This window comes from Falco peregrinus, chromosome Z (genome assembly GCF_023634155.1).
Source record: "Falco peregrinus isolate bFalPer1 chromosome Z, bFalPer1.pri, whole genome shotgun sequence".
Taxonomy (NCBI): domain Eukaryota; kingdom Metazoa; phylum Chordata; class Aves; order Falconiformes; family Falconidae; genus Falco; species Falco peregrinus.
Genome location: NC_073739.1, coordinates 65,965,695 through 66,225,341, shown reverse-complemented (window position 1 = coordinate 66,225,341; position 259,647 = coordinate 65,965,695). Strand labels below are relative to the sequence as shown.

At 41.1% G+C, this 259,647-nt stretch overlaps 6 protein-coding genes across 15 annotated transcripts; 1 reads left to right on the top strand and 5 right to left on the bottom strand.

The window, feature by feature from the left end:
- Nucleotides 1-29,643: 29,643 nt before the first annotated feature.
- Nucleotides 29,644-32,567, bottom strand: MCIDAS (multiciliate differentiation and DNA synthesis associated cell cycle protein). The gene is made up of 4 exons (XM_055791693.1): nt 32,366-32,567; nt 30,919-31,145; nt 30,673-30,783; nt 29,644-30,126 (listed from the first exon to the last, which is right to left on the bottom strand). The coding sequence occupies exons 1-4, from the start codon at nt 32,565-32,567 to the stop codon at nt 29,644-29,646; spliced, it is 1,023 nt and encodes a 340-aa protein (XP_055647668.1).
- Nucleotides 32,568-34,022: 1,455 nt separating this feature from the next.
- CCNO (cyclin O) lies at nt 34,023-35,578 on the bottom strand. The gene is given in 5 exon segments (XM_055791692.1): nt 34,023-34,365; nt 34,367-34,585; nt 34,756-34,941; nt 35,017-35,162; nt 35,413-35,578. Coding segments are annotated over 5 exon segments (984 nt in total). The 3' UTR covers nt 34,023-34,098.
- A 619-nt stretch (nt 35,579-36,197) lies between these two features.
- DHX29 (DExH-box helicase 29) lies at nt 36,198-65,870 on the bottom strand. Of its 3 annotated transcripts, none has more exons than XM_055791522.1 (27): nt 65,632-65,869; nt 64,378-64,451; nt 63,451-63,564; nt 62,317-62,446; nt 61,790-61,932; nt 61,035-61,160; nt 60,467-60,593; nt 60,019-60,180; nt 59,275-59,440; nt 58,068-58,191; nt 57,046-57,642; nt 56,224-56,367; nt 55,956-56,132; nt 55,209-55,349; nt 53,556-53,700; nt 53,216-53,336; nt 52,233-52,317; nt 51,528-51,616; nt 50,813-50,941; nt 49,905-49,980; nt 49,026-49,250; nt 48,004-48,140; nt 47,281-47,374; nt 46,277-46,579; nt 44,808-44,939; nt 39,200-39,296; nt 36,198-38,451 (listed from the first exon to the last, which is right to left on the bottom strand). In XM_055791522.1, exons 1-27 carry the CDS (start codon nt 65,819-65,821, stop codon nt 38,396-38,398), a joined length of 4,104 nt encoding a protein of 1,367 aa, XP_055647497.1. In that variant the 5' UTR covers nt 65,822-65,869; the 3' UTR covers nt 36,198-38,395. The 3 variants fall into 3 exon arrangements, 2 of the variants coding, with proteins under 2 accessions (XP_055647497.1, XP_055647498.1); XR_008744892.1 differs by having other exon boundaries at nt 38,411-38,451; nt 44,808-44,860; nt 65,632-65,870; XM_055791523.1 differs by lacking the exon at nt 49,026-49,250 and having other exon boundaries at nt 65,632-65,870.
- Nucleotides 65,871-66,024: 154 nt separating this feature from the next.
- On the top strand, nt 66,025-115,459 carry MTREX (Mtr4 exosome RNA helicase). The gene is made up of 27 exons (XM_005241989.4): nt 66,025-66,388; nt 66,772-66,903; nt 68,508-68,574; nt 71,328-71,390; nt 71,930-72,042; nt 72,853-73,027; nt 73,997-74,087; nt 74,441-74,565; nt 75,455-75,553; nt 76,315-76,417; nt 76,539-76,670; nt 77,843-77,922; nt 79,327-79,437; nt 80,482-80,583; nt 82,047-82,172; nt 97,596-97,746; nt 99,768-99,940; nt 100,212-100,280; nt 104,381-104,509; nt 105,625-105,735; nt 106,064-106,252; nt 107,386-107,549; nt 108,816-108,921; nt 110,116-110,172; nt 110,569-110,731; nt 114,764-114,868; nt 115,208-115,459. The coding sequence occupies exons 1-27, from the start codon at nt 66,270-66,272 to the stop codon at nt 115,258-115,260; spliced, it is 3,108 nt and encodes a 1,035-aa protein (XP_005242046.1). The 5' UTR covers nt 66,025-66,269; the 3' UTR covers nt 115,261-115,459.
- On the bottom strand, nt 115,330-183,238 carry PLPP1 (phospholipid phosphatase 1). 2 transcript variants are annotated; one of them, XM_055791524.1, is made up of 6 exons: nt 182,943-183,238; nt 164,844-164,998; nt 148,660-148,940; nt 130,689-130,746; nt 118,012-118,188; nt 115,330-115,787 (listed from the first exon to the last, which is right to left on the bottom strand). In XM_055791524.1, the coding sequence occupies exons 1-6, from the start codon at nt 182,998-183,000 to the stop codon at nt 115,662-115,664; spliced, it is 855 nt and encodes a 284-aa protein (XP_055647499.1). In that variant the 5' UTR covers nt 183,001-183,238; the 3' UTR covers nt 115,330-115,661. The 2 variants fall into 2 exon arrangements, with proteins under 2 accessions (XP_055647499.1, XP_055647500.1); XM_055791525.1 differs by lacking the exon at nt 164,844-164,998 and adding an exon at nt 152,264-152,415 and having other exon boundaries at nt 182,943-183,236.
- A 21,912-nt stretch (nt 183,239-205,150) lies between these two features.
- SLC38A9 (solute carrier family 38 member 9) lies at nt 205,151-259,235 on the bottom strand. 7 transcript variants are annotated; one of them, XM_055791005.1, is made up of 18 exons: nt 259,185-259,235; nt 258,949-259,081; nt 254,192-254,242; nt 249,686-249,836; nt 241,673-241,805; nt 240,970-241,091; nt 240,759-240,822; nt 240,557-240,650; nt 239,433-239,603; nt 236,756-236,815; nt 235,351-235,467; nt 234,320-234,517; nt 231,321-231,428; nt 225,446-225,552; nt 217,149-217,262; nt 215,705-215,853; nt 207,747-207,836; nt 205,151-206,026 (listed from the first exon to the last, which is right to left on the bottom strand). In XM_055791005.1, the coding sequence occupies exons 4-18, from the start codon at nt 249,787-249,789 to the stop codon at nt 205,861-205,863; spliced, it is 1,797 nt and encodes a 598-aa protein (XP_055646980.1). In that variant the 5' UTR covers nt 249,790-249,836; nt 254,192-254,242; nt 258,949-259,081; nt 259,185-259,235; the 3' UTR covers nt 205,151-205,860. The 7 variants fall into 7 exon arrangements, with proteins under 7 accessions (XP_055646980.1, XP_055646979.1, XP_027649102.2 ...); XM_055791004.1 differs by having other exon boundaries at nt 258,949-259,218; XM_027793301.2 differs by lacking the exons at nt 258,949-259,081; nt 259,185-259,235 and adding an exon at nt 257,763-258,180.
- Between the last annotated feature and the right edge of the window lie 412 nt (nt 259,236-259,647).

The window sequence follows — 259,647 nt, the reverse complement described above, 5'->3', positions numbered from 1 at the left end:
TAGATAACTGTTTAACTGTCAGTTCCTCCTTCCAAAACATTTCCTGGGAGTGCAAATTAGAGTCATTCATGTCCTAGTTAGTTCTGGTATTACCAGAAAATACTTGTTAGCTGAGCCCACACATCTATGCTCCAGTAAACATTTAATGGTGTAAGAGAAACATCTTCACACAGGGCCCAAGTCTGAAACTCTTACTTAATACTTAACGTAATTTAGTAAACTCTTCAGAAACCAGTTGGATTAGCTGTAGAAGCGTGTCAAATACAATTACACTTATTTTTATACCCTACATTGACTCAGTTTGCATAGCCTAGCACAGCTCCTTTCAGTCAGGGGAACTAGGCAGGCATTGTGCCCCATACCAGTCAAGGTCCGATATTTATAGTAACAGTGTGTATATTCTTGCCTCAACAGTGAGGTGCTAATGTGGCAGTGTAGTCAGTTGCTGGTGTATGAACAGCTAACTAACAATACACTGCCTAATCACCACAAACAGTAGAATCACCCTGATTCTGGAGACCTTCTCAGACACTGATGCTATTTCCCTCCCTAGGGGACCTTCGCTTTGCAAAGCACATACAGCAGCACCTACATAAAGCAAGTTGTAACAAAGGGTTTGTTTTGCATGTCGTAAATGCCTGAAATGCTAGGATGACGACAGAGCAGTATGTTTGATAGAAGTTTGCACTGGAACATGAATCAAAAGGACCAGTGTGGTTCCAGACTTTAATCTTCTGAATTGTAATATTATGTCCAATTCAAATTGTGTCTCCTGAGTGGTGAAACTACGTGCAGTTGTTTTAATATGTTGCTGTTCACAAATTAAGCTATTCTGAGAAGCAAGGGGAGAATAAAAACTCTCAAGTTGACTTCTCTTTTTTTGTAGAATGGAAAGGTGATTATTTTATAGCATTCAGGCAGTCAGTGAAAGTGATTCTAAGCCTTTCCAGCATCTAATTATTCAGTTAAAAAAAAATACAACGCCCCTCCAAAAAAAGCAACAACCAACTTGTATTTGCCAAATATCATTATAAAAAAATTAAAATCAAGCTTTAAAACTCATGTGAAGTTTTTAACTGTGCTTCTTTTGCTTTAAGAAAACTTGAAGGGCTTAGAATTGTTTGAAATGTTTGAATTATTTACCTGTTTCAAGTATTTATAAACCTCCTGTTACCTTAGTATCTAAAAGCAGATGGTAACCAGAGTGTAAAACAACAAAAAAATCTCACAATTGTTTGGATAACAGAAATGCTAGGTACCACTATAATACAAAAAATGAGCCTGACAGTCAAAAAAGCAATAACCAGGTGGACCCAAGGATTCCTTATAGAGAAGTAACATTTCGATGATCAAGATATGTGGAAAAGGATAGCACCTGCATGTTAGCTGATGTCACAATTTCAACAGCTAACATACACTGCCATTCCATTACACATAGATGCACCACCTGTGTTCCTAGAAGTTAGAACCCTAGCATTTTCCAAAGGAACAGTCTTTAAACAGCGATGAGCTGTCCCTGCAGCAGGTGACAGTGTAGTAGTGACTGCTACATTCAGACCCAGCAGCCAGCTAGCAGTACACTGCCTACCAGACACAGAGTCCATGCAGAGCAAGATGTCTCATGAAATAACATGCCTAGAAACGTTTTATTTTCTAACTAAATGCAGCAGTGCTCACCAGTATCGAGGTTCATGTTTCATACGGGTAGCACTAAATACTGTAATGAAATAAATGTCACAGGTAAGTTTCTGATTCAGCAAGACCTGAATTAAAGTAGTAGCATAAAACCTATGTGGAACATATGACTAGAATCAGACCTTGGGCTGTCAAAAGAGAACTGCATAGTGTTGCAAAGCTTCTTGGCTTAGCTGTACCAGCACCAGTATAGTACGTAATCTCCACAAGTTAATTACTATCATACACATCAGTCCTTTCCTCCCTTGGGCATCCATTCACGGTCAGTGTTGGAACCCTACCTTTAGTCGAGATGAGCCCAGAGTCTAACTAAGATTAGTCAATTTTAGGTGATTTTGGGATGGGAATTATTGTTGGTTATTTCATAGTGTAAATTAACTTTAGGTGATGAACCACACAGTACCTCTATTTACAGCCATGTAATGGAGGATGCATAAAGATCTCAAGATTCAAGCTTATGGATTTAGGCTGGAGGGAGATATAATTTTACCTAGAAGATCCATTTTGATGGAAAGCCCTTTGAAGCTGTGCTGGAAAGCAATCACCACGTTAGACACTGTATAAAAGTCAATAAATTCCAAATTTGAAGCCTTCTCTTTACTTCTCAAAAGCTGGTCTTAAATCACTGAAAATAAACCTCAACTCAGTAAAAAACACTAAAACATTCACTTGCGTGAGCGCTGCTGTTAGCAGCCACAGAAAAGCATTGGCTAATGGGCTTTTGCTTGTTGCACAGCAAGAGAAGGCCACCTCAAAGTTTTCCACGACGCTTTTGAATGAAACAATATGGAGTGCAGCTAGCAGCTGTTGACACATCAGAGACAACAGCAAGCTAACATGCACTGCCAGACTGTAACATTCTCTTGAGTTCTGGCCATTAGTTCCCCCTCACCACCACTCCCCCCCAAAGTTTTTTTCTCCTAGAGCCCAGTCACTGCTCACTTTAACAACACGGCTTTTCCCATGGGGTCACTTACATAAAATTTTTATGTTGAAGTGACACTCTCGGCATGCTTGGTGGCTACATTTCTGTATTGTAGTTGTATCTGAGGGCTCACTGCTCATCTGCTTCACTGTTTTTCAGTATGGTCAATTCCTTTTACGCCTTCACCTCATAGTCTGTATATTGCAGTCTCGTCAGGTTTTGAGATGTGTGTCAACTCCTTCAGGTACAAACTGCTTGTATTTTGCCTCTTGCCTAGCGTCAAGCATATTTTTGGTGATTAATAAGTTTTCCACCTATGTTCCTACTGTATATGCAAATTCTTTGTTGTCCCTGTTATCTTTACCACCCTCTAAATGTGGGGAAGTCAGCTCACTGTGCCAATAAAGCAGCTCTGTAGATCCATAAAACCCCTGCAATCAGGACAAGTAGCTTTCACTTTTAAAGGGCAAGCAGTGCCAGAGAAGCCTACAGGTGGTTTTGATTCCTCCCCTCAACAGATGTCACTTTACCCCAACTTGTGTTTTTCTGACATTTCAGATGCTACAGTTAAGAAAGTGTAACAAGGAATAATAGGAAAGGAAAAGAAAAAATATTTGTGTTTTCAAAATCACGTATTTTCAGCAGCCTCCTCCTCCCCCTTCCCCACAAACGTAAAGAGGGGAACTCCCCAGTGCACCGAGCGCAGTGTGGGTGTCTGTGCCTGCCCTTACCTCAGCCGCTTCCCGTGGGCTTTGCCCTCTGCGCCGCGGCAGGTCCTTTCCAGGCGCTCTCACCACTTGCTCCTCGAGGGGAACACAAGAGACGCACAAGACTGAACAAGCGCACGGCCCACAGCTCCCTCGCCCCAAATCGCCCTGCGCCAGCCCTGCTGCTTGCGAGGCTTCGCGGGGAGCCACGGTCCCCGGGACGGGGCAGAGCCACCACACCGGCCGGGAAGGCGCCTGCCCCCTCCCCAGCCGCGACCCTCCCCAGAGCACACACCCCCCCATATCCCCCAAGGCACCGTTACCCATCGCCGATCTTCATCCTTCCTACTCGTCCGCCGGGAGGGTTTTTCTAATTCCCGCTCCATCTCCGCCGGGGCTGACCGAGCCCGCCGCCGCCTCAGGCGAGGTGAGCTGACCTCGAGGTGGGTCCCCGCGGCCGGTACGGCCCGGGTAGCGGGGGGCAAGCGCCTGGGCAGCCTGCACGCCCCGCGACCTATGGGGAAGACAACTTATAGCCCGGCCAGCCCCCGGGGCGCCGGCTGCGGTTGCCCGGGAGGCGGTGCCCGCTCCCCGCCGCACACCGCGCACCGCTCCCTAGCGGCCGGCGGCGCCCTTTAAGCAGCTGCAGGCGCGGCCGGCGCGGCGGGAATCCGCGGGCGGCGACGTGGCTCGGCCCGGCCCGGCTCGGCCCGCCGGCGGGACGCAGCGCGCCCGGGCTGCGCGGCGGCGCCAAGACGCGGCGGCTGGCGGTAAAGCGGCGCGGCGCGGCGGGTCCCGCGGACCGTGCGGGGAGGGAGAGGAAGGGCAGCGGCGGCGGCCGGTGCCAAGCGCCCTGGCTCGTCCCCGGGGACAGTCGTGCCGGCCCGCCGTAGCCTGCCCGTGCCAGGGCCGGCGGGTCAGCCGCACAAGGCCGTGCGTGGCCAGTGCGGTTGCACCCTTGACCGTGCCACAGTCCCGGGGGGTGCCGCTGCCTCAGCCCCTGCCTGGGGAGCGGAGCAAGGGCAGCCTCGGCACGCTCCGCCAACCAAAACCCTGACGTCGGTTTGTTTCTCACTCAGGTTTTTGCCCACCGTGAAGGGTTGCGCAGGACCACGCAGCAGTGGCATCAGAGCGAGGCCTGGGGAGCAGTGGCTCCCTGAGGTGTTGGGTCTAACTGCCCGACACCGAGCAGGAGCAGAGACCTGACGCACAGCACCACATCTCTGTGCGCCGTGTGGTGGCCTGTCCTCCAGCTAAGGTGCCCAAAGTGAGCAAAACCTAACCACCACCATAAACAACCAGACCCATAGAAATAATCTGAGGTGGTTTGCTTTAAGGTGACAGGCTAAGGCAAATGTTGTAGGATAAAGTGTGAAGCATTACTTTGTCCCAGCAGAATGCATGTGTCACAGGGATAGCAGCTGACTGGATCGTACTCGCCCTTAGGCACTCAACTTCACCTGGGAAAACCTGAGCAAAGATCTGGTAGGAAAGAAGTCAAACATGGTTTTGTTTGGAGATAGGATTATCTCATTATTATCTTATTACCACTACGTATACCTCCTGTTGTGCTTGGTTGTTTTGGGGTTTTTTTTCAAGTGAGTTCAGAACCATCCTTTTTCAGCCCTTGTTACAGTTTCAAAATTTGGAGTGATGCAAGGGGTTTTCAAGCAACAGAAGCTGAGACACACACAGCATGTATAAGAGCCTATTTTTCCTCCCTCTAGCTTTTGGATCTGAGAATCAACATTAAAAGTGTTATTTGCTAAAAGCAAGAAACAGTGTCGGTTTAAAAAATGTGCTCAGGCTTTTCCTCACTTTCTTACAGTTTCAGGAAAACAGAAGAAATTTTTCTAAATTTTCAGCTGGAAAAGTATTGTTTGAACCACAAAAAATTCTTCAGCAAAAATCTTGTCATTTAAAGTCCCATTTCCCACTCAATTCTGTTTCTGTAGCTGCATATATCATATCTGCAAAAGGACATCATGTAAGCAAGATGATGGAAGAGATTTTTTTTGTTGGTGCCTGAGTTACAGGCAATACTTAAATATTGGATGATAGAGCTGTTCTACCAAATCAAAGTAAAACTATTTCAGAAGTGCCTTTTTATTATTTTACTTTGCATTAGTTAGGACGCAGCTAAGCACACACAGGATAGAAGCGGCTGAGTCACTCAACACCATTCTAATGCTTTCTGTAAACAAAAAACACACAAGACATTGCTGGAGTACCGCCTCAACGGACTGTTTGCAAGGCGAGCTCTTCCTACAAGACTAACGTTCAGCAAGCACAGCCAACTAGCATTACTCTGCCTAACAGCAGATGCTGGCAAGCACTGCAAAACCAGCTCACTTGAATACTAATGAATCGGCAACACTCAGGTGAAGTGTATTGAACTGTTACCTACCAGAGCAGTGTTTGGGCCTCTTAACAAAGCTTTTGTTCACGTTGAAAAGTTTCAGATGAGCAAACCTGTAACGATGCAGTTCATTCAATAGCAGGAGGAAAGGTCACAGCCTGAGAGCTATATGGTTGTGAACTGGAATAAAAGTAAAAAGTCAGCAAGGTTTTGTTGGAGTGCATTAGAATTAATTAATGCACGGCAAGGCATTAAAGAGTAAATAATATGACCCACTGCAACTGGTGTTGCAAACAGTGACACCTGCCCATGAACCTTGAACTCATAGATGCATGCACCACAAACAAGAAAAGATTAAGAAGTATTTCCGTAAAATTCCTTCCAAACACTAAGTAGCAAGTGGAAAACAGGCCAAGATACTATGTTTACTAGCATCCTTGAAGTAAGAAGATCCAGTAAGTGGTAAATAAAATACAGAAAGAAGCAGAAGTGCTTGTAAGTCTGAATTGCTTTGTGTTTGTTGATGAGGATGTGTTGGATTGTTAGGCAGGTATTATAACATCAAGGATATCCTTAACGTTCTCTTCTTTACTTGAAGCACCTGGTATTTTGGAAATGATGTGGTAGGTAAAAGTTCTGTTTTCACTTAGAACTGTGTAACTGGTTTTGTGACTGAAATTTAAACAAAGGAGTTTTGTTGTAGAAAAGGTGTCTGCAGCTAAGCATATATTTTCTGAAATGCTTCCAGCATCTCACCGTCTTCAAAATGAAATGAAAAGGTCATCTTAGTTAAGTCTCTTCATTTCTTTCTCACTGTGGACTCATTTTATGCTCCTTATTATAGAACCTGTGGAGCTGATTGCTCAATTATTTCACTTAAAGTACTAGAAACGTGGGTGACTTCTTGTAGCTCACTGTAAAAATACTCCCACACCAGTAGGTAGAAAAGGTGTTGTTTGTCCCTGCTGGCAGCAGATGGTGCTGATTTGTTGTTACTTGGTATGTCCTCGAAAGCTGGTGCCCAGGTTCTCAATCCCATAGTACTTTATTTTTTTCTCATCTATAATCCTTAAGGTCTTTTGATACAAATTTGTCATCATCATCATAATTTATTGATATAAAATAGGAGTTTAAATTTTGAAGGTGAGATTCGGCCATCAGTAGCAAGCGTCACAAAGTTACCAGAGAATTAAGCACTGACTGAAATAAAACATTTCAGGAAAAGTTTGATTCACTACATCCAGACTACTGAACAAGGACCTTTAATACTTGTAGGGCCCAAGTATCTCAGGACATGATAATGAGGGTGCTCCTTGCCCAATGATTGCTGACAAGACATCATGCTACCTTACACCAAGTTCTAGCAAGTAAAACAGTCACAAGAGCTGGTCATAGAAAATTGTCTCAAAAGCAGTAAGTAACAGGTGGTCTCCATGTCAGCAAAAGACAGAGGTAAACAAAACTGCTCTTTAGATAAGTTTCTAGGAAACTTTTGCTTAAACCAAAGGCCTCATTAGAGAAACTTTCCTAGCTAATGGACATCAAGAGCATACGGAACCAAATACTTTTCCAGAGACTGTGTAGTCACTGTGTGTAATACCTGGTGGATAAAGTAAGGAAAGGTGTAATAAATTAAGAAACAAATTACTATTTTGCATGTGTGAAGGATCTTGATAAGATTTACAACAGTTTTGAATTGCTATTTGAAATAGGTGGGAAAAAATTGTTGAACATATTTTCGTGAAAATTTATTTCCACTTTGCAGTTGCAAAGTGATGAGAGGTTTCTGGGAACCAAGGCCTCTAATTTTGTGCCAGAGAGAAAATGATGTCCCAGCTTTGTTAGAGGCTCACAGGACAGATACCTTGAGGTATGGGACCATCTTAATTTTTCTTCCTGTATTTCTTCACTGTTCTCTCTAGCTTTTCAGCCAATATCCCAGAAGAATCCCAGTCTTGTTGCCTGCTCAGCCATATCAGTACTCAGATGCTTCAGAGTTGATTAGAGGAACAGTTCTCACAATGGTACAGGGCAAACCATGGGGTCTCTCTAAGTGACTGACAGGAGCAGTAGATATTTCTTCCAATTTATAAAAGGGAGCTTTGACTCTCAAGTGTTTCTAACTGCAATGGAAAGCAGAGAAAGGATGGAGAAGGAAGGAATCAGCGTGGCTGCTGTCCTCGCATCATTTCACACTGCAATGGGCAACCATTGTTTAGACTCCAATATGAAATATTGTTGATCAGGCAACTGGAATATTCTGGCAGTGAACCCACAGCTTCATTTTAGCTGTACAGATCACAAGTTATCGAGATGTCCTTCAGAGGACAAGGCGGGGAAGTTTTCCTGCCTCTTTACTGGAGCTTACCATAAGCCATGCACTTAACATCTCAGTGCAATAGTCTGCTCATCAGACATCTCCCATTTAACTTGCCTTTGCTAGCACAGTAAAAGTGGTTGCAAACATGTGGGGAAACGAGCTCTAGAAATGACTGTCCACTATTCCTCCTCAGATGAACCTCAACACCTCAGACATTAAGGAAAACTATACCTGCTATGCAAAGAAGTGAGAATAAAAGAAAGAAAAAAACTCTGTAATTGTTCCTTATGTGCTGCATTGTGTCACTGCAAGTGTGCTGCATTATGTGGACTGACATATAAAATATGGAGTACTGTCATTATACTTTTCTGACTTTTTTCCATTTGTCCCACACCTTCCTGTGTACCTAAACTTCTTTTATTACCAATGTTAAATTTAGCACTAATGACAGTCCCCATTGACAGGTGTGCATAAGTAGGCTAAAGGTCTCATTAGCTCAGGGAGGAATTTGTGTTGCTGTTGGTTTCCAGCTTGTAGAGGTTTTTTATTGGTCTTCATGGTTTAACCCCAGGTGGTAGCTAAGTATTACCCAGCCACTTACTCACTCCCCCCTCACCTGGAAGGATGGGGAGGAGAATCAGAAAGGAATGTAAAAATCAAGGGTTGAGGTGAGAACAATGTAATAATTGACATAAAATAAAACAATAATAATAACAACAGTTATAATGAAAAGGAGGGAGAAGGGGAGAGGAATGAAATCCAAAGGGAAGGGAGAGAAGAAAACAAGTGATGAACAATACAACTGCTCACCCCCTGCTGACTGATACCCAGCCAGTCCCTGAGCAGCAATCTGCCCACCCCAGCGGCCAACCTACCACCCCACCCCACCCCAGTTTATATACTGAGCATGCCATCCCATGGAATGGAATAACTATTTACCTAGCTCAGGTCAGCTGTTCTGGCTGTATTCCCTCCAGTCTTCTCCCTGGCAAGGCCTGAGAAACTACAAAATCCTTTAATTACTATAAAAATTACCCAGCAACAACCAAAACCATCAGTGTGCTATCAACTTTGTTTTCACACCAAATCCTTAAACAGCACTGCACCAGCTACTAAGAAGAAAATTAACTCTATCCCAGCTGAAACCGGGACATTGGTTTAAAAACAGAGGGAAAAAAACAAGGAAACAAGTGCACTAAGGAATGGTGCATTTTAATAAATTATATGGCTTTTCATGTAACATACTGTTGACTGCCAGGATTGTCAGGTTTAATGAAACCTTTAGCTTTCATAAAACAATACAATTCACAATTGATTTCTTCAGCAGCACCTTATAGTAATTTCCTGGTTTTGCTGTTCAGCAGGCAGATCAAGAGCTATCCTGCTAGGTCATACATCCCAGACCTTTCAGCTAAGTTGCTCTTTTCAGTGTGTACTCCCTTTTTCTGTGCACATTAAGAATCCATTTTGGCACACCACTGCTACAAAGACTGTCTCAGTTAAGGTTTCGAATGCATTGGTATCCTGTGCTGGCTTTGGGGACTGCACACAACATATAATCACATTTTGTTTACCTTGGCTGAACTCCAACCTAGCAACAGAACCTCAGGGTTCATTGCCAGCTGCCAACTGTGTGCCTAAATAATATCCCATCCTGGAATCCAGAGAGCCTGGATTAACAAACTGCCTAAATGCCACTCCAATGTGGTTCTTTCCAAAGCTTCTCTAGCAGCTTCTATTGTTAGCATGGTGCTTATTACTACATTACTAGTACCAAACTGCTGTAAGTTATTGTAAAATTAAGTTATACAAAAAGTAATTATGGCTTTGAATAATTATGAATTGTAACTATATCCAAGGCTTCAGGTACCTGTTGTAAATTATTCCTTTCCAGTGGTCTCAGAGACAGGGCAAGGTTTCTAACATTCTCTCCTGAATAAGAGCAATTAAATATATACCTTAAAAAGGAACTGTCATCTCTCTTTGGAAACATCTTTCAATCAAGTAATTGCTGACACGTTCAGCTCCATCAGCTGTGAGTTCCTGAAATTCTGTTGCACCTCCATTCCATTTCCCATGGAAAGATGTCTCAGGTTTCACTTCAAAAAAGCTAATATTCAGGGACCGTGTCAGACCATATTTTTTATATAGATGAACCTAATAAGATAAGTTTTCAATTAAAATGTATTTGGGGTATTTTATTTCTGTTGAGTACTACACTCTTTGAAAACAGGTCAGTAGTTACAATCAGATAGTATCACTCACCATTGAGATACCAACTTCAGCAAACCAGTGGTTTAGTTATGCAGTTTCTAGATGACATAATTCATATCTTAAGACTGTGTTCTTACAGTTAAGCACTTTCAAAACTGAATGTGTTGAAGATGCACAGTTTGTACTTAACTCCATACTAGATGTTCATTTATTTCAACTCTTCCATCTTTTTAAGCTTCTAAAACCCTTTCTTAATATTCAGGGTATAGGTATAGGTCAAATAATTTCTGTCTACCCACAATATGCAAAATTCTCTCCCTTTACAGCAGATACAAGTCCATTCTAGCTCCTCTCAGAGGCAATGTGAGTCTCCAGGCCTGCAAAGACCTTGGAACCACCGGACTCCTGAGCACACTCAAAGGCCCACTGAAACAAAGGGGTGTCCAGATTTCACCAGGAGATACAAACTTGGTAACAAAAGAGAGCAACACCATACAAACATATGTACAAACAGAGCTATGCTGAGGGCTATCAGACCAAACAAGAAAAATATGGTAGAAAACATTTATCAATAGATGTAGCTATCTGTAGCTGTTTTATTAATAGCATCTTTCACAGAAAGAACCCAGTGCAAGAGATTCATCTGTTATTTTTAGCCTCATCCCCTTTTCCTCTTCATTTGTTGAAATGCACTTGCTCTCATTGCACATCCCAGAACATCCTGGAGTACATGTTGCCCATTATTGTGATAATGCAAATGCCTATTTGGTAGCTTTAATTAGATTTCTGAGGAATACACTATAGGAGTGCTGGGAATGTACCTCTTATCACCTCTGCAATCATCCCTAGAAAACCAACCAATTCTGAAGGCAATAACAGGTAGGAGTTTCCTAAGAGAAGGAAGAACTTTATCAGGGCTTTTAGAAAGCTGAGCAGTGGTGTGTCACAGGTTAAACAGTGACTTTGTAGCACTCCTTACCTGTCACCACACAAAAAAAAAAACAACCCACGTGTAGAATGTCCCACAAATGGAAGCAACTGTAGGAAGGCAAGTTGAAATGTGTTAGGAAACCTCCTTTGTCTATTTATTTCCACCTGAGGTCCACCTGAATTAGGGAATTACAAAGCTCCTACTTTGCTGATACAGTCAAGACCCATTAGAGCATAATGATGCATTACTGCCTTCAAGAGAAAACTCTATGCAGTCAGGCAAACTTATCAGGCATTCAGCAACAGTCCATGTTAATAAATAGCCCTATAAACTCTTTTCAGTATTCATTTAAAGTTAGAAGCTCCAACACCTAAAGCAGAGAACTGATCTGCTGATTTTGAGCAAGTGGAGCGTTTTTCTATAAGTGGTATAATTCCTTTTATTGCATCCCTTATGGTTGCTACTTCATACAGTAATGAAGTACTGAAATGCAAAACAGTAGAATCAGTCTCTAGACATGTCATTTTAAAAAAAAAAGTCCCTTCTCTTAAAGCTCCCTAATCAAATATTTTAATTTTAGTAATGCCCTTCAACTCCAGGAAAGGAGTCTAAAGCTTGGAGGAAAGATGTGACTCCTTACACTGGCAGTCACATGCAGTTCCACCCACACCTGGAGCAGCACCTCTTTCACCACCTGACCCAGGATGCTGTTGGGAGGACCTGCCAGTACAGAACAGCTATAGACCACTCCTGCCATCTCGGACCAAAGGTGTACCCAGCACTTGACTTGCTGCCCCTTGCTGAGTACACACACCATTACACAATTAGATTGCCCACACAGAGCCAGAGCAGGGACAAAGAAGGGCACCTCAAAGTCTTGACGCAAAGTCAAGAAAACTTCCTCGCCAAGCTGCCTGAGGGTCTGTTAAGCAGATGGGGGCTGCCCCAGCACCCAGCTTGAAATGGCCACCTCTAAGTACACAAAATGAAGGATCAAGACCCTTCCTTGTTCTCTAACAGCTGTTTCTTGCAAAAACTGAGGAAGACTTCCTATGTCCTCTTTCAGCAAAACCAAAGTTGGTGCTGCTTTCCACTACATATCTTTTATACAGGGGCTTCATGATTAAAGCACTTCCTCACAAAGTCCAGGACAAAGGGACAAAAAATAACTTCCCCACGAAGGTCAGGAGTCCTGCATCCCAAGATGAGGCATTGCAATGCCTCAGCCTCTGCTGGGTTGTTACCCCCCCGTGTAACATGGAGACTTGAACACTGGCTGTCAGTTGTATGGTTGTGTTTTAGAGCATGGATTGCTATGATCAGATCTCTTTCCCAGTGAATTTGCAAAAGCAGTTGCGAGCGGTTACTGCCTCTATTTATTATAATGGAAATACAACCTTATTTGCTACTGCTACTTATTTTTTGTTCCAAAATTTTAATATTTTCTTATTGAAAAATCAGTTTTACTCTTGATTCTCACTGAAGAACTTTTCCTTGCTGTCAAAATCACTTCTAAATCTAGCTCTTCTGTATTTACTGAAGTATAAACTTAATTGACCAATATTCATTATCTTGAAATTATGACCTACTTGCTAATTTGTGCTGCACTGAATGCTAGTAAAATTACACAGGTGTAATTGCTTTGTGATAAAGCATACTTGGAAGTATTTTCTTTAAACAAATTTCATGGTTTAATCCCAGCCAGTAACTAAGTACTACACAGCCACTTGCTGACTCCTTCATCATCTAGGGGATGGGGAGGAGAATCAGAAAGGACTGTAAAAATCAAGGGTTGAAGTGAGAACAATTTAATAATTGACATAAAATAAAACAACGATGACAATAACAACAACAATAATAATAACAACAACAGTTATAATGAAAAGGAGGGAGAAGTGGAGAGGAATGAAATCTAAAGGGAAGGGAGAAAAAAACCCCAAGTGACACACAGTGCAATCGCTCACCATCCGCTGACCAATGCCCCACCAGTTCCCAAGCAGCAGTCAGCCCCTTCTGGCCAACCCCCCAAGTTTATATACCAAGCATGATGTCCCATGGTATGGAATATCCCTCTGGCTGGTTCAGGTCACCTGTCCTGGCTGTGTCCCCTCCCAGTCTCCCATGCCCCTCCAGCCCTCTCCCTGACAGGGCCTGAGAAACTGAAAAGTCCTTGAATTGCTATAAAAATTACCCAGCAATAACCAAAAAACATCAGTGTGCTATCAACTTTGTTTTCACACCAAATCCAAAACACAGCACTGCACCAGCTACTAAGAAGAAAATTAATTCTATCCCAGCTGAAATCAGGACAACAAAGTGATTTGATTAGCTTGTGGGACAGTTTTGACAAGCATCTGGCACCCCTAACATCCATTGATTCACTCTTTTCATATGTTGCATAAGGCTTGGAAGAAGAACCATCCTGTGACAGAGAAAAGCTTACTAATTGATCTGAAAGAAGAATATAGGCAATTCCACAGATGATGATAGAGCTTCACGGGTTTACAACCAAGGCTCCTTCTGTAATAGCAGATAGGTGACGATTTAGGCCAACAAGCAGACAAAATTCAGGACTAAAGTCCATTTCTAGTTCCTCTCTAGATGGATCCCCTAATTATTGGTAAAAATTCGGATGCCTTTGTTTATTTTATTAAAGTAAGGCAGACCAATGTGTTCACTTGCTTGTTGGGTTGTATGTGTGTGTGCGTGTGTATGCAGAAGAGAAGAAGGTCTACACAAATGTTCAAAGTGGCTAAGGTGCATCTCCATTTTCCAGTTTCTTGCAGCTTTTCTGATATTGTTGACACTTTTGTGGGCGTTACATCATCAGTGCAATAGCTATGATCTTCTTTTGCCATCACAGCTGTACTACTACGACATGCTTGAGGGGAGTAACTGAAAACGAGCTCTAGCCCAGATATCTGAACTAAATGCCCATTAGCAGTTGAGGTAAATAAGATGAGCTCCTGGAAGGCATCTCTGTTTTCATTTCATCTGAAAAGAATCCAGCTGACAAGCTTCAAGACTACTGTGCAATACGAAGCCAAGGTGGGGAAGATGGGATCAAGCATGAGACTTGCTTCAAACATGCATTCTTCATCTGGACTGAAGTGGTAATGTTGCTGTAGCCCTTATAACAGCAGAATACAGTCAGTGAAGAGCTTCTGAAGTGCCATTCCTGCACAGCTGCCTGTCTTCCCCAGACAGAAACAGAGGAGACAGCAGAGGAGGCAAAACAGAATCCAGCTTTATCTATTCCTGATTTTCTACTGGTGCAAAATAGATCTTTGTGCAGGTAAGCTAGTGAGCGTGAGCAAATAAGGACCCACCACTTCCTCTGTATGGTTCAATACGCTGGAGACAAAGTCAACAAGGAATCTCTGTCATCAAGTTTTATTTTATTCTCTAAGTGATTTTGATACAGTTACTCCCAGAAAAGAAAAAAACAGAAAAAATGAGATCAAAACGGTAAGAAAAAAATGCTCACCGTCACTGTCTCCAACAACCCATGGAAAGTTGTTTAATTAGTATAACCAAGGAAAGCAGCCTGGTGTACTTGAGAAGTTCAGTTTTCCCATCCTGTGTAGCCTGATTCAAAGCCCACAGAAAGGAGTGACAGCTCCATTTACTGTTTTGAAGGGTCTGTGGCAAATATAAACAATCCAGGAAGAATACTGGAGAACCTCCAAAGAGATTCAACTGGACCGTGGAGGTTTCCAATATAATACCTTAGTAACTAATGAGGAAATAAACAATTGAGACATTCATTATTTCATAATCTTCAGGCTTAACCTCAGATGCTGAATGTGGGCTAAATGTGTGTTAAAGAATTTGTGCAGGAGGTCAGAACTTGCCCATTTGCACAATAGTTCAGAAAGCCTTTCCAAATATCCACATCTCTACTTCTTCTGCCCCAGCTGTTCGTTAACAACCTGTGAGAGGGTGGTTGGTGTCAGTGCTCCTTGCACTGATGTCTTGGCTGTGTTAGAGGTTCTAAACATGTTGAGAGGGCTTCTCAAATACTGGGGAAAATTAAGAAAAATGCTTTTAAAGTGTTAAAAAGAGAGAGAACACACTAAGAAAAATCATATTTAATACAGTTAGATGCATTAAAATATTTTCTTTTCCTCCTGTAAATATTTGACCATGAAATTATGTGAGTTTTCTGCCACCAAAAAGCCACACAAGATAAGCCAAAAGCATGCACATTTTCAGAAAGTGTCTTTGGGCAGAGACTCTGGGTTTACAAAGCATGCAGCACAACAGGATTCTGCTTTCATGTCTCTGGGCACTTTAGAATTACCAATGCAGTACAAGGCAACCAAACAAGCCAATTTTAAGAAGGAAGGAAGAAGGGGAAGGATAAATACATGAGCAAGCCACTTTTTTTTTTTTTTAGTTTAATTTTAATTTAATGTGTGCACTGACCAGCAGTAACACTGTTTCATGTATTTTGCAACTGGGGACTTAATAGATAAAGCTAAACCTTAGCTATAATCCAATGTGAGTACATAAAGCTACACCTCTGTCTGAACTACTGAACTACCCATCACCTCATAATCTAGGAGCTCTCAAAATGACATTTACCCTCCTATCCTCTCCCTTTTTGTTAAAGAGAGACAAGTGTATGGCCATTATCCTTGCCAGAGAACAGCTGGGTGCAAGTCTGAATAAGGAAGATGGGTTCCACACTTAGTTCTGGAAGTCACACAGGCAATACTTGTACTTTTGATTTTACTACCTAAATCTACGATGCCATTTCCCTCCATTATTGGTTTTATCCCCATGGAGCCTCCATCAGTGAGTTGAAAATTTCCTTCTTCCTCTGGAAAGCCACTTTCATGGGAAACTACAGTTGAAGACAGAGAAATGCTATCTTGGGTAATCAAGATTATTTCTAATCAAGCTTTTTAAATCAGGAAAAAGACAGTGAGTGAGGTACATGTTCATGAGAATCCTGTGCAGAGAGATACTGTTCTGGGAGACTTGGTGCTGTTTTCTGGTCAGTTTTCAAAGTTGTGGTAAATGAGGCTAAAGTTACAAATATAGGGCCAGATAACAGATGAATGGTGAATGGTGGTTGGTTTAGGCTTTTGCCAACATACCCACGGACTTCAAGGTCAGTTTCTAACCTGGCTGATCCCAGGGCTGCAGCCCAGTCTAACACACAGAAGGGAACACAGGCACATGGATGAGGCTGTTATTCACCCATTCTTCAAATATTTTTGTCCTCTCTCAAAGTCCATGCTTTTGAAGATTTTGTGATTTTGCAGAATTTTGGTAGTACAAATGAAAACAGAACAGACCTATTCTACTGTTGAGTCCAGCTTTCTTTGCAATTTTGAAGTGCTTATGTTTCTTCCAGGAAGAAAACCATACATGAGTGAGATGAACTTTACCTATCTGATAATTCAAACACATGCCAGAAGATGCAATTTAAACTTCATAACTTTGATTGAGTGTCCATCCTTTGTTGGACACACTAAAATGTGTTCATAAGCTCTCAGGATCTGTCTGGTAACTGGTTGGCTGAAAATAGAGTAACAAAGTACTGACAATAGACAGGTTAATTTGGTACAATAGACAGGTTAATCTGGCCAAATCTTTCATTAACATGGAAAGAGTTTGGGGCTGTAACACAATTTCTTATCATTTTATTTAAACAGCTGTTCAATAAATTGTAAAGAATGTTTTTGTACTGAGGTTTAGTTTTAACATGTTAAATATATTTTCTTACAGTAAAAAAATCACTTTACATTATCTTAATGATTATTAATATACCTTAACAGACCTTTGACCACATGAAATTTCAGCTCAGTTGTCTATTGTAACCACTCAAAGCGTCGTGGCAGTAATGGAAATTGGCTTCAGTTTCTCATATCTGCTCCATCTGAGCTAGAAGAAGGTGAATCACAGGGAGTGAATTTGCTAATTCACGATGTATTTGTTGCCTGAATAGTAGGCAACTGAGCATCTGCAAAGGGAAAAACAAATCCCAAAGGAGTTACGATTCAAAGTAGAATTGTTTGGATAACATCCAGTGGAAAGTAATCAGGCGTACAGAGGCTACAATGTGTCAGAGCACATGCTAAACAAATACATGATGATAATCCTTTTAGTTCTGGGCATTTACAAAAATAAAAAAAAGAATTTCAGCCACCTTTTTTTCTGATTATTTATTCATATGCTCAATGTTTTTTTCCTAAATCAAGGTTGTGTAAATGTTCATACAAAAGTAACATCATAGTGCTTATAAATATTTTCTGCAGGTTCATAGTTCTTCTTGTAGGTGTCCATTTTAGCCTTAATCCAAAACCCCAAAATGAGAAGTAAAAAGATTTAATTTTGAGGTTGTTGGCTACATTGCTGACAGGGAATTCTACTCATGGCAAATATTTAGTGTAAAACAAATAGCTACAGATCTGATTACATCTGCTCTGAGTTTTATTCAAATTTAAAGGGGATTTTTCTGTGTTATGTGAAGAATTGGACATGTTGTTCTATTTTAATCATTTCAAAAAGCAGCACTGAACTTCAGGGGCTAAAACTAACATTATAATGGTATGCTGTCTCAGTTTTAACACCATATAATCCATACTGAAAGTATTGGAAAGCTATACAATTTGCAGATATTTCACCCATTTTTTAATTTCCCTTCTTTGTGGTTAGTTGGTTGGTTTGTTTTTTGCTTGGTTTGGGATTTTGGGGTGGGGTTTTTTTTCGCAACAGTTGACTCTACCACCATGCTGGAGTTGTAAGATTTGGAGGGAGGAGGCAGGAGCTGAATGTGGGGTTACAGTGCCTGACCCACCAGTTGTGGGTCTGTTCTGGGCCCTGGTGTAAGAACACAACATGATGAGATGAGCAAGGAGCGGGCAGAGTAAGATGCCTAACTAAAGTGGGACTAACCACTAGCACAAAGGGACTGAAAGCCTAGAAATAAAGGGAAAACCTTTCTTACAAAATTTCCTTGATGGCTGGCAAAGGTAATACATTGTGAATTTTTTTAGTGATAGCGTAAAGTCACCTGTCTGGTATTTTTCCTTCAGAAAATTATTCTTTTAAAAATGTGGTTTATTATTCACAGTGCTATGAACCCAAAGGTCACTGCTAACAAATCTGGAGTATAGCACAACAGAAATCTAAAAAAAGAAAAAAACTGCAAGGGATTCCTTAAAAATACCTTTATTTTTTTACTAGAGAACTGAACATAACTATGAACATAAATGCATTTTTCTGGTAGAGTTCAGTGATTTGAATTAAGTTTTTGATGTGCAGATCCCGACCAACTTCTAAAGCCTTTTCAACAAGAAATTTGCTACAAAACCTACAGTTTGTCTTGCAGCATGCTTCCTTTCCTGCTTTTCTTCCATATATGCCTGTCCTCACTCCTAGCTCCAGTATCAGCTAGTTACAGTCCTCCCAGGGGCAGCATGAGTGCAGGGCACAGAGAAGAGACAATACATGGTTATGAAGAACAACCTGGGCAGGTCACAAGAGATCGGGATGCTGTCTCTTATTTTGTCACAGACATATATAGTGGCCTATGCCAAATCACATTACATTTCTGTGCCCTAGCTTCCCAACAATAACCAGAGTATAAGGTGCTCCTTTTTATGTCACACTTACCTTTCTGGAATGAAGGAGCCTTCAGGCTACCTTATACGATGTGCACGTGCAGGGCACCATGGTCCCTGTGTGCTATTGTGGCACAGCTTGAAAGAATGGCGATTCCACTAGGTTCGAGAGGAAAAGTGTGTCTAGCAGGTCTCTGGCTATATGCCTCAGCACTATCACAAATGGGAGCTCACCTGATGTCTGGGACAATTCAGCTGACGCAAATCCCCAAGCAGTAACTATTAGTCATTCACATTGCAAAGTGATGAAAAAAGGGCTGCGTTTTAAGGCACAAAACCAGCTGTAAACATCACTAAAGGAAGGCTTAAAACAGAGGACATTTCTACTATTCAAGGATACAGAAGAGAGAGTAATAATTAACAATTATTTGCATTAAATACCTGTAAATGTGGTCAACCGGAGCTGAGATTTCACAGCAATTCCTCCAAGGTATAGAGGCTCTCTGCTGAGTCAATGTGCCATCGGTGTCCGGGTCTGAAAACCAAAGCAGTCCACCCAGATGGATTAAGGGGGATCCTTGTTACAAGGACTAAAGCTGTTTGAAACTGTAAAGCATCAGCTGAGGTGAGCTTTGAGCAAATAGAAATATGAGATTCAATACAGGAGTCACTGCCTGAAATCCTGAGACCTATGCCGCAGAAGGGTCAGAGCATAAAATGTAGCCATCTTCTGTGTGCTGGGTGTCTGTCAGACTGTGACAAAGAGACTCACATGGAGGATGTCTGGGACATACCCTCACAGCCCATTGCAACAACAATTTACTGGGGAAAAAAAAAAAAGAGGATAAGCAGCAAAATTCCCAGCTGCCCTATTTTAACAAGTGAGTTCCAATTGTAACTGCATTACCTGTACAATAAATCTGGAGACTACCAAATGGGAATGACCTTGAAGACACTAATTGTTTTTTTCTTAGCATTTTGTCGAAGAATATAAAGTAAATATTGAACATAAATAATCACTCGCTATCAGAGTTTGAACGGGTGCAAGGTGCGAGGCAGACTTTAAGATTGCTACTGATACACCTATGAAATAGTTGTGCCAAAGCAAACTACAGCCCCTTTTGACCTCATTAGCTTTATTTGTTCATTAAGACCATGTAATGCAAAATGTAAGTAATGGCTGCTGAAAAGAAGTAAGTTAACATTTAGAGAAGATGAAGAGTGCTGCTGCTGTCTTACAAAGCTGACTGCAAAAAACTTGTCTTGTCCCTGAAGTTAGACATAGGGGTGATTTTCTTCAGAAGAACATTCAGGAAAGCAAGGGGAGAAAATTCAGCAAAATTCCATTGCTCTGCAATCACTGAACAGAAGAGCCAGAACCAACAGGAGTAGTTTAGTGTGCTGCTACAGCAGCATAGCCACGTTACAGTCTGGTCTCTACATGATTACCAAGCACCCAAGCCACCTCAGTCTCTGCCTGCCACCACCAGCTGCATCTAGCTTTGTGTGAATGGGAGCTATAGGAACCACGGGCTCCAAATATGGTAGTCAGGCCAATTAAAAAATACCGAATGTGTGCCTGTGTTTATGTACAAGTTGATTTGAATACTAAAGCAAGAGTATCTCTATCACAAACACTTGGAGAGTAGCTCAGATTCATTCTTTCTTTACGACCCATTGAAGAACCTCGGCAACGCCCACAAGAAAATGCCATGCTGACAGTCAGCCTTGGGTATTGCCTCTAGACCAGGGAACAAGCAACACTGCTGAACAGAAAAGGCTTTTGCAAGTTATAATTATACCAGAAGTCCTATGCCATTTCTAAATACCTCCATCCAGGTCCCTTTTGCCCTTGCCATTCTGAGATAGCCTAAAATTACTGATTTAATATGCAACTATTTCCTAAAAGGTAGTTCCCCTTTCTAGGTTTTTTTTTTTTTTAATCGACCTGTACCTTGAGGTCTGCTGTCAGGTTTTTAACTAACATCTAAAGATTTTATCCAATGAAAAACCCATGTTCCTGGAATGAGGTTTATGTGGAACTGAGGTGCTTATATTCAAAACATGATCACTAAACCCTTCCGCTAACACCTCCCCTAAATAAAAGGTATTTTTCTGCTTCACCTCAAAGTGTCCCAGTTGTCTGCAGCTCTGCACTGCCACGTGTCCACAGCCACCCACCCCATGGCTCGGCACCAGGAGGGCAGGGAAAGGCAGAGGAAGCTTACTTATGAGCAAGAACAAGGCTCATGAACTGTCATTGCATCTGCTTTATTTCTGCTGGGGCTTGGCCAGGTCCCTTCACCCACTGCGTGGACCACACACCACCAGGCAGAGAAAATTACAGTGAACGCAAACCACAGACCAACATGTTCTTTGATCCATCACACCTGCACATGCCGGGGCCCACCCCTGTGGTCTGTGGCACAGAACCTGCCCCAGGCACTGAGCATAAAGCCAGATCTGTTTGGACATGAGGTTTCCTAGTTGGTGGACTTCCAGCTTCTCCAGGGATCAGCTTCTGATGGAACAACCATGAAGCATAAGCATGCATCAAGGGGCCAGGCTTCATCCCCTGTGATCCCACCCAAGCCTGCCTGACAGAGGGGCAAAAGGCACTGGGAGCTGTTTCAAGTTACTGTTGCTGAAAGCAGTCATTGGGCAGCTTTAATCCGTGCAAGAGACTTGTGCAGGTTTCTATGAAGTTCTGGTATGAAAGTGGATGGATAAGTGTGAATTTAAAATACACATTTGCAGTTTAAAAGATACTTTTATAGCACACCACTGTAGCTGTATGTTTATAGCATAACACTATGAACATACCATGCTGCATACCAAACACCTGTTCCTTTTACCAGTTATGTGTCTGTATGTCTGATGATGCTCCTGTAAGTCTCAGTAAGAAACATCCTGTTTGATAATCAGTTTTCAGCCTTTCCAATTAACAGGGATGAAAATTAAATAAACTTTTAAAAAGACATCTATGATAATTTTCTATTACTTTTAGAACACAACTCAAAATTAATCAAGGATACTTTTGGCACAGAAACACATAAGTAAAAACTCATCAGTGGAAGCTCTATAGGAGGTCAACTGCAAAGATGAGTAGATAAGCGTGTTGTCTAAAACTCCCGAATTCTTGAACTCCGATTTGGTGATTAACTGTATGTGCACAGAGTTTAGGTCAAGCTGACCCTCCAGAGTTGTCGAGAATGATGAATGAAGGGATTCCTAATCAAGGCAGTCAGCCTTGGGAGAGATAAAACAAAGAACATCCTACCCTCCTGATGGAAGCCATGCACGCTCAGAGTATCTTGCTCACGTTAAACCCTGATTACTCAGCTCCTATGGTCTCTAGCCTTGCCCTGGAATCAACCGTCCCCATTATAATACTAAAAATCACACCCCCTAAGGGAAAGACCCAGGCCCACTAAAATCTCTTCCTCAGAGAGCATGGGTGGTAGTAAAGTAAGTTGGGTAATGGCTATGCAAATGTGTAGCCAATCATCTGTACCCACCTGCCCTCTGGGCAGGGAAAGCCTGGTAAGATTTTGTATACAATGTTTGTAACTTTGTACTGCAGTATGCTAGCTGTGTTTGCTGGCACCCAGACTTGTGCAGCTCTGAAATAAAACAGTCTCCTCTCAGGGTGTGTAGACTGGCTTGTTGCACACCCGGAATGGACTCACGTTTCAGAGGCAACAGATGTGGCAACCCAAATGGGACTTGACTAAGAGCTTTGCCTACTTTGACTTGCTGCAGACAGTGGGGAGGTGGAACAGTTGGGCTCCAGGGCACACCGATCGGGGGTCTCCATCAATTCCTCTCCCTTGCTGGGCGATAAGCAACTTAAATGTGCAATGCTAAAATGGAAATATTGTATTGAATAAACTTGGTTTTGTACTGTATTGGATAAGTTGTTTGTTTGAATGTGCTTGTTTGGATTTGCTTGTTTGCATTTGATCTCTACATAAGGGGCTCCACCAGGATTGCCGTAGGTTATTGCCTAGTACACACGGACACCGTGAGCTGACAAACTCCAGCTGAGTGTATGCAGGCTTGGATAAAGAGATTTTTGTTACAAAACAATTATAAAATGGAAACTGGTTTCTCTACTGAAATATCAACCTGTACCCCTTTAAGGATGCATCCTTGCACATTGGAGTAAGTTTGAACGACACCCCATGACAGAAGAAAAATTGAAACAAAGTTGTACTCAGTGGTGGCCAACGTGTCAGTTGGAGGATGAGCAAAACAGGCCTGAAAAGAGAACTTTAAATTACAATACTACATTGCAATTAATGTTGTTCTGCAGGAGATTCAAAAAATGGGATAAAGTACCATATATTGCTTTGGTTTTCTCTCTGCATAATGACCACGAGATAAGAAAGAAATGTAAGCTACTGAATGCTGTTCCAAATTGAATGTATGTGCTAGCAGAAAATGGGAAAAGAAGTTGAAATGTTGTGTAGCAAATAAATAGGGGAAGGCTGTGTGAGGCTTCAATAAAATTGACAGATTTGGATCCAGAGACTCCAAACATAGAATAATGCTTAATATGCTTTTTATTGGACAATCAACCCCTTATAAGAAATCACAGAAAGTAGATGGGGCTGAGGGGATGGCCATTTCTCAGTTGATTGAAGCTGCATCTAAAGTATATAATAGCAGAGGTGAAATAGAAAAGGAGAGGCAAAAAGAAAAATATAGCGACCAAGTTCACCAAGCTAACTTGCTGGCAGCTGTTATCGTGCAAGGAAACAGAGGTAAAGAAGGAAATTTTAGAAGTAGGGGTTGACAATGCGGTTCCACACTAGTTCCGATGGGAGACCCCACAGGGGCAAACCAATGTGCCTTATTGTAAGGAGGGACAGCGGGAAGCTCACTGTCCATTACTGAAAGGGCAGGCACAGACATCAACAAAAGGGGGGCCTTCCCCTGCAGCAGAATTCTTACGGCTAGAAAATTATGATACAGAATGAAGGGGGCTGGGGATGAGCTTAGGGGCATCCCCAGCAGATCCCCTGGTGCCAATAAAACTGGGGAATGAAACCACAGATTTCTTGGTAGACAGAGGAGCAACTTATTCTGTGGTAACTAGTTGTAAGGGGCTTCTCAGTAAATTTAACATGCCTGCTGTCAGGGCTACTGGGGAGAGAAGAATAAGGCCATTTTTTAAACCAATGGAATGTCAAATTGGAGGTAAATCTTTAATACATGAGTTTTTATATATTCCAGAATGTTCTATACCCTTCTTAGGCCAGGATTGACTTAGCGAACTACAGGTCCAAATAACGCTTTTTGGATAATTCCATTCAGTTGCATATCCCACGGGAAAACATTTGGATGGTGCAAATATATCTGTGGAAGGGGAACAATGAGGTGAACTAGAAATCTCCTAAGAATTCCTGAATTATGTATTTCCATTGGTATGGGTGACTAAAGTACCAGGGAAAGCTAACACCATGCCAATGAAGGTAGAACTAAAACAAGTTTGGGTTCTACCCCAAACCAGTAAGAAAAATGAAAATGGAAGCAAAAATTGGATTAGAGACTTTGATTTGTACAATATGCTGCGGCTTCAGTGCTGGAACAACAAGGGCATAACTGGTTATCACCTCATGGAATGATCCAGCACCGAGCAGTATTATAGAAACTGGATCATGTAGGTTTAAAGGTAACAACCTCTTTGAATCCTGCTACTTTGTTGCTGGCTTCTGATGATACAAACTTAGAGCATGATTTTATATTAACTATTGAACAAGTCTTTTCCAGCAAGGCCAGATCTGAAGGATGTTCCACTGGACAATCCAGAGTGGAGTCTCCAGTCCCACCCTCAATGGAGAATGGCGATCCCAATACACAGTGGTACCTTTGGAGGATGTGATTGAATCACAGCCCTTGCCCATCAAATACTTCAGCACAAAAAGCTGAACTAATTGCCTTGACTAGAGCTTTGGAATTGTCACAGGATAAGAAAGCTAGTTTATATACTGACTCTAAATATGCCTTTGGAGGGTTACATGTTCATGGGGCAATACAGAAAGAAAGAGGACTTTTAACCTCACAAGGGTCAGCTATTAAGCATGGGTCAGAAATAGTGAAATTATTAGAAGCAGTACAGGAAGCTAAGGAGGTGGATATAATTCATTGTAAGGCTTACCCACCTGGACATGCTGAAGTCATATGAGGGAATTATAAGGCTGATGAAATAGCAAAGAGGGCGGCCAACAAAGCAATCATGGGACCCTTGATTCCTCAAAACATAATGAGAACTGAAGTGCCCAAATACAATGAAAAGGAGAATGAAGTAGTCAAGATGCTAAAATCTGTGCGGACCTCAGACAGATGGTGGGTGACCTCTACTGGACAAGGTTTAGTAACAGCTCCCATGATGCAGACGTTGCTACAGCAGACACGCGAAGGAACTCACGGCAGCAGGTGCTATAACCACAAGCGTTAGAAGATATGCAACAGGGCCAGAGGTGCAAAGCTATGCTGACCAAATAGTAAAACAATACGTGATATGTCGTAAAAATAATTCTAAAGTGGAATTTAGACCTCCACCTGGAGATGTGAAGGAAGGGAATATTCCAGGAGAATATTAGCAGATTTGATTTTTTCTGAATTACCAAAATGCAGTAATTATAAATATCTTTTGGTATTGGTAGATACCTTTTCAGGATGGCCTGAAGTTTTCCTGTGCTGGACCAACTGAGCTAGAGAGGTAATCAAAAAAATTATTAAATGAGATTATACCAAGAGTTGAAGTTCCAAGTGAGATTTCATCAAACAGAGGCCCACATTTTATAGCAGAAGTAATACAGTTTCTGCCCTTTTAGGAATAAAATGAGATTTACATACAGCTTGGAGACCCCAGTCTAGTGGGAAAGTAGAAAGGATGAATAGATCTTTAAAGGAACAATTGGCTAAATTGTGTCAAGAAGCCCATTTAAAATAGATAGATATTTTACCTATCACTTTAATGAGCATCAAAATCACCCCAAAAGTTAGGGAAAAGGTGAGCCTGTCTGAAGTATTATATGCAAGACTTTACGCCACAAATTTTACAGGAAAGGAAGACCAAATGCATATTTCTGGTGATTGGGTGTTAACTGAATACATACTGCCTTTGGGAAAGACTCTTTCCTCATCGTACAGGTGTATTCAACAGGGAGCATCTGTACCATTGGACGTGCCAGTGCATCCTTTCTGACCTGGTGATGAAGTGTATCTCCAGACTTGGAAGGACGAGTCTTTGAAGGAATGGTGGAAAGGACCATATTTAGTATTACTGATAACTAATACTGCAGTAAAACTTAACAGAATTGATCCATGGATCCATTACACCAGGATTAAGAGGAGTCCTGAAGTAAAGTGGAAATCAGAGTAAGTGGCTCCTCTGAAAATAAAAATCAGGACATTTAATGAACTGTTCTTGGACTGAAATAAAGAACCTATATAGAATTGGATTGTATACTGGGTTTGTTTAATACTATGATTAATGCACTGTTTCTTTGTAGATACTTTTTTAAGTACATTTTACAGATGTATAGGATTTTGACTGTTAGGTGGTATCATAAATTCTCAAATTCGATGGTACTAGAGGAACCCATAGACTGAAAACAGACTCTTTATGATGATCCAGAAAACCATATAGATAGCTGGTAAGACCAGTTGTTGGGTACATACACGCTTCCTAGAACACTCAGATAAGGGGATTCCTATACTGGGAATACCCCTTTCCTGTTAACATATCCTGGAACCATTTTTGGGAAAATACTTCATATGAAAGAGATCCAAAGACAGACCTGTAAGAATCGAATGTGAATATTCCCAGAGTTGATCTGGGACCGTAGTGTATCCAACAGTGTAACCGTCCAAAAGGATTAGGAAAGGTTGATTGTATGAATGAAATCATCTTTGTAGGAAATCAGTCATGTACAAAAATTATAGCTGTAGGAACTGCATCAGGTCTTGATTATGTGGAGACAAAGCTCGAAAATCCCTGCCCTCTAACTGGAGAGGGACTTGTACTTCAGGTGCACTAGTCCCAAATATAAAGATTATTGAGAAATTAGAATTTCTGGATGCAGTCTTACGTGAAGGTGCATGAAAAAAGTATTGATTTGTTCCTTGTGGAACAAAATACTCGTTTCCACTCATTTGTCAGATGGTTTAATCCTACCATGGGTAGGAATCAGTGAATTAGAAAAAATCAATAGTAAACATATCAGCAGTATTAGAAGTAATTGAAAATTGGACTGTTAATGTTACATTAGCTTTACAAGAAGTTTCAGAAGCAGCCTTACAAAACTGCATGGCCTTCACAAGGTGAAGTTTGCACCATAATTAATACTAGTTGTTGCGTTTATGTGGATCAGTCTGGGAGCATTACTACTGATTTAGAAGAGATTTGGAAACATACTAAAATCTTGCATAAGATCCAGAAAGATGACACTTCTTACGGATTTCAGGAAGTTTGGAATTGGCTGACAACCTGGTTTCCTGATTTACATGTATGGATTAAGAAGTTAGATGTAATTATTGCACTCGTGATTGTTATATTTGCATGCTTGTATGTTACAGTGTATGCTGACGTGTTGTATCGCTACAAGTGAGAGGAGTTCAGAAAGAGTGGGACTTATTTGATATATGTGTATATATAAGTAAATCCCAAAGGGGAGAATTGTTGTCTAAAACTCCCGAATTCTTGAACTCCGATTTGGTGATTAACTGTATGTGCACAGAGTTTAGGTCAAGCTGACCCTCCAGAGTTGTCGAGAATGATGAATGAAGGGATTCCTAATCAAGGCAGTCAGCCTTGGGAGAGATAAAACAAAGAACATCCTACCCTCCTGATGGAAGCCATGCACGCTCAGAGTATCTTGCTCATGTTAAACCCTGATTACTCAGCTCCTATGGTCTCTAGCCTTGCCCTGGAATCAACCGTCCCCATTATAATACTAAAAATCACACCCCCTAAGGGAAAGACCCAGGCCCACTAAAATCTCTTCCTCAGAGAGCATGGGTGGTAGTAAAGTAAGTTGGGTAATGGCTATGCAAATGTGTAGCCAATCATCTGTACCCACCTGCCCTCTGGGCAGGGAAAGCCTGGTAAGATTTTGTATATAATGTTTGTAACTTACTTTGCTGGCACCCAGATTTGTGCAACTCTAATAAAACAAGTTCTCCTCTCAGGGTGTAAGGTTGGCTTGTTGCACACCCGGAATGGACTCACATTTGAGAGGCAACACCTGTATCTGTAATTCTGAAAAGACTTGAAGTACCAGCAAGAACACCACTAGTGACAATCCAACAGGGTGATTATTATTGCATCCTAAGAGAAGTTTACAGTTTAAATGTGTCACTTTATTTCTGAGGAATTAATATGCTTATGAGCATTATAAAATTGTACACACTGTATGTTTTGTGTTTAACGCTAGGGAAGAACTATACAAACAGCCATTTGTTATCAGTTAATTCCCTGCTCAATTCAGTGCAGATGGTCAGGTTTTGTCTCTCCTGTCTGCTGCCAGACCAGAGCTTTCATACAGCATTTTGGTCAAGGTGGCAATGATCTTCTCACAAAGTATGAACGTCTGGAGTCATCCCAAGGTTGAGCCCTTGGCATCCCAGACAGGGCTTCAGCACGCCCCCTGGCAGAAACCGTCCGCATTGGAGGCACAACGGACCACTGGTACTGGAAGACCACTTTTGACGTCTCTGAGGAGCCACATAACTACACATCATGCTGGCAACAAGAACCGTTCTCCTTCCTAATGCAGTCTCAGCTTGCCAATAGAACAACACTATATGCGGGGTTGTGGCTCCCCAAAGAAATCTACTGAGATGACGACATGGTGCTGTCACTTTAACCGTCACACAAGCCTGTTATAGTTGGATTGTTGTTAATGTGCATGGACCTGTGCAAGAATTCTGGAAATTCTGAGTACTGAAAAGCAGAAAAACTGGTAACTTCACAGAGAGAAAACCTCTGTCCTGGGTGGAGCACAGTGCCTTCATTCACTCAGGTGCCACAGGAAAATAAATTTCAGGTACCATTTCACGTGTGCTGTCGGTGGTTCAGCTTTCAAAGCAGTGGGCACATCTGAAATTTATCCATTCAGAACAATTTAACGTTATTCACACTTCTCTTTACTTGAGATAATATCACTGAATGCTAACAGCAGCATGTTTTATCTTCAAATCCTATGCTTGAGCACATCAGGCAAAGTAAACTTTGTGTAGATGCTTGGCTTTCTGTTATCTTTGCTCTAGTGAAAGCAAAGATGCATACCTGATGCAAAAGACTGTGTTTATATTAAATGAGTACAAATAAATGGCAACTTTAAGCACTATTTAATCATCACACCGAGTGCAAATACACACCTACTGCACACATGATCGACACAAGTGCACTTTGTAAACATCGTGGATGCAAAATTCCGTGGTGGGGAAGGTGTACCGTGTTTAAACTGCTTGGGATGGCTGGGCTGCCCCTTTCCACACCAGCCCACCGCAGCCACTATCCCCCAAGTCACATTTTTCCCGCTCAGCTGAGTAAAATGTCCTGGTAAAACGGCATAAAAATCTCTAGATTCATTATATTCATTAGCAGACTACTGAGAGCGAGTTGCCGACTCGGAAACCACAGCAGCTCGATGCGGTGGCCGGGCCCGCGGCGTGCTGCCCTCGCTGCCCCCGCTGCCCTCGATGCGGCGCGGCCGCCTCCGCCGCGCCCGCCCCTCCCCGCTCCGGCCTCCCGCGACGGGGGGGCGCAAACACCCGTTCTCACAGGGGGAAGGGGGATCGTGCGGCCGGGCCGGGGGCCCCGCCAGCCCCACGCCGCGGCGCGCCCCGCTCCGCCTCGCCCGGGACACGCGTAGCCGGGGCCGCGGCGGGCGCGGCCGCCTCAGCGCGGCACCCAGCGGAAGCGGTACCCGCCGGCGGCGGTGCGGAGGGTGAAGGCGTTGCCCTGCGGGAAGGCCAGGGTGCGGATGCCGCCCCCCTCCCCCAGCGCCGCCCGCAGGCTGCCGCCCCCCTCCAGCCCCCCGGGGCCCGCCGGTGGGGCGGCGCCGCCGGTGCGCAGCCCGCGGAAGGCGCCGTGCAAGCGCGGGGCCGGCCGCGGGCGCTTGGCCGTGGGGCTGGTCCCCGGGCTGCACCCACGGCCGTCCCCCGGGCTGGTCCCTAGGCTCCGCAGGGCAGCGCGGCACTGCTCCGACACCTGCCGCAGCATGGCGTCCACGCCCGCCGCCTCCTCCCACGGCTCCGGCCGCCCGCGCCCGCCCCACATCCTGGCGGCGGCGGGACCAGGAGGCGGAGGATGAAGAGGAGGTGGAGGATGAAGAGCAGGAGGAAGGGCCGCCCCGTCGGCGCGCTGCGGGAGCACCAGCGTCTGCCGGCGGGAGAGAGCACGACTTCCGCGGGCTGCACCACATCGCGCACCCCCGCATCGCCCTGCCCCGCACCGCCCTGCCCCGCACCGCCCAGCCCCGCACCGCACCAGCCCCACACCGCATCGCCCAGCTCCGCACTGCACCGCCCAGCCCTGCACCAGCCCCACACCGCACCAGCCCCAACCGCACCGCGCAGCCCCGCACTGCACCACCACTGTCCCGCGCTGCTCCTTCCCACACCTCACTCCCTGCCCCACACAGGCCTGCTGCGCAACACCCCGCCCCGCACTGTGACACACTGTCCCCCCACTACCCTGCTCCATCCCGCGCTGCACACCCAGATCCACACTGCCCTGGACCACACCATCCCACCCCACACCACCCCACCCTGTCCTGCACCCCCGCTCCCCCTGTGTCCCTGTCCCACCTCACGCTGCTCAGCCTCAACTCGCACCCTGCCCCCCACTGCACCCCCACACCACACTGTCCCCCAGGGACCAGCTGGGCTGTGGGGCAGCCAGGCCAGATGGGGTGGCAGCATTCACCTCAAGGATGGCAGCCAGCTGCCTGGCCTGGCTCGCCAGCTCCTTCAGCTGCACGTTGCTCTCCTGCAGCGTTGCCAGCTCCTCCTGCCTCTGTGTGAGGGTCTCCCGCAGCTGTGAAGGACAAGAAGGGATGAGGTGGTTGGGACAGAGCCACCATCCAGGGGCTGTGGGATGCCTCACACCACGGCCATGCAGCTGCCTCAACAGGAGAGAAATCCACCACAGGGCCCTGGGATGGGTCCCTACCTGGCTATTTGCCTCCAGGGCATCTCCCAGTGATTTCTGGTGCTGGCCTGCCAGGCCCCTCCAGCATGCCTTGGGGGAAGCCTTGGGGGAAAGCAGACGCTGTGGGGGCATCTGTGCCAGCATGCTGCTCTCCAGCTGTGGGGTGCAGGAGCCAAAGGCCACCTCCTCACCAAGTGAGAAATCAAAGTCAGTGCAGTCCAGTGGCAGTGGCAATAAGGTGGATGTGTCTGCAGGGAATAGCAACAGGTGTTAAGATAGAGGGAGGCTTTCATACCCTCCCTTCCCACCACCCCCCTCCGCCCCCAACCCCAGCACACCATCCCAGTTCTGAGCATCCCCCCCCTGGTATGTCCTGACATGCTTTTTCTTCACTGTGGCAGCTGTGCACCCTGAATCTGTTTGGATTTAATTTCTGTCTCCCACGGGGGAAAGCTCAGTGCCAGCCCAGGTCCCTCTAAATGGGTGCACAGGGGACACACTGCCTTACAGACTGTCCCAGGACAGGGTGAGTGTGCATTGAGTGGGCATTCAAAAACAAACAAAAAAAAAAACCCAAAGCAAAAAAAGAGGAGACCAAACACAGCATGACTGCTGATGTACACGCATAAGGGTGTTTAGCCTAAGTAAGGAAAAAATATCTACTTGCCAGATGCAAATTCATCAACAGCATCTCTGAACTCCTGGAAATCAAACTCCGGTCCACTCTGGAAGCAGGGACCCTGGGAGGGGTGAAGGAAATGTGCCAGCGAGCAGAGCCCAAGGCTCAGACCTGCCCGTGTGGCCCACTGTTGCCCACACCGCCCCAACACCTGTGCTCAGCACCCTTGCACAGCCCCAACACCCAGGGCATCTGTTTCCTGCCCTGCCCTTGCCAGGAACCCATCTAACACGTGGGACAAGGTGATGTCCTCCACTATGCCCATTTCACAGATGGGAAGCCGGAGGCCAGGGGGGCTGCCAGCACCCAGCGGCTTGAGTGGGCCACCCCTGTGGGTACCTGTACCAGGGGTGGCCAAGCCTGCTCCAGCTGGGGCATTACCTGCTGCAGGGTCACAGGGCCGGCTGGGGTGGTGGGAAGGATGGGGACACAGGCTGCCAAATCCTGCCAGTCGATGGTGGTGAGCGCTGGGGACAGTGAGAGACCGCGGTGAGGTGCCCAGGCAGGGATGTGCATAGCCGGGGTAGGGAACGGGACTCGACAGCAAAATGGGAAGCACGGGGGTATGTGGGGCTGGGAATCAGGGTGGGGAGCGCCGGCGGGGACACAGCAGGGGGCATGGAGAGGGCGGCATGGCCGAGGGGACACGGTAAAGGGCACGGTGGCGGTGTCACGGCCGGGGGACGCAGGGCTGGGGAGCACGGTGTGGGGCACCAGGGGGGCGCGGTGGGAGGCACGGGGAGGGGGACACGGCCCGGGGTCAGGGCTCTGCGCCGCCGACAGACTCACCGAGGGCGGGTGCGGCGGGGGCCGGCGGGGCGCCGCTACGGCGCGGGCGGGGCGGGGGCGCCCGGGGGCTCAGGGCGGCCGGAGGGGTCCCCGCCGTGCCCCCGCCAGGCCGGGCCGGCTTCTTGGCGAGGCTGGCGGGCGGACCCCGGACCCTGTTGGGGCAGATGCTGCCGAAGGCCCGGCGGCGCCCGCCCTGCTCCATTGCTGCCACGGTGCCACCGCCGCGGCCCCGGCCCCGGCCCCGGCCCCGGCCTCGGCGGGCGCCCTCCGCCCCGCGCCCAGCTCGGCGCCGCCCCGCGGGCAGGGGCGCGGGGGGCCGGGCCGGGCCGTGCCGTGCCGGGGGCTGCCCGCCCGCCTTCCCTCCGCCGCGCCGCGGCAGCCTCCCGCCGCCTCCCCGGGCCGCGCCGGCGGCTCCCGCGCCCGCCGAGCCCTTCCCCGCGCCCGCGGGGCCGGGGCGGGCCCAGGGGCTGCCCCGCCGGGAAACCCGAGCAGAGCCCGTCCCGTCCCGCCCCGCCCGCTGCCCGCCAGCCCGGCCGTGCCCGCCCGCCGGTCCCTGCCCGGCCGCGGGTGGCCTCAGCCTGCGGGCGGGGCTGCTGTTTGTGGGGGTGTTTGTTAGACGTGAGGGCTGGGGGCTTTGCAAATACAAGGCGGGGGCAAGGGAGACACCAGCCCGCGGCATCCTGGCTTGCTGAGCCCCGCACCGGGAGAGGGTCCCCAGCGCTGCCGCGCCCAGCCCTGCCGAGCCCGGCGGCGGGGCCGGCGGAGGATGAACCGCCCCTCACCCACCCCCCGCCGCGGGTGCGTGGGGACCCCCCGCCGCAGCGGCCGGGCGGGTTCCGCTCGTTCCGCCCGCACACCTGAGCCGGGGCGCGCTCGGGGCGCAGCGCGGCGTGCGGGGTCCCCCCTCCCTGCTGCCCTGAAGGGCGAGCACCCCCGAGGGCACCCTCAGGTGTGCACATGCCCTCTTAACATCAGTTCGGTGCGCAGGCACGGAGGCAGTAACGTGAAGAAAATGGAATATTTTACACCATTACGACTGTTTTCCTCCCTTGAATGCTTCGTGTGGTACTACAGTGCCAGTTTAGGAGTATGCACCTGGATTATAGACCTGCTGGAAATACAGTGACTTCCTGTTTTATTAGTTAATGTTTTGTTTTCCTATACCCAAGTCACTGCATACAATACCCCCCCCCCCCCCCCCCCCCCCCCCCCCAACCACGACCAAGCCAGCGCGTCAGTTTGAAAAGGGCGATCACATCGGGCATCATTATTTTGTCGCAGCTGGAGCTGACTGCTCGGGAACTCGCCCTGTGCCAATGTGTTTCCTCTCCCCGCTGGCTGCACACACCGCCAGCAAACAAACGAGTACAGGTAACAAGCAGAAACGAGTTTATTGAACGTCCACGTGGTCCTCCCACTGTTACCTTTATGGACCATCCTCCGAATAAATAATACAGTGCTTGCGATTCAGTATATTATTTACATGCTGGATTTAAAAAAACACAGCAGCAACGGGACACTGCAACTGACGTACAGCAACACCATGTGCAAAACGTGATCCCACGCTCTGAACTCCACCGGCGGTACCGCTTGGCGGGCGGGCTCCGCACCGGGGCCGCGGAGCGCGGCGGGCGGGCGCCAGGGAGCCGGAGGGCGCTCCGCGCCGGGGCAGACACGGCGGCGGCCAGAGGGGCAAGCGATCGGCGGTGTCGCCGTCGCCACCCCGCAGTGAGTCAGCGGCCGCTCCGCAGCCAGGGACACTTCTGGGCCACCTCCGGGGGCAGGAGGAGCGGCAGGGACTGCCCGTTCAGAGAGACCAGGAGCTGCAGCTCGTCCATGCAGTGCCGCAGGAGCTCCTCCGAGTAGCCGCTGACCCGCAGGTCCAGGGGGCTGCGGTGCCGCAGGAGCCGGTCGGCCAGCCCCAGGCTGCCGGCGGCCAGCAGGGACGGGGCGTACCTGGTGAAGGCGTAGTCGGCCAGGCTGAGCTCCGCCACCCCCCCCCGCCAGACTCCTGGCGTCCGCCGCCTCCCCAGCGTCGGCGCCCCGCGCCTCCAGCCGCACCTGGCTGAAGTGCTCCAGGAAGAAGCTGACGGTGGGCGCCGCCAGGTCGAAGCCGAGGCGGTGCAGGACGATGCACTCCAGGTTGCGGAGCTGCTGGCGGGTGAAGGCGCCACAGCAGAGGGCGAGGAGCTCCTTCACGCTGGGAGGGTGCACCTCCACCTGCGAGGGGGGACGGGGGGCGGGCACGCTGCAGCCGGGGGGCAGCGCGGGGGAGAGGGTGCGGAGCCCGGCCCGGCGGGGACTAAGCGGGCGCCGGAGCCGCCGCAGGTGGCCGAGGCGGAGCGCAGGGACGCCGGCGGCGGGGCAGCCGGGCTGCGGGGCCGCCCTACCTGCTTGCAGGCGATGAGCAGCGCCGTCACCCCCAGGAGCTGGAAGCAGTCGGCGGCCACGGGCGTGGTGGCAAGAAAGCGATCGAGGGTGTTGACGGCCAGGCAGAGGGCCTCGAACGAGAGGCCGAAGTGCCGGTGCACGGGGATGAGCCAGCTGACCAGTTTGCAGCGCGCCTCCGCCGTCACCTGCGGCACCGGGAACGGAGGTCAGGCGGGGCTGGCACCGGGCTGCCCTCGCCCGGCCCCCGCCGCCTCCCCCACCTGCGGCTGCCGGGCGAGCGGCTCCCGCGGCTGGAAGCGGCTCTCCAGCCCCTTGCGGGAGCGGTACCAGCTCTCCCCGTAGTCGCGGAAAGCCTGCAGCTCCTGCGGGCTCTCCCTCGCCGCCGCCGCCGCCGCCGCCGCCACCGCCGCCGGTTGCCGCCGCCGCCGCCGCCGCCGAGGGCAGCGCCCCGGGGAGCCGGCGGGGCCCCGCCGCTGCGGAGTGCCGCCGCACAGCCCGCTGGCCGTCATCGCCGTGCCGGGGCGGCCGTGCCGGCGGGTATTTGAGCGGCGGGGCGGCCCCGGGGCATCACCGCCCGCCCCCCGGGCACACCGACCCCGCCCGCCGCCGCGGGGGGCTGGCCGGGCGCTGCCGGGAGCGCCGTCTCCAAAACAGACCCGCAGCCCGGCCCCGAAGCCGCCCGAACGCCCGGCACTTCGCCAGCGCCGTCCGCCGGGGCAGCCGCAGGGCCGTGCCCGCTCGCTGGAAGGGCGGCCGCAAAGCCGGCCGCGACCGAGCCCCCCTCTCGCCGCTACTAAAATAAATCTCTCCCGCTCCGAGCATTTTAACTCCGAACTCGGTGAGATAAACGGCTACCGACTGCTCCACCTGGGTAATGCTTTAGTTTGAGGTCACCGGGAAACATAGCACAAGTACACCGGGAGACATACTGGGAATGCTGGAGCTCTCTGGGCAGTTGGAGTCTGGGTTCCACTTCCATCCACAGACTACCTACCAGAGCACTATTTCAAATCGCTGAAGGGAGGGAAATCAAGACCTTCCTGCACTGCGACCACAGGGTGACAGAAGTGGAGTTGAGGTCAGACATGACTGTTGTTAGCTGGGATGATTTAGCTGTATGATCCATTGATCAAGTCCGCTATAGATGTGGAAAGACTTGTAGAAGGAAAAAAGAAATCCTCTCCTGGGTCGGGCAATGGGGAGGATGCCATAGGAGAAAGAAAGCTCCAAGCAATTTACGACCCCAGCACTAAAAGACAGGAGGTGGGAATGCTGCAGCTTGAACGGCAGGAGCAAGAAATCCTGTGCGAGGAGAGGATAGAGACACCAGTATGACACACTGCCCTTAAAAAATACACCCTAAAGAGCCCTGTTGTGACTACAATGGGAAAGTTCCATGGATACCGGTCTGGAGTCTGACAAACACTTTGAGAAAACACAACAGAGTTAACAGAAGTATTTATTAACTGGAACAAAAGAGAAAGTCCATCCACCTAAAAGAGCACAGGCACAAAAGCAGCTCACGCACGCTGCAGAAGCAGAAAGTCACTGTAGTCACCATTTTCTGTTTGTTTTAAATTTAAGATAACTGTACAGCAGTCTGATCAGTTTTAAAGAAAACTGTTGCTCACTCAAAAGAGTGTGCAGCTCCCCAGTTATTACAATAAATCCCCTTAATAACAACTGAAATAAGCTATCTCTTTAAAAGATTACAAAGCAGGACATGCTAGAGGAACGCAAAGAACGCCTCTGAATTTCGACATTACCAAACATAAATGGAACAAAACCCTCTCTGTTCACCATGGGTAAATAATGGAAAAGAATTCAAGGACAATTAACACTTTCACTAAGATTTAGCTATTCAAAACCAACAACTGTTAGATGTTGTTAGATGTTGAATTACTGACATGTGTTTCTAATTCATGTTTCCAAAGGATAAGAATATAAGACCTCAACTAGAAAAAAAACCTAGGAAGTTGTCAAATGTGCATTCAAGCTTCATCTTCAAGGAACGTCGTCAGCAGGTTTTTATTTCTCTGCCTTCAACATGAAAGAATGTTTCTGGGAAGACAGAGTGCAAAACAGGTCTTGAGATCAGAATTTAACTGTTTAAATGCTTCCTTGCACACATGTTGTGTACTTTGGAGTTAAAAAAAAGAAGGAAAAAAAAGCACTTCCTGGCTCTTCTAGGAAATTAGGACTACCACTAGTTTATCACAATTCATAGAAGGGTAACTGATGTGATCAGTTTTCCTTCAGAGTTCTTCGCCGGTTAGGAGAACTTGCCTCTTCCAGAATTGAATGTAGGGTAACATGCACAACCTGGTTTACTTTCAGCTTATATTTCTCTCTTGGCAGAGCAGTACTAGTTCCACTATAATAATAAAACTGGATGGCTTTATGTATTTTGCATTTTCATGCCTTTTCCTCAGTGCCCTTTCTGTACACTATTAACCTCTATTAACTTCTGCTATAGGAAATCTTTTATTTTTCACATTAAACCAAAATTATCTTCCACACTATGCCCCTGTCTGTACGTTAGTGTTCCTATTTGACTGCAATTGTTTAAATAACAGACTCTCCCCCCACAAAAAATATTCCTCATTCTTGAAAGCTGAGTGATAATCTAAAATTTCACTTCATAATTGTCAATGGTGTGGGCACAGGTGGAATGTTAGAGCATCCCCTTCATTAAGTTATCTGGTTAAGGAATATTCAGCATAAAAGAAATAAGAAACAAAAGCAACACACAGACACACAAACATTGGTGAGCAAATGATAAGAGAGAATGCTGAAAACCAGAAGGCTTCAGCCACTGAAGAAGCTACTCTGGTTCAGCTCTGAAGAGGATCAACCTGAACTTTGATCAATAAAGGGGGAAAAACCATGATCACCATGATCATCATTTGAGGGGGCTCACAGGACTATGCAAAACTTAACGTATGAAAGGGACAGCAAAACTTATGACAACGCAGGGAGAGACAAGGGTCAGGGTGAACAGGTAGGAACAAGTCTAAGACGCAGAGGAGCTGCTGGGCAGCTGAGCACCTGTTCATGGCAGTCCATATGATCTTCTTATACAGCATCTTCTTAATGTAAACATACCAAAAAATGAAGACATCTATAAGATGCATTGCTTTAATACTATAAATTCATAGAAAAAAAAATACCGTGTAGGAAGCCCACATAAGAAAACACTTGTCTTCTGTTTGCACACATCTAATGGAAGTCTTCTGTTTGCACACATCTAATGGAATTCTACTCAGCTGAGATTCAGCACCCAACCTTTAACCATTACTTACAGTCTGTACCACCCGTAATGGTATTATTAGTACATTAAGCAAAACAAAAAAAAAAAAAAGGAATTGGCCACAGTCATTTTTACACTGAAAAGAAACTGCTTCCACCCATCATTCCTACAATCAAATGGCACCAAGTGTATTTTAAAGGCTTAAACATAGTCAATGTTCACCCTTAAAATTGATACAGAGAAAGGTAAATTCTATGCAAAAATCATGCAGTCTTTCAACATCATGGCTGGTATCAACCATGCCAAGCATTTAAAAACTTTCAGTTAATGCTGGAGTGCGTATTTCCCCTGCCATTACTGAAGCTCTGGTCTGTTACCGATTTCTGGTTTCAGTTACCATTCTCTGTTTTTATCAGTTCTTTGATGATGTGTAAGACCTTGTCATCTAGGAAAGAAAACACACAGTGAGTGGAAGACAGCGAGCTTGAAAATTGATTCCCAAAACCCAAGAAAATCAGAAGACAAATCTAGCTCTCCACAACTTAAAATCTTAATGTTTTAGGCTATGCCAGACTCAGAGCAAGACAAGTGATTCCCTCTTGCAAAGCAAAAGGGCAAAAAGTATGTCCACAGTACATCATTAGAAACTTTACAGAATTACTCAATGAGCTGGTTGCAGCCATTTCAGTATGCCACAAAAAAGACTGAGAAAATGATGAGTTAACTACAGATAAATTAGCATATAGGAACTCCCTTTTTTCCTCCCCACCTACAACATTCTTCTGAACATCCAGTGCTCCTCTATCTCTCCTTTAGGGGCCAACAAGCAGTTTCCCATCATTAACCTAAACTGACAGACAACTGGCATAACACTTAAAAACTTCATCCGTGCCTGAGGTTCCTCACACACTTACTTCTGTTTTGAGATGCATACCTCACCATTATTACTACTACCTTAAACATTGTTATCAGGGATATCCTTGTAACAGCAGTTGTGCAGATCTTCGTACATCTGGGGTAAGCCACATAACGTGGGTAGGATTAGTAATGACTTTTTAGATGTGTCTCAAAATAACAGAATGATATTCAAGCCACACTAACCATACTGAGTGAGGATGCAGTGTACTAATGCTTCCTCAGATTTGCCACAAGGTCCACTTAAATAGTAACATCAGCAAGGCAGTAATAGTTACCTTCAAGTGACATTTTAGGATTTTCAAGCTTCTTCTTTAAAACAGACTCAATCAGAGCTCTTAGCTGCTTGAAAATTACTGCTATCTTTACAGGAGCCTATAAAGAACAGAGAAGACAAGCACTTGCATTACTTGGACATCTTGTAGCAAAACATAAGTTAAAAGATTACTTTACATATAAACAGAAGTTTATAACAAGATTCCTGCAAACTTTTGAGCATATGGATAGTGTACTCATGAAGTGACTGGGCTTACATTATGCCCTCTCATCTTTAGGCACCTGTTAATAGTATCAGTCTCTAAAGGACAGCACCTCAGAAGGTTAACTCAAGAATATGCTCCCACGCATCATGAACCACCAGCATATAGTGGAAGTATTAATTTACTAATATCCTACTTACTCAAATTGTTTTTTTCCAAGGTACAAAGTACCAATTAACTTGTATCTGAAATAATCTACACATTTCCCTCTCAGGAGGTCTGCCTGGCCTTGAGAAAGCAACCACAAACCTCTCCTGTATCTCACCAGGAATTTGGTTATCTAAAGCTGAACCCTCTTGCCTTCCAGAAATCATTCATTTTATCCCTCCTTCCCTATTCCAGTCTATTTCATTTATATACTGCCCATAGCACAGTAAGCATAAAATGCAACATATTCTACTTAGCACCTCAGTAGAAAAAAAATAATTCTGAAATACACTACAAGATGTAATCGGCCTAGCAACTGCATGACCTATAGCCACCCAGGGACCATAAAAAAATTCTCCAACAAACCAACAAGGGAGCCGCTTTTTAAAATGGCATTATTTATGGTAACTAGTGAATTTAATTCAATGCTTGCTTGCTTGCATGAGTGAAATGCAAAAACCTAAAATGTTTTGTGGCTTATAGTCTTCCTTGAGAGTAACACAGGGCCTGCAGGAGCATTGTGACCAAGTAGCTGGCAGGCTAGCAAAAGCCCATGTTTGCCATTTAGCAGAATTTACAGAGGATTTTGGTATGTTACCAATTCCATCTGCAAGAATAGGTTAAATATAAATACTCAGTCTTCCCATTCCCACATAAAACCTTTTCACCTGGAACAAAAAAACCCCCAAAAAACCAAAAAAACACCCAACATCAACCAAACAGATATTTTCCATTTGGATTTTTTTCTTTCCCAAACAGTTCTGTCTGTGCTATAAAGAAAATAAATACTATTTTAAAGATAAATATGTACTTACGTACATGACTAAGACTGTGGGAAAGGGTAATATAAAATAGCATGCTCATCTACTTTCAGTACCAGTTTTATAAAGCAAGGTTTGGTCTATACCCATTTCCAATACCTTTTCTGAAGAACACTGACATTTTTTCATGAAGAGAGAAGGTACTTACTTGTTAGAAGCTGCATATTACAAGCCTGTTTTGAGCATGATTTGCTAAGTTTCCACTACATGTATATTAAATTACCCATAATTTCCTTTAATTCTCTCCTTCCTTTTTCTCTCATCTTCATCCCATGTATATAGTGTTCTGAATTAAGCTTGTACATCAGGTGTGTAATACAAAAGCCCATGGAACCACAAAAGGTAGTTATCACTCTGTCCTGTTTGGAATGGGATAGAGCTACTTTCCTTCTCAGTAGCTGGTACAACACTGTGTTTTGGATTTGACATGAGAATAATTGTTGGGGAATGGCTGGATGAGAAGGGTCACAGATCATTAGAGCATTTGTACGAGCAGAGCCGAATCTAACCGGTGTGCTATCAAGACTAGGCCTCAGCTGAGGTTGCCAGGTGTGCTGATAACTGCGGAGTTGCAGGGACACCGCGGCCTTAACAGGCTTCACAAACAATTCTAAGGAGGTATGTGCAGTAGAGATAAAGAAGTCACGTAAGCTAGCTCACCGCAAGTAGGAGGACCATGTAAATGACTAGGTAGTGATTCTAGCCAATCATAGACTGCTGAGTATGCATAATTAGATACACTGTATAAACAGGAGCTATTCGGGCTAATAAAGTGAATCATGCTTTATCACTCATATTGAGTTGGCTGCGTTCTATTCCCTGCCGCTCGCAAGTGGCGCCCGAACAGGGACCTGATACAACTTTGCTTGGAGCGGCGGACACAGAGAAGCACTGGTAGCAGCGACCGGGGGGCAAAGATCGACCGAACACTGATTGGCTTGGTGTGTCGACCAGAGAAGCCTGGACCATCCAAAAGGGGGTTCGCTGTCTGTGAGGGCTACTATAAAGGCTGCAACGTAAAAGGACTAATTAAACTGCCTTAATGAAGGAGCACAACAAAGGTGCCTTAATCAAGGAGCACCACGACGATGAGAGTGCCTTAATCAAGGAGCACCACCACAACGAGAGTGCCTTAATCATGGAGCAGAAAGTGTATCAGCGACATGGATTTCAAGGTAGCCCTAGATCTTTTAAAATGCTTTTTAGAAAAGCAGGGTGTTGATTGCGTTAAGCAATTACCGGGTTTAATTGCATTAGGAAGGGGAAAGGGGTGCTTTCAGGACCACAACTCACTTTCTGATGTGGTAGAGTGGCAAAAATTAGGTGATAATTTATGGGATTTGATTATAGATGATGATAAGTCTGCAAAAAGTTAATGAGGCCATGGTGTGAGATAGTAAATAACATTAAAAGGTATCAATTAGAAAAGAACTTAGCCGCAGCAGCTGTGGAGCGGCTGGGGGGCACTGAACCTACAGCAGGTCTCTTAACTTTTGGGGAAAATCACATTCCTGTGCCTGCTACGGGTGCCCTATTCCAGTACACCCTAAGATAAAGGAAATAAATATAGAACCCCCTCCCATTCCCCCCCCGGCCCGATCTGACCACCTTAACGCGGACCCCCCCCCCCGGCTCCGGCCCTGCCCGCGCAGGATGGAAATGCCGAAAACCCAGATTCGGGTCCTGCTACGACAACGTTATCACTCACAGGCAATGAAGAAGGTGGAGGTGGTAAAAATCTAGGTTTCAGTGGTACAGTAATGACGCGCGACCCTCGCCGATTTTGGCAGGCTATAAGAGATGGGGCGTTAAGAGACTGGAACTGGGGTTTAGCAAAATTGATAGGCGGACCGCTCCTTATCTTCCTACACCTTCCAGCGATGCACCGCACGCATATCCTATTGTACTGGGAGATGCGGCTGCTGGTAATCCTCACGTTCATACACCATTTGCTTGGAAAGTAGTACAGGACTTGCAAAAAACTGCTCCGCAGTACAGGGTGACTGTGTTCTGTCACGCACAAAAGCTGTCTATACTCTACTGTATTATAGTGGTTGAAATGTATTTTGCTGTTAAAAAAATAAAAATATAATAAAAATAAAAATAAGGGAACTGTAGACTTAGGGAATTGTAGAATTGTACAGAACAACGGAACAGAGACAGTGGGTTGTTTTGACATTGATAATGTGCAGTTTTGGCCTTGCTTTGATGATGTGCAGCTGAGATCCTGCAGCAAAGGGTTAAATGACTTTAAGGGAGTATGAGAAGGAACTAGGATGAGACAGAAGCAAAGGAGGAATGTGATCTCACCTCTAGAAGATAAGGAAACAGCATGAACAGTAGAGAGTAGCCTATAGTGAACAGCGCTAAGGAAAGCATATGAATTTGCCTGATCAAACTGTATTCATAAGAAACTTGCAGAGTTAGGAAAAAATGTACAGGCTATAAAGATTGAGAACGGGTTAACGGACTGGCTACAGAGTTTTGGAATTACTGGATGGTTAAAAGATTTGTTTCTGCACGGGTTAACAGTACTAATTGCCATTGTAATCTTTTTAATTATATTGATCTGTGTGTGGAATTGCTTTATGAGAATTATGAACAGAATAATAAAAGGGGTCTGGATTGCTCAAAAACAAAAAGGGGGATTTGTGGAATGGCTGGAAGACAACGGACATATTATGAGCAATCCAGACCAAGTAACTTTGTTGTAATAGCAGGCCGAGCAGGCCAAAGGTGTAACAAGCTGCAGCTGTTATGAAAGATGTATGCAAGGCCAAGAGAGACAAAGAAACTGTATTCACAGAGAGATAAGAGAGTTGGACAGAAAGACGAGGAAAAAAACCACAAGAAAGCAGCATGCCTGCACAAGGGGGGAGCAGCGTGTGGGCACCACACCGGGACCAATCATAGGAGAGATCACAGGAGTGTGAACGCGTAGTTTTAACCTATCACCTTTTCAATAACAAAGCCTGCGTAGCGTGTGTATTTTTAGCTGGGGGTATAAATTGATGTGAGTCTATTAATAAAGTGGCACTAACTCATTAGAAAAAAAAAACCAAAAAAAAGGGGAATTGAGGGAATGACCCCAGAGGCACGATTAGAGAAAGCATGTTACGTTTTGAACTTTCTGAAAATCTCTGCCGACCATGCGGTGCCTCCCACTGTGCGACATTTTGTGTCAACTGGTGACAAGCAACAAAAGCATGAAGGTGTCTTAGTACGCATGAAAGACCCTCGTACGGGGCATTGGTCGGGAACGCATGAATTGCTAACTTGGGGGAGAGGTTATGCTTGTGTTTCTACAGATGAAGGCCCGCGATGGATACCTGCTCGCTGTGCACGGCCTGAGCTTAGTGTGCCGGATCGTGGGAGCGCTGCTGCCACCAGTCAACCCAGCAACTAATGTGTGTCTCCCTACTGAACCAGTCCTTGTTTGGTGTGCCCTTCCTTGAAACTGACTTGCAGACCTTGTTGCAAAAGAGTGAATGTATGTGGGGAATGAAGAATCTTACTGAAAGTCTTGGTATTTGGCATAATTGATTACCTCTGTATAATGTTAACCCAAAAGAAGTTGATATTGTTTGCACTTTGAATGCTGATAGTTGTCTTTATGTAGACGCTAATGTAGTGCAAAGCTATGATGGGACCATGACACCCACATAAGTCAACACATGAACATGCTGATAAGCATAATGCATTTAAATGCAATGTAGCTTTGGATGAAGCATGTAATTATGTAGTTAGTTTACGGAACTGATGAGACCGTATTGCAGCGGTTCTTCTCTTATCCAGAGTAACAGCAGGGAAAGCATTAAAGAATTAAATCACCTTGTTTGTTAGGCAGTTAAGAGTGTGAGTCAAATTTGCCACCATTATATACAAAACAGATAATATATATACACAAATAATGTTGATAGCAACAACTGAAACATCAGTGTGTTAAGTAGTGTTTAACCTAAATCAAGGACTTTTCAAGTTTCCCGTGCTCTGTCAGTAAGGAGGTGCACAAGAAGCTGGGAGGGAGCAGAGCCAGGAAAGCAGACTTAAACTAGTTAGTCCAAGGTATATTCCATACCAAACAACATCATATAAACTGGGGGAAGAAGGAAGGAGAGGATGTTCAGAGGGATGGCATTTGTCTTCCCAAGTAACCATTACATGTGATGGAGCCCTGCTTTCCTGGGGATGGCTGAACACCTGCCTGCCGATGGCAAGTGGTGAGTGAATTCCTTGCTTTGCTAACCTTGTGGACCTTTTGCTTTACTCATTAAACTCTCCCGGTTCTCTGCCCCATCCCACTGGGGCAGGGGGTGAGCAAGCAGCTGGTGTGGTGCTTAGCTCCCAGCAACAGTTAAAACTACGACACATTAACACACCTGAAAATGGATCCAGCCATCAACTGTCAGGAGACGCTCCCGATGCTGCACTTCTATATCCCCACCAAAAAGTAAAATGGGAAAGGGGGATATTAAAGTAGTCTCTCTCAAATACACCTTAGCATACCTCACCTGCATGTAAATAAACACAAGCATTAAAAACACCACAAAAAAAACCCAAGCCACATAAACCCGAGAACACCAAATCTGATTGCCACTTTCAGAAGCAAAAAACACTCTTTTTTTCCTTTTAAGATCAATCAACAGAAGTCTTGTACACAGACTGACCAACAGCAATCTGCCTGCCCTAGACCACATAAAATACATCACCTCTAAGTGATAGGCTTATGTGCTATCAAGAACATAAAAGAACATAGAGCTAAAGCCATGATTTTCTTGTTAAAATTCAAACAGAAAGATAATGTTAGCCTAGTGCTGTTCAGAGAAGAAACAAAAAAACTAATAAAGCTACTGAAGTATAAGGTAGGTGAAACTCTTCTATTACACGTTTTTCTTAGCAGCAGCTGGTTTGTCAATTTATATCCACATATGCACATGCATACATGTATAAGTGTGGGGACATGTGCAGACACAGAGTACACTATGGGCCTCAGCATATGCTACTTCTGGCTTTCAGGCCTCTCACAGATAAGAGATGGAATGGGATGGGAAGGGGCTGTCAGTGGGAAGAAATAAACAAAAACAGTGCATCTTCATACAGAAGTACAGGCTTTATTTTTTCCACTGTTCACAGAATAACTTACCTACTTTAGATGCTGTCCTGCCATTACACTACAAGGTTCTTGGGGGCAGGAAATATTTTCAAGTCCCCAAAAATTACTATTACTTCATTTGCATTAAGTCTAATGTAATTTCCTACTTCTTTACAATAAAGCTGGTCATTGGGCAACTGCTGTCAAGGTTTTGTTGTACCAGAAGTGTAACTTCATATAAACACCTGAGTTTAGCAAATAGCTGATAAAATATTCAGTTGTGAGGAGGAAGAAAGTGGCAGGAGAAAAAAAAAGATGCAATTCACACAGGAAGTTCAGCAGTCAGTTACAGAATTGACTGTTACATTTTAAGTTACTACGGGGGATATGTGAGGCCTGTACCAAGTTTCAAAGCATTAGAGTCTGCTTAGAACAGTAAACCAAAGCACACTTTGAAGTGTTAATACACATATTACTGCTTAAAGTGATCATATTTAAATCAACAACACTGTACTTATAAATAGAATTAAACTCTCAGTTTCACCATGAAGAGATCTGTTCATCATGTTCAGCCTTAACTTTTTTCTTCAGCACTCAGTTGATTCATTTTTATGGACTTTAGGATCATTAGATACTAACAACTCTTAAGATGAACAAGAAGTTCAGATATTAAATAACATATGTTAGTGTAAAATATATTAGATGCGTAACTCTACCTTTACACAAACGATCAGCTAGATTCACTATTTCACTTACCTTCTCCTGGTATAGGAGCCATCCATATGTCTGTAAGTCTCGATTTACAGAGGAGGGATGCACCTGCGCTTTACCCTGAGCAGTTTCCACCATGCAAGCCAGCTTCTCTGTAACATCCACAGACTTTGTGTATATTATTTTTCCTACGTTGTCATACAGCCCTGCAGTCAACACAGCTTTAAGAAGAGCTATTTCATGGAGAGAAAGGGGTTGTGTGGCTCCACTTCCATCCCATCCACATTGTGTTGTAGGTGCTGTGAACCCTGCTGCTCTGACTACCCGTATGAGTTCTTGCTTCACATCCTGAAATTAGTAAGGTATTAGTAAAACTCTGAATTTAAGAAGGTACATACTCTACTCCGTCAGCAGACAATTCTCCTTTCCAAAGGAGAGCCTCTTATTATAAAACACACTTACTTTCTGCAAGGACTCTGGAATCCTGGCTGTTTCTATTAGAACAGTATTATCTGGAATGTAGGATTAGATATATGGTACTATATATGCACTGCAAATACTCTCACACCTGTCGTTAAAATAAAGACAGATTTGCACCAAAGATCCACTTTTGTGTAGAAGAGCTCAGGCACCCAAACTCAAATAGGAAGGACCAATTAAAAAATTTTCTCACCAAAAACACATGGCCATTTACACAAGTTTGGGGCTCATCTTTCAAACTAACTGTTAACCTATCTGTTCTTCGACATAAAGAATAACACAAGCGAAGTACTCTAATTCATAAGTTTTGATTCTCTGGTGGAAGTAACAACCAGTTTCTTCAAAGGCACTGACTGCAAAGATGTGTACTAACAAACTGTGCATATCAAAACTCAAATGCAGACAGAGCTACTTTGATTAAGGGTGTGCATTTTATCAGTCCCTAGCACTCCATTTGTTTTTGTCTAAACAGTAACTGTGATACATCACCTCTTTAAAAGGGCATGACATTTTCAGAAGGAAATTTTAACAAATAACTTTTGAGTGCAGAGCATAATTATTTGGTTTACCTCTACAGTTAACAGTGAAGTCCTATTAAGGAAATTTCTTCTGCAGTAAGTCATTTCAGCACGATACCCTCCTTCTTGTCGAGCCCTTTTCCACCTAAGGAAAAAGCCCTGTCTTACTACAGCAAAAAGAATCACATCAAGAGTATAAAAATGTAAGAGTGGTAGCAAGTTAAAAGGCAATACTGTCTTTTGATCAGCATTCTCCACTCAAAACTAGAAATCAGTGGTATTAATGAAGATGAATGTTGCTGGTGTAAGAGCACCCTGGAAAACATGCCTGTAACAAAGCTGATAGATACTAACAAAAATATATGGTAATTTTCTCTCAAACATTACATGTCTGTCTGAACAGCTGAAAAAATTCAGGTGTTGTTTTTGAGATTTAGTGGCAATATTCTAAAAAGCGTATGTAATTTTATAATATATAGAATTGTATTTCCTCAAATACAAAATGCTCAGGTCAGCATATCACAAACACCAAAAAAATACTAGGATAAACAGACACAGTACACCTCTGTACACATACAAGCATGATTAAAAGGAGTTATAGAGTAAGTAAGCAAGCTACCTTTTTGTGTTAACAGTATTTGGCACTTAATATTCTGAAGAGAAAAACTTCCAAGTGCAAACGATTCAAGAGGAGATATTTATTAAAAATTCTTTACAGAACGGCATTACTTAAGTGTTACCTGCATCTAGCTATAAGCACAGGAGAATTATTACCCCAGATAAGCATTGTAGATTGTTATATGGTCTGAAACTGCCACTGCTAGAGATGATTTTGCAAGATCTGCTTCATCTTTTCGACCAATTGGTGTAGTAAATGGGGATTTTTCTGTCATAACAGCAGCCAGAGTTGCCTGCAATTAGTAAAGTACACATCACTTAGTGTTTTATTATAAGCTTACAGGTTTATCATACAAATGGCTTTATATTTTCTTTTCAGTAATATTTAATGATGCTTTATCTTCTACTAAGTCAAGGACAACTGTAAGAATTTCCTTACACATATTAAAGATATTGCTTATATAGTGCCTAAAAATTAAATCTAATACGGGTTGTTTTTTTTAATCTCAAAACTCACATGAAATGGTTTGCCAAATGAGAGAGCAACACCCAATATGATACAGTGAAGGTCAGATTAAACAACTACTTTAGATTATAACAGGAGATACTAAGAGAACTTGAAATTTAAAATTATTTGTTTTCAGCAACTACCATACCCATGCTTCCTCCTAAATTGCAGTAAATTAAATGGATTAAGTTAAAAGTGGAAAGTGTGCCACAGTCTTCATATAATAAGTTATAACATCGATTATTTGCAGTAACTTTACGTCAGCATGTTCTTGGCCCATGAACTGTGGGGTAATCCATACTGGTGTAACGCACATTAACAGGGCTTTTTCTGTAAGTGTCATACTCCTTAGGATCATAACAGACAAAACTGGGCACCACGTCTGACTATCTTGTGAACAGTACTTAAGAGTTCCAACCTAAAATGACGCTGTGATTCTAAAAAGACCTTTAATATTGAGTTCAACTGTAAAGAACACTTAAGATTGCTCCCCTCCATGATGTCCACATGCCTTCACCTTAAAATTAACATTTTAACTTCTTGCATTTTCCTTTCAAAATACCACATCGCAGAAGTCAGATTAATTGTAAAGAGTTAACCATTTCTCTGTTTTTAAATTTATACAGAGGTTTTTGTTGGTTTGTTTTTTTGTTTGGTTTTTTTTACTCACCACAGGATCCAAGCAGCCAAATATAGCACCAAATATGAGCATTTTGCCAATCTTTACATTGACAGGAAGGGCTGCGAGGTGCTGGCCCAATGGAGTCAGCTTGGGCTCATTTAACAGACAAGCCCCAATCTTCCTCAACAGGTTCATTGCATTACCAATTACTTGCTGCTGTGGTGGGTCTAATGCTTTGGAAAGAAAATCTTCAGGAGAGCCAAGATTGCATTTCTGTGGAGTAAATGGGCATATCATTCAATATAAAAATATATTGTAACAAATTCTATAGTAGCTACAAAGGAAATTGGAAAACTTCTTGCAATCAAAAGCCCACATTCCATCCCCTGTAAACCAGCCTCTTGGTTCCCAGAATGCAGATGCATTCCCACATTAGGTTAGCAGAACTTCATTGTTTGCAAGGGCTTCATATGGCACAACCACTGATCAGTGAAGCACGTTACCAATGGTCACAGATGAGCAGGAGACTCTCAAATCTGTTGAGATCAACTCAACCTGTCATATTTCCATGCATATCCTGCTCACTCAGGGTGGGGAGAGAGGGAATGGAATTGCTTCCTTAAGCAGAAATCGGTTTGAAGGCTATTTAACTAAGTTTGAATTGTTACTCTGAGGTAAACTGGAGTAAGCATAGTATGCTACTCCTACTCAGCAGTATGCTCTGGATTTTCCAACACACAGGTTCTGGGTTACCTGGTGGGAGAAGCCCCACTGACTACACTGGATCAGGGCTGTCCTAGCAAACTTTTTTAGCTAACAAGGTCAGTACTTTCAAAACCACACAATACTATGAAAATGTAATTCCTCCAAAGGCACGTGTAATATCTTTAGCTAACAAGGTCAGTAATTCTAAAACCAAACCCATACCATAATATGAAGGCATAATTCTTCCAAAGGCACACGCAGTATTTCTGGAACAGAATATTCCATGAAACTTTCAAACCTGCAAATCATAAAAAGGATAGAAACACAGATATTCAATTTAATCTTTGAATTCAACTTATAAACTCAGGTTTCACATGCTTGTTCTTCACAGATGTTCTTTTGAGGGGCAAGACAGGGAAGTGGCATGTGTTTTAATGCACGAGTAAACTGCTCATCCTTTGATTTAAGGTGTGTGGTGGTAGCTTGGAAAGCAAGGTTTTAGTGAAAGAGAGGGACAGGGCAGTAAGACCATGATTTTCAAAACAAATTAAAATGCAAAGCTCTTAAACTGAGGGTCTTGCATGTGGTTAAAATGCACACCCCATTCATTACTTCAAAATACTTTCACCTTAACTGTTTCTCAGCTGAAAGCTGCTTAAGACAAGCAGGAAAAAGTATGCAACTAATGCTGCAGCACTGCATAATTTGCTATTTCCTCCCATCTATTATCCAGAGATACCACATCAGAAACCTACAGATTTGTCTGATAAAATCTTCAAAGTTCAGGAGGTAAGGTCTCTGTATATTTGACGCAGCGGCAGATGCTGTTAAAAACCAATCTATAATTCCTTGGTGCTGCACTTCCCCTTTAATTATGAAATTTTTTTTTCAAAATATTATAGAGTTACTAAGAATAAAATTAACTTTAAGGTCATGAAACAAGAGTATTATAACACTTTAGTCATATGATATTAAAACTTTGGGTGGTTAGTTGTTTTTTTGGTTTGGTTTTTTTTTTCTTTCCAGTTTGCAATTGTTAAAGTGAATTTCAACATGACTTCCTGTTTTTATGCAGAAAAAAAGATATAAGATGTTAATGTGACTTACAGATCTTGCCGAGTTTACAATACCTGTCTCTTGTGTACATTCGGAAGCAGAATCCATCCCTAACACGCCCAGCTCTTCCTTGTCGTTGCAGAGCACTAGCTTTACTAACAAAGGTCTCCTCCAGGGAACTCATCTGACTACTTTCGTGATACCTAAAAAATGGTAAAGCAATTTCCTTCAGATTTCAGAATTAAAGTTTTGATGTAAACTTAAAATACCAGCATATTGATAAAATATCTAAATAGTATTTATCTGAAAATATTAAAAATTAAGTACGTTTTGAAAACTAAGCATACCTGGGGGAAACTGTACATCATAGAACCTTGGATACAACTCAGTAATTAAAGTGTAAGAATTAGAAAATCAAAGATCTATTGCATTATTTCACCTCCCTGGCAATTCAGAGTTGTTCTTTCTAACACATCCTACAGGGCTTTCCACATTTAAGATGGACAAAAAATAACTTCTAAAAACTGAGAGGATCTACTTTTTTTTTTAACCAGTACTTAATCATAATTCTCTGTATCTGTGAACAATTCCCCTTGTTCTTCACATCATTTGGCAATCCAAAGACTCATCCCAAACTTGAACCTAAACTGAAAGCTGTTCAATGAGCTCAGCACATTTTTTTCATCCAGAACTGTAGTTTGAGGACACTACAACGTTCTTGCAGTACTAACCACCGAGTATTTACAGTAATCACAGGGCAACTGATTAAAAAATAAGATTTAAACTCACCTATTTTCTTTTGTTCTCCCAGTATCAATTACAAACACCACATCTGGTATTGTAATACCCGTCTCTGCTATATTGGTTGCCAAAACGATCTGAAAAGTAGTAACATAATATAAATAAAAGAATTATGGAAAGTCTAACAGTTTTCATCCTTTTAATCAATATTGTAGACTAACTCTGGTTCAAGTTTTTACCCAGAAACGTTTCCTTAAATAATCTGACAAAGTATGACAAGCTACATGACTTGGAAAATAGTTTGGTCTTCCCCAACTACCGAGCACACAAAAGTTAAGTGAGAATTTCACATTCACTTTGTTCTATAATCCATCAAAGTTAGTAGCTAGTACCTGCCAAAATTGGTCAAGTTTTTGATTAGTTTGGCAGTAAGTTAAATACTGTTTTCCCAGGTAAGAGCTATAGTTACTGGTTAATAATAATTAAAATACAAGAAAGCCAATAGTTAAAGAAGCTCTTGGAAAAATACTATCTTTAAAAATTTGTCTGATTACTGTCAAAGTTTCCACAGCATGCTAGCTTCTATCTGTTACAGAGCACCAGAATAGAAGAATTGTTTCTCTGCAATGAGAAAATTCCAGGAATAACTGGTTCATGTGTAATTCTGTATGATTTAATTTTAAAACAATTCAGAGTCACATGCACAGAAAGTTTCTTCTTTTAATGAACTCTGCCTTTCTAAATACATCATACCTTTCTAATACCAATAGGAGGTATTGTGAATGCAGCTGCTTGGTCTTGAGTTGAAAGAACAGAATGCAAAGCTATCAACCTGTGCCTAGAACAAGAAGCGACACTAATCAATATACACTTATCAAAATAAGGATACTGTAAAAGCAATGAGACCAAAACAATGATAACAGTTTGGAGAAAGCAACCAGAATGTACACTGGAAAGAGTGAAAACTTTGTACGATTAGGCACAAAAAGTCTGCTTTGGTGTTTTATTACAATATCAAGAAAAGATAACATCATTAGTTTATAGGGCTGTTCCTCTATTTGGTAATAATGCAGGAAAAATACTGCTACTGCACAACTCTAGGTTAATTTACATTAATAGCATAGCAAAAAAGGGAACCAAGTGTCCATGAATCCGACTTCTTTTCATTGTGCTTTTAAGACAAAGACCATTACTGAAACTGCACAGAACCATAAACACATGCAACTCTCAGCCCAACTAAGAGGCCTTCAGAGATGAGACAGCCACAGAGATTCTACTCCCTTCTCTTCTAGGCCTTGACATCTTAGTCCACCTATGAATCTTTAGAATTTGACTGCAAATGTTATTCTTAGGCCATCATGTTGCTAATTGTCACTACAACACTATGGCATTTTTCTTGGTAGATTACTGTCTCTGGATCTCTCAGGAAGTAGTCACTTCCATGTAAACAGTAAGGCACAGAAAGCTGTATCCCAGATATAGCAGCTTCCATACTTTAAGAAGTAGACAAGAAGTGCTTTGTCATTAAATTTGTTGATAAATAAAACCAAAAGAAGAAAAAAAAGTTATTACTGTACCATTCCCAAGCACCTGTTGTTCTCGCTTGTATCTTTTTTAAATAGAACTACATGAGCACAAAGCTCAGAGGTATAACTCAATTTCCCTCTTCAAGAATAGCAGACCTTTAAACCCAACATACACGTTCATTAAACTATCACAGAAGGTATCTGCACTACCTGTCACGCAAGTTAAATCTTCTATCAGTTGAAATGAGATCATACAGCTGTTGGATATGGGCAAGGCCTGGTAAAAAGATCAGCACAGCACCCTCAACGTTCTTGAACTGAGGACTTCTATCTGGAAAGTTACAGTACAGGCACATATTAAGACATACGCATTTGCAAACAGCTTCACTTGACAACAGGAACTAATTCTGGCCCCTGCAGCAAGTGCTTTGTAGGGTGCTTCACATAAGAATGAAATCAAGTACTCCAGTAGAAGCACTGGAAAGTAAGTCCAAAGGACAGCTCCAAGTATATAAACAAGTATATAAAGTACTTGAGAAGTAGACTGTACCTAAGTATGCAAGCAACTCCAAAATAAGTTCAAGGTTGATCTTGTAAGGGTTCATGTAGACAATAGCCTGCTGCGTACGACTGCTATAGTTTCCATAGTAAGGAGCCAAATTCTTACTAGATCCAGACTGGATTGGGACATATTCCTAAACAAACGAAAAAAAGCGCCAACACAAAAAGAGTAGGGAAAAAAATAAATAATTCTCAGTGTTTTAAAAGAAGTTAACACAGCAAAAAGTCAATTTGTCATTCACTTCATGTAGGCTTCTTAAAACAGAGTTTGAGATAGGAGACATTTAATTAACTTCCCACCAAAATCACTGTGAGATCAAATGACAGCTACCTACATAACCTGTGTATAGGCGCCTGTTACTATTAAACAAAATCTAAGACTGAAAAGGAAAGAATAAAAATTAGAAGTCTGTGCAAACAGTACCATACAGTCTGTTTTACAAATGAAAACAGTTCCCAGGTCCACATCGGACACCCAACTAGCATCAATTCAAAATGGGGTAAAAGGGTGGCTACTCTTCTTTCAAAACTATGTTGGGGTATAAGAAACCAGTCTCCACTTTCTCCTCTCCCTCACCTCAACCCTCTAGAATGATGACTGCAATGAAAGTTGAGTGAATTAGGTGGCAACTCCTGCAGTGTTTCGGAATGGGAAGAAAGAAGGAGGAAGGGACAGTTAGCAGAACATACAGACATGTAAATTGTTTATAAATACCCTACAGGTAAATACTTAGCATAAGGCTTCTATGTTAAGCAGCACTACTGTAAATTATTTCATTGTTAATCAATGCACTACAAAGAAGCTTGCCACCACATATCCTTCTGTACTGAAGGCTCAACAGAAACAAACCACAAAGATGGAGGAGCACTCAGGAGAGAGCTTAGGCTTCAACTAAAGGATGCTGTTGTGATGTATGGGGTAACTACCACTCTAGGGTTAAAAAAAAAATATAACGAAATCAGCAGAGCACATGACATCATATTGTTAAAAATATGCATCAGCATTTGGTCACACAAAAGCTAAATGGTCCTTCAAGATACTTTGAGAGAACAAGTCAGAGGGGACAGGTATCTCCAAAACATATACAGTTTAGATGAACAGTCCGAGTTGGCTAAAACCAGTTGGCATTCACGTACTGTTCTCTTCAAGAATTCTGATCCAGAAGCACATACAGCTGTCACTGCAGAGTACCTACAGGATTAACCACAGCTGTTAAACTAAAAAGCTCTACATAATCTCATGTCAATCATCTCATTTGGCAAGGCAAGTTGGAGGATCTTCAGAGTTTTTTAGCTAAGAAGGGTATGACCTTGCCTCTTCTGCTGTTAGGTTCACTACCTAGGAGAATTCTTTCCCTTGCTGCTGCTCAAAGATCTAGAGCTAGAAATCTGTACAAGACAACTCAACAACAAATACAGCAAAATCCAGACAGCTATAAAAGAGTTGCAGAGAAAGGTATGGGTGCAGTGTTAATAACTATTTGTTTTCCACTGTTGGAGGCCATCGTGCCTGTCTTACCATCTGACAGACTACTGGATACTATATAATCCAATCACATTTAATAAAAGGAACTAAAGTGGTAATTTAAAAAGAAAAATAAAATCAAGATTTCCAAGACAAAACTAGAAATGCCTATTTTACCTGATACTTCATAGTGCCTCCTCCTTTGCTAGTAACATTTACTGTTACTTCCTCCTCCTCCTCCAAGAACTTTTGACAATATTCTGAGTCTTTCTCCAGAACGTAGCCAGTTGCTTCAATTACATCTTCAACATGGAAAATCTTTAGTGAAAATTTACAGAAGAAATACAGGCATGTCAAAATTTCATCAGCACCTTTCTTGTTTTTTAAAGCTTTCACACAAAGCTGGACAGTGCATGCCCTTCTCTTTTAATGCTGTAATAGATCTTGCAAATTTCAACTTAGTCTTTCTTACAATTTCTTAAAACCTACACCTAGAGCTGCTATGAGTTTGTTAATGGGCCTCTCTCTCCACTTGATCACTAACATTATCTTTACCATAGCCTACACTAACATGCATGAGAAACACATATAAAAGTGTAATGACAAAGTTGCAGCAGGGGTGGAGGGGACTTAAATGCTTTCCTTTCTACTAGGTTGAATACAGAAAAATGAAACTATCACTGACAGATTGATAACCAAATATATATCCATCAAAAAAACCAGCATGACGCTGTACTTCAAAGCACTGAAGCTATTTTATATTTTCAAAAAGGAGAAGGGTTACAAGTCCTTGAAATGCATTTAAGATATGTATTTTTGATAAGAAAAGAGTGATAAGAGGTGTATTTCCTAGAGACACTAACCAGGCAAACAGTGTATATATGCATATAAGTGTTTTGCATAATCAAAGGAACATTTGCCTACCTCAACAGGGTAACTCCTCCCCGAGATCCTTAAAATGGGACAGTGAGAGAAATAGCTGGAAAACTTCTCACTGTCTACAGTAGCACTCATTAAAATCAGATGCAAGTCTGAACGCTTATGCAAGATCTCCTTCAGAATAACTAGCAAGAAATCAGATTGGACACTTCTCTCATGTACCTAGAAATAAAAAAAATCTATAGTAAGGCTTTAGTACAAGTCAAGGCCCAGAAAAAACTGTAATTTCTGCAAAATAGTCAGAGCTGATAACCTCATCTACAATAACATGAGATATACTTGAAAGATGACCATCTTCCTGAAGTTTCCGAAGCAGGACACCTGTTGTACAGTAGAGCAGTCTGGTGGCTTCTCCTGTTCTTGATTCCATACGAATTTGATATCCACATAGAGAATTCTTTAAAAGAGATATTAAAAATATAGGAATAACATAAAATAGTATATAAGCTAGAGATATTAAAAACTAAGCAAAATTTAATCACTGTTGGATTCGGTCACTGCACAAGTCCCTAATTAAATAGTATGGTGAATGACTACCACACTTTTTTCAGACGTGTACTTTCCTTTGTTAAGAAAGGAAAAATACACCAAAATCTACAAAGCTTCTCTAGAACTCTATTCTTCACAGTCCTCAAACAAAAGTATTTTTGCACAGACTGACGACCATAAAACATACAGGACCTTGGTTTTCTTCAAATAAAGTAACATGTTGGAAGGGGCCTCTCAAAGCAGGGTCTCACTCAATATCAGACCAGGTTGCCTTATATCAGATGAGTTTTCTCCATCCCTAATGACAGAGATTCCAGAGTGTCTGGCCAGTCTGCTCCAATATTTGGCCACCCCCATTATGAAACTCTTGCTCTTAACCACTCTGAAGATTTTAGACATTGTACATAGATATGCAGAGGTTCACTGGTGAAAATTAAGAAACAGCTAGCATAGCAAGTAGCCTTTTTCAAGGGAAAGTAACATCTAAATATTTGGTTGTGTAAGAAATGATGCTTTCACTTTGTACCAACAATCCAGCCCCCTGTATCTGATCAAGACTAGAAGAAGGAATTCAGACACATCTTACTTTTCCTCCTGGTCCGGATTCACAGCCTAGCTCTTCACAAACCCTGGTTGCCAGACTCACTGCCGAGATTCTTCGGGGTTGTGTACAAACAATGTTACATTTATTTGATCCTTCATTTAGCAACAAGTCTTCTAACAGGAAATGGGGCACCTGGGTACTCTTCCCACTGCCTGTTTCACCAGCCACAACAACTACTCTATGTTTTTTAAGAGTTTCTACAATTGAGTATCTGTGCTTAAACACAGGTAACTCCTGTCTCTCTTTCAGAAGCCTCTGGTATCTGGAGGAACTTTGCAGCTTTTTGAACAAAACCCTTGAAGGTTCCAAATTATCTGTGCCTGAGGTCTCAAGGGAGAGACTGCTGAAGTCCTCATCAGAAACTAAGTCTTCCCAGGAATCCTCAGGACCCTCAGATACTTTTGGCTGGTTTTCAGACTGCAGTTGCTGTTGTTGTTTGAGTTTGTTTAATAATCTAGCAATAAAGTTATCACGAGGTTTGTTCGTTTCTATCTTGTTTTCTTCTTCCTTTTTCTTTTCAATATCCCTCCATTCTAGCCAGACATCTCTGTAGGTAGGAGGCAGTAACTGATGAACTGACTTCAGGCAGAAAAAGCAGAAAAAAAAAATTACTTTATGTACTACTTAGTAGTATCACTGATTTTATTCATAAATGAATCTGAGTGGGAAGAAATGTAACAAAACATGAAATAGGGAGCTATTTCTACATACAGGAACTATGAAGACAGTAATATGTCAAAAATACATTGTCTTTATATACATTGTCAAAAAAGAATGTCTTGCATTCTTTACAACACTGCAATTTTACTATCAGAAAGTTTCCTCCCAGTGTGCTGCAACACATAGGCATAATTACAGATAAAAGCAAATGAACATATAATAGAAGCTAACAATTTAATGGGAAACAAATTCTAAACACAGTTTAATGAAGTAACTACAGATACAATGAACAAGTGCAGAAACACATTCCAAGCTAAGAACAGTAATGTTGGTGAAAATCTTACTTGTCCTTTGGTTAAATGGTAGAGTGCCAAAGTAGCAGCTAGATGTTGTGCTTGCATACTATCTTCTGTTACAATTGTAGGACACATTGCCATTACATCATCTGATGATTTCATAATCCTGACCCTTAAAGAGAAATTCATATAGGCATTTCTCGTAATTTTTGTTACCTATATAACACCACACCTGTTATGGTTTTTGTTTAAAACTTAAACAGTGAAACTCCAATAGAGAAAATAAGCTAAATAAACTTAGAGCATTTTGTAAACAGAAACAGCAAACAAATTTTGACTGAATAGCAGAAAATCTCTAGCAGCAGATTCCAAAAGTGAATTTGTGGGTGGTTGTTTCTTCTTCCCAGTCTTGAGCATTATCATTTTCTTCAAAGCAGAAGTAATTATACATATATAGATCACCATTAAGGTTAGTTGCTTTGGAAGAAGGACTAAATACTTGTTTGTGTGTGTCTAACTACCTAGCATAGATTGAGATAACAGTTAATGACCTACTGAGATGGAAACAGATGTTTAACAGATTATGTCAGTCAGACCAGCAGCCAAGTTTCTCATATTCTTAGGGGGACAGTATATTACTAGCTTTTAATTCACAAGACAACAGCTTCTTTTAATTGGTTCTTTCAATAAGCATAACTCATTTGTAATGCCATGTCTACTTTATTTATATTTAATACTCTAATTCATACCACTATCTTACAGACTCATTTTCTAGAATAAATTTAAAAGTCACAGATACTGCACTGTTTTGGTTACAAACTTACAGTAACTTTCATACAAATTTCTAACTTCCACTGTCTTTTAAACAATCCACAAAGGGTTTTCGGTATTCATATGCTTACAACCTGTGATTTAATATATTACTTTGAATGCAATTACCCTAAGTTAATTGTCCAAATTTATCTCACAAGCTTGCTTCAGAACCTTTCTTTCAGCAGTACAGAATCAAAAATCAATCATTCACTAGAACCTTATTTTTGTGTCCAGTCTAAGCATTACTTTTCAGAGCTACACAGAATGAAATACGTCCCTACTGGAATAAAAAAAAAAAAAAACAAACCAAAAACAAAACCCAAAACTGTTAAATGCATTATAGTCATAAAAATCTGGATCAACATGACAAGACAGAAGTAGTCAGCATTTTTATTTTTAAATGAACTAAAAGGAAAATAAAAAGTTTATAGGAAATACCTACCTACATTTCCAATATTTTCCAACTGGAACTTTTTCAAAAGAAGGATTTGGGCTTTTGGGAAAATTCTTCCTGCACCAGTCAATCAAAAATTGTTTTGGAGATTTACCAGTCCAGCTTCGAGCACTGTAATCAAAATTTCTTACATCTAGTGGTTCTTTCTTTTTCACTACAAGAGCAGAAAGACATTTTAAGTCTCCCCATATTTATTTTACATTCCTTGGATAGCAGAGAATGTTATTACCTTTTCTTCACAATGTATTTTTACTAAAGCACAGTATTTTCTGAAATGTTTTGCAGAAATACTTGTACTGATACATGACAGAATTTCCTGCTTTTCCCATAAACATACCTAGCAGGAAATTACAGTATTTTGTTTGCTGTCTTTGATAACCCAATGATTCAAGAACTTTCACTGGTTTGGTTATTAGTAACTGTTTGAAGGTTTACAATGAAAATAGTTTAAAGAGATGAGAGGGTGACAATGGAAACAGTAACTAGTCCTACAATTAAAAATAATAAAAATTTTAGACATGACAGTATGGCAAAAATAGTTTTCAACGTCACCTGCTAAAACAAATACAGATCCTTTAGAGACAACTTGGTTAGTGAAGTAGTCCCCCTGCCTCTCCCACAATCAGAGCTTGATGACTCAGCACTGCAGTGCAAGATAACCTAGAAAAACAAGAACTAATACTGGAAATTTGCGGTACACTTCAAGCTTGTACTGTATTATTTCCAACACACCTTTCCCTTCCTTTGCAGCACCATCAGGTTTTTCAAGCAAGCTCAAATTCAAAGTGCTTTCTTGAGGCTGAGATGAAGGAGGTTTTTTCTTTTCTTTTTGTTGTTGGTTTGATACCTTTACAGCAGGATTAAATACTGGATGTTCTTCAAGTATTGCCATTTCTGTCACAGAGACAATACCATTTACACTTATCAACTGCTAAGCATTTATTCTTTAAAAAAAAGATCAATCATATTAACTCACACTGAGCACCCAAAACCAGAAACAGTGAAATGTTACTGACTTATTAGAATTTGATCCACATGTAAAGGGTAGATTCAGGAAAGCATGCAATTCACACAGTGGTGGAAAAATTTATTAAATCATTTCAATTTAACTCAGAGAGTTACTTGCCTAACAAATATGCAGGCCATGAAATAAAAACACAGATAATTTGCATAACTCTACCTTGCTGAATTCTTCTTATTTTCTCCTGCGCTACCTTCTGGCCTTGCTTGTCCTTGTCTTGCTTGGAGATGCTTGCTTGGTCTTTTGTTTCTGAAAGCTTGGCAGCCAGATGTACATACCTCTCATTCTATTTCAAACAGAATTATTAATTATGAGTGGAATATTGTATGCTTGTCAGTTGTAATGAAATTCATAATAAAGAAGTGGGTATTTTTTGTCCTCTACAACAAGCTTAAAAACTAGTTGTTCCTACTTTGTGTACGTAATTAATAGTCAAAACCTCTAGAATTTGACAGTCACTTTCTAATCTGAAATGCATTTCAAGAATTTTCGTTCCAGCACAATGCATTCAGTATTTTGAACGCAATACAAAAAAAAAGTGAGAGAAAAAACAACTTTGGAAATGAGAACTTTTACTGTATTACAACTTCAGTAGCCTACAAATGTAAAATTAAAGTAACATAAAAGTAGTATTCAACCCCCAATTTTTAAGAAAAGAGATCCATCACTTGCAGATGTACCAGACTTAGTTTTTGAAATACTTCCATGAAACATTATTTTGTCTTACTGGGTCAAACTTTTCTTCATCTGTCTCTTTTACAGATTCATTCTTCTCTTCATCACTCTGTTGCTCAGCATATCGTAAAATCCATTCCTTCACACTAGTTTCTTTCTCCTTCTCCACATCACTCTCCTAGGAAGAGCAATGAAAATTAAAAGTAATTATAACAGTAAGTGAAAACAGCAATGCCTTTCTCTGTCAGCATTGAGGAACCGTTGCTTAAGATTATATATACATACATAAAACCTCCTTAAGTTATATGACTTAAATAACACAAGAAACCATGGAGCAAACTTCTCCAACTGGCGTAAACATCTCATGATACACTTACATAGATCTTAACACCTGAACAATTATAACTGCTGTAAGAAAAAAAAAAATACAATTTGCGAGAAATCTGTCCAGTTTCTAGGTTTAAGATTCAATAACCACAGAAATCTAACCACTGTAAGTACACAGGCAAACTTAAATCCATCCAAGTACGTAAGAAATGCCATTTGTAAATAAACAGAACAAACCCCTTCCAGCAGAAAATTAAGCTATGCTTTAACACAAAAATGAATTATCAAGAGCCTTCTAGACTCCATGTGAAAAAAAAGTTACCTCCAAATGACCATTCTACTGAGGTTAAAATAACATGGGTGACAGTTATTAAGCACAGCATATTTTCAGAAGTTTTTCATATCAGTGTTGTAAGTCAATGCAAACTCTGTATTTTTCTCTCTCCCCCCCAGTAAATACAAATTAATTTCTCAGATCACCTTAGTTGCAGAGACATTTTCTTTCCTTTTGTTATCTGCTAAGCGAGGTGGAGGTTCACGTTGTGACACAGGAGAACAAAATTTTGCTCTAGGTTTCTGTTGCTGTTCTTCAAACTGCTGGCTAAAACCTTCAGGCAAAGCATCTTCAAAATAAAAACCCCATGTCACAGAATAGGTCAATAATAATTACTGAAAATCTTTTACAGTGTGTTGAGAGCCAACCAGAGGAACATATAAAGACAACATGCTTGAAATAAAATTAGGCTTCAGCATTTAGATAAGCCAGTATTTGCTTGGGACTTCCATAACACTCTATAAGTAGGAACAAGAGGTCTACAAAACTTTATACACTAAAAAAAATACCCAAGAACCAGCCAGCAGCGCATCTAGGAGAGGAACACCATGATGACAACCAATCTTACTGAAACAATATATTTAATTACTCCTACAAAGCATTTCCATGCCAGAGTATGTCCTATTACTCTTTGGCAAAAAACAGTAAGTCAATTTTTTGCCACCATACTCACTGTCAGGAAGGTTTAAACAAAGCCAATCAAGTGCAGAGTGAAGATCACCACCATATAAAAGTGTATTTTTCATTGCTTCTTCAATGTGCTCAGTCTTAAAAGAAAATCTTTGTAAAGCCATGTATACATCCTATAAATAAAAAAAGTCAGAAAATACTAGGATTCCATCTAGCAAGGTAACATAGGCTTGTAAACTACTACTTCCCACATACCAGGTAACTGACATTAAATGGAGGTAAACAGCATATATTAACAGATCAGAAGGCTGAGTAGGAACTCCTGTTTTGCATACAGATCTTACAGTGTTTTTATTGTAAATATGTATGCATATGTATAAACAAATTACATCCCAGCCTTTATACAGAACATATTTATTTTCTAGTTAGAAAGATAAACCCAAAATTTTCTGGCTTTATGGAACTAAAAACGTAATACATTGTCCTGGTTTCAGCTGGGATAGAGTTAATTTTCTTCTTAGTAGCTAGTAGAGTGCTGTGTTTTGGCTGTGATGTGAGATTGTTCTCACATCATAGCCAAAAATGTGTGTTCTCAAATGTGAGACACAGCCAGGACAGGTGACCCAAGCTAGGCAAAGAGGTATTCCATGCCATATGACGTCATGCTGAGTATATAAACTGGGGGAAGAAGGAGGAAAGGGGGGACATTTGGCATTATGGTGTTTTTCTTCCCAAGTAACCGTTACATGTGATGGATCCCAGCTTTCCTGGGAACAGCCAAACACCTGCCTGCCCACGGGAATTCCTTGCTTTGCTTTGCTTGCATGGGTGGCTTCTGCTTTACCCATTAAATTGAGTTTTACACTCCTTTCTGACCCTCTTTCCCATCCCTCTGGGTAAGGGGGAGCAAGCAATTGGCCGTGTGGGGCCTGGATGCTGGCTGGGGTTAAAACACAACATACATTCATATTAAGTTCTATTCCTCTATCCTGTCTGAAGACTCCAACTTTAGTTACTGAATGCATAAAGATGCATCTTTCATAATAAGTATACTTGTAAATTCCACTGGATTAGTCATTAATGCAACGGCTGGAAAGCATACTACACTGGTTTGTACTGCACAGACTAAATTTGTTCTAAATAAACAATGGTCAGAGAACAACACTTTAAACTCTACCTGTAGTTTTTTAGCAGTAAGTCTTCTGGAAATCATTCCTTTGTCATCATTTTGGGCTTTATGGTCATTGATTACATCGATAATCCTTTCCTCCAAATTACCATTTATCATTACCTGCACAGAGAAAATTAGTTGATACTAAGCAAAACATTACAAATTTTTGTGATATATCAATGCTTTTCATGGCTAAGGAAATAAGAATGCAGAAATATCTCTGCCATTCAAACCTCAGATTTTCCAGCTTTCTCTAAGTGCAGTAAACATTTCTTACAACAGGGACACTTTCTTCCTACTTCTGCAAGCTGTATGTCTTTACTTGAAATGGAAGAATTCATTCCTTATTACAGAGAAGGCCCATTTACATCCTCAAGGAAATTTACTATGTCAGGAGAAATACTGCAAGGAAATAATAAAAAAAACCCTACTAGAAAGAACAAGGCCTTTCTCCTCTGCTTACAAGAGCTGGTATAGAATGATCTGATCATCAAGATACAATCTGTCATACTCTGTCCTCCCTATCCAGCTTAAAAAAATCATTTTAGTAAACTAGTAATTCTAGTATTTTTAACACTTCTAAAACACGAACCAAACTTTGGTAGTTACTGAGTTTGTAAAAAAACCCCCTGTATTCTTCTTCTGACAGGAAGAAGAATCCATATGCACAGCAGAAGCCCAAACTTAACTCTTAGTAGCCCTGCATGCAATACATCATTTAAAAAAATACAGACAACCTTCTACCCTGCTAGGTTACAGCTATTTCTCAGAGTTCACTCAAAACTCAAAACATAACCAGTTCAAGACACTCCACATCTAACACACAAACGTAGTTTACCCACAACATAATACTAAAGAAGAGCTATAAGAAATATTTACTATTAAATTATTACTAGGAAAACCAAAGTTGTTTTACCTAAAGAAGATACTCACCTTAAGAACAGATTTATCTAGATTTGCAGCAGCACTGGAATCTGTTGTTGAACTAAAACTGTAAGTTTTTGGACCTGCAAATTGCAAATAACCATCAATCACATAAGCAGAACACCAAGAACATTTTTTACAGTAGCTAAAGCAGACATAACATAGTCCAGGCTAGTGCAAACAAATACTAATTTGCCAGAAATATGCAGGTACCTAACAACAATAAGAATAATCAACCGTACAGACAGGCCCTTCCTGATCAAGGAACAGTGAAGAAGTATGTGATTCTTAGCAGACAAACTAAAAATCCCAAGTAGCACAGTAAGAGGAAATGGGATTGACGGCTCAGTTTCTCTTAACACTGAACAAGGAGTGTCAAACAGGGAACTTAATGGCAGGTTCAAAACAAGGAAAACTGTTGAGGTTTATTACTAATGCATAGCTACATAATGGAACTGTCTGCACTAAAGCTGTGGATATTGGACGCTTACTGAAGTCCAAGGGCAGAGATCACAGCTGTTTGTGTAGTCTGTGTTTGGGAGGGCATTTAAAAAACACTGCATTTGGCTTAGGAAGACCCTAAGCTACAGCTGGTGTTCCTTACAACAGTACATCTGGCAAAGCTGGTTCACTGAAACCAGACACCTCACGGTGCTGCAGAATACCAGTTTTACAGGCTGCACAGAACAGTCAACCCTCAGATCATTCAACACTGCTGAAGTGCCTCCAGCCCTGGAACTGCTCTGGACTTCTTTCACGACACATGCAAAAAAACATTATCCCAAGTCTACCTTACGTTGGTTTTAAGCACATATGGAAGGAACACCAGCAGAAGCAGCTTACTTCTGGGAAAGTGCCACACCAACATTTTGTCCACAAGAACTGCCAGTACTCTAATGACAGTTTTTTTGTAACTGATTCGACACTCCAATGCCAAGGCGGCTCGTCTGCTCAGAGACACCCGTGAAGGCCAGGCAGGCTACACCCAGGCCTGACCCAGGCCATGCCGGCGGGGTATGAGGGTCCCTTCCCGGCGGTCAGCAGCGCCCAGCCTTTCGCAGGCCTCTTCCCGCAGCGCCCGGCGCCCGGCCCCCGGCAGAGGCAGGCCGCACCCTCGGCGGCTCCCCAACGAAACTGCCCCTCCGTACGCTCCGGGCCAGCTGGGCACCGCTCTGCCGCCTGCGCCCCGCGCCTCTCCTCCCCGCGGCACGGCCGCCCCCGGGGCGCCCTGGCCGGGCCGCCTCACGCCGCGAGGCCCGGTACCTTGCTTGACACGCGGCTCCTTGGAAGCGGGCGGCGGCCGCGGCGCCACTCGGCTGCTCGCCTCCGCGGCGACGGCGGCAGCAGCGCCAGCCTCAGCAGCGGCTCGGGCTCGCGCCCGGGCAGCGGCGGTGGCGGCAGAGGCGGTGTGGGCCGCGCTGCCCGCCCGCTGCTTCTTGTTGCGGCCGCCCATGGCTACCCCGGTCCCGGCCTCGAAATCCGGGCACCACGGTTGGCACCGCCCGCCGCTCGCCATTGGCAGGTGCCATCGGCTTGGCACCGCCCTCCGTCTCCCATTGGTCAACGCATGAGGGAGACCGTCTCGCCGCCGCCGGGCCTCCCAGGCTTCGCGGAAAGCGGGTTCCGGGGCAAGGGCCACCGCCGGCCGCGGGGGGTTGTGGGAAGGCCTTGCGCGGGGCGGGCGTAGGCTGGCGGGAAGCACACGGTGCCTCAGCGCTGGTGCGGTGTGACCGGGAACGGGATCGGGCCCGGGCCCAGGCCGTGCGTGGGACTCCTGGTGCTCGGAGGTGGTGGGGAGCTGTGTTTCTCTTCGGCGTGCAGCGCCGGCGTAGGGGCGGAAAGGATCCGGCGGGGCAAGGGGAGGCTGTCCCGCGCCGGGCATTGTGGGACCGGTGGGGAAGATGGCGGACGCATTTGGAGATGAGCTCTTCAGCGTGTTTGAGGATGACTCGACCGCCGCCGCTGCCTCTGGGGCCAAGAAGAGCAAAACGGGCGCCACCGAGGGCGCCAGGAAACCGGGGTGAGGGCGCGGTGGCTGGCCGGGGGAGCAGGGCGGCGGGTCGCTCTGGCGTCTGAGGCTCGGGCCGCACTGATGGGTCCGGCTTCTGCCAGCTTGTTTGAGCTACTGAATCCTCTCGGGACCGGGGAGTCGGTGTAGCCTAAAGGGGCGCCCTGCCCTGGGATCCCGGGTCCGGGCGCTGTGGTCGATTGGGAAGCGTGGGGACCTTGAGGCATGCTCACCCGGGAAGTGGTTTGAAAACCCACAACGTTTTTCGTGGCTGAAGTTCCGTGGGTTATGCCCTGTATGTAGTGGGATCACTGTTGCCCGTATAACACCTGATTTTTTTTTCCCTGCAAATATATACGTAAAAGAGGCAATTTGTTGTGTACTTAACGTTGCAGAAAACGACTGGAGGAAAAATCTTCAGTAGCTGCGACAGGGAAGCCCAAAGGGGAGGCTGAGGTCTGTAGTACCGAAGATGTTGTTTTGGCAAAGAAGATAAAATTGGAGGATGTTGTATCAGAAGATGCTAAGTAAGTGCCTAGCTTAATATGTAAGGAAATAATTTCAAGACATTCTGGATAGCATTATGCCAGTTGTGAATAGAGTAGATGTAAGTAGGTTTGCAGTGTTTTCATCTAAAGATGAATTCACATATGAAATTGATTTTCCATTATTTATATAAGTGAGGATATACTGGTGGTACAGGTTCAGCAATAACAAACACTGGGTATGTTTAAAATATTATGGAAAGATAGGCAGCTGCGGTATGAAATGTTAATGTGTTTGTGGTTGCTGCATATGGATTGGTGGTCCTTGGTCAAAGCTATCATGTTGCTTTCAGGCATATAGCAAGGCATAAGCAGTAAGGCACATGGGAGGACGCAGGCTGGCTGTGTACCACGCCACTGAAAGACATAATTGGCTTGCAATACAGGAAGAAGAATTTGGCCAAGGAGACAGAAACAAGGCTTTTGGGGCATGTAAGGTTATAACTGCAGCATATTTGGATTCTTAAGTACAGACAGGGGGGTATGCTTGTGTATGTTGACACCTGAGGAGATAAGGCAGCTGAAGGGAAGCCAGAATGTCTGTGCTTTGGGACCTGCGTGTCTCTTGCTCTTTTCTTTTCAGAATTTCATGACAGGTATTATGAGGGGTTTTGGAAACAGATTGAAGGGACAATGCAGGCACTTTTTCAGATGAGTGTATCTTAAGAGATTCTTGGGAACTTGGAAGTTTATGTTGGTTCAGAAAATCATTAGGAATGTTCATGGAATGAAAGTTCATCCAGAGCTGCCAAATGCAGATGTGTACCTCCTAGCTCAAGATGTGGAAAACTTTAATACAAAAATATAAATTATGTGCTTGCTATGTTCTAACACTTTCTGTGGGTGATGTGTAATTGACTTCTGCCAGAATTCTGGTCTGGATTGTCATTTGGTCTTACATGGTAATTTTTCTTGAAGTTCATGGTAAGATTTTCTATGAGAATGTCATGAGACAACTTCTCAGAATACTGTAAACACAGGCTACCTGTATAGAAGTGAAACAGAGCCAGAGTCAACATTTTAAGTCTGTTTCTGTGTTAGTGGTCTCAGTAGAACATATACTTGCCCCCAGTACCTTACTAAGAATGTTAAAATTGTCAGAAAAATCCACTATTTTATGCAGTGAAAGGCTAGCCTCTTCTTGTTGCCATGAGAGAAGGGACTAGTAAGGAAAAGTGGGGGGTCCTGTCTTTAGGCAGCTGGTCAGGATGCTTCAGGCTGCTGTTATTGGGTGGCCTGACTAGTAACAAGAATATGGGTCTCGAATTTTGCTTTGGTGTGTGTTGAGAAAAAGTCCACACTTAATCAGAAAACTTAAAATGCAATATAAGTGATGTTTTATGGTGCAAGTTTTAAGATGTTACAAATCCCAAAACAGGAGCTAACTCAAATTTACGTAGTAGCAAAATTTTAACTCTTACAAGTACTAGTCCTGGTATTAGCCTCTGTAAGCTGTTCATTTCATGTTTGTGCATCTTTTTTTTAACATTGCAGTTAAAGTAGAGGTGAAGTTCAACATTTCACATTTTTAAAGAAAACAGGCTTTTTAAATACCTTTTTGGCAATCCTAACTCATGTGTTTTCAGTCTGGCAGACCTGATGCCTCAAGTAAAGGTGCAAGCTGTGGAAACTGTTGAAGGCTGTACGCATGAGGTGAGTGCAGTGAAAATGCACATGAAAAGTATAGGTTTGCTTCTCAGAATCACAGAATGGCTGGTGTTGGAAGTGACCTCTGGAGACCATCTAGTCCAATCCCCTGCTAAAGCAGGGTCACCTAGAGCAGCTTGCATAGAATTGCAGCCAGGTGGGTTTTGAATATCTCCAAAGAAGGAGATACCGCAGCCTGTTCCAGCTCTGTCACCCTCAAAGAAAAGCAGTTTTTTCTTATGTTCAGATGGAACTTCTTGTGTTTCAATTTGTGCCCATTGACCCTTGTGTCGTTGGGCGCCACTGAAAAGAGGCTGGCCCCATCCTCTTGACACTCACCCTTAAGATTTTGTAGATGTTGATGAGATCCCCTCTCAGTCTTCTCCAGGCTAAACAGCCTTTCCTCATAGAATTCGTAGAATTATATGTTATTTCCAGCCTTTCCTCATAGAATGTGTAGAATCATATGTATTACTGGCAGTTGTTCATTGTGCTTGTACTTAGTCTATCATAGAATCGTTTAGGGTGGAAAAGACCTTTAAGATCATAGAGTCCAGCAGTAAACCTGACACTGTCAAGTCTCCCTAAACAGTGCCTCTAAGTGCCACATCTACACTGTGCCACATCCAGGGATGGTGACTCAGCCACCTCCCTGGGCAGCCTGTTCCAATGCTTGACAACCCTTTCAGTGAAGAAGTTTTTCCTAATATCCAGTGTAAACCTACCCTAGTGCAACTTGAAGCTGTTTCCTCTTGTCCTAGATTGTTACTTGGGAGAGGAGACTGACACCCACCTCACCACAAGCTCCTCTGAGGTAGTTGTGAGGAGTGATAAGGTCCCCTCTGAGCCTCCTTTTCTCCAGGCTAAACACCCCCAGTTCCCTCAGCTGCTCCTCATCAGACTTGTGCTCCAGACCCTTCACCAGCTTCACTGCCCGTCTCTGGACACGCTCCAGCACCTCTACATCCGTTTTGCAGTGAGGGGCCCAAAACTGAACACAGGATTCAAGGGGTGGCCTCACCGGTGCCCAGTGCAGGGGGACGATCATGTCACTTGTCCTGCTGGCCACACTGTCTCTGATACAAGCCAGGATGCTCTTGGCCTTCTTGGCCACCTGGTCACACTGCTGGCTTTTGCCCAGCGGGCTGTCAACCAGCCCCCCCAGGCCCTTTCCCCCCAGCTGCTCTGCCCCAAGCTCGTAGCATTGCATGGGGTTGTTGTGACTCAGGTACAAGACTTGACACTGGGCCTTGCTGAACCTCCTACAATTGCCTTTGGCCCATTGGTGCAGCCTGTCTAGATCCCTCTGTAGAGCCTTTCTACATGCTGATACGTTACTTCATATTGTATTTAAGATGGAACAGACTTGTGAAGAGTTTGAGATCTGTACCTGGCAGTAAGCATGCACAAAATGCACCTGAAAAATTAACAGTATCTCTTATCGGAAGTAGTTTGAATACTTCAATAAAATGAGTCATTGTGAAAGACTCGATGATGTTGATAGGTTTCGATATTTGAAAGGTACCAAGCACATTGTGAGTACTGTTGTTGAGGAAAACCTACTGGCTATTAAAATAGGTCTGTGTTCATAGTGCGATCTGAGTGTGAAGTAGTGTGTTGAGATATTTAGCTATTCTGGTTCAAGAATGAAAGGCTTTCATGTAAGACCGACCACTGCTTAAAATTACGTTTTGGTAACAAGGGAAAAAAGATCTTTTATGTAAAAGCAAAATAATGAAAACTTCATTTTCAAATTGTGTTACTAGACATTAAATACAATTTTAAATATGAGAAATCAGAAATATTAGTGCTGTTTTTTTTAAAATCATCTTTCATCCAAAGATTATTATCAGAAGACATTTCTATGAGAATTAGATATGTAAATTTTAACTTCTTTGTACTTGTATGCTTGTTTTCTTTTCTGTGCTGTCTTCCAGAACTAGCTCAAGTTAATTAGGGTCGCATTCAAGGACCCTGTAGGATTAGAGCCAGGGGTCCTCAAACTTCTAACAGGGGCCGGTGCGCAGATGAAGTGGCAGGCAGTCATCTGCAGCTGCTTGGTTCCCCCCCCAACCCCCGGCGAGGAGGGGGCGGGGGGGTGTCTTGTAAATACCGGGGGCAGATTGAGGACCCTGGGGGACCGTATCGGGCCCGCGGGCCGTAGTTTGAGGACCCCTGGATTAGACCTTTGTAGTGAAGGAAATTCATTACTCTTGATGGTACAGGTTCTAAAGCCATGCATCTGTAGAATTGTTGTAATCTTGAGATGTCTGGTAGACATTTGCCATCACTTACTAACTGAAGAGAGCTTAAATACTTAGTATGGTTGAATGTTAAATAATGGCCAGGAACAGGAACTTTACCTGTATAAATATGTTGTCTTTGGAAAGGGAGTGTTACCAATGTGAGCTGAGTAATTGCTTTTAATGTCCGTCGGCCAGAAGCCATGACTGTGTCTCGGCCTGAAGAGCTAGTGTTCCAAGGTAGGTGAAGTAGAAATATTTCACATAAGTCAGTAGGGAGTATCAGAGAAGGGAGAGAAGGAGCATTGTTGGGGCAGGAGAATAGGGATGTTGGCTGAAAAACTGAGAGGAAGGAAGGAAGCCTTGACACATGAGCTCACAGAAACAGGGTAATAGAAATTCAGATTAGTTTTCATGCACTTCCCATCTCTTGGCCCAGCTCTTCATAGCATGCCTTGACACTGGAGTGGACACTATGAATGCTACAACTGTTTTTATTTAAAATGTATTTTATAGGTTGCACTTCCAGCAGATGAAGACTTCACAGGTTTGAAGCCAAGAACTGGAAAAGCTGCAAAAGTATGATAGATTGCATTTCTTTTTCTTTTTGCATATGCTTTAGGCAGTAGATGATGGTAGAGGGGAAAATTATTTACTTTATCAGTACATAAAGTATCTTGGAAAAGATTGTCATGAAAAGATGGCCTGTTGTAAGATAGTTGTTTCTGTATTTTAAATTTAGTAGAGTGAAATGGTGCAGTTGAATGGAGTGGATAGGCTGTTGTGATTTCAGTTCTATTCTACATGGGTGGTGGCTTCAATTGTACCTTGTAGTTTCTCTTCCTAAATTAGTAAATCGGAGAAAATTCAGTCATCAGAGCAAGATTTTAATTTGATGTGGCAAGACATAAGCAAAGATCTTAGGAGAGGTATCAGATAAAATGATTTGAATGCAAAGTCATTGTAAAATACTGAGTTAAGATCAGCTGAAGTTAGAAATATCTATAGTATTTTATTTCTGCCTGTAATTTGAACACTACATCAGTCACAGAATTAATTAGATGTAGGTTACTGTTTGTGCTAAAATTATGTAATGCTTTTTCTTGCTTTCTTTTTAGGAGTATCCGTTTATTCTTGACGCCTTTCAGAGAGAAGCTATTCTTTGTGTTGATAATAACCAGTCTGTGTTAGTGTCGGCTCATACGTCAGCTGGTAAAACTGTTTGTGCAGAGTAAGTAGTTTTCTGACAAGCTCTCACAAGAGAATGGTGTGGTTTGTTGTGTCATTTTGTTGAACCATCAGTTGTTGTTGTGTCTCAGTTTCTTGATACAAAGTTTGGACCATCAGTATGTTAGAATGGAATTGACTACTCTTGAATATAAAAATTACTTCTTTCATATTCAGTGGATAGTGAAAGGCTTAATTCATGTTTAAGCTTACCTTTAGGCTTAAACAATCTTGTTTTATTAAGATATTCTATAGATTGAAAGTTAAGTTTTTGCGTTAATTCAGAAAAAATACCTTTGTTTTCTAGCTTCTGGCCTTAACTAACAAGGAGTTTCTTGTGTGTTTGCTTTGTCAGAAGTGCTGATTTGATTTAATTTGCAAATTTGTGTTTACTGGGCAGGAAATGTTTAAAAGATAGTATATGGTTTTTGTCAGGGTTTGATCTGACAGTGGAATGGCTTTGCTGACCTGAGGTGAGAAGTGAAATGTACTTGCAGGTTTATTAGAGCTTGTGTTCAGATAATAATAATTTGTCATAAGACAGTGATAATTTGATTTTTAGATTAAACTAGATGCGCTCTGATGTCCAAAAACTTGAGTTAACTTGTTGTCAATGATATGTCAATCTCCAAAGAGGCATACATAGTTCAGATGGCACTGAACTTAATAATCTAGATATGAGATGCTTCATATCGTTCCACTGGTGTTCTAAATTGCATATTTTATTTTATGTTTTTAAGTAGAGGATTAGAGGAAAGTAATATGCTCTGAATGTCTTCCTGACAACTTTAATATGTACAATGTTTCAATACAGGTATGCAATTGCCCTGGCTTTGAGGGAGAAACAGCGTGTGATATTTACAAGTCCAATTAAAGCTTTGAGTAATCAGAAGTACCGTGAGATGTATGAAGAATTTCAGGATGTTGGTTTGATGACTGGAGATGTCACTATTAATCCTACAGCTTCTTGTCTGGTAATGACAACAGAGGTAAGATCAGACATTAATTCTTAATCTGTCTGTGTTTTCTTCTATTCTTTTTTGACTGAGAAGGTCTGATACTAAAAGATAAAAGTTACTGTTAGCCCAATTAGTATAGAAGATGTTACAGAGTTCATTATGCCTCTCTTTAATGTTTTAACTTTGGGTTATTGGAAAAAATATGTCAATCTCTGTAAATTCATGCTTTGGACTGTCAGTCAAGAACTTTCATTCTTACATGGAGAAAGGCATAACTTAATTTCCTGAATGCTCAAGACGCTGAGTTTTCTTTGGTTAGATGTGAAGTACTGAAAGTCAGTCAGATTTACTGAATTTGTTCTAGGGAAACAAAATGAGGAGAGGGAAATCATTGAGTGGTAGTTGAATGGTTCATGCTAGACGCTAGTACTCCAGGAATATATAGCATTTACCTTAGGTAACAAAGTACCGTTGGCACGTTTTTGTCATATTTCTGTTGCAGATACCTGTCCAGCCATGATTTGGAATTTTTCTGTCTTGACCTCACAGGAGTATAGTCTTAAGGAGAAAACTGTGGTAGGGGAAGATTGGGTGGAGAGACAGGATGACTTGATTTCTGACAAAAGATTTCCTATTAATCACAGAGAGGTTATCTCTTAGGGTGAGGGAAGAAGGTGGCTTGGCAGAAGTAGATCTGTAGACCTGTAACAAATACGCTGCCACATGGAGGCTGGGAAGAAAACAGTGGTCTTTTTGTGCATATTCCTTCACTGTACTTGCAGGGAAACCAGTTCATCTCGTATCATGAGATATGTTAGATTGGAATCAACTTGGAAAGCATCTCACAGCTGGTCTTTACATGCTTTTAAGTTTTTTTGCAAAATAAGCTTTCATATTGCATGTAAATGTGAACCAAAAATTCTGGCAGTTTCTTACATTTCGGTAACATATGACTTGTTATTTCATGTGATGGGTCTTAGTCTTTCTTTCCTTTTCCAGATTTTGAGAAGTATGCTCTACAGAGGTTCTGAGGTTATGCGAGAGGTTGCGTGGGTTATTTTTGATGAAATTCACTATATGAGAGATCCAGGTATCCTAAATGTGTGATTTTTTTTTTTAAGAAATCTTTTTTTTCCTAAGAATATTTTTTTTTCTTATGAAGAATTAAATCTTTATTCTTTCTGTTAAAATCAATCGTCTTTGTGCATAAATCATTCAGGATTTGTTTTCTACTGAATGTATATATGAGAGTTATTGTATATCACAGTCTGCATTTTGTTTGCCAAGGCAAAAGCCACTTTGAAGGCATTTGATATATCCCATTTGTGTAGGGGAGGATTTTTTTAGGTTCTGTTTTGTCTTTAAGCATGCTGTTCTTTGGCTTCAGAGCTGAAAAATAGGCTTTAATCATGTAAATTTCTTATGTGACTTTTCCATTTTCAGAACGCGGTGTGGTTTGGGAAGAGACAATTATTTTGCTCCCTGACAATGTTCATTATGTGTTCCTTTCTGCAACTATTCCAAATGCCCGTCAGTTTGCTGAATGGATCTGCCATCTTCACAAACAGGTAATGTTTGTGATGTGCTGTACCTCTATCCTTGTTGTCATGTGGCATAATACTGTCTCTTTGGTTTTGAGAATTGAGCTTCTGAGCATTTAGTCATCATCTTATTGCTTATAAATGATGGTATAGATCACTCCTGGTTTCTCCAGCTGTACTCCTCACTTTTGCATCTGTACTGGCTGTCAGTTCTAAATAGCAAGATTAAAGCTATTTCTTTAAAGTTTATTTTCCGCACTTACTCAGACACGAGCTTGATTTTAACAAACATGCTGAATGCTGAAACACAATGAATGTACGGTGATTTTTCAGAGGGCTGATAAGAGGTTATTTAGAGAATTTGTCTGAAGAGCTCTAAAAAGGCCATGTGGATAATATTTAGTGATTTAAAGGAAGTGTTTGGTTTCTTTTTTTTTCTAAACAAGCTTTCTCCATGCATTAAAACCTTAAATGATTTCAAAAGTCGACTGTTTGCCTTTTTTAGGTGGTGTAAGAAATACTGCAGGCTTTTTTACAGAATAGAAATTAGCAGGTTTTCCTCTGGTTTTAGAAGATGCTATGATTTTGAGTCTGTGTAATAATATAGAAGGACATACTAACTATCCTTCCATTTTGTGATCACAAGAAATACTTTTTGTAGCCAACCTGTGTTCCTTTAAAGGATTTGCAAACTTTCATTTTCTTAAGCAGTGTCATTAGGACAAAATCAGTGTTCGTGAAAGAAACTTTTTTACCTTAGTTTCTGTGAGTTCTTACTTTCTGGCTTTTAGAAAGATCTATTTTAATAATAATGTATTGGATTTTCCATCAAGCATTTTTACAATACAATTAGAAACAATTTACAATACAATGAGAAACATTAACTATTTATGTGTATGCTGTTCTTCCTTTATAGCCTTGCCATGTGATTTACACTGACTATCGACCCACTCCACTGCAGCATTATATATTCCCAGCAGGAGGAGATGGACTCCATCTGGTTGTTGATGAAAATGTAAGGAATATTCAGGTTTTTGGAAAGATCATTTTCCTTGCATATCAGTCACGCGTTTGATCTCTAGCCAGATTTGGATTGGCTGTACAAAGGATGTTTGTGTTCAAATGAGGTACAAATGGGCAACAGTGATCTCTAAATTGCTGTTAGATTTTTGGAGTCTTATAGAAGAGATTGGTTTTACTGTCTAATGTGGTGTAGTCAGCTGAGTAGTATTTTGCTGAGATACCTTAAGTGCCCTCATCCTTGCCTTGTTTTCCAAAGCGTGTGCTGCTTTTTGTAAATCTATGAAGTAGCCAATGTTTCTTTAACTGTTTCTCACTCAAAAGAAAATGTAGTAGTGTTTAAATTTTACTTCAGGTGAGGGGGCAAAATATTTTTGTAGTTTTAGGTGAAGTAAGATCTTGTTTAAAATTCATACTGGCTTGCACAGTAGCAGTAGCTAATGCCGTAAACAGTACTGCACTTGAAGCTAGGTCTTTATTGGGCAGTGTAGTTTCCTGTAGACATTCCTAAAAGTTAGTTTTGCTATTGTGTCAGTTAGCAGGTCTACCATGGTTGATTATTTGGTGGTTAGAACAAAGAGCAGTAGCTTCAGAGCCACCAATGTAATTCTGAGCTGTGACATTGACCTAGTAAACTCAGCTGCTAGCTTCTGCCTGTAAATATAGGGTAATGGTACTGGCTACGCAAAGCACTAAGCATTTTTAAGTGAACTGTGTAAGAAGTAATTGCTTACAAAAGTTGTGTTTTGTATCTAGGGAGATTTCAGAGAAGATAATTTTAATACAGCAATGCAAGTACTTAGAGATGCAGGAGACCTAGCAAAAGGGGACCAGAGAGGCAGGAAAGGAGGAACAAAAGGTGAGTTTGAATCACATTCTAAAGTAATGTATAATACAACAAAGTTGTGCTTGTGTCTCAGTTATTCCATAAGATACCTTTTTCCTAAATTGACATTTAAATTAACATAATTTCTCTGCAGGTCCTTCAAATGTTTTTAAAATTGTGAAGATGATCATGGAAAGGAATTTCCAACCTGTCATTATTTTCAGCTTCAGTAAGAAAGACTGTGAAGCCTATGCACTTCAGATGACAAAGTTAGATTTCAATACAGGTACAGATAAATAAAAATACAGGTTTATTCACAATTGTGGTTTGATGTGAAATGTTATTCTGGTTAGTTACTTCTGTTTCTTTTGGGACTTTTTGTGTAAAAACAAATGAAAAATGTGCATTACATCATGCTAGTTTCAGTAGGAGAGTGTTGGTGCACAAAAAGTACTTGACCATCAAAATGTTGAATTGTTCCTCTATTTTAAACTTTATTTCTTTCTCAAAAATCCTCTTTCACTGTAATAATAGCCCAAGAGTTCCTGGAAAATTCTATCTGTAATGGGAGAAGACTGATCATAACAAATGTATTTCCCAGAATGTTCATGTTATGTCCATTAGAAAAAAGACTATTTTCTGGAAGTCAAAACAACTGTATAACAAACCACTAGACTGTTCTTTCTCAACTATCCAATCCAGTTTTCTTTGTTCCCTTCCTCCACCTTGTCCTCAAAAACCCAAAAGGTAAACAAAGAAGACTTTTTCATTTTGCATTAAGGCCAAGCTTGTAAAATAGATTTAATACATTGCTTCTCAGAAATGTTAAGAATTGTAACAAAAATAAGGGATTTGTTGTAAAGCAACTTAACATTTCATGTTTGTGAACTGTTCAGGGTTCTTGCTTCCTTACTTGCTCTGGTATTTGCACATTCTGGTTCAGTGTTGCAAAATAATGCAGCTGTTTCTGTCAGAAAATGTAAAGATTGGCAGAAGTGCAGAAATGCATTTTTATATTTTCTTCAATCATACCTTTGAATACATATTCTTCATACTTGTATTACTTAAGTAGAAAGAGTGTAAACTTTGGGAATCAACAGGGAGGAGGAGAAACCTCAGTATCTGTGCAGACAGGGAATAGTATGTAGAAGAGAAACAGGGAAGTTTACGAAATAAAAGTACATAAAACTCAGAAATCCCAAGCTTGGAAATAGCTGAAGTTTGGATTATTCTGCAAGGTTTGTTCTGTTTTCCCTGAGCATCTACTGCTGGTTACTGTTAGGCTCCTTCAGGCTTGCATTCAAGTCTTGATTCAATGTGGGTGGTTTTGTGCTGACTTCACTCTTCCACACTATTTTTATTGTAAACTTCTTGTAAATATTAGAATGTGGTAACACTTTATTTACATATGGTATTAGCCTTCTAGATTTTGTAATAACTTACAAATTGCCTTCTTAGATGAAGAAAAAAAGATGGTTGAAGAAGTGTTCAATAATGCAATTGATTGTCTCTCAGATGAAGATAAAAAGCTTCCTCAGGTGAGTGAGATTGAGTAGGTGTAGCTGCTGCTGTCCTGTTCTCTGCAACTTTTGAGCCTGTGGGTCTTTAATAGTGCATACAGAAATCATAAACTGGATGTTCTTATTCATCTCCTTGGGTTTTAATATCTCTTTCATTGTTCCTTGGCATTGTGAATTAGGACTCAGTGATTACAATTCCTATCTGTGTGATTCCAGTGAATGACACATGCCAAAATTAACCATGGAGTTCCTACCTGTGTTTTATGTTCTTTCTAATAAAGTTTTTAAGTAAACATAAGGGCTTATAAAGAGATATCTCTGGGTTAAAACTGTCTGGAAATAGTTCAAACGAGAGTGCAGTATGCAGTTTAGAAGTATTGACTGCTGAGCCTTTCAAATTGTTGAATTGATGTATCTGCATTCTAATTTATTGTATAATGACCACGCGCAGTGACTATCTTTACAGTGGGAAAATACAAGTTTCCAAATGGACAGGATATTATAGGATTCAGTAGTTTTGTAACAAATACTACAACTATTAACTTCTTCCCACTTTTTATTTATTTGTGTCCATAATTGCTTAGTGTAGTGATCTTTGTTGTGAGCATGGCAATTTGTCCATGAAAAAAAACCCAACCATTTAATTTTTGGCCTTGCCTACTCACTTCAGATTTCACATACTTGTTTTGTTTGTGAACTTGAAAAAAATCAATATATAAGGTGTTATGTGCTGTCTTTTTACAGTAAGTTTGTAACAGTGGCACTGTATCAAAGTAATCTGTTTTGGACTCTGTGGACCATGATAACTCAAAAGTGTATTCTCAGAAATAGGTTTGGGGTGGTAACGAAGTGTTAATAGATTGTTAGCGAGAATCTTTGTTTTGAAAGAAAAAAGCAGAGACAAAGCTAAATTTATATAGTTATTTGTTTGAAGTATTATGTTTTTAGAATTTAAGAGATCAATTCAGTCATTTACAGCCTGAATTGCATTGTATGGCATAGGTGCTGAATTACTGTCCTACAGCACATAGGAATAAATGAAATCAGTACAACTAAAATTGAAACAAAGTATCTCATTCATACCAGGATCACTATTTCCAAAACTGATTCTAAATGAGGCATTTTTTTTTAATAGAGACAGATTTAAATACTAACTGCATGTGTAAATTTGGGCATAGCTTCACAGTTGGCCTAAGCAAATTTAAGACTAGTCTGCTGAAAAGATTGGTCTCTGATTTACCCTTCATATCATTCCTAGTTCTAACTGGAAAATAATATTGGAGGAGTATTTATTGTATTTAAAATCGGGACGTAATGAATTATATCAGCACTAAGGGCAGTGTTGAGGTTTTCTATAGAGATTTTAATTTTTAGTAACGAATATTAAAATTTGTTTACCGGTCTTTGTATGTTTATTCCCAGGTTGAGCACGTACTTCCTCTTCTGAAGCGAGGAATTGGTATCCATCATGGCGGTCTGCTTCCTATCTTAAAAGAAACCATAGAAATTCTTTTCTCTGAGGGCTTAATAAAGGTATGTATTTTATGTCCACATTTAGGTTTTTCTCTGTGTGAATCCACAGTCAGTAATCCTGAAAAACTGAGAAGTATGTCTTAGCTCAGAACGTACACTAGTATTATACTGGAGATCTTGACGACTCCTTGACTGAAAAAGGTGAAAGAGTCAGTACACATGGCAAACTGAAAAACGCTTTGTGTCTTGAATGCAGGAAGCATAAAGCTTAGTACTTATAAAAAAAATTGTTTTAACATTGTGTGGACCAGTAAGTAGGCAATTTCAAGAAGAGCTACAGATACATGAAGGGAAGTCCCCATTTTGTGGATCTGCGTACCTGGTTCTGCAAATGCACACAGCACCTCTGGAAGCATGTGGCTGTTCCAATGGCACAGATTTAATTCATGTAATTGATTTCAGCTCCCTTCCCTTGAAAAATGCAAATACTTGCATAAATGCCTCCACCTTTATCTGAAAAAACCCTAAAAAACAATTCTTGAACCTCATGTGGGGTTTTGTCTCCTCTATAAGGAGAAAGATGTGTTAGTGCACAATTACAGCTTTAGTTTTAAGTGTTCCAGGTTTTATTCTAAAGTATTAATATTTGCAGTATCTAACTTTTAATATTTTCTTCCACAATTTTATGATGTATTTTGCTCCTATAAACGACTGTAGACATTAACCAAGCTGCTTGTTGGTTGCCCTAATACACATACATTCAGAAAAATCTGACTTTAGATAAAAGTTCTGGGGGTTTGGGGGGAAATTTTTTGGAAATTAACAATTATTTTTCATTAATATAATTTGCACCCCTTGTGTTTTTCCTTTGAGTCTTTTACATGGTCCCATATAACTAGTTTTTACATTTTCCCAGAGGAAATAAGGGCAGGGGGAAAGAATGTTTCTGGTCCAGTTTTTAGCTATTGAATGCACGTATGTTCCCATGTTCACTGTATATAAGTAGTAAAATCTGGAGAGGTTTTGTGTAGCGATTTCTGACTATTTGCACATTTGCTTAAGAGCCTTTGGTTTTGCTTGCTTAACTTTAGTTTGTTTGTTTAGGCCTTATTTGCAACAGAGACTTTTGCTATGGGAATTAATATGCCAGCCAGGACTGTGCTATTTACGAGTGCCAGCAAATTTGACGGAAAAGATTTCCGATGGGTAAGTGAAAAACAGGTTCTGTTGAATAAATGAATTGCATTATTTAAACCTTACTAGCCTTAAATTTACTCTTGACTTACCCACTTCAATGTAGTAGAATACATTTTTTTCTTTCAGAAATCTTTGTTCACTAATTAATTCATAATTAGCGTACAAATTCTTGAAGAGTATTCAGATTATGCATGAAATTATTTATTTTAATATATACAGCAAAAGGGTGTCAAACAGGTTAGCAGTAAACATTGGATTAGACTAAGACTTCTTTACAACTTGTCCAAAACTGTGAGACCCAGTTGTTTTCTTCTGTGTCAGAGGAGTGTGGGGAATAATTGGGCTCAGTATCATATCATAATGATGACTAAATTTTAGGTTTTGACAGACCCAAGAAAAGAGATCATTTACCTCTGGAGAGTATTGATCTGTTACAGCAGACTATTTTGGGTAGCGCACAGAAAGACAGAAATGGGTGAAGGAGAGAGAGGTTGTTTGCTGGAAAGCAAATAGTTTTAAAGTTTTAAATGTTAAAACCAGCTATGTGAATCACATGTAAATGGTAATAAGGGTGTACAAGTCATCACAGCAAAACTTCATAGATGAGTGTCATGGTTCATCTTTCAGAGCCAGGAAAATTGAGATAAACAGGATGAGTGACTTGACTTGTGCATTGTGAGGTAAACATCTCTTCAGTCTTAGTTTAGGCTGTTCAGTTTCATGATTCATTCAGTCTGATTGCATGCCCTTAAGATGTATGTGAGAATGAGGTACCTTTGAGCTATCAGATATGTGGAACTCCTGCTTTAAAAATGATACAGCATGGTTGACTTAAGTAGTTTTTGAGATTTGACTTAAAGTGAAACTCAGGAAGTTGTGGGGAATGCAGGTTCCACAGATGACATGACCCCCTATTTTATAACCTATGGAGACAAAGGGAGCCGGTTACAGCTGGCTTTTGTCCATGTCCCAGTTCTTTATAACCTCTTCAGTTTCATGGTTAGTAGGCATAAGAATACGGCAGCTCTTGCTAGGTATCAGTGTTTTAATGATACATTTGAATTGATCAAATGAAGTGATAGTATTATTTGAAGATGGTGAAGGTGCCTTGTGAGTATCTTGAAGATGTATAATATATTTTAATAAATCTCCACCATGCCCAGCAACCTTCCATCACATAAGACATTAGTAAAATGTGTTTTATGTTTATTAAAATGACGCACTGTGCTATGGAAATTATTGTAGCTATGGGAGCATTAGATAACTTCAGCTGCTGACATACATTTTTCATAGTCATGGATTTTTCCTAGTAGTTTAATAATCGGCTTATGAGTAATGAATTCAACATGTCAAAAGTTCATGTCTTAGTACACATCATGGTCATTTACTGTATAATTGTAAATAGCACTTTATATGTTCTTGCAATTTTTCTAATATTTGTTAATTTTTTTCTTTTTCTCATGTTATCCTAGATATCCTCAGGTGAATACATTCAAATGTCAGGTCGTGCAGGACGCCGAGGTATGGATGATAGAGGAATAGTAATTCTTATGGTGGATGAAAAAATGAGTCCAACAATTGGCAAGCAGCTTTTGAAGGTAGGAAAGAAGATGATTTTTTTTTTTTTATCCTCTCCACTAAGGTTATGCTTATTCGAGTAATGCAAAATTACCTATCTAGAAAAAAAAAGTAGTTAGATCATGCAGGTGGGAGATGACAGCTCCTAAAACGAGTATGGGCTTTCACTGAATTCTCATTAAAGCAGGAGTTTCTGTTGTGAAACAAAATTAGAAGACTATTATCATCCTTCTCTGTATAAAAGGGTTCTCAGGCAGGAGAGGTAGAATTATATCCTGTTTCCTAGTGATATCACTACCACTGCAGAGTTCTGTTTGTTTCTTGCTGACAGCAGTCAGTTCAGGGATATTGCTGAACTTGAAAAGGTTTGCTGAGCTTTCACAAGAATTATTAAAGGCTTAGTTCTGTGGTGAAGTAAAACTTGGTTAATGTACTTTTCAGTGTAATAGACAAACTGGACAATGTTATGCAAAAAATAAGATAAATATGGTAAATAAGAAGAGTGAGATGGCTGTCAGTGAGCTAAAATTAACTATGGAGAAAATAATAGTGCTTATAGGAAACTTTGAGGTTTGGAAATCAAGAGGCTGAAAAAAACCACTCTTGCGGTTGAGATGGGCATTAGATAATAAGGCTTCCCCAAACTGTAATGGAAGTTGTTACAGATTATTACAGTAATACCCTCTTGCTTTAGAACTGGAATGTGAAGCATTGCACTCACTACACTTCTGTTTAAATTCCATGGCAAAAATAACCATAAGGAAGCATATATTCTGGTGTGCGTGTTGCCTAGCTTAGGTTGCTTATGTTAGTTGTGCACACACGTTAAAATTGAAAACTTGGAGGTGTTCTCTGCATGCTATTCAGGAGCTTGTAGCCTTGGTACAAGTAGCAGGTCATTTGTGTTAAAATGGCACTTATGGTACTGTTAAAGTTTGTTTAAATTGTGGGAATCGCCTGTTTTGCTGGTTGACTGGACACCAAGCCAAAAGGAAACAGCACAATGTGATAAAAGAGCAGTAGGAGCAAAGCATGAAATCATTACTGCAAAGCATTACAGAGTGAAGAAAAGGATACATTACCAGCTACCACCTTAACATCATCCAGGCCCACTTTGGCTGGGAAGCTCCGTTGCAGCCAGCGCCAGGAGTAACTGGGAAAATTCCTGTGCTTTGTGTCCACCTGTAGGTGAGGCTTCTGGCCCAGTCCTGGAGCTTGCCCACCTTTAAACTCAGTAAAAAAACCCTAATTGTTTACACACCTAGCTGTCGCAACACTCTCCAAACTAGCGGGCTGCAACAAGGTCTTTTACCATCTCATACCAACATACTCCTCATGCCAGCCCCTCTGCTGCCTTCTCCTAGTCTCTCCTCATCCAGGGTACGCTCTGTCTCTTCTCTCTGCTTCTTCCTCCTCTCCCTTCCTCAGCAGCTCTCTTCCTTGGCTGCCCAACCCCTTAACAGAACCAGCTACAGCTGTACCTGGTCTACATCAGCCAACCCACCGCTCCTGAAGCCAGCCCACAGCTGTGTATTATCAATGTTAATTAACCCAGCTTCATTCCTCTACAATTCCCGCCCCCCCTTTTTTTTTGTCTTCTTAACATTTCATGCCTTATGTTTTTAACAATCATCACAACCTTTTTACAAATAAACTTTTCATACAGTCCAGGCAGCTTGTCCCTGAACTCTTTTTTTTCTTCTTAGCATTTCATGCCTTCTGTATTTAACAATCATCACAAGTTTTTCACAGATAAACTTCTCATGCGGTCCAGACAATTTGTCCCTGAACTTATACACATATCCCTTCTTCAATTTTATCTTGGGCTTTTCAGCTTCTGGGGGCTGATCATCTTTCTTCTCATCTGCTTTCTTGAAATCTGGGATTTTGTTTTCTTCAGAGTGGGATTCTGATGAACTTACTGCCTCGTCTTTTCACCTCTTGGGTCACACCGGACAGTAACCTGAATGAGCTTTCAACAGCAGATTTAGAATACAGCACTAATACATTACTCCATGTTCCAACAAGCTTCTCCGCATCTTGTGGTCACTCATTTTTTTTACAACTGGAGACACCTTCAACGAGCACGTAAACACCGGCAAGAATACCACCAGGCTCAGCAGCAACGGCGGGAGCTGCCCGCAGCACCGTGCTGCTCCCACGCCTTCCCCCGGCACAGCCATCATCGCTGTGTGGCCAGACCCGCTCAGGACCCACCACTCCTGTGGGCTGCTGCCATGTCTGGTCATGTACTCCACTGCTATTGCCCGTTACCCTCAGTCTCTTAACTCCACGGCAGTCAGGCTTCCTTCTCTTTGACCCCAATGGCTCATCTTTACTGGCATCTGATCCAGATCCCCAGGCTTTTCCTGCCTATGTCAACGTGATCTGGATCGCAGGCTATCCCCACCTGTCTCCGCTATGTTGGGCACCACCATCACTGTTCAGAAGTTCAGACATCCCCCAGCACAGCCATCACCACTGTCATCACTCAGTACACTCAGTCTCATAATCTGAAGGGCCTCACACGGGGCATCAGTTGTCACAGCACTCTCTAAACTAGCAGGCTGCAACAAGGCCTTTTACCATCTCATACCAACATACTCCTCATGCCAGTCCCTCTGCTGCCTTCTCCTAGTCTCTCCTCAGCCTGGGCATGTGTTCTCTCTCTTCTCTCTGCTTCTGCCTTGTCTCTTCCTTGGCTGCCCAACCCCTTAACAGAACCAGCCACAGCTGCACCTGGTCTACATCAGCCGACCCACCGCCCCTGAAGCCAGCCCACAGCTGTATATTACCAATGTTAATTAACCCAGCTTCATTCCTCTACAGCTAGCATATGTAAACTTTTAACTTTAGGCTAAGTGCAGGTGTGCACTATCTCATGATTTGTAAGGTTCACACATGACAGGGACATTGGCCAGACACCCGAGTATGGTGGAGTTACCGCCATGACACAGCTGCACACAGTATTTATTGTCTGGATGGTCCTGCTCATATCTTGCTGGTTCAGGGGGCTCAAGGCAAATACCACCTGCTCATTGAAGTTGTCCTTGAGCTGCCTGAGCTCCCTGTCCAAGTTAAGCGATCCCTAATTAAATCCACAGACTTTTTCATAAGAAGTAGTCAATTTAATAAATTTTTACCACATTGCCTTAAGTCACAATCAGGGTATGTTAATAAAAAGTGTATTCGTTACCAAAAAAAATTGGATGCCAGTATTTCTCTATTTTGGGATGAAGAACGAAGGGAAACATATATATGCCTGCTGTTAGTTACACAGATGTGGATTTTTTCATGTGTGTCTTGCTCCGTCAGTGCTACCTGTTAATTCATAATAAATGTATACATTAAATTGCTGTTATACACAAGGAATGTTCACCTTATCAAAGTCAGAATTTTTGTGAATGCTGCATTATGGCTAACTAACCAGAAATCAGTAAAATAAGCAATTTCAAAAATACTGAAACTATTCATGTATGGGAGCATTAGGTTTTGAAATTATTTCTTAGTCTTGATTCAATTTCTGTTTTCTTAGCGGAGTGGACATTTACTTGTTTACATAAACAATGCATGGGTACATCTCTTGCGATGTATGAGTACTAAGTATTTTAACTGGATTTTTGTGAATTTTTAAGATTATGTAAAATGAGTTGTAATTTTGTGGCATAGTTCTTGAAATACTTTATACATTTGTACTTTCACAGCTGAAAAATTAAACATCAGGAGATATAAAATGAGAGAACACTCCTTATGTGTTTTTGGTTTTTTGTAACATTGTAACATGTAACAAGTAAACATTGATTTTGTTTACTTGTAATCTATAGTTTATAAAGAATATCCCCCAAAAGTTAATTTGTATGAAATAATTGTAAATAGCTTAATAACAATTGATGTTTCAATTATTTATGTTCAGACTTTTGACATTACTCTGTCAGCTCAACTGTTCAGAAATTGTTTTAAGTTCAGTAGTTTGAGAACTATAGAACTCAATCTGCCTGAATTAAGACAAAAAAAGAAATAGTAGATCACTTTTTTGATACTGTCTCTGGCCTTTTTAATTGATTTTAAGGAAATTGTAAAGAGTATTTCCTTTATTGAAACTATAAGCCCTTTGATTATTTTTTCCTCCTTTTGAATTATAGGAAACAAAAGGGGAAAATAATGGCAGCTTTTTTGCTCCCTGTATTATGTCTTGATTCTTCTCCACTGATCTAAATAATTTTATTCCATTAATTTTTCATGCTTTTATAATCTTTTAGAAGGTGAGCAGTACAACATGAAAAGTACTTCTTAATTTCCTTTTTAAATACAAAACACTTATAAGAAATTTCATGATGAAGCAGGCCAAGGATGTATACAGACTAACATTTCTTGAATATTCATATTTTGTATTCATTATTAAGTGTGTCTGACGGTTAGTAGTAAGATCGTGATCATGTCTTGTGGTAGTAGTTTGCTGCCACATGAAGTATTGTGGCTTAGCTGCAGGGTAAGCTAAAGATTTATAGGGAGTACTTCAGAAGAAATAAATTAGCCATATTGAGAATGATAGGACATTTACACAGGACATTTTTATCATAGCTCTTCAACCCCAATGATGTCTGATCCAAACCAGTTACTGAATACTAGAGCAAAACGTCTAGGAATAATGTTACCAGCTGCCTACCGCTGCGGTTAGCGAACTAAGAGCTTTGAGTATGTTTCAGTATCAGCAGTATTGCTGCAGCTGTGCTGTTTGGCTATCAAACTGTCATTGCACCATTGTGTACAGTACTTCAACTGAAGTTCCAAGTTCAGGTCTTAGATGGAGTTCTTAAGAGGCATATTTGTAAATATTTCTTAAACTCAGTAACATGCATTTGTCTTCTGCAGCGTAACTAGGTTTTTTTGTTTATCCTTAACATTTATTTGACCACTGGATAGTTAGTAAACTGGTGACTTGCACAGATCTTTAAAACTAAATGCTTACAACACTGTTGGATAGTGTTCTGATGACAGTAAATTACACTTTTACATTTGCATAATACTAAGAGGTATGTGATAGGAAATTGTTATTTGTTTCCTTAATTAAAATCTTCAGCTATGGTAGGTTAGTTTAGATAGGAAGCAGAAAACTTCCCTTTGATGCTAAGTGGATGGCCTTTGAAACTGAGCAGCATTCCCTCTAGCTGGAATTTGACCATGTTACAAGCATGTATTCCTACAGAGTTATTGAACAGTGTTTCTCTGAAAGGCAAAAATCTTAAGCTAATTATGTTATGGAAGTGAATGTTGGTATAAGTAGAGAAAATATGCTAATGTAAGTGGGCTTTTGAGTGTATCAGTTCTTTGCGTCTACTTACTCCCTCACAGAAGTTAGATGGACTGAAAAAATAAAAGATTAATCTAGCCAGATAAAATACACAGTATTATGCTTTCCTTGTCATTTGCATATGGAAAATAAAGTGCACTGATGCCAAGCTGTAGGAGATACTCCACTAGCTACATCTGGCTTCTTGGCAGGGCCTTCACTTACGGAGTTGGCAGTATGGTGCTTATTTGGCCTGTATGCTGCTATTAGACGGCCATCTGGTCTTTTTGTATTTTATTTTGACTCTTAGGTTGTTTTATTGTACTAAATAATAAACAGGATAGCAATTCGGACAGTTTAATACTTATCTTCCTGCCTGCTTGCACAGCTCTCTCATATGACCACTGTGCAGTTTTTGGAAAGTTTCTTGATTTTGAAAGGGCAAATCATGGTTCCCTTATAATTGAGGCAGCATCATTAGTTAGGTTGTGCTTTAATCATCTGCTGTGTATCACATATGGCTGTTCCTTTCAGGCTCCGAGGTATAATGAAAATTCTAGTTACCATGAAAAGCAGTATTTACATAAAAATAAATAAATTTATGCTGATCAGGAATAAATGTAAGATTATAAATGCTGAGGCAGTGATGAGAAGCTCCAATGCTACAAGAGGAAGCTTCTGGAACAGTAGCTATCTGATAAAATTGCTGGAATTTAGTACTTTTGCATAAGCATGGCTACCTGTCTCCAAGGGGAATTAATAATAAGCCTTGGGCGCCAGTGTAATTTTGTGTGGATTTCTAACACAGAAAGTGTAACAAGCAACTACAGCTCTTGCCTGGGTCATGAGAAATGCCTTAGTCACGTAATACTATAAAAAACTGTGATAAATCAGAATTCAGGAAGACTGTTGGTTAATGTTTTATGCAGAAGTAGCTCACTTAATCTTTGACTGTGAGAATGCTTGTTCCTTTTTTTGGCTTGTCTAGTGTTGACTAGTAGGCCATGGGTCTGCTCCTGTATTGGTCTTTCTGTGTTCTAAGATAAATACAGGTGTCTATGCTCTTGAATTGGGTTGAAAAATAGTAAAACTTTAAAAATCACGTAATGTAAAAGTGTAGGTTCTATTTTAGTGCTTGGGGTTTGGGGCACTTTTTTTTGTTGTTGTTGTTAGGTAAATTTATGACAGTCCGGAACTGTTTAGTCTGTTACTCTTTAAAATACCCATATGCATTAACATCATATTCTTAAAATTATTTGTGTGGTTTTGTTCAAATGATCTCCTTTGACTAGTACATAGAAAACCTTTCCAGTGAATGGGATTTTTTTTTTTCAGATGGTAAGATTGATTCTGTTACATTGAGTTGTCATTTTGCTCTTACAAACTGTACTGAATTTTTACTGTATGATCATGCAAGGTTATTAGCTATGCGTCATGGAAGGCAAGAACAGGGAGCTGCTGACAATCTCTGTAACGAAGCTCAAGGTACAGTCAGATGCAGGCTAGACCATAGCAGTTGTTTAGTTCAGTGTTTGGCAGAATTGGAGCACAGGCTTTTGCAAGAGGATGTCCTGACACAGTAACTATGAGTAATGTTTTCTTGAGCAAAATGTGGTGGCCTGTATTGAAATTGGTATGGAATGATGATGCTTACTACTTCACTTCTATGATAAAGACTGCAAAATCTTTAGTACTGCTGGTTGTCCAGGTTGTACCCCTTTTAAAACTGCACTGTATGCAGATTTTACATTTACTTTTCCCCAAATGCTTTAAAGATGTTTCTAGAGAAGCAAACTGGTCTTTCAGTTTATTTCCGATTAACTTGTGAGCAAGTACTGACAGCTTTCCATTTAATCTTGTTGGGGACTACACACAAGACAGCAGGCAAGGTCTTCTAATGAGACTGTCTTTGGTGAGCCTTCAGCCCCTCTGCAAACATCAGCTTAACACACAAGTATGATTATAATATTGTACTTTGATTTCACTTAAAGCTTACTCATATGGAGAATAAAAAAATGCTTCAGGATTTGAGAAATTTGCTTAGTTAGTGAGAGAAATAGACTTCAGCTGGAGGTTGGCACTAACGGTTGTTGGAAAAGCCATTGGAAAATCTAAAGAAGTAGATTGTCACTAATGGTTTTGAGGATACTATAATGTTCTTTCTCATCTAAAGTTGTAACTTTAGCTGGTTCAGTGGGATTCTCATCTTCTTGGATACTTTTATTAAAATTCACATAAAAATAATTTTATATGTGAAATCTTTATTTTTATTGTAAACTGCCGAACTTTTCTTGTTCTTATGAAGCTGCAGAACTTTTCCAGGCTTCATTTTAGGAAATTACTTCACTTCTATCTTTAAAGTTAACAAGATTTTAACATGAAATTATGGAGACAATTCAGCTGGTCTAAGGGAAACAGATACTCAAATGCCGTCATGAACAGGGCCACAGTTTTCTGGATAATGATGCAAACCAACAGATGGAAGAGAACAGCAAATAGTTCTCGTGATGTTTGCAACCAAAATGTGGTAGGATGGGGTGCCATATGGCATGTAAAATAGTTAGTCACTCTTGAGCTTCACCTCAGGCTTTTCCAGAGCCAGTAGGACTGAGCCAACTGGTATTATTCATTATTTGTGGTTGTTGCTTGTTAATATCACAGGTTACTTGAAGTTTTATTAGGTCAGTCTGTGGAAAGCAATTTCCCTCCGACTGAGCGATTTTTCTGAAATTTTCTTCTGCTTTGCTAAACTCATCACTACAAATGTAAATGTATTTTAACTGATTAAGCTATATTTTTTGCTTTGCCTTCCTGTTCTTAAACCAAAAAAGGTAAGTGTGAGATGAACAGAAGACAAAGTTCTTTTTTGAATTTATTTTTATGTTCACTTTTTGTAGAGGTATATAGTCTTTGCTAGGGCACACATTTCCTTTAAGTTAAAATGTACCGCATATTTACTGAAATTATAAATTGTCACATCACTGACCTGATACCTGTAGTCACAAATCTGAAGCCAATGAGAGCTGCAGATCTCGGCTAGCTTCTGAGTACATATACAGATACCTTTTTTTTTTTTTCCATTTCAGCTTTCTTTGAATTTATACAACTTAAAAGGAGCAAAATTATTCTCTCAAATGTATTCTGCAAATACAGTTATAGTGTTACCAGGCCAGCTCAGATCCAAAAGAATGATTGTACAGCACGGTGTTGAATGCATGTTAAATTACCTTTCCCCCCACTGTCCATTTGTGTTCTGTGCAGAGCAAGTCGTGTAGCAGTGCTATGGTCCCAGTTTGGGGAGGGCCAATTTTAAAATTTTTAAGTTAAAGTATGACATTTGTGTTGTATAAAATATTTGTAGTTTAAAATACTTGCTTGAGAGTTTAAATACTGCTTTGTTAATTTGGGATGCCTTGGTACAGGTGTGTAAGATTTTTTGTATATTTTTCTGTGTTCAGTTCAGAAAGAAGACAGAGGCTTAGGAGAAGAACAGAACTTGGAGTTAGCAGCCTGAAGTAGAACTAAGGATAGTTACAATGGTAGGAGCTACTGTATTAGAGAGGGTAGATGACTGAAAAGTTCTGTCATTCAGAACTAACTTCAGCCAGTGGTAGTTGCGTGCAAGAGAAATCAAGATACATTTTTTTCCTTTTAAGTCTATTACTACAACTGGAGCCTTTGTGCAACCCAATCCTGAGGTATTTTCATTGGTAAAGCCTGCTAAAGCAGTCTTTGGTTACCCACAGTGGCTTCTGTTTGTGTTGGTGCAACTGTTTTTGGGGCAAAGCAGTGAGCCAGATTGGTAATAAATTTCTGCTTAAAATAGCTGCTTACCATAGTCTATTAAAAATAACCTTGCAGAAGGTGTTTTTACTGGTTTTGCAGTCAGGGTAATGCAGCTCAGGATAATCCTGTTATCATTGTAACTACTCAGTCTTTTTTGGTATTTCTGATAGAGACCTGATTATTCATGTGGTAACTGTATCATTGATATATGGAAAAAATTGTGCTGTTAATTAATATTTCACTGAAGGTATTCCTATGTCTTAAAGATGTATCAAGCAGCCACTTGCATTTTTATTTAATGAGGCGTTTCATGTAAATTTGTGATGGCAGCTGTCACAGACAGCTAAGTGTACATATTTCCCTCTAATGAGGAAAAAGGTGAGATACCTTTTGAGTATCATCAATGTATTCTGTTCTTTGCTGTTATCATAAAGCACTTCATTGTTTTCTCTTTTGGAAACTCATTCATTCAGCTTATTTCTGGAAACACTGATAAGCAAATGAAACTGTCAGTGAACCAAATGGCTTAAAATATGTCCTGTAGTGTATCTGATTTGTGGCATTATGAAAGATACTTTATTGTTGCTTTGCAGGTTGTGTCTTTCTTTTTTGTTAGCCCATAAGGTCCCTGTTCAGTTTCAGACAGTATTTGCCATCTTGTGTTCCCTGTGAAAACTTTGTACATGTTTTCCATGACAGGCTGGAGAGCAGGAAAGTTATGTGCAAAATCTGTTCCCTCACTGCATGGGAACAGTTTTAAAAATGTAAATATTTTTCTCCCGCTGTAAGAGAAAACAGGGAGAGTAACCCTTACCAAATGTATGTCTTGCTCAACACAACATGCCATAATGCAGCAATGACAGCTCTCGCATCTCTGGTTAGACAAGGCTTCCAAGTATTTACAGTAATAAAAAAAAGTGAAAAAACCCTGTGAATATCCATTCCAGGCACTGATCTTTGTCCTTCCCAATCTTTATATCTTTCTAGTTTATGTGGGCCAGAAATGGTAGGACTGGGAAATGCTGAATGCCCTGTTGGGTGATTTGCTTGTGATAAGGAGATACTCTATTCTGAAGTTCTTGGCAGTTAAACAGGGTACAATGTATAGCGGCTATAATTTTGACATAGTTCTTGACTAAATTATTTCTGTAGTGAATTGTTCATGATTATGTTCTTGATTTTTAACATTATCAGCTTAAACCAGTCATTCTTTTGCAATCCAAATCTTGGAAGACTTGAAAGGGCACTACTGGTAAATTTTCTTAAAATTTCTCCAGAAGTAATGTGGTTGCAAGTGCACTAAGTAGGCTATTAATTTCAGTTGATACATCAAAGCTGTTCTCATGTATCCAGGCACTTCTTATCCAGGGGGATAGAAAAGCTTGCAAAATCATCCTGTTTTTCTAAAAATACTCAGAAAAAAATACGTTGCTACTGTCTGTTGAAGATTCGGGGTGGCAGGACCACCCTCTTTGAAGGGGTGTGAAGGAGGATTACTGGCAGAAAGGAGGCCAGAGAGCTGGGATGGTACTTCTCCAACAGCAATAAAGCTGTGGGCACAACGTGTGTTTGAAAGTGACTTACTGATGTCTGTTCAAGGCAGCCTTTCTCATCAACTTTTGTTGCAGCTCAGATCAGTTAAGCTTTTGCCCCATTTTCTGCGTGAGTGGTTGGTAGTTCTTCCTCTCTCTAATATGGAGGTTTTCCTCTGGAGGCGAGGGAGAGGCTTCCCCAGAGACTGAGAACTTGGGACAAATGATTGCGTACCCTGGCTTGTTGAAGAAAAGATTCATGAATTATGAAGGGAGGATCTATGGTAGAGGGTGGGCTAAATGTCCCATACATGCTTCAGAATATTTTTAAGAAAGTAAGAATGAAAAAACAAGTCGATCTGGGAGCTGGTGGCACAGGGCATGAGTAGAGAAGGGGATTGCAAGAGGAGCAAACCATCATGGAAAAAATGTAAGTTAAACTGATTTGCCTATTACTATGTCTTAGCAGCAAGCAAAATCCAGGATAGTTGAGCACTTTATAGTGTGTAGGCTCTTTGAGAGGAAGTTAGGAAAGGAAGGCCCACCTTTTCCATTTTCTTCTCAGTAATGTAGCCCATGTTCTCTTCCCTCCTGTTTTCCCTTCCTTCAGCTGTATGTATCTGGCAGTTGTCTTTAGGTAACCATTAATTCCCTTTTCAATAATTATTGCAATCTTTATAATTTGCCAGAAGAGGCTGATTGTCTACTCATGTTTTCTGTATACACAGTATAGCAAAAATACATTGTTCTATGTATTTTGCTACGAGGTTTCGTAATGCAGCAGCAAAATCCATACTTTGCTACTAGGTAAATGAAGCAAGGGCATCCAGGTGATTGCTGCCTGTTACATGCAAGTCTGTTGATAGCTTGGGATGGTTGGTAGAGACTAATGCATGCTGCAGAATTCACTGGCAGTGCTGAGGGTGTAGTACAGTAAAGCTACTGTAGTTATGCTTAATTTGGAGAATTAACAGTTCCAGTTTTCAGAAAAAATAAGCTGCTTAGAACTTTTGATTTTGAATGTAGCCTTGCCTAGAGAACACTGAGAAAACAGAAATTTCCAAAACTTGGAGAAGCATGTGTTTATGAGATGAAGGAACAGGAAGAATTCACAATTTTTGCCAAAAAAATCATGTTTTAACTGCTTTGTCTTAATAGAATGATCTTACTTTCAAATTGTAAAATGCTGATCATGTGTTTAAAATAAAAATTGCCACATCAGCAACTGGCTGAAATGCTGCCTTTCAAATAATATCCTTTAAATAGCTAGAGGTTTTTTAGTTTGTTTTTAAATCACTACTTCACAGTTGAGCTATACTGATTTTAAAAAAGCCTTTAAAGTGAATCTGCAGAAATTGTTTGGTCCTTCTTGGCATGTTCCGTGGATATATTATAGTAGTATAAAGTTCTTTTTTTTTTTTTTCTCCCTTTATGATAGCATTTAAGTGAGAATATGACACAATTTTGTTCTTTCAAATAGTTGATAATCTTGGAAGCATATAGCTGAGTGATGCCTTAAGGCTATGTAACCGTGTCAGGTATGGAAGGGGGTTCATAGTGGGATCAGAGCAGTCACAGCAGCATTTTGCCGTATCTCCCTCTGCTGGTCTGTAGATAGGCTGCTGGGTGTATTCCAGCTGCTTTATTTGATACCTGGCTATTGCAGTGGACGTTGCTGTAGGAAAGAGTCTGACCCACCATTAGCTGACACGGCCGTAATTGCTGTGCTCTTTGTCAGTAAATGCCATTTTTTGAATGGCATTCTCTGTTGTAGAGAAGGCAGCTTTTTAGGGAGTAGTAATTTCTGTTCCCTGTTTATTTAGAAAAATAGACAAGAGCCTGGGTACGTAATCCTTTTATCAGCTCTAAGGAAAAAAGCGGTGTTAAATGTTGGTTAGCGTCAGCAACTGAAGTTCTCTCATCTTTGCTGTATCAGACCAGAGACGTCTGTAGAAACTTGAGCTTTCCTCTGCACACTGCAGTTCAGCTGTTGGTGTCATACTGGCTGACACATTTGTGTTAGTAGAAACCCATTTGTGGTAATTTCAGAACTGACGGTGTTACTTTAAATACACATGTCATTATCTTATTTAAAACGTATTTCTGTTATGCGGTACATCACTTGAGGTGAAAACCTACATTTGTATTTATGATCTGCTCATAGATGTGAACTAGAATGACTGAATGAGTCTCTGGCCATGGAAAGCAAAACATGCTTTATCATGTATGATTTATCTTAAGCTTGTTTTACGTGTATTCATATTGATACTTTCTTGGTATAAGCATAAGATGAAGTCTTCTCTGTAAGAGTTGGGTTTTTTCTTGATATGAAATAATCATGCAGTGAATAGGTTCCTGGGATTTGTAAGGTAATCTCATAAGACTGTTTCTTATATAAAGCAAATTGGATTACATTCTTAAATCTGCTACATGTGAAGGCATCTTAGATTCAAATTGTCTCTTACTAAATCTGATGTCGGTGCATCTATGGATGTAGTATCAAAATCTGTGACAGCGCATTTAAAATTGAAGGGAAAAGGTATATATTATGGTAATGTAGCTTAGAATCCATTACACTTAGCTTGATCTAGGAGAGCACTTGAACTGAATTTCAGCATTTTGCGTATATAAACTAATAATCAGTTGTTTTTCTAGTGGCCTATGCTTTTTTTATATTATGCGTGATGAGGGAATATCTCAGCTACATATATTACTGTATAGCAAAAGGCAAAGAAATCAGTTGTAAGAGGATACAGAATAATTGTTAGTAAAGCAAATGTTGAGCTTAAAAGAAAGTGCAGAGAGCATGTTTCCCAGTGTCAGCCCTCTCTGAGCTGCTAAAATGTCTGATAGAATATGTTGAAATTTCAGCAGTCATATGGTTGCATGAAAAGTATGTCTTGAAACATGCTAATTTTCTTGTTATCTGTTTTAGTTGTTATTACTTTAAAATGTTTAACCATAACAATTTACTTCTAGGCCTTGTTGAAATGACACCACTTGTTCGGTAAATTTTATTTTAGGTATAGGTCACTTTAATCAGCAGCAAATACTAAACTGTTCCAAACCGCTGCACTTCATCTTCTTAAAATACACTTTCAGATTAAATTTCATTTGTCATTTTACTCATCATCATGCAACTCTGCAGACTGCTGATCTTCAGTGTCTTCAGTGATCTAGTAATATTTTTAGCAGGCCTTGCTATTTTTCTATCCATGCCTTTTCTAGATTTCTATTAAGTCTAGACCTCTTTGAGTCTCCACTGGGAAACTTTATTTTGAAAAAAATACATTTTCTGCTTAGTAATTCACAAGATGTCAGTTTTAAAAAAATCCTTCAAAGACTTAATTACATTAGCTTGGTGGGGGTAGGGAGTGTGTTGTCATAAGCATTTCAGGAATCAAGGAGGTACAATAATCCGCATACTTGTTAACACTTTCAAAGAGCTCTGAAAGATTCGTGTGATCTACCTTGTTTTTTAAAAAAAGTCTATTTATGCTGCTGTTCTGCTGTATTCTATCCACCTATCTGTTGCTTCTGGTTTCCACTGCTTTTGTGGCACAGAATTTGTAATTTTCTGCTTCATAACTCCTGGATTTCCCTTTGAATCCTTTCCGAAGAACTCTCAAACACCTGTTCCTTTTGTACCAGTGCTACTTTAGATGAAAGCTTATGCACTGCAGTTGGGCATTTTCATACTTCAGAAGTTTTGGGTCTCTGTCATCTGGCTGCAGCAACTTTTTATTTGGTTTATGAGGATGGCTGCCTGTGCTGACACTGAAGTTAGAGACAGTTACTCAAGTTTGCTCAGAGAGGCTGTAGTGTTGAGGTGTTCTGGATCTTCCCTAGACAGTTTTAACTGTTCTGTGTGTTCTTGGAATAGCTCCTTGTTTTAATGTGTATCAGTTAAACGTTTGCTTTTCTTATGGTAATGAGGTCTTCCTCTTGGGTAAGAACATAGTATCAGCCATGGTGTGTCAGGCCAAAGGTGCATCTACCTAGGCCAGTACCCTTTCTTTACAGAGGACAGTACTAGATGTTAGAAAATAAGAATGGGGAAAGAAGTTAGTGGTATGGTATTTCCCTACAGTGCTTTGCCAGCATCCTTTCTTCTTTGGTTTTTCAAAATACCTGTAAATACCAGCTTGTACAAAAACGGGAACTTCACAGAATCCCAGAATGGTTGAGGTTGTAAGGAACCTCTGGAGGTCATCTTGTCCAAGCTACCTGCTCAAGCAGGGTCATCTAGAGTAGGCTGCTGAGGACAGTGTCCAGATGGCTTTTGTGTATCTTAACAAGTGGAGAGTCCACAACCTCTCTTGGGCAAGAAATAAATTAATTCTATAATGAGGCTTTACATAAATTAAAGGAGTTGCAGACCACCTATTTTTGAACAGGCTTCCCAAGACACTGGTGTGATCAGTAAGTATTAAGAGAAAAAGGTGTGCAAATAAGTTCTTTCAGAGTGTTAAAATAATGGATTGCTTTAAATAGTTAAATAGCTTATTATTTTAAACTTCAGATAATGGAATCCAAATTATAATAGACTATAAGAAACATCCAAGTTTTTAATCTGAACTTTTCACTCCATATCGGATCTAATTTATAATATTGTAGTATAACTATAGATACAGTGAGACATAAATACTGTTACATGTTCAGCATAATAAAATTCCTTAGGATTTGATGAGACATGTACTATTAAATTCAAGACAAGTGGTACTACCCAGCAAAGCAGCTCCTCATATAAAACACTGCATCGTGGTTTATTTGATATGTTCTTATATGTTGCACTTAATATTTTTAACTGGATAGTGTTCTTGGATCTTTTTCAGGGTTCAGCTGATCCTTTAAACAGTGCATTCCACCTGACGTACAACATGGTATTGAACTTGCTTCGAGTAGAGGAAATTAATCCTGAATACATGTTAGAAAAATCCTTCTATCAGTTCCAACATTACAGAACTATTCCAGAAATAGTAGAAAGTGAGTATTACTGTGTTGTACTCATGAGAGTCAGTATGAAAGATGTTGCATTTGAGATTGGGTAGTTAAACTTCATTATGCTGGTAAGAGTTTTTATCTATGCAGTTCTTCTTTTCCCTGCCAACAGTTGCCACTGCACCTTTTGCTGTTAGGTTATAGTTTCAGTAAGAGTAGTTTCCTCCTGTTCTATGGACCTATATTGATATGCAGTGTCATTCTGTGAAGAGAACTTTCTTCTCTGAATCAGACAAGAATGGTTGTCACATTGCTAAACTGTAGGACAGGGGTCCTCAAACTATGGCCCGCGGGCCTGATACGGCCCCCCAGGGTCCTCAGTCCGGCCCCCGGTATTTACAGACACACCCCCCCCCCTCCCCCCACTCCCCCCCCCTGCACCGGGGCTTGGGGGAGGAAACCAAGCAGCCACAGATGACTGCCTGCCACTTCATCCACGCGCCGGCCCCCTGGTTAAAAAGTTTGAGGACCCCTGCTGTAGGACAAGAAGAAGGAAAAACAATTCTAAAAGGTGCAGGGAAAAGTTACTCCTTTTTGATATGCAGAACTTGGCTAAAAGAAATGTAACTTTAATATTGCATTGCCATCTCTAAAAAGAACTCATGCACACTTCATTCAAAGTAGTATAGGAAAAAATGCTTAATTAAAACACAAAGCATAATTCAGAGAGGACCGAGACATCATGTGCTCTTCACTGAGTAACTAAATGTTAAACCATGATCTTTAAATACTGTGTTTTCCTGAGCCAAAGTCAGTTTCCAAAGATCTCAGCCAGTGTTTGAGAGTGAGGCCTCTTTCAAAACTTAACCCAGAAGAATCTTAAGAACATGAGAGGCAACTGCTTCCTTTGCCATTGATGAATGAGCAGTTCACCTGTTTGTTTGTTAAATGAATAGTAAGAGAGACACGGTGTGTGTGTGTCTGTGTAGCTTTGATAAATGTGCAGAGTATGTGTGTGATTCCCTTTGTAGAGTTTCTGTTAGTTGGCAGATGCAGTATTAAGATGGTAGTAGTCAAATATAGTAGGTATTTCCTGAAAACCAACCTGTTCCATTGCGCATGCCTAGCTCTTCAGTCTAGAATTCCAGCATTGCCATTTAAATAGAGAAATGGAGCAGGAGAACATTTTTCTTATTTCTTGGACATTTTTTATTTAGGCACCATACTGGGTGTTACAATTTTTTAATTGCTTCAACTGCAATTAAAAACACAAAGGAGAGAAACGGTTGTTTAGATCAAGGAGGAAATTATGCTGTGAGTATGGATTACTGTTTTTTTCTTCAAAAAGTTGACATCTAAAAATAGGGAGAAATTCCCTGAGCTGTCTCGCAAGTTCCAGTGAAGTGGGGTTTCTGAGTCACCCATACGCATTCAAATAGTATACAAGACAGTGAGTTGCTAGAGAGGAAAAAGAGATCTTTATAATGTGTCCTTTGTTTATGGTATTACTAGTGTTGAATGAATGAAGCATTTTGCTTATAATAAAAACTGATTTGCCTAAATAAGGTGTAAAAATGAAGGAAGAAAATACTGATTTCCAACTGATTAAATCAGAGCCTAAAACAGGTTAGGAAGAGCATCTTCCACCAACTTCTCTCTTATTGGAAGACATCTTGTTAGAAGATGTCTTTGAGTAATCTCATTTTCATAGGAGGAGGCAGAAGAGTACTGGTAGGCAGTGAACACTCTCCTAAAAATCATTGCAAGTTTTTGTGGGACTTCTCTGCAACCCTAAATCAGAAATTCCTGGATTGGGGATCTAGCCTTCTCTGTTTTCTCAAGCTTGTTTATTATTTAAAAAAAAAAAAAAAGCATTAATATTTATTTTCCTAGAAATAAAATGCACATTTATAGATTTCTAGCTTTCCAGAGAATGGATTATTGTCAATAGGAAATTAATGTGAAAAATGGTGACAAAACACTAGTTATATAGATCTGGAAGTGAAACATTGATTTCTAAATCTATGAAGTTATTAATTTCCATGACATTATACTTTGTATTATAGAAGTGAATAATTTGGAAGGACAGTACAACAAAATAGCAATTCCCAATGAGGAAAATGTGGTCATATACTACAAAATCCGACAGCAGCTTGCAAAACTGGGTAAAGAGATTGAAGAATATGTTCACAAACCAAAGTATTGCTTGCCCTTCCTACAGCCAGGAAGACTAGTAAAGGTAATTTGATTTTTCTTTTGTTTTGTTTTTATTTCACATCTCTACCTATCCTTGCAATTTGCAGGATTCATTTGTGTCTGCCACTTACCATCTTGAAAAATTACGTTGCATCACTCTAAGCAATACTTTTTAAATTTTGTTATGTTTCTGTGTTAAACATTCAAAAATTAATTAAAAGAAATGTGTTCGTTTTGAATATTAGTCCATTACTATGATCTGCTTGCTAGAATGTGATTATACATGGGTTATAATATCTTTGTAATATTTTTAGGTGAAGAATGAAGGTGATGACTTTGGATGGGGAGTGGTTGTTAATTTCTCTAAGAAATCGAATGTTAAGGTAAAATATACATTCTTTCTGTTAGAAAAATATATACCTTACCGCTTTTTTTGAAAATAAGATAGAATTTTCTTTGTAGTTTTCAAAGGCAAAAAAATTCCCTTTCACCCCAAATTTACAAAAAGCTCAAGCCTTCCTGAAATGAAAGTATAAAGGAAAAAACTGGAAGGTGGGACAAACCCTAAGTGTTGTGTTCATTTTTTAACTTTTAGCGTATTTACAAAGATAATGCTTGCTTGTGTCTGGGATAAAAAAAAAGTGCACATGGCACTACAGTAATTTCCGAATACTTGGTCTGCCTGTGAGAAATCCCCAACAGTGCTACACTAAGCCATTCATGGGAAAGATACGTTTTCTACTCTCAGAAAATCTGTAGAAACTTAAGGGTTGACAGCATAGAAAGGCTGACATTTGGCACTATATAGACTATTATCTTAAACTGGGGAATTGTGTCTTGAGTCCTAAGCTTGTGCATGAGACATGGGATTCCTTGTCCTCTGGGGTGTTGCTGTAGAGTTGAGGGTTGGAAACTTAAAATGCAAAGAGAGCAAAACAATAGCAATGGGTTCAGGGAAATGTGGAAAAAAATACAGAGGACAGTGATGCAATAGAAGCCAGATTTGGGTTTCCTTCCAAAAATCCATTTTTATAGTTGGTTTCCGCATAACCCCAGGGATGATGTTTTGGTCTCCATTTCAGAAATGTTTTGACAAGCAACTCAGCTGGCTAAACTAAAACCTAAGTTTAAAGTGTATTCTTCTGTGGTAGCATTTTTGCTGTAATTTTGGCAGGAGAGCATTAGCATTAATTACTAGGCCTAAATGAGAAGTTGTCTTCGTCAAGTTCTGGTGGCGCCTGTGCACTGTGGCACCTTTTGGTGCTTCTCTAATATATATTCATTAAAGAGGAAATGAGAAAAATGTGTGCATACAGAACTTATTAAAAAAGATTTTGTTCTGGTTTTCCATCTTCCTTTTGAAAGTCACATTTCTTCCTTTTTCAAGTTGGAAGACTGGATTGTGACTGCTATTGCTTAAACTTTTTCTTATAAATTGCTTTTTTCATAGGGCCACATGAGCATTAAAACAGATTTCCCCGTCACCCAAACTTTCTATGTAAAATTGCCAACTTCTTTGTCACTGGAGGCATTTCTTCTGTCTGTGTCATATTTTATCCGCATACCTATTTGCCTTCCCTATCTGGCTTGTCTCACTGTTGTATAAAGCCCTTAGGTTTAAACATTAGCTTTGAAATTACAGTCTGTTCTGCAGGAGATGGCTCTGGCTCCATGGCTCCAGCAGCACTTTTTTCATTAAGTCATTCTAGCAGCTGGGTTGAATTTTTCCTTCTGAGTTCTATGGAAAGAATGACAATAGGTGCTGAAAATTATGGAACAGACTTAAAGCTATGTAACTTAAAATCGGTATGGGAAGACTAGTTTCTATGAGCAGAGGCAAAACAAATGAAGAAGCTGTTATTTACCCATTTTAATGTGTCTATTCAATGTATTTTTGTCCTGGGATACAGATGCATTTCCCCATTAGTTTAATGTAGTAGTATACTTACTTAGTATTGGAAGTATATCGTTATTATGCCACATCTTTAAATCTTCATCCACTTCTAAGCTGTGACAGTTCTTTGGATTTGCTCTTAGAAATTATGTTGAATTCAGTCTATATTACTAGTTTCTCTTTAGTTGTAAATTCTTCACGGTGTCATAGTTTCTAATGAAGTCCTTTTTCTAGTACGGAAGATATGTAATGAAGATTGACATTCAGAGTTAAAGTATGTCTGTATTTCACTGAGTAATTCTCTTTATTAATTGCAATTGAAAGCAAAAGCATGAGTCATTGCCAGTTATGTTCATTGTTTATTTAGATGTTTTTCCAGCATAATTTCACACTGCAGTGTTCCACAAAATTGTGAATGCAAACAGTATTTTATCCTGAATTACAGTAGAGAGAATTTATTTCAAGTGGTACTGCTTGCTATATATTGTACATTATAATAGGCAGCAAAGTCACTGTTTGCTTTGGAATTCATTTTTGAGTAAGAAATTTTATTTCCACTAGATTGTGCCAGCAGTGTGCTAGTTTTATTGTGCTGTTTATAGTCCATATTGTCATCTGATCCTTGATTCTAGACATCAGATTTTTGTCTGTTAATGGTTGCTGGTATTAGAATTTCAGCTGCTGCAATTTGGCCTTTCCTATTTAGATTGCTATAATCCTTGTATGTTAAACTTAAATTCTCCTGCTTCTCTGTTCATGTTTGTTTATATTGTTTACTGCGTAAACATAAATTTTAGTGCTGTGTCATGGTCATTGAATTTTCCATGAGTCAGATGTTATTAATCTGGGAATCTGAATTTGTGATCTGTGCCATATTGCTTGATTTGCAGATATGATCAACTGTCTTACCTTGTTTTGTTTCCAGGCACATGAAGTAATAGATGTTTCGGGGCAAATCTAAAATCCTTGAAATATACCTAATCATGCAATATGATATGACAGAGATGTCTGTGACTAAATTTTTTACAGGGTGTTCTAGTCTTATTTTACTCTAGCATATAAAAACATGTGTTCCTGTTCAAGGGTTTAGTACCTAAAAGGTAGAAAACCCACTGAAGGAAACAGTACACATTCAAAAAGCAGTTCTAGATTAAGTCAGGTCTCAGCAATGTCTAAAAGCCATTGGTGTATGTAAATTTAAAGAGAGTAATATTAACAGCGAATGTTAATTGCATCTATACACCTGCTGTATTAATGGGTTTACAATACTGTTGCTTATAGAAATATTTTTTGTTCTCATTTTCTAGACATCTCCAGCTCTATTATTATCTGTAGCATATATGTGCAGCTGTGAGTTTAGTCTCTTCTTTGTTCAAGTCAGCATTATGCTTTCTGTGGCTTTGGCTGGGTACTGATTTGATGTATGTGGATATTACTTTAAAATTCTAATTCAGTGGTATGAGTCTTGCACATTGCTGTGAGTGCTTTCTGCAAATGTTGGATAGAATTCAGAGGAACAGTTCCTTCCCCAGCAAGTAATTGCATTTCTTGAATAATTACGTATACTGTAGAACAGGATAACCTTGTTTTTCTGTCTAGTTTATTGTGGCAATTTCTCATAGTGCTTCTGAGAATCTCTTGGAAATGCTAGCTGGTTCCACCCTGCTTTGCATGCAGTAAAAGAAAATAGTATGTTTTAGGTTTGTAATGAAAAATATTGCCCAGTAAAACTGAACTGGGTTAACACAGGATTTTGAAAAGACTGTTTTGTCTTTCTCACATTTGGAAGCAGAGAAGCTTGCACATACTGTTTTAAAATTCTTGCCTGCAGTGTTAGGCCTATAACTTAGTTCTGTGCCAAGTTATAAAAAGATTTGCTTATAGTGGGAGCGTATTTGAGCAACCTCAGTGCCTATTGATCCAGTCAAGTAACTAATGTCAGGTTTTTTTAAAGCAGTGTATATTAAAGGTTATGGCTTTGTGAACAATAGTCTTTAACCACCATATCTGCATGTTTGTGTTCTTTAAATGAATGTCAGATGTTATGTTTGGGGTTTATAAAGATGTGGCCTGCAAGATGCAGCTTCCTGTTTGCTGGAGATACAAGCTGTTACATTTGAAAGATTTTTCTATGGTTTTGTGAGGAAAAACTTGAACTTGCAAAACTGCAAATGAAAGAGATCCCCCAAATTTGGGGTTTTTTTGAAAAGCAGACAAAGTTCAGTACTGCTAGCATGATGCAAATATTTTGCATTACAGTAACAAAAGAGGTTGGCTTACTTTGAAAGAGCTACAGCTAGAAGAAAAGGCAGAAGCACCTGAAGCCACAAGTAGACTTCAGGCTACACTGTCAAGGGAGGATGGGGAAAGGGTAGTTTTTTTCAAGTGTTCTGTGTGAGGGATCTTTCAATCAATACTGATTCAGTAGTTTTTAGAATGTATTGCATCACTGAGCTCATGTTCTGTGAAGAGCAGTAGCTCGTTTCATACTTTTAGTATTGAATAAATCATGCTTTTTCCTTCCATTCTTGCTGGTATTTTAAAATAACTCTTATGGACCTGGACCTGTTTCTTCTGTGCCCCTAACAGCCAAATTCTGGTGAATTGGACCCATTATATATTGTTGAAGTGCTACTACACTGCAGCAAAGAGAGTTTGAAAAATTCTGCTACTGAGGCTGCAAAGCCAGCCAGACCTGATGAGAAAGGAGAGATGCAGGTTTGTTACACACGTTTATTGTCAATAGTTTCTGATAAATGTTCTCAAAAATTCTATTTCCAAAGCATTTGCAGACTGTGGTAAAAGGGGTTAATGCATTAAGGAAGAGAAAGGAGCTGTACACCTAATTGTGCTTTCTTAAAACAGTTGCTGACTTCACCAAAGAGGAAATTTTCAAGTGTGAACAAAATACTTGAGTGAATTAATTACTGTAGAAGTACTTTGAAACTTACTGTTGTGTTATATTTTTCAAATCAGTAGATTAAAGACAATACCAGTCTTTTTTTAGAACTACAAAGTTGTAAAATTACTTACATATGTGATAAAATCTGTGGATAAACAAGTGTCTATACTTTTTTTTCTTGCTTGTACAAGAAATCCTCAAGTTTATAATCCTCAAGTAATAAGCTTTAGCAAATGCTCTTTGAAGATACTTAGCAGTATCTTCTGTCTCTGGAAATGGAATTTTTTAAAATTTCTTTCTCTTTTTCAGACCCTTTCAGCTTTGTGAGGCTATCTCATTCTAAACTTAAGTTGAAATTTTTTGTGAGACCATTTGCATTATTTAAATTTTTCAATTTGAAACCCTATATCAAGACAAACAATTGCAGTCTGCACATCGGAGACAGTTTTTAATTTGTCCACTTCTTTCCCCCCCCCCCCCCCCAAGTCCATTTAAATCTTGGGTTAGAGTATTGATTCTTCATGGTATCTTCATGGTTTTGAAACCTATGAATATGTATTTCTGATTTGATATTGTTTATTGTTAGCATTCCTAGTTAAGTATATGGCAATAATTTGGTTCGGATGGTAAGAGGTAGGTATTACAGCAGATAAATGGCAAAGTAATAGAAAAAATGAATATTTTTTCCCCACATGTAGCTTTTCTCAAGATTTAACTGAATACAAAATTTTTCCATTTGGACAAACCTTGTTTTCTTCCTTATTAATACTTTTATCTCTTTACCCACATTTTCCTGCTTCCTGATACTCCTTTACCACTGCTATGTCTTTGTGCACTCGGTTGTCCTTTTCCTTTGTAAAGTTTTGCTATGAAACAGTAATAATAAATACATTTTTCACTGATTCATCAGTTACTGCACTCTCTTTGATAGGTTGTTCCTGTTTTGGTACATCTTCTCTCAGCTATCAGCAGTGTCCGACTCTACATACCGAAAGACCTGAGGCCCATTGACAACAGGCAAAGTGTGTTAAAATCTATACAAGTAAGTTCCACTAGGCTGTGTAAGCTCTCTGCTCTGGTAGTGAGGTACTCTTGAACCCAAGACAACTTGTTCTAAAGAGATTTGTCTAAAGTTTGTGTCACATCTTCAGCTTTATTCTTAAATGGGGCGGGAAGCCACAATATATGTCAGTTTGCTTCTCCTTGTCATTTTAAACTTGATTTTGAAAACTGCTGAAACATCACATAACAAACTTACACTACTGCCTTCTGTGTCTCTATAGTTGTGCCAGCTTACTTGTAAAAGTATAGTTTATTTTACTGCTACTGATCTTACAAAAAGAATATTTAATTTCTTTTTCTGCTTTTAGGAAGTACAGAAACGATTTCCTGATGGAGTACCATTACTAGACCCTATTGATGACATGGGCATCAAAGATCAAGGACTGAAAAAAGTAATCCAAAAAGTAGAGGCATTTGAGCATAGGATGTATTCACATCCTCTTCACAATGATCCCAACTTGGAAACTGTATACACACTTTGTGAAAAAAAAGCACAGGTAAAAAAACTAAAACAAAACACTGTACCTATATCTAGCTGAAGTGAGAGACAGTAGTAGTTCCTTTTAACTTGCTTTTCTTTTTATTTGCAAAGCCCAAATAATACTTCTTAAACTAATAAGCCCAGTTAATACTTTTTAAATACAGTAAAATTATTGAATCTCACTACAGACTGGCTGAGGTGGTGTTGTACCCTTTATATTGATAGATATATGAAGTATATCTGAAAATAAAACTCTTTTAAAGTAGTCATCAGGGATTGGAAGGTTACAGAGGTGCCACTAGAGTCTTTTTCACTAAATAGGCATAGCACAGTAATACAGTATAAGTGAAGTCTTCATAGATAATTGAAATTGATCATTTTTTAATAAGCTTGTGCAAAGCTCAGTTGAATTGATGGGGCTTATTGGCTTGGGCAGTGTACCAGACAAATCCTGGGGCTGCTGCTTTCTGAGCTGACGTCCAGCCTGGAAGCAATACACTTGTTTTATGTAATCATACCCTGCTAGACTGAAACTGGTTGTGCAGAGAACTAGCTCTCATGTTTCTGTGCTGCTCCAGAAAACAGGTTCTACAGGAGTCTCATCACAGAAGTGAGGTAGTTTTGGTATGGGCAGCACAAAGTTGCATGTGGACCCGATGGACCAAGCAGAATTCTGCAAGGGTGTCTGCACTATGCACCCTGCTGTCAAGATGTTGACAGTGACTGTGATAAACTCCAAGACAGTGCAGAAGCTCTAATAGCAGAAAGTAATGCCTTTGGGTTACATTTCAGTGAATAGTTGGTTAGCTGAGACTTGGTAAAGGTCTCAGAAGATGAGTGCTTATTTCTCAACCAAAGATTTCTTTTGTGGTTTTTTAATGTGGGCTGGTTGGAGTTATTTCCCCACTCTAGGTAAACTCCTTAACTTCCCAAACTTGCCAGAGTTTTCTATGGGTAACTGGAGCTGATTTATTTTTTTTTAAAGAAATTTGTTTTAAACCTCCCTTTTAGTAGAGTTAGCTGAGTCAGTGTCAACCAGTATGTCCATATGCTGTCATTCTGAGGCCTTTATGTAAATTAAACATTATCTTGAAAACAGTTGCATCTGTTAAACCAGCAAAATGTAATTTCTCTCCTCTGACCCCTCAGATTGCTATGGATATTAAAGCAGCAAAGCGAGAACTGAAAAAAGCCAGAACTGTCTTACAAATGGATGAACTGAAATGCCGTAAGCGTGTTTTGAGAAGGCTGGGGTTTGCTACATCTTCAGATGTCATTGAGATGAAAGGACGGGTTGCTTGTGAAATCAGCAGGTAATTGGTTTCTGTGCAAAGCTATTATTGTCTTGAATACACACTTGATCATCCTGGCTCAAATTAGTAGATCATATTTAAAGTTCTGAGACAGTTAGAAGAAAGGTTCTTCAGAGACTCTGTGATCAGTGTCATGAGGGAATATACTGATTGAAGTGGGAAAGACAGCAACTTAAGGACAGAATACAATATATTTTAAAACTAAAGCATGGACATGAAAATGGCTGTTTTCTTACCCAGTTTAGGCAATAGCGTATGTTTTCATTTAATACTGTACAGTACCTGAGAGGATGGTCTCAGTTTCTGTGGTTCCACTTCCCAGGACTCTCAGTACAGTTTCTCACAGGTGTGGGTGTAACAGTGACTGTCAGCAGTTACCGAGTCACTGACAAGTTTGCAATACTGCTTGATTGCTTCCATAGGTCTGTTGGAACAAATCTATGGAAGTGATGCATTTTACTGTAATACATTTAGCAGGTACATGTATATTAAAACATGCTGTAAAGATTCCGTGGAAACTCATGAATTGGACTTTAATACTTCTAGAGTGTAACTCAGATTTTCATAGAATTACATATTTTTGAAAGTTACAGTGACTGCTGTACTCCTTGCCTTACAGATAGTTTGACAGATGCTACCTGTATTTGTTCTATATCTAGTTACTTTTTTCTCACTGCAAAATTTTATAGCAAATAGGGAAGCTCAGGATTTTATCAACTTTGTGACTTTCAGGAACTGTTTGCTGAGGAGTTACACTTTTCTTTGTAAAAAGATGGACTTTTTTTCCCACATTGTATGCATTTGCCTGATATGTCTTTATTTTACAAGCAAATTGAAGCAAGTTTGCTACGCTTTTCAGTATCTTGGAAATAATCCAGTTCAATCTTTTTTGAGCAGCAGCAATACTGATTTTAGTCCCTTTTCATAAGTTGCCTAACTCTAGTCCTTTTCAATCTACTGATGTCCTGTCTGATAAAACCTGACCAAAGCGACCATTAATACTACCTTTTATGAACTATCAGGAGAGATTCTTTGTAGTCCTGTAAGAGCTTTTAGTTTGTTTAAAATACTGTCTCACTCTGTTACGATTATCATCCCTCTTAAAAAGCTAATATATTAGAATTTGGTGTTCCCGTAAGAAAAATTAAGACGTTATTGTTTCTTACCTATATTGAGTTGCTTCACAAAATAGATTAATAGTACATAATTTTAAAATTACATTTCAGTAAGCTTCCCTAAGCTTCCTTCTCTTTCTCTTTATTTTAGTGCTGATGAACTACTCCTGACAGAAATGATGTTCAATGGTCTCTTCAATGACTTATCTGCAGAACAGGCAACTGCACTATTAAGCTGTTTTGTATTTCAAGAGAATGTAAGTTATTTCTTCAGTTCATGAATTCCAGATCTTCCTGTCTACAACAGTATTATTTATAACTCAGTTCCAGAAATCGGTCATAGCAGTACAAGCTATTACACACTTTTTATCTTTCCAAAGGTGTTTGACATGAATTCCCATTGAATTTGCCAAAAGCATTGCAGCTTCAGTGCTAAAATGTCTTTCCTCATGAATGACATACCAAAAGTTGTATGAAATTGCAGTCCTTGTACTGAATCTACCACTGTTTCCTCCTCATGCAATGAAGCAATATTAATAGATTCTCAGCATACATTCTTGTCTTTATGTATGTATACACACACACACACATCTGTATAATTTAAAATCTAGAATGATTATTTCAAAAAAGAGGCTTAACAGTCTCTGTTCCTGCACTCCAGGGTGAGGGTATCTTAAATTCTGAGACATGCCTGCCTGTGTTATGTTATTTGGACAGTACCCTTAACCTATTGATGGAAGTGGCAGTACCACATGGATATGATATCAAAAGCAGACCATATGTTATTAAAAGCAAAACCACGGACATTTAATACCAGATGCTGTCGTTTTTCCACCTACAACCTTTATAGAAGTTTAGCCTTGTCAGGAAAATACAGTAAAAATGAACTTCCATATGAAATACTACTGCAGACAGCTAGCAAGATGCATGACTTGGGTTGATTCTAAATGTGGAAAGCACATTAGCAGCAGATGCTAAGGAGTTTCTTTTGTTAGTAGACGGAATGCCAAGGTAAGCCTTTGCTAGTTAGAATATTGTGGTTCACTGAACAATAGCACATATAAACCACTTATGTTTAAGTTATTAAAAACATTTGCTTTTTATATTCTTCAAGAAAAGCTTCTAACAGTTAAAGCAATAAATGATCAGCATTTTGGCCGTTCAAAAGTATGGAAAACTAAATAGAGGGAATTTTGGAAGTATTCAGAAAGCAGGTGCTTTTTTTTCATACCATTGGCGTACTGTACAGAAAGATTTAATTTTCTGATTTAGTTTTTGGAGCAAGCACTTGGGGGAGTTCAGTAAATTTTAGTGTTTGGTAACAAGTTTGAGGAGTTTGGAATAACTTACAACAGCACTACCACACGCTGAATTTCTATTTTTGTATTTAATTTGGTGTAGAGCAAACGTGTGGGAGCGCACGAGATTATTTAAGATTATTTCTTTTTCAGTCCAGTGAAATGCCAAAACTGACAGAGCAGCTGGCAGGACCGCTTCGGCAAATGCAGGTAATCTGTGCATTAGAAATCTTTCTGAACTCAAGGTTAATATTAATGTGCGTACAGTGTGTAAGTGTAATAAGCGCACAGTGAAGACTTAATTTTGGATCATCAGTGAATTTGGCCTGGCACTGCATGTGGTTTTGCAGTGTGTAGTAATGGGTTATCTTGTTTGCAAGAAATCTTTGCCCTAATTCAGAACATGCATTTAAAAGCTTTCATAAGTTTGCTTGCTACAATGTAAGTAGTTAGCACAGGCTGCTACAATGTAAACAGTAGTTTAGTTTCTGATCTTGAATAATTTCACACTAAAAAGGAAACCTCATCCTAATAATATGGAAGTCTTTCTATTGGTTAAACAATCTGTTTAAGCATATTGTAAACTTAAAATATTTTATTTTAAAGGAGTGTGCAAGAAGAATTGCCAAGGTGTCAGCAGAAGCCAAACTGGAAATTGATGAAGAAAATTACTTAAATTCTTTCAGACCCAATCTAATGGATGTTGTGTATACATGGGCAAATGGAGCTAACTTTGCTCACATCTGCAAAATGACTGATGTCTTTGAAGGTATGTTAATCAGTTCTTCTTAAGGAGGTGTGAGACAGTAATTCTGTAACATGGAATGGTAATTCTGAATAGCCTTATAATAGATCACAAAATTCATTAACTCAAATGTATTCAAGTATCTGCATGGCTGAAGCTAAGCAGGGGACAAAATTGTTTACTGTGTAAAAAATTCATAGTTACACTGTTGATAATTTAGAATCTGTAGCAGACTTAAAGGGTATCTCTACATTTTAAGAACTTCCTATAAAACTCAGAAATCCGAAGTATTGCAACAGGAGTTAATGCTTACTTTTGCTGGTTAAAGGGGGAAACACCCTGTTGCAAATGCTTGCCATTTAGAAGTACAGCTCATGTGCTTGTCTTCATTACAGTTAAATGTTTTATTTACTTGGCAAATGGAAGGTTCCTCCTGCTATGTTAATGATGACAGAAGTGAGAGGTAACTAAGTCTGTTTCAGATGGTTCATCACAGCAGTGCAGTGCAGATATTTGGAAAGCCAAGATGTAACCTGTCATCTGCATTAATTTAGTTCCTGAAACTGGAGTACTAGAAACTGTCCCTTGAGGAAGAATACTTAGTTTTCATTATTTTAAAATTAGGATGACTTAAAGCCCAGATACTTCACAAAAAGACAAACCATTCACCTGAAGGTCAAACCAGAATGAAGAACCTAATTTCATCTTTTACTGGCTGTGTTAAAGTTGTGAAGAACAGCAGACTAGGTGCACCAGTCTTATGAGGCTGTGTGTAATGAGTGATTCTTGAAAATCCTTTTTCAGGTTGCTACTGTCACCATTGTTTTACCTCTCCAAATGCCGTTTTCTTGTCTGTATGTGCACAGTTGCAAATGGCACCCCTTAGAACCAAGGAATTCATGCATTTCTGTAATCCAATGCACAGACCCAGGAATTTTGTAAAGCAGGTTGCCTGCGAGCAACAGAAATCCTGGCAGTCTTTGATTCTGCATTCAGCAGATTCTTACTGTTGCAACGAATGTCTGAGCCTTTCATCTGATCTAGAGGTACCCTGAATAAGGGGAACACAAAAGGAGAAGCAATAGGTGGCCTATATTTTTATGTTGGCACATCTGACGATGTTGAGAATACATCAGGCAGCAATGTTTTCCATTTACCATATTTGGCCTTAGGCTAGTTGGTCAGCTTTGTCCTAGTCAACAGTGCTAGCTCCCTCAAAATTAGATCTTAGGGGCTATTTTGAGAAGTTCAGCTGTTGTGGCAGGGGTTGACGCATGACTTTTCCCTTAACTTTTAATAGGCTGGTTTTCTGTGCATTGTCCAAGAGGAAGGAAAGTACTTCAAACATCCACTGTCAGTTACGCTTACCTTAAATGCAGTGTGGTGTTGCTAAATCCCAGGGGAGTTTGCCCTGGTTAGCCAAGACATTATAGTGATTTCAAAGAAACTAAAAAACAATACACAAAAAAACCACCAACCACCCCCCCCCCGAAAACATCAAACACAAACAACGAAACACAGACCCAAACCCACAGCATCCTTATTTTGATCTTAAGTACAATTTTTCATTTTGGGTGGTGGTGCTGCCCGTTTTAGTTTTGGTAGAGGTTGTTACCATGAGGTATAGCATGATGGCTTATTAACGCTCTAAAAGGAGGTGTATTTTCCTCTTTGCCTTTTGGGCAATGTCAAATTAGCAGTCGTGAGTTGCAGCTGTTACATGGAGTCCCCCCTTCACTGTTTTGCACCAATTTTAGTAAGAACGCAGGAAATGGGCCAGCCATTAAGAGTGCATTGGAAGCCACCACTTTTTTTAAACTGTTTTTTCATCACTCCCCTCCCCACGACTTACTACAAGGGTGTTCTGAAAGACTGCTTTTCATGAGTGAGAGACTAATGTTTGGGTTTGTGCTGCTATCCAGGCTAACAGGCACTAGCAGAACTTTCCTAGACAGAAATCTTGTGTGTTGATGGCATGCTTCCACTCTCACAAGCTTTCAGATAGATGGTCTTCTGCTGTTTAATTGGTACAGATGGTCAAGTGTCTGAAACCCCTTTTGCTGCAGTTGTGAGTAGTGTGAAAGCTCGTGGTCATGGTATGTAAATGGCTGCCTTTTCAGGTTGCGCAGCGAAAGCAAGTGTGCTTGCTACAGGTGGAGCAGTTGTTGATTGGCTAATGAAATTGAGTTGTCATTAAGCTGAAATGTGTGTTGGGAAAACAGAGAAGCTTTATAAAGTTGTAGGGAAGAATGGTAAACTGAGCTAAGTATCCTACTAATCAACTCCGGATTGTTTTGTTTTGTGGAAGTAAGCATAGACAATAGCCATTTATTCCAAAAATGCAGGTTTTTTCATGCACAAAAGAAATATGTCTGCACCAGCCCCTGCTACGCTGCCTGTAAATGAGTACTCCCTGGAACAGTTGTCAGGGTTGGCCTTGAGCTGGGGCGTGCCACCACACGGTGTGGCCGTGCTCGGGGGAGCTGCTGGCAGTTCACTTGCTTTGGCTTTGCACTTTGTGTCCAAGAGACTGTGTATGGGGGTCTTATGTCATTGCAATAGGTTTTACAGACTGCTGTGTTTACACAAACTTCTTACTGTAGAAGGTGACATAGCCTACTGGTACCATATGAATGTTTTTATTTATTTTTAAGAGAGGTGTTATTTTACTTCTCACTTTCCCAACACCTTCGTAGAGTATTTCCATTTGGACAGTTTTTACTACAGGTGGTATTATGCCTTGTCTAGAGCTAGTATTTCACTGAATCGTAGAAAGGTCTAGTCCAAACTCCCCCTGTAGTGAGCGGGGACATGTTCAACTTGATCAGGTTGCTCAGAGCTTGGTCCAGCTGGACCTTGAGTGTGTCAAGGGATGGGACATCTACCACCTCTCTGGGCAACCTCTTTCTTCCTTACACTCCTGTTGCAACAGGGCCTGCTCAAGTTTGTCCGTCTTTCTTGTAAGCCCCCTATTAAGTGCTGAAAGTGCTGAAAGGCTGAGATAAGGTCTCCCTAGAGCCTTCTCTTCTTCAGGCTGAACCACCCCAGGTTGTCTCAGCCTGCCCTCATAGGCGAGATGCTCCAGCCCTCTGATTGTTTTCATGGCATTCCTCTGGATCCAAACAGGTCCATGTCTTCCCTGTGCTGAGGGCCCCTAGAGCTGGATGCAGTGCTCCAGGTGGGGTCTCACCAGAGCAGAACAGAGGGACAGAACCACCTCCCTCAAGCTGCTGGCCATGCTTCTTTTGATGTAGCCCAGGTTGCCTTCCTGGGCTGTGAGCCCATGCTGCCAGCTCATACCCAGTTTTTCATCTACCAGTACCCCCAAGTCCTTCTTAGCAGGACAGCTTTTAATCCCTTCATTCCATATTTATTGTATGGCAGTCATTTTGCACATAGTAGTTTTACACTGTAGGCATGAGATGATGCTGGAGAAAATGACCAGGCAGCATACTGTTTGCATGCTGCTAGAAAAGTGTAAGCATTAGGATCATTTTGTGTTACTTGTTACAGTGACTTGGGCTAAGCGGAGAAGTTGGGAGGTGAACATGTAACAAACTACAATGGTTATTAGTTTGCAGGGTAGGAGCCATGTCAATACTGAGCTTGTATGCATTACTGCAAGTGTGCAACCAAGTGGTCCGTAGCAGTAATGTAGATCACTTACTGCACTATCAAAAACAAAACAAAACACAAACTGTGTGTGGTGGTCCTTGAAGCAGCAACCCTGTAAATCCCTCAAACGTGTATGGTTTTTGAGGGAAGTCTCAAGGAATTACTAAACAGCTGAGAAGGTCTTAGAGGCTGTGAAGATAGAAGGAAAACAAGAACAGGAGAAGCATTTGGAGACAGTTTCAAGTAAGTACCTAATGGGAGAAATTTACTGTTAACAGAAACCAAGTGTGAGACATACAAGTATTCCTCACCATTGGATTCTAGATAAATTGAACAGGGTTGGAGAAGGAACTGTTGGCTTGCTGCCAAGTGGGCTCAAGCAACTGAATTTTTCAGTGACGTCATGGGGCAGGAGATAAAGTTTTCTCTCTTTTTGTACAGGTAGCATAATTCGTTGCATGAGAAGGCTAGAAGAATTGCTCCGTCAGATGTGTCAGGCTGCAAAAGCCATTGGAAACACAGAGTTGGAAAATAAGTTTGCAGAGGGTATGTATTTTAGTTCTACAGTATGAGAATTAATTCTAGAAAACCTATGAAAGGAAGGTGAGGGGTAGGGATGGGGCAGGGCATGAGTCAATTATTTGGTAATATAGCATCACTGCTCTCTTTCCAGGCAAGATCTGTTATAAAGTTTGACTGAAGAAGTATCATTCTGGTGACAGTTTAACCCAAGTTTATAACTGAAAATGGATGTAAAGTTACTTCTGTTTAAGACTTGTAACACTGTCTCTACTGCAGAGCATTACCTGCCTGTAACTACACTTAAAATAATGATTGTGTCAGCTACAACTGCTGGATATTAATACACTTTTCCTTTTTTAATAGGAATTACAAAAATCAAGAGAGATATTGTGTTTGCTGCAAGCCTTTACCTGTAACAGAAGGTATTTTCCAAGAACAGTACTAGGTGCACATTATGGAATAAGTTGATCAGCTTCACATGCTACTTCCGTGTCAAGTGATTTCTTTTAATAGTGTGTATTTAAAACCACAGTTGCTTCAACAAGGCATGTACAAACAGCAGTGTATGTAATATAACTGTTACCACATTTCCAATAAAAATTTACAGTTTGGGTAGCTTTTTTTGTTTAAGCAAGAGCTTGAACCAACAGAAACTTAAAGTTTAGATATACAATAAATGTGGTAGATGTTACTATATACAGGTAAAGTGAGCATTCAAGAGTAGCAGCAGTCCCTTAAAGGCATTTACTTATATTACATAGACTTGTGAAATTGTTTTCCTTTCAGAGGGCAAGACAGGTGAGGTGGGGGTCATTCTTCATGGTTGATGATTGCTGCCAAAGTGATTTCCATTTGTTGGAGTCTCATGTAGGGTTGTATGGGAATCTTCTTTTGGTTGAAATGTACATCCTCTTACTTTGAAGAAGTCAGACACGTATACAACCTAAGTGAAGAGATCAGTGGTAAGCCTCTGCACTTGTAAGTCTTTGAAACAGTGGGTAAATGCTTTTGCAGAAGGTAAATTCCATGATCAAAACTAATAAAGAAGTTCAAGTACATTAAAAATAAGAAAATTGCTAGGAAGTCTCGTATAAAATTCAGTGTTCCCTGTTCTTTCAGCAGCTTTTTCTCCAGCTGTTACCCCCCTCCCATTGACCACTTCATCACTGTTACTGTGTTAACTGCTCTAACTGCCTTCTCAGGCACTGCTTCATTACAAAAGCCACAGTTTGTACCACTCTAAATGAAGGAGCAAGATATGCTGGCTGAGAGCCCACACTGCATGTATGGTTATATTTATTCTGTTACTTATTTAGGACAGGAGACCTTGTGCTTTAGCTGAGGAACTGTTCTCTGGAGTATCACTCTCACTTCCATTTCTTTAAAAGCTGGTAAAACCAAGCTTGGATTTCTCTCCTTGGCAAGATTCAGAGCAGCTCCCTTCCCAATACATGCATCTCACCTACACCTCCAGCATCTGTAAGGCCAATTCTACCTACATTATCCTTTCCTGAATTCCTTTGAACATACCAACGCAATTGCTTCACAGCTACCAACTAGGAGACAAATGAGACAAGTGCTTCGATCCAATTCTGCAGCTTGCTGTCATCGCACTGCCCACTTCGGTCATACTAGTAGACCTGCTAGGTACAATGCTGCCTGAAGTACAATAATTGAGAAGCCTTTTCTCATGATCCCTTCCTACATCACCTTTTCCCCTCCCACAGCAAACCTCAGACCTGCAGAACAGTTTAGGGCAGCAGAAGAAACCACCTTTCATGCCAAGGGCTAGCTGATGACCTGACATGCTGCTTTAGCTACATACTAGATTGAGTTTTTCAATTTAGTGCTCCTTTTGCAGTTACTGCCCCAGCGTGCTCTTACCTCCACTTTGTTTCTGGAGGGGGACTCTTCAGTTCCTTCAGATTAAGGGTTTTGTTTAGTGGGGTTTATTTTCAAAAATTATTTCCTCACCTTTCAACTCTGTTCACTGTAATGTCACCTTCTACTCCTTACATTGCAAAGCACCTCTAAGATATCCTCTCAGTCATCCAGCATCCTTCACTAAACTTGTTTCCCCAAAAGTGCCTTCAGCTCTCCAGTCCCTGATGTTTCTCATACCTGGCAGTCCTCTTAGAAAATGAGATTTTAAAAAAACAAGGGGTAGTACTATGTTTTAATCAACATGCAGCCATTTAGTTAACAGCTAACGCAGCATTTAGGCTTTCCCAGAGTTGCTCCAGGATTTGTTCTGATCATTGATCGCAACAAATAAACAAAGCTTTGTCTTGAAAATGAACTGTACCCTTCTGACTTTCAGCAGAGAAAGTGTTTTTCTTGGAGGTGGCTCTTCCCAGTGAGCCTCAGTTCTTGGTAACTGATTTCTTCAGTAGGACCTAAATTAGCTCATGTCTCTAAAGTCAGTCTCTCTGGTCAGTCCCTTCCCAGGGCTGAATCATCTGTGGCACCCTAATGACAGGCAGCACAACACTGTGTCAACAAGGCTGGCAGCTTTCAGTTTAGCTGATTCTCTTCTCCTTGGGATAGCTTTTCACTCCTCAGTGCAGCTAAGCTTCACATGCTAGTTGTTGTGAACAGCTTTTTAGCACGCAAAATGCACACAAGAAATAATGAACAGTTTTAGTTTCCCATCAGACTGAAAAAACAGGCTGTAGAAGCTGGCAGACACTTTCATGCTGTCCTTATCCTTAAAGGCCTTTTGGGGTTTTTGTTTTGCCCTGCTTACCTCATACAGTTTGTTCTCCTTTGCTGCTGTACTTGAGATGTAGAATTTGGCTGGAAGCAAAAGGTATGGCTATATAAAGGCCCACATAGTTTTGCAGTTGACTATTTCCATCTCAGTAGTTTTACAAGCTTTTGAGCAGGAACAATTTCATACTACTTCACAGCTAAAACAGCCCTTTATCTCATCGTTGGCCAGAGTCTGCCTCACTCCACAAAGTACTATTGCTACACTCAGTTCAAGGAGTTGTTTCCCCTCTCCAGGAATTTTTGAAGCATTAGAGACAAGTCTGCTTTCCTCTGAAGAAATCCTGCAATTCTAAGGTGCTGTTTATAAAAAAGCAGCGATCCCAGACACACACACAGACTCACAGGCACAGACACATACCCCTCCACCCCCCAGGGGTAAGGAAGGAATTACTTACAATGAGCACAGCTACCACCGCTCCCTGAATGAGTCCTGTTAAAACATCACTCCAGTGATGCTTGTAATCAGAAACACGTGACAGACCCACATAGATAGATGCAGCAATAAGACCAAATTGTATAGTAGGACGTACAAGTCTTGCCCAGTCTCCTTTCATTCTAGCCTGAAGGTAAAGCTAAAACAAAAAGAAAATTTTATAAAATGCAATAAATAAAGTTGAAATTCATGTGAAAACACGATAACATCCACAAATGTTCCCAGTGCTATCTCTCACAAGTATACTATGATGGAGTTTGATAGTCAAGTGTTGGGTCTTTATCTTCTTATATAAAACTACATATCATCATGTAGACACTTTGTTGTGACAAATGAGAATTTTTATTATAAAGGTACCGGTAATGAGAGCCACTCAAGGATTCAAAAGAATCTAGTGGAACTCTAACTAGTATTGCACTCTTGTATTAACTATAGGCAAGACTTGTATTTAAAAAAGCTGACGACCATCCAAATTTATAGTCTTCCAAATGAAGGGAGCTCCGCCCTTGCTCTGAGCGGGAAGACCATTAACATTTTTAGTAAAGTTTATATATACTATCTCAATTCCAGTCACCTTTAGTATTATCAGCTTTTAGCGTAATATTCCATCTGTAGTGAAGTGTCAGAATGAACCTGATATGATCAATAATGTCTAGGGTCACATTCCTCAGTTGTCGCTGCTGTATTTCACCAAGCTCCATCTGTTCCTAGTCCTTTTGAGCTGCACGTTAACCATGTTACTGCTCTGGTAAGCAAATGGGTATGGGATTTGCACTTCACGTACTTTTTCTCTCCCCTCAGCTCTATTTATGTTGTGTGTATCTATGCTTTTGTCATTCTCTCAAATTCACAGTATTTAACTCTGTTACTTTCCCTCTAATCTGAGACCCTCCTTTTGTCTCCTCTGGTCTGTCTAGGACAGAGACCTCTTATTTCAGCTCTAAGAGGAGCTTCTCCAAATCCACCGTGTAAACAATCATTGAACTTATTCTGGAACTTGATCCTGTCGCCAAAAAAGGCACCATAGTTACCGTGTTTATGGAGAACAACAATACAGTTGAAATGTTAAATTTAACTTCCAAGTGTGTCTTTTCAGTACCATCTAGGAACTTCAGCTTGAGTACAGAATCTTAATTGTGAGTCTTGTGGAACAGTAGAAGCTAACTAAAACACAGGCTTCAGGCACTAAGACAGCACACAACTTCTGGTAAATCCCTCCACTGCAGACTTCAAAAGCCATGGCTACCTTTTAGAAGCATTACATTTACAATGTAAATACAGGCATAGAGCATGCACTGTATGTGCAAAGGTGCTACTTCCCAAAGTTAAACATTTGGGGAATGGTTTGTTGGTTTCTCTTTGAGAACTTGCATCATAATTTTGGCATGCTGACTTCTCAGCTATAAATGGAGCATCAAAAAGATCAACCCTATCCATAACCGGTTTTCTTTAATAGCGAGGTCAGGGTGAAATCAGATTCTGAAGAAGCTACAGCTAAGCCTGAAGTGGAAAATAATTTCCCCCCTCAAGTGGTGGGCACTGCATACTTCTGGGGACCTTAATTTCACCAGTAGTGAAAATACTGCTTAGCCACTTAAAACAAGTTTTGTTAAAAGAACTGTGTAACAAGTATTTTTTTAACAGTCTTATGTACTACTTCTGGATTTACCAACAGCAGACCCGAACGCTACCAGAGTGCCAAATGGAGCAGAGGTGGGTCCAAGGAGCACACGCTGGCAGCCTAAGAGCTGTGTAACAATTCCATGCTGACTGTTCTCACCTCTTTCTGTATTCCCACTAAACTCTTAAGGCAGCTAAAAACACCTTGTTGTATTTTTTTTCCCGTGTAAGCATTTCTGGTCATTGGCAAAAAAGCATAGCTGTATTAAGATAAGTGGGAAACCAGGTTTACTTCTGAACAGAGGAAGAAAGTGAGGCAAGACACACAAAAAGCAAGCTTGGAAAGGTACAACCCACAACACTAAATGACCAGTAAAACAGTCTTTGAATGTGCCTTACGCAGCATGTATTCAGATTTTCTTTCTGCTTGAAAAGCAACAAACAAGAAACTTGGATTTAACATCTATGTGAAGACTTCATTTCTATACTAAGAGTAATTGCCAGTCTTAAAAAAAGATCTGAAGCTGCTTTATCACCTGCAGAACACATGCAGTTGGCTACAGGCTTCAATTACAGCTGCTTCTTCATACCACCACCTACTCCAGTAGCTGCGCAGGAAATACCCAAAGCCCTTCTTGCACCTTCTACCAGAAGGATTTGTATTATTGTAGAACTACGTGTGAGAAGGGTAAGAAATCATACCACAGGTAAGCATTAGTGTGACTGATCACTGCTGTATTTAATTTCAGAAGTAGCAGCTGTTCTGGTTAACAATTGTTTTTTTCAGGGTTTGATGATGTTCAGCTGACAGTAATTGCTTATTAACCAGCTGCTGCAATAGCAAATTCTATGTTATTTTTAAGCAGGGAACTTCAAAATGACACTGCTTTTCATAGGCTCAGGCAGTCAGGCTCCCCTGCAAAGACTCCTATGACTACCCATGACTCACTCTTAGACAACAGCAACATGTTTGGCTGAAACAGGCCAGTGGGACCCCACAGAGCAGCCAAAGAGAATAAGGAGCTTTTGCCATATAATTCCACTGAATATAAACCCAACGTTGATACTAGAAGTATGGCCAATAGTGTGAGTCCTTATATAGCATGATATGCACATTATAGAAATGTCCTGGCATTACACTGCATTAACACTTAGTACTGTTCTGACCCTGTTGACTAACACAAGACTACTTCAGACTATTTAGAGAGCACCCCTCCCAGTATGCACAGCATGCCTCACGCCTCGGGCCCTGGGTAGGGAGTCGGGCAGGGATTTGTTTCATTTACAGCTGACTTCAAAGCAAAGAAAGGAATATGCTTTACAAGTGTAACTTGAAGTCTACAGAAGCAGCAGGAACTTCAGGAAACATCATCTGGTTAATACTGGTGTCATGCCCCTTACCAGCATTTCACTTGTTGCTAGGAAATACATTTATGAGCCGATGAGCAGAGTAGGAGCAGCTGGAGCTGTTCTGGTAGCAATGCACTCCCCTAGGAGTGACAGCTATTTGACCATGCTAGCTTCCCTGCTATCCTGTTTCTGAGCATCTGTCTGATGCATCATCAGTAATATCATTCAGCTACGATGTATTTCTTTTCACTCCTCCATCCTGCTGTTTCTCATGTTTATGTTCTTTCTTTTTAAAGTGCACAGATGAGTTTCTATGAAGCTTTATTGTAATGGGATTAAATAATCTCCCAGCTTTTTTCCCTTCCTAGCTAATGTCTATAATGAAAATATGTTCTCTACACCACACACATCCTGAACAAAAATTTCTTCTTAATCTATGGTCTAGTACTTTATTTCTAAAAATAAACACAGGAATGAAGAGAAACTCACAGCCACTTTGTGGCTTCTTGCAAGAAGCCACAGACATGAATGGAAGGGTCTCTGCAACTGGAAAATTATTTCCTGCTCATAATGTTTCTAGCATAGCTTTCAAGTATTTGCTCTTCCACAAAAGCAGTATTAGTATACACACACATACGCCTGCCTACCTAATTTTAAAGTACAGCGACATTATTTCCTAGATGGACTTTTGGAGGTGTAACCATGCGACTTCACAAGAAAATTTCCTTTCTTGCGAACATCTCACATCCCCACCTTAAGGGCACAAAGTTTACCAAAACCTGCTGACTCCACAAACCAAGGCCATATTTCAGATACTTAGTTTCAATACTTAAAACTCCTCTGGCATATTTTCTTTAATACCTTCCTGGATTTCCTCCAAAAATCACAAAATGTTTTACCTGTTGAAGTATGGGAAATCCTCCTGCACTTTTAGTCCTCCTTCAAGAATGGAAGTCAAAAAGAAGATAGTTCTGGTATAAGTTTTACTTGCACCAATTGATTTGTTCTGTCAGTTTGAAAATTTATTTTCTTCAATAGAATTTTGTGTTTCCCAATACCAAAAGGCCCTAGTAAGTGCATTTCCTACAGGTGTCCTGTTCTGTCCCAAGGAACAGAAGCACACTTTTCCTTTTGGAAATGTACCTATTTTCCCTCTTGTTTTTGTCTCCTCAATCCTAATACACCCACAGCATTGCACAGGTTTTCATGGAGAGTGCTCCCCCATGACACAGGGAACTGCAAACGCTTCTCAGTTTGTCTAAGTAGTAAGAGTCTGGAGGAGAAACAAAAGGTGCAGAAATTCTGTTTTCTTACAAAATCAGCTCTACCTTAGGAGACCACAGCAGCCTATACAAGTTTTGAGAGAGAGCGCAAGTAAATGGCATTTTACTTAACATTTACCATCAGTCATGTCTAACTTGGGTTTCATGGCATCTGCCCGAGCATTAAGAAAATCCCTGTGGCATTACTGTCTTGCTCGTAAGAGGCACAAGATCCTACTAAAGTTATAATTAGTATTTGGATCCAGTATTGACTACAGTTAGAAAAGCTCATACTTCGACACAAGTCCGCTGGCCCAAAAAGACCCCCAGGAGCCACAAACAGTAATGAGCTCTGTGGAAATCCACCATAAGGATTCATCCCAAACCAAGAACCTCTGAAACAGGAATGTATCAGCCACCTCAAGTGTGTGTACACATGTACGTGGTTGGCTTTGGGATTTCTGTGGTGGAGGGAGGGGATGTGGAGGTACTGTGTTTTGGTGGTTTTGTTAATGAGGCAGGGGTGGAAGGAAGCAGAGAAACACAGGAAGCACCAGTGCTTGAAAGTATTCAGAAAAAGCAGCCTCAGAGTAACTAGTATGATAGAAGATGAGGCAAAATTCTCCAGGAGACCTAGCGTTAGGGACAAAGGCTGAGAATCCAGCCACATTTGTAGAAATGGAATTTTACTATCCTATGGGTATTCCAAGGTCATCCTTACCAGACACAATCCCCCGCAATCCTAAGATTGTGAAGTCTTCCATGAGGAAGATGAATAGATGCACACAGCACCGACGTAACTATCCACCCTCCATCAGTAAATGAGTATCATTGTCTTTCGGTGAGGAGAGGGGACCTCCAGTAACCACAGTGCTACACACTGCTACAAGACACAGTGTGCACCTGAGTATCTTTGATATGAGCAGTTATTCAAACAATACCCTCCAAGATAATCAAAGAGTAGAGACACCCTGAATTCTTGCACAGTATTATGATACAACAGAAAATGAATTTTAGACAGATGGGATGATCTGCCATCTCCCCGTTCCAGTCCTGCTCAACAATCCAGCAGTACAGAACAAGACACCTCTGCCCTGCTCAGACTAGGCAACAGGAGAAAAAAGTCCTTCAGAGATCTTCCAAGATTTCTACTTCTTCTGGGAGGGTTTGCAGAATAGCTCTTCCCTTTCTGCATGTTCTAGGAAGCCTTAGAGATTCCTTTGTATAAAAGCTAGTTTGTACAAAAGTTGTTAAACATGTATCAGCTAGCACAAGCTCTGGAATTCAAGGTAAATGTAAGAAATCCAGGAAGGAGTTTTTTTTAAAAAAAAAAAAACCAACAAACAAAATCGCACTGCTGAGCACAAAACAATGGCCAAGAGCCACAAGATGTGCTGAGAAATAACCAGTCATATACAATCTTGCGTTTATGCAAATATTACATAGAAATGCAACAGCTTGTTCCATATCTGTAAGCACTGTATCTATGAATAAGCACAGAACTCTTACACATCAACCAACAAGACACTGCCTGCAAACTAGAAATCAACATGCAGTTTGTTTCACATGGAGTTTGATGTTAATATGGATAATGTCTTGCCCATGTGATTTTAAACACAACAGGCTCACTTCCAAGCAGAAAGCTATTACAAGAGCACTCCAGAGATGTAGCAAAATTCAGTAGTCACTCATGAGCTTTGGTTCTTAGAAGAACCCAAAATATCAAAAGCTTATTCTGCCTTTTTAATGAAATCTTTTCCTAACAAAACCTTTCTTGGTATATCCGCAATGTTATCTATTTGTCAGTTGCATTTTGATTGGGCAGAAAACAAAGGAAAATAACATTTCAGAATTAATTTTTCCCCTTATGGCTGAAGGTTTGCAGTTACTTCAGGATGGAGGTATATCCAGGCTGCTGTTCAGAGGAATGGTCTATCCCTTATACTGTTAACCAATTATTCCTGCTGACTCCCCTGTGTCAGCTCCAATGCAAGCTGTATTAAGTGGAAAAAAATGACCAGACTCGGGAGAAAAGGCAGAATATGTATAGTCTGGCCTCTTAGATAGCTGCATGCTGCTGTCACAAGGCAATTGATGTGCAAAAGCTGCCTCCTGTGCATTGGGGAAAAGTCCCGTTGGTTAGAAGGAACAGCTCAACTCTCAATTCAATATCAGAAGTACAATCAATCTACTCTGTACAGACATTTCCCACTGGGCAAGTAATGCTTTCGGGTTTTTTAATTCTCCAGCTTCAACTTAGCTGTATATTGCAGAAATAATTGTTTATTGACATCATTTTGGCATACAGCAGGACAAACAGTAACATGTTACTCCACTGCAAATGCTAACACTTGGCTCTTTTCTGATGAGAAGAGATCTAAATGCATTGCTGCTACTTTAAATATATTTCTGTTGTCTATCCAGCTATAGAAACCTTAGCTACAAGAATGTAAGCACTGCAAGGTATTGCTCTCAGCTCAGTCCTACACAAGCCAATTCACAATAATCTCATCACTACTGACAGCTGTAACCCCCAAGCAAACTATGAGAAATTGTTTTGCTTTGCTCACTTACTATTGCAAAGTCTAAACACCAGTATTAAGAATACTAGGAGCATATAAAAGTAAAAGCACAAGCATCTCCATGCCTGAGCCTCACAGCATGACCAGTTACCCTTTATTTTTTCATCTCTGCTTCAAGTAAGATGCTTGGTACTACTCAGAGCTACAGCCAAATGAAACATTGATCTGTAACAAACATCTTTTCATTAGGTTTTGAAGACTAGGTAGTCCTCAGCTTTCCTTAGAGTGTTCTGCCCACCTAACCATTCCTAAATGATACTGACTAGAGCTACAGAAAATAAATACTGCCATGCAAACAGACACACCTAAAATACTGTGTTAATGGCTCCCAGGCTCTTACTTGGGTAGTTTCACTCAACCTCCAATCCCAACATAAACAATTAAAGAGACTTCAAGAGCGAAGTACAAAAAGCAGCTTAAAACCCACTTTCACTTGTGTCTGACCTATGATCTCTGCAAAAGAAGGTTGTCAGCCCAGGTCACCAAAATATCAGTCACCCTCACATTGTCACATAATTCCCTACGTCCTTGAACACACAAGGTGTTATTACCTCATGAACTTTGGGAAAGCTGGAGAGCTACTCAAGTTACATTGTGCAAGGATGCATCACCCCATTTCATCCCAAGTCTAAGCAACACAAACACGTTGCCACCCCCAGAATAGCACGGCAGCTTGGCTGGGTCTCTGCAGCCCTGTTCTTCATCCCGGGTTGGGTGCAGGCAGGGAGGTGCCTGGGCCAGCTACAGCCAAGATTTACTCCATGACAGCAACCCAATCCTCAGGGCCACGCTCATTTCTGCCTGCTGCAACAGCTGCAGTGGGGTCAGTCTTGCCACTGAATACAGCATGCATTTAGCATTTTAATTTACAATAGCTTTCAGACATTATTTTTTTAAAAAAAAAAGCTGAAACAAACCCTTATGATTAAGTGCAGCACCCCCCTCTAGGGGAAGGGCGCTAGTTTGGTCGCACAGACATTGCTAGCAAAGGTAGCTACACCTGCCCTCCCATTCTCCAAGCCAAGATAAAACGGCTGTGTTGACACATGAGAGACTGTGCCAGCTCTTTAACTATGAAAGGAAAGGAGCAGCAGAGGGAAGGAATTGACAGAGACAATTTGGGATCCAGCACGTGTTATTAGGTCACTGGGTTCCCATGTAGTGCTGCAGCTCAAACTCCCTCTCATTTCCACATGAAGTTGTTGGCAAAAGCATCCCAGAGATAACAGCTCTGTCTGGACCCAAACCAACCCACCTAGCTCTGCCAAATGAATCTCAAAATACATTCTCCACCACAATGTCCTGGCCTGACAGTCTGCAAGCAGACTTTTTTCTTTTTCACTCCCTTTGTTTAAATAACTTTTAAAAGCTTGACTGCCACACACATGGAAAGTGAACACTGCTCCTGCAGGAAACTTAAGAAAGACAGTATTAACTGTAAATGCTGAGGAACACAGGCTATTCGTATCCCCCTAGAAAGACATGAGCCCAAATTACATACCAGCTATTTCCTTTCCTGAAGTTAAAAAGTCCTGCTCTCCAATGCTGTTGCACAAACCAAAAGGCAAACTAGGGAGAAATGCTTCAAATTCCCAGATATGTGCTTGCTTAGACTATTCATTTTGAACAGTTCACATGGCATCATATTCTTTCATGTTTCTTCAGCTCTTTTAAATTCAAGTTACACAATTTCCATTTGTAACTTTAAGCTTTTCAACTTCTATCCTTCCTTCAGAAATATGTATATAGCTCCTGAAGCAAGAAAATGGAAATACAAAATCCCTGCTTCCACAGTAATGAAGCCTCCAAAATACGAAGGCATTAAAGCCACAACATCCTGAAGAGCTGAACTTTTGAAAAAAAAAAGCCCACCCATACAGCCACACCCATAAGTTTTTGTCAACTACTTTACACATTAAACATAAAGCCTCAGCTGTCAGGTGTTTCCATGTACCACCCTCACTATAAGCTGGGACACGCAGCACAGGATTAACTTCAAAATTAGTCTTCTTCTGCCAATACCTGTGAAGTCATGCAGCAAGGACTGATACACAGTTCCCACTCAGACTTAAGGAATTCCTCAAGTCAAAGTTTTAAAGCAACTAAAAAATTTGAAGATGCCGATGAACCACTTCACATTAATTTTTAATCCATCATGTGCAAAAGCACAGAACAGAAGAAATTCTCCTTTGAGGAGCTGAAGCTGCAGAAAATTTCACTACTTTGCCTTGTATTTTGCAAGGAGGCTTTATTTAAGCTATACTCTTGCATCTCCCATTTCCCAGTTGCAGTGTTTGTGCCATCTGTGGCAGAGGTCATTTACCCTTCGACTCCCCCAAAGTATTTCCACATTTTTTTAAATGTATAAGCTTTACAGAATTGGAGACTCAATCATAAATTATTTAGGTTGCAAAAGACCCTTAACAGAGTCCAACTATTAACCTAACACTGCCAAGTCCAACACTAAACCATGCCCCTAAGTACCACATCTACACTGTCTTTAAAAAATCTCCAGGGATGGTGACTCCACCACCTCTCTGGGCAGCCTGTCCCAGTGCTTGACCACCCTTTCATTGAAAGGAATGTTTCCTAATGCCCAGTCTAACACTCCCCTGGTGCAACTTGAGGCTTGAAACTTGAGGTTTCATCCTGTCCTGTCACTGGTTACTTGGGAGAAGAGTCCAACACCCACCTCACTACAGCCTCCTGTCAGGTAGCTGTAGAGAGCAGTAAGGTCCTCCCTGAGCCTCCTCCAGGCTAAACAATCCTAGTTCCCTCAGTTGCTCCTCCTAAGACTTGTGCTCTACAGAATCATGGCTTCTCCTGGCAGTACATGTTTTCAGCAAATAACATTTAAGACTGTGCTTTCTGCAGTATGTACGCATGGCAGAGTCCTCCAGTTCCTCCAGAAGCCAGCACACTAGTACCTGGTTATAATTAATACTGCTTATGAGTTAATACCACACATTAACAATTCTGTCTGTTTTATGACTCAGTCCACAGCTGGAGTAAGTCTGCAAAGAGCAGATAAAGTCAGCACCAGAGTTCAGTTAAACAGCTTATCAAGTGCTGCAGGTTTGGTTTAGCCAGTGGCAGCACTCTGCCTTGCCATGTGGGCAAGGGGGAGGGTTAGAAAGCAGTTTTTCCTCACTTTCCTGCAGCAGTCTGTTTTGGTTTTAGTGCTTTTTGGTTTTGGTTTGTTTGTTTCTTTTCAATAAAAGGACCACTTTCATTGCGAAGGTTGGTATGCAGCAATGCTGTGTTAACCAGCAAGGCAAAAACATCCTGCACAGGAGCCATAAACCTTCTTCAGGTGTCCCTGTGAAGGTCTCCCAGCAGTTTCTGGATGAATAATCTTATTACAGGGCAGAAAAAAGTAGAAGTCTAATCTCCACAAAGCCTCTTACTTGTTTGTACTGGGCAACAGCTCAGCCAGAGACAAGACAAGAAATTAGGGTGCAGGAATAGATGAAGAAAGCCGCCTCCTCCAGTAAGGGTTCTAAGCTGCTCCTTGACAAGTTTACTGAATAACAAACTGATCTCCAATAAAACACTTGGTGTTAAACATTAGAATTTGTTGAAGACATTCATACCCTCTGGTTTAAGTGAGCAAAGTGAAGCCATGTTGTCTCAGTTTCTACAGGAATCCGTGTCAATATGACACAAATATGAGACAAGAACATGTGTCTCAAGCAGCCTGCTGAGCCACAGCAAATTTTACTTCATTGCTGAACCAGGACTGACACAAGCTCTGGATTTACAGCATTTCAAAGCGGCACACAGAAGATGGATTTGGCTTCCACTGTCCCAGTTCTCCTACAAGCACAAGCTGCTAAGGGTGAAGCTCACATACACAAAGCCCCAGGAGAGGTAAGGTTCATAGCTGCCTGTCCAAGAACTCTCCACACAAGCTCCTTTGCATAGACTAAATAAATTAATAAAAATAAAAGAAGCCACAGGCAACTAAAGAAAGTAGCTTCATGTGGGTTGAATAATGCTGTCTTCAAGACAGAATTCTTGACTTTCTTGCCAAAGGCTGCATTTTTTCCTAGTAGGTTAAACAAGGTCTGAAATCCAAACTGTTCAGCACATCTATTATATTGTATTCTGCTAAAGGTGGTCTCAGTATCACAGCAAGCAGGGGTGGGGGTTGGGGGGAGGACAGGACAGGCAGCCAGGGCACACACAGGTTTTAATTAACAGATGCAAGGTTTGAAAATAGCAACTCCCTTCTCCCAGTCTGTACCAGCTGGCAAGTTCCCCTGACCACCACCATTTCCCCAGGCAGCATCAAGCAGAACTCTCCATACACGTATACATGACAGAGGTAAAAGTTCAGACAGATTCAGAGCCCTGCCAAATGACTGTAATCCAGTCAGTATAGATTATAAACCATACACATTGCTACACACCTAGAGATATAAAGAAATCTGGCTAAGTCGGTGCTTCCAAGAGATGGCAGTTAAAACATTCTCACATAGCTCAACAAAACCATGCTCAGAGAAGGTTTGGCTGAACCCAAAGGAACAAATCAGTATTAGGTTGCTATACAGCAGTATTTGCTCCACTGTACTATGGAAATGGTGGTTTCATTTTTGAAATCACATGAAAAGTGGATCTATGTATTTTGGAGACTGCCAGTCACAGTGAGCAAGTAAAGACACTATTTAAGAAAAAAAAAGGCTGAAGCTGGCACTATATTCTAGTCAAAACCAGGACATAATATTAGTATTTACATCAGAGAGACAGATAAGAGAGGGAGGAGGAACTAAAGAGGTTTAGCCATAAACAAACTGCAATAATGGATCCAAACTTAACACCAGGCTTCAGAAAAAGCTTTATTTTGAAATGAGACACACAATACTGAAAAGCCACTCCATTCTGTATGTGGTTGGAGGGTTTTTCAGTTTAGTTTGTATAATCCATCTGCTCACTGTGGATGCTATACTATTGCCAAGAGACAGAGCAAAATAAATTAGAAATGCAATCAAAATGAGAACGCAAGTTGAATCTGAGCTCTGTGAAGATCCTGGTACGTATGTATTATGTTAGCAATTTATATCCAGGATTAGAGCTTAGTTTTACAACTACATTAACAAATGTACAGAGTTGTTTAATACCTTCTATGTTACAAACTGGCAGAGGGAGAACAACCAGATCAATGTTTCAGTGTTACAAAGGTTATTGTAGGAATGAAGAAAATTTGCCCGAGCTGTCTTGGAACAATTTGAACTGAAATATATTATGCTCCAATTGAAACATTAGTTGATTGATCTTATAATTAGTATTTACTTCCACAGACAGACGTCTCCTTGCTTCCCTCAATCTGCTTCCTTGCCCCAACAAGTTAAGAAGAAATTAAAAGACTTGAAATTCAAGTTGATCTGCTGTTTTGTGCTTATGGGCCCACCTACTTTTGATCAGAGTTTAAGTTTAATTTTTTTGGGTTTAAGTAGGCTTTACATGTTTCATTGTCAGACATCTTATTATATATATTTTTATATGGCTTACAGTACTTCCAATATAACCAAATGTAAGTAGCAGCATGTTATTCCAAACCCACGGTTCACCAGAGTCATTTTAGACATGACACACAAGTCAGCTACCATATTAAGTGTTTTTAAGCATACTGAACAGTTCTACTTCTTGTCCCAGTATCAGTGTTGCTCCCTATTAACTCCTACTTAGAGATCTTCATTTATCTCAGAGAAGCATCCTACAAAAATAGTATTCGTTATACAAAGTGGCCAAGGAAATATTTCAATTTTTGTACTAGTTAACTAACAGACTTTTTGTTGCCGTTTAGATGGAAAGAGCATACTTACTGCTAGGAAGAGCATGCAGTACATTGAGAACGAAGAATGGCCAGAGTAAAATGATAGTCTGGAAGAGAAGAGAGCAGAATACCCATTACTTTTCTTTTGCAGCACTCAGTGTACAGTGATGCTGATTTATCTCACACAAGGGAACTGGTAAAATGCAAACATCTCCATTCTTTTTCTTCAAGGAGGCTATCTAGGCACAACAGTCATCACAAATATCCAGCAATAGGTTTTGACAAACAGCACAGGCTTCACTTCTCAGCAGCTATCCTATTCCAGCATTATGCGGATCTCCACATCAGGTAGTAACTACTAGCCCTTTGGCTCAAGTTTGAACAGCAAGTGAACACATCCTCAAAGCTAGATTCAAGTATCCTTTAAAGCAGTGCATTTGTTTCACCTTCTTGATAAAAAACCAGAATACTGAACATCAGTTTTAAAAATCGCTTATCTGATAGTCACAGTATGTGCATGGGAACAAATGACACATTAATCACCCCAAATCAGTTGCCCTTGGTCACCATCAAGAGGCAGAGTTACAAACCCGTATCTAGATGTTTATACCACGTATACCTGTATACCTCTGTTAAATGTACTGATAGTCACACGGACCACTATCTTTGAGGGGCAGGGGGAACGGCAGGAAGGCAGCTCGCTAACCAGCCAACTGGAGAAGATTACACCTCATCTAACATTCACAGAAATAGGTTCCTACTTGGCACTCTCATTTAGAGGGTATCAACACTGCCTTCAACTCTTAAAGGCTTCTTCTACATAGCAGGTCCAGAGCGAAGGGACTCAACAGCTGATGCTGTGCTGACAGCCCAGGGTGCCTTTAGCAAGGTCCTCCCCTGCACAGCGGTTTCTGTGAGGAGCAGAGTATCACAGCTGTAAAAAAAAAGCCCACCCACCTCTTGGTCAAAAGAAAGCAAAATGGGAAGACATTTCTAATTCAGTCTTAAGCAAAGAAGAAAAAAACCTGTACTTAAAACTGTAAGTTCCATAGCTCCCCAGACTGCACTCCATACCTAGCAGGTCCCTATTTTGGTGCCTCAGCCAGGTAGAGAACCCGAGGCCTTGGTTTATAAAGTACATTCAAAGTACTGCCAACAGCTTTCAGTTTCAGAGACAGAAATAAGGAATCGGGGGGGGGGGGGGGGGCGGCGGCTAGAAAGAGGAAGAAAGAAAAAAAAGAGTAAGATGACTTTTGTATGTGTGTGAATATATATACATGCATATACATTCACACACATCCCACAGATTTTTCAATTCCGTTCTTCTATAGAAAATCTGTATTGACAATGTGTTATCTTCAGATGTTCAAACTTCAAGCACCTTAATTAAGACTACATTTCAACCAGACATCCCTTCTTCACTTCAGTACTTAATTCCTCATCAGTTGAGGTCTCTGGGTAGGAGTCTGCTATGAAAGTCAATAGAAAAAACATTTTGAAGAGCTCTGTCTTTCAGACAAGTCATCTCAGCCAAGAAAGCAAAGCATGCTGTTCTACAGAAGATACAGAACACTGAAATCCTGGCTCCTGTGCTTTTATCCACTGACTTCAGGGCAATTCCTGTTGTCCATAAGAAAACTCCTACAATTCCTGAAGGCAACCTGTTGCCAACTGGAAGACTTCAGAATGCTAATGTAAGAGAAGGAATCAATACAATTCTAAGTTTATTTTGGAATTCCTATACCATTTTAAAGGTGGTGCTGACTACTGGTATTCTTGGACTTAGGAATCTATTAGCCGAATGCAACATTAAGAACGCCTTGTTCCAAGTGGAAGATTACAAAATTCAAATGCATTCTTACCAAGCATAGATAAGTATGCTGTATACGACTGGAAATGCTGTGTTTTGCACAGGAATTATTGCCAGAAATACAACTGGGACAAAGTATTGATCCAACTTGCACATTGTGCAATCCCAGTGAAGTTTCTTTGGCAATACTGCTGTCTCTAGACATCTTTAAGAACAGAAATTTAAAAATAAAGAAAATAAAATTATCTTGAAGCCCTTTTGAACACGAAGTTTGACAATGGAAAAAGTTTCCCAACAATTCCTCAGCACACAAACAATGTCTTCCCAAAGGCAGGAGAACGTCCTGTCTATCCAACCAGCCAAGTGGTGCACAGCTCAGGCTTCTTTGTGATCGTACTGGTCATCAGCCAGCATTTGAGAACTAAGTATCTTTTTAATTAAAAACCCAACCAGTATTTACCAGTTTCAAGAAAGCATAAGTATTAGAAGAAAATACATTTATAAGTAAAATGATACAGACAACTCAAAACCCTTACCTTTCAGTAATGAAGGAAAAACTAAATTATGCCATTAGGAGTTCACACATTAGATCTCGGGACACTTTCAAATGAGTATTAGAACAGTATCCAGTGGAACTGCAGAGCCATGAAATAGAGTTGGTGAGTGTAAAGTCTTTTTTTTTTATTCTTTCCAAAATGCCACAGTGACATGAAAACAGCTTTGCAGAGGTCCATGCCTTTTACTCCATCAATACCTACCTCACTGATCACTTCTCATGTGAGGAACAAGGCTTCATTTTAACAGGAAAGAGCATAAGCTTTAATTATTTCCACCTGGGCTATATGTTACTATCAAGTTAGAAGAATGCCTTAAGTAGCAATAAAACTAGTTTCAGGTCTCAGTTGAGGTCTAAAGTATACTGTCAGTTTCTAATGTGTGCGGTACTGCTGGACATCAAGAAGGTCTTATAACAAGGTAATTTAAAGTGTGCTTATCTTTCCTAAAATTAAGTTTTGGCACAGATTTCATATAGTTTATGATAAAGACAAAGAGGCTAGCTACACTTTCTTAAAGAAGTTGCCATAAGACTGATTACAATTAATCACTACAGTTTGTTACTGTAAATCTACATTTTTACAGATTACCTGGAAAAATAATTCAAGTACAAACAATACCTACAAGAAATAATTAAACTGAACTACTCAGTACTTTTAGCCAGGATTTCTAATCCCAGATAAGCAAGTCTAAGACAGATTGCTTTGCAGGACTAGGCACTGACAACCATTTCATTCTGTTCTGTTCCTTTCCATGCACAAAGGCACCTCAGCCTATGAAGCAGAGCCCAACTGAGAGAAGGTATATCATATCGGTTTCTTCAGTTAGTATAAATATGGAACATAACACACCAAGCAAATAAAAGGACCACTTGTCTTATAGCATCACTTACAAAAGCAGGAAGTTCTGCTTGGCGGTATTTTGTAAAGTACATTGTTTCATAAGTGAATTGCTGCACACTGGAGCTCAGTAAACAAGCTTAGTATCTTGTGTTCATAAAATGTATTTGTAAGGACACCCAAATGTGCAGAAACATTTAAGCCAAGTGCAGGACGCTGACAAGGAAACAAATAACCCTAGTGAAAGACAATGCTAGGAAATAGCTAAATACACATATGGCACAATGGAGCATTAAATTAAAGTGTTAGAAATGATGGTAAAGGACAAACCAGAAGATAGTATATTTTCTGGTGCCACAATAAACCTGGCAGAGGCTGAATGATAAGGGAGTCTTCCCCACAATGATAAGGGAATAATTCCCCACTATGGAATTATAAAATGATTGCTCAGAGAAAAACAGGAGGCCCAGCAAAACACAATGCACACTCCCACATCAAAGCCCAAAAACCACCCACTGGATTAGCCAGCAAGTCCTTTCTATCCTCATGTTCTCCAGATTCTCCAAGTCTGACTCAAAGCTCCAACTAACATTTGTTACCCATTCCATTGATCTGGAGGGGAACAAGTGCCAGACAGAGCTGCAGCTCAGGACATCTGTGTTAAGAGATACACATGCTTGTCACGGAAATATTCCTAGAATTTCAGTGCCATGAGGGCACAGTTTAATGACGTGCTAGTCCTATGCTTAAACTGAAGCACTATATTCTTTAAAGTCAATTTTCTCTGCATTTAGCACTCAACATGCTTTCACAGCACCCAAATCTCTTCAAGTGCTAGACAAATGTCAAGGATCAGTGGGGGCTAGAAGGTTTAAGAACCCTGCAACACTCCCAGAAGTGCTTAATTTCAAAGAAATGTTTAACTAAGTGCACAAAAGTTGCTCTAACAATAACAGCAATTACTCAAAATAATTTTCAAAAAGGCAGCATTCCAAATTTCTCCCTTCTCTGCCAGTTGTTAAACCCACACTTAAGTACAAAGCCTTACGCTTACAGAAAGGAAAAAGCCGCAGAGCCTTTTGCAATTCAGTAATCCTCATCTGGACAGTTTTATTGGCAGGTGCATTGACATGAGACTAATAGTAAGTGTCTGGCACAATTCTCTGATCATGTTTGGGGTGAGGGGTAGATCCGCTCCGCTCTACTTTTAAGTAGTGGCAGAGAGTGAGAAAAAGTTGCCAACGCTGACACTATGCACAAGACCATGCCCGTTCTGCAGACACTTACACATTTTTCCCATTATAGGCTATCTTACCTCATGCTTGTTTTACACAAATGAAAGCTCCCTGCTTGTCCTACAGACATAACACAGATCTAGCAGGTTCTAGGAAGAAATAAGCAGTCTTTTTCTGTTACCCAATCACCTTCCCCCACCACCACTCCTCTGAAACAAGCCCTGCAGACAGTGCAAGAAACAGGTATATAGTAACCTTTTTTCCTGAGCTCAGGATCCATACGAAGTGGTTTTACTCAGGCTTAGTTAGGTTGACCGCATTTTGAATATTGTTAAAAACTGCTGGCATAATTTGTTGGTTGGGTTCATTTCCCCCCCACCCTTCCCCTAATACATCCAAGATTGTTTAAATGAAATTTACATGCTATCTACACAGTTATTACACACCAATGGAATAATCTAATTTGGGCACCGACTAATTAGCTAGATATTCTGCATCTATCAGCAGAAGTTTGTACCAGCGGAACTAGAGGAATAAACTCCTCTGTAAGATAACCAGTAAGGAAAAAACTCATCCCCCTACTCTCTTTCATTTTCAAATGAGCAGCTGTCAACCTCCATCTTGAACTTTGAAATATTCCAGTAGGGAGCAAGCAGTTACCAGCTCCTGTCATTCATACCACACACAAACATGTATGTTCTGAGCTCTGGATATTATGAAGTCCAACCAACTGGCAAGCTGCAATGGCATTCCACATGCACACTGCAAAACACTACAGAGCAAATTGAGTGAAAAAGTCAAGAACTGGCAAAAGAGAACTTAACTCAGCACACAAAAGGGAAGTTTAACTTTCCACTACATTTCTAGTTGGCCTTCTCCAATAGGGGAAAAAAACCAACCAACCTCAGGACTTCGCTTACCTCTTTCCTAGCAATCCCCTTTCAGGAAAAGAGTAAAAATGAGGACAGCAGCAAAGGGGGCTCAAACAAACATTTCTAGACTAACAGTTTGCTCTCACATGCATCAGATTACACGCTTCTGTTCCATTACCCATGTTTGCCCAAGCTATCTACATAATACTGTTATGACTCACAGGAGTGTTATCATTTTACAAAAAGGGAATGAGGAAAAAATAATCTCTTAAATCAGGGATTTGATTGTTGTTCCCTCTTTAGGAAATCGCTTTGGGCATGAAGCACTTACCAAGTGTGCAGAACCCTTCCCCCAACAGATTTTTGTAATCATTGAAAGGGAAAAGGGAAGGGAGGCAGCAGGAGAACCATGAGCATTAAAGGGATTTCAGTTCCTATGGAACTCTTCAAGCAATACAGTTACACACGTGTCCAAAGTGTCTATCTTAAGAGACTTCTCCCTCCTATTAACTTGGACATAAGATTTGCAAATCAGTGAAATTCAGCCAAGAATAAGAAGATATTTATCTGCTTGATTATCCATAGCTAGCTTCCAAGTAATTTTCAGGGTGTGCCAAACAAGTTACAAATTTTGATTTCTAATGAACTTATGCATGATAAGCTATTGCAACACCAAACAGACTGCAAGCACAGCTTTTTCTGAAAAACCATTAAAGGGGGTGAAGAGTTTTATTTTCAGTTACTAAAACGAATGCTATGCATCACCACTGAGAAGGGCCAATTCACATTAGGGCAAAGGAGATTTAAGGTCAGAGACATGGTGCAGACTGCAGAACTGCATCTCAATTGGTTAGGGCATGCTCACCTTTCAGATTTGATTCTCCCTACTGCCAGTTAATTTCTGTGCAAAGGCAGCTCTTTTTGCTTCTAGATCAAGTATAGCCCTGTCACTGTCTGTTGTAGCTCACAAGCTTCTAAAGTTTAAATATTTAAAGACTCTTACATAATTTCATTAGGACTGGAAGTGTTCCCAAGTCAGCCATGTTACATCTTCAATAACTAATGACAGACCAGTGAGAAGCAGTGTTTAAGGAAAAAGCTGCACCATCTGAATAACAGTACACATGTGACCTTCTATTCATCCTTCTAAACTGCTTTGGAATCCAAGCTCAAGATTATTTTGCAAAAACCTTTTCAGAAGTGGTAACTGCTATATAAGCCTCTGATGAAAACTCCTGAGCATATAAATTTCAGTACTGCAGAGCACTTCACAGGTTAAAAGCTCTGTAACAGAAATAATCAGAATGCTATAAGCAACATGCCATTATGTCCATAGAAAACATGTTAGTAAGTCTGCAGCAGGTTATGGAGACATTTCTGATTCATGGTGCTGTTAAACTGCCAGAAGTAATCCATTTAGTTATGCCTGAATGACTAAGTGCAGTTTGATTTTTGACAAAGCTTCAAGATATTTCAAAACAAAATACTGAAACATTTCATACAAGCTAAGTTATTTTAATGCAAAATAATACATCATATAAGTAATGGGGGGGCGGTGCGCAGGCAGGAGAGAGAGCAGAAGAGGGAAAGACAAGAATAATTACATTTGTTGCATACAGATGAGTTAACTTGAAGCAAATGTCCAGTATCTAATGAAACAGGGGAAAAGGAAGTATTTGTTAAAATGGAGGTAATGTATGAAGTTTGGTTGTGTTGGGTTTTGTTCTTGAACAGTTAGTTTTGAAGGTGAACATAGAACAGACAGTGTAAGAGCTTCAAAAGTTTGGCTGAACTTCAAAACAAAGTAATGCAGGTTAGCCCCATATCAGTGGTCTGGAACGGGTGCTGAGCTACTGGGAACTACTCCGAGTGATTTAACTGCACTTACCGGCATGCATGAATGAGTACAACCAGCAAAAGAGCTCTAAACAAAGCTGAAATAGAATTCCTAGCAAATGATTGGTAAAGGGAACCACCTTGGCAATCGTGCTGAAATAAATTATCAAGGTCAAAAAAGTCAGGCCCAATTTCCTAAAGACTTTGAAGATTACCTTTTGAGTTTGCCATGGCAGGCTACACACAGCTTGTTTTGAGTGCAGTCAGCATGGGAGCAATACATCAACTGAAGTAGGGAACTGTTTTTTGCTTTAGACATCAGAGTTGTAATATGATGTTAGTAATGCAATTATAATGACGAACCTTAACAGCTATGTTATCTGTTACTACAAACAAAACAAAGTGACAAGACTGGAATTAGGTAACTTCAACGATCCAAAGTTAAACTCTACTTCAGAGGAAGTGTTTCACATGCATAATACATCACCGCTAGCTCCACAAACCTGCTTTGGAGCTTTACAGACTTCAGACAGCACAGGGTGCCTCCAAAGTAGCTAGACCTGTACATCATGGCTTAGTATTTACCACTTCAAGTTCAAAGGTTTCACTTTTGTATATGTACTTAGTGAGCTGATGAATAAACCAGGGAGGGCAGCTTCTTGGATCTCCCTAATCACAACGTTTTCAGTGTTCCTCCAAACCCAGAACTGAGCTTTCAGGTCCACCCCAACATCCACACTCATTAAAAAAACTTTAAAAATGTGGTGCCTAACAAAATCTTGTCAGTGATTGCATTACCATGACAAACCTACACTGCTCAGCTAGAACACAATAAATGCTGCATCCAACAAAAATCTGTAGTAAACTCAGCAAACCTGGAACAAGTAGAGAGCCTTTCAACACACTCCCAGGACTAACAAGAAAATAAAATATTTACACTGTACAAGAATGTGTGCTGATGGAGATTAGCTTAACTAGTGTAAAAGCAATAGAATAAATAACCAAACTGTGCTGCATACTGTAACCAAATTCAGCATGACTACATGAGGAGGGCATTAGCAGCCCAGCTGCTGGCATTAAGTTCATCCTCTGAATACCCAAACCACTACTCTGTTCCTCCTTTATATGCAACTGTCCTATTAAGGAAGAATATGGATTTTGAGAACAATTACTAAAAAATTGTTTTGTTCTAATTTGATTTAAAAGCTCTGAAAAATAAAAGCATGCCATCTGCAGAACTGATTTACAATATGATTCAAGCTTCAGCTACAGGAAGTTTTAACAGCAATTATTCCTTATGAACTACAGAAGAGAACTGCAGCAACCACTTCAAGTGCATCCACTGTCAGTACTCATTTACAGATTACCTGCACCACCTTCTATCTGCTCAGAAATTGAGGCTATGCAAGACATAGTATGTATGCACATGCATAACACATACACACTCTTAATGGTTAGTTAGAAACCTGTATCATAGCTGAAATGGTTGCTTAAAGGGCTAATCTGTCAAAAGACTGTTTAGACTTACAGTGCCACATCCTCCTCTGGAAAATACCTGAACCCCAACTTTCTACTCACACCTTTGCAGTGTGCTAATCAAGGAAGAACATGTTATGCTTATGCCTTCTCATTTGTAACTGTTCCATGTCTCAAGGCAGTAGCGTGATAACCAAGAACTTTACATCCCTAGAATAAAAAAGTTGCTTTGTTTACCTGAAGATTATAGAACACCGCTACATGTGTGCAATACCTTTATTTTCTCCATTTTAAGTATGAAAAAACCTGAGGATGAGATGTTTGCTATGTGCATTTTTTAACTTTAATGAATACTATTTGCTCCACTTTCAGGAGCCCAAACCTGAACTGTTTCCTTGTAAAACACTGAATTGGAACTAGTAGCAGTATTTCACCTTCAAAAATATGAAAAAAGTTTTGAATTGCATTCATGAAGACTTAATTTTTTTAATTTAAAAAAGAAACCAAACAAAAAAAAAAAGCAAGAGCTGGACCTAGCAATTACCCAGATCTGAAATTCAATCCAGGTTTTTCTGCTGCAATGCAAAAGGACAATAAAATTCCATCACAAAGGGACACATCTGGCATTTATGAAATCCAGTTTGGCACAGATCTTATACATGAACAAGACAAAAGCTCTCATATCTATGCCTCAATAGAAAAACAGAAACAAGCCAACAATACCTCAATGATAGATGTTTTTAAGAGACAGGAAGACTGAAATGCCTCCAAATCTGTACCTTAAATGACAGCCCAATAAATAAACTCCAGAGTAAAAGTTAGTGAACTGACGGGTTCAAGGAATTAAACCATATGCTGACCCTTTTCCTTTTAACTCACCATACAGTACAGCTGGAGACACATAAAAAGGAAATGCAAAGTCATTAGAGAAGCTCAGCAAGAAGGAAGCTAACTTAGATGTTTGGATGCCAGGGTTCAAATCTTGCCCAAAGCTGCAGAATTGCCAAGTCCTCCTTTCATGCTTAGTAAGTAATGGTTGTACACAAAAGGGAGGGCAGGGGAGGTGGGGAACACAACCCCAAGATACATCAGAACCCACTAATAAGACTGGGTATCTCAAACACTGACACACACAGATTGAAATTTCTAAAGACTGGAGTCATAGGAACTCTGACATCTCATATCTAGAAAGGCTTCTCCTAGAGAAATTCAGTGGCCTTAAAATCTGCCAGAAGGGCAACGCGGCAGGGTGCACACCATTCAACAGCTTTCTTTGATGCTACTGTTGGGCAGGCACAACAGATAACTGCTCTCCGCTCATTTGTTACTCAGGAGCAAAGATGAACTAATTTGACATGTCATCAACAGCCATGGTTGTGGCAACCACGAGATAGCGGGGTTTCAGAGACAACCTCCTCAGAGCACAGACTTTTCATCCCCTTGTAGGAAAAAAAAAAAGCAGAAGGAACAAGAGGCCACCTTCATTCAGTGAGCAAGGTCTGATTGAGTTTAGATACAAAATATCATGAGGCAGAAGTGGACTGCCTACCAAGGACAGGCACTGAAGTATCACCCAAGCATGCAGAGAAGGAATTAAGGTGGCCAAGGCCAAAGCTAGTGTGGGATACAAAGGGTAATGTGAAGGTGTTCCACTGGTAGGTCAGCAGCAAGACAAGGATAACACAGGCCCACCGCTGAACAGAGTAAGGTACTCGATACCTTCTCTAAGATCTGTTAAGCCTCCCTGATATTCATGCCTAGCAGTAAAGCTTAGACGAGTGAGGTGGTATCTAGTCAAGTCAGATCTAACCATGATTAAAGGTGCACTTGCAAGTCCGTGAGACTGGATGGCTTGCATACAGTCTTGCTTAAGAAGGTAGGCGATGCCATGATGAGGCTGTTCAGGTATCTTTAAGAAGCAATGCTAATGAGGCAGGGGGTCAAATCAGGCAAAGACTGAAGGAATAGATTTTCCCAAGAGGCTATGAGATCTACCTCCAGAGATCCTGAATGAACCAGAATGCACAGGGCTCTGTCAAAGCTTGATTCCCTCTGTTTTAAACTGAAGACTGGACCAGATTACCTCCAGCAGCTCCCGCCTGTGTATACACAAAGGCTTTCCAAGCATCCAGACAGACACCGTAAATATTTAAGCCATCTTGCCAGACACTCTAACAAGGTCTCCAGTCTTCAAGATGCGGACATTAACAGTACTGGGTGGGTGGAAAGAAGTCAGTTCAACAGCAAGAAAAAATTCAGTCAAAATTTCAGAGGCAAAAGATTAAGAATTTTCTCTCTAAGGTATATTCAAAAGTGTAGAAGACATTAGCTTTTAAAAGAAGCCAGCGTGTTCATTTTCTGAAATGTTTTAACACTGTTCCAGGTAACATTTTAGAAAGGTTTTTTTAAAAAAAGATGTTGTCAACATCATCTGCAGGTAACAATTCTCCTAAAATACAGTATTAAAAATACAGATTTATGTTAATTCAAGGCAAGGATATCTAACTTCATAACCGAGCATTCAGGTATCTGAATTGATTCTTAACCTTTTATCCACTGTACTGATTGGTCCCAATTAGTTTCAGAGACTTACATGACCGTTACACACAACAAGCAAATCAGGTACACTAAACATGTCAGGAAGAGCAACACATTCTTTAAAAGCCTTTTGCTTTCAAAGGTTGTAAGGTCAACAAAGCATTAGCAGCAGTTATGTTTCACACTCCTTGTTGAGTACAGATACTACAAACCTACTTTTTTCCTACTGTTACTCCAGGAAGCAATTGTAAACCCAGAAAATTTAAGGAAGTATGCTTTAAAGTTTTGAAGTTCTAGGGAGGCATCATTTGCACCAAAAGTAACTACAACCATTTATTTCCACCTCAGTATATTATTGTCCCTGAAATTATTCAGAGGACACTGAGTAATAATACTGCACACTTCATGCTACAATGTTTATTCTTAACATTTTGTGGATAAAGTGTTTAAATAGTGTCAGATTCAATATACCTGACCTTTACACAAGGCTTTAATGTGCTATTTGTGCTGCCAAGTTTATAACATGATTTTATACATATATAAAATCAAAGTGACAGCACAATCCTAAATTAAGTTCTAAAAATACTGTAAGCTGTCTATAGTACCTGCTACATTGTTTGATAATTAAAAGACTCAAGTGTTCTTGCAGTTACGCACAACTCTTCAACACCAGAAGCTTGGTTTGTTGAGGGTTCTTTATTCTTACTTTGGGAAAGGTTTTGTTCTAGCTTGGGTTTTTTCTGTTGAAGGGCTTGGGGGTTCTGTTTTGATTTCTGGTAGGTTTTACCAGCTTGTAGAAAGGATTTTATAAAACTGGAGAGAAAAGCCTACTGTGCCATGACTAAAGTTCCCATGCTCCTCAAAAAAACCCAGACAGAACATTTATCTAAGCTACATTTACTGTCTTGGAGATTGGATTTTACAACACTAAGAAATACTCATTCTTTGCTTAAGATGATACTCCAAGTTTACAGACACAGTTAAGACTGACCTTTTCCAGGTTCAGGCTGGCCTGGTCAAACCTGGAATTCTGGATTCCAGATCCTGCTACCTAGGGATTACCAATGCTTGTCTGCACAAAAGTGATCCAGGTAGAATTAGCAACTCCTGACTGCTCAGTATTAGTTGGGAGCAATCAGTTAACATTGCCACACAATACATTAGTACAGTCTAACAATACAGTTAGAAGGCACCCCATCACCATCTTGGAAGTCATGAAGCCTAATACACTTAAGTGTAACTACGCAAAGAGCTTTTAAGTTGCCTTCCTCCCCACTTCCAAAAGCCTAAAAAATTTTTTCCAGACAAATCAAGTGTTTCTGAGTGTTTAAGACTTACTTCACAATTCACGTACTAGAGAAAAAGAGACACTTTTAATGTTCTACTTTGTTACTCTACAAGACAGTCAAGCTTCACTGTTTATAAACTCATTTTAGACAGATAAACAAGTACAGCAAAGGATACTCACCAGAGGAACAGTAAAATATTAATTCACAGCTCCTGTTGTTGAACACAGTTGTTTCAATCAAGTCTTTCATATGCAAGAATGCTAACAAATGGAATGCACGGAACACTGTGCCATGGACTGGCTGGAACAGACAGGTTTGCCCTTTAGTTACCAATAAGGAAGTCATCATCTGTCCTCTGGCATCCTCTCTGCCTACCCCTCTTTGAGGGATTTGGGTGTCTTGGCAAGCCACTCAAAGCCAGGCCAAGGTAAGCAGTAGCAAGCCAAAAAAGAAGGATGAATTGAAAAAAGTATGGGAGCTACAAAAGCCAGAGATCAGAGAATAGCAGGGAGCGCTCACTCACACCCCTGCCTGGTCAGGGTTATAGCCTGCCAGCACACCCACCTATTTTACTGAGCCCTACTTTGCTATTTGGAAAAAGAAACAGCCATTTGGCAAATCATTACCTTTATAGGTGCTAAATAAAGTACCTTAGAGACAATCCATAATGGCATACTAACAGTGGCATGCTAATTGCTAGCACCAGATCACATGAAGACCTATTGGCTTTGATTTCATTCATAAGACACTAAAATTTGTGCTTGTTTATCAAACTTTTCTAAAACACTAAATGAAACATGCCACTGTCCCCCAGCAGAGAAACAGCATGACAAGTCCTGTACCCTTCTGCCCAGTGCAATGAAATTTTAAAAAATATGTGTCTTACTCAACTGTGTTACGTGCTTCAAGGAGAACTTTACCATCTTGATACTCAAAACAATAAAATCACCTTCACAGCCCAAGCACCTTTACTGAGTTACTACTCTCCATATTTATGCAAGCGGAATGTTGCAAAGCTCTACACATAACTAGTTGACATCAAACCTAGCAACACCTTCATAGATGCTTGAGAACGCAGTTCATGTACATCATTCACCCTCAGCAAACTGTCGTGAAGCACCTTGTACCAAGCTTCTGCATCTAGTTTGATTTCAATGCCAAAGACTGCCTGAAGAAAGGGCTGTCTTACAGAGACACACAGAAGTAGTTTCTAATGCTAATACTTAACTAGCAATTTAATATAACTAGTTACTTCCATGCCTATTTTAGAGATCTGCAAGAGCTACATATTTTCAAGTAATATATGCCAGGTCTTATGTGCATCTTTCAACAAATATGAATGAGATTTACTAAGCACACAACTGTGTGTGTGTTCCTCAGTTTAGCCACCAGTAGTGCTGAAAGTGCAAACACACTATAAAAGTTGTCAAGGAGAACCTAAGCTATTTAAAACTGAAGAGGACTCTGTTTTCAGCATGGTACGGAGTAAACAAGATACTTAAGTCAGCAAGACTAAGCTTATCAAGCTCAGGTGTAGAAAATAAAATCTTACTGAAACTAACCAAAACCAACAGGCACTTTATTAACATAGACAGCCAAGCATAAGAGTCCATTGGTTTGTATTAATGATAAACCATGTATGTATTTTATCATGTACTTTAGTACTACTTTAACTGATCAACAATAAAAATAAGGCTAATGATTATCTTTCCCCCGATGCCTGGATGCTGTAACATAGCAGATCTATGCAAAGAGTTACAAGTTATCAGATTTGCATAAAACAGTACTGGGACAAAATATGCAATGATGCTTACCCAAAACACTCTCAACCTCCAACTATAACTTAGGCTTCCAGAAACATTGGTTGTTTTCTTGGTTTTACTTTTCTAGAAGTTTGTTTGGGTTTTTTTGTTTGTGGTTTTGGTTTTTTTGTAGTTGTTTGTTTTGTTGGGTTGGTTGGGGTTTTGTGTGTTTTTTTTTCTTTTGGAACCTACATATACACTTACACATCCTAGCACAGCAAAGAGTTCCACAGTTTATCTTCATGTGGGGAAAAATAAAAATAAGAAACTACTTCAGATGTTTCACCTTCCAGTTGTACTAGTAGGGTGAAATGGGAACAACTGTTGATTACTTAACTTCTTCTGTACCACTTCCAAAGCATTCTTTAGAGACTTCAACCTCACACCAATCTCTTCAAAACACATCCACTTTAGTTCAGAGCAAGAGCTCTGATCTACTCAGGAATGCTGTGTAGCAAAACTATTTTATACTTTTGATAAGTAAGATATTATGAAAAGGGAGGAAAGAACAAAACAGAAGAGTACAATACGCATAGTGTAAGCACAGTGGCTTTTTACACTGGAAGCATTGTTTTCCTGCTGTGAGTTAAGAAGTAGTAAACAAAGATTTGTCTTTTTGACTGTATAACTGAGCATAAATCTCTAAAAATATTCAAAAAACAATCTTAAGCTCTACTACTACACAGGAATAACAGGTTCAGTTCAGAACGTGATTTTATATGCAACACTGGTTGTCCTGTCTTTGTTCTTTCTTGGAATTTCTACCTGCATATTTATTGTATGCAAATAAGCATAAATGGTGTTAAGTTTGCCACTAATAATTCTGTCCAGCTGATCCAAAAATTCACCTCTGGGCTACCACTTCAGAGCCTACTGACCTCTTCCAACTTGCTGTAAAACTCACTGCAATCAAATTTCCACTTCTTGGTGGCTTATTAACTGTTAAGGTATGTAGTCACATGACCCAAGATCATTGAAACTACCCTTTCTAATTAGGGACCAGTTTCCATAGGGAACCCAGAATGATTTACTGGATGGGTCACTGCATCCATGACACCCACCTCTACAGGAGGATGGCCCAACTTTGATCCACCCTTCTCTGACCCCTCATTTACAGCTTCCTGGGCACGGAAAAGCCCCAGCTGAGCACAAAAGCACCACAGGTGAGCTCACACTGAAGTCATCACTTCAAGGCAAGATTTGACCAAAAAGGAGAACCCCTCTTGCATCACTTTTGAGAAGCAACAGGGACAACAGAAAGAGGGAACAGAAGAGTAGCTGAGAATAAAAACCTAACAGCTCACCAGTTAAGAGTTGACAGACAAATCTTGCTTCCAATGTGGAAGTCAGATTTCACTGCACTAGTTGCACAGAGACAAACAAAAGCTAAGCAGATCACTATGTTGCTGCTCCTCCCTGTTATTCTCATACAACAAAAATCTGCTTCCTTGTTTGAGGATAAGAACTCTTTTTCAGCATTCCTAAACAACAGCTTTATTTCAGGACCATTTTAGTCATTACAATGAACTCAAATGCCCTCCTTTTCCCTCTTCGCATTTGAGAAGTATTTTTAGATCGATGCAGAAGTTCACCTGAAGAGTCAGAGATATGCCAAAATCGAATTTTGACCCCACCGTTTCATGTTGAAAGCCATACAATCTGGTTTCAAAGGACCTGAAGATGTGCAACTTTTAGAGACTCATTCCATTTGAAACATAGACAAGTATCTTTTCACGTAGAATAAAAATAAATACCACTTCTAGCAAGTTGAAGCAAAAAAGTCTGAACATTTTACCTCCACCACAATGTAGTAAACAAAATCTGTATTTCCCTCCTACCTTGTGTTACAGGTTGCCATTTTTAAACTCTAAAGAGTTAGGGTTTGGCACTTCTGCTAACTCACCACACTAAAATTTGTAAAGCTGACATTACACCAAGACAATTTCTTATCTTGGGGGAGGCTGCATCTCCTTTATTTCAATTAAGGTTCTTCTGCTGAAGTCAAATCTTTGAGAAATCAGTAACATTTAAAAGTCTGGCACACATGCTGTTTAGAAAGTCTTTGTTTTCTATAGTTCATGAAAATCCTCCTTTGTTTATCCTGCCTCTTTCCAGAAACTGAAGTTGACAGCAATATGGAAAGTGACCATTAAATGTCTTCACAAGTACATCAATTTTCCTGGAACAGATTGAAGTTACACCTTGATGAGTGGATATTCTCACTCTACAGGGCTTCACACAGGCAAGGCAAGTCCATCATTGTCTAGAATATCTTCAAGAAAGTACAATATCTTCAACTAAGCACAATTATGGGCATTAGTAATACAAAAAAGCTGCATGTGAAGCACACTCTTCTATGTTAATCTCTCAAAAAAATCCTTCAATTTGTCTGTGTCCTGGTTTCAGCTGGGATAGAGTTAATTGTCTTCTCAGTAGCTGGCACAGTGGTGTGTTTTGGATTTGGTATGAGGATAATGTTGAGAAACTGATCTTTCAGTTGTTGCTAAGTAGTGCTTACTCTAAATCAAGGCATTTTCTGCCAGTGAGCAGGTACGCAAGCAGCTGTGAGGAAGCAGAGCCAGGACAGCTGACCAAAGGGATACTCCATACCATAGAACATCATGCTCACCATATAGAGCTAGGGGAAGAAGAAAGGGGGGGGTATGTTTGGAGTGATGGCATTTGTCTTTCCAAGTAACCATAATGCACAATGGAGCCCTGCTTTCCTGGAGAGGCTGAACACCTGGCTGCTGGTAAGTAGTGGTGAATGAATTCCTTGTTTTGCTTTGCTTCTGTGCGCAGCTTTTGCTTTCCCTGTTAAACTGTCTTATCTCAACCCAAGAGTTTTCTCACTTCTACTCTTCTGATTCTCTCCCCAGTCCCACTGGGGGTGGGGGGAGTGAGCAAGCAGCTGTGTAGGGCTTAGTTGGCAGCCAGGGTTAAACCACAACAGTCTATTTAGTACCTGCATGAAGTTGTTCATTTTAGGATTATCTCCTATACTACCTATCTGTACAATTGCTCTTCTGCTACCAACAGCCATACAAAACACAGACTGATCCTGGCACTGCTGAACAGCTGCTGTGTGTGACTCTGAGCTGGACCTGGTCACCCACCAAATTAATATGCAGCATTCCCCTGTGGCTGCTGAGGAATACCATGCATGCTACTGGAAGTTCCATAGGGGACACGTACTAGAACATCATATGAGCACAGAGGACAATGAGCAAAACCTATACACACGTAGTTAAAACCACGGACACAGAGAAAAAAAATCTAACAGGGTATCTAGGTCTTCTGGAAAAAGAATGGCAAGGAGTTTCTCTAAAGCTAAGCTTCCAAAAAAGCTTAAGCAACTCTAAACAGAAATTATTCTGAACATACTTTAACATTTCCAATAGAACTCACTGTTCTTTGTAGGTGACAAAACTCTGATGTGTTTCAGGTGCTTCATTTTGTCTCCCCACTATCTTGCTGCAATTGAACTGGTACATAAGTATTTACCTTAATGAAATGCCTAATAGTGAGAAAATGGGGCAGAGATTCTTTTTAACAGTCCTCCATATTTTATATGCATACATCCAGGTTTGTTGGCTTTCATTCTCAACCTGAGCCACTTCCCTTGCTACTCCACATCCAATTTTGAAGGCAGATTTCAAACTCTTCATCAGGATGCACAGGCATTTCAGAAACAGAAAGTCAAAACTGAACATGACCCACATATTGTAAAAAAAAAAAAAAAAACCACACCAGAAATTAGTTACTCACCTTCCCTCATTGATTTTTGCTTTGTCTCCTTGACAAGAGAGGTTCTCAATGTAACCTAGAGTGCAGTTGATTCGGGTCCAGTCGGGCTGGCACACGGCAAGGAAGTGAGGGCGCAGTCTACCTATGGAATACTTGGCAATGTCTGTCAATGACTGGCTAGCTGCTGCTCCAAAAATGAAGGTCCCAATGGCTTTGTAAATAGTGGCTATGTAGTTATTTCTGACAAATGAATTGGAGTGCAAATGATTGTAAAAGACAGAAAGAGTCTCTCCTAGGATTATCTGAAAAAGAAATAAGGACAACAGTTAAAGATAATCACTTAAAAAGAAAGATACTACTCATTGTTGCTAGTACTCAGACAGGTAGACTCACAGGTTAATAATCTTTACAAACATTTAACTGGAAATTTAAATTTTCCAAGAGTCAGCAGTAACCATGCCCAAGCCTTAAACATTTTATGTAGAAAAAACCCCCTTGTACCTTACCCTGCTGCATGTTGAACTTGTCTTTGTTTTAAGTATTCTGAAAATCAAAAACTTCTCAGAGTAACATTTATCTGTATTACTTGGCATGGCTCTAGTTCGCAATGTCTTCTCCATTATTATATCTTATTCAGCTAAACTTTTCTATTCTTTTTCTATTTCATTATAAAGTTACTGGGGGTTTTTTTGTGAAGCAAGAGACTGTATTGAAGGGTCTAGACTCCATTTTCCAGTTATTTAAACAAAGAAAAATCCTATTCCTCAGGAAAATTGAGGTCTTTCCAAGGATTTTTTCACCCTGAAACCCCAGAGTACATGTATCAAGTGTTGACAAGAAAGCAAGATTTAATTTTGTTTTCCTGAAACTTTATCTTTTGCAGAAAGTAAGTTTTTCCTTAAGCCAACTTCACCCCAGACTGGTTGGATGTTGAACCAGACAGTCCCATTTTGAACAGAAAGGCTTGACTCATACAGGTTATCAGATGGGTGGGGAGCTATATGCATGTATGTGAAGTGATCTTCAAAAATTCTGTAAAGGTTAAGTGATGGCTCCATCTGTCACTTGAGAGTGACAAGTGCAGAATCCCAGCAAACCAGACCTTTGGTGAATGAAGCCGTTATTAGACACACTGACACGTGGGCAGACAAAATAGCTGTCAGCAGCTTTGCACATCAAAGCAAACAGACAATCCCATCAGATGTGTGAACACTGAAGTTTTACAGCCCGCACCATATTGAAACATGGACTGAAGCACACAATCACCAGAGCATGGACTAAAGCTGAGAAAGTTTTCAGTGAAGTAGATGTTGGTAAGCTTTTATACAGAATCTACCTATCCCAGAGACACGGGGATATAAACTTAAAGATAGCTGATCAGAAATATCACAGCCACAACTGGTAAATAATGAATCCCTTTTAAAGGGACACTGCTGTAAAACGTGCCAGAAGGTCACTTCTCTCAGTTGTGGTGACAAAAAAAATCCGGTGATGTCAATGTTGTCTGCATCCAGATATCCAGTACCTGCAAAATGTATTCATCTTCAATAATCTAAGCATTGAGCAAAGGACATCAACACTTGCTTTCACCATCTGACTTCAAAGCAATCTTGACAGAAAAGCCTGATTTCATAAAAAAGATGATCCCTGGTGTTACGATGTTAACTTTATTAGCTAAATGTTCATACAGGTTCATATGGAAACTGAATAATTTCAAAGGAAATACATCCATTAAAAATTACTGTATTCATTGAAGCCCTTTCTGATTTGAAAGTCCCTGAGCTGCAAATGACTGGTAGCAAAGTACAGAGGGCAAAACATCAACCTTTGCTTGCTGTATTCTTCAGTTCTTCTCACCCATCTGTTTCAGCCACTACTAGAAAAGAGGTAACAAGCCATATGGACTTCAGTTGTGACTGCTACTCTTAGCTGATACAGTAGTAACATACCATGTTACTATATAACAGTGTGAAAAGAAGTCCTATCTTAAAAGATTGGATTCTTTTAGCATAAACCACTTGCCAGTTAACAGAACACTCAAAAACCAAGTTTTATCTGCTCCATAAGTATTTCTGTAAGTTTTTGAAGCAGTTTTTCCAAGAACAGGAAAACTAGGTAAGTCACAGTTTTGATTCCTAGTCACACATTTCTACAGTTATGCAAAAAAATTCCACCCAAGAACAAACATAAGCTACAAGCTGACCTAGTTGGAACCTAGATAAAAGTCTATGCAGTCCTTACGCAAGAAGCAGCGGAGACTGCCATAATACCCCTCCTGATTTTAACCTGTTTGCCCAGGGAAACAGCCGGCCAATACTGAGGTTTACATTTAGCTGCTCCTTTTCCAGCTTTGATTCCCAAAACACACTTGGATAAATATTTATACACTTAACGATCTTATTTGGCATAGAAAGTTGTAACTCTGCCTAAAGTGTAGCTGTGATGAGCTGGGATGTCACCCAGCACCATGAGTGGTGTCTGATGCTTTTTAGTACTTCTGGACAGACATCTTGAGGCCCCTGTTGAAGGCCCATTGCTGGAACTGAAGTGCAGTCCCATGAGACTTAGGACATTAAATGGTTAACTGATGAGGTTCAGCTCTCCCCTCTGCCCATGCCCCCACCACTTTTTGTACCAGCACTGGTACTCATCTGGTATTCTTCCAGGAGTCTTTCCACTCAACCTAGCTCAAAGATGCTGTTTTCTGCCAGGTTAAGGAGTTTCACTAGTTTATAGTGGTTCAGACAAGCCACCAGAGGAAGAAAAAGACAGGATTAATAGTGGGATCTCACCTTTTGTCCATAGTAAGCTATTAGGTTAGCTCAGCTGACAGCATGTAATTAAATCTTAAGGACACAGAATCACTATACATTTGAGCCAGCTCAGCTGAGCTAGGAGCTGTGGTCAAAGAGGGAGATCTCTTAACTGGAGCTGCAGAGGCAATCTATGCAGATCACTGATCTGAAGAGGAGGGAAGGAGAACATTACCCAGTCTTCAAGCCCGTTAGGTGCAATATGAAAGTGAGCCCTAGCAGTAACTCTAACACAATGGGCTGTGTTTTATCCTGACCTTCGGGAAAATATCCATTCTTGTTCTTTTTATTCTAGGTATGCTTTTGTTAAGTTCTGATTGGAAGTCATAACATTTTTCTATTAAAAAAATGTTATCTGTTGTTACATTTCCACACAGATAAGTACTTCTGATAACTCTGCAGCAGATAAAACATACTGACTTAACAGGTCATGCAAACTCATATTCTGCAGGTAGTACCTCCCAAAATAGAAAATCTTGATAGTGATTCAAATACATTAGTGTTACTCTTCACTGATACAGTAAAGGAGGAAGGTTTTTATCTTTCAGACCATACAATTAAGCCACCATGGTTCTAAGGTATTCTTTTTCTGTTACATAATTCTAGTTGTTTGACCTCAATTATAGAAAATCTTTTCATTATTCTTGCCAGAACACCATTTCTACTGCTTTAGCACCTGGTCTAATGACATTATTTTGAAGTTGAGAAATCTTACAGAACACAGTTTTTAAAGTCTGTATTAACAGACTGCCCCTCCTCCCTCTCCCCCACCCCCACTGAAATCAAATGCAATGAAGAAAAGTTTAACTTACAACAATTATACTGAAAGGAATAATTATTCCTGCTAACAATTTATAAGAAATGGTGTCCTCTTTGTATGGATATCGGATGGATTCATCACTACAGAAAACTCCTCTCTGGAAGGGGACACGTCTTGAACCGAGAATTGCAAAAGGCAAGCCAGCTAGCAAAAAGGAATAAAAAATACATTACAAATGCAACAAACTCTGGTGATGATTATACCCCCACATGTGCAAAGAGAAGTGCATAAAGAGGAACGGGCATGCAGCAAATTAGGAGGTTATGCACTTCCTTTGGCCAATGAGTACTGCCTTGTCTTCACAGCTCCCAGGAAGGACTGTTGAATGATGGAGAGCAGGACAGGATTCCTCTCACCTTTGCATTTGTAGCACATCAGGTATGGAAGCATGCCAAAACCATGATTCAGTAAACAGTTCAATTGACAACCACCAAGTTGTTCAATCTGCTGCTACTGCCACAGTTATGTGGTACCATTCCTTTATATTCCAGTGAGCAATAGTTGCCCCTTTATACCTTCTCTGGACAGCTTTACAAGTCAGAAGAGCATAAACTTCATTTCATGAAAGCAGAAAAGGGGTGCTTCTCAAGGAGTGCAAGTGCAGAAGGAGTTTGGAAAAAAGGAGGAGTTATACATGCATGCAAACCCCTCACTTCCACACACACTGCATAGTTCCCCGGAACAATGTGGTCACTGCACAAGCCATACAACCTCAGGGCATGGAGATTTTATTCCCCTATCTTCAACAGAAAGAGTAAGCCTTTGGCTCACCCTAAATTCAACAGGACGCAAGATTAAGGCACACAACACTTTGTGCTACTGCACTTCAAGAGACCTGCACACTAACCAAAACTAGCCACTTGAACAACAAATTAGAAAAAACCAAACACATTCAGAATGCAATACAAATTACTACAGATTAATAGAATCCCATTTTTAAACCCTGATGCTCCATACCCGACACACACAGTTCTGCACAATCTGTTTGCATACAGGTATGAATGCCCTCAAAAAGAAATAGGTTGCATGGTAAAAATAGTAGAGGGCTACCAAGAATGTTTAACAAAACAATAAATAGTCTTCTTTAACTTAGATATGTACAACACTGTGGCACTGAAGTGCTTAAAAGCCCTTGATTTTGTGCTCTAAAATTCAGTAGTACTGCACATAAAATGCATACCAATCTATAGATTTGGACAACAAAAATTATCTGAGGGGAAATGCTCCTAATCTAGTAAGGGATTGGAAGGATGAGAAACAACCTCCTTCCTTCCTGCCAGAGGAAGATGTTGCTGTAGTCTCAGTTCTCTGGACTTCTGTGTCAAGGCATAGCCCACCTCTTACTTTCCATATACGCAGCTAGCCCTAAGTAAGTGTATACAAAAAAAAGCAAAAGCAGAAAGAACAGGAGAAAAAGAAAGGTTAAAAGAGTTACCAACCAAGCAGTAAAAGAACTCTTAGGGAAGGTAAAAGAAACACCAAGTTACACAGTCAATACTTGCAAGAGGTAAGGTGAAAAAAAAAAAAAAAGACAGACCAACCTAGGGTCCTTTTCAACCCTCCTTCTCCCTTCAATCTCTACCCATGAAGTTCTCCAAACTAAGCCTGACTCCCAGGCCCATCACAAATGATGCAATCAATGATTTGCTATTGATTTTGTTCTTCACACCATAAAGTGACTGCTTAAAGTAATGCTTAAGTTTGAGAACAGACACAGCAGAACAAATAACAAATGGATGGCTCATAAGGTGAAAATTTCCTTGAAGTGACCTCTGGTGAATGACACAGCTTTGTTCCACAACAAAGTAGTTATGGGCCGATCACAACGCCCATGTATTCCAGCTAAGCCCATCGCAAAAGAATCAAGTATCTCTGTACTGTTAGTCATAAAAATCAAACCTCCCCTCTGAAAGTGACAGAAGAAAACCACTGCCATTGTGAAGAGGGGTTGTTGCCAGTGCCAGACCAGTGGGACTGCAAGTGACCTAGCTCTGGAAGCTGTCCAAGCACACCAACAAAGCAGAAGGACAACAGCATGGGCTAAGAGCCAAGCCAGAGCCTTGCCAAAACACTGGCCCATTCAGACAGCAGCCAGCACAGAGCCCTGGAGCTGGACTCTGCAGTACAGTGAAAAAACATACCCTTTCCTACCAGGGGAGGGAAAAAAAAAAAAATTTCCTTCTTCCTTTTTCCTAGTACTAAGGAAGAGTAGCAGGGTTTTGAAAACACTACAGCCCAGACCTCATTTCTGCCCTCCCCTTGTGTTGATATTGTGACAGCATGTCACAATATACCATCAGTTGTTTAATATTTGGCTGACTTGTGCAAGGGAGGAGACAGGAGCAGCATGCACTCATGGTGAGGGACAATCACTTGTCAACATCACGCCATCGTGTGTTTCCAACACCATTTGCCCTATAAAATATGTATGGAAAAAGGTTTCATCCTCTGTCCTGCACACATACTATCAAGACTATTTTTGGAAAGCATTTTACTAGATCTCCAGAATCAGAGAATGACAGGTATACTTCTTCAGAGTAGGTAGTTTTAATCATCATGGTAAGCAACTGCTCACAAAATTTAAGTTCAGCCTAGAAAAACTTATCACAGCTTCACCACACTGCCAAACACTTGTGGTTCACAGATGGTGTCACTGACATCATGTCACCAGCTCTGCATCGTCCTTCTCAAAGATCTGCTCTATGAATAATGGTGCCATGGTGGCTTAGTCCTCATTTTCTCTTCCCCACACCTGAATGTTTCAGCTTCTCAAGGTGGGAGATTTGAAAATTTTCAAGAGTGCTGGGGTGTTTATGGGGGTCTTTTTAAAAATGTAACTGCCTGCTGCTAAATCAGATATGAAAAGCAATGGTATGTGGATCATGGGAATGATGAAGTCCTTCATGCAATGACAACACATGCTTTTCCATGCAAACAGAAGCTGCTTGAAACATGTGCATTCTTCAGCAATATTGAGATTATGATGCAATTAGTCTGTAATTGCTTGCAGCACCTTCCTGTATCATGATCATGCAAACAAAACAAACTGGTTCTGTTTTGCTTTTTAAGTAAGAACCAGTTAAAACAAGTGTCTTCTCTTTCATAATTTGTTTCACCTCTTTTACTTTGTCTGCAACCAATGCCACTTTGCTAATTAAGAAGCCTTTACATTGTTTCCTGAAGTCATAACCTGCAAAATTTAGGTAAGACAGTATGAGTTGTAAAGTTTAGGTATCTACCCATAACAATTAATTGGAAGAGTTATGCACTGAAATACAATACAGCTAAAAAAAGCTTATGCAGTGAACTTCATGAAGTGTTTCTTCAGTTTCCCCTCAACTGTGTGACAGATCTAAGTAGTAATTCCATTTGTCTTATTGCTGTTCTCAGTATATTTCAGTGCTTAAAGGAGGCTTGCTCCATGAAAGCTTGAGGTAAATTTTAATTTCTACTAACCAGATTACAGTAAAATTGATCAGACTCACTTAACACTGTTAAGCTGAAAAGTCACAAAACTGTAACATTTGTAGTTTACCTTTGGCTCAATCCAAGGCAGTTATTAGCCTGAAAAGATGTGCCCATACTGGATTTTGATTTCTTTTTGGTTAAAGTACTTTCTAATGTCAGCATCTACTCCCTCAGAACACAGCCCATACAGCAGGTTTAATTTACTTTTCAGACACACACAGGCTGGCTTCACTATTAGGAAGGGGGAGAAAAGCAGAAGTCAAACCAGAGGGGCAGTAACTCTTACTGATTCTGGCAGGTGATGCCATTAAGAAAAACTCCTCACAATACTTAGGGGGTTTGTTCTATTTTAAATGAACCAGCAAAGTCAAGTTTTGTGGGATTTTAAGGGTTTGGTTTTCTTTTTAGAAACACAAACTTATTTTCCAAAATCAAATCAAAGTTATTTCAAATATACAGCTTAAGTACTTTCCGCAGTGCGAGTCTCTTTCCCTTGAAGACAATGCAGAGACTGGGGAAAATACTATGGCTTTTTCATTAGGACAGGTAGGACAAACAAGCAGAAGAACTGGCATAAGTAACAAAAGAGGCACAGACTCTTACTTAGCAAGTACAACAGTAAGGTTTCCCTATAGTTGTGATAGACATGTTACTTTTGCACCCTGAGATACACCATAATTCCAGAAGACATGAATACATTTTTGCATCATGACTGCAATTTCCCAAGTATGAAACCTCCTGGCACAGGTCTGGATGTGACTGAAGATACCAAACGATAAATTTGTCTTCATAATGGTACAGGGTCTTAACTTCCCAGATACAACTGAAGAACAGATTTTAGTAGTAAAGGAAGCTGTGCACATCCTTGCCAGATTTATCCACATACAAGTCTAAAGTAGTTTAACAAAAGAAGAAAAGACTCAATGGTGGATCACTAGGAAAAGAAATCCTGCTCATCTGCCACAGCAATGTGCTGCCACAGTAAGTTAAACGGCATGATCTTCCTACAAATATACAACTATCCATTTTTGCCCTAAACAAGCTACAATTTCTAAGGGCAAAGTCTGGCACATTAAAAAGATCAGTAAAAATTAACTGGGCTCAGTTTTACCTGAGTTAGAAATTGGGGAGTTTAAGTACTTCTTTTAAGTAAGGAGTGGATGTGGCAGAGGGTCATTAAAGGCTCCCTCTACCGAATACTTCCCATGTGACAGTACCAGAAAGCATCCCCCAATGTTTTCCAAGTCAATTGTAACACTGAAGAAACTGCATGAAGGGAAGATGACAACAGTATGTTAAGAGGAATTAAAATGTTGGGAAGAGGTTACCAGTAGGGTAATCACAGGGATAAAGCCAACAAGCTGGTGTTATGCAGTGCATAAGCCAGCATCATTAATGATTAACTAGGAGATGTACTGCTGACAGAGCTGGCGATTCTTTGATACAGTGGAAGATCAAGGTCTGCCAGTTCTGCCTGCAAAACAACTCTAAGACTGAAGCAAGGGAACAGATGGAGATATGTGCAGTAACAAGCTCAGTCACTGGAGGTTCAACAACTCTGATAAACTGGCAACTTGTCAGTTCAAAATACAAGGGAAAAATAACGTCTGCTTCCTGTGGTTGTACTTCAATATAATAGTGTGACCATTAGACAATTCTTTTCCAAAGACATTAACAGTTCAAGCCACCCAACAAGAACTTCTTCTGAAACAGCATTCAATCGGATTTTACAAACATGTTCGGTTTCAATTCAGTCTTAAATGCAGACAAGAGAAGGACAGCTGAAGTACATTCCTCATCTCAAAAACTAAGAAAGGTGAGGTTTGCACAGTTCAGCAGAACATAAAGGCTGTAGATCAGCAAATTGCATAGGCAGTCGGTATCAGAATATCAGAGCACAACTGACCCAACAACCACCAAGAAATACGGAGCTACAAATACAGCTGGCAATAAAGATATTCAGTGAGGGAGATACATACAAGCCTCTGAAAACAGTTTTTCAGTCAAAATACAGGAGGTAGAAACACAAGCAGCTTGACTGATAAGACTAAATATTTTAAACCATTGTAGTGCACCTGTCCAAGAGTGACTCATACAGTATAATGGATTTAATTTCCTCACAAGCTGAAGTGATTTCTGACTAATAATGCTGGTAGTTTTTTCCATAAATACCCCATATAACACAGATGTATTTCATTCCAAGCTTCTAATCTTTATTAGGTTTCTTCACTGTTACTGGGCACAAAGCTGATCTCTCCACAGAACTTAGAAGTTCATCATTACCACTCTGAAGAGATCACCACTTTATATGCTGCCCTTAGTTGTCCTCTCCAGCCTCCTCATGAAGGACATCCCGTGACACTTCCCCACACTGTATTTCACCAGCCATATTGCTACCACCTTTGTATTTACTGCTCCAAGTACCCCGCTTTGCTGCCTCACTGCACATGCTCTTCCCCCCCCCCCCCCCCCCCCCCCCCCCCCCCCGGGGCATTTATGGCTGCACTGAATAGGGCAGACTCCGGGGAGATGTACTGGTACCTTCCTCCCTTGTGAAAGCCAGGGAGCACTTGCTCCTACAGTCCGCTTCTCACCTCTCAATTACTTATTTCTACATCTAATCCCATGACTAGTTTCTTAAGATTCTGGTGAAGTAATCATTTGAATGCGCAGGTGTAAATAATGAGGGGGGTTTGGTTTGTTTGTTTTTTTTAACACTGCCTTTAGCCTGAGTATTCTGTCCTCCTGATATATTAAGAGAGATTAGGAAGCAAATAGATGTGACTGGCACCAGGAAACATTGGATGCACTTCCAACAAAGCAGCTTTTAACATCTCTGTATAAGCAGTAGGTAGCAGTAGTCTTTCTCCACAGCTTAGAAACAATTTTAAAAGATTTTTCTCCCAGCACTTCAAGAAGAGCCACCACCACTTTTGTGCTATTATCTAATACGAACTTCATTAGTATAGCTTTACACCAGAAGTGACACCTAGATGTCGGACTAGGAAAAAAGCTTAAGTAGTACGTTGAGGTTTAAGTCTCCTTACACACAAAAATTACCATAGAAAGCACAAGTTAACACTTCTGAGTATGCGATAAATAATTACTAATTTCATCAGCAAAACCATCCATAGTATTCATTTATACACCACTAGAAATCCTGCCTGAAAAAATGTGTTTTGTGAATGCTTGGTTAGAACTTTTGAGGATTACTGTGTGTAACTGCCTACAGTCGAAAGGGAGGGTTGGCTGTGGTATCTCATAGCTCTTTGCAGATGAATTTAAGACTTTGGCTTTTCCTCAGTACCAGAACAACATTACCTTCCATTTCTTAAAAGAAGTTTTACTGTTCAGGAGGGCACCTTGAAAGATATATGCTTATTTCTTAAAAGATGCTTTAATGTTCATGAGGGCACCTAGGAAGAAATACACTTAGACCATCACTCCACAGTTCACCAAGATCAACCCCTGCATTTTGTCATTCAGCTCTCTCCAGAAAAGATGGGCAAACACCATCTCTCTGCGTGAGCATTTACTGCTCTAGACAGAAGTACAATGGGGTGAGTCAGAGAAAGGGAAATGGATGAAGCAGCACAAAAAGGGACTTTCTCCCTCTTTCACTTACTTTCCCCTTTTCTCACCCCTTGTTTCTTTCTGGTGCAGTCCCTTCCCTTTTTCACCACCTGCTTGAGTCTCTGGTCCAAGTCCTGGATGTCAACAGGAAGTTACTAATAACTAGGTATGAGACTTCAGACAAGGAAACAATGTCAGAGACCTTTTTTGTTTTGTTTAAGTAACAAGACTTCAGATATTTACATTACAACTCCCTTTCCCTACATTTTTCCCCATCTCAAATCCATTTCACCCTCTTGTATACTCTGCTAAAGAATACCTTCAGAACCAACTCTGAACCATTGTGGCTGCTTGGCCGCCTCATAGTTATGACCAAGCTTCACTTTAGCAGTAAAGGCTCTTGTCTGGGGCTCCTTCCATTGTCAGGCTGCCAACTCTTTTACCCAGTTTCATACACACTGCATGCATTCTCCACCACTGTATCAACAAATGTACCTGAAGGATTGAGAGAAGTACCATATCAAGTCCACAGACCTAACAAGCAGTCGCTGCACTTTGTTCAAGATGAACTGCACCTGGTTAGTGTGATTTGTACAAGTACCAGATAGGAAGTGGTGCTTCTCAGATCTTTCCTCACCTGATTGCAGGCTGAGCCCACCCGAATACCCTTACCATGGTCTGGACAGAAATGGGGCCAAAGCTGGATGCAGCAACTGCCATTTCTCAGCCTCTGTCCGTCCCCCGCCAGCCAGATCAACCCAGAGTTGATCTCACCCAGCAATTACTTATCAATTCCACCACAGTGCATCACCCTGCACGTTAACCCTTCACATAGTATAAACGTGGGTTGTTATGTTTGCTTTAAACAGACTTTGAACAAACACAGATCAGCAGTTTACTCCTCAGAATAAGCTTGGCTTCAGAGATGATACTGATCTGTAGTAGTACAAGATTAGCAGTCAGTATCAAGTAGAACTCATGCCCGATGACGTTCAGTGCTGCCCAAAAGTATTTCCAGTGTCACGAATATACCCAAAAAATGAAGATAAAATATCAATCTCCTTTTCAAGAGGTTTACCAGATAAGAAGCAAAGTCTTGTTCAGAGCACAATAAAATTATTAGCTTATCAGGTTACATACTAGAAGTCCAACCTAGTGTCACAACAGCAGGTTTTACTTCAATTAATTGCAAAACTAAGTGGGACAAAGCTTTTGAGACTGCTGCAAAAAAAATGAACTGCCTATCTACCAATCTAACAGTCTTCAATAGGCTTCATTACAGCCCCCTTATTTATGAGTCTTTACCACAACAGTAGCTATATTTGTCCTTCAAGAAACATGATTAGCCCAGTAAGTGCTTATGTTCTTAAATAGGTCCTTTCAATAAAAGTTCACCTGAAAAATACACCCCTTTCACAAACAAGAGCATAAAAGAAAGTTAGTTTATTTTGCCATAAGAGGAAGCAGTAAATTGCCTCCAAAGCATGACTGAATTAAACTGTAGGAAGGAAAAGTTACAATCAGAACACTGATACATGTGGTATAAGGCCAAGTTTCTGAGAACATTAAGCCTAACACCCAATAGGTTAACGCAGGCTGGCGCAGGAGCAGAGCTATGGAGGTCCCTTTAAAGGAAGGCATCATGACATTAGCCTTTGCCAAACCAAACTAAGAATGTTTTGGTTTTGTTTTTTGAAGTAGAAGACAATGTGGTCTGACCACCTAAGTATCTTTTGGCTGTGTTGAAGTGGAGAAATTAAGCCCTACAGGCCTGTAACATTCCCTTCTCTTGAAGCTGACTCAAATAGGAAAGCTCATCCCAGAAGCGACCTACTCAAAACTTTACTACTAAACACTTCCCCTGTACGGAACATCAGTATTTGCAGTAACTGTTTCAGAAGCAACAATTGTGGCAAACTACTTTTGTTTCCCAGAAATTCAGTGTAGCCACGTTTGAAGAACTGAACTCTTAATCCTCTCACACACCGGTCCATCATATAGAAACTTGCCAGTGGGTTGTGTCCCTTCGGCTCCTGAGCAGAGCAGCCAGGCAAAGCTCTGGCAGAGAGCTATAGAAGCCCTGCTCAGAACCTAGCACAGGGAGCAGAGGAAACCCAGCAAATCTTTGAGTTGCTCTGCTCTTCTGCTCCATTGGTGGGAGGATGCTTCAGAGACCTCCTTTGCTCTGTGCTTCTCCTTCCCCCAGTCACACCTACCCTTAGATCTAAAAGAAGCTGTGTGATGAGTGTCACTGAAGGCAGTGGTTGTAAGAACCAAGATGACTGGAGGAAAAGAAAATGGATTTGGAGGTGAAGTTACAGAACCTGAACAGGACACATGAAAATGGGCATGGTTGGACATTGCTGCAAGAGAAAGATGCTGACATTAATTTGTCATTTATAGTTGGAAGAGCTAATCTAATGCAGACAGCTGAAGACAAAAGATACCAGATCAAGTACATCTTTGAGATTAACTTCAAAACATTCCTAGAGTTGTAATCCATAGACACTACACCCTAGTCATGGCTTTTAGGCTATTCAGAATTACTTCCTGAACATCTCTAAAAGGACTTGGGAACACAAAACTATCAGAAGAACAGTCTGGGGTTCTTGGAATGTCAGTCATTATGGATATGCACTGCTCGAGACACTGGCCTAGATGTCTAAGGTGTTCAATTTTTCTAGAGCCCTACCAAGGCTTGTTTAATACCAAGTCTCCAAAAATTCCAATACAAAAATTGTGCTTCCCATCCAGACACAGAAAACAATTTAGAAAATGGAGAAGTATCACACTATGAAATGACACTTGAAAACCATGAGTTTTCCCCAGACATTTTATCTCCTGATAAAACATGGCAACAGGAATTCGGAGCTGTAAAGTGGAATTAACTATAGAGCATTTTTTAATTTTTAAAGTTTTTTAAAAGAAGATCCCTAAGACCTTCTAACATGTCTTGTAAAACTTCACGAACACTCCTGAAGGTAAATCAATGTTCGGGCAGCCTAGGGTTTTTTTCACAAAGACTTCTTCACAATGAAATATCTGTGCTTACTCACTACTGCAGATTTGTCTTATTTTTTCCCTTTTATATTCCACTATGGGCCTACCCCAACAGCTGAACCAGACAAAACCTTTTATTTAATTCTCACATTGCAGGTATGATTCCTTTTGCTTCCCTTAGCCTCCTACCACAAGTTCTTCTTTCTATTTTGTGATGTTACAAAACTGAGGTGCAAGTCCTATTTGGGACCAAGTATCCTGTTTGAGCTAGTCTTTGATTAGGGAAGTTTGCACAAAAGTGCATTTATCAACTCTTACTTGCAGTGTTAGACAAATTTTTTTGCCATCAGTTCCTTCACTGAGAAGCCTATTCCTTTCAGGATGTTCTCCTGTCAGCATAACGTTTTTCCACTAGATGTGGGATCATTGGTATTACTGCCCAACAAGCTTTCACGAGCCAGCCATGTCCCCTGCTGAGGATATTGACTCTGAAACATACTACTTCCAAAAACTTAAGCTGCCTTGGAGGGAGTCTCAAGCCTCCTCTGAGTCAGTCCAAAACAAAAACCAGTCTGAATGTCAAGACTCTCCTGTTCCCAGACTGATAAGCTTTCCCCATCCATTTTTAATAAATGGCCACCTTGAAGCTAGAAAGCATTCAACTGGAACCCACTTTCAACTCAGAAATGGTAATAACCCAGATCTCATACTCCCTAGCTCTAATCTTTCAGTAGCCATAAAATGATTGTTCACCTCTTGCATGAGGCTAAAGAATTCCCTAAATCTAAAGTTGAGACCAAGAAAGAAAGTCAGTCAGGTTAACATGTCAACTACACAGAACAGTAATACGTACACTACAGTGATCACTTTCTCACTAGATTTCAGAAAACCTGTGTTGCTTTAAGGTTTGTAAAATGTTCAGACTGAAGAGGACTGCTCTGGATAGCCTGTGTTGTTGTTACAAAACTGCAAGTACTTCACAGTTATTTAAAAAAAAATAATCTATCATCATGGATGCCAGAAGTGATTGTTCCAATTATGCACTCTAGTCCCTTGCACAGACACAGGCAATAAAAATTCACTATGTGAATCCTACAGAAGTAGGAGAGACTGGAATCACTGACAAGTCTAATTCTTAAGTTACAGTTTTTAGATACCTTGGCTGTTAAAAGTTACAATAGCTGTCCATACCACTCCTTAGATGTTTATACTTTTAAGTGAATTAGCTGCAAGTCAGATGTTTCTCCACTGCTTTAGAGACAGAAAAAAATGCACTCTTAATTGACTTATTATTACAGGAACAACTTCTTCAAATCAAAAAATGACAAATTAAAACAAATTGAGCAATTCAGATTATCTACTTGCAACTGTATAAGTCCAAAATTGCACAGAGCTGCAACTGCTAGTTCACCTGTGCACATATTAAGGTACACACAAACCCTACCAGAAAAGCAGTTTCCTGAAGTTATGCTGAAGATATGTCAGTACATGTCAAAATGACAAACTTCAGACTATCTTCCTCAAAAGTGAAACTATGCTAGTGGGAACAACCATTCTATTTACTGCATAGGACAAATGCAAGCTTTAATAAATAAGCATTTAAGGGAAAACTACAGTAATACATGTAGAGTTCCACAGATTCCCGATTACCCTTTTTAAATTACTGGTTCCACCCTTAAACCAAGAATACATACTTCTTACTGGTTAATTTAGCATATACATGCATCAGAAGACCAAAGATCACGACGATCTCTAATATGGTTTGGTCAACCACTGCAGGCAGAAACAAGATATGTAGTTTGAGGTTCAAGACTATTCTGAATAGTTAAATCTTGGTACTCTAAACCAGCTCACGCCTTACTGGACTTGCATACAATCAGGCATAAGATATTGTTAGAAAAACCTACTGAAGAGTTAAATTGTTCTTTGTAAAAATCATGTGGCCTTGAAAACACTGAGCTTCTTTTCTACAAGAAACTAGGTTTTCAGCCTTTGTATCCCATGTTGAAGGGTTTAAAAAGCCATCACTTCAAAAATAAAAACCTACGAAAGCCCAGAGTCCAAATTAAGACTTACTGCTGTAGAAAGTATATGGAAGCAATAGTCACTAGCTCTAGGTTTGAGCATTCCACTACAATGGAAGTTTTTTAACATCACAAGTGTTTAAGTTATCATACTAATCCATTCTGAACAAGATGTGTATATATTCCATAGCATTTTTGGAAGCCTGTAGTAATCTTCTCCCCCATGAAAAAAAAAAAGCCTGGACTAGCTAATACAGTTTACATCCTTTCTCCATTTTTTTCTGCTTCTAAAGCAAATGAGATTAGCAATACTAGCAGTCAGAGATTAGTTCCAGATTTTCTGTGCAAACAAAAAGTAGCAACAGCACCATTCGCATGCATATAACTATACATATATGGGATTTTGCCTTATAAAGACTATCTTCAACTCACAGTCACAGTGCTGAACTCTTGGAAGGCATACATTTTACTCCCATCACCAAAGCTACCTATATATTAGCTACTTACAGAGAAAATTGGCAGGGTGAACCCCACTGTGTAGAGGACAGTGGATGTGATGGTACTGTCATGGAACGGATACTTGATGCTGTCATCATTACAGAAAAAGCCTCTCTGATACGGTTTTATTTTGGCCAAGTTTAGAACACCAAGGGGTAAGCCAGCTGTTGGGGGAAGGAAAACAAAACAAAAACAAAAACAAAAAATACATGTAGTTAAATCAAAAAAAAAATCATTTTTAAACATGCATGGAGGAAGCTACCAAACATGCAAAACTCAAATTTCCTAAGTATCATGCAATGCACACACTTACCAAATGCTGTTTATAGACATCTATCTCTTTCAGAAGTCTACTTCAGAAGGACTCTGAGGTTACCCACCAGGTACAAAAGTTAAGAAATTACAGAGTTCAGAGTCCTTTCATCAGCAAGGTGTGTTGCCACACACTGAATCATGATTACATCCAAGGAAAGCACTTGCCACTCACAGACTGAGTAGCTGAGAGCAGGCTGCCTTCTGTGCCCTCTCCTTCACCAGCACCCCATGACATTAGCTTGATTCTGAATTTCCAGCCTTGTCTATACACTATAATCTGATCAATGTTTAAAGAGAACAAGACAAAAATACATACAGGTTTTGTCATAGTTAGGGAGTTAAAGATTTCATGCAAGTAGTTTTCATGCAGATGAGGGGACCAAGAGAACTGCAGACACTAATGGGAAACAAGTGTTCTACTTTAAGAGCTGCGTTTACAGTGTTTGTACAGTTTGGAATATTTCTGCATGAAAATTAACATATTATGTACAATTATATAATATAATAATTATAAAAGTTATTTACTGAGACTTAGGTACTCTGACCTTGCATTGTGTGACATTACCTATTCCCTCTCTTACTAGTTGACTTCCACGCTACTGGCAGTCATGCCAAAGAGGCCATCAAAATCTGACACTTACATTCAGATCTAACTTATTTCTGACAAGAATCAGCTGGGGAATAGAATTTGCAGGAGTAGTGACCTCAGGAAACTCAGGTTTGTCATTTTACTCTACTTTCTCATCCCCCCCTCTTTAGTTTGATCCCCTGAATAAGTAATAGATTGACAATAGATAAATTGGGCAATGCTGTAGGAATTGCAAAATTCCCTAAACAAAACACAAAAAGTAGGTTTTGGTTTAAAACAAGGTGAAGGGGAAACTAAACTTTGTATTTTTCCCCCAACATCCATGTAATATGCAATTCTGCATACAGTCATGGTATACCTGATTAGATGCTAAGTGCAATTATTGAAGTAGAAAACTACTCATGATGTAAACTGCTGTATTGAGACCAAAAAACATTTCAGAGATGCTCATGTGATGAGATTGCTTTGATTTCTGGTGACACCTGTTAAAATTACTATCGAACAAGTCATTTAAAGTGGTTTTAAATAAGCTTATTCCCACATGCTTCATTAGAAGAAAAGACATCAAGAGTGAAACACTAGCAACAGTGATAAATTCTGGCTCCTTCTTTGGGCTCCTGACTTGCAGTGCAAAAGCTCATGGAGTGCATACCGAAACTGCGTGTGTGCTTGGTAGCACCCCAGCTCCTCTCGAGAAAATTGCTATGGTCACAGAAGGCAGTTTGGCAGGAATTTAAAGCCTTGTATGGAACAGAGGAATTTTTTCCATAAAACATCAGAAATCCAAAAGGACCATCCACACTTTAACAATTGATGCAGATGGGGATGCTGATGCAGCAAAGCACTTTAGCAGATGCTTATAATCCCATATAGCAGATCTGAACAGAAATGCAAATGGTGCTGTGCTGTTTAAGCACAAAGTTTTTCATTAAGTAGGATGGTATACCTTTGAATCAACTGCATCTCAAAGGTCTCTCTGCTCTTAAGAGCTAGACCTTGCAGAATACAGATGGCAGAAGTAGCTGAAACAGAATTGCAGCCCTGCAAATCTGAAGGGGGCCACACTGGAAGAACTAAGAAAGTTCACTTGGATCAAAGGACACTGCTGTATGTTCACATGTCTGGAGCCAATTTTCAGCTCCACTCAAGGCCATGGCAAGATTCCACTAACTTAAGTCAGAGCCCATGTTTCCTGTCTTTTTCCTCTGCTATTGCATACTCAGCATCAGGATGATGGAGTGGCAAATGCATTACCTATTTGATACAATCCTACCTTCTCAAACAGGTCACCAGATTTTCACATGCAGAAATACCACATCCTCATGGTTAATTTAAGCAGCAGCCAATGTTTTGCAAAAGCTGGCTAGTTCAGACAAATACCCATTTTCCAAGAAAAGCTACTACAACTCAATACCAAGAATTTTTCTGTTTTGTTCAATTACATTTTCAACCTTACAGCTCAACCTTTTTTAGACAATACTGCTTGTTTTTTACAGTAATATTTTGAGGTGGTTTGCTTTGGGTTTGTTTCTGGGTTTAACTTCATTAGGATGGGCCATTTCATTTTTACCAGCTGCTGAAATATGTTCTCCAGGTGCTCCAGTTTCAGAAACTAGGAAACAGTCCAGCAGTTCACTTGAAAACATGACAGAGTTCTTAGTTCAAAAATTCCAGAAGTTTCTTGCCACCAGATTACAGAGGTTTACAGTCATGGGTCATGCATTTTTTTTCAAGGGGAGACCTCTTTAGAAACTGGAAGAGCACTGTTACATGAGCGTACATGAAAAAAGAGAAAGCAACCAGTTTGACAAGCAATGTTTTAAGGCTACCAGCAAAACAATGTTTTTATATGAAGGGCTTTTTTTATTATTATTATTTGTCTAACTGCAGCAGAGGGAATTACTTATTCTGTAACCTAGTTAAGACAGAAGCTTGAGAAATTAGGGAGAATTCCTTGACAGTGTTATGCACTTCAGTTTGCATTAAACAAAGAGGAAAGGAACTCAAGATTTAATTTAAGTTTTGCTTTCTTCTCATTAAAGTCTTCTTTATGCTAAATTTGTTTATAAAAAATAGTTTGTGAGAACTCAAATAACCTGCAGTTATCCAAATTTTTCTGGTGCTATACATTTAAATACTTCATTTTTGTTCCTTTCTGTATCTGTTTCATTGAAAGAAAAGGATGCACCTTTAATTGAGACTGAACTGACCGACTGCATTACGCAGTAGTTAAAGTACCTTAAAACTGTGTGATCTGGAGTTGGAATTAAGAAACATGTTTTTATTTTCAGCTAAGTAATTCTGGGAAGGGGAGGGGGAAGAGGAAAAACAGCAAATAAGGGTCAGACAAGGAGAGTTTCACAAAAGTAACTGCAAAATTAATTTGTATAGCCCGTAGTAAAGAATACAAGAAACTGGAAGTTGGCTACATTTTACACTAAATGCCCACTTCCATTTTTTACATTTCTGTTAGAATTCCTACTGCAATCTAAATGATGCACTGCTTGCCAGCAGCGGAATAGACAACTTGGTGAAGTGGCATTTAGTTGAATGTTAGCCCGCCCCAAAACCAAGTAGTAACATTTTCACCATTGCTCATTGTGGAGGGAGTCAATACTTAGTACATGTAAGCAACAGTCCTGAAATTTTCACTATAGAAGAAAGAGCAGGGAAAAAACCACACACCAACAGAAGACACTAAGGTACATAACAAGCCTGTATCCCCACCACAGGTGCCCAAGCACCCCCACGACCTTCTCAAGCATGTGAACTTCTGAGGAATGCTATCTGTTCAGCTTCATTAGCCTCTACAAACTGGAGGACAGAGCAAGAAAGATCTATGGGAAAGATTACAAGGCTAAAAGGCAATCTCGTAGATCAGCTCTCTTGCTTTGTCCTCTTCACAATGTGCCTCCTCTTCCTTTGTTAACCTTGCCAGTAAGTAGCAGCAGTAGGCTCTGAGGGTGCTCTTCTATCTAGGCAATTTTATACCTGAAGGGATCATAAGGGCTCAGCTGTTATTCATATCCTTCTAAAGAATTACCTCCAGTGGTAAAAGACTGTTCCTGCCATGCTTCAGATTCAGAATTGGGGGTTGTTTTCTGTTAAATTAGTCTAACTGATCTTGTCGAGGACTGGCGGCCAACAGGTTCTGGGCTGGTTTACTACATAGTAGCAAGAACCAGATCTGGTTTCTTTCCCCTTTATACAGGGAAAACAACGTGATCACTTAAGCGCTCTGGAACTGGCCCACCCAAGACTTCATAAAACACTGAGAGGCACTTCTACAATGCTCACGCAGACAGACTCTGGCTAACCCTGAGAGCTACAGCAACAAAGTTGGAACAGGAAGAGAGACTGCAGAGATTTGAAGCCTTTGCCTATGAAGGTAAGGTGAAAAAGCTTCATACACATGCATAAGAATAAAAAGCACACAGGACAGAGGGAAAGGAGAGAGGCGAGACTAGTATTTGAATTACTGAGCAGGGAATAAACAGCTTTAAGTTTTTGGCTAGAACTCGTAAGAAGAGAATGACCCATGGAAGCTAAACTAGCTGAAACCATTACATAGGGCTATGAGTTCACAACAAGTTTCCAACCTCTAATCTGTAGGTTCAAGCCAGTTGTAGCACAGTTTTCATTGAAAACCTATGGATAATTCACAGTAGTATCAATAGTCTTCAGGGAACTTTTATTTAATCACATCTGGCTGGGCAGCACAGCATGACACAAAAACCTGTAAGGAAGGAAGGGAAGTCCAGGCTGGGAGAGAAGGGAGGAAGCCACTGTGAGAATGGGTCTCCACCCACAGAAAGGGAATGCCAAGAAAAAACAATACCCAAAGGAAGGGGGAGGTGAAGTCTTCCTTTGGCAAAAGGAAGGGAAAAAAAAAAAAAGGAGGGTGGAGGTAAGGATAAAGACTTAAAAGACAATATAGTTCAATTTTATATATTTATTTTTTTAATATTAAAAATCATTTAAGTTCCACAGCTTACCCTACAAATGGACATGCTGGGTAACAAACCATGTTGTTCTACAAAATGTAGGCACTGCACTGTTCCGATTTGTGCCATTTATCACACCTGGAACTGAAGTTTAGAGACATAAGGAGTTGGATTCTGATATGCAGGTGTCCATTTGGCTTTAACAGCAAGCTGCATGACTTTCCTCCTGTTCAGGAGCAGTATCAGTATTTATAGTTGAATTAGCCCCTTTTACAGCTGGTAGTTACTATACTTAAGACCAGCAGAGAATATTGTTCAGCAGGAGGTAGCTTCCAGAACTGAAAATACTGTCTACGTCCTAGTTAAAATTTGGGAATGTTTTCCTAATTAAGTCTATGGACACAGTTTGTCCTGTCCTACCCTCCTCCCACCTGTGGCCAGCCATGGCTATCCCCCTTCCCTGCCACAGCACTACTAGCCTTTCATACCACCTGTCCAAAAACAACAAGAGCCCATGCCCACACAACACAGGTTTTTAGGGAGCACTTGCTCACCTAGCCAAGTGCGTGTGTGACTGTTAGAGCTGGCTTAAAGGACAGAATAGGAACATGTATCCAAGGGTGTGGAAGAAGGGAAAACAAAGACAGACTGTCCATAGTCTCAGAACAGCTTAAGCACCTCATAAAATCGTTTCCTGGGCAGTGGTGCTTTCTCCTGCACAGTTAAAGGTAGTTCAAAGGAATGCACTGTTGTTGGATAGGTTTGTTTTTTTAAAAACATCCTTTAGTTAAACAAATAGGCCTTCTTATCTGTGGAAGCACGGAATCTTCATTTGAGGCCCTGTGCCATCTTAAAAACTTGTGCTGAACTGGTTTTCCCAAGTTCTCCAAGACACACAAGACTCCTACCTGGTCCTCAATCAGGAAGTTCTCATTTAAACAAGTTAATATCTAGAAACTGGGAGAAAGGCTGTTACCCTTAAGGGCGAATATGGCAAATGAGAATATTCTAGCTTCATCATTAACCAAAACTTCTTCCTCATGCTGTACTGAACTCACAAGTGCTAATTAGGAGAAACTGTACTAGACTAACAAGGGACTGAAAAGAATTTTTCTGTTTCTCCACAGTTATCCTGAAAAATAGGATGAGTATGTTCTGCACTTGCTGTACTGACAGAACGTAATCTTTGGCTTTTGTGAGGAAATACACAATCTACAGTTAAGCTAGGGGGTGCTGAACAGGAATTGTGGGCTGTATCTGAGAAATAATCTCCATAAAACACAGCAAATCACAGCCTGAAAACAGATCAGTTCTTCAGCTAAAGGCTCCTCATTTAAGGAAAAGGTTCTTTTCATAGTTTACATTCTTATTAGAGAGATGATGCTGTAACATAACCCCACAGACAAGTAAAAGCCATCATTGTGGGCTGAGCCTATACAGCTGGTAGTTACTACTGATGACAAAGGAAAATTGGAATATTTACGTTTTCCCACTCATACACACATATTTGCTTTTACTTTCAGCCAGGACAACCACATTTGCTTTGCTGCTCATTTTGCAGCGTACAATCTGGGGTAAGGAATTACGCGAAAGATTTCAAGAAACTGGAACAGGTCAACCTCATGCTGTTGGAGAGAGTTTGGTAACATCTGTAGAAGAGACCATTCTTTGCAGAACAGCAGATGTGCTTGAAACAATCAACACCTCTTAGACAAGAGGTTCTGGGAATACAGAAGACTACCAAGAGGAAGAAGAGATTAAAAAGAAAAAAGCAAGCATGTAGTCTTGGCACCTAGAGGTGAGGTATGTACAAGAGAAAAATCAATACTCTTATTTATTTTCAGTAGCTGAATGAATGGGTAGTCCACAACTCACCTCCTAGCCACTTTGGAAGGACTTCACCTTACTTTCCCCTACCCCAAGGAATACAACATATCCTAATACCAGCACACCGATTGTTCTGATAATGCCAGAAGCTGTTGTTGGCTTCAGTAAACAGGATATATGTGTTTAAAAGCATAAACTGCATTCTAAACTCTGCCACTATTCTACTTGCAACTATACACTACTTGTTTTCAAGTCCCTGATCTGGCTAGCAGAGAAGCCAGCAGAAGCTGGCTCAGCAACCTGGGCCAGCTGACAACAGTATCCCTAAACTGCCCCCCCTCACCACACCTCACACTTCTGGTGGAGCCCAGGGCAAGGGTAGTGGAGGCAAGATGCAAGGAAACAGTCCTTCAAGCTGGACCAGCCTCAACACAGAGGAGTGCATTTCCTACCCTAGTCATTTACTAACAGAACTACATCATACTCTAGTTCCTCTGCTGTCAACAATTTAGTACTACATGGGAGTGCTAGTTCAGTCATCTACATTACCAATCCATTACAACAGGTCACAACTCTTGTTTAAAAAGAGAGAAGTGTATTCTCCCTTATACCTGTACTTCAATCAAAAAAAATGGGCTTTTAGAAGCACTAAGTACCTATTAGTCTAAAAACCATGCAGTTCTTTCCTGTGAACATTTACAGAACTACAAATATAAAATAAAAAACTGCAGAGACAAGACAGTAATAGATCCCAGCCTGCTCTAATACTTGCACTGAAAAACACGCAGCTCAGGCAAGCTGGTTGCAGGTCACAAAGGCTGTGCCCTCAGCTCTGCTCCATTCAGGGGGCAGAGAAAGTTGAAGTTCAACAGCAGATCAGCTGCCTGGCAGTCATTAGCAGCTCACCCAGTGGCACAGAGGCCAGTTGCCCTGATTACTGACAGGAGGATTTTAAGACCCTCAGACTAATAGCTGAAAGATGGGGCCCGGGGGGTTGCAGGTAGGGGAGCACTGAGAGGGAGAGGTCAGTCAGCAGCTCCTGGTGTGCAGTGCTGCTCATAGGGTGGGGGAAGAACCCAGCTGGCTGGTGCCACAGTAAGAGCAAGCTCCCCCACTAGAACCCTCCCTGTTTAGGGGAAATTAAATATTTAATCACTGCTTGCACTCTGTGCTCTGTATTCTGCTCACTGTTAAAGGCTTTGGCTGTGTTGTCCAGAGAATTAAAAAAGCCCACAGATACAAAACCATGTACACACCCCCAAAGATCAAGATCTTCTACAAACAATCCATCTAAAGCACTGGGCTTACAGACAGGGAAAACAATACAGCAAAAGAAATTTAACTATCAAGGTCAGCTGTTGGGAAGGCAGGGAGGGATTGTTTGTTTGTTTTTTTTTTACCACAGGTGACACCAACTCTGAATGTTGTTTAAGACCCCTGCTTTTTTAAACTCCAGAAGTTGTAAATAGTTTTTCCATTTTAATCTTTGTTTTGTGGGAATGCACAACAAGAGGCTTTCAGAGTATTTCATACATAGCTATACACCCTAACCATATACCATATAGTTATATAACATATACCTAACCTACACCATTCAGTCTTTAGAAATATAATTGGCAATTAGTTGTCAGGAGTGTATGTAAATGCTCTTTTCCCAATGTCTTAGAAGCGTAACAATATTTTTGTTAAAGACTGTTTAAACAAGTCAGGGCTTACAATGGCAGTGCTACAGAGGGATTCAGTAAGCTTGCCTACTTTGTCATCCACTAGAAAGTCTTTTCATACTGTACACACTGCTGCATGCTATCATGTTTAAGGGTATTTTTAGTTATCAGAATCACTATTTTCATGGCACACTCACGTTTACACTGTAGTGCCCAACAGCACATTTTGGGAACATAAGCTCTGTATTAAGCAGAATTTTAAAAGGAAAAATGAGAATAGCCTGCGTATTTTAGAGCTATTAGAGCAATTGTTTTATACTGATTCAGAATACTCCTGAGTCTTCTTACCAGAATTTGAAAAGAAGTTTATACATGGCTTTTGGTACTCTAGTATAATGAATAATACCACAGCCTAGAAAGTCTTCCAGTACTTGCGTAACAGAACAGGTGTCACTTCCCATTTCAGAAGAAGTTACAAGCATCAGATTTGTGATCTTAGTTTCTATATGTTAACGACTAGAGATTTAATTTTCTAGTGTTGACGACTGGAGTCTTAAGATTCAAGAAGAGTGAATGACAAACAACCAAGCCTGCAAGCTGCAACAGTGACCTTACTTCCATTTGCAGGATCTCCATTAGCATTAAACCCAGCCACCATACTGTCCTGGACTATTTTAACTAAGTACTAGTACTGCAAGTATGGGCTCACTCAAGTAATTTCCCCGAGTCAGCAAAGAGTTACTGACCTCACTCAAGACATACCAAAGGGGGGCACTGGCCAAGATGATGACCTTCGGAATGTAATGGGGAACAGTTCCTGACTGGAGCATTTGTAGGGCTTGATCTCCCTGCCTCCCTTCTGTATCAGCATTAAATGCCCTCTTGACCCCTTAGGGCCATATATGCTCCCCAGTAGCTTGCCTCACATCAGAAGATTCCCTGGTTACAATTTTCTCTCAGGTTTTCCCACCACTAGCTTCCAAACTAGGCCCTTCAGCTTAAGGTAAACATAGTCAATTGCCCTTCAGATGCTTTAAAATAAGGTAGGTAAACTTCAATACATACATGTTTATTATCATCCCAGTACTGCAGTTTCAGTTAATACCACACCTACTGTTACATTTCAGTGAGTCAACCATCCAAGACTCAGAACAGGCTTACAGTGATCTGCAACAACAGAACAAAGTTACAGGAATGAAAATGCACTAAGAATAATCTGAAGAAAAAAATTCCACCTTATTCTAAGAGACTGAAGCTACTAGAGATGCCGAAATTTGATACATAATCCCTTCTACACTTAAAGCAAAAAGTGAGCAAAACCCCCATTTGGTACAGCTTCCTCCTTCCCTAGGAAAAGGATCATGTAACAAAAAAACTATGATCCTTCTTTTATTGCCAGTGATGCCTAGCTAAGATCTCGAAGCTACCTTATGAGATCAAGCAAACCCCATTTGGCCCCTCTGAAAGCTGCACAATTAGCGACCGCAGCTAAAGTACTTTTAGTACTTAAAATGTTAAATCTGCTTAAAATCAAGGCAAATTCTAGCAAGATCCACTGTTTCAGTAGCATCATCATAGGAATAAGGCTGTCTTGATATGGCCTCTGCATACCTTTGGTTTCATTTAGTAGAATCAGGGTTTACAGCCATTCTAAGACAGGTGCCTGGACCCAACATACTTGGGCTTTTTAAATTTAAAATAAAAAGCTTTATTTTCCTATTGGCAGCTATCAAGATGCCACATGAACAGGAGATGCCAAAACTGCGTTGCCGTACGCTACAAATAAATCTGAAGTATCTTAACATGCTTCTGAGTCAAGACTGCTTCTTGGTTACAGAACCTGCAAGTTATTTGAGAGCAAGACCAGTCTACCTACTAATGCTTCTTGCATAGGTTGTTTCAAATCCTGTATGTAACTGAACATGTTAAACAGAAAGAGCGTTTAACTGAATGTGTTAAATACAAAGAAAGTGCACCAGACAGTTTCAACATTACTTTTCTGTATTACATTCTGCTAAAGAAGCTTAGTTGAGTCTATTCTTAGCTTCTGTACAAACAAGCAGTCTTGACTTTAAAAGCTGGACCTGACTGTGCTAGAAGGATTCACGTGCCCAAAAACCCAGCAAAAGCAGTTTGAAAGACACAGTGCACATTTATCAACGGAGTTTTTAGTTCTGTGCCTCTGACATCAGTCTCATAACTTTGAAAGGAAAAATTCTTCCCAGAAAGTGGGTCAACTGATAAGCAGCCCATTGTTAAAACAAGAGATGAGCAGAAGATCCTTGATATAAGTAGCACAGTTTTCTTCCAATTTCTAAAATGCAGGACACCATCACTGGCTGGAAAATTGCATGTGGGTCTACTCACAGGTGGGACTGAGGTCTATTGCTGCAGCAGAACCAGTTAGTATTTCCTGATGTAGTAGCAACTATGTTATTCCAGCAATCAAAGAAAGTACCTTGAGGAAATATTGCTTCTTCAGCATAGCTTTAAATTATTTTAATTCTTGCCACAAAACTAGGCTAGAACTAGTGAGTTGCTAGTCTGACTTTCCAGCACTTGTGGCTTTTTTCAGTTGCCTTCAGTCAACTATTCTACCCGATTCTACCTCCTCCAAGAAGGAGGAGCTTCTCTTGCAGGATAAGGAGAAGAACCGATCTTCAGCCCCACCACCACCACACTGAGTGGATACAGCAATAATCAAACCAACACCAGTGAACCCAAGTTTTTTTTAAAGCCATACTTCTGTGGGTGGTATTATCTTGCCAATAAGGTTCTGTGCAGTTCTATTTGGCACTTTTTTTTCCTCCACATCATCCAAGACGATTCTAAGTCTCCTGGACTAATTCTGGAAAGAGCATTATCAGTTGTTGGGGATAAATCAAAGTCACTTGGGAAGGCTCCAAAGCTCAAGTCATCACTCGTCATCAGGTACCTTCCAGAGTCAGGTCACCTCTTCATGCTACCTGCCTCCAGCACAGTCATGGACAGAGGATTATCACAGCTTTATCCTGTCATCAGCATCTGGTCAATGCTCCTAAACAAAACTATGCAGGCAACCAGTAGTCAACTCTTAACTTCCCCTCCCACATGGCAGTGACTGTGTGGGTTTCAAACCAAGCTGCTTTTTTAGTCAGTACGAGTTCATGTTATCCAACTCTTTAAAACCAGGTCAGCACAGGCTCAACAAGCACCCAAGCAGCTATAAAGTTGAGGCAGGATCTCTTCAACTACAGGAGATGAGCTATTCTATAACTTAGCTGTCGTGTGGTACTTCGTTTTCTACAGAAAACACATCAGAAGCCACTTCCCTCCCATTCCCTTAAGCAAAGGTCACCACTCTCACACATGCTGCAAGCACTCTCCTATCTGTTTAAGGTTAAAAATTCACCAGGACCCACCCAAGCAACTGGTAAGGAACCTCACTGCTGGAAAGCATCTTTCTCTATTATTCCAAAAGAAAAGAATATAGTGCCAAGTTCCAAGATTTGGCTCTTGGGAAGGCACTGGAAGGTGAATTAGGATTCACTCAGTGCTGTAAAAAACAAGGTGCAAGAACTTTTATTTTTGAGACAGGGGTTAGCCAGAGTACAGGATACACTTTAGCAGCAGTACCTAGCAAAGCAAGAACCAGATTACTCATGCTGAACAGCGTTCATTAACTAGTTGTGTTCGAACCTGTAGGTGTCCTTGCAAGACTGAGAGTCTCTGTGTAGAGCACCTTTCTTTATGGTGCAGAGGGTGGGGGGAGCGACTTGCCAAGAACAGTAACAAGGGACAAAGTCACAACTAGAGTATTCCGTCTGATGTATTTGAGAAATCATGGTAGGAGAGGGAAGATTTTCCTTGGTTTAGGTGACAGCCACGTTTCCAATGAACTGAGAGTCAATGGGTATCATCTTGTGGTACCTGGTGGACAGTGCCATTTGAAGACAAGATACTCTTTTCACATGAACCTGTTACAGCTTCACAATGCATTCATACACTAGAAAAAAGATCTATCATCCACATGGTGTGGAAAATAAGGATGGTGACACAGATGTCAGTGTGTCACAAGTAATAGGGGAGGAGGTTTTATTTGAACTAGGGCAATCAAAGTGCTAGCCCACATAGGAGGCCTGCCTCGACCGAACAGCAATACCTTAGTCATCACAGAGACAGCTGCCTTCAGTGACAGAAGCAGTAAACACTCCCAAAAGGGAAGAACAGCACCTAAAGCAACAACCTTGCACAGGCTGTACACAGTGGTCCAGCCATCTCACTCTCCCAGGTCACATACTGCACCAGCGAACTCACCTGTCCTATACACATACATCTGCTGTTCAGCGTATTGCCCTGTATCACACAACATTCCAGCAGGCTGAGTAGTAAGCTTAAAAAAAGTGATGTAAGCATTTAGTATTTCTGTGTTCAGAGTTCACATGTTCTTGTGTTTGAAAGACTAGAAGAACTTCTCCTTCCCCTACACACAAAACTAGTTTCATGACCAAAAAAAGAAAAAAAAAAAGATACCAGCAGCCACCTACCAGCCTCCGTTTTTGCACAACTACTGCTTGCAGCTCAGGGTGCCTCAACACCCAAGCAGCAGACAGCTCCACTGGTAGAAAACAGCTTGGCAGCAGGGAAATTTTTCTTCTTGAACGAGCACAGGGTAGGACATAGTGAGGGGAGGAACCCCTACACATACACAAACTAGCTTCTACAGCAGTTTTAAATCTAACCAAGTAATTATTTACTACTTCCAACACACTGCAGAATAGCAGATCAAATCAACTAATTCTTTACTACTTCCAACACATTGCAGAAGGGCAGTTCAAAACAGTGACAGGCCGGCCAACTTCTTTAGAAGACATCCATTCTTCTAATCTTAGGTTGTACATATTCTTGCATTACAACAGCAATCACACATTGACAAGTACACTCCCTAATTACTTAAAATAGCTTGTAGGTGACTGGATAGTCAGGCAAGGGACTAAAAGAAATTCGTTGTACTCCGTCCTTGCACTCAAGTTAGACATTAGCCACAACAAGCATGGCCCAAATATGAGTTGTCCTAGGACAAGTCTAGCATCACAGAGAATGTTTTCCTTATTGCTCCAGTCACCTCCACAGAACTTATTTAACCTGACTTAGTCTTAGTAGGAGCTTCATCTAAAGGTAAATGTATTCAGTAGTTCTTCCACTGATTACAGGAGTATCATCGTGGGTTTCCCAACTTTGTTCTTTAAGTGTTGTTTATCTGCCTTAATGAAGGAGCCTGATCTGCAGTAAACAAAGACCTGTCAGAGTAGCACCGAGTATGTATATATATGATGTCTAATGAAGGCATCAGTCACAAGCTAATTAAGTATAAAATAAACTGTTATTATTCATATGACAAATTGAAAGTGTAATAAACCACAAGAATCAAGTCAGTATCTGTGAAAAATGGTTTTACTATTGTCTAGAAGTGTCACCCCATTTACACATCAGTGCCATGCTACATGAAATGTTTCTCCATCAGAAAAACAATGCAGATCAACTAACAAAGGTATGGTGGAGAAGGAAATCCTGCAGTCCAGGCCATTCTGCTTTCCAGTGATAGAAGAAGCCAACCACTGTCTGCTGGACTGCAGAGTTAAGGGAGCTTTGCCTGCAGCACTGCACAACACACACCCCCCCCACCACTGCAGCAGGGCACACACTCAGAGCATGCAAATACACCTCCTCACACTATTTAAGGACAGACACTGCAGGAATCTGCAGCTTCTGCAGCTTCTCCTTTTTTTAAATTACAGATTATTAAATTAGTTTAAAGCAGAAACACTAGTATCATTTAGAGGAATTATCATCCTGATAAGGCTGAGTGGGTTTTTTTCTCAGGGCACCAAAGACTGCTTTCCCAGAACTCTCCATCCCTTACTGGGTAGACAGGTGATTAAAGGAGGGAGCTTCCTTAAGGCTCCTTAAGAGCAACCTTAGACTCAAGTTTCAGGCAACCAAACTGAACTAATAGCTTACTGCTGCATAAAAGGGGGGAGGGATCTTTGCTGCCTGCTCTTTCTTGATCTCTTTCTTAGTCCATTACCTCTGCTCCATCTTGGGCACTTGTCAGACCTTTCAATAAACCCATTTAAACCACTAAAAATCACAGTAAAGCTCTTTTCCTCTTCCTTCCCTTTTGGAAACTTGTGTTGCAAGAGTTAAACCCGCACAAAGAATAGTTTGACTAAATTGCTTCTGTTTAAATCAGACATACACCATCAGAGTCAGCCACTTCCACTGCGGTGAGCTTACAGATAAGTCAAAGTCAGACCACTGTAACTTGAAGAGGCATCCTTAAAAGTTTTTTTTCTGTCCAACATTGCTGAGACAGTGAAATAAAATTTTCCTCCCCATCTTCACTTGCTATGGGGAAGGTGCAGGCAGGAAAGGTAGGAGAAGAAAAAAAGGCAAGCTCATTATCAAGTGACAGTAAGAGATACCTCGGGGACTGCTACCAGTAGCCCTTTTGTGGTAGAACAGGCTACCACACCAAGATCAGAGTTCAGTGCTCAAATGAAGCTGGTGTATACAGTTTTAAACTTTCAGTATGACACAGTTAGATGAGTTTTCTCTTTGAGGGTTCATGGTCTCTTTAGGGGAGATACTAGGTTATCAGGTTATCAATACCTGCAAGTCATTTTATCTGGGCAGTCACCTCAGTCATTTGAGCAGGTATCAAAGTGCACATGAGGGGGGAAGGGCAGGGGAAAGTGTGAGAGTTCAAATAAAAGTCCACAATCAACACAAACTATTCTTGCAGCTAAAAAATTAAAACAGATTCCCCCTTTAGACACACAGGCTTAAGACCTATTTTATTCTAAGGGCTGGTCTCAGTCACATGGGAGCAAGGGAGAAAAAGATGAGAATTTGGTCTGATATCCCATACCTTCCCCATTCCTACACTTTGGTATTTATGCCACAGCTAGAGTTTCACTGTGTTGGGTTTGCTTGGCAGTGCTTTGGTAGCAGGGAGGGCTGTAGGGGTGGCTTCTGTGAGATGCTGCTAGAAGCTTCCTCTACATCAAACAGAGCCCACTCCGAGACAGAGCTGCCACTGGCCAAGGCCAAGCCCATCAGCGACTGTGGTAGAGCCTCTGGGGATATGGGGTAACATATTTAAGAAGCAGAAAAAGAAAACGCACACAACAAATTGCAGCGGAAGAGAGAAGCGGAATACAGGACAGCAACATCTCTGCAGGAACCAAGGTCAGTGCAGAAGGAGCAGATTTCCGTGCAGCCTGTGGTGAAGACCATGGTGAGGCAGGCTGTCCCCCTGCAGCCCACGGAGGTTCAAAGGGGAGCAGATATCCACCTGCAGCCCGTGGAGGACCCCACACCAGAGCAGGTGGATGCCCAAAGGAGGCTGTGACCTGTGGGAAGCCCATGCTGGAGCAGGGTCCTGGCAGGACCCTTAGAGAGAGAAGCCAACACTGGAGCAGGTTTGCTGGCAGGACTTGCGACCCCACTGGGGACCCACACTGGAGCAGCCTGTTCCTGAAGGACTGCAGCCCGTGGGAGGGACCCACACTGGGGGGGTTCATGGAGAACCATCTCCCATGAGAGGGACCCCATGCTAAGGCCAGGGAAGAGTGCAAGGAGGATGCAGCAGAGACTTGTGCAAACTGACTGCAAACCCCATTCCCCATCCCCCTGCAGTGCTCAGGGGAGGAGGCAGAGAAACGAGGAGTAAGGCTGAGCCGGGGAAGAAGAGAGGGGAGGGGGGAAGGTGTTTTTAAGATGTGGGTTTAGTTCTCATTATTCTACTCCGATTTGATTAGTAATAAATTAAACTCATTTCCCCAAGTAAAGTCTGTTTTGTGCATGATGGCAGTTGGTGAATGATCTCAACCCATGAGCCTTTCACAGTATCTTCTCCCCCCATCCAGCTGAAGAAGGGAGTGACAGAGCAGCTTGGTGGGCACCTGGCCTACAGCCAGGGCCAAACCACCACAAACCTGTAACTCAATGTGTTTAAAGTTGCAGGTGTCAAGCAACTTCATTGCCTGCATTTTTCCCTCTACTAGTAGGAGGTAAACAAGCCCAAGGGTAAATAAAGTCAGTCAACCCTCCAGCACACTGAAGCATCAGATCAGGGCACCAGTGAACCAAATGCTGCACGGGAACAGGGGGAAGGTGTGTAAATTTATATTATACTGGATGGAGGGCAAGGTCAAGAATACCTCTCAGGTAGTAACCTGGGGCAGGAGCATGGAGAAACCCTCATTCTTTTAGCTGGACAAACTCCAAGTCATATGCCTCCTGTAGTCTTAATTTTAATACATTTTGGTTTTCCTTCATTACTCAAGAATACGCCCATAGGCTTCAAACAGACCAAAGTACATGCATAGTGCAAAACTTCTGCCTGATTATATACATTTTTAGTGACAGTGATCAGGACAGACAAAATTGCTTCACTGGCCATAAAGACAGCATGGAAGTTTAAGCCTTGCTACAGCACAGCTTTGTAAAACTTCTGAATAGAAATTGCTCCTACTACATGGATCCGCTATCATTCCCCAAAAGCTCTCCCATACAACATTCATTCAGAGCAATACATCGGTCACCACAATTTTGTTCTTTAATGCCATTTAGCTAGAGGTACCAATGCCATCTGAGGCATCTAGCAAGGTAACACGTGGCCCATTAGAGAACACGGTCATGCTGATGCTGTGCTGGATACATCTTCGGCCAAGAGGGACTTCACGAGCCAGACCCGTTTGACTGACCACCACCCACTCAACGTGACAAAAAAATTCCTTAAATTTAGTACTGCTCTCACTCGACCAAGAAGCACAACTAACGCTTCCCGAGACTGACCCAGTAAGTACAGATCGATCCTGAAGACACTTGCCAGGGTCTCAACACCCAGAAGCCACAGCTCTTTGCAGAGCGAAGCTTCCCCTCCACTGGTGGGTAACTAACACTGTGGGTAACACACACCGGTGTGAAGGTGAAGGTCCTTACGTGACGGGACATATTTACAGCAAGCCGGCAGGCCACCATGCAGTTTCAAGAGAGCCAGAGAGTGAAAGGGCAGGAAGAAGCGCTGGGGAGGTGCCACGGCGCGGGCGGCCCGGGCGAGGGGCGTGCAGCGCTGCGGCCACCGCGCCGGCCCCACGCGTGTCCCTCGCTGCCGCGCCCCCAGCCTCAACCCACGGCACGGGTCCCGTGTCACCGAGACCCCGCACGACCCAAACCGCATCTGTCCGCCAGCGCACAGTGGGACCAGGCCAGCCTCCCTCCTTCCAGGGCAGCCAGCGAAGGCAACCAACGCGCCCCAGGCCGCGGGCACCTGCCCTCCCCTCCCAGCGCAGGCTCCCGCCGCAGCCGGCAGAAGAGGTTGTGGAAGGCACAGCCGGGGCGTCGGGGAGCAAAGGAAGCTCCACACGCCGGCAGGCCAGCGGCAGCAGCTCCCTCCCTCCCCGCCAGACCCTTCCCCTCCCGGCCCGCGGCCCCGGAGAGCGGGCGGGGGCCGGCAGTGACCAGATTCCTCCGGGCGAGGGGCGGGAGCGCGGTGGCGAAGAGAAGGGGGGAGGCGGGAGGGGAGGGGGCGAGGGGCGGCAGGCAGCGGTGGAAGCGGCAGGCAGGCGCAGCCAAGAGCGGGCTGGAGAACGACCCGCGCCGGGGCGATGCCCGGCGCCGCAGGGAGGGCGGCCCAGCATGCGTTGAGCCCGGTGCCGTGCGGGGAGGTGAGCGCGGCGCCTCGGGGACGGCCCCTCGCCCCCTCCCCAGCCCGCCGACCTACCCAGCACCACGCAGACCACGTCCAGCGCCACGAAGGGCAGCCGCGTCCTGTCAAACATGCTGGCAGCGCCGGGCGCCCGGCGTCAGGCGTGGCGGCGCCTCCTGGCGCGGCGCGGTGACAGCCCCGGCCCGAGGAGCGGGAGCGGAGCGGGGGCGGCAGGGAGGGGCTCAGCCGCGGCACAGCCAGGCGCTCCGAGGAGACGGCGCCCGCGAACCCGGCACCGCTGCTGCAGCCCGCCCCGCTGCAACCCGCACTGCGCTACTGCCGCTGTCGCGGCGCCCACCGGGGCTTTAAGGCGCGCGGGGGGCGGGAGCGCAGGGGCGGGGCGGGCCCACGGCGGGGCCTCCACCCGCCCCTCCCGCCACCGCGACGCCCCACCGGCGGCCGCCCTCCGACGCCACGCACGGACCGCCCAATGGCAGCGCGGCCCCGCCCCCAAGGCTGCCCGCCCCGCCCCCACGGTTGCCCGCCCCGCCCCCGGCGAGAGCGGCGCCGCGCCGCGAGCCGACCGTCGGCCCTACAGGGCGCGCCCCGCCCCTCACCCGCCCGCCTGAGGCGGGGGCGGCCTGCGGCGCAGGTGCCCCAGCCCCCCGTGGTCGCGGCGGGGCCAGCGCCGCCTGAGGCAGTGCCTTAGCCCCGGCTCTGCCGCCACCTGCCTGCCCGGCCCCGTCCTGAGGCGCTGCGGACCGCGGAGGTGGCCTGCGCGGCCCCCCGGGGGGCTGCCGCGGTGACGAACACCCGAGAGGGGCGGCGGCGGCCCACCCCGGCGGACACGGAAACCCCAGCCGCCGCAGTGCCCCGGGCTGCCCGCGGCAGAGCTGGGGGCGTCCTCTGCTGCGAACAAGGAGCCCTGTTGATTTTTTTTTTTTTTTTTCCTTAAGCAAAGACCTGTTTCCACCTCTGGAAAGCGCGCTGGGAAACTGCGGGAGAGCTGAGAAGCTGAGCTTCAGCCCGACCCGCCACAATCTGTTTTCTGGCTTGTTAAAGCTCTTATTTGGAAAGGAAATGGTGACTAGCACGCACACGCGCGCACACACACACACAAGATGTTTTACGCATAACCCCGTTTTCGCGTTAACGGCCCCCACCGGGCAGACAGCGCCCCCGGGCACGAACGCATTGCTCGCGCCGCCGCGCGGCTCTGCCGCGGTCTCTCGTGCACCCCGCGCACAGCCCCGCGCACAGCCCCGCCGAGCACGGCGGCCTGAAGGCCGAGCGACGGGTCTTTGCAGATCGACGGGGAAACAAGTTCCCGAGGTGGCGATGCCTCGCTAAACGCGCGCTGCCTTCAGTTCCGCCGCGCCGCGGGCACGCAGGGGGCCTGCAGCAGTCCCGCCGGTAACCTGCCAACAGCCCTGCACAGCAGCCTAGACAGGGGCTCACGATTTCATCTCAACGCCTAAGCAGCGTCCCAGCTACAAGTCAAAATGGGCAGTTCTAGGGATTAAAACTACCCTTGAACGAGGAAAGTGCAGTGTAATTTACAAGGCGCATTTTCCCGTGCAAGTATTCTGGGATGGTCTTACGGAGGTGGAAACTCCAGCGTTGTCTGAAAATGCAGAAAGTAATGGAACAAGCTGGCGAGGAAGAAAACCGGGCTTATCTTTATGAGAGCTGCTGCTGAAAGAAGTGTGCAATCTGATCTGCTCTTCACAAAGCGGGGGATTGTTCACAAGGTCTTACATCAGGGGTAGATAACATCCCCAAAATTGCAAGATAGTTAGAAAAAAACCCCAGAAGACAAACAATGCAGACATTCCATGCACAATTGCCGTAATTGCTTTCTTCAACCCGAAAGCATCACGTTCATCTTGTTCAGGCTAAGCAGCAAACAGCTCTCCTGATCCACACCCTTACGCAGTAAATTAGAGACCAAAGAGATTGCAGTAATTTAAATTGATCTCTTCCCAGAAGAATGCAAGCAAGATAGTGATTGCACTTAAAAACACCTGGAAATGGGTCTGCAGCAGCACAGCATTCACCAAGGAGAGAAATTAATCACGCTTTATTGTCTTGCAGTTTCTACATCTCTGTTTCACCCTTGAGACATAGCCTGCCTGAGGGCAAGAGGCATCTGCAATCTTCTGCCAGAATTCAGGAAAGCAAGCAATCACCCGGTTGTCTCCAGACCTTTCATTGCACAAGGGACATGAGCCTCCCTGTTGCAACCCTGTTCCCACCACTGGGCTTGCTATGTCTTGGAAACCCCCAGCTGAGCACAGTTTGAGGGATTAAGTTGGCGCTGCTTTGTTCTAAGCTCTCAGAAGGCTTTCCTGGGCCTTCATATGGAGACAAGCGTTAACCACGGAAGCATGCCCAAGCACTTTCAACCTGAAATACTACTCAGATTAGCAAAGCCCTAGGTACTCGAGGGTTGTGTTAGCACAAGTACTACATCTTCAGATACATTGTTGTTTTGCACAAAAGGATGTTTTGGTGCAAAGCTGAAGAGGGGGGGGGGGGGGCGGAAAAACCCCAACCCTGCATGCTGAAGCACCTTTAACAAATAATAAAGTATCTGTGGCAGCAACAACTTCCAGGGTAGCCTAAATAGCAAACTGACGGTGCTTGACGAGAGAGCCTCTGGAGCTGTACATTCCAAAGGGGATGGAAGGTGTTTGCTTATAAACACAAAGAGAAATCACGTTCAGCATCAGCTAGGGGTTTGGGATTGGTTTTAAGTGTACAACACATATATCAGAGCCTCTGAATTTAGTTTTCTCCTTGTACTGTAAGAGTTTTGTAGTATCATCTGACTCTGTGGCATTTTTCCTGTCTAGGTTTTGCTTGGTGTATCTGTCCCTCACAGCAAGGTGCTTAGATGTCCACCATTCTTAACCACCATAGTGATCCAGTGATGTCAAGTCAGATCCACTCGTATGCTTAGCAGGGTCTATGCTAAAGAACATCTTTAAACTGGAACCTGACTACCATAAAGGCAATATAAGCTCCTAGGTTATACTTTAACCCTTCATTAAATTTAAGTTTTTAAATAGTCTAATATTACTCTCTGGAGTTTTGAGGCTCCTAAATATCTTCCCCTCTCACCTACTCTCTCATTTGGTATGGTTATTTGTTTTCTTTTTTTTTTATTTTATCTGTTTGTTTAATTGAGAGCAGTGAGCAGCAGAGAACGCCAACAGGAAGTTAAGGCCTTGTTTGTGTCTTTGTTTTCTTCTGGTTCTTCTAGAAATCGGTTGATCTTCACTGTTTTGCCCATCCTCCTCAGAAGTTTTGTGTGTACTAGGATTAAACTCTCAGGAAGTTCCTCATCAGTCTGTAGTGGTAACTTGTACAGTAATTAATTATTACTGACCCAACAGGACTCTTAACTGCAATTAACATTCATATACATCAGCAGCTTCAGTGAATGATGGGAGTTTCCTAGTCTTGTTCCTCTGTAGCTTGACCTGGGCTGGGAGTCGATGGTTCTGAATGAGCCTTTACCGTTCAGGAAAGGGATGAAAGGGTCACAGTGGATAGCTCTGGGAAGCCATCCTCGGGGTGCTCAGTGGAGGGGTCGTCATGCCGACCAGAGCGCTGGGAATGCTATTAGGAAAGACAGGGAGAGTGAGAACGATCCATGATCCATCAATGTCATTACAACACGTTCCTGAACGCTGGCAATCCCTCATCAAAATGTGTAAGTACAAGCAGAGAAACCTCAAAGGCAGGCAAAAACGATTTCAGAACTTGCGTACAACAGCTTCAGTGCAAGAGAAACAGAAGCAGAACAGGATTTTCCAATACGGATAGAAAATCTTGGGAGAGGAAAAGGCACAGTACAGATCTATAAAATCATGAAATGTGTGAAGGTTAAATGTGTAACAAGTATTTACTACTTGTATCAGATAAGAACTAGGGAGAACCTATATAAGGTGTCAGACAACAGGACTCCTTTACATGAGAATATTGTGGAATTTATTGCCTCAGGGTGCTGCTGCAGGGTGGGTGCAAAATTTCAAAGAAGCCAAAAGGCACTAGGTAAATTCATAGAGGATAGGGCCACTTCAACAGTTTTTAACAGTTTTAAATAAATAGCTCAGATAATAGCTCAGCCTCATATCTCTTCTTTTGTTTGGTCTGGCCCTTTAGTTGTTTTCTCTCCTATATCTCATGTTTGTTTTATTTTTAATAAGGGAGCAGTAAGCACTAAGGAATATTTATATTTCTAATAAAAAAAGCATGAGGAGTTTCCTGTCTTCTGTCCTTTAATTCTTTTCCCTTCAAATACAGTTGATACCTGTTTGGGTATTTCACCCCCACATCTCTACTGAACTGTGTTGTCCATTCACCAAAAGCTCTCAGGCTGATTTGAGATTGTCATCTATGATGCTCCACTCCTTCACTCCTGGACAAATTCAGATCCATGAAGGGTTCTGCTCCTCCAGTTTTAGGTCAAAGTTACAAAAGCATTTCCTCAAGTGCAATGAGACCTGTTCCAGTAAAAAAGACAGGCTATTTCTGAAGATTAGCCACAGAAATAAAGGATCAAGCAAACATCACCAGACAACATAGTAACATAAATTTAATATTCATGCTCATGTAATGAACAAAAATGCATTAAAACCCAAGTATATAGCTTTGTTTACATGTATTTAATAGCATGTATCATACAGCCTCAGAAGATTATATGCTATATTATAGAAAAAACACTTAAGGCTATGTCTACACAAGTTAGTTAAAGTGGGGCCAGCACACACGAAACAGGTACTGGCACATGATTGTCCATACTATTTATGTGTTAGCTCATAAATGGTGCTGTTCAGAACTGACTAGCGCAGGCCAGGGAGCATTCCCCATGGCAATTTTGCATGCAGCCATGCTATTTTGACAGGAAGCAAATGCAGCTGTGTGGCCATCAGCTGTGCTCTACCAGTTGGCCTTAAGGCTAAGAAACTGTCCCTGCTTGTTCTTTATTGGATTTTATGATTTGTTTCAATTACAGATATTGCTCTGAAGCAATAATAGATTCTGAAAGAAAGAATGTCTCAAGGGCACTCACAAAATGTTCATGGCTGAGTAAAACCTTTATTAAAAAAAGTCTTATGATTATTGCAAGTTGGAGTGATTTAGAGGTGTCCAGGGGGCTGCAGGATTTGTGTCCTCTGGCTTTGGATTTCCCCTCTTTCTGATTTCTTCCCTTCTTGGTCATGCCTTCCAGTCAAACCAGCTGGGAAAACAGAGGTAACTGGCAGCAGGAGCAATCTCCAGAGATGAACTTCAACAGAGTAAACCAGCTGCACAATGAACAATTTGCCAATGATGTATCGAAGGTACCCAGTTTTGCTCCATCACACACCTAATGCAGTAACTCAGCCTCCTGTGCCTGGTTCCGTGTATGTTTGGAGATCCACATATCCACTTGAACAGATAGAAGATAAGATTGAAGGCAAATCTGTGTCATTGCACTTCTTCCACGTACATCTCCATGTGCCTCACTGGCTGATCAAAGCTGTGCATCCAGAGTGCAGCAGCTAAGGTGTCTACTCCTGCTGCTTGTCCCTGCCTGGCCACAACAGTCCCATCCCTGACACTGCTTCAAACAGGCAGAAATCCAAAGTGAAACCACGGCAAGGCAGCAGCTGCCAGTCAGTCCTGTACCGCTTCAGGATGGCTTGGATACCAGAAGTACCACTAGAAGTACAGCATGGGAGCAGACAGAAGCAGAGAGACCTGGCAAGAAGTAGATCTGAGTTTTTTTTCCCGGCCCAATTCTTATGCTCCTCCTAGGTGGGTGAACCACCTGACTGCTGCCCCTTCCGTTCCACATGTCCTGCTCATTTATGATGAAAACTCTTCAGAAAAGCAATAGTCCCTTACTATGTACATTTCCTAACATGGTGAGTTGAGCTTCCAGATGTTACTGTAATATTCATAAAGTCATATTAATCCAAAAGTACACTCTGAAGCTAAGGCCAAGCTAATATGACTATGGAAATATGTCTGTAGCAGGTTTTTTGCAACATTTTTAGAAATGGTATTATGCTGTTAAAATTGTCAGTGTTTCTTTTCTTTGAGCTCCACAAATTTGTGATTATTCTTTTCCAGTGCCACAGATCCAAAGGAATTTATTCACAAGATTATAGCAGTCATTTGTTGTTTTCGTAAAACATAAATATATTGGATAAAATTCAGTCTTGGACACATCTCCCGGCACTGATATAATGCAGTTAAAATAGCCTAGCAGATAAATAATTGCAACTGCAAAAACAAATTATGAGGGGGCTCTGAAAGTGAGTGTCACCAAACCCTCAAGCTGGCAGAATCAAGTAAGGCAAAAAGAAATCCACTTCAGTATTGATTGCGGAGCACATTTATTTCTTGCATCTCTGAATTATTCTTTGCAGAGCATGATCAGGGTCACTTCCTGCTCAAAACAAAATTAAGGGTACAGGAGAATAAATCAATAGATAATTGCAACATTAATTATTTTGATTTCCTTTCCAAATAATTATGTGATGACTGGGGTCTTAATACAATCATTATCTAATGAAAGCTTTTGCCTCTCTGTCTTCTATAAAATAGTATTTGACTCCTTGATCAGAAGAACCATAGCTGGAGCTGCTCTAATATACAGAATGTTCAGCTACTGAAATCACTTCCTCTGAGTTTGCACCCTACATGCTGAGCAGGAAACGTGGGATTTCACTTTGCTGTCTTGTCCCTTTACATGGATTCACCCTGGTGCCAACAGCAGATTCAGTGCCTTGAGACACAAGTCAGTGGCTCCTGTCATCTACTGCCAGAGCACAGAATGTCCAGATTATAATTACACCCTGACCGCTTGGTATTTACTTTTATTACACTAATACTGAAAGGCCCCAGTAAGACTGGAGCCAACTGTGCTATATGCTGTACACACTCACAGCCATTGCTTCAAAGACCTCACAGAGCCGGGCGAAAGAAAAAAATATTTTCCATAGCAGCAAAGAGAACCTTAATTTTGATGCTGTTCTCCTTGAGGCATTAATGCTGATAGAGATGAGGAATAAACCTGTCCCATATGAGTCAACTGTGCAGATGAAAGCATAAAAATATCTTCTTATCTCCTGTTTTATCTTTCCCTTCCACGTTACTGCTTCTTTCCCAACTAGAAAAATAACAATAAAAATAAGAGTGAAGTCAGCACTGGGCAGGGATGTTGTAGTGTCTGGAGCACCATAAGCAGTGAAAGCAGGCAGGAGTCTCGCTTGATGTGCTCTGGCTCCTGTAGTCAGAGCGAGCACTTGGCAAAGGAGAGGAGAAGGATTATATCTGTCAGAATAACTTTTATGGGACCCAACTCTTCCAGGGATTGTTTAAAATCCACATAATGCTTCTGAGTGTTAATGCTTGCATTGGGACGTTTGCATTAGCAGATAAACGTGCAAAAACACATTTCCAGACATCTGCCTAGTGACTGCATATCTGAGCAGTTTGCTGAAACTTGGTCCAAGGTCCATGAGGTCCTTGGGCTCCTGAAATGACTTCCAAGGTTTGTAATAAATTGTGCTGCTGAAGTGTACCGCAGTTAGGCAATTCTCACATGATAGAAACAATGTGTGGTGCACTGCACTAAAACCACTCCATGTTATTTTAATGTTCCAGCCTTTGAAAGCATTCAGAAGCGAACACAAACATACTGAAGAAATTAATACCTACATATGTTGTGAAAAAAAGAGTAAAATTTGGGATGATGCCTCCAAATTATCACCCTCCCAGCAGAAGACTAGTGGATAACATAATGCTGATCTTTGCTGTGCTTTGTATTAGCCAGAAGTGAGGAAGAAGAACATAGAGGCTATGGTATGAACACTCACTGCCCCAGATTTCCAGGAAGCCCTGGCTGAATTGCTTATGTCCCTCCAGCTAGGTCCATACTTTTTTTAGCCATGTCGGATAGGTGAGGACTTGAATGTGCAATGTCCTAAGGCTAACTGGTGGTGTCTGGGAGGGAGGGGGCTGTTTTCAGGCACAGAAGGCATTGCAGTGTTGTTGAGTTCCCTTCCTGGTGCACACACCGGCTTGTAGGCTTGCGTCACAGTGTGAGCTAACAAACAGGTGGCGTGGGCTTTCAGGAAGCTCGGGCTTGCACGGGAACACACACTGTGTGCCCCGTTCATTCCCTTCTGCCAGGTGGGGAAGATAGCACTGCTGTGCTCCAGGTAGATACTGTGAAGATAAATGTCACAGAAATGACAAGGGACTCAGATACTGCTGTCATGGGTATAGATTCAGGGCACTGATTTAGTTTGTTCCTTTTTCTAATGTTATTACTATTATTATTGCAAAATTGACAAGTAACAATCATTATCAAGCTTAGACAGAGTTCTTGTTTAGCCATACTTGGAATGAGCACAGCTGCTAGCTTTCAGATGCAAACCTGCATTATTTCAGATAAGATCCAGTGAGGTACCAGTTCATCAACATCTGCAATAAAAAGCTGGGATGGTTCCTCCTACAAACAGTGTCTTACAGAACACGCACAAATGATGCAGATCCATGCAAGTATAAAAAGCCAGCATGACAGCTACCTTGTGTACTGTTGGTTTGCAGGAAACAAATACAAGAGCAGAGCACCGTAATCATAGAATCCTTGCACAAATCAATAGGGCAAAATCCGGTCAATGTACTTTGTATGACTGAAGCAATTAAGAGGCATAAAAAGGCCATGTAGTTGCTACAAATAGGCAAATGGGGAGTTTCCCACCCCAGACTAAGCAGTTGGCAGAGGATACGTGCTGCAGCCATTTATCATGAACCTGATCTTTATTTTGCTTAAGAGCCTATGAAGCATGTGATAAATTAACTTATATTACAGCAGCCATAGCAGGCTGGCAGAGGTACCCAGGACTGAACATGTTTTTTGTGGCTAAGTTACCTGCAGTCTTAAAAAAAGTTGTAACTGTGAATCAGTACAGTTAACACATACATTCAGACGTGTTTCACCACCATGTTTCTCTGCTTCCAGAATAAAAGCTAAGAGGAAAGCTATAAGCAGAGGTGGGAGGGGACATAGTAGAGGCAGATAAAGGCAGGTCTATAAAACATGTCAGACCCTGTTAAAAAATTACATGTGCATGATGCAATGCAATTTTAATATTTTATCTTGCTATGTTCACAGTATGGTTTGTTTTCTATCAAGTAATTTGTACTACCCTTGTTTAAAACAAATTAAGTACTTTTATAAAATGAAAAAAAACCCAAACCAACCAAAACCCCAAACCAGACCTGTTTAAAAATCAGGCATCAACTCTATATAGTAAAGAATCCACTTTATCACATTTAAAGACAACAGAGAGAAATGGTTTTGTAAGGCTGGTGATGAGGAAGGCCTCTGAGAGAGACTAGCTTTTGCTTTAAGTCTGCTCTGTGTGTGTTAGGCAAAAAAAGGGGGAACTCAGCTTCCCAAATCTCCCATCTCCCAGCTGACTGCTTTTACTGCTGGACAGTACATACGGCAGGACATAACCCGTCTGCTTCCTGACTGTGTTTCAAGGGACAGTTAGGTGTGCTCTGGCTATTCTTGCTCGACCAGGATCAGCAGGTGACAAAGACAGTGGAAACCCGTTTTTTTGCATCCCCCTTACTCTTGCCTGTGAGGAAGGCTCTGAGCACTCCTGACTCCAAGGATGACTGTACATGCCTGCAGGGTTGGGTCACAAGCATTGTGAGTACTTCTAAGCACTGATATCTAAAAAGCCTGTTAGGCATCAAAGACTTCGTTAATCAGACTCAGGATGGACACTGTCACAGAGCCATCAGTTTTCAGCCCCAGCCTTTCCTAAGTGCATTTCTTTAATCTTACTCATTTTTGCTGAGACTTGTTTGCTAAAATGCTCAATCCAACACATCTAATTGTTTGCAGGATGGGAAGTTTCCCTTTCCTCTGCAGCCTGCTTCTAGCACAACAATGCTGTTGATTTTTCTTGCACTTTGATATTTCAGAATACACCTGTATTTAAATGCGTCATAAAAAAGTGTGTGTGCATACTTGTATTTATCAGATTAAATAAAACTATTTTAATTGTAATTCAGTTCAGCGCTAGATTTTAGTGTAAGAAGTAGAAGAAAAGCCAAGGTGTTGTAGACAAACCATAACATTTGTTCGAGGGAGGGAGGTTCTGCCATCAGTGCTGCTCAGAGCAGTACCTGGATCCTAGGCCTGCAGAGACAAGGTGCAGCGCTGGAGACAGAGACAACTGTCAGCAGGAGGAGAATGGAAGCAAAGGAAATGCAGAGGCATCCCCTGGCATGTTTAGTTACTGCAGAGTGCAGGTGTGATTTTATCAGCATTAGTCATTTTGAAATAGAATGGGGAAGGAATACCGTGTGCAGGTGGTGTGAAAGAGTAAGAAGCAGGGGAGCCTCATCTAAAACATGAGAGAAGTCAGTGCGGGCAACAGCTGGGGTGAAAGACTGAGTGGCTTTAACAAAGGAGGAAATTGGTGTCAGTTACAAAAGTGTTTAAATAATATTTCACAATGGAATAAAAGTGGATTGCATTCTGGGTTTTTTGGAAGCAGGATGAAAGATGACAGAGATGGATTACAGTATTCCAATATGAAGATCCTGGATAAACTAACTCAGCATTGGTCCTTCAGGCTTTCTCAAACAACGTGACAGGCTATCTAGCATAAAAACATGCTGAGAAACGTTCAAATTCCAGAAACACAGTGACTCATGAATTTCCAAAACAGTGTTATAACAAGTTGCTGTCCAAATTTCCTGCTGTACTGTATGTAATGCATATTCAGTGGTGCTGCTGGCACACTTCCCTCTGACTCAGTATAGAACCACTGCCCCAATTCAGAGTTAGGTGACCACTGTGCTGCTGGAGCTTCTGTTGTTACAAACAGATGTAAAACAAATGTCCCAGTTCCTTAGTCATCAGTATCCTCTTACAGATGGCAGAATCTAATTCATCTCTGACCTGATGACCATGTATAAAGATGGGCAACTACCTTCTACAGTTCTGTGCCCTTCCAGTTACAAACAATTTTCAGCTGGATTAACATTTAGCTCTGGGGAGCTGGCCTCCCCAGCTAAAGGGAGAGAACAGGAGGCTGGAAGGAAGCATTACTCTATACATGTTTTCTCTTTCTTTCAGTGCCTAATGCAATGATAGTACATCTTAATGCTACATGACCCTTCCTGTGGATCCTCCTTGCACTGTGTGTTTGATGACCTCTTAGAGCCATGGGAAACCAGGGGGGAAGGTGAGGAGGAAGGTAAAGTGGAGAGAATTACAAGTACCAGCCTTAGCTATACAGACATGAAGGGATTCACTGATGCCAGGGAGCAAGATAACTTGCCTACTCCACCAGCCCTGGAGTAATGCTCCAGGGGGATTTCTCTCAGTTCTCCTCTTTTTCCTGTCCAGGGTCTAACTGCTAAAGAGAGGCATTTCAGCCTTCAGGAAATCTTGACCTGCCTATGTACATGTTCACTGCAGCTTGTAAATAAACCAGATTAAAGGGTAATAATAAAGAATTAGCATCATTGAGCATAGACTGAAATGATCACATCCAAATCCGCTGAAATTGCAAAAAGTAAGAAATCAGATTGCAATAAAAAATTTGGGGCCTTCTCTACTCATTAGATGCCTCACAAATATAAAGAAAGAATAGCAAAGCCTCTTTTCTTTCTGTTTGTTTGGTGGGTTTTTTTTCCTTTCCTTTTAGTACTCTGGTGGTTTCCTTGAACAAAAGACATCACATGGCTTTACATGCCTTCCTAGTAAAACTTCTGCCCTCGGTACATATGACTGTTTCATACCATGTGGAAATCTGGAAATAAGAAATCGTATCCTAAAGGCAATTTAATTGAATTGATAGTCTGGCTTGAAGGAGTCAAGCTCGAATTTTTCCCAGAGCACATTACTTGTCTGCTGAACTAGAATGAATTTTTCAAAGGTTAGGTGTTGCCTAATGTGTGCTGGAAAACCACCTTTGTAGGTTTGCAGTGGGGCAAGATGGTATTTGAATCTGCTGGAATGCTTTACATATTCATATCGCCTGAAGGTTGGAAACTCTTTATCACCAGCAGAGTAGCACAGATGACAGTAAAGATACAGTTCAGGCAAAGGAAAATGAGATGAAAGCAGTTCTTGAGACTCACATTTTCTTCAAAACACTGTTTTTGAATGCCAAGTCCAGATGTCTTTTGTGGAGATGTACTAATTTGCAGAGTATGTTGTACTGGATCCCAGGGACAGCTCAGTTAAGTACAGCTTGATCCCTGAATGGACTTTAGCAGTAAATATGGAAAACACAACAGCTTTTCTTGGCTATAATGAGAGGAGTGACATGCCATGTCCCTGCAGCTCAGACTGAGGTGAATTTACTCCCTACAGCATTTCATTCTCTACAGCACTCTTGCTGGCTAGATTGCAATTAATTTTTTAGCAGTTATAGTTTCTACAAATTTTACTCTTGGGGCTATAATTCGCCCTCCAAGAACCTATCCTGAATGGCAGGGTAGCAAAAATTAGACACAGTAAAGGAGAGCAACCTAAAGCTGGTATCTTTTTTTAACTCACTGCTAAGAAGTCCAGGTGAACCGTATTATAACATGTTTTACTCCCATCTCAAATAATCCACACAGACCTCTTGTAATTGTCTGGTTTTTGCAATGACCTTTCTACCACACCACTCTTAAAATTTTGTTGCAAAATTGGACAAGGCTAAGTCAAGAACAGAGGTACCCAAAGATGACAGAAGGACATGGGTGGATTTTATACTAATCCTGAATTTCTGGTTCTGCAGCTGACGGGATTCATAAACTTTACTGATGTCCGGAGATCTCCAAGTGTGTGCAGCCACATACCTGAAAACACAATAGCTAGAAAAATTGTTGTTACATCCTTGGAAAACATGGCTTTTCTTCACCATTACAATTAATTTCTGTAACTGCAAGATGCAAGCCTAAGATTGCAGTTGGCAACACAGCAAATAATTAGGGATGCTCTACCTTGTGGGGTATATTAATGAGTCATATTAAATAAGAATATTCGTGTACTCCATTACATATTAAAAAAACCCCAAACAACCAAACAGCAAAACAGAGAACAATGCAACATGCACACACCTGGGGAAGGAAGAGAAAGAAAACCTGTTGAATAACTAATGCTATGAAAAGCAGTAAAACCTTTGCCAGAGACCTTGTAGATTTTCACACAGGTTTACAATTGTGTTTGATCCTCCTTCTTCAGCTTCTCATGGGACCATTGTCTAGCTTTGTCATTCTTTATTATGAGACTGACATCAGTCAGCTGGTTTGTAGCCAGCTGCACTAATAACAAACTGGCAGGGAGATCAGAAATTACTGGAACTATTTGGTCATCGTGAAACTGAAAAAGGAGGGCTACTCCAAAACTCTTGAAGGCAGAAAGACACACTCTTAAACACCATTTCCATGATAGTTGTTTCAAAGCAGAAAAAGTCTACAAAGTTCAGATTGTTTCAGTTTATTTGATGCTATGTTGGCATTAAGAGATGTGAGGAGGGCCAGGCCAGAAACCTATCTCCTCCAAGAGGGATTAATTTAATATTAGAAAACAAAAATGTATATTGTCAAGGACCCAAACCTTTAAAAGCAAAGAAGTAATTTATTAAGGAGAATGACTTATTCTATCGCATTGCCTACAGCTTTGTAAGTAACATGCTCAATTTGTTTCTAATACAGAATATTACAAGACTGCATAGGCTTTTGTATCAGCTACACAAGCACAGTGTGCAATGGATTTGCATGTTTGGCTGTCCCACTTGCACAGTTTTTTTAGAGAAATTCAGCTCTCCTGTGCCAAGGTCACTCACTCACAGCTTTATAGTTCTCACCTGGCTCCACAGGAGTGTATAGTGACTGGCTGACTGCTTTTGAATATCTGGCTGAAGTGAGAGCTTGACAAAGCTTGGGATTATCCATCCTATTAATACCCTTGTGAGTGGTAAGAAGATGGAAACAATGACACAGTGCTTTCCTCTGTGCACCTCTAGGTTTCTGGGTGGAACTGCACATGTCCTAAGGTAGCTTTTGCCATTGCCTGCCATTTTTCTGTTAATTTCCTATTATTTCTTCTACAGCTTTGGTGTGATCAGTAAGGCATAATTTTACCCCCTTTAAAAGTTCCTGAAGTAAGAACAGCACAACAGTCCGCAGAGGTACACCGAGTTTAGCAACCATGGTGTATTTGCCAGCTGGAGGGCACCCCTCTCAGGTGTGAATGGCTGGAAGCTGGGTATAGCCTGGAGCAGCTGTGGCTATGTGTACCTGTGTCATACCAGCGCATCTGCCACTCACTGCTCCCTCACCTTTACAGCCAGTGGGAAGTACACCTCTTGAATTCACTTGGGCCTTCATGGCCAACATGTGACATGAGATCAGAATCCTTAGAGCTAGAACCGTTACGTTTTATTGATCACTGAGAGCCAGGCTGTCAAGCTGAGTGCCATCACACACTCATCCTCTTGGTGGACTGGATATCAAGGTGGCTGCTCTGCTCACAACCCAGCATGGGCAAACTTAATGACAAAGGGTTGTAATGCGTATTTCAGGGGTTCAAGCAATGACCGATAGATGCACATTATTTGTGTGTCAGGCATACCCACTGGTGCCTTCTCTAAACAGGTCAGCAACAGAATGTGAGTGCTTAGGCCTCTACATGCCCAAAAGAGATTCCTTCTACTTGAGTTGCACAGGTCAATGGCTCCTTTGAAGGGATAGCTGATGGGCCACACAACTATTTATTTATCTGCTGAAGAAGAAATGCCATTAGGAGTGGCAGAACAGGGACAGTTGGTAGTTCGGTTAAGCAAAACTGGGTTAGTTGCTCTAAAAAGCAGTGCAATACAACCTACGAGTGGTGGGGACGATGGAGAAGCACATGGCAGAAAACCGGAGCTCTGAGGCTTCTGTGACTTTATATATACCCTGGCGTAACATTTTAAAATCAATGTGGTCAAAAAAGTTCACAGCTCCTCTCCAGCTGTCTGCTGGCTTGAGGTTTGTGGCTGTAGTGAGTAAGGAGGGCAGTGAACTGCATGGAAATTCATACAGCACTTAGAAATACTCCACAGAGAAATGCTGCTGACAAATAACAGGCAAAGAACAAGTACACAGGGGACCAACAATGCAACTACACACAAATCCCAGAGTGCTTGGAAATTTTTGCCCAAGGAGTCAAAAGAAAGCAAGATCCACCCTGGGATGAAACAGCCAGCTAAGGGTACTTCAAAGGTATTCGGTTTTTTCCTGTGTGAGTTATCACTGCACATACACACACACAAAAAAAAAAAAAGATTGTGCTTCCTAGCTATAGTCTGTGTTTTACTTTGGTACTCACCATTTCAGTGAGTTTTTTTAAAGGTAAATCTGTAATATCACACTCAGCAATATAGCATGCAAACTGTGATGCAGATCTGACCGACGCATCTGAGTAACAGCTGCTGAAGTATACCCAGTTTCTTGCGTGGAAAGCTGAGTCCCACTGTTTCTGATGGAATCTTCCCCAACTGCCAAAGTCTTTTCACAAGTAATCTCTCCAAGACCTGAATCAGTGCCCACTGAAAGCAAAGGGAAAGATTCCTTATTGATGGCAACTGTCCCAAGTAAGCCAGAGGTCTAGGCTACCCTTGCCAGAAAATTTTGTTTATGTGCATTTTCATGACTTTTAAAGCTTCTCTTTTTGTAGTTGTCTTTCTTATAGATCGTACTTTTCGGTGAACTTTTTCCCAGACACTTCACATACTGGATAAAGCAGGGTTGATGTGTTTCTGTCCCTGATTCAACATAGAAGATCATGTTATCAGATTAAGAGACCTGCTTTAGGCAGGGTGCACTGGGAAGCATATGCAATGTTAAAACATTCTGCTGTCCGATGGCCCGATTTTCCCTGTATAAACACATGGGATGAAGATAAAGGACTCAGTCATGTGCTAAAGAAAACGGTGTGGTGCTCTCACAATAAAACCATAGCAGCCAGGTTTTTAACAAGTTTGCCCAATGGTTGAAGTTTACGTGCAGTTTGGCCTCCGAGGTACGTATAGACATTCCAGTGCAGATGGGAATTGAGGGCAGATTTCACTGTGGAAATAACTGGGACAGTCTTGCAAGCTCTCAGGGAAAGCATGGGAGCCTGTGATCACATACATACTCCTCTGATGCCACTAAATGGAAATTTATTACCAAGGTGTAAATCAGGTGAACAAACCTGTCCGAAAGGGGCTCATTGGGGACTCAGCTATCTATGAAAACAGGGAAGGAAAGAAAAAACATGCGCCTTTAGGTAAGAGTATATTTCTGGAGGAGCTCTAGCCCATCACTTATTGCACTTGTTATGACGGGGTAGCTGTCTGCCTGCAGAAAGTAAGTGCTGTCTGTGGTATAAACAAGTGCACTCAGAGTGCAAAGGCTGTCATATTTTGTTTAACTAAACTTGTTTTCTGCTGTTGGAGTAGGAACAGGAACTGTGTATGCAGTTGCAACTCACTGTTTTCACAGACTAATATTGTTTTAGGCCAGACTTCAGTTAGTTTAAAAAAATCCATCCCTACCCCTACCCAGCATTAAGAACAGCAAATTTTGTTACGCTTTCAATACCCCAACTAATTATTCACAGAACAAATCACAGCTAGCTGGGCTTTGGCTGTCAGAGGTTAACCCTAACTTCTGACTCCTTTGACATACACAAACATATCAAGAGGAGAGACAAGGTGACACTTGAACTTGAACTGCCTCTACAAAAATTGCTAGGGAGTTGGTGGCACCATAAAGAAATGTGATTTCAAGGGCTTAATAAATCTAGTCTCAGGAAGAAGGCAGCAGTTTCCCAGGCAAGAGTAAACTGCTCACAGTAACTTTCACAGAGGCAGGATATAATCTTTTGTGCATTGTCAGCCTGGCTGCGTCCTAAACAGCAGCTGTATTTCCATAACAAAGGACTTTAGTTATGCAAATCATCCCTTTCAAGCCAAAGGACTGCAGACAGGATAGGTGAGATCTAGCCTTCCCTTAGTAAAGAGCGTTGCAATTCTACAGAAGAAAAGATGCCAAGTGAACGTGACCACCTCCAAATCCCAAACCCACAGAGCCAGCACAAAGTATCGGTGGGAATCATCTTCGCTGCCTCTACCACCCTGTACCAGCCCAGATCCCTTGAACTCCTACGCTGGAAAGGGAAGGGATGTCCCCGAGTTTGCTTGCAGTAACTCAGTATCCCGACCTGGGCTCTTATTACACACCCGGATGCAAAAAAATCGGTATTTACTGAGGAGATAAGTAAAAAAAAAAGCAGCTTCGATGCAAAACAGCCTCCCCTCTCCTCCCACAACTGGCCAGTAATTTGAAAGCCCCGCGGTAACTTTGGAATTCAATCTCCTTTTGCTCTAAGAGATTAAGCCAGCTGGGCAGTGGGGACAATGTCTCTGTTCGGTGTGGCATTTAATATCTAGCCTGGAACTCAATGTGTAGGCATTTCTCCTCCCCACATACTGCAGCTGAATGACTTTGCTGTGTTGATTTGAAATGACCTGACTAATCTCAACTTCCTCTAGCAGTTTAATGAAATGTCAGAAGTTAACAAGGTCCACAGAACTGAAGAAAGACCATTCAAACAATGATGAAAAGAAACACATGGACAGCAGTTTTTAAACAGTCTGTGGGCTATTGGAGATAATTCAATGAGCTTTAGTCAAGCCGCAACATAAACATACTCAGAAAGGACCAAAAAATGTTTAACATAAAGCCACGGTTTTTACCTGGGATGTTTAATCTACTTCAGGATTACAAAAAGAAGGTATACAGGAAAAGCCAAAATGAGGTAAAATGGGGGGTGGAGGTGGTGTGGGTGGAAAGAAACCCTTTCTGCCCCACTCAGATCAGTTGGTGTTTGGAAATGCAAAGTTCAGTAGCACTGGTTCCACCATCTGAAATTACAAGAGAGAGAGGTAGAGAGAGTCTGGCAAATTGAGTCCTGTTCCTTTCCAAGAAAAGTTCAATGGTGTTCTAGCTGCGGAATAAAATAAATATGCTGATCGTGACTTCAACTTCACAGAACACCAACTCAGAGGGAAAAGCTTACACTGTACTCCCCCATCAAGCATGGTACAATGAGCTAAAACAAACATATCAGTGCTTTCCATATTATTAATATTTTACTTCCTAATAGGAAGTTACTGAGAGCTCTGCTACAATAGCATTTTCATTACTGAAGACAGCCCCCAGATTTCATGAGCTGCCCATGGAAATGAATTTCTGCTTCCCGTCAAAGACAAGAGGGACACTTTTGCTGGTACAGCCTCTCCCAGCTATTACCAAACACTAATCCTTTTCACATTAATTTTTTTCCTCAGGTGCCTTCATATCCATTATAATCATGTCAGATGTTTAAGTGCAGTTGTCCTCTGGAGTAAAACATCTTGAAAGGCAAAAATACGCCTTCTGGAGGCTACCATATCTCTCACCTTCCTTATCACTGTTTTGCTGCAGAGCACAGCCATTGCAGCATCAGCCTGGAGGCATGTATGCAGGAGTCTCTGGGACTTCCCAGAACGCAGACTATCTAGCAAAGATGCAAGAGTCTCAGTTACTCTGGGAAGTCTCTCCTTCCCACAGCAGCTCCAGCATTCAGTTACACTGTTGCGTTGCTGCCTCTCAGCTTTCCATTGCACCACGCTGGAAAGACATCCACCCTCAACGTGGGGGCACAACGGAGTTTTAAGCAACATTAGGGCTGACTGCACATTCTTGCATGCTAATTTTGCCCTAAGGTCAGCGCCCAAAGGTACGAGATGCCAGCTCGGAGCAATGATAGGGAACCAACTGCTTCTTGCCACCTTCACACCCTCAAGATCCCTAAGGAAAAGAAGTTGCATGATCATGTAATCAAAGGCCAAGGGTTGTGTAGAAACCTGGTGGAAAAGGGGGCAGTTTGGAGGCTGAGCAGGCAAACTGTCAATCTAACACCCATTCAGACATTTTTTGTACATGGAGCTTGAAAGGATGAACTTTTAAGAAAAAAGTAAATGTTACATAAAATGTCTTCCCTGAGCCTGTTGGTTTTTAATGCAGCATTTGAATCCTGAATGCTCATTTTTGCTGTGCAGATAATCTGAGCTGCAGGATTTAATACATTATGTTATTAATCCAGACAGAACAAGAAAAATGTATTTGTAGGAACAAATGCAGCTGTGAGTGACTGGAAGAGCAAGGGGAAACAGAGCTAATACGCACAGGACAGATTATGAAGACAGCTAGAACCTGAAAGGAAGAATCTAGGTCATGATAATATTAAGAAACTGGAACAGATGAGGCTAGGCCATTACACAGAAGGCAATGAGGTTAGTACAAGCATGGATATGGAGATCAGTCTCTTGTCACGGCTGAAGGCAGACATAAAAGCCCCTTCATCAGCCCTTGCCCTTAGAAACTACAACTACTTCTGTTCATCACAAAGCCTCCACTGAAAAAACTACTGCATTGGTCTCCCTGCTCAGACTGTCTGTGATCACCCACAGACATGTCCACAGCTTCACCACACAGGCATCTCCACAACTGCTCACGGAGCTTCCTGGGAATTTCCCTGGCTACTGATTGCTTTGGCAATTTTTAAAGGTCATGCTGGGTTAATGCCTTATAGATCTTGAGATCTGGATTTTGGCTTGATGGTATTAGCAGATATGATTACAGCTGCTTGAGCCTCATGCAATGAAAACTTCAGCTTGCATCACTGAGTTACTTCATAATATGGAGGGCTGGATTTTCAGAGTGCAATGAGGTAGGGATGGTGCCAAACAAAGCCTGGTACTATTATGAAGAAAACCTTAGACTCCTACTCAATGCCCAGAGCTAACAGTATTTCACCTCACAGCTTACTTCAGAAAAGCTCAAATGTCAGAATTCAGTATTTCCAGCAGAAATTACTTTTCTTCTATGAGAAGGTAATAAATTACATTTCAAAATACACCATTGGGTCCATATATTACTTTTTCTGCTCCACTAAATCACATGATGATTTGCTGGAACAGAGGACATAAGGAATTGGAATTAGCTGGCCATCACTGCAGGGTCACATGAGCAAGTAAGATGAAGTGTGCATTTGTGGAGAACTGCATTATGTGCTTGCATGAAAAGAGACACTGCAATCTACTTCTGGTCTTTTAGCCCACTTAAGTTGCCATTAAATTTTAAAACATTACTTAACTTAGGATGTTGACAAAGAAAAGAAACCCTAAAAATGCCATTCTACTTACACAGTCCTAACTTGCTTCTAACACTTGCGAATATCTCAACTGCATATAGTAAAATAAAATAAATACTTTCTCATAAGAAAATGTACTCCAGGTGATGAGTATAATGAAATATTTGTTATCACTTTAATGCTACTTATCAATTTGTAATTCAAATCAAAGTTGTTAAAGGCCTGTATAAATAAACAGTGCACAAGAACCTATCTCTGCAACCTGGAGCTAAAACAGGCTTTTAGAAAGGTACTGAATAATTTCCTTCTAAATATTGTCAAATCATTGTACACTGCACAACTGGAAAACAGACAAGCGGACAGAAGATGCAATTAACTTCACCATTAACTCTGTCTTACTTGGGAATTGCTGCTGAATTACTAGATCCTAACAGGATTTAATTCTGCTGAAATCAATGGGCCTTCTACTATCTGCTTCAATGGCAAAGATTTAACTTATGAAGTCACTCAGATGGAACATGGAGGGACATAACCAAATTGAAGTACCTGTGCTCATCAGGGTTTGGACCTAAATTAAGCACTGAAATTACCGCAAATAAGCACAAGAGCTTAACGTGAATTAGCCAATGATGCTTGAAATCCTGCATCTTTCATTCTTCCTTTTTGGTGTTTAAGCACTTCTCATCTGTACCAAATAACTGTGGAGAGTTTAGCAACATGCTACAGCTGTGGAACTGTAAATATGTAAATTTGTTGGAAAGATGAGGAAGTTTGTTGGAAAGTAAAAAAAACCCAACCTCTTTTAAGTGGTGACATGCACTGCTGAGAATGTTGAGGGAATGCTGCCATGAAGTTACATGCAGTGATGACTACCTAGACATGCAAGGAAGTATTTTATGGGAGAGGTCAGACCCAGTCCCTAAAAAGCAGATGCGTTGGCCACTGCTAATGTCAGCACCACAAGACAGGCTCACTGTCAGGCAGTGGAAAGGGTGGGCAGATACACCCTAGGGAGTAAGGAAACCAAGTAGTGGAAGACAAGAGCATACACAGGGAAAATGACCAGGATGGGGAAAACACTTCTCTCTAATACAGAACAGATGATGGATGTATTCTCCAATTATGATTTAAAGGCACAAAAAGTTTCACAAGAAAAAAGATATATCTGAAATAATTGTCCTATTCTGCAGATAATATTGCAAATCCATATGATCTTGTAATTCATACAAATCAAAGGACATTTATGCAGTTTAAGGAGCCTAACTCAAACAAACAGATCTACATCATTACTACAAAAAAATCACATAATTTCCCAGAGAAGCATGGTAACAATCTAGGTTATGTTTTTCATTGCCTTTCTGATGACAAAATGAACTCTTACCCTGCAATGTAATTATCTTTCCCACTCAACTCCTACTTCACAAATATTGCATCACTCCAACTATTTTCCTCTTTTACTGTGGAATTCAGCATTGCTCAGAATCCTCTTTCTATTATTCTACAGATGTTGATTATGTTAATACACTGAAATTCTGTACGAAGAGGAGTTTTTACTCTCTCCAACCACAAAAGATGACATTCCACTAGTGTCTGGCAACTTAATTATTGCATGTTTTGGGTTAAGGCTCAGACTCAGAGATGGTAGGTCAAGGAAGGTGTCTGTGTGCTTACACATGTACACCCTCTTAGTTAGTAAACAAGAAGTTAAAAAAACCAAACCAAACCAAAACCACAACTCAACCCTTCCCAGATTTTTCCAGCTTCTGTTAGGAATTACTTAAATTATTTGATTTAGTCAACAATTCTGAAGAGTGCTAGCTTTGTCTCTCTGCTCACAGCCAAAATGGCTAGAGTAATATAGTGGAAAAGCACACTGAGAGACCACTAGAGTAAGACCCTAACAGGGAGGGAGCAAGCCTGTGATGAACATTGTGTTCAACGTGAATCTATAAAACCACATGCAACCCCTGACAAGACAACTTCATAGCACATAATAGCTCAGTTAACAGAGTTGAAGTGAGGTCAAGCCTGGATTTTCAATTTTAATTGTCTCGCTCTAATTTTTTTTATCCTTCTGACGTTTTTCATTGTAAGATCACAACTTGTGTACATATTGGTTCTCAATAGAACACTGCAATATGAGTTTATTGTTTCTTTTAGTTGGGATTTTGTAGAGGAAAACCACTGCCAAAACAATTTCATAGTATATTCAAAATTAAAAATGCATTTTACCCCAAATGACTATAAATTAACCTAAACAGCAAAAAAAGACAATAATTTCTTAATTTTCCAAACAAAACAGAAAAATAACTGCAACAAAAAAGTCAAACAAACTGAACAATTCTGTGAAAGCATATTTGTTAATAAAGGTAAGGACAGTTCCTCTGGAGGAAAGAGGAGTTCTATGGCCTGAGGCTGAAAGTTGTGTGTTTTGAGAAGTATGCTGTAAAAAATGAGAATACGTGAGTTTCATTAATTTTTGATATACATTCAACAAAACCAGGAGAACTACCTCACTCAAATCTGAACCATTTCACTTTGCATAATCTTTTTTTTAGAGGAGCAAGACAGGTTTTCTGTCAAGCACCTGAAAGATGTGTTTTAAATTTGTTTCAAAGGTGCATCTTTTCTCAAGATCACATGGAGGACTGTTCATTCTCATGCATGACGGTGTTGCTCAAGGCTGTGGCCAAATGTCACAGTACCATTTGTCACAGCCACAGGGAGAAGGGGGAGTTTTCACAATAGAAATTGTGCAATCAGATTCGCCAGTCCAAGGAGGATTATAAAGATGTGAATGATCAATGCTGGCCACGTCAGCCGCCCAGCACGATGCAGGGAGATCATGTAGATGAGGGACGGATACACGAATACAAAGGCCAGACCACATGTTGCTCCAGAGTATCTGAGGAAAGGCAGGGAGAGGGGAAGAAGAAAAGAAAAAAACAGAATGCTTTGCATTAACTCTTATTTCTGGTTATCATTTCCCCCCCTCAAACCAATGAACTGTCAGTCTGGCTGAACAATGTCTATCTGCAGTCACTAAACATCAGTTTCTGTTCCTTGCTGTCCTTTACCTCCTTCAATGGCATTTAGTTATCTCCACTCTGTGTTGCTCAGCCCCCTGCTCCCCTGCACCTGCCCTCTGACATGCCTCTGAAGTTTCAGCCCCATCCCCACATGCTTCTGGGACTAACTGCCTATCTTTGACTTGATGTTTCTACTTTCTTTGGGGAAATTTGTCAACACGCAACAGAAAGTGACTGGACAGTGCATCCTTTATTAGGCATCCTTTACTGTCAGAACTACAAACCTCACTGCACACCAGCCATCTGAGGACACCTGTTAAAACGTGAGCACAGAAACACTCCTGAATCTTCAACTTTTGTTTTAATTTATTTAATGAGCTTCTAGCAAATCATTCTCCAGACCTGGAAAGACCAACATGACCTCCTGGAACATGATCAACCACAGCAAATGAAACATTTAACTGTCCTTTTTGTAACCACCCCCTTGCTTATCAAAACCTCTTTATTTTCCCCTATTGTGAGTTTCCACCAACTAAGTTATACTGCAGCCAAATATGCATTATTAACTAACAACAACTTATTTTATTTCAAATATATGAACATCCCTTTTAGACAGATGAAACATCATAATACAGAGTAACCACGTGCAACACAAAATGAGCGAATACCTAAGTTAAGATCGTACATGGACAATTTATCACCTGGAAATTCACTATTCAAAATATCTGCTTACAGTATGAACATATCAGCAGAGACCAGGATCAGTTTGCAAACAGAGAAATGTGTTGCATGATATTTATTTGGAATTAATAACCAGACCACCTCTATTACTGGAATACAAACATTTTCACTAAAAGGACAAGTAAAAAAAAAATGAAACGAAAAAACCCTCAAGAATCAGCTACTGAGCAAAAGTAAGTTATTTTCCTACTCTGGTCAGACTCAAGCCTGTCATTCTGGTTTTACAATTGCAGATTCCTATATTTTTAAACACCTCCCTCTCCTGGTTGCTGTAGGAAAGATGCAAACTAGGCAAGAATGGTGGTGTTATTACAAATATGTAGAAAATAAACCTCATTAGATTGCTTCCTCTAATCTTTCTCTATTATAGAAATCCTAGGTGTTTCGTAACATGGTAAATTTAAGATATCACGTAGAAGTATAATTTTTATGTCACTCTTCCCTTTGAAGTTACTTGTTTTCTTGGATTTTAATTACAGACTTTCAAAATAGCTTCAAATGGTCTTAACATAAAATAAAAACTTGAGAGAGGCCACACAAAAAACAAGCAGCTTTTCTATGGACACCATATTCTTTCAAGGGTATAGTTACAAGGTCCTCAAATACAGATCCAATGAAATCTTGGGAATCATCCAAATCACCTCAGATACAGAGGCACAATTACAGATAGGTGCTTCTCAGAACTTCAAGAGAGATGATTGTCTATGCTGCTATATCATTATTTACAACTTAAAAGGTATAAGCCTCACAAAATACAATGACACAATTACCTGCACTCATACTATTCCTTTTCAACATCAAGAGACAAACATGGAGCAACAACACAGGTAAGTTCATTGTGCAAGCAACACTCACCTTATGATACCTCCTATATTTGGGTAAAATCTTGCCATTGCTACTCCAGCTCCTACGATTGCTACATTCAGGATGAGCACATGGAAAATGCTACATGGAAGTGAAGAAACAGTGTTAAAATCTGTGCTTCATTTATTACAAAATACCACCATTATCCTTCATTTACATTAACATTTAACTGGAACATGGATGGTGTTTCCATTTGCACGACTCACTCTATTAAAGCTAATTAATTTCACAGCAAACATAACATCTACTGAATATTCAAGAGTGCCAAGCTAAATATCTAGTGTTTTGACTCAACATATTCTTAAGGAGTAAGTATGTGTAATTTGGCAGTTCTTCTGAAAAACACCATACGTGGTACTTAGCACTCAAATATTTCAGATGGATGTACAAATACCAAAGAAACAATACGGTATAACTTAATTCCCCCACGAAAGAAATAGCTTGTTCAGAGAATGATCTGTATTGTTCAAAGTGAAGTAATAGAAACCAGAAGAAAGGAAAAGATGTACCAAGTAGAAAACATCACACAGAATACTAGGAGGGCAATGACACCTTAAAATTTGACCTCTAATGCATTTTGATAGAGGACAAACATTTAGAATGTTGGATGTCATTTAATATATGACCTGTGTATTATTTATGTTGGAATTTTTCTGTTGAATTAAATTTTACAGATGTTTTACTTTTGCTTTCCTTTTTGCATTAAGGATGAAAACAATGGATATTTTCTGTTCTGCAAAACTTAGGGTAGTTACGAACAGAGCTGAGACTCAGGAAACTATCAATTTTCTCTAGAGAATATGAAATGTTGGTATATTGTAACATAAGGTAAAGTCAGGAAACATAGTAAAAAACTGTGATATTTTGGTCACACAGCTGTCTCTATGAAGGGAAAAAAGAACTGACACAGAGGAAACATACATACACTTACAGGTTTTGTTTATTCTTCTGGAGGATTTGATTTCTTAAAATAAACAAAAACTGTAAGCCAATGCTAATTTTTTCTTAACTGCAGAAAGTATCTGTATCATGGAGGATGTCACTAACAAGCTTTTTAAAAGTGACAACTTCTATGGCTGAAAGACTGGTTGCCAGTTGCCAAGTTAGGAAGAAAGATTAGAGCCACAGTCTCATTAAGGTTTAGGAGAGTGGAGGTAATTTAAACACAAAGGAATAATTTAAGTTATGGACAATTTCTAACGTTTGCTCTTGAAAATTGATTTAATAAAGACAGAAATAGTATCTTTTTGTACACGACATTTTAACAATGGTACAAGAGGTGTACCTCCAAGACTGAAGATAGTAGCGGGAATACAGCAGCTCAAACTTTAACAAAAACATAATTGGATATAAACCTGGTAAAACCCCAAGAATAAAAAATAAAATCCCAAGAATCAGACTTGTTAGGTGAAAAAGGACCAAATGTTTACTGCTTCTCTAATACTGCTATGGAAAGCAAATTAACTACATTGCTCACAAAAAAGCATTTGCCATTAAAAATTACTTCCTCTCTCCCCACACACACAGCAGATTGCAAATCTTACTGTCAGCACAACTGAAGCCAAAAGTTTATGAACACAGAAAATGATGGCACTCCTTCCATTCTTTTTTCCCCTGAGATTTATTTTTTAGCAAGAGGGATTAAAAAGAGTACAGGCTTAGTAATTAGAAAATGTTTTTGCAAATCTGGGTCAGTTCAGAATATTTTAGCAGAAAACATGAAAAAAGTCTGAAGCATTTCATTCTGGCATGCTTTAAAACAGAAGATGTGATTTCATAGTTCAAAGTTGTTGCTTTTAAAAAAAATTAATTCTAGTGTCCTGTAACTTGAAAAGCAAAGTGGTGCATACGTATGTCTGGGGTGAAATGAAACATTTTTCAGCTTCTTGATCTGGGAAAAAATAATTGGGGTGGAGGGAAATGTGTTTTGGCTCAACTGGAAACAATTGCCTCAAAGTGCTGGACTCCAAAACAATTCAGTATTTGCAGAGTACCGCTTTGCAGTTTTATTTGTAACAATTAAGCAGCATCCTCAAGAACAGTAACAAAATCAGAAAGTCTGAAAAGGATTTAAATCTGTCTGTTTCAGGGCAAAAAGGTTACACTGTATTTCTCCTCTGGAATATCCTTGCTCCTTTTGAAACAGCCCAAGCTATAACCACGTTATGGGACAACAAGTGTTGAACCTGCAACCCCCTTCTTTTACCTAGGCATAGACATTCACAGTTCATCTCAGGTTCAAGACAGGAGAAAGACTCATTCTTAATGCAGAAAAGGGCATTATCATTTAGGAAAAAAATATCCTTCTGAATAAAGAAGAATCTGATAATCTAGGTTACTAGTAACACTAGGTTACTAGTAGCTGTATCATTTGACATAGTATTATGCAAAGGACTAAGTTTCATGCAGGTGTACTACAGAAGGGACAAGCACTTCTCATAGCCTGTGACATTTTAACAAGTTCTACATTGCTCAGTTTTAGCCTGACAATGGTTTATGGTACAATTAATGTCCACCACACATTGCAAAAGGGCAGTCAAAACACCAGTATTTTGTGGGGGGCATAACCATACCACCTCTGCTTATTATGACTATAGGAAGAAAAGTATTTAGGTGATGTTAGAGATCAGAAAAGATGTGGCCCCTCTTTACCTAACCACCCTGCTGGCACACAGCTGTTTTCTAAGCAGCATAACCTTCTTCATCACGATCAATGGCAACAGGATGGGCTCACCCATGTCAGGGTGGACAATCTGCCTGGGCAGCCTGATTAGGGCTGCTGCTCTGAGGCACATGCTGGAAGGCCACAAGGAGGTGGTAATTCACAAAAGAGGCACATCCATGGCAATCCAAGAGCAGCATGTGGTGCTTCATCTTTTATATTCTGTCCTCAGTCTCAATATCCTCAGTTGAGCAGACGAAGACTCTAGCTCTTTTGTATAAAGAGAATCGCTGCTTACATGCAAAAATCCTGCAATCCCACAAAAAATAATATTAAAGAGGCAGAAAAAAATAAAATCAAGCTTTCCCCTTAGTCTTGCTTTTTTCCCCCCATTGCAAGGTTAACCTCTCAGGCTGACAGAGTCGAGAAACAACCTGGTATGCCACAAGATCATTAGAGGGCTTGCTCTATCAAGTTCTGTCCTGCAGAAGGGGTGGTTACACTTAAACCACTGAACAACAGTGACCACATATATCTAATTAACTTCAGCACCCGCAAAGTAAGAATCATATTGAAAACTGAAACCAAACCCTAGGGCAGGGGACATTTTTAAATCCCCTGAGGTCAGATGCAAAGACATGAGAAGAGCTGGACTCAGACTGGAGTCACAGGGTGAACATGCATATTAAGGGAAACAGGAAAGCAAGGAAAAAAGCAAAACAGGATCATTTAAATAAGAATTTGGGGAAGATTACTGCATCTAAAAATGTTTTTTCTTCCTGGAAATCTCACTCAAGTGACATCAATCAAAAGACTATGAATCTACAGAACAGCAGTTACAAGCAAGACAGAGGCTAGGTGAAAGGCAGATAACACACATGCAAACAGCAGAAATTAATTCACTGCATTAGAAGACACATCCGTGGGAGAACTGGCAGGTCTGCTGGGATACCATGGAGTAAGGGGAGGACAATCTTTAAGGAAAGCCAAGTGATTTCTTTCCATCATCTTATTTAATCTCTCAGAACAGGGAAGATGTTAGGTTTTAAAAACTGATCAGATGACTGTACACAGCATTTCAAGTGCAGCATATAATTAATCAAGAGAATCTCTGTCACCAGTATCACTGTAGCCAAGAGCCAATAACAATAATAAAAAAGTGAGCTTTCTGTACATGTAAGAAGATCCAGAGTCACGTAAGAAACAGCATATAAACCACATGCCTCTAGCCCTAAGTCACCCTAAATGATGCCATTGCAAACATACCTCACTAGAAAAGAAGTAATTTCCCAGTACATGACATCTTGGACTTGCTTTACCCCACCAGGGAGGGAAGAAGAGAATGAACAGTTCCTTGGTTTTTATCCCAGTACATGACTTTCTGTGTTGTAGCCTGTACACTAGCATACATTTTGCAAAATGAAAGAAGGAATTAGGACTCCTTTGCTTGTGCCTAAACCTTTTGTAGGAAGCACAGAAAGGCTGAATGCTTTGTGATGACACTTTTGGGCGACTGGGCCCAGCATGCCTACACACTTACTTGTTTTTAAAATAGACAGAGACATGGGTGACTGATACTGGTATTGTAAGAGGAAGGAGAATTGTCCTTATGCTCTCCTCCTGATCGCTGCAGGATGGAGGATGCTACTCATTTCCTGTATGCTTCACACAAGCAAGCTGTCACTGTTCAGATTATCCATGAAGTGAAACCAGGGAGAAGAAACAGTTATGTATCATCTGCTTAAACTTTTAAACTTGGAAAGGGTGAGCTAACCTAGAGGTTAGTAGGATACACTATGGATAAGCACAGCAAAGCACTTAGTAGAAAACAGCACTGCAAAGTATCTAACAAGTGTGGGACAAAGGACATGGGGATCAGTCTTCAGACAAGAAAAGCTCTCCTGAAGTTGAGGAAAGGATTCCTCGTTATAATCCAGTTATAATCCCTGGCCCACCAGCAAAAGCCAGGATGTGGAACAAGATGATGCTTGATGATGCTTTTGGTAGAAACTGCATTGGATTAGACTAATTGTCAAGACTAAGAACTATAAAACAGCAAATACCTTGGTGCTTCATCATATCCAGTGACAGAGAAACAGTAAAGAAAAAGGAGTTAAAGCAAAGAATCAAATTGATCTAGCAATACAGTAACTGCTAGGAAATAAGAATTATCTGGAGCCCTGTAGGCATGTATGTAATTAAGCTATTCAGTCATCAGCCAGCTTTAACATGCAACCAGGACTCCAAGTGCACCAGCTAATAACTTAATGGTTATCCATTAACTCCATCAATAGCAGCAGCAGCAGGTATCCACATGGATACCTGGAGAGGGACTTTTTACAAGGGCAAGCAGTGATAGGACACAGGGTAATGGCTTTAAACTGAAGGAGAACAGAATTACATTACACAGCAGGAGGAAATTCCTTACTGTGGGGATGGTGAGACACTGGCACAGGTTGCCCAGAGCAGCTGTGGACACCCCTTCCCTGGAAGTGTCCAAGGCCGGGCTGGATGGGGCTTTGAGCAACCTGGTCTAGCGGAAGGTGTCCCTGCCCATGGCAGGGGGTTGGAACTAGGTGATCTTTAAGTTCCCTTCCAACCCAAACCATTCTATAACTCACACCTGCAAACAACTGTTCATATGAAGAAGCTTGGCTTTTAATATCAGGAAGCTTCCAGTTCATGCAAAACCTGCAGCACCTCCATACGGAACAACCCAGGGCTTAAAAAAGATTTACAATGGGGACCTGGACCAAAGGAGGTATTTTTTTAAAAAAATATATAATTGGACATTTGTAACATTCTCTCAGCTGCAAAGGAAACTTAATATAGGAAGGATGCCCCTATGGAAATACATGTGATTTAGCACATTGTATAACAGGGTTAAACAAGGCTAGGTTGCCAACAGAGATCATCAAACGCACAATCAATATGAATTCAGCATACTATACTACCCAATGTGCTGCATAAATGGATGGATATACCATCAGTGCACACCCCTAAACCTCACTTCCACAACCTGAAAATAAAAATAGGAAAAGGTAGAAAAATAATGTAATCATACAAATCAATCACAAAAATATAAGACTTGAAACTGCTGGGTTTTTTTTCCAAAATTCTTCTAGAAGAACTGCACAGAACTCCACTTTCTGTTCTGCTCTTTTTCTCCTACTTTATCCTTTTGGCTCATTACTTACATAGACATTTTCTCCAGTCAAGTGACTGGGAATATCCCCCTCCATATATACACCTTATGCACAAATCTGAGAGCTAAAGCTTGAGTCTCTGCAGGTCAGTCTTACTGCCTGAGAATTGTTAGCCCCAGACATTGAAGATTTCAATAAAAGAATTCAAGTATAAACAACTACTAGTAGAGTGCTCATTTTCTTACACAAAGGCCATGGTATTTCCAGGTAGGTTCTTCGGAATGGATCAACAGGCTCTCCAGTGAGACATCAGTTTATGTCAGTAAGAACTACTTCTTTGTACTTGCAAAATGCTTCCCCACAAAAGCAGCTCTGGGAAAAACTCAGAATACTGAAATTTTTCCTAGGAAGGGGATATAGCTCCAGTGCTACTGAAGGACCTTCATCAGTGAGAACTAGTCACCAAAAGACAGATTTCACAATCAGGTAGTACATCTTTACTATCCACCCAGAGACAGATCCTGTGCTTGCTAACAGTCTTCAGTTAGTCCCCACTGCATAAAAAAAATTAAGGGCTGAGCTTAGTTATAATATGGTTAAGGCACAGAAGCCACAGCCTGGAGGTTAACTGAGCGATTTTTGTGAGGTATTTGAGATACCTGGGGGTACTACAGAGGGAGGAGACACAGCCAGCCAGAACGTGCTACCTTATCACTATAGGTTGGAGCAATTTAAGTGGCTTCCTAGAAATCATTTTTGACTTCTCAGAAACTTTAAATACCTCTCTATAAGGAGAAATAAATAAAAAAAAAAATGAGTGAAGCTACCCACAGGACATCCTGGAGACAAGAACCAAGCAAGTACTTGCATCATCACATTTGTCATACCACAAAGGCTTAAAACAGCAAGCTGGAATTAACCTGAGAAGAGACTGGTATGAAGCTGTAGGTTCTAGGAGAGGGCATGAGGGAAATGAAAACCATTCTGGTCAGGGAGTAACTGGAGGGAGGAGATAGGAAGAGGCACATCCACATAATATAAAGGACATGGCTATTTCCCAGTGACTGTGAAATCCATGTTTAGCACTTAAATCAATGGCCTTGCTTCCAACAGCAAGTTGCAGCAGTTCCTAAAAATCTCCTCAGAGCTGAACTGCATACAATTTAGCATTAAAAAAAGCAGGCACTTATTTCACTGCCTAATTTTAGGCATCCAATTTCTAGACCTCCTCATAGCTATTTTAGGACCCAGAAGAAACCTGAAACTTGCAAAAATGTCTTCCCAGACCTGTACGCTACTGCTGATGCCACAGAGGAAATACACATTTCTTCTGGGGATATTTTTTTCCTTTCCTCCATCAACAGTAATTCACAACATAAAATAAGAAACTCGGACATCAATGCCAACTTCTCAGCTGTGACAAATTCAGACAATACTCTAAAAATAAATGTCCTAGGTTTTATGTAAAAAAAACCCAACACCTAAAATGGAAATCTAGATTAGCTCTTCCCTGGAGTACAGAGAGTGTACAAATGCAGGGGTGTGGCCCATCTCTGAAATTAGCATGTGAAAAACTATTTTTGTAAGCATAGCAGCAGCCTAGATAACACAGCTAACAACTCACTTAGCTATCAGCTCTGTTTAAAAACAGATGGATGATTACTAATTATGCACAAACAAAACACATATGGCACCCTGGAAGACTAATATCCAGAGTGGGTGTCCTTTACAGCTTAAAGAGTACTTAATGAAATGCTGCTGAACAAAATTTTTTTCCTGTACAACTTATTTCCCCCCCCATATAAATGCGTAACACAAAAAGAACTGTGTTGACAAAATTCCTCTGTTTATTGACAAAATGAAGAGCTAAACCAAAAGACTACCCTGATTCTGCTCTGCCAAGCTGTAGCAGTCCTCATCTGCAGGCAAGTTTATTTTGCATGCCTATTCACTCCCTGACTTCACAAACATCATGAAATTAGCTTTTGAAATGTACCGCAACGGTAATTGAAAATAAAAAAAATAATAAAAACAAAAGAAATGCAGCAAAGGAAATCCCCAAAAGCTCAGCCAGATTTCTGACAATGGAAGGCCACTTAAGCAAGGTCCACCAAGCTCTTGTCAAGGAGTAGCCTTCTTACCTTGGGTAAGCATTTCCAAAAAATTGTCTTAACAGCTGAACTCGTGCCAGATAGCCTAACAGTGGGTATACAGTCATCATCTGGAACAGCAGGAATATTCTTGCAACGAATGACATGATGTCATCACTGGGAAAGTTATCTAGAAAATTCTAAACACAGGAATAACATTACACTTAGCAATGGTGGCTTGATTACATGTATCTGCTGATTTTTAATAGCTGTGTGGAAGACAGGGATAAATACCAAGCACCTGCAAATGCTAATTGAACTCCATAACAAGAAATACCCTCTCTCTTTTACAATTGCCTTCCTATAAAATACCAACTGATTTTTTAATACGACAGGGCTGATGTCAGCTTTCATGTTAGCATTAAAGATGAAGTTATTTTCTAATCTTCTGAACATCCTCAAATAATAAAGGCTGTGGAAGCACCACTTGATTTTCTAGGCAGATGGATACATATGCTCCCATTATCTGTCATATCACATTTAGATATTAAAACCAATTATTTAATCAGTAAAACTGGATCATATATAAATGAGGAAGGGATCATATAATACAAGTGGGAACATCTGAAAAAGAAGTATAAGAATTAAGTATCATGGAAATACACAAATGACTCTGTAAGTACCTAGGATACCCACAGAAAATAAATGGGAAAAAAATCACTTGTCACCTACTCTTAAACTGTGGCTTTCATCCCATGAGGTTATTTCAAATGGTTAAAAAAATCATTTAATGGTTCAACAGTGGTACTCATTTTAACTAACATACAGTCAGAGTTAGTCTTTAAATGCTGATTTGTTGCTAAATATTATGCAAGAGACACGGACCATCTGGTGTAAAATGGATCACTAGTTGATAACTCCTATCTTTGAAGTAATTTAGAATGTGGGAATCGGCCTTGCCTATAAGCAAACAGTTTAATAGCCTTCACAGGGTGTTTCATGTGGTGTTATTATCTGAAGAACTCTGCTGGCAAGGCTCACCATACAGTTAGCCTCCAAGCCTACCCATAGCGAGGACTCCTATCTAAACAAGCTTGCATTTGCATGGTATTTCTTTTTCTGAAGAACCTGAAACCATTCCAATGAGTAGCGTTGGTCACTGCACACACAACTAAACAAACTTTTCAGGATTAAAGAAGCTAAAGACATTAAAACCTCAACTGTTCACTTGTTCATTTTGGTCCCTTCATCACTTTCACAGAGTATTTATTAACTGTTTTTTACAGAACTGCTGGCAACCAGACATGACTATAAGTAAGATAACACAAGCATTACTCATCTGCTTGTGGTAGTGCCCATGAGGCTTTAGCCAACTGACCAGAGTCAAGGACAGATGTGTCTCCCAGGGTGAGTCATGAAGCAAAGAATCAGTAGCAGTTCTTTTTTTAATACATATTTAATAAAGGATTAAATTTACTGCAGTAAAATATCTCACCTGTTCAATGCATTCTTTGGATAGTGGTGGAGAAGGAAAAGATGCAAAAATTATCATTCCCACATACAGATACGTTAACCCCACCAGGAAGTACGCAATAGAGAGGTCTCTCACCTGAGGAAAAATAAAATCTTATTTTGGCCAACACTGACACACCAGAACAGGCAAAAAGCAAAACCTCATGAGAATTCTATTCCATTTATTACTGATACTTTTATATTTATTAATATTAATTTTATACTTATTACAATAATTGAGTCGGGACTGGTCCTGGATCAGATCAGAAAGCTGCAAGAACATACCCCAAAGTGGAGCTAAACAAGTGTTATATATCTTCCCTACATACAGAAAAGGCACAAAGAAACAGATATGCCAATAGATGTAGCATGTTATTGCTGTATGCACAAACCTACATTAGCTTCTAAAAGTAACAAACAAGCAAATCCCTCTACTTTCCTACATTCACAAATCCTGCTAAGAGCCTTGGGACACGGAGACAGCTGTTAAAAGACATAAAGCCCATCAATCCCATATTTCTTGTCAGGACTAAAAGCATACAATTACAGACATCAGCCTACTCAACTGCAGATATAATGCAAAGGACATTTTTAAAGATGCTGCTTTGAAACCTAAGAGGATGATCCACACAAACTGGCTCCAAACCAGAAACTAGCATGTCAGGCTTTTATATGGATGGCATGATAATGGAAGACATAGCCAATAGACCACTACATCGAACAAAAAATAAAAATAAAACTCAAACAAAACACAAAGGCAGAGGTATATATGTCGTTTAGCTTTAGCATTGTATTTTATAATAACTCTTTCATTTAAAATTGCCTATCTGCTTTATGACTGAATTTCTAAAACCACCTCAGGCAGATGCACTAAATAATAGTCACAGATTTCCAGGAGAAAATGCTAAAGCTAGGGTCATAAATCCATATTTAACTATATTACATATACCTAAATATGGATTTAAATCTTAACTTCAGAGTTCACTTCTGAAATTTTTTACTAAATTTATAAAGTAACTAATATATAAAGAGATTTTCAACTACATAAAAATAATTAAAAGCTTTTAGCAATATTTATATTGGGAAATAAGCAGCAAATTTACTCAAGTACTTTATGAAACTGTGGAATCCACATATACATCAGAGTAACCTCATAGCAATAAACTTAGTGGGTTGTTCTTTTACATTAATTCTTTTTTATTTTTAATAAAGTGGGAAACCATTTGTTTCTTGTTATTAACTAACTATATTCTGTATAAGCTTATGTTACTCTACAAAACACTCATTACCTTACAGCAAACCATTTGTTCAGCTGTTGCTAATAATCAGGCTTCTTAAAGGATTACTAGTAAAGCTTCAATACATGACGCTATTTTTGTATGACTGAGAAGTGAGTTTTATTAGCTCAGGCACAGCACCAAATTATTAGGACCATTATGGCTTCCAGACCAGTATCATAATTATGGCCTCGAGCTAGCTCACTGCGTGGGCAAAACTTGCTCACATCTGTGTATGGAAATATTTCCCTATCTCCTTGACAAAAGAAGCACATCCTATACATTTCTGGGGTCTTCCGAGAGCAAGGCGGTCCCTGAAGAAAGTGTATAATGCTAGATTACCATTTTCAAGCAAAGTTCAGAAGGCAGACAGTTTTTAGTGAAGGAACTGGAATCTCCTGTTCATGTTGCTAGTGCTTTTGGGGTAGAAGATTGATGCCTTTTCCCCATCAGCCTGCAAAAGGCCAATGATACATCTCATCAGACAACAATGCACTGTTGAAGCTTAACCCAGTGTGGCCCTCGTGCCCCTAGACAGCTGCACGCTTCCAGCTGCAAACTTCCTCCTGCTGTCCAGTTACATGCAGCTGGAAGATGCTTCTCTGGTCCTCACCCCCCTTGCACTGGTCACTGAGTAAGGACTATCAACTTCTGTAAGATGTTGAGCAATAGCGTTTTCTTTAAATGATGCCCAGAATCTCTCCTCAGTGACATGAGAAGCTGTACAGGTTTTTATATAACAGCTACATCTTCAAATTTTTCAAAATGCACACAAGACCCTCTTGAGGCACATCATCTGTAAAAACCTGTTTTCACTTGCTTGAAATTTGGTATTTTAGGTGTATTCCTCATGCATAAATCCCAGTTGTTATTTACACTCAGCCCTCACATAAGCTCTAGAAGCAACTGTAAAACTATTTTTGCTGTGACAAGTTCTTGCAGTTGTGAGGACAAGCAATTGGAAACAAAATTCTTACTGTTTCCTTTGGACTAGACTTAATTAAGGATAGATAACTGTTGTGCTATTACCTCCGACTATACTAACCAGTCCATGTTCCGACAATTCCTGAGGGTGCACACTTTAATCTGTACTGAAACTAAGTGCTGAGATAATTCTGATACTGTATTTTCATAGAACATAACACAATAGACCTTTTTCTTCAGGTGCTCTCACCATACAAAGAACACCCAGATTTTGATTTCCATAAGCAACAAGACATAAAGACAACCTGAAAACCTGAATTTATTTTCTGAAACATGTCATCTCCCTTGCAAACATCTGCTTCTGTATATAAGATGGTTATCTTTGTACAAGAGTGTATGTTTGTGTATGTAACAGGAACATCTTTTGATTAATGTTCATTACTCTTCAGGATACCTGGGTTCACTCCCTAAAGACCTTGACTATAAATGCTGCTTAGACAACACAATACCAGATAAAACCAAAGAACACATGGAGAGAGATAAAAGGATTAATGTTAATAATCGCATTTGTCTATTTTAATTTTTATATTAAGAAGTTTCTACTCAAAATGGACATGACTGTGGTGGAAACTGCCTAAGCATAAAGAATGGGGCAGTCCTCCCACCGAGAGTTTATAATCTAAGAATCAAATGTAGAAAAAAATGGTTGAAAGAAGGAAGTATTTAGGGGATCAGAATGCAAGGGAAGCATCAAAGATAACACGCAGGTCACAGTCTGTAAGGACCAAAGCTTGCCACCTGCCAAGCCCTTGTCAAGTACACCTGAAACAACTGGCAGATTTTGGGGTGGAACTTGGAGAACAAGTGTTAGCTGCAGTTATTGCTGACCAGGGGCTTTTCTGGTCAGATGCACACAACAAAGTGTTAAAAGTGCCTCTGGAAGAAGAATATCGGCTGACTGAGGCTGCCAGCAGCAGCAGCAGAATGAAAGGAGAAATCTGCCTCCTAGCAAAAGAATGAGTCTGGTAAATTGGATGAAGCTAACAACAAAAACTCTGAAAGTGCAAGATGCTATATCGCATCTATAGTTTACTATCCAGATGCTGGCTGGACCTGTGGCACAGAACTGGATGCAGCACAGTGAAGTGTCTGTGCTCTACAGATACTTCCAATGTAATGCTGAAAAGAACAGGCAACTTCCAGGTCATGTTTTCACTTTTGCATGCCATAGGGAAAATAGTTCTTTTTTAACTCAGTATCACAGTGAAAGCTAGTTTGTAGAGTTGTTTCTTGGATGGATAAGCCTGTATCAGTGCTTAGTAATTATTACCACATTAGAAATAGTACCTTTTGATCATCCCATTTCAGATTGGTCACTTCTCAAAAGAGAGATGCTGCCTCTACAATATGTAACAGGACTCTGATCCCTATCATAAACAGACTTCACCTGTTCAAGGTGTGTGCATTAAGGGCAAGTGATAACATTCAACTGGGTGACAAAAAAGTACTTCACCAAGATGCGTGACACTGTACATAATTTTGGCTGGAAAAAGAAACCAGTGGCAGGGTAGCATCAACAGAAACTGTTTCAGTATTGCAGAAAATAAGAACCATCCACAGCTCCATGCCTTCTGCAGTTACCACCTGGGCAAAAACCATCTCTCCACTCTCAGCCTTTCCTCCAGGTAGGTCCACAAACGATTGTTAGGAGACAGCACTACCATATTCACGCCTGTAGATCATGCTCTGGGCTTGTGTAGCATCCGTACAGCTGCTCAGGGAACCAGATCACAGATGTGAATCACAAAAAAAGAAACCCAAACAAAAACTCCAACTAATCACATTTTGTGGCCAGGTCAGTTTTCTGTGCAATCCGTTTCCAAACCAGTTGATTGTGCAGTACACAAAACCACTGATAAAATACCAGGGCACAGCAGTGGGAGATGGGAACAGGGAGCTCAAGTTTTAACACTGCTCTTAGGGCTTGGCTGTGCTGCTGACATTTGGTGTACTCTAGTGCACTGCTCTTCTCACATCATCCACCCCATACTGGAATATCAGCCAGAGGAATCCTCCCCCCATGTGTGTTTTAATTTTGGGCAGTGATACACGCCTGTGACCAGAATGGAAACTGCTATGGGTTTGGATTTCTGACTCCATAAAAGGAATGTTACTGTTTCTCTTTCTTTTTTACACCTCCCCAAAGAGTTGTTCTTGCGACCACTAGTTTCAGCAAGTTTTGTTCATAACTAAAATAGTACTTTTCCAGCTTGCCAAGTTCTGTAGGCTTTTCACAGAACTCTGATTGAAGTGACATGTTAACAGGTTGATCCATGAAATACTGATGTAAGAAAGCATCTTCTTGATATAAATACATAGGAAAAAATACTCTTAACACCCTGACTTAAGACAGAGACCTATATACATATGTAAACCTCCCACTTAGTCCAGCAGCTTAGTGAATTAATCACAAAACTGTTAGCTCTTCAAGAGCATCAGTGCTTCATTAACATTTGCAAAGCACTTTGAGACCTAGGTGAAAGGCTGCTGTACAGCTACAAACAGGGAAGGAAATCTCTAGCCAAACAAAACTCCTAGAAGAAGAACTATGCACAGATTTGGTTTCCCATTACAAACTTTTCCATGCAATCTGAACACCCTTCTGGAATGTGACAGTCTTGCCCAGGGCTTGGGATCCACACTAGGGTTGACTTGGAAATTCAACATAAGCTCCAGGGAGGACATTCAGAAAAGCTGATTCAAATGCAGGCAGTGGTTTCTGCCTCCTTAACACAAGAAAATCAAGCCGAGAAGATTTCAGGTGCTACTGATGGCTTGCTCTCATGTAAATGAAGCGGGGAAAGCCACAGGAAATATCTTAAAGGTGGCATGGAAGTATTAGGCCTCCCATGCATACAGAGCTGATTGTGGAGTGATCCTGCCTTTAGAATTTGAAAGCCACAGCTAAAGAGAAAGAAAAATCTTGCCCTTTTCCATATCATAAAATTTTCTTAAGAAAACTGAGAAGAAACTTTGTTTTCTTTCTCCAGAGATTTACTAACACTCTCTTTAGTTTTTAAACTATTTTCAGAGATGACCATAAACCCCAAGAATCTTTCCTGGAGGAGGATTAATGACTCCTTTGCGGAGGTGGTCACTCACAAGCTGGCCTGGGTTCACAGGGACAAAAAACTAACTGTGCAGATTACTAAAGTAAAAGGTCATTTCACTGCATTGGTGCATGACCACCTCTGAATAATCAAATATATTCTACCTGATGTGTTGTGTAGGTAACTGGGTGGAGCCAGCTGGACAAGATGACAGCTGAGGTCCCTTCCAACCTCAACCATTCTTGGATTCTGTGATTCTGTATAATTTTTTCATACAGCTATTATTGTAAAATCTTTGTATGTTATTGTAGTTACCTTTATAGCTAAGATTATTTACAGATAAAGGCCATGATCTCATTGCAATTACAGAGACACGGTGGGATAGCTCACATGACTGAAAAGCCACCATGGATGGCTATGTACTTTTTAGGAAAGACAGGGCAGCACGGAGAGGTTGTGGAGTTGCTCTTTCTGTGAGGAGCAACCACAATGTATCGAGCTGTCCCCAGGGGCGGATGCAGAATGAGTCCAGAGCTTACCAGTAGAAATTAAGGGGCAGGGCAACATGGGTGACACTGTTGTGGGTGTTTGCTACAGGCCACCTGATCAGGAAGAGGAAGTCAATGAGGCCTTCTACAGACAATTGGAGGCAGCCTCACAATCACAGTCCCTGGTTCTCATGGGGGACTTCCACCTCCCTGATATCTGCTGAAAAGACAACACAGCTAGGCTCACACAGTCCAGGAGGCTCCTGCAGAGCATTAGCGGTAACTTTTTGACACAGGTGACAGAGGAGCCAACAAGCAAGATAAGCTCCTGGACCTTGTATTCACAAAAGAGGATTGGTTGAGGATACGAAGGCTGGGGGCAGCCTTCGCTGCAGGGACCATGAGACAGTGGCGTTCAGGATCCTGTGTGAAGGAAGCAGGGCGATAAGTAGGACTACAATCCTGGACTTCAGGAGAGCTAACTTTGGCCTCTTCAAGGACCTGCTTAGAGGATTCCCATGGGTTAGGGCCCTAGAAGGTAGGGGTGTACAAGAGCACTGGCTAATATTCAAGCATCACTTCCTCCAAACCCAAGATCAGTGCATCCCTATGAATAAGAAATCATGCAAAGGGGCAGGAGGCCTGCATGGATGAGCAAGGAGCTTCTGGCAAAACTCAGACAGAAGAAGGAAGTTTATGGGATGTGGAAAAGGGACAGGCCACTTGGGAGGAATATAGGGATATGGTGAGAACATACAGGGAGGTGACAAGGAAGGATAAGGTCCATTTGGAATTAAATCTGGTGAGGGAGGTCAAGGACAACAAGAAGGGCTTCTTCACGTACATCAGCAGGAAAAGCATGACTGGGGAAAATGTTGGCCTGCTGCTGAATGAGGTGGGAGCACCGGTGATGAAGGACACAGAGAAGGTGGAGTTACTGAATGCCTTCTTTGCTTCAGTCTCCACTGCCAAGGCCAGCCCTCAGGAATCCCAGACCCTGGCGGCAAGAGAGGAAATCTGGGAAAAGGAAGACATTCCCTTAGTCAAGAAGGATCATGTTAGAGATCACTTAAGAAAATTTAACACCCACAAATCCATGGGCCCCGATGGGATTCACTCTGGAGTGCTGAGGGAGCTGGCAGATGTTATTGCTAAGCCACTCTCCATCATCTTTGAAAGGTCATGGAGGACAGGAGACATGTCTGAGGACTAGAGGAAAGCCAATGTCACTCCAGCCTTCAAGAAGGTCAATGAGAAGAACCCAGGAAACTACAGGCCAGTCAGCCTCACCTCCATCCCTGGAAAGCTGATCGAATAGCTCATCCTGGAGGTCATATCAAAGCATGTGGAGGAAAAGGTCATCAGGAACAGCCAGCATGGATTCACCAAGGGCAAATCATGCCTGACCAACCTGACAGCCATCTATGATGGAATGACTGGCTGGGTAGAGAAGGGGAGAGCAGCAAATGTTGTCTACCTTGACTTCAGCAAGGCTTTTGGCACTGTGTACCATAACATCCTCATAGGCAAGCTCAGAAAGTGTGGCCTGGATGAGTGGACAGAAGGGATCTTACCAATGCACACAAATATCGTAAGGATGGGTGTCAAGAGGATGGAGCCAGGCTCTTCTCAGTAGCGCCCAGCAACACGACAAGGGGCAATGGGCACAAACTGCAAGACAAGAAGCTCCAACAACTTTACTTTGAGGGTGACCAAGCACTGGAACAGGCTGCCCAGATAGGTTGTGGAGTCTCGCTCTCTGGAGACATTCAAAACCCACTCGGATGCAATTCTGTCATTTTAATGAAGTGGGACAAGAATCCTGGAAAGTGGGGAGGCAAAAGTTAAATAATCAAAATAATTACAGTAAAAATGTACTCTAGGGCTCTAACTCTGTATTATGTTCACTCCATTTTGTATTTTATAATGGGAAGATATTAAGAAAGAATGCAGTTCTATCTGGATGAGCAGCGCATAATTTTTTCAAGGGCAAAGGACCAGTCCAAGGGCTACATTATCACAAAGGTTCCAGATCCAGGCTTCAACTCTTGAGGATTCTCTAAATAGGGTCAGGTTTCTCTATGAACCTTGGCTTGGATTGTGACACAAAACTACTGAAGCAACTGAGAAAAAGTATTATCTAGACCCCAGCACTATTTTTCAGAACTCTGCTAAAATCAGTCCTATGCCCAATATTTTCCAGCATTTTTCATTCTAAAATTGGTCAGGTTTTCTAGTCATACAACACTGCCAAGCCTTCTGCCTCTTGTGTGTAATTTGGCCATTTAATACCAGCCTGACCACAAATAAGCTTTCATTTGAATAAATTTGAAATGCATCTGTTATAAGTATGTGTAACTGGTTTCTTATCAGATCACAAGAGCAAGTTACATTTTCTGAAGCTACTACAGTCCCTGGATTGACTTCAAAAGAAGCAAGCAATCTAGATAAAAATCAGCACAGTTTTGTGAAATTACTTACATTATTTTCCTGATTCTTGTTATTTTGAAGAAGTGTGATGACACAATTGTGGATGAAGAAGGCAAGTGTCAGAACCCCTGTAAGCTGAGGGAACAGAATTCTAAACTCTAAGGGAGGAAAAAAAGTGTTAATAACTTCTTTGAAACAAACAGTGCCAAAAGGCAGAGGGCATACAGTACTGTGGAGTCAACTGCAGAAACACGAACCTCCACGTCGAAATGGGACAATCTGTTTTATCTTTGACCATAGGCAATGCAGATATTTAATCACAAAGTACAAAATGCAAGACGACAGTGATTACTATACAACACATGCCCAGCAAAATTTCTTGAGAGACCCCAACCATCAAAGATTATTAGGTTAATTTAGGATCTACACATACAAGCTTTTCTGCTTCTTAACAGTTTAGCTGGAAAGCATTTTTAAGGCAGTAATTGATTGTCCCTGAACAGGGAGATGGGGGGAAGGAATCATTTGCTTTATCAGAATCTTTCGTTGTTAAAATGTTACTCATGCTACCAGAGGAAAAATGACATCTGTAGATGTTTAAAAGATTCTGCTTATAAACCAGGGCATAAAGAAAGGCAGAGCAACTTCTTGTGTTATCATACACATTACTGCATCTATGAAAAAGGGGGTTTTATTGTCTCCATGGGAATAGCATTGCTCTGCTTCTTCTACTTTTAATACCCGAATTCACCAATGTGTAACATCATTACAGCACCATCTTTGTTGGTATCATACAATGATGTATGTACTCTTCAGCATGCTAACAGCAATTAGAGATCCCTGAGCTAGCTCAGCTTCTGGAAAGCATCCAGCCATATAGCAAAACACTCATCAGAGGCTCACAAACACTTACAGATCAAACCACAGAGAGCTTCATGCAAACATATTTAAACCAGACTTTTTTAAAGTGCTATAAAGTCAGCAAGGTGAACACACCCCAGGCAATCAATGAAAGGTTCATCCAGGCTGAGAGAATACGCCACCCCTAGGGCTGACTTCATTGCATCTTCAATACCTAATTAGCGTGATGCACTACTGATAAGAATTGGGAGTGCAAGAGACTTTTGGGCTTGTTTTCCATCTACTACTTCAATCTCACTAATAAAGCAAACCAACAGATTCAGAATCTCTTTCCGAACTGTCTTCCTCATCACTGCAACTATCAGTAGTAGCTGAATTTGTATGCATTAGCTGCAAGCTTTGCCTATCTCCTAGCAGAACCAGTGACACTGCCAAAATAATCAGACTACCAGGTGCTCCACTTAGTGACCTGTGGCACACGTGTCAAGCTATAATTCATTTTACACAAGGACTGCTTAATAGATCTTGGACTTGAACTTCAAGGTGTTTAAAACCTGATTTTGTAGACATAGGCTGGTTTCCACTTTATGTGGGTTTGTTAGTGAACCGTAGTTTGGGCAAATTTCGTCCTGCATTCTCAGGAAGACAGCGCAGATATGAGGCCATGTGAGCGCAGATATGAGGCCATGTGAACATTAAAGACTGTCTTCTGGGGCAATTCAGGTTAAAACCATGTTTCCATGCTTGCAACAGAGCAAGACCAAACATTGTGGTCTATCTACTGACTGAGCAGCACATGCTTGAGTATCACTTGTACTTACAGACAGCATTAAGCATAATGCTGTACAAAATAAATTAGGTCATTAATGCAGCTGCTAATCATCCAGTGCTTTGAAATCCAAATTTTTACACTGGAGACAAAAGCAGTTTGTTAGTCAAAAAAATGTGCCTAAAAGTAAATGCAATGATGGAGGAAAATAAATAGTATGGATAGCACTGTTTCAGAACTACTTACATCTATCTTTAAGTTTGTACTTACGCTGCAGTAGTCAGGATTGTTAGGGAATTACAGAGATAATCCAGTTCATTCTCAAAGCATCTGCTTTGGTCTTGCGCAGTCATACTCAGCAAAAACTGCCTGGATTTGAAGACTCAGCCAGAAAGGACAAATACTTTTTCTTGGTGACACTACCAAGCTGCAGAAACTGTTTTATACAGCCTTTCACTTGTTTCTTGGCATTCAGATCTTGAAATAGGGTTCTGAATGCCTGACTGAGATTAGGAAGGAATGACCTTCAGCAGTTATGGGAAAATGAACGAACAGATTTGATGATTAGCTATGGGCTTGGGGGTGGAGAAGGGGAATACTGGATTTTGAGCATACCTCTGCCAAACATACACAGAATACACTAGCCTAGCTGTTTATTCTGCTTATTATTGTGTGAGATTAATTTCAGTTCAGCTAGACAGCTGAATCAACTCAAAGGCAGTGGTAGAAGATGACAAAGAATAAGTAACTGTGAGACCACTGCAATCGTGATGTGAACACACAAATCAGTTGAATTTCACATCAGTAACTTTACTCAACTAATCTGTAGTTTACTGAGTTGTTACTCTTGTTGCCGCAATGCATTACCATGATGCCACAAACTGTATCAGGTTCTATTAGAAACACGGAACAACTCTAGTGTTCCTTTTTAAAAAATCTCTATTCAAAAACCCGTCCTAGTGTTTTAAGGTATCCTTGTTTCCTTCTCCAATTCTACATTTTTGGACCTAACAACAGTCTGCAGCCCATGTGTAAAACTGTTAGTGCAGTGCTTATTGTAAATAGGAAACTAAAAATGCACAAACCTGCTAAAGAAACCCTAAGAAGGTATGTATCTCCGAGTGGCCTTAACTAAAGAAGTAAACTCTACAGAATCATAGAATCACAGAATCATAGAATAGTTTAGGTTGGAAGGGACCTTAAAGGTCAACCTAGTTCCACTCCCCTTGCCAGGGGCAGGGACACCTTCCCACCAGACCAGGTTGCTCAAAGCCCCATCCAGCCTGGCCTTGAACACTCCCAGGGACGGGGCAACCACAGCTTCTCTGGCCAGCCTGTTCAAGTGCCCCACTATCTTCACAGTGAAGAATTTATTCCTAATATCTAATTTAAATCAATCGTCCTTCAGTTTAAAGCCTTTGTCCATCACTACATGTCCTTGTAAAAATGTCCCTCTCCAGCTTTCTTGCAGGCCCCCTTTAGGTACTGGAAGGCTGCTATAAGGTCACCACAGAGCCTTCTCTTCTCCAAGCCGAACAAACCCAACTCTCTCAGCCTACTCCAGCCCTCTGATCATCTTTGTCCCCCTCCTCTGGACTCACTCCATGTCCTTCTTACGTTGAGGGCCCCAGAGCTGAATGCAGTACTCCAGGTGGAGTCTCACAAAATCAGAGTAGAGGGGGAGAATCACCTCCCTTGACCTGCTGGTCACACTTCTTTTGATGCAGACCAGGATTTGGCTGGCTTTCTGGGCTGCAAGTTGTTCCTGGGCCATGCTGAGCTTCCTGTGCACCAGCACCCCTGAGCCCTTCTCCTCAGGGCTGCTCTCAATCCATTCTCCACCCAGCCTGTGTATCGTGTACCCTGACCCAGGTGCACTACCTTGCACTTGGCCTTCCTGAACTTCATGAAGTTCACACAGGCCCACCTCTCCAGCCTGCCAAGGTCCCTCTGGATGGCATCCCTTCCTTCCAGCATGTCAACGGCACCACACAGCTTGGTGTCATCAGTGAATTGCTGAGGGTGCACTCAGTCCTGCTGGCCATGTTGCCAACAAATGTGTTGATGAGCACCAGTATCAATACTGATCTCTGAGGAGTGCCAGTCCTCACTGGTCTCCACTTGGACGTTGAGCCATTGACTGCAACTCAATTTTGAGTGTGATCATCCAGCCAATTCCTTTTCCATCGAGTGGTCCATCCGTCAAATCCATGTCTCCAGTTTACAGACAAGAATGTTGTACAGGACAGTGTCAGATGCTTTGCATAAGTCCAGGCAGATGACATCAGTTGCTCTTCCCTCACCCACCAATGCTGTAACCCCATCACAGAAGGCCACCAAATCTGTCAGGCATGATTCGTCCTTAGTGAAGCCACGCTGACTGTCACCAATCACCTCCTTATTTTCCATGTGCCTTAGCACAGTTGCCAGGAGGATCCACTGCATGATCTTGCCAGGCACAGGGGTGAGACTGATGACTGTAGTTCCCCAGGTTCTCCTTATTTCCCCTTTTAAAAATGGGGTTTATGTTTCCCCTTTTCCAGTCCATGGGAAACTCACCAGACTGCCATGACTTCTCAAACATGATGGACAGTGGCTTAGCCACCTCATCTGCCCATTCCCTCAGGACCTACGGATGCACCTCATCAGGTCCCATGGACTTGTGCGCCTCCAGGTTCCTTAGGTGGTCTCGAACCAGATCTTCTCCTACAATGGGTGGTTCTTCATTCTCCTAGTCTCTGCCTTTGCCTTCTGTGGCTTAGGCAGTATGGCTAGACCACTTGCTGGCAAAGACTGAGGAAAAAAAGTCATTGAGTACCTCAGCCTTCTCCATGTCCTGGGTAACCAGGTCTCTCATTTCCTTCTGGAGAGGCCTCACATCTTCCCTCACCTTCCTTTTATCACCGAGATACTTATAGAAGCTTTTCTTGTTGCCCTTAGATATATATATTTTTTTTGGTTTGGTTTGGTTTTTGTTTATGTATGTATTTTTATATATATATAAAGCACCTAACACCATATTGATAAACATTCTTTGGAACCACTCTTGATGGCAGAGGCAAGAACAGGAGTCAGTCTGTTAGTACCTCAGCACTTCTGTTTCCAAGCAATTAAAAAAAAAAAAAAAAAGCCCCAAGACTGCTGCCAGACTGCTTGGCTGGTGTTTAATTCTATCAGGGCTTTAGCTTTTCTAACGTGGTTTCTGGCTGCTCAGTTTCTCTGTATTCCTCACAGGCTACCTGTCCTTGTTTCCACCCCCTATAGGCTTCCTTTTTGTGTTTGACTAGTCCAGGAGCTCCTTGTTCATCCATGCAGGCCTCCTGGCATTTTTGCCCAATTTCCTCTTTGTTGATATGCGCAGCACCTGAGCTTGGAGGAGGTGATCCTTGAATATTAACCAGCTTTTCTTGGGCTGGAGAATCTAAGGCTGCTCCTATCTTTCTATAGAGGGTCTCATCTGCTCAGTCTTCCTGGTTGGTTGGCCTGTAGCAGACCCTCACTATAATGTCATTTGTCCCTGTCCTCCCTTTAATCATGACCCATAGCTCTTGGTTGGCTCCTCTTCCATCCCTAGGCAGAGATCCACGCCTCTCCTTGTCTCCCCTGCCTGTCCTTCCCAAAAGGCCTGTATCCTTCCATTCCAACATTCCAGTCACAGCAGCCATCCCAATATGTCTCTGTGATGCCAATAAGATCATAAGATCATCAAGAAGGACAAAATACTCTTTGTTTCTAAGAACAGAAGGAGTGATACAATTCAATAGCACAGAACACAGCTCCTTGGAGCTAAATGATTGTATGAATCCTGGCTGTTGTAAAGCACGGGGAAAAAACTCGTTACACGCCTCCTAAAATAAGAAACTGATCTCTTTAAATTATCTATTCATGCAATACCAGTTTATGACTGTGACATCTCACAAAGTAATCTGTAACAGTAATTTGGAAAGAACAGCCACCAAAACAACATTCAAGAAAAGAAACATACTGGAGGGCTAATGGGTGTTTAAAGAAGAGCTATAATTATGGACTAAAACCTGAGATAGATTGGGGAAGCACAGGAAAATCGGTAGTTGTAAATTATGGTGAATGAGCCATTTAATTTAAGCCTGACATCCTTGTCACTTTGTCACAAGGTACCCTTCCTGAGCCTCTACATGCAACATCAGGCAGCATTTTCTCGTTTTATTTATGTCACAGAGATGTTAAAAGGTGAGAAAGTCATTCATTAATTGATTAAAAAAAAATAATCTTAAACCCATCGGTATAGGCTTCATTACTGCATTTTAATTACCTTACCTGGTACAAAAAAATCATTCTCTGCAAACCAGTTGTATTCTAAATGGATTCCCAGATAAGCAGCCTTTACAGTAACCAGAAAAACTAAGTAGACAACGGAAATTGTACCTGGAAAAGACAAGAGACAAACAAACACCATGAGGTAGTAGAAAGTATTTGTGCTGTGTTTTATTCCTGCTCCATCCAACTAGTTACCAGCAGCCCAAACACTTCGGGTTGGTATTCCTTCTTAAAAACACAAGCTAGGTCTAAATTTTCCTTTTCTTTATGTTATAGGTCAGACAGAAAGAATAATGTACTTGCACCCAGTGCAAGCTTTCAGCATATTTAATGTTCTCCAGATGCTGCAGTAGTGACAGTGGAAGAATTACCCTGTAAATACTGCTGCTGTACAGGAAAGGATGTCTCTCAGCAGTAACAGATGAGTTCAAGCTTTAGCTGTCAAGATTTTGATCTAAACATGAGACAAGCACTGCATGAACTGCAGTACTGCAGCTATTACAACATCCATGCAGTCACTGACTTTTTGAACCAAATGGCCCAATGAGATATGAATGTTTACTGCAATTGTGAACTTCAAACTGGGAGCTGGAAGCTGATAATGACATTTGATCACTACTGATTTAAACCTTGTATAGATGATAACCTTGGATAACCTTGATCAAATAACACTGGATTTGCATTCCATCTCAATGATTCAGAGGTATCCAGCAATACTCTACACAGCTAGAGGACTACAGGTAAGATCACAGATGGGTATAAATGCCTTGCTGTGTCTGCACATGGGATGGACAGTGTATGATCTTGGCTCCTGTCATTTCAAACAGACAAGGCCAGAACAGTAACTACCTAAAAATTGAAGGAAACTGTGCAACAGTAATTAAGGCTACTATATGCAACCTTCCAGCCAACAATGCTGCTTGTCACCAGAGAACAGGCTGTAAGCAAAGAAAAAGAAACAGCATTTTTGCAGTTTAGAATACAGATTCAGATAAGACATCATTTAATTGTAGCAGTATCTCCAAGATTAAAAAATTAACTGCAGAAATTACCATTTGATTATACAGAGCGTAGTCAAAGGCTTAGGAAGATGAAAGGTTCCGTGCTTAAGGATCAGCTTAACAGCTAAAATATTCTGTAGTCTCCTAATGATTTAGGTTTCTGTAGGTGTAAAGGTAGGTACAAGTTCTCTATTAAGATTTATTTCAGCACCTCAAAAATTGCCTTCCATTTTTTCTTGTCCTATTAACTTCAAGGTTTAAAAAAAATCAAACCAACTTTGCACAGCTTCTGAGTTACATTATAATCTGCTAAGTTATGAGAAATTTTGTATTTTAATATTCACGTTCTCTAAAAAAAAGTTGTCTACGATAATGTGCTTATTTCAAAAACACATACAGTTGTGGCTAGATCTCACTTGATGAAATATTTTCATATACCTAATTTATATGTAGGCTACATAAAAACTTTCCTTTTTACACAGGAGCACCATCACATGTGCTGTATTTTCATTTACTGGTTCCAGCAACAGCAGATCCAAGCCCTAATTAAGCATCACACTGGAACAAACAGGACAAACTACACCCTCAATTTCCTGTCCTCTATCTCCTTTACAATATTTCTCCATCTTTTTCAACCCATTCTGTGATCCCATCTCCTTTTTCCTTTCTCTCCATCATATGCTTCAATGCTATGCCCTCAGATATCCTTTGTGAATAACCCCACCCATCATCCATGTGCTTTATCCCCTTCACCAATCCCACCTGTATTGGTTTTCCATCTCAAGACATGGAAGCAAGGAGAAGTCACAACTTTTGTCTTTGTAGCACAGAATAGGCAAGGGTATTGGGAGCTGCGCAAAGCACAGCAGCAGATTACACTGACTGACTGATGCTGTAATTAATTAATCAACTGATTGGTAACAAATTACTTCAGGTCAGAAGCAACTAATTTTTGGAAGTAACTGCCTGTGTTGAAATGTCTACCAGATGAGGAAGGGTATGACTGACTGCTTGTGCCAAGGTACTATGCATCAAATACTGCACCATCTGGGAAAACCTGTTGTAAATATAGTGGAACTTGTTTTACAGGATTATCAAGGGAGAGAAGGAAAAAAAATAATTATCAGCCTGTTATCTGAAAGACTCGAGCAAAGCAGAGTAGAAAGCCTGTGGTGGTTAACAAACCAACCAACAAACCATTCCAAGGCACAATATGGGCTGCCAGCAAACTACTGAAGAGTGGCTGGAAGGCTGTCCCCCAGAAAAAGACATGGGGGTGCTGGTTGACATCCAGCAGTGTGCCCATGAAGGCCAACAGCATCCTGGCTTGTATGGGAAACAGTGTGGCCAGCAGGGCCAGGGCAGTGACCGTCCCCCTGCACTGGGCACTGGTGAGGCCACACCTCGAATCCTGTGTTCAGTGTTGGGCCCCTCACTTTAGCAGGGGCATCGAGGTGCTGGAGTGTGCACAGAGAAGGAAAATGAAGCTGGTGGAGGGTCTGCAGCACAGGTGTTATGAGAAGCAGCTGAGGGAACGGCTTGTTTAGCCTGCAGAAAGGGAAGCTGAGGAGAGACCTTATCACTCTGTACAATTACTGGAAAGGAGGTTTTAGCAAGGTGAGTGTTGCTCTCTTCTCCCATGTAACAAGCAACAGGACAAGAGGAAATGGCCTCAAGTTGCATCAGGGGAGGTTTAGATTTGGTATTAGGAATCCTAAGTTTCTTCACTGAAAGGGTGGTCAAGCATTGGAACAGGCTGCCCAGGGAAGTGGTTGAGTCCCCATCCCTGGAAGTACTTAAAAGACACGTAGATGTGGCACCTGGGGACATGGCTTAGTGGTGGACTTGACGGTCCTGGGTTAACAGTTGGGCTTGATGATCTTAAAGTTCTTTTCCAACTTAAATGATTCTACAATTCTACTCACTGAAGTAGCTTTCGCTGTTTTCTGTACATTTTAGCCACAATGAACCAATGCTTCAATAGTATTTCTTACCTACCTAGGACATTAAACTTTGCAAAGAAGGATGGAGACTTCAGATTTAGCAGAGGCAGAAGAACAGCAATCAGGTAAAATGGTACTGTTTGTGATTTGTTCCACCACTCCTCGAAGAGTTCAAAACCTGTATCATTGCCAGAAGAGAACATCACACTCCTGTTCTGTGGTGTGTGACCACTAGTAGCACTTGGACAAATGACTGGAAGAAAGGAAAAGAAAAATATCCCCAGATGAAAAGTGTTTTACTTGCACAGAATCTTCACAGCCAAGATCGTATAATTTCTGGAGAGTGTTTTACCTATGGGGAACAGGACCACTCAACAGCATTGTTTGACAACTCATTTCCTAACTCCTGTTTGTTTATTTATCAGGAGTTCAGTGTGGTTTTTTATCAGGAGTTCAGTGCTAAGATTTCACTGCTAGGCACCTTACAATCTAAGCTGACAAGCACTATGGCTCTTTCAGAAGAGCACAGCAAAGATGCCAATTCATCTGAAGCCTGAGCTGTGGCACAGGATCAGCCTACAAGGTCACATACCTATAACTGTGTTCAGTGCCTAAATGCACCTGCTGGAATCAAGTCATAGCAATGCATCCCTGCATCTGGCTGAGTATTTAGCATTGTAATCTGTCTCTGTGCACTTCAGTAAGATCATATGAATCGAGATGTAATCTGTGTACAGAAGAGCCTGCATTACTGTACATTGTTAAGGGAACACACAAACTAAGATTACAAGAAAGCTGCTATAACAACTGGCAGGTCTAAAACCCATGCACCGAATAAAAAACCCTGCCATCTTGGTGCCACGCCAGGTGCAAGTACATCACTGCTATATAACTCAACAGAAGCAATTTAAGATATACACCCATAACATTGCCAAAAGGGAACATCGCACTCCTGTTAAATGGTGGCTGATCAATGGCAGCACCTGAACAAGTGACTGGAACAAAATTAACTGAACAAAAAGATCCCTTGACAAAAACATGTTTATTTTATTTTTGTTAATATCAACATTCCTTTCTCACACATACCTAAAAAGTTACGTGTTGAAATATAAACCATCTTACTGTTCTCATAACGTCTTGTTTTAAATTTTGGCATCCCAAGATACTTGATAGCCTCCCTCCCACATTGGCTGCATGCCTGTTCTGTACAAAGATGTAAAAAGTGTCTGTCAAATGTCTTGAGGGACCATTATGTTACTTCCAGTTTTCTCATTTGCTTTTTCTCCATTGCTTATAACAGGATTGTTTCACAGACCCTGAAAAATGTTTTTGTTCTTACTGATCTCCTTGGTAGCCCTGAATGCTCTGCCAAGAGTCATCTGACCATGTGGCATCCCTTAAAGCAGCCCTTAATTTTGTGAAGCAGATGCTTTAAATCTTCCAGTTGTTGGAGGATGCTGTGGAATACTGTTGTCTACTTTGTTTCCAAGTTACACCCCCTGCTGCATAACTATGGGACAGAACAGCAGAAGCAGGAGAGAGCACATGAGAAAGAGCACTGCAGCAGCTACTGGTCCTTTCTGGTAAGGACTGTAAAGAAACAGGATTCAACACTAGCTCAAATGCAAATCAACTGGTTTTCAGAATTATTTCTCAACTCCTTCACCTGACTCCCAACAGCTGCTCTCCAGAAACACGGCTGCAGTGAGTGTGACACACAGCTGTCCAGCTGGTACTGAAATGTTTCCCCATTCCCATAAGGACCCAGGATAAGAGAAAATTTTCTGCTTCATAACAAAGCACTACATGTTCATTTACTGTATATAGGCAGAAAGATCAGAGGCTGAATGCCTAGCTCCTGCCTTCATTCTACATTATTCTGCCTACTCAACTCCCAACAGACCTACCTTCATACTTGAGTGCAGTTACTTCCCTTAGTTGTGCAAATGCCAGACTCTCCACAAAGCCCAACCCGATGCTCATGTAGCCTGACACATTTCTTTTTGCACTTAGCATCATTAAAGCTGTTCTTACAGGATTTTTTTAAAATAAGAATGTTGCTGCAGAGTGGTGAGGAGCAAAAATGCCCCAGCCAAGATTTTAAACAGTAAACAGATCTGATGTGCCTCAATTTCAAGGTGCAAAAGTTAGAATTCCTTAAGCCAGTTCCCCATTGTCCAAAAGCCATTAAGAAGTCTACCATTCATGGTTTCACGGGGACTGTATCTGGGTATACAGAAACCTGAAATTTGCCTTTAAATCCTTATCTTCACCCCCACTTTCTTTCTTTTTCCAATTATTAAGCTTTCCAAGTGTGTGGTTATTTGTGGAAGTACAAATCCCAGACAGATGACAGTTTTTTAAAAACAGGTAGTTAGAATTTACAATACACACTTTATAACTGCAATGTGGTTTGGCATGGAAACATGATGATTTTCCTTTAAATCCCCACCCCCACCCAGGAAACACAATACTAGTAAGTGCTTCTTACCTCTGTTACTTCCATTGGTGCCAGGAACAATATCTGTTACGTTAATGTCATGAATGAAGTCTAAAAAGAAGAAAACCTTACTATCAATGTCCCAAACCTGCTACTAGGCTTTTATCTGCTGACTTGATAAATATTAATTACAGAAATATTTTGGAAAATTACATCAGAGGGGTAATACAGCAGCTTGCACTCCCCCCAACTCGAAGTATTTTAAAACTTTATTTTAGAAGTGTCTTAAAGTAGCCCCCCACAGCACTGCTTTCTTCCCAGCAGTCTTGTCCATTTATCAAGTTCCCAAGCCAGCCCCCTCCCAGCTGCTCGTCCCTGTTCCCCCAGAACATCTTTGCTTGTCCCAGCTTCTCAGTCTGCCATGCCATACAGGAGGTTAATGAAGAGATGCTTCTTAAAACCAGCTTCTCTTGGGACAGAAAAAAGAGTGCATGCAACCATATCCTCAGTCCAGATGGTACTATATGGAAAAAGCTTCCCCTACTCATTTTTCTAATCTTTCTTTCAAAGGAGGCTCTAGGGGGATGCTTTTTCCATGTTTATTTTAAAGAAGGGAATCTCCAGAGAAAGGTTTAAGTCTCACTGTCTACTGTCAACTCTAGAAGTGTTTTGTTTCAATACACTCCTGTGCTACTTTACTGCTGTGCCACACCAGGTATTCTCAAGTTCCTGCAGCTTCACCAGCATGAGTGTACTGGATAGCAATTTCCATATATTTACATGTATATATATACACACACACAGAGAAAATGCCCATCAGCTTGGAGATTTCATTAGCGTGTCTGGTTAAAATTTGCTTCTGCTGCATGTGGGTGTATTATGCACACAGAAAATGAACTGGGACAGCAGCCCTCAGATTTTTTACATGCAGTTAACAGCAGCTTGTTTCTCATAAAGAAAGCAAAAAGTCTTGTGGGAAGCCAACTATTTTTTGTTTCTTCACTTTGATTTATAATGCCCTGAATCAAAACTGGGTTTCTCATATTGGTATCAGTGTATACAACAACCAAAAGATTTAAATAAAATCACTCATCACCTCCTCTCTTCATCACTGTTTTGTGTTGCTTGCTACTTAAAAAGAAGTACCTACTGTGAAGCCATCAAAAGAACTGATAGCTTTTACAGAATTAGAGCATTTTAAAATTAGTTATAAGTGGATAGACAATTTATGCTTGCTCTGTACTTAAAAAGTGGTTTAGAACTAGCAATTGCATTTGTGGATTTATGTCTGTTTCATAGAACAAAAACAGAACGAAAGCATGGGACACCATCTTACCAAAAAAACCCCAAAAAACCCCACAGGATATCATACTTGGATTACAATTCTTGCCTTCTTTTCATATTGATTTCTAGACCATCCTCCTTTAGGAAATCAGTTTGTTGCCACTTAAATTCTGTGTGCAGATTTTTTAAAAAGTCATCTGAGTGTACTGGCATTAAATGTAGTAGCCTGCTTAGAATAACTTAGAAATGCATGGCTGGAAAATGGCAGTGTGTCAAACCGACATCCTATCACCCATTTCACAACCTAGCAAGTAAGTGACCACAATGAAAGTTAGGACAAGAATCCAATGACTAAAGTTATCAAAGAGCAAACAAGTAAGGACCCCAAACAAATATAGGTTAGTGATAAAATAACATGCCAATCTCAGGGAAAAGCAACTTTTTTTCCTAGAAAAGGAACGGTTTTGACCATTCTGAAGTTTACTTACTAAAATTGGAGTTCCTTGGTTTAGAATAATATAGGATTAAAGGGTTAACCTTATTAAAAAACAACAGAGTCTAAAGTAAAATGGCTTTAATAACATATGAATTAGGTCAAGTGTAAAATATACCAGTCATTAACCAATAAAGTAAAGTAGGTCCTTCAGGGATGGTGGGAATTCTAATTAAATATTGTTTAAGAGGTGTAAGTGTCTATAATGCTATTTGCCTCAGAGATTTTTTAATTACCTTCAAAACAGAAACTCTTAAATCTGTCATGCTATTCAATGCTATGAGTCAGATTTTCAAAGCTCTCAATTCCATCGTTTATTCCCACAACTCTACATACTTAAGTGATTGTATCCACAAAAGTCTGTGTGCCTGTGCATGTACAAGGCTGTAAGTAACCAATATGTTTTATTCTGTAGCAATGCCAGACTAAGAATCGTTCTTTCACTGTGCTACAGGTCATCGTTCCTTCAAGGACACTTGCAAAAACTTTCTACATGGCAGCACTCTTAAGTGTGTGTGTTGAAAACTAGAATGAAACTAGATTTTTTTCATTAACCTGGATCATTTCAACAGCCTAGCCTGTTACATGGCTGTTCAAATAGTTACACCACTGCAAAGGAGGTGGGAGTGAAAATATAAAGTGGAAGCAAGCAAGAGGTTTGGGTTGTTTAAGCTACACCAAGAAGGCTCATTACTGACATGCAAATCAGATAATTGGTACTATGTCTTTCATTAAAACCACAGTTTAAGAGACAGACTGAGAAACCGGCTTTGAAAACATACATGACTGTGCACAGAACTCCACACAGTTACTTATTCTCAACTGACTTTTCATACAAAGCAACAGAAAAACCAAGATTAAGTAAAACAAACAATTCTTTTTTCAGTATAAAGCAACATCTTAATCTTTCCACAAGATAGCTGTAAAAGTTAACCGAAAATGTATACTTACTGTATATAAACTTTCCTGTGTTGAACAGAAAGTTGGACATAAGCACCCAATAAACAACCATGGCTCCAACAAGCGATACCATCGAAAATAAAAGACTTGACCATTGACCAAAGGATCCAAAGTAATACTTGCAAACATCTGGGAATTCCCAGCTTGAGGTATCTACTAAAGCTGAAGAAGATACAAAAGTAAGAAACATATCTAAACAAAATGTTAGGTCAGTAGAACTCTTCATGACAGGATGTGTTCTTGTTTCAGAATATTCTGACACAAAATCACAGTGCTTCCAAGGGCTAAGAAGATTTCTGTTAACTTTAAAGTATAACACTCACTAGGCATTTGACTGAAGGAGCCTGAAGAAGTAGAGGCTTTTATTGTGGCCATACTACCACTCAGAATACTTCCAGAAGCACTGGAATAAGGCATGGGTGCAAAAATGCAGCCATGCATTTGCAGCTAAAGCCTTTTGCAAGAGTTATGGCAAAGCAGGCCAGACCATGAACTAGTCCTCAACAATGCCCTGAGATGAGTTGTCACAAACTGGAGGTCTTAAGTGCCTTTATTTGAGCAAGTGGGGGGTTAGTTTATGCATACAAGCACCAACTACAAGAGCTGCAAGATTAATTCTGAACAATAAAAGTACACTGTTAGTAAAACCACTGTCCACAGATTGCTTCCAACACAGAATATATAAAAAAGTTAGGTTAGTACCGGCATGCTACACAAGTGGAGGCAGCTACTGCCCATACTGTTCCACTGCGCAACATGATCAGAAATACATGTAGGGAACGGGACAGTGCTTATGGAGAAGAAGGGAACCCTCTAACTCTGTAAGCCCCCAAACGCTTGGTAAGTGAACATCTGTGAAACCTTGCTTGCTAAGAGTTTGGGGTTTGCTATAATACTTAGGCCCCAAGGACCTGAAGCATAATCTAATAGTGAAGACAGAAATTTAGCTTACAGATCCAGACTACAAAAATAGGGAGACTTTCAAAGAAATAGCTTTTATTTGCAGGTCAGGTCTAACATAGTAAAGATACAGACAAACTAAGAATCTATTAGGTCTCTCTGTTTCACACACAAATAATAGAAATATTTGCATTATGAAGCTTTGCGTTTCTTACGTATCATTTTCCGTGACTCTACAACTCTGTAGCAGCAATAAAGAGTCAAAATGCCCATCAGTAAAATGAGAATGATTCCAGAAGTAAAGCCTGCCTGTTAAGAGGGAGAAATACAGTTTATTTATCAGTAACTACAGAAAAATGAAGAGTAAGCCATGTTGCAAAAAACATTTTCCTACACATACATTTTTCATAGTTTTACCTGTTTTATTCCCCATGGGATACTTAATATAGATGTACCCATCATTGTATTCCATATCATAAATCTAGGATGAAAAGAAAAAGCCAGTAAATAATTTGAGGAGCATTCTTAATTCACACTATCCTCTTAGCTACAATAGTTATGCATACAATATAGAACATTTAATAATAATGCATTTTCTGGTTAATATATGGCAAGGTGCTTAACATACATTGTCACTATACTGGAGTTTTTACCATAGCCATCTGTGCAACTGTCAACTTTAAAAGCAGTTCCCAATGGACTGTATACGTAGATTTCATCAGGAGCTGGAAGTACATGATCAGGAGCAATCTAACAAATGGATAAAAACCAAGATTTGTTAGTAACACCAAAGTTAACTATTGTCCCAAATACAGGGTCAGCTGTTGTAAATCACAAAATCTTCCCATGAAAAGTGCATTTAGGAAAAAAACCAAAAAGGTTGGACTACATTAATTTTCTCCCCATGAAAAAACCCCATTGCCCAGAATTTTAGCTAGATAGCACAAAACCAGGCTTTTCTTCTACAAAATGCCTGTAACGTATACTACGCACAGATCATGCTAGTTTAACCACCGCAGTTGACCACTGCTTAAATCCTCTTAAGATGGTAGAAATGTGTACACACATCCAGGCAGCCTTTACCACTGTTAACAAAATTCAAGCTGTTTGTATGTTTTCTTTGGATGGTGAAGGCATTGAACAAGAAGTCAATCACAGCCTGTGATAACACAAGACCTTGTTAAGGTACTCAGCTGCTAAATATTTACTTCAAAGCAAGCTGCAGAGCAATTCTCCCCCTGCGTTTACTTGTGTGTCTTTTATGAACCTAGGCTGTGGAAGACCTAACATACCAGAGACCACTCAGTTAATCTGGCCTGTCTTTGCCTTACCAGCGCCCTGTCTGCAGGAGATGTGAGCCTGCTGTAGTAGTGAATCCGCTTATTCATTGCTGAAGCTTCATCAGTGACTCTTTGCATATCATCGTTCACGCTGACTATGTTTGTAGGCTCCACATGAAATGGTCTAAAGCAGGAGGGGGGGGGAAGAAAAAAACCACACACCCTTAAAACCCTTAAAAAAAAAAAGGTAACATAAAACTTAGAGAACAGCTCAGCATCACTTAGGATGCGTCTGACATTCACTGACAAAAAGCAAATGCAAAAAAGATCACTGCCATGACAGAAGCTGCCGTCCATGAAAGAACCATGTGTTTCTATCACCCATATTAAAACAGTCTCTTGCCCAGATTCTGCAGGGCAGCCTAATAGTAAAATTCAGACCTAGTATGCAGTCTGTTAGTTCTCAACAATGAGTCACACCAGAACTACATGTTAATATGCTTGGCCAAGCTTATTAGTGCTTATAACCGGTGTTGCCAGAACTAGTGATGAGGAACAGAGGTAGAAACAGAAAGCGTGAGAATGCAGAAACAAAAAGACAAAAAGAGAGGAATAAATGGTGGTAATGAGGACCACCTATGAAAAGGCTAGGAACTACTAATCTAGCCAAAAACACTGTAGGAAATGGTGCTTAATGGGGAGGGAACCAAGCCCAAATAAGTCCATGTGGTCATACTATTTTTAAGCCAACACAACTGGGAATGGAATTTCTCACAGGACATGGAACAGATGTCCATCTGCAGTTCTGAAGTACTTCACCACTTCCCTTGAGATTTAATCAGGGTAATCACAGAGAACAGGACTATCAGCAACAGAAAAGTCCTACATCTCTCATACACAGGTGTACAGCATGCAGGTGGTCTCCCCTCCCTCCTCCCCAGATGAGTTAGGCTGCAGGCATGGTCACAGTCACTCAAGGAGAAAGCAGCCACACCAAACGCTGCTTGTATTCACTGTACACACCTAGGTACAGAGCAAGCAGAGTGAAAGCCGCTCCAAAAGTTACAACACAACATAAATCCAGCTTCATGCAAGGGGCGCTACCAGAGATATGTGACCTAATTAACATATTGCAGAGGTGTTTTTTTCTAATCAAGTATAATTTACTTCCATACAGTCATACTGTGCTTTTGCCTAAATACAACATTCACTCCTAACACTGATGGGCTACAAACAAGAGAGGAGATATTGGTGACCTGTAAGCCTTGATAAAGGGTTTTGGGTTTTTTTCTCTTTCACTAGTGCTTTTAATTTCTACAGCAATCTCAACAGCTTTCTGATCTTCTTCTTCCAAGTTGAGGTTTAAATCTCTCAGAAACAAGAAGCACCCCAAAACCAGAACCCACAGAAGTACAGATCACAAGTTTCAGGCTACCAAGAGCAGAAATCAGGTCAGCAATAAATCCATGCCATTTTTCCGGTAATATGAGTAAAGTCTATTTGAACTGTTTTCCAATACCCATTCCTGGCTCAGACTACAAAGGGACTTGGTCAACCCTTCCTGCCCCAGCTCTCAATACCATGACAAAGGTCCTATTCTCTTTCCCAGTGAATCATTAAGCATTTGCACCATGGCATCACCTTTTATCTGGAAGGAAGAAAAGGAATACAGCTCTGAAGCTGGTTGTTACATCTTTGGAAGGGATGAAGGTAGGTCCTTATTCCTGTGTGCTTAAGGGGACACAGGAGCTGAGTATTTGTGGGACTAATGAAAACTGAATTACAAAAACAGAGAAAAATAAACAACTTATCCACAAATTATTTCTTTCCTTCATCCTAGACATTACTAATTCTTACATCTTCCTTCATAATGGAAAATTGGCTTAGATTTGCTTATATTTCCCACTTACTGCAATAAAATCGAACACAGTTTCAATTTTTAAAAGATTCTTAATTGAATTGGTTTTTTTTTTCCATGTCTGTGAAGTGAAAGGGGAAATCCCCATTTTGTATATGGACTTCTGTGGCATTTGTATAAACAATTAGGGAAGATATTGCAACTGAACAGGAATAAATTTTAAGCAATAGCTTTATTACTCAAGTCAGAGGTACACAGGACTAACCAATTCCATAGGTATGTAACACAAAAATGGACTGTCAGCCCTAAAGAACTTCCCTTGTTTTAGCTTAAAATTTATTGGGCTGATCCAATCACTGGACACTGCTAAAAATATTTCATTAGAAGATTGGTAAAATAAAGACTATAGCTATGAAAACTGGAAATGTAATATGTTTAAATGCCTCCCTACCCCACTCAACTCTCTGTTCTTTTATTTTTGGATCACTGACACGTATTTAGAACACCTAAAGTGTGTATTTTGCTAATTATGTGGCAGCTGCATATTGAGAAGAGCTTCATGAAGACTGCCCCCTCACCAACTCCAGTTATTATTCTTAGTACCTCCCCATAAACTTCCATTGCTACTGTGGAAAAATAACACTGAGACGAAGTCTACATTTTGCTTCATAGTGAGTAGCAGATCTGTGGCAAAGACTTCCTTCAAATGATGTTTAACAACTGCTGAAATGGATCTCAAAGAAAATTCTTCCAGACTGAAACAAAGCAGATTATTTTTTAAAGCAATTCCAGCTAAAGCCATGGATGATTTTAAAATTAAAATAACAGAAGACATAAATACAACATCCTATTTTATGGGGAAAGCAGAGTTGTACGTCAACAGCCAATCTATAAGAAAGAAATTCTTCAGAGAAAGATATTTCATTTTCTTCAGTATTATGAACAGAGTCTGGATTGAACAAACAATTTATAGTGTAGCACAAAACAGAAGGGTATGATCCAGAATCTATCTATGGGTGAGGAAAAAAAAATCATAAACAGCCCCAAAGAAATTCCATAGATCTACTGCTGCTGCTTCCTGCCTGTAAGAGTGCACATGTTTAATGCTGCCAGTACTTGGGCTAGTTCCCCTCTTGATCCCTTCTGGTGCACCTGTTGAGAATGCAAATGATCTGAAACAGTACTTAATTTTCTCTTTCTCAAGGTACCACTGCACCTCTACTTTTACTGAGCAAGCAACTTTGCTAAAATACACTCTCGACCCATCAGTTTAAAGGTTGTTAGAGAGCTCTTTGAAAACATCAGTCTGATTTGCATGCTATGCAGAAGCTACGCAGGCATGCTGGGATGCAATCTTCCTCTGTGATCTCCACTAGCAGAGGGTAGCATTCTGTCCAGGATCAAGGTGATTTCCCAGACCCCAGACACAACCAGATCAAAGACTAGTTGTAAGGCATACTCAGGCAGAAGTCTGAGAAGCTCTCAGAGACTCAAATTCTCAAAGGCTGAGATTTTCAAAGCAGATAGAATATAATCTGGGATGTATTTTGGAAAACTCTAAAACTTTCTGATTTATACAGGCAATCACATTGATCTCTCATGTGGCAAAATGATTATGAAAAGTATGTGGGATAACGTGATTCTGGGGGAAGGAGAGAGGTTGCACGACTGGAGGGTGTGACTATTAATGCAAAACAGTGCAGGCAATTTCCATGCATTGAGATAGAGTATAGTATCCAATGGATTATTATATCCATACCAAAAAACACAATTACTGATTGTATTTCAATAACTAGCCTGAAAAACAATGCTCTTTTTATCACAGGGCATACACACCAATAAAACACAGCTGTTTTCCAGAGCATAATGAGCATGGACAAGACACAGGGTCTCATGCAGGAGGTCCACACCTCGTATACACTACACCCTGTATATGTATTTCAGAAACCATTCCCAGAAAACCTGCAGACACTCATCAGCTAGTTATCTCTCACACAAAGGGACAGTTAAGAATTCTAGTCCTGATCTAGGAAAGCAAGAAGAGAGTTTCTGTCCAAACTGTGGCAGCAATTTTTGCATACAAAAAAACCCAAAGAGAGATGCTTGTGATTAAAGTTGTTTCCAAATATTGTTCTAGGCAAAGTTCAAGTGTTAGATTTGGAGGGTTAGAGGGAACAGCACAATAGGAAAATGTCTGGCAAACTACACAAAAACTTGCAACTGAGGGTGCTACATCTTTTCTCTGAATATTTTCAGCAATGTACTACACCTTACAGAGCAATGAGGCAGTATGACAAATACCTACTTCAAGAAGCTTTGAACTAAATAACATTGTTTTCTAAGTCTCTTTGCTGAAACTTTTAAACAGCGAACAACTGGTTCTGGACATCTGATCAAAAAGCAGTGCTCTCAGCATCGAGCTGTTACAATATAATACAATTTTTTTGTGTCAGTGTGTCTTTTGGCTTTACATGATGGCATTAGTGACTTTACATTATACAAGCCTTTAATATTTAGATAAAAATGAAAAAAAACTTCTTTACAGTGCTCAGTAATTTTATTCCTCTCTTCCAAAATGACCACAAGGAGCCACTTTAGCTTACTGCACAGATGTCTTTGACTTCCCACATCAACTTTTCAGGGATGCCATAGGATTATTACACAGAAATAAAGCTAGTAAATTCCTAGGGCTGTTTTACTGAGTCATCAAACTATTATAGGAATGCTGTATATGGCACAGGAGAAACTAAGGAGTAAAATTGCTTCCCTATCACGGAAATTAAAGTAAGGAGAAAAAGCAGTAAGAGGACAACTCATAGGTTGCTATTTCTTAATCAGGAACTGCCTGTCTGCATAGGAACATTACAGATTTCAGTGTGTTTCTTTTAATGAAAACTGTTCTGAAGAGTTCCACGACTGACTCTGCTTTTTTACTGTCTAAGCTGTCTGAATTTACTTAAGCATTGTAAACAGTATACTTACAGTTTATCCTGTAAGATCTTTATTCTCTTCACAATACAATTTACTTAATTTTTTTCCCCACAACCATAACACTATTGTCATTACAATTACTGCATGACCACTCAAGTATCTTAAAATGCTGGATGCAGAAGCAAAATAACCTTTCAGAGCACACTACTACATCACATCCGTTGCTCCCAGGACACACATTTCAACAAAGTGAAGCTCTACCACACCATACTTCAAGCACTGTTCCCTTTTTTGTGTCAAAGGCAAAGCTATTCCACTCTTCTCTTACAAAGAAAAACCCAAAGGTTCTTAATTAAGGAGGTTCTAAGTCTCCCCAGTTAGGGAGTAGTAATATTAGAAATCAGTAAACATGTTAGCAACACAGAAAACTGAAAAGCAGGCAACTGAATAAGAAGACCACATGGGTGTGGAGCAGTAAATGCACAATGAATGCAGAGATAGTAGTTTTGCACAGGTTAGTTCTGACCATTGTCTATCTTTATGTGAGTTAAAAGAACTTTGAAAATAAAAGGGAACAAACCACTTTTGCATGAAAAAGGTTTCTCTGACTGCCATCTACAGACACTGTTTAATTTATAACTGTTAAAGCTCACCTACTGATCTCTCCTACATTTTGTGAGCACACTACATGACTCCAAAAAGAATAAAGAAAGGGTCGATCTCCCTTTAGAAGGGGGCATTGTCAAGTTTCTTCATATGCAAAACAACCAACACAAAACATCATTTGTTTTTCTTTGAAGGTTCAAGTATTCCTGAAGAAAACTGCAGTATCTGTTGACAATAAATTGATTTAAAGAGTAGTCAGAAGTAAAAAAGAAACCCTCTCTTGCATACAATAATCACCAATAAGCCATTGCAGCAATGACATTCTAGTTTTTAAAGGCACCTACAAAATGGGCAAAACACACCTAATACTGTGTGAGTAATTCGGGTCACTGTGAAGAACAATAACATCCTTTTTAAAAGGATTAAAAGTGGTTTTATATTTCCCCTAAATTAGCAAAAGAACACTAGACAAAATAATTTACAACTCTGGAAAAACAATTAACTTATTGTTCTTATGTAAACACTGAAAAGCATGCCTTTGAAATATCCTAAATCCACCAAGCTGTTAAGAAAACCAAGTAACTATGTAAATGCTGTCCAATCTCAAACAATCCAAACAAAAGAACAGCACCAAGACAGACAAACAGTGATTATAAGCAAAACACACAAAACACTTCAAGAACTATCTCAATGAAAGCAAAATGACCACCCACCAACATCTGATCGGGTTTCTGAATAGCAAGTTAAAAAAAGAGGAGCAAGCTAAACAGAGCAAATCACATACTGTTTGATACCTTTATGCATGATAAACCCGTCTCCCTGGAGCTGCTACTCCCTAAAGCTCTAATGAAGAAGCCCTTCAAACCACCCACTGCTCTCACCACAACTGACATAGACCCTGATGGCCTGTTCTTCCTTGTTTCTTCTTCTGAAGATGGAGTTCGACCTTGTTTGGCACCACTATGACTTCCAGGCCTTCCTGATATCCAGGGCTCCTGCCTTTAATCCTTCTGCCTCTGCATGCTTGGAAGGCAAAAGACTAGGCTGCAGAAAATGAGAGAATGAACTCAAGGGAAGAGCAGTAAGGACAAACTGGACAGATGTGCAGAACTGGAGGTTGTGGATGCAGGCAGACAACCAAGTACACACTTCTGCTTTTGGGGAGGGAACCAATGCCACATACTATGACCTTTTATGAAGCTAAGCATCCAAACTTAAGAAATCACAAGAAAAAAAAACACACAATGAGGAAACAATACCTAACCTCACTTTTGAAAAGCAGATCTTGGCATTTTGATGTATCAGAGAGGCGTAAACTTCTCTTGTTGCTACTGCATCACCACACTACCTGAAACCCACTGCTACTCAGACAGAACACATACTTCCTCCAACACAAGGAGCTCCCAAAAGCCATATAAATTAGCACTCTTCTTATGCTACGAGGGCAACGAGGGGCTCAGACACTCCTCAAAAAGAAGATGAAGCCAGAATTAATTTTGCACATTTCTTTTCCCCACTTGAAAGTACTCTACTACTTCCTAGTCTTCACATCCACAGTTCTGCATGCTACTACACCTGTGCTCTGTTCCCCTAGGCTCACTCAGACCCTTACCCTCCTTCCTTTGCTTGTAGAGAAAAGAGAGATTGTTTAGCCCCTGGCTAACGTGTAAGTAGGCTCATCACGGCATTCCAAAGCTGCAGGCTGAGACAGCAGCAAAACACTATAACCAAGAACTTTTTTTTTTTTTTTTTTTGCTGAAGTGGGCCCCAGCAAGACGATTTTGTATACAACAGTGCCATCTTCAGCTCCTTCAGAAAAACTGCTCTACTGAAATACAATGCTGGGTGCAAAGGCCGGGGGCGGGGGGGAAGCCATAAACAGGGTCCAAGAGGTATTACACAGTTATTCCTCCGTCTAAAAAAGCAGAGCTGGTGCCTCCAGCTAGTATCAGAAGGGCAGTTCCCACTCCAATATAATTTTTGGTTCCAGGACCAACTCACAGAAATCTTAACTGTAACAGCAGAGAAAGTCTCCCACTCAGATCCTCCTTTGGGGAACAATGCTGTTGAACTCTAGGAAAACATGTAAAATAAACATATATATATATGTATATATAATTTTTGCAGACATGGCAAAAAGGCCGAATTTTTCATATTTGCTGAAACTAAAAAAGTACATTTTTTGGTAAAGGTCATTCAGTTCCTTCAGTACCAGCAAATAATCTATTTTTCCAGCATCACCTGCAGAATGCATACAGAGCCATTTATTTACACATACTGACATCCATTTATCTACACCATCTGGCCAGGTTTCTTGCATAGCCTCAACATTTCCATTTGTTGTGCTAAATAAAATCCATCATGCTTCAGTATACACACATGATACTCAGTGTTTGAGGAGCACTTTAAAAGCCAGATGCCAAGTTCTTACTGAAGCACTCTCTCTGAAATCATGTCAACAGAAAAGTCTTATAAACAAAACACAATATGAACATCTGTTCATCTGGTGCTTGGAAATAATACCATATAGAGAAAAGCAGGAATGGTTTGTACTGAGATCCTGATTTCTAAATGTTAGTCTTCTGTCTTTGTAGGATTCTATTGCTAAAAGCAAAGATTAAACAACTCATTGCTATACAATCATTCTGTAAGTTCAGCATTCCTTATACCTTTTGCACTTGAAGTCTTCTGGATTAAACTGTATATTCATGATTCCATAATTACTTTCGTCACCTCCCACAGGAACCAAGAGAGGTTTGGTATCCTCTTCCATATTTGTGAATATGCCACCTTCTTCTAGGTCCTGTCAGTTATTCTGCCCTAAAAAAAAATAAAAGTCAACTACAGTTAAGCAGAACTGTGTCCCTGCTACTTAACATTGGCAGAGTCCCATAGCTTCAGAAGCTCCTGGGGAGAATTGCACCAGAAAATCCCCCCAGCTTGGCACTTAAGAATTCTCACTCCACAATGCAAACGTCACCAGGCAAGTACAGTGGGGGATGGTATTTTTTATAACACATTATACATTTATGTAAAGTGGTCAACGTACAATTACACTCTGAATCTCTTTTAGCAGCACAAGAGGCAATATAAAGGAATATGACGGATGCCGTTGCTTATATTGGGACTCAAACAGGTTTGCAAAAAATGAGGCTGGGAATCTGAATCTTCTTTGACCTACCACAGCTAAGATTCAAGTCCACTGCATGCAAGTTAACATCAAATATATTCATACGCAGGTTTTATCTTCCTGCCTTCAAAGCATGGGACTCCTTTTCTTATGGCTCCATCGTAAGACCAGCGTGATTTTTAAAGGAGCTGTATTTCCAATTTGTATCAGTACAGCTCAGAACAATGTATCAGTTATTAGAGACTATTGTTTCACTAAATTACTTCAAACTTTGCAGCAGACACATATGCCATTTTCCAGTGTACTTCCCAGAATAAAGATCACATTATTGCAGTCTAGGCTCTTTGAATTAAAGGCAATAAATGTTTTAATAATGCATTGATAACATATTATATGCATTCAGAGCACTCCTGGCCAAACAATAGGAAGCAGATAGCTTTTAAGCTAATGGAATTCTACTTATACTGAATTACAGTCCTCACATGGCACTTCCTGTGGTCTCATGTGCAGCTGAACAAACATAATAGCTTTAACAGCTGTCATCCCTGCTACCTCCTGAAAATTCCTCCTCCAGGACTCCTCCAAACAAATATGGTAGAAGTATCTGCTTTTTCAGTGGGACAGTTTTAGAATGTTAGACAGGTTGACAGAAAGATAGATGAGAACCAGAGCTGGCACAAGGTAAGTAAAGATGGCACTGGATTTTTGAAACCTGGGGTGGTGATGGAAGAAGATAAAATAGAAAGATCAAGGTATTTATTATCCTTCTGCATCCTCATGGAAATACACTGTAAAGGCCCAATACCAGAAACTACATCAAGTTAAGTTAAGCACTGACATGATTCTATCCCTTCCTAGCTGCATGTTGTCAATCCTCTTGCATTAGCTCATCCTGCTAACGCCTCCTGCAAAAAAACCCAAAAAATGTGAAGGAGGGGATGAAAAAGGAAGGAAAGTTAGAAAGTTTTCAACCACATTCAACCTACTTTCTATGGCTCAAACAATTGCTAGAGGAGGAGTGGAAAAAAACTGAATGAAGTTGCAGTGAGGACTGCAGAAGCACTGATTTAAGACTGGCTCAACTTGCTGAGGAAGTGCATTTTAGAAGACAGGCACCTGCTCCCCCTCTCCCTCCCTGCCCCCAGTGTGCTGAGCACAGGTAAGGGCTCTCAGATCTCAAGAGGAGGGGACCACTAGAGGCACCAGTTCATGCAAATTATACTGGAAACACTAGTCCTGCCCTTGACAGCTCATAGGCATTTGTGATCTCACACTAAACTCGACTTGGAAGACTGATCCAGATGAAAATTAAACATTCTTTCACTTGCTTTAAATTCAAATCAGTGTTGAGCTTGGGGCTTGCTGTCTGGCTGCACACACTTGCATGCTTGTGCAAAAGAGGGGATAGTGCATAGGTGAAGCCATTTCATCTGGCAGTGCTGCCAGTTTCCTCCTAGTTTCAGCATCCATACCAAAATATTTGAACAAAGTTACTAAGTTTAAAGGGATGATTTTCTCTTGTTGATTTTAGCTCTTTTGAGAGGACAAAGTTAAGTGATCAGTGATAACAATCCAGGCAATCTTAAGAGCCCTATATGTACTCCCTAGCATCCTCTTTCTCTTGCACTTAATTTTTGCTTTTTTTCTCTCTAAAGCTTTTTTTCCTCCTTCCAGAACCTCTCCAAGATGGAGCTTCTGCCTAACAACCCTCTTCTCCCACTCCAGCCCTTCTATAAACCATCAGTTCAGATTTTTTATCTTAAAGTCCTTCTCCTACACATCATTGCTGCTGGTTCTTTGGCCTCAACTGAACATCTTACATTCTCTCATCCTTCTTAGCTCTTCTGTGATGCTCAGCTTATGAATTCCTGCTCATTTCCCCTCTATATTCTCTCTCCTACACACTGTCAAAATTGCTTTCCAAACCTGCCTTTACTAAGCACTGCTTATAAAGAGATTTCTTAGTTCACAGCAATATTCTGATTTCATTCCATGTGGCACTCTGTTCCTTTTGAAACCCTGTTCACAGCTCCCCTCTCATTCATTTTTTTCCTATTGATTTCCCTTATTGTTCTATAGCTCTAGGTCACCTCCTTCCCACCTATTGACTCCCCACACCGCCCCACCATTAAATTTACCACAGTGCACATCAACTTCTGCAACAAAACCATGGGCCCCTAAGATTTCACACACTGCTGCAGCTATCAACCTACTCCCCTGCCATTCCCATTATGAAGAACTTTTTGCATCCCTCCAACCACACCTGAAGACAGCAGCCTTCATAGATTTTCTACAGCCTCTTTCTTTCTAAAACCTCACCAGTGGTCTCAGGTAGAAGACTGGTAATGTGGTATTATCTTCTTTTATTCCATTTCTTCCTCTTTTTCACCTTAACATCCTGCATGCTTTTTCTGAACAGGATACACCTAGGTCTCAAAAACAAATTCCTCACATTCTGCATTATGCAACTTTATCAGCATTTAAATCACACTTTGAATTTAGCCATGAAAATGCAGATGAAAATTTACATTCCTAATGGCTAAAAAATGACATTTGAAATAAATTGAAATCACAAATACTCCAAAGTGGTTTCAGCCACAATTTCCAGAAGACTGTATATATATCCCTTTGTTCCACAGGCCCTGGTTTATGGTGCAGATTAAGCAGACACTAATGCTATTTTAAGATACTGCTTTAAACACATCCCTTCCTTAAAACCCTGTTTTAAATAACATTATTTGTGTTTTACAGTTCAATCTGATGAATGCAGACAACATTGATCACCAGCTTGATTTCCTCTGCACTATGGCTACAAATAAAGAACTCAGAAGATTTTATAGCATTGCATAAAGAAAATAATCCTTCCAAAACACAGCATACACTGATTAGCTTGATGGCATGATTTGGGGCTTACGGAGTTGTTGCTTACTGACTTCTCTAGGGTCTACTTAGAAGTGGGATTGGTGCAGACAGTTTATTTTTTAAGTGCTTATTGTCGAGAACACATAGGTGAAGCTTATGAGGAGCAATTTGATTACTTTACAAATAGATGCAGCTATCACATACATAAAGACTGCACCTGGAGCCAGTACAGCTTAAAGACAACTGTAAGCAGAAGAGCAAAATGAGGAAGAATGAGCCTGATTAACCTCTCTCTTATCTAATTTCTACCCCATCTGGCTGGACTTCACTCTCAATATTAACATTTTTAATACATAGGATGGAGCCAGTCGTGCTACCTGAACTTATTGCCCAACAGTTTCCATTACAATAACCTCTTCTCAACTGCTTACTTGCCTAGTGTCCTAGTTGTACGACAATTTTTTTATACTGGGTATCTGATCAACGTTCACCTCATAAAATTAAAGTTTCTTTTAAAAACCTGTGATATGACATGCAGTATTCTCTCTTTGGTCTTAAAAGCCTACAATCAGGACTAGGATGTAAAACACAAAGAATTCATGTCAATAATCAAAGTTGCTGGACCAACATAATTCTGTTTGTGTATTTTACGACACAGTTCCCATGAGGCCACCGTTGCATTTGGAGAATTAGTACAGATCTCTGGGAATTAACATACGGCTTCTTGGAAAAAAAGGCAGCTGTTCTAAGGAAACCTAACTCATTTGTTGTCAAACTGGACTTTCCTGCAAATTGGAAAGAGTTTACTGCTAGCTATAGCGTACCTAGAGTTGGTGATACAAATTCATGGTACTTTGTCTTCAGCAATGCTATGAATTAAAAAAAAGCACTGCTGTTCCCAACTGCTCATTCTTACAGTCTTATCTCCTATTTGTGATGGCACAGCTATTTGTTTTCTTTCTTCTCTTGGTGGAATGAACAGGACTGAAGAATAGATCTGGCTAAAAATATAATATCTGAACAGGAAGAGAATTGTTTAGGGTCTTGTTTGGGGTTTGTCTGGCTTGTAGTGCTACAGAACCAGCAGTTTCACTGTCCAGTTGAAGAGACATTGGTATGGTTTGTGGTAGAAGGCAATATTGCTAGAAGTGTAACTAAAAGCACAGTCTGAGGGACAACCTACCTGACAGTATGTTCCCTCTTTTTTCCCTTCTGCTTAGAACCTTGTGTAATGCTGCAAAACAGAAGAGCACTTGTGTTAGACGCCACTGAATGATGTTGAATATTTTGAACACAACCAAGCAACTTTCAAACTCAGCATTCAAAATTAGTGTATTTTTCCCTGCGCTTTATTCCCTATCCTTAGAATAAGGATAAAGCCAACACTTGCCTTATCTCATAGACATGCTGTGAGGAGAAACTAACTTTCACATAAAACTTAGCTGTGATTTATATTACTCCCTGCAAAAAACATCCAAGAGGAACAGTTACGGCTTGTTGAGCAGCAAATAAGGCAGATCAGGTCTCAGGCAAAAGTGAACTGAATACTATCACTTTGTTCTCTAACAACAAGTCCTCTATTCTGAGAACTGTTCAGCTTGAGAAAAATAATGATCCAATATAGAAATGTTCCCAATCTATATCATACGTACCAAGATGACTAAGATTGCCTAGGCAATTTTAATTTTCATGAAACTTAGCTAAGTTTAATGCTCCAACCTTTGAATACTTCAGCTTTGCAAATTCTGCCCTTTTAAACACAGGTTTGTATGTTTAATTACCCTTGCACAGATCCTGGCTTTGCTTTGTAACATATTTCCTAACAAATGAGAAATGGGGATTCTCTCAACATACTGCACCCTATATTCTTCTCTAAAAATCTTTCTCTCCTGGTCCTCTTGCCATTTGCTTTTCACCATTCTACTCTTCTGCAAGTTCCCTTTTTTCACCTGCACAGACCTGCTTTCCGTCCTCTGCCACAGGCACCATGTGTCTCCTCTCTTCACTTCTAGTGACAGCAGAGATGAAGGATCAGACAGAGTGCTAACTGCAGTCTCCCACAACCAAAATCTTATTGATGATAGAAACAAAGGAAGAAATGGTATGTTTTCCCCTGCAGCATGCTGTATTGATGCTGGAGGGAACAGGCTATGAGAATGTTTTCTCTGCACCCGTATTTCTTTTACTTTCCAGCTCAGTTTTCACGAGGAAAGTGTTTAGTTCTGCTTGTGAAACTCCTACCCTATCATGTAGCAGATATCTGCTACTTAGCCCTCCAACATTTGACTCCAGAAGGAAATACTCTGGCTTTGCTACTCCCCCCAGAGTTAAGTGCTGTTGAAAATGCCTCCCTAAACTTTCATGGCTGTATCTAGCACGGTTAAGATAAAATGTAGATCTTCCACAACAAGTATTATAAAAGAAATACATTCTTGACATAGCTTTGTAGTACCAAAACCCTCACAAATTTGGAGCAACGTTGACACTAGCTTCTTCTAAGAACTGCTGTACAGTGCCTGAAACCATGCCCAGCTGTCCTCTATTCACTTAGAAAGGAATGGCTATATCTAGAAGGAAAATTTGAAATACTCTTGCAGATATATACCAATCTGTCCAAACTGTCAGCAGGCTAAAACAAGTTTGGGATTCACTTCTGGTTAAAGACTTAAAGCAGCAATTACTTTTTTCCAATCATAAGCTATCAACACAGTCCTAACTATCGTTAATATCTAATCACTGGTATTCAGACACCATTAACGGCAGGGTATCCTTCAACGGTCAAAAGTCTGCATAGACTTTGAATTCTGTCATCCAAAAAGGATGATCTTTTCAGGAGATAATTTCACTGTTGTGAAGCTTAGTATGCCTTCTTGTCTTATTTACAATTCTCCTGCAAACATTTGAAGCACTATCTCTGAAGGGCAGCCAAAGGGAGTAAGTGGATGAGTATTTAATAATGCAGCTTTTCTGCTGCTGGTCATAAATTGTGAAGCAACACCCAGGGATATGCACGGTACAATCCCAGTCCCACTCCACATCACTTTCAGATGGTAATCTAAACAGAGTTAGACCTTCATTAATCCTCACTGGCTTGCCCCCGTGACTTTTTGCTTTCACTGCCTTCAGGTTCTCTGTCTCTCTCCCCTAGTTACAAAGTCTGAATAGCTTCAAGGAGTAAACACAAGAACCCAGCAGATTTAGACACTTCATTCTAGCCTGGTGGCTGTGCTGTAATGGTCTTTGCACTGGATGATAAAACCGTATTACAGCTTGCTCATTCTGTCAGTCTCACAGTTGTAGTTTATGGCTTGGCTATAGGTGTGTGTGCCTGTGCTTTAAGATGAGACACCCATCTTGACAGATCATTCACTGCTACAGCTCAGACTATGCAAGAGGGTTACCAAACCAGTTCACCTGACAGCAGGAACAAAACTGTATTAAGTCAGTCAGTCATCCTAGTCACCTCATGAGCACAATCTGTGCTTAGCTGGTTTGCAGGACTGCTATTTATCAGAGAACCTTCCATAGAGGGCAGGAGGAGGAAGGCAGAGAAGGGCACTACCACAGCCTCCACCATGCCATCATAGCTACCAGTGCAGTTGGACAAGGTGGCAGAAAAAACAGCAGCTGGAGCTGTGAGAGCTATTTATGCTCCATGTTACTAAAGCTAAATGTGCTACACAGATGTTAGCAGTGGTTCTGTAAAAACTGTCCGGTATAGGAGACCCCGTGGACCAGCCATCACGGACAAAGCCAGAACTCTTTAATTTGGAAGTCATACACCTTAAAATTAATGATCACAAAATCTAATTACCTGTAACTTGTTACTTTTCAATATGGTTAGTGACGACTGTGGCCTTAAATTATTTTGGTAGGAATTCTGCCACCAAAAACTGTTCTTGTGCTTGCGTGCAGCAGAAGTTTTCTTTATTTCGACATTCCTAGTGCTTCTTAAAAAGGATAGCTCCCAGTCAATTAGATAACACAAAATTGTGACAATTTCAACTACACACACATTTTGTTTCATTTCTTCTTTAAAGTCACGAGTCCTAAAGCCCCACTTCATACTCATGGTTTAAACACAAGGATCCACTAATGAAAGTATGTAGTTCAAATAAGGATTTTTTTTTAAAGGCATACTTGGTGTGACCCAATCTTCTTTTAAATTTTGAGCAGGTGAATGGATGAATAAAGCTCAAGGCATAAATCTCAAGTAAACTGCAGGCAGTGCTTGTATAAATTGTGAAAAATAAGCACAGCCTACACCGAAAGACATGAACTTCAAAGCAGGGCAGCAGAGTTCTTCAGTTCCTTTTTTGGGACAGTGAATTACCCATCAGAAGGGACTGAAAAACACTATACTGGCCCTAAGAGCAGGAGCATACATTCAGAGCTCCTCAGGAGTGGGACAGCTTGCTGCCAGTTAGCTTGTTCATGCTCTCCTACAACCTGTTGGTCGAAGACAATTAACATTGTATAAGCAATGTAAGCTAGTAACCTTTGGGGAGAAAAACTCTTGACTACAATAAGCTGAAACACCACTGGGCTTCTGCGTAGCTCAGACTGACCCAATGGGTATGTGATTACTACCTGATGGCAAACCTAAGAAAAATTAAGAAGAAATTAAGTATTAGTTTTATTTGTCTTTAACAGATAAAAGCATCTATTATTTGTATACAGGGTGGGTTTTTTTGTGGAGCCTGTAAAAAAATACTTCTAAGAACATGAAATTATGACCTTGGGGATTAACTTACATTTTTAACATCATTTTGGTTTTATGTCACAGGGCCCCCAGGCCTGTTAAAGCCGATGTAAGCTTCTCCCAGATTCATGGATCGCCCGAGAAAGGTTTAATACCGTTTCTACGCATCAGACAACGCTCTGGCGTTTCCTTCGTGTTCGGCGTTAACACACCACACCCGCGCCCGGCACGGTCCCGCCGGGCTGCCCATGCGGCCCTGCCCGGCGCCCTCCCTCAGGCCCGGCGCGCCGGCGGCAGGCAGGGCGCCCCGCAGCCCCACAGCGCGGCGCGGCGCAGGCCCCGGCTCGGCCCGGCCGTCCCGCCGTCCCCCTCAGGGGGCCGAGCGAGCCGGGCCGCGAGCGGCGCTCCGGGCAGCGCGGGGCAGGCAGCGGCAGCCACCGCACCGCGCCGCGCCCGCCGAGCCCTCCCGCCCCGAGGGCCCCTCCCGCCCCGAGGGCCCCTCCCGCCCCGAGGGCCCCTCCCGCCCCGACCGGCCCCAGAGCTCTGCCAGCTGGCGCCGCACGGACTCTACCTGCGGCGGCAGCACCGCCTCGCTCTGCTCCGGCAGCCCCGCGGTCCCGCGGCAGCGACAGGAAGCAGCGCGGGCCGGGGGCGGGTGCTGGGCGGGCCCCGCGGTGGCGTGGCGGGACGCGTAGTCCCCGAGCACGGCCCCGCTGAGGGAGTCGCCCGGGCGCCGCCGCGCGTCGGACTACGCGTCCCAGGCAGCCGCGGCGGGGCGGGGCCGGCGGGGCCGGGCGGGAGCTGCGGGGCGGGGCCGGCGGGGCGCTGGGGGGGAGGGGTACCGGCGGGGGGCGAGCCGGCGCGGTAGCGGCGGCTGTGCGGAGGCTGCCGGTGCGGTTCGGGCCGGCGGTGCTGCGGTTGCTGGCGGGGGAGCACGCGCTTCCCGCTTGCTTCTTGGCAAACGGCACCTCCGGCGGGGCAGCGGAGCGCATCGCTCTGCGGGGGCGGCAGCAAGGCGTGCGCGGTGCCTGCGCGAGTTCCCGGGTCGTTACGGTACGGGCAAGCACGCACCGAGGAGCCCGCGAAGGAAAGACTTGCATTTGCCAGTGATGGTTGACGAGGTGCCTCTATTAAAAAAACAAACAAACAACACACACCCCAAAAACAAGGAAACAACCAACACCCACCCACCCCCCTAAAAAAACCCAAACCAAAACCAGCAAAACCCAACAGCTCACCCATCTGCTTCCGGGCTTTAGCAGCCGGCATGCTGACAAGTGTGGGCATAATCCCTGCTACAACTAACGATGCTGGCCTTCCCAGACTGGGTGGCTGCCTCCGTGGGGGATGATGTACTGTGGGTCTCCTGACCTGCTCAGGGAGGTACAGAACACTTGCTGAGCAAAGGATCCATAGGCAGGCTAGTCAATCAGCCAGTCAATGCATCTTAAAAAGTCACCAATTTTAACCCTACGCTTTGGGTTTTTTTGGTCCTAGTTAAATGATCTTGGGAACATGTCCTTTTCGTAGCTGAAACACTGGTTAAAGTCAAATTCTAGGGGTATTTATAGCTCATGCCTGAGGAAAACTGCTGAATTGCACCAAAGGAAGGCAGAAGAGATCACTTCCCCATGTGAAAAAACAAGCTAGACATAAATCCCAGTCTGTACTTTCTGTTCAAGTGCAGCCCAAATCAGATTGTGTGGCTAGTGGTGGAGCTGTTCCAGCAATAAAACTGCTGTGTAAGTGAACTTCAGACTGGGAGTGGAAATGAGGCAGCAGAGACCAACAACACCCATCACCCTGAAATTCAGCTGCGCACAAGCTCAGCTGGACCAAAACTCTGTGCAGGCCCGAAAATTCACTATCATCTGTTGCCTCTGAGCCACCCTTGGACTCCAAGACTATGCAGTTGCTTTTTGGACATGGGAAGATAT

Bases quoted from the DNA above. Each gene is read 5' to 3' on its own strand.
- MCIDAS (XM_055791693.1), bottom strand. From the start codon at position 32,567: ATGGAGCAGGGCGGGCGCCGCCGGGCCTTCGGCAGCATCTGCCCCAAC. The intron at 31,146-32,365 runs GTGAGTCTGTCG...TATTCCCTGCAG, and splicing joins CCCCGCCGCACCCGCCCTCG to ACACATCCACCTTATTGCCA. The intron at 30,784-30,918 runs GTAGGGACCCAT...TGTCCTTCACAG, and splicing joins CCCTGGAGGCAAATAGCCAG to CTGCGGGAGACCCTCACACA.
- DHX29 (XM_055791522.1), bottom strand. From the start codon at position 65,821: ATGGGCGGCCGCAACAAGAAGCAGCGGGCGGGCAGCGCGGCCCACACC. The intron at 60,181-60,466 runs GTAGAGTTATGC...TCTCTGTGACAG, and splicing joins AATAAGAAGAATTCAGCAAG to AAATGGCAATACTTGAAGAA. The intron at 55,350-55,955 runs GTAGGCAAATGT...TTTTCACTAAAG, and splicing joins GGAGGAGTTACCCTGTTGAG to ATTTTCCATGTTGAAGATGT.
- MTREX (XM_005241989.4), top strand. From the start codon at position 66,270: ATGGCGGACGCATTTGGAGATGAGCTCTTCAGCGTGTTTGAGGATGAC. The intron at 76,671-77,842 runs GTACAGATAAAT...TTGCCTTCTTAG, and splicing joins AAAGTTAGATTTCAATACAG to ATGAAGAAAAAAAGATGGTT. The intron at 97,747-99,767 runs GTGAGTATTACT...TTTGTATTATAG, and splicing joins TATTCCAGAAATAGTAGAAA to AAGTGAATAATTTGGAAGGA.
- PLPP1 (XM_055791524.1), bottom strand. From the start codon at position 183,000: ATGTTTGACAGGACGCGGCTGCCCTTCGTGGCGCTGGACGTGGTCTGC. The intron at 148,941-164,843 runs GTAAGTAGCTAA...TTTCTTTTTCAG, and splicing joins TCACCCTGCCAATTTTCTCT to ATAATCCTAGGAGAGACTCT. The intron at 130,747-148,659 runs GTGAGTAACTAA...CTTCTCTTCCAG, and splicing joins GCAAAAATCAATGAGGGAAG to ACTATCATTTTACTCTGGCC.
- SLC38A9 (XM_055791005.1), bottom strand. From the start codon at position 249,789: ATGGAAGAGGATACCAAACCTCTCTTGGTTCCTGTGGGAGGTGACGAA. The intron at 231,429-234,319 runs GTAGGTAAGAAA...TGTCTTTTCCAG, and splicing joins TGCAAAGTTTAATGTCCTAG to GTACAATTTCCGTTGTCTAC. The intron at 215,854-217,148 runs GTGAGATATTTT...TCCTGTGTTTAG, and splicing joins CCAAAGAATGCATTGAACAG to AATTTTCTAGATAACTTTCC.